General features: G+C 44.9%; 7 protein-coding genes and 2 long non-coding RNA genes across 15 annotated transcripts; 5 read left to right on the top strand and 4 right to left on the bottom strand.

Moving 5' to 3' along the window:
• Positions 1–8,209: 8,209 nt before the first annotated feature.
• CETP (cholesteryl ester transfer protein) lies at positions 8,210–24,668 on the top strand. Its single transcript, XM_083751470.1, has 16 exons — positions 8,210–8,453; positions 8,689–8,803; positions 11,413–11,547; positions 11,871–11,941; positions 12,209–12,296; positions 14,055–14,124; positions 14,866–14,926; positions 15,899–15,990; positions 17,792–17,971; positions 18,783–18,833; positions 18,999–19,169; positions 19,963–20,030; positions 20,551–20,593; positions 21,342–21,411; positions 22,813–22,898; positions 23,954–24,668. The coding sequence occupies exons 1-16, from the start codon at positions 8,330–8,332 to the stop codon at positions 24,026–24,028; spliced, it is 1,500 nt and encodes a 499-aa protein (XP_083607596.1). The 5' UTR covers positions 8,210–8,329; the 3' UTR covers positions 24,029–24,668.
• Positions 24,669–25,861: 1,193 nt separating this feature from the next.
• On the top strand, positions 25,862–79,287 carry NLRC5 (NLR family CARD domain containing 5). Of its 3 annotated transcripts, none has more exons than XM_083751393.1 (49): positions 25,862–26,038; positions 32,893–33,038; positions 34,683–34,992; positions 36,969–37,025; positions 38,042–38,119; positions 38,526–40,260; positions 40,975–41,058; positions 42,470–42,553; positions 42,655–42,738; positions 43,128–43,217; positions 45,525–45,575; positions 46,349–46,411; positions 47,002–47,085; positions 47,174–47,257; positions 48,668–48,757; positions 49,743–49,808; positions 50,140–50,211; positions 51,387–51,470; positions 51,778–51,861; positions 53,379–53,468; positions 54,048–54,095; positions 55,114–55,197; positions 56,345–56,428; positions 57,124–57,207; positions 58,276–58,365; positions 59,067–59,129; positions 59,431–59,514; positions 59,829–59,912; positions 60,870–60,959; positions 62,413–62,478; positions 64,136–64,219; positions 64,346–64,429; positions 65,623–65,709; positions 66,589–66,669; positions 66,960–67,043; positions 67,459–67,542; positions 68,585–68,668; positions 69,152–69,232; positions 70,865–70,948; positions 71,418–71,501; positions 71,906–71,989; positions 72,154–72,237; positions 72,850–72,933; positions 73,188–73,271; positions 73,793–73,879; positions 74,862–74,945; positions 76,123–76,206; positions 77,809–77,892; positions 78,444–79,287. In XM_083751393.1, the coding sequence occupies exons 2-49, from the start codon at positions 33,030–33,032 to the stop codon at positions 78,523–78,525; spliced, it is 5,670 nt and encodes a 1,889-aa protein (XP_083607519.1). In that variant the 5' UTR covers positions 25,862–26,038; positions 32,893–33,029; the 3' UTR covers positions 78,526–79,287. The 3 variants fall into 3 exon arrangements, with proteins under 3 accessions (XP_083607519.1, XP_083607520.1, XP_083607521.1); XM_083751394.1 differs by lacking the exon at positions 25,862–26,038 and adding an exon at positions 29,876–30,036; XM_083751395.1 differs by lacking the exon at positions 25,862–26,038 and adding an exon at positions 29,946–30,036 and having other exon boundaries at positions 34,683–35,577; positions 36,340–37,025.
• A 2,928-nt stretch (positions 79,288–82,215) lies between these two features.
• Positions 82,216–166,545, top strand: CPNE2 (copine 2). The gene is made up of 16 exons (XM_083751457.1): positions 82,216–82,798; positions 112,426–112,622; positions 129,200–129,379; positions 131,574–131,648; positions 138,676–138,747; positions 140,472–140,555; positions 143,281–143,370; positions 143,997–144,095; positions 148,320–148,406; positions 149,965–150,024; positions 153,116–153,249; positions 155,239–155,293; positions 161,351–161,402; positions 162,904–163,037; positions 164,728–164,964; positions 165,965–166,545. The coding sequence occupies exons 2-16, from the start codon at positions 112,455–112,457 to the stop codon at positions 166,070–166,072; spliced, it is 1,635 nt and encodes a 544-aa protein (XP_083607583.1). The 5' UTR covers positions 82,216–82,798; positions 112,426–112,454; the 3' UTR covers positions 166,073–166,545.
• Positions 110,907–118,476, bottom strand: LOC310850303. Its single transcript, XR_014567292.1, has 2 exons — positions 117,371–118,476; positions 110,907–111,981 (listed from the first exon to the last, which is right to left on the bottom strand). It is a non-coding gene; the product is annotated as an uncharacterized lncRNA (long non-coding RNA).
• On the bottom strand, positions 151,969–152,706 carry LOC310850306. Its single transcript, XR_014567295.1, has 2 exons — positions 152,556–152,706; positions 151,969–152,171 (listed from the first exon to the last, which is right to left on the bottom strand). It is a non-coding gene; the product is annotated as an uncharacterized lncRNA (long non-coding RNA).
• Positions 166,546–167,473: 928 nt separating the features above from the next.
• PSME3IP1 (proteasome activator subunit 3 interacting protein 1) lies at positions 167,474–178,273 on the bottom strand. Its single transcript, XM_083751560.1, has 7 exons — positions 178,145–178,273; positions 175,558–175,698; positions 172,806–172,904; positions 172,203–172,353; positions 170,218–170,349; positions 169,671–169,738; positions 167,474–168,278 (listed from the first exon to the last, which is right to left on the bottom strand). Exons 2-7 carry the CDS (start codon positions 175,685–175,687, stop codon positions 168,058–168,060), a joined length of 801 nt encoding a protein of 266 aa, XP_083607686.1. The 5' UTR covers positions 175,688–175,698; positions 178,145–178,273; the 3' UTR covers positions 167,474–168,057.
• Positions 178,274–178,369: 96 nt separating this feature from the next.
• On the top strand, positions 178,370–214,460 carry RSPRY1 (ring finger and SPRY domain containing 1). Of its 3 annotated transcripts, XM_083751455.1 has the most exons (18): positions 178,883–179,883; positions 180,788–180,895; positions 181,914–182,066; positions 183,352–183,429; positions 190,824–191,318; positions 195,385–195,437; positions 197,452–197,564; positions 198,622–198,748; positions 199,904–199,962; positions 201,192–201,258; positions 202,284–202,415; positions 204,442–204,557; positions 205,423–205,566; positions 206,617–206,728; positions 209,080–209,182; positions 210,366–210,518; positions 211,732–211,836; positions 212,961–214,460. In XM_083751455.1, exons 5-18 carry the CDS (start codon positions 190,972–190,974, stop codon positions 213,055–213,057), a joined length of 1,728 nt encoding a protein of 575 aa, XP_083607581.1. In that variant the 5' UTR covers positions 178,883–179,883; positions 180,788–180,895; positions 181,914–182,066; positions 183,352–183,429; positions 190,824–190,971; the 3' UTR covers positions 213,058–214,460. The 3 variants fall into 3 exon arrangements, with proteins under 3 accessions (XP_083607580.1, XP_083607579.1, XP_083607581.1); XM_083751454.1 differs by lacking the exons at positions 178,883–179,883; positions 180,788–180,895; positions 181,914–182,066 and adding an exon at positions 178,370–178,801; XM_083751453.1 differs by lacking the exons at positions 178,883–179,883; positions 180,788–180,895; positions 181,914–182,066; positions 183,352–183,429 and adding an exon at positions 178,370–178,801.
• A 3,837-nt stretch (positions 214,461–218,297) lies between these two features.
• On the top strand, positions 218,298–229,572 carry ARL2BP (ARF like GTPase 2 binding protein). Of its 3 annotated transcripts, none has more exons than XM_083751555.1 (7): positions 218,298–218,510; positions 219,409–219,581; positions 221,397–221,458; positions 222,827–222,933; positions 223,933–224,018; positions 225,495–225,591; positions 226,949–229,572. In XM_083751555.1, exons 2-7 carry the CDS (start codon positions 219,544–219,546, stop codon positions 227,045–227,047), a joined length of 489 nt encoding a protein of 162 aa, XP_083607681.1. In that variant the 5' UTR covers positions 218,298–218,510; positions 219,409–219,543; the 3' UTR covers positions 227,048–229,572. The 3 variants fall into 3 exon arrangements, with proteins under 3 accessions (XP_083607681.1, XP_083607682.1, XP_083607680.1); XM_083751556.1 differs by having other exon boundaries at positions 218,326–218,510; positions 219,435–219,581; XM_083751554.1 differs by having other exon boundaries at positions 218,338–218,510; positions 219,530–219,581.
• Positions 229,573–230,587: 1,015 nt separating this feature from the next.
• On the bottom strand, positions 230,588–247,903 carry PLLP (plasmolipin). Its single transcript, XM_083751553.1, has 4 exons — positions 247,554–247,903; positions 236,189–236,362; positions 233,203–233,325; positions 230,588–231,737 (listed from the first exon to the last, which is right to left on the bottom strand). The coding sequence occupies exons 1-4, from the start codon at positions 247,689–247,691 to the stop codon at positions 231,618–231,620; spliced, it is 555 nt and encodes a 184-aa protein (XP_083607679.1). The 5' UTR covers positions 247,692–247,903; the 3' UTR covers positions 230,588–231,617.
• Positions 247,904–250,756: the final 2,853 nt, after the last annotated feature.

The following is a 250,756-nucleotide window of genomic DNA, read 5'->3' as shown; positions in this document are numbered from 1 at the left end:
CACACACTAGCATTACTTTCTGGGCAGTGCTGCTGGCAAGGCTGTTGAGAACTGTGCTGCTAAGACGACAAAAGCTCCCGTCCTTCACTTGTAAGGATAGAGAAAACACCAGTCTCTGGGAAACAATTGAGGAAAAAAAGTGCATGTCATACAAACAAACAAACAAACAAACAAACCATCAATCAGTAGTGGCAAACTGCTGGAGATATTTTGTGGGATGCAGCCATGAAATTCGCTACTTGCCTTGGGAAGGTAGCAGATGCAGGCAAGTAGCTATGTGGCAAAATCTTCCACTGTTCCTCCTTTGCCCCCTCCCCAAGTTGGTACGGTCTGCAGCTGTAGGTGCATATGCAGCTGAAGGCCCCTGGAGGGTGGAATCTGCAGGGGGTGGGTTTTCAGCTGCTTTCTGGGCTGCTCACAGTAAACAGATGGTGACCCTTTGCAACAAAAGTGTTTTGCATCAAAATTGTGAAATAAGCATATACAAATAATTACAATGGAGCATTTCGTTTTCAAAACAGAGCCTGAGTCTGCAATTGAAGAAAACGCTAAATGAAAAGGCAGCTGCTGATTTTGGGGTGTCCTGAATTTTGTTGGTGTATTTCTTGTGGGAATTTTCTGCTCAGGTATAAATATAACTTGGCCAGCCTTGGCAACCCTAGCAGCTGGACTTGGTTGGTTGAGGTGATGCCATTTGCTCATTACCCTCCAGGTTGCAAGGAGCTTGGGCAGGGTAGCTGTGTCTGAGTCAAAAGCACAGGCATTTATTCTGAAGACTTCTCAAACTCGTGATTGACTAAACAAAAAAAATTCCTTCCAGTAGCACCTTAAAGACCAACTAAGTCAGTTCTTGGTATGAGCTTTCGTGTGCATGCACACTTCTTCAGATACCACTTCTTCGTGATTGACTGACCACAAGGTGGCAGATTGAGTAAAGACCTGAAAGCAGCCTTGCTGACCTGCTGCTCTCCTTGCCTTCAAGTAATTTAGGGTTGTGATAAGTTTCACCCTCATTTTACCTCCCCTTTTTGGGCAAGGTCTTTGAGCGGGTGCTCATGGCCAGATTCAGGCTCTTGGATAAAACTTGATTTCCTAGATCCCTTTCCATCTGGGTTTAGGCACTGAAACTGTCTTGGCTGCACTGTTATGATGAGCTCTGTTGGCAGAAAGAAAGTGGAAGCATGTCCTTATTAATTATTGATCTTTACTGCAGTTTCCAATACCATTGACAGTGCTCTTCTGCTGGAGTGGCTGTCCAAGTTGGGGGTGGGCGGCACAGCACTGCAGGGGGTTCCAGTCCTACTTGGATGATTGTTCTCAGGGGTGGGGATGGGTGTATTGCTCAGCCCTGTGAAGCCTGCAGTGTGCAGAGTTTAATCCCCCTCCCCCATGTTGTTCAACATCTACATGAAACTGCTGAGTGGGGTAATAATGAGCTTTAAGGGCAGGGCAGGGACTGGCACTTCCTAGGTCTCCCTGTCCCAATGCCAGAAATCTAATCACTGTACCATGCTTGGCCTTCCAGGGACCCAAAAAATGTGTGTAATGGTACCCTGCCCCCCAAAAAACCTATTTTAAAGTAAAGCCATGGGGAAATAAAATGTGAGCGGGAACACATAACAACTGAAAAGCCATGGTGTTGGTGGGAGCAAGCAGGTAGAGAAAGGGTTAAGTGCCCCCATGCATCCCCTGCTGCTGCTTCCGTCATTTATTTCTCTCCCCCAAACCAGTTTTCCTTTACATACTAAAAAGTCTTAAGAATAGAATATGTTAGCCCCTTGATCTTCCTGCTGCCAGCATCCTCTGTGAAGGAATTGGTTCCAGTGTTTGAAACTTACCTCCTTGTTGAGACCTCTCCAAACAGCCTTGCCAAGGGAGCTTTGTGGATGAAGGAAGTTTCCTTATGCAGCCTCAGACACTGGGCCACTTAACTCAGTATTGCCCAGGCTGACAGTGGCTCTCCAGGGTTTCAGGTGGGCTTCTTAGCCAGTCTTAGCAGGAGACACCAGGGCTTGAACTCAAGACCTCTGAATGCAAAGCTGGATACTCTACCAGTGAGCTGTGGTCCTACCCTGTGAGCAGTTAGGATATTACATAGTGTGGATAATAAGAGGGAATTATTCTCGTCCCAAGGCCCTCCACATGGAGCTGATTAGGGGACCTGGGCAAAAGTGTTGGCTCATAAGAAAATAGGGTAGTTCCTTTACTGGGGCCAACCAGAAAGTCTCCAAGCAGTGAGCACATTTTCGCGTTCTTCAGAGCTCTTCATCTGGTTGCACAACAGTGAACCTCCCTGGGAGGGCTTGACATGGGCATTTTGCAGGCTGCATTTACTTTCAGAAAAGGGTTCATGCATGGTGGTTGGGGTGGCTGAAAGGCAGATGGAGGCCACATGAAGAGAGAGGGCACTTTCCTTCTTCGGATAAAAGGACTTTATTTTATGTGCCATCCTTTGGGCTTGCTGGCATGGCTCTCCAAATCTTGGACAGATAAAAATGTGGCTTCCACATTCTGGGGGGAGAGTGGTGATCTCTTGCCTTCTTTATTCCCACTGAAGGGGACTTGCTTCTCTTGCTTCCAGCGGGCTGGCCTTCTGCACCCCCACTCAGGAGGCTTCTTCACTTCCTTTTAGGCCCAGTGGCTTCCTGCATCGCCACCCAAGGGTGCTTGCTTCCCTTGCTTCTATGAGCACTGGCCTTCTGGATCCCAGCCCAGGATGTGTAATTTCTTGCTACTACATTGATTACTAGAAGGACTAATAATGGAAACAATTTACTTTCCATAAAGATTTGATGAAAAGAGGTGAGGGGTGGTGGAAGGGCAGATGGACACCTCTTATACCACAATTGAAAAAGGTAAGAAGTCTATTTTCCTACTCCCAGGCACTCTGGTCTCCTGTACCACCTCTGCCATGGGTCTCTTCCCTTCCTTACATTCCCACCAGTCTTCTGGATCCCAGCCCAAGATGTTTCATTTCTTGCTGCTACTTTGATTTTGATTTTTCTTCTATGTAATAGAAAGTCTCTCTCTCTCTCTCTCTCTCTCTCTCTCTCTCTGTGTGTGTGTGTGTGTGTGTGAAGTCTACCTCACAGGATTGTGGGGAGCATAAAAGTGTGGGAAACAACACTCCACAAGCAAACTACCCTGAGCTCATGGTAGAAGGGTGAAGTCTAAATAGGAGTGAGAGGCAGAAATACCGTATTTTTTGCTCTATAAGACTCACTTTTTCCCTCCTAAAAAGTAAGGGGAAATGTGTGTGCGTCTTATGGAGCGAATGCAGGCTGCGCAGCTATCCCAGAAGCCAGAACAGCAAGAGGGATCACTGCTTTCACTGCGTAGCAATCCCTCTTGCTGTTCTGGCTTCTGAGATTCAGGGTAGTTGTATGGCATCGCTGGGCTCACTGAAGTAGGAACCCAAGGAAGCTGGCATTGGGATATGCTGTATAAAGTGATGCCATAATGAGGGTATGTACCTCAAATGCCTTCAACAGTGCAGTGGATTGTGTCATGCATGAGGAAGGCTTTCTCAGCACCCTTTGAGATGTGGTCGGGGATCCTGGCCTGCACCTTTTAGGGTCATTTGGTGTGGCAAAGTGTCTCAGGGCTGGCCCTGATTTGTGTGTTCCCTCTTGTACCACTGCAAAATACAATAGAGCTTATTCTGCAGTACCTGGAAATAAATAAAAAAATCTATCTCAGGAAACAGATGCTCAGCAACAATGACTTATTGGCCTAACTTCCAGTGATGTAGATTAATGGACAGGGAGAAGCTTTTATTGTCATTGAGGGGAACTGCATGGCTGGCCTTTGAGCAGAAAAACAAACCCAGGGATTGATAACTCCCAGTTGGGGACCTACAAGGAGGTCTGTGTGACCCGTGTCTAGTCATCCTGACATAGTGGAACAAGTTGTACCTGTTACAAAATACCAAAGGGCACAAGCCATCTAAAGTCAATACTCATTAACATTTGTCAGCATTCCCAGTATAAACATTCTTGCGAGGAGTTTTCTCTGAGATGATTCACCTTTGTATGGCATTTTCAATAATATAGGCACCTTTATCTAAACTTTCCTCTACTATATGTATTTTTTGAATGCATGTTTTGGTTATACAGCTGCATTGCAAAATTTGGAGAAAAGCAGATTCTGAATGATAGCTGTGCTTTGGTTTGTGTAAGGTTTTTTGGAAGTGCAAATTAGTGTGAACGTGCATCAGAAAGCAAACCAAAGCATCACCCTTATCCCTATATGAAATCCCATCGGTTTTGAAAGGAGATTTTGAAGCCAATGGGATATTTCCCCCTCTCCTAAGAATCATTGTTGCAGGGGCAGAGGCATAGTGGTCTGGGGTCACAGGGAGTTGAAAACCTGCAACTGTTTTTGCACCAGGGTCCTAGTGCCACCCAGTCAGCATGAAGACACTAAGATGCTTTCTTACCCTTAAAGCCAATCAAAGAGTCAGCCGCCGATGTTGGGCTCCTAGGGTCACTCTGGAGAAGATGTGTGGGGAAAACACGGAGGAGGATTTGCTCTATGCTCCAAAGCTAAACTTTTGGTAATGCTAGAAACACAAGAGGCTTTCATTTCAAGAGAACGGTGTGCAACAAGGAAAGCACAACTTAAGTCACTCTGAAAGGAAATATTGGCGCACTCCAGATCATTTACCCATGTATGTACACAGCAAAATAGTATGTGTTGCCTGAAAGGGAACACATGGGGAACTGCACTGATTGTTGCAATGCATCCCCAGTTATTAGTATGTTTAATTATAAGATCATACAGTAATATTAGTAGGTTTCATTAACTTAGAAGGGGGTGCGGTTGTGACGATCATGAAGGGACCTTGCACTTAAGAATTTGCCACTGTACTAATGCACACAGCTGCAGAAGGCAGGCTGAAGCATCTCCTTGTGGTCCTGATGAAAATCAGTCACCCTCCTGATGCACCTAGTATATTAATTTATATTTAAAAACCCGTGGTGTGGTTACTCACCCCACACAATTGTTGGGTAGCTTGTCGCCCACTGAAATCAGTGGACCACATTGGCTATGCGGGTGTACAATATGATAAATCTTACCCTCCAGCCCTTTCTTCTGTAACTATACATATACATAGTGTGTGTGTGTGTGTGTGTGTGTGTGTGTGTGTGTGAAATAAGTGTAACCCATAACATAATTTGCTGCATTGAATAAAATAAACTGCCCTGGGATTATAAGAACCATGTGTAAACTCTGTTCTTCAAACCTCCAAATTCAGTGAAAGATCAGGTCCCTACTTTAGTGATGTGAATGTCCGACAGTAACCCTTGAAAAGGGTATCTGAGGCCATTCACTCTTTCAACTCAGGATGTCTGCTTCCAGAAGCAGAACAAAAAGGATAATGCTGGAAAGCATTATTGCTATTTTTAAAGCTGCAAACTTTATAGCCAGTGGCTGGATTCCAGCTAAAGTTACTCAAGGTGAAGATACATCAATGGGAGAAGTCACTTGCTGGGACCATCTTACAACCATCTTCTACAGAACCTGTAGCAAAATCCTATGCATGTTTACTTAGAAGTCTATCATTACCAAAGAAATGAGCATAGGAAAACAGCCTTTGGCTTCTTCTATATGGTCTGTTTACTGAGCACTCATCCTGATTTCACTGCCCAAAGCTTATGTGGTGTTTAGATTAAACCTCCTCTTTATGGAGCATTCATTTAGATTTGTTTGCAAAGAGTTTGTCCAGCAATGAGTGCTCATCCCAAATTTATGCCAATTTGCATTGGGATGGGATTATGAGACTTCTGAGTAATCATTCACTCATTACACACTTTTTGGTGACGTTACTGTAACTTTTCTAACTGCAAAAAGTCAATATTGAGTCCGAGGTGCCTTTAGTTGTGTCTCTGATGGCTCATCCACACTTCCATTTGGTCCGTGTTTCATTGCCCTTGTCCCATGCTTTCTTGGCATAGGTCAGAGAGGTTTCTCTTCTGTCCTGTCGCTTTCCCCAGGCAAACTTACTCTTTACCGCTGAAACAGAATAAATGTCAGTCTGCAAAAACTCGATGGACTTTGTTCTGATTCAGCAGTAAATTTCAGGTTTCCCGAGGGGAAGCGACAGGGCAAATGAAAAAGCTAGAAAGCACAGAACAAGCAGAACACATGTGGATGAGCCCTAACTTTTCTTTGACTTGGACCCAAGGGTTAGCTTGTTAGCATGGATTAGTGCATCAGTCCCCAAACTCTGTCCCAGGAAAGACCTGCATATCTACAGTGAGATATCATTCAGTTAAATACAGTGGTACCTCGGGTTATGAACTTAATTCATTCCGGAGGTCCGTTCTTAACCCAAAACCGTTCTTAACATGAGGTATTCTTTCGCTAATGGGGTGTCCCGCTGCCACCGTGCGACTTCCGCTCGCATCCTGGGGCAAAGTTCGCAACCAGGAGCATCTACTTCCGGGTTAGCAGAGCTCGTAACCCAAAGCATTGGTAAGGAGGACTGTACGTAACCTGAGGTTTCACTGTACTGTACTTCAATTTAATTCAGATACTTTCAGGGCCAGGTTATATTACCATTTCAGTCCAGGCTCTGGGCATCTTTTCCTCCACCCTTTGCTAAGCCTGAGGGAGCCAGTTTCTCCAGTAAAAGGTTGCCAGGAGTCATTCACCTCTTTTGGCTCAGGATATCTTAGCAGAACACAGCAACAATTGGAGCTGGATCTGCATGGAGAGCTCGTACACCCTGGACTCCACGGACAATGGAAAGGCTTTGCAGGAAGATAGTGGCAGATTTATAAACACCAAGCAGGGACAATCTGAAACTCTCAGTCAATTTAGCAGTCAAGAAGCCATTGATGGCAGGAAGAGAGATAAGGCTATTCTTGTGCAGGCATTTTTCTGCTGGAACTGAAAATGCTTTTTTCAAATCATGTTGCTGAAATTCCTGGAAGTTCCCAATTGGATTTTTTCCAAGAAAAAAATGCTAGACAATCCACACGGTGTGTCATTTATTTAGTGTGCTGCTTTCCATCAGAAGTGACCCCAAAACAGTTTGCATACAACAATAAAACACCAACAAAATACATAAAATGCAATTAAAAATAGTAAGAAAACAATAACAATCTGTATAAGGGTGTAAAGAAGGGTGAAACTGAACTAGGGTTTGCCTCCAACACTTGAGAAACAGGTGAGCCTTCACCCTTTGAGGGAAGCCTGTTAGTATTATAAACATTAGTGTTGTAGTCAAGGGAATCCCACAACGGGGTGCTGCCACAGAGAAGGTCCTGTTCCACCAAAAAAGTGCAAGTAGATAAATAGGTACCACTCCGGCGGGAAGGTAAATGGCGTTTCTGTGCGCTGCTTTGGTTTTGGTGTTCAGCTGCAGCCACATGACCTGGGAAAACTGTCTGAGTGGGAAAGTCAATTCACCTGACGTTGAATTGGGATGTGAATTTTTGGAGAGCTGTGTTCATGATGAAAGCATAGTTGCAGCTCACGAAATATGATTGCTGGGTATCTGCTGATTTTGTCATTGTTTGTTATTTTGATTTATTTATTCTATACATTGAACTTTTGTGTATTTTACTTTTGTTTTAATATGTTGTCCATGACTTTGTGGGCCTTTGGACCAGAAAGCAGTAAATAAATAAACCATAGCATAACATGCACAAAGGGATGTTACATGAACCACAATTTAAGAAGGAAATTGACAACCTTTGTGCCTGTTTTAGGGGCTTCCCATTGAGAGATCTGGTTGGCCACTGAGAGAACAGAGTGTTTGGCTTCCCCAACATGATGCCCTCCAGATGTTTGGGACTATAACTCCCATCAGCAGCAGCAGCAGCAGCCAGCATGTTGGGCGGAGGGGAGTTGACATCCAAAACATCTGGAGCCTGCTGTAGAGACTTGGAGAAGATCCATATCGCGCCTTTTAAGTACAATACTTAAGTACAAAGAATCCTGGGAGCTGCAGTTCCCTCCTACAGAGCTATCATTCCTAGCACCCTTAACAAACTACCTTGCCAGGATTCTTTGGGGGAAGTCACATGCTCTCAGTGTGTGTTGGATGTGCACAGATTTTAGTTAATTCATATTCAGCTCCAGATGTCTCTGGACAGGCAAAGTCATGGTTCTGCAGGGGTTAAGTGGGCTGCAAGAACGCGAGGAAAACAAAGAGGCTGGTCTTAAGCAAGGAAGTGGGTCATGTCCTGCCTGAGGAGGAGTAGAGAGCCATGGGGAGTACAAGGGAGGCAGCTACCTTTCTGGTGGGGACAGTGGAAGGCGGTTGCTCCTGGGATTTGCAGCTCGAGGGCATTCTGCCTTTGGCAAGTATCAGAAAAGGATGGCAAGGATCCTGATTATGTTAGTGAGTCTGCTCAGCAGCTCATTGGCTTGCAGTGCTGAGCCATCATCTTACAGCGACGCGGGTGTTGTCTTCCGAATGACGAAGCCAGCTGTACTAGTGCGTAAGTCGTCACAGCTCTCTCACTCTCTCCCCGTGTGTGTTTATAATATCAGTTACCTTTGCTTTTGCTGTCCCCAATCTGGTGCCGTCCAGATGTTTTGACCGATGACTCTCACTGGCCCCAGCCATCTCTGGAGGCACTGTGTTGGCATGCTGGCGCTGAATTGTGGGGTGAATTCAGTTCTGCTGATAGCACCCTTGTCCCTCACAGCTGTGATCACATTCTCTCTTGGCAGTCAATGAGAAAACTGCTCATGTCATACAGACAGCCTTCCAGCATGCAGACTACCCAGACATCAAGGGGGAGAAGTCTGTCCGGTTTCTTGGGAAGATTGCCTTTGGATTGAAAAAGTAAGTGTGGCTCTACTTAAGCTCCCTTATTTATATCTCTCCCATCGCAAACCTGTTTAGCTCTGTTTTGCTGAGTTTCTCATTTTCCTAGTCTCAAGTTCAGTTCTCCACATAGCTGCATATGTATGCCATTAAACAAAAAAAGTCCTTATGATTATTTGTCAACATTTTAGTGTGATTCTCTTAAAACAAACATTTTATACACACTTTTGCCTAGCATATATATTTTACAAATATTTTTCCCAAATATAATTTATTTATAGAAATGATTTAAATAATAGAATCATAGAATTGTAGATTTGGAAGGGGCCCTGGGGTCATCTAGTCCAACCCCCTGCAATGCAGGGATCTCAACTAGATCATACAATACATACTATCCAGCCTCTGCTTAGAAACATCCAAGGAAGGAGCGTCTATCACCTCTCATCGGAGTCTGTTCCACTGTCAGACAGCTCTTACTGTCAAAAAGTTCTTCCTGGTGTTTAGTCAGTATCACTTTTCTTGCGACTTGAATCCATTGGTTTGTGTCCTGCCTTCCAGAACAGGAGAAAACAAGCTTGTTCCATCTTCCATGTGACAGCTCTTAAGATATTTGAAGATGGCTATCATATATCCTCTGAGTCTCCTCTTTCCCAGGCTAAACATGCCCAGCTCCCTCAACCATTCCTCATGAGGCTAAGTTTCCAGACCCATGATCATCTTGGACACCTCCTCTGCACATGTTCCAGCTTCTAATAACCTTCTTAAATTGTGGTGCCCAGACGTGGACGCAGTACTCCAGGTGTGGTGTGACCAAGACAGAATACCAGTATTTTGGGGGTGGGGACAGAGCTATTTATAACAATTACAGTGGTACCTCAGGTTAAGTACTTAATTCGTTCTGGAGGTCTGTTCTTAACCTGAAACTGTTCTTAACCTGGAGCACCACTTTAGCTAATGGGGCCTCCCGCTGCTGCTGTGCCGCCAGAGCACGATTTCTGTTTTCATCCCGAAGCAAAGTTCTTAACCCAAGGTAATATTTCTCGGTTAGTGGAGTCTGTAACCTGAAGCATATGTAACCTGAAGCGTATGTACCACTGCGAGGTACCACTGTATATCTAAAATAATACCATGAAACCATTTAAAATGTTAAAATCAGAAATCAGCCCTTATCCATTTTATCATGCACTTTTATATTAAAATGCATTTTTTGTATGTTATTTTCACTAACATGTGCTAATTGTGTGTGTTTGTGTTTGCATTTTTGTTCTCACTATTTGTTTGGAGAACTTATTGCAAAATTCGTAAAACTGCAAATTCTGAAGGATGGGTCTGGTTTTGGTTTGCATCTTGTTTCAGAAAGTGCACATTTGGTAGATTTGCCTTTAAATATGAACTAGGTCCAATTTCTTTGCCAGCCTTCACCTTGCCTTAAAATAGGGCTCTTAAAAAGTTGCTGCACCATATCCCAGGTCAGACTGTTTGCCAGATAACGGTGTTGTATATTCCAACTGGCAGAAGCCCTCCAGTTCCTCAAGCATCTGCTCCTCGGTGGTCTTCAGCTACTAGGTTTGAGCCCATGCTTTGGATCACAACAGCAGCAGCACCTCATAGAAATGGATAGTAAAAAAAGAGAAAGAAGTGGGTCCCCAATCTCCTTCATGCACAAATACCTGGTAGCATTTTACTAGCTGCTGAAGGATGGGAATTGCTGCAAGATGGGAAACTGTTCAGGTCTGCCTTTACAAATTGGCTTGCTATGATTTGGGAGGTAGCTTTAACAGAATGTTTAACACAGCATGGCATAATGGTAAGAGATCAAGCTACCACAAAACAAAACAAAATAACCTTTTGGTGCTACCTGGTTTTTGTTCATTTCCTATGCCAATAAATCTGCATTCCCAATTAAACCACCTGCAACACAACTACTCATATGGAGAGATTTTGTCTCTTTATTTTAGTACCGCATACTGAAAATATGTCTGTTATGTGGTTGAATGATGGTACTCCACATTTTGTTTGCCCTTAATATATATTTACTGAAATTCAATGCAACACATATGTTTTTTTTTAAAAAGGGAGAGAGAAAAGAAATGTGCAAGTGTGAGCTGGGTGCTTTGCTGGAAGAGAAGGTGTAATAGCTTCAGCCCCACCTATCCACATTTTTTCTTAATTGATTATTAATTTCTGGATTGAGCAGAGCAGCCTGTCCTGGAAGAGTGACATGGGGGGGGGGTGTATCTAGGGAAGAGGAAGCTCACCAAATGCAGGAGGCAAACACTTGGAGGAATGTGATACTCGGAAGCAGAAGCGCTTCTTTGCTAGCTGGGGCTGATGGGAGCTGCAGTCGAAAATATCTGGAAGCTCAGGGAAGGCTGGTGCCAAAGGCTATGATAAGATGTGCAGGACTTTAGACCATGACTGTGTCACTTCCATATATGATGTGTTGTGCGTGACCCACAGCTAAAGCTACCATGCAGGATTACACTAGCAATGGGAGGGCTTGGATGTGGTCAGTGAGTGCATCTGATCCCAAGGGGACCTGGGGGTGTCTATGTGCCTCTTCCAGCGAAAGAGCCCAGCCTGCTTCAATTGTACTAAGCCAGCCATTCTTTGCTTCCCTTTTGCAGCATCCATATTGGAGAACTGACGATAGAAAACACCACAGTTGACCTCAAGGAGGACGACGCCATCGACATCGGAATTCAGAATGTTTCTGCTTCCTTCCAAGGAACCCTCAGCTATGGCTACGTGGGTGGCTGGCTGTGAGTATTTCCAGAGAAGTCCGCACCTGCCAGTTTGGTCCTGTTGTGGGGGGAGGTGATAAAGGTGTGAAAATGGAAACATCAGCTTTGCATTTACCACACAGCCCCCGACTGCATCACATCTGAACAGCACAACATTGGCTGGCACAGAGCCTAATGTGTGCAGCAGTGCATGTGCTCTGTTCCAAAAATGCCATCCTTCCTGGTTAATTCTACCTGTGTTCCACATGTTCCCAAAATATCACACTGACATTCTGTCTGAGAGCACCTCTGCAACAGATGTTGTTGTTTGGTGATTATCATTGTTAAAAATATTGTCACAGGGTGAAGCTCATCCATTCTTTTGACTTCGAAATTGAGTCATCCATTGATCTGCAGATAAACGTTAAATTGTGTAAGTAGTTGCGGAATATCCTTGGCTATTGAGACTGGTTAGAACAAAGGCTTAATATATGCAAGAGGCAGCAGGTGGGTGTCTCCTTGAGATGAGATTCAGGGGGAGGGGTTAAGGAAAGCCAGTTTCTCCTGTGATGTGAAGTCTGGTTTATTATCTCTAGTTTATTATCCCCTTCCTGGAAAACTGGGGAAATCTATTGGAAGGGAGTACCCAACTGACTCCTGGTTCCTAATAACTTGAGGCATTTGCTTCTCTATTGGACAGTGTCGGATGACGGGCGTGTGATAGTGGACACCTCAGACTGTTACCTGACTTTCCACAAGCTGACCCTGCATCTACAAGGAGACAAAGAGTATGCTTCATTATTTGAAATCCACACCAGGTTTTAGTAGTGCCTGACTTTCACTTGAAAGACTCCCATATTCATCAGGCTAGAAACATAAGAAACTGTCTTATACTGAGCCAGAACATTGGCCCATCAAGCTCAGTGCTGTCCACATTGACCAGCAGCTCTTAAGGGTTTCAAGCAGAGTTCTCTCCCAGCCCTACCCTGGGGACTGAATCTGGGACCTTCTGGTGTGCTCTATCAGCAAGCTACAGTCTTACCTTGTGTAGTCTTATGTAGCTGCCACTATCAACCTCTCATTTTGCTGACCCATGAAATCAGAAGCCTAAAAGCCAAACTTCCCATAAGGTTAAACACATCATTGGTAGTAGTTTCAATTAATAACCTGTGCATAGGTGTGGGAATGTTGTGGACAGTAGGAGAGGACATATTGATTAAATATTATCCTTTCTCACTCACACTAGTGAGTCAGTAGCAGAGTACATTCCCCTGTATATTGCAGGAAGCTAGTTGGTGGATTCGTTTGAATCTCTTTACTTAAGCAATCCAGTCTGGCTTGTCCAGATTGGGTTTATTCCTGGTAAATCCCCTTTGTTCCACTTAAAAAGAATAAAGACACAACATTCTTTTCTTAAAAGTAATGATAAGAAGTTTACTTACATTCAGTTCACAGTAGGTTCCCTGAAGGTAGACTTTAACTTGAAGTTACAGAAGAGAGTTTGAGTTCATCTCATATGGGAATGAACCCATGCGCTGCTGGCTGAGAGCCAGCACAGAGCAAAAGAGCATCAGTATCAGAAGAGAGCAGCAAAAGAGGAAGGTGGCTGCGTGACTGGCCCTTTTACAGGGTCATGACCATCTACCTGGTCTCACGCGGGGGGGGGGGGATGCTCCAGACAGGTGTGACAGGAAGTCCTCCTGGCTGGAGTAACATCCCCCTGTGTGTCCACTCTGGGCAAACAGGAAATGTTGTATTTGACTGCTACAGTGATGCCACATCCCACAAGAAGGGCATTTTCTTCATGATCCTGTTGCATGGGAAGGGGAGGTTTCACACTTACAGGCTGGTCCTGACTGAAATTCTGCCTCAGAATTGAGGGTTCCACATTTGCTGCTTGAAAACAAAAACAGAGAGACATTCTAATTTTTTGTGTGTTTAGCAGTACCTCAAGTCTGGCCTTGAGCATCTTTTAAGATAAACCTTATTAAGAAGGACAGCCCAATACATTTTTCTGCCCAGAGCAAAGTACAAGATGGCATCCCCTCCCAATCCCACACCCAGAAGTCCACTAGACTGACAGCTGAATCTGACCTCAACACTACTGATGGGCCTGCATACACCACCACACCTGAGGCAGCAGGCTAGTTAAGTAGGGCAGGGCAGGTTGTGACCGATGGGCAGAGGAATGGTATGGCTTATGAGGAACAGTCAAGAGTCTGCCACCCCAGCCCCACAGCTTCTGTTATCTGAGGCAGGTGCCTCACTTTGCCTAATGATAGAGCAGGCAGTGCTCTGCAAGGCTTACTTGCTTGCCCTGACTTCCAATTTCCAGGGTGAATTAGACTTGGGAAGCTTTAAGATGAAAGGTGCTCTTGATAGTTAGCATTTTGATCATCTTTGCATTTGGATTTTATGTTTAGATTTTCTCTTTATGTTGTAGCTCACTTATAGCCCATTAGATAGTGTAGGACAAAAAAAATCCAAATCCAAATGTGTTGTAATAATGAACTTCTTGAGCTCACATCCAGTCTTTCTCCATGCAGCCCAGGATGGCTAAAACAGCTTTTTACAAACTTCATCTCGTTTACCTTGAAGCTCGTTCTCAAAAACCAGGTAAGAGACAAGGTAATTGACACAGGGCTGATGTCTGTTAAATGTCATGCATGCTGGGCAATTGATTAATCAGGCTGCACTTTGGCAAATGAAGATATGGAAAGACCTAATTTACATGATCTTAATGAAACAATCATTTATCTGGCTTTCCTTTTAAAAAGTGATTCAGGATTTAGCTTTCAAGTCCTTGGGAAACACGTCCTTGCTGTTTCCTTGCAGACTGCAACCTCTGCCTCAATCTCCTTTTAAACTAGGGACATATTTCCAGGTGATTTTCACAAAAATATGCATTTGCCCTAGCATTGCATTTTTTGTACACATTGATTGGAGAACTGCATTGCAAAGTCTTGAGAAGTGTGAATTTTGGAGGCTGTTTGTGTTTCATTTTGCATGTTGTTTTGGAAAGCGTGAATTCATAAATTTGTGTTTAGATGTGAACTGAATTTAATTCTTCCTCTGTCCCAACTCACACAATACTATTCAATGGTGCTGCTTCACACATCCATCTGTCAGTCATCTAGGAAACTGCCTTATACTGAGCTAAACCATCTAGTTTAGTATCTAGCTTAGTACTACTTACACTGACTGGCAGCAGCTCTCCAGGATTTCAGATAGGGGTCTCTCCCAGCCCTAGCAAGAGATGCCAGAGACTGTACCTGGGATCATCTGCTTGTTGCTCCAATAATGAGCTACAGCCTTTCCCCAGACATGTGTTTGAACATCTCTTTTCCTCTTTTACAGGTGTGTAAAGAAATTAACTATATTTCACAGCTACTGGCAGATTATGTGCATGAGACGTCAGGTAAATCTCCGACCACTTTTGTTGCTGTTCCATTTCTAAAAATTCTTATTAAAAGCTCTCACATGGTCTATATAATCTGCTGCTATAGTCTTCAGGGCTACACTTCAGTCCACACACTTTGCATCTGCACCCAACTGGATTTCAAATGTCCTTAGCTAGAAACTAGAAAAAAGTAAAGTAGCAGGGTTGGCTGGGACAGATCCTGCTGCCTGCCGAATCTCCCTGGAGTCCTAATTTTAAGGCCCACTGGCCATGTGAGGAATGGAGTATTATATTCTAAAAGACTTGTGGGAGTATCCTGCAGGGAATAAGATGCATTTGGGTCATGCTTTGCTTGAACACGAGGAAATGCCCTCACCAAAAACAACTCCATGGCTCCAAAACATGGCCAAAAACATGACATTTAGGTCAAAATGACCAGGGGATGGAGCAACTTCCCTAGGAAGGAATGTTGCAGCATTTGGGACTTTTTAATTTAGAGAAGAGGCAACATGATAGAAGTTTATGAAATTATGTATGACATGGGAAAAGTGGCTAGGGAAAAGTTTTTCTCCCTATCTCATAACACTGGAATTTGGGGGCATCAAATGAAGCTGATTCAGGACAGATAAAAGGAAGACTTCTTCATGCAGCTCAGCATAGTTAAACTGTGGTATTTGCTCCTTCAGGAGGCAGTGATGGCAACCAACCTGGATGACTTTAAAAGAGGATTAGACAAATTCATGGAGGAAGAGGCTATCAATGGCTACTAGTTAAGATGGCTGTGCTCTGCCTCCACAGCTTTCAAATTTCAGTTGCTGGAAACCACAGGAGGAGCGGAGAGCGCTCTTGTGCTTGGGATCTGCTTGCGGGTTTCCAACAGGCATTGGGTTGGCCACCGTAAGAACAGGACGTTGGACTAGAAGGGCCATGGCTCTAACTTAGTAGACTCCTCAACATATTCTAAAAGCTCACTCTTTAATTTTCTGGTAGCCAACTTCCTTAAAGATGGGGATATCGGAGTAGATATTTCTGTGACCGCATCTCCAGCAATCAAAGCAAATTACATAGAATCGCACCACAAGGTAAGACAATTCCCACAAAATAAACTTCCCTGTGTGAAGGAAAGGGCAATTGTTGATGACGCAAACCCTGCCTCTTTATAGTTGCTGCAGGTGAGAGCCAGGTCACCTCCACACAATGGCTTCCCTCAAGAACCCTGAGAACAGTAGTTAAGGGTGCTGAGAAGTGTAGTTCTGAGGGATAAAATGACAGTTCCCATAATTCTTGGGGAGGGGAGGGGAAAAGCCATGTGCTTTAAATGTAGAGTGTGAGTGTTGACTAGAGGTGTTCTTAGGCTTCCAGTTAAGGACAGATGCTGCTACTAATGGAACTTAACTGCTCATTTTAATATAAAACACAATTGAGGACTAAGATGAGCAGGGCCAGAGGTAAAAGTGGGTGGAGCAATGGACACCAGAGGTTTATACACCTCTCTGCCCTCATTGAGGCAAGCAAGAGGGAGGATTGCAGTGGAAAGGCAATCTTGATGAGGCAGAAGTCCTGGAGGAGAGCCAGTGAGGGTGTTGCTTAGCAGGCCCCCACCAGGCTAGAGAGAGAAGCCTAGAGGGCCACATTTGTCCTCTAGGACTGCGATTCCCACCTGTGGTCTAATATGCCTCTAGCCTTCTTCCCAGTCACAAAAATACAGGAGTTCCATGCAATTCCTGTGGAAGGTGGATGATTCCGTCCTATGATTCTGAACTCGTCATTCTCCCAGTGTCCACACAATGCCCCATTCAGCAGAAGTCTTGGTGTTTCTACCAACCAGGACTGGCCCACCCATGGGACCAGGTGAGGCAACTGTCTCGGGTGGCAGGGTCCATAGGGGCAGCAGATCCTGATCTGGATATTTCTTTCCTTCTTGTTCCTGGTGTTGATACTCAACTCAACTCACCCCTTCTTCCCTGGCCAGGGGGAGGACCATTTTGTGGTTTGCCTCAGGTGCCAAAATATATTGGGCTGGTCCTGTCACCAACCAATATGACGACAACAGCAAGGTTTCTTTAAAACAAACATACTTATTATGGCACAAGCTTTTCCGGACTATTGTCTGCTACTTCATCACTTGCATGAGGCATCATCCCTGGGGCCTCTAACTACATGGGATGTTAATGAGGTGATTAGCGATCATGCTATGTGATTTTTCTAAATTAAATACCAGGTGAAGAGGGAACAGTTGTTGCCAAGATTGCCCACAGGGTGTGAAGAAAGGGAGGGTTTGTACTTTGTGTATGCTTAATTTCAGTTTGCGCTCACTTCTGCTGTTTTTATATTTTGTTCTTGCATGGTATTGAAGTGTCTTGTTTAATTTTTTTTTTAATTTCCAAACACAAGCAAAAGTGTTGGATGCATTTTCCTACACAGAGATTGTCGGTCCCTCTAGACATTGAGGTGTTTATGTGTGACTCCCACATTTCAATAACCCTTTTGCACTTACAAATGTTTTTTGGGGGCATACCAATTCAGTGTCTGTCCCATCACTTTCTGCTGAAATCACAAAACATTTCGTACTGCAAATGTTGTGGGTTGTGTTGTGTGTGTCCCATTTTTGTTGCTCTGTAGCACTGGGGTCACCCCTCCAGATGTCAATGATGCTGTTACACTGGGGAAGTATCGCAGAAGACTGAATACAGCAAAATGAGGTGTGGCGGGTCCAGAATGAATCCACTGCAAATGCACTATTGTTGTGTCAGTGGAATGTTGCAGAGAAACTCCAGTCTGGAGGAGCCCTGCCTCTCTGCAAGAAGCAGCCCCCTATCCTCAGAGGTACACAAGGAACATCTGCAGTTTATAAAGCCCACTCACATTTTCTTCTCTTGAAAGGGCCTCGTCGTGTACCAGAACCATTCAGGCATCTTCCATGACTCTGCCTTCACACCGTCTCTGCTGACTGATTCCAAAATGGTCTATTTCTGGTTTTCAGACCAAGTCCTCAATTCTGTGGCCTTGGCAGCTTTTCTAGATAAGCGCCTGGAGTTAACACTCACAGGGGGAAAATTAAAGGTAATTTTTGCAGGTGGCCATTTGACTTGGCTTCACTTGTGGGGTTTGGATGGCAAGGCGTGGTCATCTGCTGCTAGCAAGAAGACCAGTTTCACCCAGTTGGTTGGGCCTGGGAGCTTCTTATAGGGGGGCAGTGGTTGGGATTCAGGGCGCAGCACCTCACCTCACCCACTCTGGCCTATCAGGGTCTCTCTTGCTAGTGTGGATGACCACCCTGTAGTTCCCCTCTTGGTCAGGTGGTGGTGCTTGGGGTTAGTTGCAGCCTCTAATCACCCAAGTTGCTGATTTAGTCCCTTTTGCCGGCTCAAATCAAGTGCTCAAAAGGGGCTCCCTTTTAAGGAGGGCAAAGGAAACAAACAAATGTTCATTCAACTCATTGCTTTTCCCATCCAACCTTCTATATATTCCACGTGTGTAAGACAACATACAATTTCTTCTTGCGCTTGGGACACATAAGCTGTGAATTTCCCTTTTTAGGGATGTGCATTGGATACATTCATTGTTTTTGTTATATGATGGAAGATTCACCTCTTCACTTGAGTTTTCCATATGCGTGTGTGTGTACACCCACCCAATTCGTGATTGCATATTGTTTTCACGGATTTTAATCTTGCTGTAACCTACCTTGGTGGTGGTGGTGATGATGATTCCATGCATAGAAGTAGAACTTAGTACATCAGAACTGCTGTGATTCCCACACTGCAGGGCTTGAACTAGATTGCCCTTTGCACCCTTCCCAACCCTACAGTTCTGTGATGCTAGGAAATACAAGTACATTTTACTTCTTCATCTTTTGCGTCTTTTTTTAAAGGAAATGTTTGAAAGTGAAGAGCTGAAAACTCAACAGGAGATTGTGCAAAAGGTAACTTTTGACCAAATCCCAACCTATCATTTGACGAGTAGGTAGCACATGGTATTGCCTGGATATTGCCTGAACTATTTTCAAGTCTGATTCTTCTTCTTCTTAAAATCAAGCTCTGTTGCTTGGCATCAGCAGCCACACTATGTCTGTCTTTATGCCCCCCAGATTTTTCGGGGTGCCTCCTACAACGACTCCCTGGCTAAAGTGTGGAGCCTTGAGCCTCCTCAGATTATCCTCCAGCCCGAAGGAACCATTGTGAAGTCATCTGTGGCTGTGGAACTCAGTGTTCCTCTGCAAGGCGAAGGTCCCCCCTCTGTAGCTTTGTATTTCGAAAAGGTAAGTGAATTTGCAGTTTGCATTTTGGAGACAGGAGCCAAAGGCCCACTGGTCACAAATCAGCCACCATTTGCAAGCGCATGTGATGTGGAACAAAGCAGGCATCATGGAACATAGGAAGCTGCCAGAGCCAAAGCCTTGGTCTATCCAGCTCAGTATTGTCCACACTGGTTAGCTGGGGCTCTTTGGGGTTTCTGGAAAAATCTCCTTCAGTCTTACTTGGAGGTGCTGTAAATTGAACCCGGGACTTTCTGGGTGCAAAGCAGATGCTCCTGCATGGAGCTATGGCCTTACAATTCTGTTAGGATGCAGGTGGGCTCAGAGAATCAGGAAGAGAGCACTGCTGGATCAGTCAGCTCAGGAGCTCTGCCATAAAGAGAACATCTCACCTGGGAGAGGGACAGTAGGAAAAGTGTCCCTGTGAATTCTCATTGATTTCTCAGCTGCTTTCAACTTTTATTACCCCAGCATGTAATTAAAAACCCTAAATTCTTCAATAAATCAGCTGTTGGATTGTCTGACGTGTTCTAACTTAATAGGTCAGTTTTTAAATATCTCCTGTAAATCTGTAATCATCCATTCATCAAGAGACGTGATTTATTTCCTGTCCCACACACAGTTCTTACTAATAAACATAAGAGCAGCTATTAATAAATTTACCATCATTTCTCTGTCTTCTTATAAATTTCTTTAATGTAACCAAAGTAACTAATAAAGTCGTGATTTATAATGCATTCTATGTTTCTTTAAATGCACTCACAAACCTTTCCGTTCTGCCTTTCCCTCCCTGCAGGAAGTCACCGTCACAGTCCAAGCTTCGTATATGCAAAAAAACCTATACCTGCATCACTCCGAGGCCATGTACGTATTGCGCTTCCATTGTGCAGAGAGAGGATGGGGGCTTGCTGGTGGTCACTGTTTTGAGGTGGGATTCAATCACATACTGGCAGCCTCAGGTGCCACAATTAAAGTTGGTTTTGGCACCCTCAAATGCAGACCTTTTGTGATGAGAGAAGTGCCAGGGACATGCCCTGAGAAGCCTGGAACAAGCATGCATAACCTCCTCACAAAAAAGAAAGCTGAATAAACAAGCCACCTGGAAGCATCTAAGGGAGATCCACACCATGCATTTAAAGTATACCCAATGCACATTTAAAACATGCGACGCCCCCCCCCCCCCAGTCCTGCGAACTGTGGTTTGTTAAGGGTACTGTGAACTGGGGGTCCAGGGCTACTGTAGTTCTCTGGATTCTTTGGGAAAGTCATGTGCTTTAAATAAATGGGTGTGGCTTTGCCACTAGAGTTCCTGGGTATGCAAAAAGGGCTGGGAAAGATGCCTGCTCACACTTGCTTACACACTTGGCTTCTTATTTCCCTACAGGATAGAGATCAAAAAGCTTAAACGTGCCGCAGATATAGCTGTGGTGAGTATCCAGCATTCATGCTTCTGTGCTTAAAGTGTTGAGCTGAAACTAATCTCCCCCCTCCCACAAAGCTAATTTTTGCTCCACCAATTTCCTGTCAAATATTCTCTGGATGTACCAGTGAATCTATCAACCAAAGATGTTGCAGTAGCATCAGTACTAAGATAAATACCAAAAGAGTATCCAACCTGGCAGGGTTGTTGTGAGAATTGCTGAAAGAATATATGGGAAGGGTTTTAGCATTTCAAAGCAACGCGCATGCCAAGTGTCACAATTCTTCTGCCTTCTGCTGCTGGGAAAACTGGACAGGGGTTCACACAAGATAAGCCCAGCTTGGCACCATAAAACAATCTTCTGCTTTAACAACCAAATTTGTCCAGGGACTGAAGCATTGGGAGATATTTGCATCCCCCACAGCACAAAGCCTTTTGCAGAAGCGCAAATCATATTTTGTTTCAGCTACTGTATTATATTTTGTTTGTATAATTAACAGAAAACTTCATTAAGGATATGCTTATACCTATATTTTAAAAAGCATAGGGTTGCACTGTCCACTATCTACAATCAATTGTTGGTCCGCCCTTCCCCAATCTGTACCCCAAATATTTTGGGGTACAGCTTCCATCAGCCCCAGGAAGCATGTTGTAAAATGCCACATATATCAATGGCAGGGGTAGAAATAATGAACTAGTAATAACAATAAGGACTTCTGCAATTAATGACTTTGCTTGCAACGTTTTAATTTCAGAATGATGAAACTCTAAAGCACATTTTGGAGAAAATCGTCTCAGTTGCTGGGATCCCAGAAGTGGTATCAAGTGAGTTGATTTTCTACGTGTCAGTGTAGCAGCTCTGAGTCCTGAGTGGCAGGAAAGCAAAACAAGTGTGTTGGTGAGGGAATTCACTTCAGTGGAACTTGGCTCAGAAATGACTTCCCAGGGCTCTTTAAAAAAAAACCCAAGTTGCAGGCCTTTGAGCCAACAACATACAGTCCCCCTGTTGCTCTGTTTCTGAGATCTCCTGCGTGAACACAGATGGCTTCTCCACACTTCCTCTTGTCTTGTTGCTTTCCCCTGGGGGAAACTGCTCTTTAGTGCTCAATCAAAGCAAATGGTAATTCGGGTTTTCTCCGGATGGATGTTTGCTCTGATTTAACACTAAAGAGCAGGTTTTCCCTGGGAAAGAGGGGCAGGCTCTTCTCATGGCCTATCTGGCGATGTCAGGGACTGAACCTAGAACCTTGTGCACACAAAGTATGTGCCCTTCCCCCAGTGGCAGACCTATATTTGTGGGTCCCTGAAGCTTGACCTCTTACCAGCAGTGAGGTCTAGGAAACTATTGTTCTCTTCTTCGGTAGGGTTGTTTACCACAACCTCTTCAACATCTGTGCTACTGACTCTCAAACTTTGGGATTGTTGAAATATATACAACAACAAAAATAATCCATTTGAGTCTTGTGACTCAAATGGTGTCTTCTAGACCCATTATACACACACACACACACACACACACACACACACACACACACACACATATATATATGGCAATGTGGTCTAAAATCACTTCTGGGGCCCCTCCAGGATTAGGGCCCCTGAAGATTAAGTTTACTTAGTTTCATAGTAGATCCCTGCCCCTGCCTTCCACTCAGTTATGACCCCGAAAACAGATGAAGCTTCCTTATACAGTGTCAGATCAACTGGCCCATCTAGCTCAGAACTGTCCGCAATGACTTGCTGCAGCTCTCCACGGTTTCAGGAACAGAGTCTTTCCCAGCCCTACCAGGAGATGCCAGGGATTGAACCTGGAGCCTTCTGCATGCCAAGCAGAGGCTCTACCTCTGAGCTACAGCCTTCCCCAAGAAGGACCCCGCTTCTGTAAAACTAAATGGTGGTGGTGGTGGTAATTCCATTTCTTACCCACCTTTCACCACGAGATCCTAGGGCAGCAATTTAAAAATACAATCTTAAAATTAATTTATTTTATAACAAATTACAATAAAAAGACAGGGTGGGACCTAAATTATACACATCTCAGTAGAGCATGACTTTTTGCCTCATTATGTTGCACAAGCTTCATGGGAGGCAGGTGCAATGTAATAAATGTTAGCATCAGTCCCAGAAAACTTTCCTGCCCCAAACAACCACCACTACTTACCCATTGCTGCAAACCACGGTTATTACTGTGACATCAGACAAATCTGGTTCAATTTGGTTTCACAGGATTTGAGAGGAACATAAGTTTCCTGTTGAGCAGCAAAGGACTCAACCATTTCGACATCATTGATCCTGAGATAGTAACCAAAAAGGCAAGTACAGTTTGATGTATTGGGGCTTATATATCACCCAGCACTATGTCAGTGACCAAACAGCAAAAATATTTTGTGCTTGGCCCTTCCATAGCAGTGGAAAATCCAGGGCATCCATAAAAGGGTTGATTTTATTTGGAAGACAGATTCCTGAGCCAATAGTACAGCGGGGTGCAAAAACAAGCACACTGCTGTACCAGATTCATAGTCGAAGTGTGTCAAAAGTGCCTTGGCTCAGTATACCTGAAGGAGCGTCTCCACCTCTATTGCCAGGGCCTTCTGGCGGTTCCCTCGCTGTGAGAAGTGGGGTTACAGGGAACCAGAAGGAGGGCCTTCTCAGTAGTGGCACCCGCATTGTGGAAAACCCTCCCATCAGATGTCAAGGAAATAAACAACTATCTGACTTTTAGAAGACATCTGAAGGCAGCCCTGTTTAGGGAAGTTTTTAATGTTTGATGTTTTCTTGTGTGTTTAATATTCTGTTGGGAGTCGCCCAGAGATGGGCGGGGTATAAATGATTTGTTGTTGTTGTTATGATATGTCCCAGGCTGCGTGTGTCAACTGTAGGCCCGGCCCTGGATGTTTTGCCATTAGAGGCACAACAAATATTGCTGCCCTGCCTTCTCCTCCTCCACTGCACACCCATTGCCATGTGCCCACCTGCCCCACACCCACTGTTATGTGCGCACATGCCGCCAGGCCCACAGCACCGGAAAGAGGAGGGGCTGATAAGCACAGCAAGTGATAAGCAACACACTCCTTGGAGACTGGATCTGCTGCCCCTCCCAGCCATCCAAAGCCTGCCCCCGAGACGGCTGCCTCACCTTGCCTCATGGGGTGGCCGGCCCTGGCCAACTGTAGTGCTTCTGCACTACACTGAGTTTGACACTTTTGCACTTTTGATGCCCAGAGCATTCCCTGCCCGAAAACTGGGCTGGATGTTTCTGTTGTTGCTCTATCAGTTGTTGTCCTGCCTGTAGGCAAAGGTGTGTCCTACTGCCCTGTACATTTTCCAGTTTGCCCACTTCATCCTGCACTTCCCCCCCCCCACCTAGGGACACTTAATTCTCCAGATGGACTTTGGCTTCCCACACCATTTGCTTGTAGAGTTTCTGAAGACTACTTTGTAGAAGGAAGAGGAGAAAGAAAAATAAAGGTGATCCAGGTGTATGAGCAATCTGGATGCCCAAGAGAGCTGGCGGCCCATTTACATCCATCTCCTTCCCTGCGATCCCAGATGGATTTCCTGCCAGGACTGAGGCGCTGTCTGCGAGTTTTCTCCTTGACTGTCTCCTGCAGGATAAACTCTCTTGGAAAAGCTCTGGGAATCCCTGGCTCTTAGTGTGACAAGAAGCTGAGTCTTCACAGCTGGAGCACAGTGCTTCAAAACAACATCCTCCCTACAGTGTTGAGCCCGTCTATATAGGATGTGTGATGGCTTTGATCAGCTTTCTCCAACCAGGACAACAGCTCCCACAGGGGGAACGCATGAGCCTGGCTTGCTGGCTTCCATTTTCATGACGCCCCCAAACCCCATTTGGGAGTCAGTTTATGTGCATTGCTTAACTGCCACAATGACAGCAAGCTTTAGGAAATGGCCTCAAGAATCTTCTCACTATGCAGCTGAGTGTCTTGCTCTCTCAGACCACTCTGGGTCAGAGAAAGGACACCTTTCCACCAAATTATGGAAATCTTTCTTTCTTTTTTCATTTGAATGTCATGTGCTTCTTTTGTTTCCTATAAATAAACCTGGTTTTCTGTTTTACCGCATTGCTGTGCCTGTTGTTGTCTAAACCTCCTTGTATACTTAAAACCCTCTGTAATCACTGGTACTGACTAGGGAAATTTAGGTACCTCCAAAGGCCTAAAGGGCTGTTAGAAAAGTCCTGATTTTCAGGGGGTTTGACTAGGTGAATTTTGGGTCCATTGCAACTCTACAGTTCTGCGATTCTATAAGGTTACCTGACTCGTCTTGGTGAGGGCAGGGTCAGCAGAGGGAATTACAGTTTTGGAGAGCTTTGGAGTTTTTTTTATGGGAACTGGTTGTAGATACAAGAGGAGAAAGCTAACTGCAAAAGCAAAACAAAAGCACCCCACTACCTTGTGTGGTTCTGACTTCCCCTACCAATATATCCTGCTCCAGAAAAGAAAGATCATCAGCTTTCCTTTTTCACATTTCTCCTCCACAAATAAAAAATACCTCAGTCCTTGGTCTTAAAAAGATCCTGCTCCAGGAAATACTTCTAGATCCCCCTACAATTTGAGAAACCCAAACTGTGTTATTTAATATGTTTCTAGATAGAAATTTACCGGTAAATATTCCTAGAGATCTAAGTCTTCACACTGTTGAGTCATTTCCTTCTGACTGTATGAGCAGGTGGAAGTTGCTTCAGAACATAAATATCGACCAGAGGTACCAAAAGATTTGGCAACGTCATCTTTTAGAGAAATCAACACAAATACTAAGGGGTAACCAGGGGGCAAAAGATAATGGAGCCATTCAAGAAAATATGGAAGGCGCTCATTGCTTACATAAGTATAAAGGATGATGTCTGCCTTCTGCCTCAATGTAACTCTTGATTATGGAACTTTAAAGTTATTTTCTGTATTCATCTACAAATATCAAAAAGAAAATTTGAAGCAGAAAGAAAGTGTTAAGATTATCAGTAAGTAGAGATACTGTCTTAAGCCTGTCATGTTAATACTCACCCTTTGCATGTTTCCTTTAACCTGTCTCTTCTTTTTTTTAAAAAAATTGTATATGCCCAACCTCAGGAAGGTGTGCTGATGCATGCCTGGATAAGCCTGCACTGATCCAGCTGGGCAAAGTTGGTGCGCATTGGCTGGGCTTGCCTTAAATCATTCAGAGATGCTGAGCTGCAGGCAGCCTGGTCTGCCTTACAAACACATGATTTCCTAGCAATGCCTTGCCTATTTATGGCTCGGCCTTTCAACAGTAGCCCCAGTCAAGTTTCACTTTCGGATTCAATGCTGCTCTTGCCGCCAGGCTGACATGCAGCTGGAGCTGGCCGCTTGGCAGCTGCGTTGCACTTGCCGCGCCGAGACATGGAGTAAACTAGGGAGAGAAAGTGGGTTGCTGGCCGCTCCGAAGGAGAATGACTGCCTTCCTACTGCCGAAGGTATGTAGGAGCCTCGGAGAGAGCGAAATAAGCGGACTGAGTTTCTGGTTTTTCCTGCAGTGGTGGGATTTCTCTGGCCACGAGATGGCGCTTTTGTCTGATTTCCACTCGCAGGGCTCCCTGGCGGCTTTGCCTTTTCTTCTGAGTGTATTGGAAAATGGCAAAGGAAAGGAGGCGCGCGGGCTCAAACCTGAAAAGCCCTGTCTGAGGAGTTTAATGCGAGAAATGCAGCGGTGCAAAGGCTACTTACTGGGAAGTCCTACCGACGCAAGAGGATTTTAATTTGTAGAAAGAGCAAAAGGTGGTTGCGTGCCTTGAAATCTTGAAACCTCTAATCCTAGATATGCAAGTCTTGTACTGAGGGAAACGTGCACGTGGTCTGCACACGCGATTGAAATCGCCTTTCCCAAACATCCAGGTGTTTCCAAGTATCCTGCTAGGGCTGATGGTGATGGAAGCACAGCTGTGCTGCCTGGGACTGAGGAGAACAGCGATGGGGTGGTCGGGAGCCATGGCGGGGGCGCACGAAGACCCCTTACTTTTTCTGCTGCCTGCAAGGTCTCTCGCTCTCCAGTCCTAGGGCCGCCCAAGAAGCAGGGAAGAGGAGCTTTTAGCCACTGTGTGTGCTCCAAAAGCTAAGAGCTGTTCGACAGTGGAACAGGCTCCCTCAGTAGACTTCCCTTCCTTGGAGGTTTTTAAGCAGAGGTTGGATGGCCATCTGCCATGGATACTTTAATGGAGATTCCTGCATTGCAGGGGGCTGGACTAGATGATTCTATTCAATGATAGGCTGTCATCCTCTACAGCGAGCTAGTTCTCTTTATTTTCTAGGTGAAGGGATTTTTCCCCTCTTGGTATGAACACTAGACAGGAAGTGATGACACCCACCACTGTCTGAGGTGACATAGTCTCCAAACAAAGGCAGACATCCTCAGTAAAACTGACGCCTCAGTGCCTTGGTTACTGCACCTGCTGCATCGCTCTCACAGGGACTCCCTGCTGTTATAGCACTTTGCACATGCCTTGGAATGTAACCATCAGAGTTCTCTGCTGTCCTTAATAATAGTAATCATCATCATCATCATCAATAATAATTTATTATTTATACCCCGCCCATCTGGCTGGGTTTCTCCAGACACTCTGGGCAACTCCCAACAGAATATTAAAAACACGATAAAACATCAAACATTAAAAACTTCCCTAAACAGAGCTGCCTTCACACGTATAATTATTTTCGGGGCAAGTCATAAGACTGTTTTAAAAATGCTGAAATCAGTGCTGGGCTTGCCCAACATCGTGATCTTGTAGGCAAACGGAGTGAAGTGTGTGTCCGAACTGGTTTAACCTGGAGAGGGAGGTGGCCCTCCAGACCTCTCTACCTGGTCTCAAGATTCTCACTAAGGTCACACCTGTCACATGCTCTTTGGTGCGCCCTCCTCCAATGCTTTCCTTTGGCTGGAATGTCTCCCAGAACTCTTCTGATGCCTCCAGCCTGCCTGGATGGAGGAGAGGAAGATATGGACATGGTGTGATGAGAAGGTGCATAGAAACCTTGGACTTCTCTGTGACTGGAATATAGTCTAGTGTACAAATGCAAGACACAGATTTCTTTACCAGTGATATGGTTGTCTCCCTGAAAGGTAGGAAACAAAGTCCAGTTATAGAGTCTAGCCTCCAAGATTGCTTTGTTTTGTATTTTTTGGGGGGGGGGCTGTTTGGGGGATTTCCAACCTTTCTGTATGGCTTTGAGGGTTAAGCTGAAAAGCAGCAAATGGATAAATAGAAATGTAATGCAACATAAAGAATCTGTTTGACTATTGAGTTAATAATTATCTTAAATAACATAAATAAATTTACCAATTGCAAAGGCCCTATGAATGCATAAGTATGAAAGTGACAGTTTTTGTTAATTAAGAGTTGAACTAAACTACCTGTCTCAGGAAGAGCCGGCTTTAGTATTTTATTATTCCATATTATCCCATATTGCGAGTATGGGATATTTCTTACTATACTATCAAAATGAGAGTAGCATGCATAGGAATGGGGATGGGTGAAATTCAATTCAGTTCACATTTAAAGGCGATCCCACCAAGTCCACACTTTCCAGAACAATACACAACTTGAAGCACAGCCACACTTTTAAAATGCATGTTCCGGGATGTGCATAGAAATGCAATATATGTTAAGGAAAATAAGATGCTGAATGCATTATATTACATTAGACAAAACTGCTTTGCAAAAATGTGTAAATTTAGCAAGCTTGCATGCAAAAACTTGTACATTAGAAGAAATTCACTGATGAGTTTTCACGAGGACTTTAAAAATAAATCAAAAACTGATATAGAAATGGGAAGAGCTGAATCCAAACTAACTAAACTAATGGGAAGGATCCGAAACCGGCGGGACCAGAAGTTTACCGAGGACTGGAGTAAATTTATGGATTATTTGAAAAGTATTTGCGATGACCAGACGACGTTTGTAGGTTTGCAAGAAGCTCTGTGAGGAATAATATTAGAAATATTGCAAAAATGAAGAAGGAGATGGGATATGTTAAAAACACAAAGGCAATATTAAGTTAGGAAATGCGTAAGAAGTGAATAAGACGGAGGATTATCAGAGGTGCTGATGGAAGTCCAATAAGAATGTATTTGTGATAAATTGTGTGGTATGTTTTATAATTTTGTATTTTAAAACCAATAAAAAAATATTTTTAAAAAATCAAAAACAGATATAGAAATGGGAAGAGCTGAATCCACTGGAAAAAATAGAAACGGAGAGAAACCAAAACTGACAGATAGGGCCATCCCTACATTTGAAATGTATAGAGTTTCAATACTGGAACATGCCCAGTTTCAAATTATGGGTTAACAGTGATAGGAAAACAGGAAGGAGAAAGGACATTTGCATTGTTTTCAGTCAGATGGGACTCAAGGTGACAGGAGCTGGTCTCTCCTTGAACATACTGAAGGGTATGTGTTTGTTTGTTTCATGAATGTTATACACCACTTTTTTGTTTAAAAAAATACCCTCAAGTTTATAAAAGCTGGAGCAATAAAACCAGGGAAAATTTACAACCCTACTCTAAAACATACAAACATTAAAAATGCTAAACTAGATTGAAATTACCTCAGCTTTCTAAGAATCTGAGCAGGCTTGTCTAAACAGGAACGTTTTTCGCAGGGGCCGAAAAGGGCACATGTTTGAATATTGTTCAGCAAAGAGATAAAATGGAGGGTGGAAGGATCAGTCTTGAACTGCAGTTGAAGAAGCTTCTGTGTTAGTCGATCAGTTGCAATAATCTGATCTTGCAAGATGTTTGTTTCCTTGATGGGGAACCGGACTCTCCTCCCCAGAGGAAGAGGGTTTGAATTGTAGCTGGATCTGCAACACAGGTGAACTTTTCAGCACATTTAAAGCTGAGGCCATTGCTCTGTGTTGTGGGATTTTAAGGCGAAATGATGCCCCTGGGCAAAGATGGTGGTGGCTTCAGGGGTTCCTGGGGCATCGCTGGCACTGACCCTTGCATTGCCTGCTCCTTTGTGAGCTCATTTTGCCCGACTGCTTCAGTCTCCCTGCAGTTTGTGGCAGTTGGTCTTTGCACAACTTTCTGTAATGAGATCGGATGTGGTGTTTATGTTCCTGTGTGGGGGAAGGAGTTAACACACTAAAAAAAAATTGCTCCCCTGGTTAGAAATTACCTAAAATTGCCAAGTTAGCTGTGGTGCAATGCAGCAGGACAAAGTTTTATTTAATCTCCCATCAGTTACCCATTTCAGTCCGATTAAGTTGCTAACTTTGTGCCGTAGAGTTTGGGGAATTCCGGGCACTTTTACTTTCACTTAGTGCCAGTCCCTTGGCACAGGCAGGCATGGGGAACATTTCATTGCCATGTTTCAGAAGCTTCAAACAGAAAAAGATGAAAGAGGCAAGAATCAGCTCTCCTTCTCTCGTTTCCTCTTGTTCCCGTGCTTTTGCTCTTTAATGTCTGCAGATTTCTGGTAGGTACCCAGTTCTTTGTTTCTTTGGCTGTCTTTGTTTAACAAGGTTTTATGTCCTACATGACAAAGCAGAAATCTTCCACTATACGTCTCAGCAGGAACCTGAGCGAAATTTTGCCAGTTGGACCTTTGTAGTACAGTGGTACCTCAGGTTACAGACGCTTCAGGTTACAGACGCTTCAGGTTACAGATTCCACTAACCCAGAAATAGTACTTCGGGTTAAGAACTTTGCTTAAGGATGAGAACAGAAATCGCTTGGCGGCAGTGCGGTGGCAGTGGGAGGCCCCATTAGCTAAAGTGGTACCTCGGGTTAAGAACAGTTTCAGGTTAAGAATGGACCTCCAGAACGAATTAAGTTCTTAACCCGAGGTACCACTGTAGTCTTTTGATCGCTTCCCTGCTCAACTGGTTTTACATAACTGCAGCACTGGCATGTTGCAGGATCTCAGCCAGCCACGTTTTCTTCTGGGATATTCCGTTCAACTGCCTCCCCCCACCCGTCCCCAGTTTTCTGCCTACCCAGCCACAAGAGACACTCAGTATTCTGTAGCCACTGATCATGCTCAGTCCTCATTGGGTCTAGATTCAGGTAGGTAGCCATGTTGGTCTCACGCAGTTGAAATATATATAAAAATATAAAAATAAAAAATTGTCCAGTATCACCTTAAAGACCAGCTAAGTTTGTTCTTGGTATAAGCTTTCATGTGCATGCACACTTCTTCAGATACCTTCAGTGTGCATGCACACAAAAGCTTATGCCAAGAACAAATTTAGTTGGTCTCTAAGGTGCTACTGGAATATATATATATATATATATATATATATATATATATATATATTCCCTCATTGGGTGTTTTGGGTGGGTCTCCCCTCTTTTAGGCTGTGTTTTTCTTGCCAAATATGTTTTAAAATGTTTATAATGCATGTTCAGCTACAACCACTATAACAGGGCGGTCCAACTTTTCATACTGAGTGGGCTGCAAGAGTACTTCAACGCAGAAGCCACATGCCACACACTGAATAAAATTCCCATATCACAAATTAAAGTGTTCTCTATATATTTAATATTATTTAAAAATTAATAAATTTAATTATTCAACAAATTTAATGCACAGATGAATGTGCTTTCGTTAACAACACATGATGCAAAAAATAATTGTTTAAGGGTTTATGATGTTTTTTTCTTGAATGCTGCTGAGGGCTGCCAAAAAAGACCTTATGGGCCACATATGGTCTGTGGGCTGCAGATTGCACCACCCTGAACTATAGCATTTACAGAGGTGAATGCATTATACATTAAACTAAATAATAGGTAATATCAGCGCTTTCCCCCCCTAAAAGAACTGTTTAGGGATACTCTCATTTTGACTCACGAATATCAAATTGGGAAAAATAAATACAGTAAATGGACAAAAGTACAAAGATTCACAAAATGTTTAGGGGTATGCATACCACTGTGTCCCCGGAGAAAAAAAGCGCTGGGTAGTATCCCCAAAACTTTGGAGTGGAGGGTGGCGACCAAGAGTAGTCCCAACAAGGCATGTGGATTTATGTTTTCATGCATTGTGTTGCACTTAGTGCACAACCAAAAAGATCCATTTTTAAATAGTTTGATCATAATCCCGCTTATCATCTCTTACTCAAATCCTATTGGTCGGTTTGCCCATACATGCAAATACTTTTTTTTATGGACTAAGGCATAGGTTTTTTATTATTATTATTATTGTTACCGTTCACATTAACATACCATACAGAAAAAGAAAATAAATTCCATCACCACCAAAGAAAAAAAGAGAATTAATACATCAACTAATAACTTTCAAAAGCAGGGACCCAGGTGGCGCTGTGGGTTAAACCACAGAGCCTAGGACCTGCCGATCAGAAGGTCGTGGTTCGAATCCCCGTGACGGGGTGAGCTCCAGTTACTCGGTCCCTGCTCCTGCCAACCTAGCAGTTCGAAAGCACGTCAAAGTGCAAGTAGATAAATAGGTACTGCTCTGGTGGGAAGGTGCTGCTCTGGTTCACCAGAAGTGGCTTAGTCATGGTGGCTGTACGTCGGCTCCCTCGGCCAATAAAGCGAGATGAGCGCTGCAACCCCAGAGTCGGCCACGACTGGACATAATGATCAGGGGTCCCTTTACCTTTTAATAACCTTCAAAACATAAAATACATAAAATAAAAGTGGTCTTTTTCTATGCGCCATACTTCCCATCTATTCCTTATTACAGACTGTATTAATTGTTTGCTGCCATTACATAATGAGTTTTGTTCAATTTCAATATCCCTTAATCCGTTCATTGGTTTTACCACATTTTAAACACTGCTACTGAAATTATTCGAACACTGCGTATGACCTTAAACTACTATTATTATTTTTCATGTATATTTTAAAAACTTCCCATTTTGAGATAAATACCTGTTTTGGTTTATTTTTTTTATCTTTTCTGACATGCTATCTAATTCCGTGTATTCAGCCATCTTTTGAATCCATTCTAATCTTGACGGGACTTTATCACTTTTCCAATTTGCTGCAATGAGAACTCTTGCTGCGACCGTCTCGTGTAAGAAGATCTCTTTAGCATTTTTAGGAATATCTGAGTCTGTGATTCCCAAAAGGAAAGCTTCCGGTTTCCTATTAAAATATATTTTAAACATTTCCCCCAATTCTATGTGTATATCCTCCACATTTGGGAGGACATGAAAGCAGATACTTTAACCAGCCAGTCATCTAATGTTGGCAATCAATTCCTACCCACCCCCTGTAATGAGCAATAGATATACAGGCTGCACCCAGTAAGTATCAAACCATCTCCCCCTTGTCTTTTGGAACTGACTCTCTTCCTTTTCATCCCCAGGAGGTTTCAGCTGGCAAAACATCTCTCTGCAAATGGTAAACATCACTCTCTGACACAGATAATATGAAGCCCACGATGTTACATTCCCCCTGAGCCCGGAATAAGCAGGACCACTCCGACAGAGTCGCTTTTGCAGAATGACGACGGTAGGAGGGGCCAGCTAAAAATTGGCCACTGTTTCTTTAATGCTAAAAGAACTAAGTCAACATGAGTCAGCGGCCTACAATGACTCATGCAACCTTTCACCAAATTGTACCTGTATACAATGGTACCTCGGGATGCGAACGGGATCTGTTCTGGAGCCCCGTCCGCATCCTGAACGCAACATAAGACGCGATGGCGCGTCTGTGTGTGCATGGGTCGCGTTTTGCCGCTCCCGCGCATGCGCGTGACGTCATTTTGAGCATCTGCGCATGCGCGAGCGGCGAAACCCAGATGTAACGCACTCCGTTACTTCCAGGTTGCCGCAGAGCGCAACTTGAACGCGCTCAACCCGAAGCGTATTTATCCCAAGGTATGACTGTATATAGAGTGGTCAATGTTAGTGTTTGGTATGGGTTGGTTGCATGGTAGAAAACTGGTTGCATTTGGTGTGTGTAAAAGCTGTCGGTCATGCTTGGAGAAGAAGACTTTTAAAGAATAAAAGCAGCAATACTCTGCAAGAATACTCTTTCTCAAAGACTTTTTTGTGCCAGCTAAGGTCTGAGGACTAGGCAAAGGAGTAAAAAGGAGGTCAGAACCTTTTCTTTTTCAAACACTGACAAGCTTGCTGCGATCTTCTTAGGGGTGGTAGTTAAGAGAATCACAGGGAATGGAAGAAGGTGTAAAAGGGGCCATAAGGGCATTTTTGAAATTCCCTTCATAGAACCGTAGAATTGTAGAGTTGGAAGGGGTTCTCAGGGGCCATCTAGCCCAACCCTCTGCAATGGAGGAATCACAGCTGAAGAATCCCTGACAGATGGCCACCCAATCTCTGCTTCAAAACCTCCAGTGAGGGAGAGTCCACCACCCTCTGAGGGAGTTCATTCCATGGCCAAACAGCTCTTACTGTCAGATCAGTTTTCTGATATACGTATTTGCATGAATTGTTAGCTGCCTTAGATGAGCATAAATCCAGTTATTTAATTACAGTTATTCAAACCTACATTCACAGTGTTAACAAGTGATATATTTCCACAAGAGGTTTTTTTTATATAAACTAGAGGTTCTTTCAATTTTATTTTTATTTTTTAAAGCAAACACTTTTGTTTATTGCCTTGGGGTGCATTTGAAGGAAGGGTGGGATTGACATTTATGGTGTTATGAGTTTGTGGGGGCCCTGATCCTCATAAATTTCTGGGTCTAATAAAAGTTAGAATTAATCAGTGCTTGGAGAGTTAAACTGAAAGTTAGACTTTAAATAGCTGGACTCAGCCTTCCCTCTCCAGCAAACCGTCTGACAGAGGAGCCATTAAAAGATTATTAAAAGATAATAAGGAATGGCTGAGTCACTGACCAAAAACAGAGAAAGGTACCTTCAGCAAGTCTAAAACTATATGCCCCAGCTTGCTCTCTGACATTCAGTGAGTGAACAGTCTGTGTACACTCAGACTAGTTGATCTGTGCAAATCAAGAAGTGGTTTTCACACAAATCTTTCACTCAACTCATTTCTGTGCAGAGATAGCTTGTGTTCAGTGTAATGTGTGAACGAGCCTTTCATTTTGGGCCTTAAAATCCTGGCAGGGCTTATGTACTAATATTTGCTTCAGCCATTTGCAACCTTTTCATCTTTCTTCTCTTTTCCTTCCAGCCTCCATTCTGGATGGACGATGCAGACGTCCGGAAGGCCATCAGGAATGCTTGGCCGCAGCTGGTGCACTTCCTCAGTAACCATCCAGAGTGGGTCCTGAGAAAAGCCAAGCAGCTTCTCCCAGGGGTGGCCTTGAATGAGATTGAGGGGACAGCCAGTTCCCATGAGAAGGTCTCACTGGTCCTGGACATGTTTCTGAAGGCTGCAGATGTTGATGCTCCCGTCTTCAAAGCCTTCGTACAGAGTGTCTGCATGGAATGCAACCTCCCCATGCATCTGGAAATAGTCTTCATGAGTGTGTCAGGAGAAGGTCAGAGGAGGGGTTGTGTCTCAGTGATGCTTTGTATTACAGAAAGCCCCGGGTTCAATTCCTGGTGGCCTCATGTGCCTTCAGGCCAAGCTTTTCAAGCTTTATCCCTGGGCATTAGACCCAACAAATCAGTCATTTTTTTTATCCCCACAAAAACAAATGAATGAAAAACTAATGAATTTTTGTTCAGAAACAATGTGTCTGAATTCCCATTCATTCATTTCTTTTCCATATGTTTTTAAAGCCAGTACACACACCCCACATGAGATGTGATGCAGGAGATGTGCAGAGTTTCTCCTCCCAGCTTTTAGTTTAAATTTAAAGCAGCTGAGAAGAAGTCTGGGCCAGTGGGGTAGTGGTCTGGGATCATGGAGGGTCAAATCCCCATTACTTTTTTTGCATCAAGGTTTATGTCTCCAGCTTCCTGTTGCCACCCAGTCAGTGTAGAAGGGGAGCTTTTTAGCCCCTGTATGCTGGAAAACAAAGCATTTAGGGACATGGAAGACACAAGGAGCTTCAGTTTCAAGTCACTGGGGTGCAAGTTCTGTTACATCCAATGCAAATCCATGGAAAACGCAGGTTACTGTATTTTTCGCTCCATAAGACTCACTTTTTTCTTCCTAAAAAGTATGGGAAATGTATGTGCATCTTATGGAGCGAATGCGTGGTCCCTGGAGCTGAATTGTCCAGGGGCAAAAAGCAGATCATGCTTTTTGTTGTTGTTGAAACAAAGCCAATTTGCCGATCGGGGAGAGAGATAAAGGAGGCTGCCTGGGAGAGGGGAGGTAAAGACAGCAAACTTGTAAAGGAAGACTAAAGCAATAAGGAGAGAAATTAGAAGAAAAGGAGGAGCAAAAAACTGCTCCAGCTACAGCTAAGGAAAAGACACTAAGGCAAACGAGGGAAGAGAGTGTTGAAAGGAAGCAGCTGATCGGTGGGATCGGGAGAGAGATAAAGGATACTAGTGGAGGCTGCCTGGGAAGGGGGAGGTAAAAGCCCATGGATCCTCAGGATTTTTACATTGGGTCACCCCAAATTCACCATCAGATCACATAGCATGTCCATGGCTACAGCCTGCACCAAAAAAAATCACGCATCCACTGTTTCCTGTGGCTGCAATGGTGCAAAAATGTGGTTACAAAGCACGGATCCACATGGATCCTCAGGATTTTTGCATTGGGTCAGCCCAAATTCACCATCAGATCACATGCCTGTGGCCACAGCATGAACCACAAAAATCATACATCCACTGTTTCATTCAGAATATTTTTTTTCTTGTTTTCCTCCTCTAAAAACTGGGTGCGTCTTATGGTCAGGTGCGTCTTATGGAGCGAAAAATACGATAAGTAAAACTGCCACAAGATATTGAAGCGCTCCAAATCATTGTCTCTGGGACCTGCACCAAAAATAGTAGATCTTGCTCAAGATGCTTTTCTCAGTTAAAAAAACCACAGGGTTCCCAGATCTTGAAAAGTACTACAGTAGTGAAAATGTCTTCTGGTTCATGCCCTACACTGAGCAGAGAGTTGGCTGGAAGACCTCCCATGTCCCTTCGATCAGCTCTCAAAATGCTTATACTTATATATATGCTGTTTTTAATTGCAGCTGAAAGAGAATTCATGCTGGTCATTGGGCTCATGGTAGAGTCCAGCTGTGCCAGACAAGGAATGACTACCCTTTATATAAGCAATCCATCATCAGGTGTTGGGCTGGTATGGTGACTCCAGTGGTGTCTGGTGCTCATTGGTGCTGGCAGGGCGGAAGGCATGGAGCCCAACCATAGGTGGCGTCAGAGCCAGTGATGGGCAGATAATTGGGCAGGACTGAGGTTGGTTGGGCAGTGTTTCCTTTGCCCTAATGGGCCAGCCTCTACATAAATCTGGTACTAATGCATACAGACACATGTGCACAAATATACAGAATGCATTTTGTTATGAAAGACTTCCTCTTGCGCTGATTTAAATTGATGATTCCAGGTCAAGGACGAGAGGATTTGAAAGGAGCTTCAGCCTGCTTCCCGTCGACATCAACAAGTAAGATTGCTCTTGGTGAAATGCAATTGGTGGTTTTAGCTAGGAGAGCTGTCTTGGGAAGGGCCCAAGTCAACCTTGGAGCAGAATGCTTTGACTCAATTTCCATTGAGGCTCCAGGCCCACTTCATTCCTCTGGCAGTGTTGGACTCCTGCTAAGGACTCTTTCGTTTTTGTGTTCCTTGAGAAAAGCAACTGTTCCTGGTCAAGAAACAACCACACAATGCACCCCAGTGTATTTTATTTTATTTTATTTATTTCATTGATGGAGTGGGGAACCCTCAACTGAGGGTTCCTCCCCTGCTACAGATTAGGGAATGAGACAGAAACAGTAATTAATTTGGGAAAACAGGGGCTGATCCAAGACTTTGAAACTCCCTTCCTAGAGAAGTTAGACTGGCTTCCCTTTGTGTCCTTCGGCCAGCAGGTAAAGACTTCCCTGTTCCAAAAGGCTTTTGGGAACTGACAGTTTTTAAGGAAAGGACTGGTGCTCTGATGTTTTTATTGTAATTATCCGTATTCTTAACAGATCTTTTGTGTGTGTGTTTAATTGCTTTTAAATTATTGTCTTTTCTATGTTTTTAGCTGTTTCTATTTTATCTGTAAGACACATTGAGTTATGGTCTACGAAAAATGCAGAATATAAATAAATTGTATGATTACTTAGTTACAAATCAATCTGGCTTCTAAGGCTGCATACACACCCTACCCCCAAGAATCCTGGGAACTATAGTTTATTTATAGCACTATAATTCCCAACACTCTTACAAAGTAGAGTTCCCAGGATTCTTTGTGGGAGGGTGTGTGTGCTTTAAATGTGTGCTGTGGATACATGTGCTGTCCCTTTGCACAATGATGATGTCAATGTGTTTTGCTAAAATTGTGATCGGGGGCATGAACCAGAGAGAAAGTCTCTTGCTGAAGCCCAGTTCCTACGAAAGGGAGCTGGTCTTGGGCCCCTGCCATCTCCAAAGAGGCGATGCTGCCGTAATGTCACTGTTGCCTTTGTTGCCTTACAGGACTTGAAAGACGCCGTCCATGGAGCAGCCCTGCCAGCAACAACAACAACGGCAAACAGTCCAAACAGCAGCGGCTAGGCAAGTTGTTATTTATCATCGTCATCATCATTATTTAATAAATTTATAAATCACTTTTTCTTGCTAGGGCAACCCAAATTGACTTACACAAAAACCCCAACCCCAACCAACCAACCCTCCACATACATACTTTAAAACAGGGGGTGGGGGACAGAAAGCATTGAGAAGTGTGCATTTTATGAAAGAAGTATGCACAAAATGTTTACTCTCAGGCAGAATGGGGTAGAACAGAACTCTGACAGCAAGGCTTAAACAAGATGGAATTGGCTGCTCAGCCCACCCTTAACTCTTTGTGGGTTTTGCTCTAATTCCCAACATTATTTGGCAGAAGCCATAGGAACAAAATTAGTTTTCATGCAGTGTGGATCTATATTTGCTCCTTTTCCCCTCCTCCATGTTTTATCAGATTCTGCTGAAAGATATCGACAGCTCATCACCACCTCGATGCTTCAGAGATACGGAATGAGCAGATCAGCAGAAGCAACTGAACCCAAAGCTCAGCCGTCGCCTTTCAGCCAAACCTTCGTCAACCTGGTGATTCGTCAGAGCAAAGGTGGTCGGATGAGGGAAAGGGGGGAGATAGCTCTGCATGATACAGAGGAGCACAGGAACACCACCCTGAGACTGTCTGAGCTTTTTGAAAGGGTCCACATGGGGACCACCAAGGTTGTCCTCCTTCTGGGAAAACCAGGGATGGGGAAGACAAGGCTCATGCACCAGATCTGCCAGCAGTGGGCAGAGGGAGGCCTCCCACAATTCCAACTGATATTCTTCTTTGAGTTCCGACAGCTGAACCTGATCAGCAGAAAACTTTCTCTCCAAGAACTTCTCTTCGACTTCTTCCTCAGGCCAGAAGATTGTCCTGATGCTGTGTTTGAACACATCCTAGAAGACGCCCAGCGCACGCTGGTTATATTTGATGGGCTGGACGAGTTTGTGGAGAACGTCCAGCTCCCAGGTCCTCACGCTATCTTTCCAGATCCTCTCAACCCTCTCTCCATATCAGACCTTTTTGCAAGTCTTTGCCTTGGGAAATTCTTGCCAGGCTCGACCGTGCTGGTCACGACCCGTCCAAAGATAGTCCCAGGTGCTTTATTGAAAACGGACACCCTCCTGGCAGAAATCTGGGGCTTTGACCGTGAAAAGGTGGAGGAATACGTTGGCTATTTTTTCCACCAGCATCCCCTCAAGGAGAAAGCCATCGCTCACCTGAAAAGCAATTGTAAACTCCTGAGCATGTGTTATATCCCCGCCTTGTGTAACATTGTCTGCATTTGCCTGGAGTATCTGCTCCTCCACGATGCAGGAAGAGTCCAGCTCCCTCAAACCATGACCCAGTTCTACATCAAGATGCTCCTCACCTTCATAGGAAAGGATGAGAAGCTAAGGGCTTTGAGCGAAGAAGTTGACTTGAGTCAACACAAAGCGACTGTTGCAGGCCTCTCTGAGTTGGCCTTCAAGGGCCTGGAAGGAAATAAGATGTTGTTTTATGCTGATGAGGTCCCAGAAGACGTGAAGGATTTTGCTTGCCTATATGGGCTCCTGGTGTCCTTTGAGGTAAAGACCAGCAATGGACACACACAGGCTGGCTACACTTTTGTCCACTTCAGCCTGCAAGAGTTCTTTGCGGCCCTCTTCCTGCTGACAAGCAAAGCAGTTGATGGCAACTTCCTGAAGCAGAACTTCTTCCTGAGGTCTAAGTGGATGATGAAGAGGGAAGCAAGGGTGCCCTTCACAGAGAACTGCCACGTCTTCCTGTCTGGCCTCTCGTCTCGCGGGTGCCAGAAGTTCCTCAGCTCTTTAGCCGGGCAGTGCGATGCCCAGGTCCAGGAACGTCAAACCATCATTGTGCAGATGCTGAAGAAACTGGGGGATGCTTCTCTCACAGGGCCTAGGATAGCAGAGCTGTGCCACTGTGTGCACGAGACACAAGACCAGGAACTGGCCCGGTATGTCGGGAAGCAGCTAAACTTCAGGTATCAGTTCAGAAACTTCCGGCTGATGCCGCTGGACATGGCTGCCCTGGCTTTTGTCATCAGCAGCAGCCACCCTCACTTGGTATGCCTGGAGTTTGTGGGATGCCCCATGGAAGTGGACTATCTGGATGTCTTTGGCAGCTGTGAAAATATAAAGAGCCTGAGGTAAGAAGCACAGGCCACCCTGACACGTCAGGCTCAAAAGAGGGTGAGGGATCAGAGCCCCTCCAAATATTGCTGGACGGCAGTTCCCAGCATCCCTGACCATCAGCCACGTTGGCTGGGGCTGTTGGGAGTTGAAGTCCAGCATCTGGAGGCCAACAGATTCTCCATCCTTGCACAGATGAATAGGTGCACACTAGTCCTCCTCCTTCTTCTTCTTCTTCTTCTTCTTCTTCACCTCACTTTTACTTTGTATACTGTCTTTCTCTATTACTATACACATGGTGGTTTACAGCCTGAAGAAACAAAATAGACAGCAAAGATGTCTTCCCCACCCACCAACACGAGCTCCCAGAGTGAGTTACGTTTTAACAGTGTAAAAACGCAATGCTAAAAATCAGTTAAAAACAATTTAATAGGACGAAGTGTTCTTGCACTCATGTCCTGCTAGAAGGTTTCCCATTGGTGCATCTGGTCAGCCACTGATTGAACAGGATGCTGGACAAGGTGAGCCATTGGGCTGATCCAACAGGCTCTTCTTACGTTCTTATGGATGCAACTCGTTAAGTCATTTGAAGCGAGTCATTAATATGGAGCAACCATGGGGAAAGATGCTAGCCGCCTGCTGCAAGAATCAGGTGCTGAGCTCCTTATCCAGCTAGGCTGGAAGGGAAGAGTGGTTGCTGTTTTACTAACCACAGTTGCTTTTATTCTTAGCTTTAGGAGCAGGAGATGTGGGAATGAGTTTGCCGCTGTCCTGTCCAAGACCCTGCCGAAGATCAAATGCCTGACAACTTTCCAGTAAGCATTGCCCCAATGTCACATGCCCTGTTTTGAATCTTTTAGTGCAGTTTTTAATTCAAACCATCTACATTTTGAGCAATGGCGTCTGCAATGTAGAAGTGAAACTTCAGTGGCCCTCCGTAAGCTTTAGATTGGCTCATCCAGCATGTGTTGTTTCAGCAACAGCCAGCTCTAGATTGAGCTTTATATAGGAGTGACAGCTTCCTTTCAGTTGCCAGCTCCGCCTTTGGTGGGAGGAGCCTCTCCATTTTAAAGAGCCCCAGCCTGCATAAGCCAGCATAGACTCTAAAAATGGTTGCTCCTCAAGGAACCTTCATATTAGCTAATTGTAAATGAGAGGGGGTGGCTATTTCTGATTTTTTCCTATGCTCCTTCCCCACAGAAGAGCTATTATTATTATTATTATCATTATCATTATCATTATCATTATCATTATCATTATCATTATCATCATTATTATTATTATTCCCCTCAGAGGAGCCCAGGGTAGTGAACTTGAAAATGTTTAAGCAGCACAATGAAAACAGCACTTTTTTCTTTAACTATTTAAAAAACCATATAAAAATATTTTGAACAGCCAGAGATGATGAAGTTTTCAGACTAGGACCTAGGAGACCTGGGTTCAAATCCCAGCTGAGCCATGAAGCTCACTGGATGACAGACGCCCATTTGTGAGGGAGATGGGGGGTGATATTGCCACCGACTGGGGGCTGCTCGCCCCCTTCCCCTCTATGGTAGGAAGAGAAGGAGACACTAGTCATTGAAACCACACTGTTGCCGCATTCCTGACTCCTCTGATTTGACATGACATGTTTAACATGGGGGGGAGGCTGCCACCTTCAAACAAATAAGGGGGGGAAGGTTCAGCCCCCAGGAGTTGGCATCCCTGCTACGTGACCTTGCAAGCCAGTAACAGGCTCTCAGCGGGACCTACCTCACAAAGTTGTTGTGGGGATTAAATGGAGGAGGGAGGGGAGAACCGTGTAGGCCACTTTAAGTTCCTTGGCTGGGGGGGGGGGAGGTGAAATACAAATGCAGTAAGTAAGTAAGTAAATAAATAAATTTAAATGGACTCATGTACCCTCACGGTTGTTAATTTCTTGGTTGCCACAGCCAATTCCTATCAGCCATCAAACAGGAATCTTTCTAAATTTCTCATGAAAGTCAAAGTGAGGGAGATTGATGCACCTCACTAGCGAGAGTTCTCCACAAATGGGGAACCACCACTGAAAAGGCCTTGTCATGGCTCAGTGCCAACTGGGCAGTACCTGGGTGGGACCACCAATGACAGGACCTCCCCTTCCAATAATGGGGCCTGAGGGGGTTGATACTGGGGGAGGCGCTCTGTTAGGTATCTCTCAAACTGTTTGTTGACATTACTATAGTGATGTCACATTTGGTTTTTCAGGTTAGCCGGTGGAAATATTTCAACCCCAGGACTTGAAGATCTGATGCGAGCTTTTCCAAACTGCCATCAGCTGGAAGACATAAAGTAATTTCACCTGTTTTGTCAAGAAGAAAGGTGGCCTGGTGGCCTGTTTTATTAATCAGATGAACATTTGGGAGGCATATTAACCAGTTGCTGCATTTTAGCTTGCAGGACAACAGACTGAAGAGGCAGGAAATGATCAAAACTACAGAAATATTTTCCACTGTGGATAAGCTCAAAAAGCTTGAGTAAGTATATAATTAAAAAAGGAAAGGGGAAAAATGATTCTAAAAAGGAAGTTTCAAGTAATAGTAATACTGATAACAGATTAGATCAACAGAATTAGAAAACAAGTAGACCTCATAAAATTACACGTCTGGCTGGGCATCCCAACCAGTACAGTGAAGACACCTGCCATATGTCAATAGGCAGGGAGTTCCAGAGCACAGGAGCTGCCAGTCTAAAAGACTGATGCTGTAAGAGGCTTAGTGGATGTGAAAAATCATCACACCCATTGCAGACCATCTGGGTTTTAATCTCTGTGGCGGGGATGGAGGGAGGGAGGAAGACCTGTATGCCTGCATAAAAGACCTTGCTGAGGCATAGCAACAACAACATTTTGTTTTCTCTCAAACAGCTTAAGCTACAACGAGCTTTCGGTCAGCACCGTCCTCGCTTTTTCCAGAGCTGCTGCCATTTGTCCAAATGTGACCAAGCTCCATATCAGGTACTGGCTGCCAAGCGCTACAGAAGAGATTTTTCTCATTTCCACCTTTTCAGTTGCTCCTTTTCACTTCTTCAACATTGAAGATAATCTGTTAATACTCTGCTGTAATCTGTAGAACCTATGGCTAAGAAGTGAATAATCTTGGCCCGTTTCAGTCTGGCTTCAGGCCCAGTTTTGACCCCCAAGAACCTTAGCTGACTTGGTTGATGGACTTTATTGGGAGAGAGAGAAGGGAGAGTGTGACCCTCCTATTTTCCCTTAGTCTCTCAGCAATTTTGGACACCACTGATTAGGGTATTCTCCTGGAGCAGTATAGTGGGTTGCGGGAAAGAGGAACATAGTGAAATGGTGATTCCATTCCTACCTAACACATGAACCAACTTGTAACTTCCAACTTGTAGCATTTTAAATGCTAACTGGTTTCCACCTCATGAAAGCATGGGGGGGGGCGTATAAGCCATCTATTACTTTCCATTTTTTCCTGCTCTCGCCTCCTTCCACATGCTGCCCAAAGCTGCTCCTCAGTAGGAGTGGTGGAAGACTGATTCAGTTTGCATTTCACAGAATCATAAAATCTTAAGAGTTGGAAGGGACCCCAAGGGTCATCTAGCAATGCAGGAATCTCTAAAGCATCCATGACAGATGGTCATCCAACCTCTGTTTAAAAAACTCCAAGGAAGGAGAGTACACCACTGCTGAACAGCTCTTACTGTCAAAGAGTTTTTTCCGAATGTTTAATCGGAATCTCCTTTCTTGCAACTTGGAGCTATTGGTTCTAGTTCTACCCTCCAGAGCAGGAGAAAACAAGCATGCTCCCTCCTCTATGTGACAGCCCTTCAGATATCTGAAGATGGCTATCGTATCTCCTCTCAGTCTCCTTTTTTTCAGGCTAAACATACCCAGCTCCTTCAAGCGCTCCTCATAAGGCAGCGGTTCTCAACCTGTGGTTCCCCAGATGTTGTTGGACTACAATTCCCATCACCCCTAGCTAGCAAGTCCAGAGCTCGGGGATGATGGGAGTTGTAGTCCAACAACATCTGGGGACACACTGGATCATCTTGGTTGCCCTCCTCTGCACATGTTCCAGCTTTCAACATCCTTCTTATATTGTAGTGCTCAGAATTGGACACAGTATTCCAAGTGTGGTCTGACTAGGCAGAATAGAATGGTGCTATTACTTCCCTTGATGTGGACACTATACTTCTGTTGATGCAGCCTAGAATAGCATTCTGTTTTGCACTTTTCAAAACATTATGAGGATTGAAACATAGCCATCCTTCAAAATTCACATTTCTCCAAATTTTCCAAAGCAGTTCTGCAGCCAACTAAATCTGTACAAAAATGTAGATGGCAAAATGTGCACAAAATGTATATATTACTGGAAAAAGTAGGGTTGTAAGAACTAATTTATATGGATTCTAAAGCAGATGGAAAATATTAGGGAAAATGTGCTTTGTAAAAATGGTCATATTAGGAGAAACTCCCACTAAAACACTGATGACTTTTCATGAGGTCTTTGCAGTCAGTTACAGCAATAAAAATGAGAAACGGTGAGGAACTGAAATTGACAGAATCACCCACTGCTACTCCTGAGAGTTAGAAGCTTCTCCAGAATGACAAGTGATTTGGCACAGGGGCTATATTTTCAGGGGATGGAGAGGGGGAGGGAGTTGATGAAAGCAAAGATTGCAGTCAGAACTTGCACAGTCCAGAGCTGTGTTCTATTGGGGAAGGATGCTGTAGGAGAGCTTGAGTCACTGGCAGAGAAACTGCACATTTTGGCATTGTGGTCAACCCAATATTAACTAGGGATGGAAGGATCTGTCCATTTCAGTTCTTCTGGCTTCTCATTTTTTCAGCTTTAAATTCAGCTCTCCACGTTTTGGAGCAGTTGGTTGTTTTTTTAAAGTCCTCATGAAAATTCATCAGCGTTTTATTGTGAAGTTACCTTAACAAGGACGTTTTCTTGTGCAGTCTTGACTAATGTGCACATTTTTGCAAGCTATTTCTCTTAATATATTGCTGTATGTTATTTTCAGTCATATTTTCCATTTTATTCACACTTTCCACTAACACATGCATTTTTGTGAACATTGTTTGGCCTCAGAACTGCATCACAAAATTCAGATAAGTGCAAATTTCGAACGATGGCTCAATTTTGGATTGCATATTTTTTTCCAGAAATTCTGAATTTGATAGTTTGGCTTTAAAATGATTTTCTCCTCCAACACTATAATAACGTTACTGCTTTCATCTATTTTATTTGAGAGAGTTTCAATTTTCCATTTATTCACTATTTGTTTACAGGAAGGATGTTTTGACAGTCTTCTTCACCGGGCAACCCAGTAAAAGTCAAAGGTGAGAGAAGTGGCTTTTCAGGTGTTCCCAGAACATTCTGAATCATGCAGTGGAATTGGTTTTAGGGAAAGTTTGACTGGGATGAACATTGCAAAGGCACAAATGAAGAGGAGACAAGAATTACTGTGTGGGTTGCTCTGGAGACTGGAACAAGGTCAGTGGCAGGAGTCTCAGAAGAAGGAAGAAGAGAAAGTACTGAAACCTGGGTGAAAGAAGTTGCAAACGACCCAGAAAGGTCCAAACGACATTAAATATGCCTTTGAATAAAGTTCTGGTTTTTCTGCAATGCAAATTGCATCACGGGGGGAGGGGGGCAACTAATGGGGATCAGAGCAGATGTGGGGCACAGGGAAACTGAAGAACATAAAAAGAGACATGCTTTGAATTTAAATCAGGCTTCCTCAACCTCGGCCCTCCAGATGTTCTGAGACTACAATTCCCATCATCCCTGACCACTGGTCTTGCTAGCTAGGGATCATGGAAGTTGTAGGCCAAAAAACATATTAAGGGCTGAGGTTGAGGAAGCCTGATTTAACCCTTCCTTCCTCTGCTGTGGTCCTCAGGAAAAATAGTTCCTCTGCAGATGGTATTTGCTTTGTGTTGGGGTTGGGGGGTGTGTGAGTAACCAATTGACACCACTGGTGGGGGGGTTTCCAGCAGTGCAGCTCACCTAATTCAAGTCCACCTTTTATCAATCACCACCATTGTTGTTTTGACATTCTGGTGCATGAAAGACCAGGAAAACAAATTTATAAATGTGTTCTCGATTTCAGGTTGAAAAAAGAGGGAATAAAAGAAGAGGAAGATGTGCCTAAGCCTAGTACTTTAATATTACGGTGAGTAAGTAAGTAAATAAATAAATTTAAGTTTATGAGGAGCAACTGATATACATTGCAAAATAGAAGAAGGGAGCCTGTGGCCCTCCAGATGTTGCTGAATTATTGTTATTGTTATTTATTAAATTTCTATATTGCCCTTCATCTGAAGATCACAGGGCAGTTTGCAATACGAAACACAACGATACATGACATAATAGCAAATGAAAACAACAACCCTCCACCCCAGTATAAAAAGCCATAGATTGCTTAATTAGCTAAAGACTTGGGAGATGAGGAATGTTTTTGTCTGGCTCCTACAGATATGTAATGAAGGGGCCTGGGGAGAGCGTTCCAATGATTGGGAAGCCACCACAGAAAAGGCTCATTTTCATGTTGCTGCCCTCTGGACCTCTCATGGAGGAGGCACACGAAGAAAGGCTTCAGATGATGACTGCAAGGTCTCATTCATTTCATATGGGGAAAAGTGGTCTTCAGGTGCAGTCCCTACAACTCCCATCAGCCAATGTGTCTTGGGAGTTCAGGAATGTCTGGAGGGCCAAAGGTACCCCATACCCATCTTAATGGATGTCTTATATCCATATATACAGATTGCAGGATTGCCAGTTCGATTCCCAGTGGGTACAGGAGTTGGCTGAGGTTCTCCAGAGGTGTTCCCACCTTTCCGAAATTGAGTAAGTTCCCTCTTCCTCCCAACTGCCTGCTAACTGAGTGAGACCTTTGGATCAACCATGTTATTAAACTGTGGAAAACAAATGTCAGTTTGTCAGGTAACCGACTCGGTGATGAAGGATGCAGGAAGCTGATGAAGATGGTGCCCAGAATGTGCATTTCTGGCCCTCTGAAGTAAGTGTTTCCTGAGAGTTTGCTTGCACCAGGTTGGGAAAGGCTGCCTTCGGCATACAAAGTGTGTGTCCTGTGAAAAATATTGAATGTAGCACACTGCCTTAAAGCAGGTCAGATTGTTTGCCACTAACCCTTCAAGTAGGCTGGGTCTATTGTGTCAGCTTGCACTAAGAATGCCATCTCTGTGTCCTTGGTGAGGGAAGTGACATGACTGGCCCATCGTCTGGTCTACCCCCTGGCACTCCCCCCCCCCCCCGAGAGAGAGAGGATTCCTCATATCTGATCAGAGAAGTGCTGGAGACGCAAAGAGGTGGAGGGAACGTTCTTTCATATGTGGTGGACTTGTAAAAGGGTGAAAGAGTATCGGGAAATGATCTATAATGAATTGAGAAAAATGTTTAAAATTACTTTCCCAAAAACCCCCAGAGTCCTTTCTGTTGGGGATAATTCAGACTGAAATTCCCAGGTGTCAAAAAAGGTTACTTATGCATGCTATTACTGTGGCCCATGTTTTGTTAGCCCAGAAATGGAAAACGAGTGAGGTCCCAACCAAAGAAGAATGGCAACATAAGTTGACAGAATGTGCGCAGCTTGCAGACTTAACATATAGAATAAGAGAACAAGAAGAACATGCGTTTAGAGAAGATTGGAAAATGTTTATTGAATATATGGGATATAATTGTGTACAGCTGAAAATTCTGGCAGCGTTAAGATAAATTCAACAGTGTCAATAGGTTTTGATGGATGCAATAATGGAATACTGAATGGTATAGTTTTTGTATAATATGCAGGGATTCATTATATGTAAAATGAACCATGGAAAGAGAGGAAGGGAAGTCCTTGGTATCTTAAGGATGTAAAAATGAGTATTTTCAATTGTAAAACAGAAAATTTAATAAAAATTATAAGAGAGAGAGAGAGAGGATTCCTTTGACAGTCCACTCAGTGCCTCCTCTGTCCCCTCCCAGCTTACTAGGCCCCTCCCTGGAATCCAATTCCTCCAGTTCCACATTCTTATCCCAATCCTGCTCCCCCTCTTACCAGCCCTGCTAAGATGTCTTCACAGGACTCATCACAACTGAGACCTTCTGCATTCAAAGCATGTGCTCTGCCTCTAAGCTATGGAGACTCCCTGGAGCAGATGAAGCTGCATTGTTTTGTCTTCCACTCCACTTGAGAGAAACTTTACAGGGTCACCAGCAGAGGTCCTTTAAAAAGGCAGCAGCAGCAGCAGCCCTGCTGCATGAAATTATTTTAAAGTAGAAATTCAAGAGATTTAATCTAAGAACATATAGCATATTCTACCTTTATGTTATTAAAACCTCCAGTAATGTGGTATTCATTGCTGCAGGACTTTCCTGAAGCTAATGTGTTTGGGTTTTTTTGGGGGGGTGGTTTTATTTCCTGCAGTTTAAACAACAACCAGCTGTCTCTGAGCAGCACCTTCTATCTCCTGGAGTCAATGAGTCTTTGTCCAAATATAGTGAAGCTTAACGCCAGGTAAGCATACATTCGATCAAGAAAAGGTGCTCATCTCTTACTGACAACACAATCTCTCTCCCTCTTCCCCGCACCAAGTCATTGTGATATTCCATGGCATGTAGAAGCAACTTTTAGGAGGCAAGGCGTAACAGCTCTCTTCATTTCTCTCTTTTCCACTACATGATATGTAAAATTCTGCCAGCCTGGGTCTGTCCATTTAAAGCTCAGGCCCACACACTGAATGTACTTTTGCCTGGAAGGAAAGTGCCTTTCTCCTTAAACAGATAGTTGCCTTTAACCTTGAATAAACCACTACACCACACTGGCTCTCCTACTGGCTAGTTGACTGCGGGGGTGGAGAGATCTTTAGGGAGATGGGGACTTACCTAACAGTCTCGACAAGACCAGGGATGCTTGGTTTACTTAAGGAGGTTGCAGTGCCTTTAATGAAGCCAAGAAAATACAGGGAATTGGGGGGGGGCAGAGTTTATGTTTGGTCCCTCGCCTTCCACCAACATCCACTGGCTATACCCTCTGCTCATTCTGAATGATCACGGGGTATTTCCACATGGTTGAAATTAGGGCTGTCATTCAGTTTAAAGCAATCCTGATTGATTTTATCCATTTTAGTTATTTGATATATTACAGTGCAGTCATTACCATGTCTCCTCAGAAGTAACTCCTATGGAATTTGGTGGGGTTAAACTTCCAGAAGAGTGATGTTAGGACTGCAACCTTATTTAATCCTAGAATCATATGTCACCATAAAAGCATGGGACTTGCCCACATTGAAGGGAACAGGGACAGCAGCAGGCATGATCCCAAACTATATTCCATGCAGACATCCCACCCCGATCCAAACTTTGCCCAGGGCTAGGAAAAGAAACAACAGCTCTGGTTTTACAGTCTTTTCAGCCTCCTGTTCAGCAAGCAGATTTTGGGTTTGTGGACAATTAAACCAGGTGTGGCATTATGGAAATCTCTCTCTCTCTCCTATCTTTAGTGTTCATCACCAAGCTGCAATCTTGACCCTTGTTGGCAAAGACATTGCTGGCGGTGCTCAGCCCAGGTACGTCATCATAAACCTTGCTTGTAGCTTTCTGGAGTGAGAAGGATCACAAGCCCAAGTTCAGGTAGTCCAGTAAGCCAAGCCAAGGCTTTGCACAGAGCAAAGCAGGAAAAGGTCTGGAGGAAGGGCAAAGCCTTATTGATCTCTTCTCTTGCTCGCTCATTTGCAATAAACCAAGGTTTGGCTTAGCCACACTTGCAAACTTGGTCAGTTGTGCATGTTCATATTGCTACTGCTAAACAGTTATGACCCATCCCAAACCTGTATATTTCCTTCCTTCCCCTTCCCTATCCCCCTTTAGTAATGCTTTCCCATATTGTCCTTACTGCAGGAGTTCCTCATTTAACACTGACCTATCAAGCACAGGTGGACATCTCTTGGCGGCAACAGCGAGGAAAATACGGTATGGTGACCTCAGTTACTTCTGCTTACAGTTTATTTCTTAGTCGTATAATGGCTCACTGCATGTTAACATGGTTGCAAGGCAGGCTCTGGGGGTCTTATATCAGGGACATTGGCAGAGGGATCCAGAAGCCTTTTTCCTCTGCCTCAGCATAGTAGCTTTTCCTGACTTCAGCACCACCACCACTGAGGATGGCCAGAAGGTGGTTTTGCAGTTCTCTGTTCAGTAGAGGCCAGGTGGTGCAAAGGGCCATGGTGGTTTTACCTGGCCTTATAAACTCTTGGCTGTGATCCAACTCCTTGGTCATTGAGGCACAGAACACCTGAGACTGCCCATTTCTGCCTGCTGGTCTGTCAGTAGAGATTGAGATCAGTTTATTTCTGGGTCCATGTCCATATTGCATGTGTTCACTCATAGGTCTGTTTCATTTCTGCATTAATGTACAATTTTTAAAAAATCAATATTAAAGTCCACATGTTTCTTTTCTTTATTCCTTTTATTTAAATAATTTCAGTGCCACTTTACCTCTCCAAATAATTGTTGTTTACAGCCTATCTTAATACATCAGAACATCTGTGGGATTCTGTCCCCAGGCCTAGAGCCAACTTTGAAAATTATTCAGCATTTAGTGTGAAATTCTCCCAATGGGGATATTTTTGTGTATGGTTTTGACTTATGCACACATTTTTCCAAGCAGTTTCTCTTAATATAATGCATTTTGTATGTTGCTTTTCACTAACTTATTTGCTTCTATGCACCCTTTCCTCCTAATACCTGCATTTTTGTAAACACTGGTTGGTTGGAGAGCTGCATTGCAAAATGTGGATAATTGTGAATTTGGAAAGAAGGCTGTGTTTTGGTCTTTGTAGAGATCTGGAAAGTGTAAATTCGATAGGTTTGGCTTTAAATGGAATCATTTTTCACCCACATCCCTAAGCAGGGCCAGTAGTTAAGGTGTGGTGGGAGCTGATCTCTAACAACCTGTGGAGGGAAACCAAGTTAGGCAGGGAATGTCCCCTGCCTTAAATCCCGGAGAGCAGCTGCTGGTCAGTGTCAACAATACTAAGCTGGAGGACCAAACACTCTGACTCTGAGTCTAGAGCAGCTTTCTGTGTCCCTGGTGAAAACACACCTGGTTTTAGAGCACCTGGAGAATGATTTGCCTTCTCTTGCAGCTTGACAGACAATAATTTTCAGGATGGAGATCTGAAGAACTTGTGCTTGGCCTTGAGGAGGTGCACTGGTGTAACTGAGTTAGAGTAAGTTCCTTTTTTATTTTCATACTTATGCCTAGCACTGAATAACCAGGCTTTGGTGAACATTGACATTCACACGCCAACACAAACAATTCCATGTAAATGTCATGAATGTCTGAAAAGGGTGTACAGGCACCCCTACTTTTTGGGTTCGTTGATGTTCCCCTTGCTGTGTATCATTCCGTCTTCCATGAGGAAGAATGGAAATGAAAATAAATTGTACTTAATAGAATTCATTCTGCCAGAAAAGCTATATGATAATGTATAAATACAAAGTGGAAAAGTAATTTTGCCTTCCTTTCAATTGTAGCTTGTCCAGTAATTCTCTGGGCGACGCAGGTGTCTTGAAGGTGGCTGAGCTCCTTCCTCATCTGAACGCATTACGTTCTTTAACGTAAGTGAAAGTCCAGGTTCTCTGTATTTAATTGACTGACAGGAGACAAATTGATGCAAGAGGAAAAGGGCCTTTTTGGTGGCTGCCCCCAAACTGTGGAACTCCTTGATCTGATTTATTAGATTCATATATTGCTTTATACTAAAAGAAGTCTGATATCAGTTTCCAATGTTTATAAGACAATAAAAATACTAAATAGTAACAACTTATTAAACAACACACAACTTCAGTACAATAACACTTGTAAAAGGACGTTCAGTCAAGTCTAGATTGAGTAGCTGTAACCATTCAATCAACGCTGCCCATATCTCTGGGATAATAAAGCCATTATTACCTGATGCTGAAATTATAGTCCAGCTGGTGCCAAGGGTGTATTCCTGGGGAGAGCGTCCCACAGATGGGGAGAGCTTTTGTGGAGGAGTCCTCAGGAAGCTCAGCTGGCCCTCATTCTTGCTATTTTTCAGCAGATGGTGAAGACTTTTAAAAAAGTCCTGGTAGGCTTTTGTTCTGAGTACATAATGTTACTGTCTCATTATTCTGTCTCATCTGCTGAGCCTGTCTGTTTTCTTTGACATTTTATATTTGATGGAGTGTATTATATTACTGTATTGTTACTGACATAATGGTTGGTGGAGGCAGTGTGTACCCATAGAATTCCCTGCACATAGAAATGAAGCATTTCAAGGGGAGAAGGCAAGGCTGTGAGCCTTCTCTCTGAACTGCTACTTTTCTCTCTGTGGGGTATAATTTATTTGGTATGGAGGACCTTTCAGGCATGTGCAACCCAAATGTCCAGGCTGAAGTGGGATAGCCCAAATTATTGCCACCTCAGTGAGAATCAGGACTCCAGGGGTACATGTAGGATTTTCATAAGGATGGCAATGGGAACTCTCCTACCATTGGGTGATATCCCAGGTTTGCCACACTCTGAATAGTTCTAGAGCACCGAGTACAATTAACTGGACATCACTTGTTGTGAATTGCAGGCATAGGGGGATTTTGATTGGGGTTGTAGCCGGGGCGAAGTTAGTTAGTTTCTTGCATTTATATCTCCCCTTTTTCTCCATGAAGCTCAAGGTGCCTTACATGTTGCATTTATACTCGCAACAGCCCTATTGGGGAAAGCAAGAGCTTATCAAATAAATCCCCACCTTTATCCAAGCTACAGCTTATGTAACAAAACCAACAGCACCCCGATTTAACATTCCCAAGAAAACGAGAAACCGTAGCTCATTTTGGAAATGCATCCCTTAGAACAACCTTTCTCAACCTTAATGGGTCCCCAGATGTTTTTGGACGACAACTCCCATCATCCCTGCCGGTCTTAATGGGAACATGCCACCACCGAGTGACTCTCCAGCCACTAACAGGAGTGCTGTTGTGGAGAACTCAGCTACCCTGGACCAGGGGCCTTGTAACTACATTTGGGGTCGCAGTACTACCAACCTCTGATCTGAGCACTTTCTATATAGCAGTTTTCTTCTGCTACAGACTTGGGTCTCCTTCATGCTTTCTAGGCTGGATCATAACAACATGTCTATGGACGGGGCCTTTCGCTTGGTGCAATGCTTCGTTGACTTGGAACATATGACGTCCATGGAGCTATGGTAGGTCCAGCAGCTGTTTCTCCTGCCAGAGCAGTCTGAAAAATAATAACATTCCTGCATTTGGTCACAGTTTTGCTCATTTGACCCTTCTTTCTTTTTTTTTAAAAAGAGTATTTTTATTAAATTTGTAGTAAAAAATACAAATGCAGATAAGCAGAACAAGCAAGAACCGTAAGCAAGAACAACCACAACAATTGTAGGACTACCCCTCCCCTCGGTACCTATTTTTCCTTCATATCTTCCCAACAGCTTATAAAATATCTCCAGTAACATTAAAACATTTATATATCATTTTAGGAAAAGGCACTATCGAATGTACCTAATTGTTGACTAAAATGAAAAATGACTATATCTGTGGTACAAAACAGTAAAACTGAATCCATCTTTAAAAAAGAAGACTACAATACAGGGGTTCCTAGGGAAATATTGTTTGCAAAGATATTGGGGGAAAAGTAACTTATTAAAAACAACAGCAACTGTATATCTAATTTACCAAGGTATTCTAACGCATGTAGTTAAAACAGATTCAATCAAATTCATGAATTCCACATTGATATTCTAATCTCTTTCTCATTACAGTTTGGGAAGCACCCAGAAAGTTCACTTAACATTTGGGGAAAGAATAAGGTAAAGGTATTTCCTGTTGGTATACTTTGGGGTGGAAGACCATTGACCAGTGTGGTGCCGCAGGATTCTGTCCACGGCCTAGCGCTGTTCATCATCTTTATAAATGACTTGGATGAAGGAAGGAATAGAGGGGCTGCTAATCACATTTGCAGGTGACACCAAACTGGGAAGGGTAGCTAAGACCATAGAAGATGGAATCAGGATTCAAGATGAGCTTAACAGATTGGAGAACTGGGGCAAAGCTAACAAAATGAATTTCAGTTGGGACAAATGAAAGGTTCTCCACTTAGGCAGGAATAATCAGGTATACAAATATAGGATTGGGGGGCACATGCCTTGGCAGCTATACATGTAAAAATGATCCAAGGGACTAAGCAGACTATGAACTTAATGTGAGTCAACAGTGTGACGTAGCAGCAAAAAAAGCTCATGATATTCTAGCCTGCATCAATGAAAACATAGTGTCCTGATCAAGGGAAGTGATAGTACTACTCTATTTTGCTTTGGCCAGACCCCACTTGGAGTCCTGCATTCAGTTCTGGGCACCACAATTTAAGAAGGATATTGACAAGCTGGAACATGGGCAGAGGAGGATGACCAAGATGATAAAGGGTCTAGAAACCAAGCCTTAGGCCTGGTGTGTAGCCTGGTGATATGGGAGCTATTTTTCAAATATCTAAAGGGCTGTCACATGGAAGATGGAGCAAGCTTGTTTTCTGCTCCCCCAGAGAGTAGGACCCCACCAAATGAATTCAAACTACAAGGAATGAGATTCCTAATCAACGTTAGGAAGAACTTTCTGCGGGTAGATGATATTCTACAAAAACCAGTGACTGAAAATGGAGCGATGGAGAAGAATGGAGGATTCATAATGCACTGGTTTTTCACTCCAGAAGAAAAAGACAAGGGTGCTGAGATTTCCAGTCTTCCCCAGGGTAGAAATCCAAATGAGGAGAACATTGGAATCATAATCCAAATGTCCCTTCAAGTTGACTAACTTGGTAGATTTTCTTTTCAGTCCCCAAATGCTCCGTGTGACTAGTGAGCATCAAAGGGAGCTGCTGGATTCGGTACCTAACTCAATCTATGACCGCTGCTTTTGGTAAGGTGCTTCTCTCTGTGTGTGTTTGTGTGTCTCTCTGTCTCTCTCCCTGGCCCTGTGTTAGGAGTAAAGCAGCAATGTAGTGTCTGCTTGATGGATTACTTCTATTGCATGCCATCTCTGAGAGGTGAGATACTCCAGGGGATCCGAGTGCTTATCCTGGCTTCTGTTTCCTTGGAATGAAGTATTTTTAGGATATAGGGCTTTATTCACATATATACACAACCTGAGCATTGGATGGAGGGGCTCAAGGGTGCAAATGAGCATCCTTGCAAGGCAGCAGATCAGATCCCCAGAGATCCCTTCTGCAGCAATCAGCATTTAGCCAGCTGCCTCCCCTTCTTCCTTCTCTATTGCAAAACTGTTAACATGGTGCACATTAGCAGTAAAGGTGCCACCTCCCCCAAGCTCTACTGGATATCTCATTTGGAAACACAGGGGGAGTCCCAGCTACAAGAAGACCATCTCATAACCACTGGTTCTCATTGGTTCCCACTGGACTACTTGCCAGGAACCTGACAAAGGAATAGTCAGCTAGCGGCCATAACAGGATCTCCCAAATGTTCTTTTATACTTTCAAAAATATTGATATTTGTGTTCTGCTTTTTTCAAGAACAAATGCTGAGCTCAAAGTGCCTCACAATAATCACAGTAGCATTTTAAAAACAACAATACAACACCGCAATTACTGTAATATCATTTAGATGCAGTAGCATTTAAATAAAGCAAACAAACAATATTCCTTTTCTTCCATTGTTGGAATCCTGCACAGACTTACAGAAAATACCTTTTTGTGTTTTTAACAAAAATAAAAAATGATGCTTGGACTTCAGAAGTTAGCCTGGATCTCAGTGAAAATGATATTGTTTCAGCATTTTTTTTAATTTTTACTTTATTATAAGTATTTTATATTGCTTCAACATTTTGTTACTACTACTAATAACAACAATAATTATTAATTTGTTTCAACATTCCCCCCCACAAAATATAATTACATTTTACTGATGTTATAGGTTCCTGAATAAAGGACATGCACAATCCCTCAGTTTAACTCATCTCTTTCTCCAATAGACCCATCAAATAGAACTAAAGCTCTGCTAAACTTTGATTTAAATATTCGAAGTGCTAATCAGGCTCTGTGTTTCAGTCTCAAGGAAAGTATGATGGACCTAAAGGATGTTGACCGATTGTTTAAACATCTAAGTACATGTTCTGGACTGACCAAGATCAAGTAAGTGATCAAGGTCAACTAAGCATTGTGTGAATGAACCAGTCTTATTCATTTAAAGCCTATAGACCTGCTCAGTTTATGTAGCCAGATTAATACAATAAGAACGCAAAACTAAATTCCTATTGGTATCCAGTGTTTTAATGCATAATCCTCCCATAATGCAATTTGGGAATAGGCTGCTCTTTGGTAGGAAAAAATAATGCAAGTGAATATAGAATGAGCCTGCCTAAGTCCTCAGATTTTCTAGAGAGGTCCTTCTTGCAGCTCTGTCAATTCTAAGGCTCATTTGGGAGGGACATGAGGCAGGGCCTTCACAAAGGCTGCACCCAAAGTTTTGAATTCCTTCCCTACACTTAGCCCCTTTTATGAAGCTATTGGGCATGGCTTTTCCCCATCATACTTGTTCATAGTAGACTTCCTTCTTCCAACAAGTTTGTAGAACATGTGGCGTAGTGGTTAGAGTGTTGGCATAGGACCTGGGAGACCAGGGCTCAAGTCTCTACTCAGCCAATGTAGCTGACTGAGTGACATTTGGTCAGTTGTAGTCTCTCAGCCTGGCTTACCTCACATGGTTGTTGTGAGGTCAAATGGAGAAGGGGAAAACCATGTACTCCACAATGCGTTATGCAAAGGAAAGGTGGATATAAATGTTTTGGTAATAATAATGTTTTGAATTTTCCACCCTGGCTGTGTAGCTTGTCTGGCAACTCGCTTAATGATCAAAGTGTTGAACGACTTCTGAAATTCCTGCCCTACTTCAACAGTGTGGAGCTCTTAAGGTGAGTCTGGGAGCCTCTGCTGGAGAACTGCTACCAGTCAGAGTGGACATTGTCGGGCTAGGTGGCCCAGCAGTCTCACTCAGCCCAAGGAAGCTTCACGTGCCAGATCCCCAGGGATGACCCAAATATGATTATTTCTGTTTCCCCCTCTCACAGTCCAAGGCTGCCAGAGGCAAATAAACCCACAAACATCTTTCCTATTCCCTGGCAATAAAAATAAAATCGGTAATAATAAAAATACATGAGAAGATTCACAATTCATTGCTCTTTCATGACACACAAATGCAGCTTGCTTCTGAGGAGGCCACTGCACTTTGTCAAATGATAGGGCCGGCCCTTCTATCTTTTAAGATGGTGGGTTAGGGGAAGGATGTTAGGTAAATATCATGAGGACCTGTGCCTTGGAATGAGGGGTGGGGGAGAATTGGGGCAATGAGAAACTGAGGGAAACTGAAGTTGACAGATTCACCCATCCCTACTTGGTTGGGACTGGTGGGAATTGTGGTCCAGTTGTAGTCCACTTGGAGGACACCACATTGGTCAAGATTGCCCAGGTTTGCTACATTATATTCTCAATACTGGGAAACACTTAAATATGGGCTGATTCACTCAAACCATTTTTACATGGAATTTTCCGTGGTCAACCCTAACATGTTGACCCCCTTTTTTGGTACACTGTCTCGTTCAGTGAGTGTTCAGTTCTTTGAGAGAGAATCACTGCAATTCAGCCAACATTTGAAAAAAGCTTCTTGAAGATGTTGAGATGCCACCTTGGTGTGTCTTCTTAACACACTCACAAAACACACCAAGAAGTAAATATGTTTTTAATTTGAATTTGGTATCATGCATGCTTTCAGAATTATAAGTCACTTTGAGACCTATTTGTAGTAAGTAATAAATAAATGTAACAAATAGTAATAGAAATAATGAATTACTGACCTTGCTGATTAACTGCCATATTTGCAATGGCTCCATATGCACAGTTGATCTATTGACAGTTGGGATCCACAGACTTATTTTCAACTCAGCATTTGGACATTTCTGCTTCTTCCCACCTCTCTCCTACAGCATCACAGAGAACAAGTTTTCATCACATTGTGTTTGCTTGCTGGCCAACTCAGTTAACCAGTGTAAGAGAATCTGCAGAGTGGAAGTCAGGTAAGAGGGTCAAGACTCCAGGAATATCAGGACATGGATAACTTCTGACCTCCTCTCCCCTTCCAACTTGATCCCCAAGAGTCAAAAGAACTCCTGCTGCAATTCTAGGTGAAGAAGCTCCATAATATTAATCCTTAGATCAGTGAAACCATCCATGGCTACCAGCCACAATGGCTATGTTCTGCCTCCAGTGTCGGCAGCATCCTGCCTCTGAATACTAGAGAGGAGAGCACTGCTGTCGTGCTCAGGTCCAGGCTTCCCATACACATCTCATTGGCCACTGTGAGAACAAGATGCTAAACTAGACAGGCCATTGGCCTCCTCCAGCAGGACTCTTCTTAAGTTATTATGTTCTTAATTCCATCCCTTTATTTCTACAGTTTTCTTTTTCATTGCACCCAACAGCTGCAGAAATTCAGTGGAGTTGACTAGAATACACAAAACGGCAGATGTTCTCCTGTGCTTTCTTTGGGATGGGCAATTGGATGTGCATCCTCCTTGTTTAGCACTCCCCCCCCCGAAAGTGAAGTGGGTGGAAATCAGAGATGGGGGAGGCAGGGATCTGGAATAACCTTAACTTTAATCCAATCAGCCTCAGCCACAATAGCCAGTCATCTGGGAGGATGTGGGTTGTAGTGCCATAGCGTCTGGTTGAAGGCTGCCTCAGGTCCTAGTCAAGGTATTTCCTTGTGTGTTTATAGATCAAGTGAAAATGCTTTTCTGCATTTTGTGAAAAGTAAAGAAAGCCAAGAAATATGCTGCAGGTATGTGCAAACCGATAATCCTTATTTCATGACAATTTTGCTTCTTTCAAACATGGTGGGTTTTCCCTCCTGGCCCTTTGGAAATCCTCTTGGATCGTTGGCTTTGAGCATGTTGTTCTCAGTCCACCTAAATAAATTTAGAAATGCTCATGCTCTTGAAGGATGGGATAAACTTCACCAGCCTTTATTGTTTTTCTTTTACATTTCCATCACATCTTTCATCATCATCATCATCATCATTATTATTATTAATTTTTAAAAGACTAACCTCTAACTTTCTTACTTGTCTGCCCTCTGACAGACTAACTGATTGTGGCATTGGCAAGTGCGAGATCATAGAGCTGTGCCCCATCTTTGAGAAGTGTGACCGTCTTGCAGAACTGGAGTAAGTGTCATCTCCATTGCGACTATGAATGCATCAACCACGATGAGCCAGGATCATGCCACACCTTTGCTGGAGGCTTTTGAACCAAGGTTGGGTGGCCATCTGTCAGGAATTCTTTAGCTGCGATTCCTGTATTGCAAGAGGTTGGACTAGTTAACCCTTGGGGTCCCTTCTAACGCTACAATTCAATGATTCTATTATTCGGGCATTGCTGGGACACTAACTTTGACTCACCGTAGAAATGTATAATGGACTGTTGTGGTGGCTTCTGTATACAAATCCAGGAGAGCTCTGTCTGCTTATTTCCTTTTCAGTCTTTCTGGAAACCATATTGGCAGTGAAGGACTAAGTTGCCTCTTAGAACATTTGCCCAGGACCCACATTCCCTGCCTGATGAAGTAAGTAAGTGGGTGCAAGAGGGATAGCTATGGGATTGGGGGTGGGAGGTGCCCTAAGCCCACTTCTGGCTCTTTAACTTGCACATACACAATAACAGCTACTGACATTCTCAAATCATCCCATAAAGTGCTTTCCATCATCTGGAACAAACTTTGAGCTGACAATAAATCTTGGGAAACACCTTCAAGAGAGAGCACAGTGCTTGGAAAGCTTTGCGCTTGTTTTCCATAGGTTTGTATCTCTAAGGAACATCCAGCCTGTGAGGTGAAGGGTTGCACTGTAACATGTAGTCGCCTCCGATGTTTCAGCCACACCCCAATTTTCTGGTATCCTATCCCCGGTGGAACATCATTCCAATGTTCAGGCTGTGAGTGCCGTTCCATATGCAGCCAAAATGGCTGTGCCATTTAGGGGGAGGTGTCTGCAGGCTTGAAGGAATAACAAGGTTCTCAGAAGCATATGAAATATTTAAGGGGGAGCCCTAATCCGAGGGAACCCCCAAAGCAACCTAAGGAGGAATCAGTGTGTTCAAGAGCCTGACTGTTCGCAAGGTGAAAATAAGCAGCGTTTGTGTGTCAGTGAGGAAGGGGGTCTAAGTATATTAAAGACCCTCCATCTTCCTGTCAAGATTGAGTACCTGAATGCCATTAGGTTAATGACTGGCACCCAGGAGTCACGGGGACCATTGCCTGATCAGGGGTTAGGGTGGTGGATATAATCCCAGAAAGGTTATGGAAAGACTGTTTACATTCTGCTACCTTGTCCCCCTTTCCTTCTGGTATCCCTCTTGATCTGCTTTACAATGGACAAAGCAGCTTTTGCCTTGGGTGGGAGGTCCAGGCTGTTGAGCAGGTATCTGACCAGTCTTAGGAATGGAATGGAAAAAACTGCACACACTGTTGTAGACCACACTGAAAAATAATCTGAAACATTTTCCTCTTCCCCCTTCTGCATAGAATCAACCACAACGGGGTCTCACAAGATGGCATTCTCCATCTCGCTCATGTCTTTGCCACGTGCCAAAATGTGGCTGAAGTTCACGTGAGGTATAATTGCTTGTAATTTCTCTTCCCCAAGCCCAACACATACAGCTTGTCCCTTGGAACTAAACTGGAGTTGGAGTGTGTGTGTGTGTGTGTGTGTGTGTGTGTGTGTAAATAATTTCTTATTTTTACCCCACCCATCTGGCTGGGTTTCCCCAGCCACTCTGGGCAGCTTCCAACAAAGATTAAAAATACATTAAAATGTCACACATTAAAAACTTCCCTGAACAGAGCTGCCTTCAGATGTCTTCTAAATGTCAGGTAGTTGTTTATCTCTTTGACATCTGATGGGAGGGCGTTCCACAGGGCGGGTGCCACTACCAAGAAGGCCCTCTGCCTGGTTCCCTGTAGCTTTGCTTCTCGCAGTGAGGGAACTGCCAGAAGGCCTTTGGCACTGGACCTCATATATATGGTTGGGGGATAACTTAATACGAAAGGGTTTTTAATGTGGATTCAGAAAGGGCTGAACTTTCAGATATGGAGGCAAAGTTTACAATTGCACCTAATGGGAGCATAGCAGAAAGCATAAAGAAATGGGTGGGAGATAGAGGAAGTGGCTTGATTGACTGCCGTGCATGTGTGGAATGAAGAGGGCTGGGCACTTTGAGGGCTGGGGCTCCCACCATAAGCTCCTCCCTTCAAAGGCCACATTCATACCATGCATTTAAAGCATTGTGATACCGCCTAAAGCAATCATGCCTCACCTCAAAGAATTAAGGGAAATGTAGTTTGTGAAGGGTGCTGGGATTTGCTAGGAGACCCCCATTCCCTTCACAGAGCTACAATTCCCAGTGTGGTTTAACGGCCAGTCCCTCTTCTCAGGGAACCCTGGGAATTGTAGTTCTGTGATGGGAATCTGGGGGCCTCCTGATAGCTCTCAGCACCCATAAGAGACTACAATTCCCAGAACTCTTTTGGGGGAAGAAGCCATGACTGTTTAAAGTGGTGCCATAGTGTTTTAAATGTATTGTGTGACTGTGGCCTCACACCTTTCTCTAATCAAAAGCAATGGGTAGGCTTCAAATGTGTTTTCTGATATGCAGTCTAAGGTACTATTTTATTCAGTCAGCTTTGCTATCGATAGTTGTCCCAGTGCACATTTATGTTGCAAATGCCTCTACTCTTCTGCATGAACATGGTTACAGTAAATAGTGTCAGAGATTAAAACATCCGTCATAAAAAACTTCCCTAAACAGGGCTGCCTTCAGATGTCTTCTAAACGTCAGATAGTTGTTTATTTCTTTGACATCTGATGGGAGGAAAGACTCAAGAAAGACTGGTGTGGAAAGCTACTCAGAGGTATTTCAGAAAGGGAAGTGTTGGAATAATAGAGAGGGGAGTAAGATTGTTTCAAAAGGATGTTGAAAAACAGAGAGTAAACACTGGTGGAACAACGTTTAAAGCTGCCTCCCACCTGTTTTTGTTTTTCTAAAAATGTGTGTCTTTCTCTTTGCAGTTTGTGCTCTGAGGCAACACTGCTGATCACCCTAGTGAGAGAAGATAAACCTCAAAAGATCCTGAGGTAATTATTTGAACATTATTCTACTCCCCTTGCGAAATGGAGCAGGACAGTCTTTACAGCAGGGGTGTGGAGAATCTTTTTCAGCCCAAAGTCTACATTCTATGGAGGGCTTTTCAGGGGCCACATGTCAGTGGCGGTCAGGGGCCAGAGGCATGACTGAACTGCTAGCCTGCAGTGAAAAGTAAGTTAATGAACTTCCGTAAGCCCAAAGCATCCATGGAAGAGGGAGCATGCTGCTTCTCTGCGTGGTTTGTTTGTTTTGCCTTCCTTCCTATCCTACCAATGAAGTTCTGCTTTGGTTGAGTAATTGACTGTATCCTTGCATCAGATGTGTTTCAACAACCCAGTCAATTCTGATGCAGACACACAGTGGAGGTTAACTCAGATGAGGTTGCCTGTTGCCACCCTCTGTGAGTTGCTTCTCTCAGCTTTCTGCCTTACTAGCAGCAGTCGTGCTCAGAAAAGAAACATGACTGACCGACAAACCAGCCAAAACAAGGGTGGGGGAGGCTTCTCTGAAGGCAGACCATGCTAACTCTTACACACATAATAACAGAGCATGAATCCAATTTTATTTTTATTTATAAATGCTGCCCTCACCTGTCAGGTGCACTGTGCTATGAAGTAAAGAATCTACCATAGAAGGGAAAGGGCTAGCTAATGCTAGATATAGAACCTGGAACTAAGGGTGGGAGGACCTGCCTATTTTGGTTCTCTCTGTTTCTCATTTTTCCAATCTTAAATTCAGTTCTTCAAATTTATGAAGCAATCTGCAAATTATTATTATTATTTTAAATCATGAAAATTCTTCAGCATTTATGGGCAATTTTTTCCTAATACAGAGGTACTTCAAGTTACAAACGCCTCAGGTTATAAACGCTTCAGGTTACAAACTCCGATAACCTGGAAGAGTTACCTTGAGTTGAGAACTTTGCCCCAGGATGAGAACGGAAATCGTGTGCTGGCGGCGCAGCAGCAGCAAGAGGCCCCATTAGTGAAAGCATGCCTCTAGTTAAGACAGTGGCGTAGCGTGGGTTGTCAGCACCCGGGGCAAGGCAAGTAATTTGCGCCCCCTAAACCGTGGATTTGCACCCCCTAACCCGTGGATTTGCGCCCCCTAACCCTAACCCCCAGATGTTGCGCCCGGTGCGGCCGGCCCCCCCTGCACCCCCCACGCTACGCCACTGAGTTAAGAACAGTTTCAGGTTAAGAATGGACCTCCGGAACGAATTAAGTTTCTTACTAGAGGTACCACTGCAATCACCTTTTTGTATGCAACTTCTCAAAGCAATTTCTCCCAATAAAGTTCATATCTGTATATTTCCACCAATATAGTCATTTTTATGCACCCCCATGCATTTTTGCAAACATTGTTTGATTGGAGAAGTACATAGCAAAATTAGGCCGAGTGCAAATTTTCAAACGTGGCAGGATCAATTTGCTTTTAACTGTGAATTGGATTTCTCCCCTTCCCATGCCTAGGACCTTCTGTACGCAAAGCAGATACTCTGTTAGTGAGCTTTGACCCTCCTTCCAAGTCATCTAGGGATCTCTGCAGAAACATTGTGTTTCTAAAGATGGACTGCCTTTAGAAATCACTGTAGTTCTTGACCTACCCCAAAGGAGCTCACTTGACTTGATTCCTCCTTTCTTCCAGCATGAAGCAGTGCTGTTTCCAAGCAAAACATCTGGCGGTGCTATCCTCTTCTCTGGGCAAGTGCCTTGCTCTGAGCAACTTCACGTGAGTTTTGCTACTTCTGTCATAAACACTAGTCCCATTCTGATTGACGTGAAACACTACTCTGGTTCCTTTAAGAACAGAGTAATAATAAGACACCCTCAAAGGATTTGCTCTCTTTGCTCTTAGGTCAGCTAATAATGGCATGATGCTCAGCAGTGCAGAAGATCTATTCAGAGCCTTAAGGAAATCGGAGGGCATGCTAAGAATAGGGTAAGCATTTCTCTTCTGTCATCCAGTTGAATTCAAGCTGTCAGAGATTCCACTCTGCTTCTATTCTTTTGCTTAGGGTGTATCTAACAGTTACATGGGGTGCACAGCCACTGCAGCCCTTGTAACCTCTTGAAAACATGTTCTAAGATGTTGTATTTGGAATTTCTGTTGCTCTTGCAAATGTGGGTCATAAAAATGTCCTGCTACATCCTATAATTCAGCAAACACAGGTTCCCCTCAGCAGATCAGCAGAACACAGTCTGTTCCTCTGCATGTATTCTTAAAAGAATTCCCATTCAGTGAGGTTTGCTCCCGTGCAACTGTAAGGACACCAGAAGAACCTGCTGGATCAGGCCAAGGGCCCATCTGGTCCAGCATCTTGTTCTCACAGTGACCAACCAGATGCCCATGGGAAGTCCATGAGGGGAAGCCTGAGCACAACAGCATTCTGCCCACCTGGTATTTAGAACCACTACTGCCTTTGGCAGGGAAGACGGAATGTAGCTGTAGTAATTGGTAGCCATTGATAGCTTTTTTCCTTCCATGGATTTCTCTAGTGCACTTTTAAAGCCACCAAGCTGGTGGGTGTTGCTGCATCTTGTGTTTGTCTGGGCAGTTGTCTTGGAGACCTAACTCAAATCTTAGCTGGGGGCCAAATTCCACATTATGGGTGGAGATGGGGGAAACAGGGTTGCTTTTGCCTTTCTCCACATCTATTGTCACATCTGAGACTAAACTTCCCAGTACTTGCCTGGGAATAAGAATGGTCAGGTCAATCTCTTTCCAGCCTTCAACGTTCACATTATTTTTGTATGAGTATTTCCCACAAAACACACACTTTTATATGCATTTTAACCTAATTATGCCATTATATATGCATTGTTGTACATTTTTTCGGGCCAAGAACTATATTGCAAAATTAAGAAAATGGAAGGAAAGCTGGTTTTGGTCCATTTATTAGTTTGGGTAGTGCAAACCTAGTTGGTTTTGCTTCTAAATGCATATAAAGCAAAACCCTCTGGCATCCCTGCTTGGGAATAAGCCCCACCAAACTCAGCAGGATTCACTTCCGAGTAAGTGTACATAGAACTTTGCACTGTATTTAAACAAAAAACAGGCAAACAAAACCAGGTGAGGGCTCACATGGGCCAATCTTCTAACAAAGCAACATATGTGTGTCCTTTGCATTGCAGCATCGAAGAGCCTTGGGTGAAAGATGAAAGCATCATTATCCTTCTGAAGTTGGCTGCAGAAGTCCAGGGAAACATCACAGCCATCACGTAATAAGTTCCTCTGTGTGCCTGCCTCCTTGAGTTGTTCTTTGAGGAATAAAATACATGGTTGGCAGAAAAAGATGGTGAACAAATCCTGTGAAAACCTTAAAGGGAGATAATTTTCTCCCTAAGAACATGTTTCTGTATTTCAACAGAGCTGGCCATGGATCTCAGAACAAAGTCTGGATCAGGGATGGGGAACATGTGGCTCCCCAGATCTGGCTGGACTCTTAACACCCAGCATCCCTGAGCACTGACCATGTTGACTGAGGCTGATGGGAGCTGTGGTCCAAAACAGGTTAGGCTGAGGTGGGAAACTTGTCGGCTGGGGCTGGCGAGAGTCCAACAACATCTGGAGGGTCCTCAGGCTCCCTGTTGCTAGGTGCAGCCACTGTGGCATATGCTCCTCTGTGGTTGTGGTTGTGCTGGCTGGGCTCTATAGTTCAAAACCTCTGGAGATGCCTGGCTGTACTATGGGAAATGAATCCAGATCAAAAGGCCACAAAGTGTGTTGAAAAGATCTCCCTGGAGAAGATGGAGCTGGGTCATACCTCTTGTCTTACCTCTGTCTTTGCCAGTGATTCCTGGATTGCAGGGGGTTGGACTAGATGGCCCTTGGAGCCCCTTCCAACTATACATTTCTATGATTCCTTGCATTCAAGCCCACACAATGCAAATATGTCAGAGGGAGGGGCAACGTATCCAACGTTGGAGGTGGGGTGAAGGGCCCCATTCCACTTTCTCCACACGTTTCCACTTTCTTCTGCCATACCCACAAGTAAAGCATGAATAGCACTTTGTTCTTCAGTTTCTGTTGGGCAGCCTCTACAAGGCAGGGCAAACTTGTTTCAGCTTTCCTGATTTTTTCCTTCCATTTTTGGCTAGGCTAAGGAGAGACCAGGCCCTCTTCGTAGTGGAACAGGAATTTCCTCGTCGGGAAGAGAAAGTGGAGTCCATGGTCAGCCGGTGAGGAAGTCATTGTTCTTTGGCTGGTGTGATGGTTGTCCATTGTACTATACCATGATCCCAGCGCTCATGACATAGTTAAACTTTCATTCATTCCAATGCACTAAAGTGGCCAAAGGACTACAAAGAAACCCTACACGAGGGTGGCGGTGGTGGAAATCAATTTTCAGCTTAATTTGAAAATCAGGGGTCCTCCCGGTTTCCACGCCCTTTGTCCATGAATAGGCAACTTCTGCTTAAGCTGCCCTTCTGTGTTCTCTTTGTGTGTTTTGTGTGTGTGAGGCCTGCAGGTTGCATCAGTGTGAACTGGAAGCCAAAGGAGTCTGCTTTCTACCCAAGCTCATTGAGAATTGTAGACAACTCTGGGCGTTAAAGTGAGTGTGTGGAGGGGAGGGGGTGTCTCTCCCACAGTGGGGTTTGTTTGCTTTTTGTTTTGATCACAGAGAGCTGCTTGCTGTGCTGCTGGCTGCAGCCAGACTTGAAATCACCAGACATTGGAAGTCTCCATGGGGTCTCTCTAGGGATGGGTGGCATGGGAGGGTGTGAGGCATTGCCTTGCCTTAGCACTTAACCCCTCACAGGAGAGCTTTAAAGGGGTGACGAAATGAGACCATTTTGATGTTGTATGGCTTCCCTTTATATGGCTTCCCACTTTAAAAATATTGTTCTACGTAGGCCCCCCAATGACACATGCCTTTATGTAACAAGACTGCCTTATTGATATATAGCTTTCTGCTTTCCCCAGCGACTACTTGTGAGTATATCACACCTGTCCTTTTGTCATTCCAGCTGGTCTCAGGTACAGTTCACTGATGCTGAAGCAGAAACCATCTCTGACACACTGCCACATTTTCCATCACTGAAGAAACTTGGGTAGGTGTGAATCGCTGTGTGCTCTGGATTGTGTATCTGTTGTGTGTCTCTGAGTAGCACCTTCCAGGATTTGAACCTCTCTAGCGTCACACGCATCCCCTCTTTATTGTGAAATGGTTTCATTTTCCACGCTGGGCTTCTTATACACAACTCTCTTCTGTGATCGAGAAACGCTTGAATACAGGTTTTTAGAGTTAAATACCAGTAGTGTAAATTTTTGCAAAGTCTCTCCAGCTTGGCAATTTAAAACGGGTGGAGTTCTGTATTACTATGACTTTAAAACTATCCTGTAGGCACTAAATAATATATGTAAACAGAAACCTATTTATGAAAAATGGTTCAGTGTCTCTAAGGGAGGGGAATGAAACAAGTCCAAAACAGTGGGTGTAATTTACTATGCACATGCTAACCTTTGCAGCATATCTTAAAATTTAGCAGATTTATCAGCACCCTCATCAAACTACGTTTCCCAATATTCTTTTGGTGAAGCCATGATAGTTAAACTGATATAAAACTGGTTTAATCCAGACTCAGAAAATGAATGAGTTTCTAATAGTATATAGGAGGGGGCTTGGAACTTATGACTCACAAGTGTGGGGGAGAGAAATCTGTTCAGTTTGTATTTTAATGTAAACCAGTCAAAATTGTACTTCTTGAACCATAATGTGAACCAAAACACAGCTCTCCAATTTGTGCAGGGGTTGCATTCCTCGCACCTGCACACGTCAACAGAGGTGTAAGCCCACCCTGCATAAGCCCACCCTGCCCCACCCCTGTTCTGCCCTCTTCCAGGTCCAAAACTATGCATTGGCAGCCACACGTCAGTTGGACGTGCGCAAAATGCTCACTGCCTGTACTCTGCATTAAGATTGAGCGTTTGTTTGTTTGTGCCATGGCCTCTTGACATTTTATAGCCATGTGGTGACATCTTACATTTATGTCTCATTTGCCACCCTGTGGTTGCAAATGACTGGGCCAGGTTACATTCAGTGGACAGAAAGCTGCTGACTACCCTAAACCTGCAATGGTTTTGAATTTCCAGGTTAACCTGTTGCAGTTTCCTTCCCCCCGGAATGGAGCACCTGGCTGAAGCATTGCATCAGTGCCACACGATCGAAGACATTGAGTAAGTTTGATATCCAGTATGTGAGTGACTGTGATGGGCATCTCTTTTTACCTCTAGGTAAAATAAATCACAGGCCTTCTGAACACCGTTTCTGGAAAGACGGTGGCAGAGGGGTCAACAAGCAGGCTAACACACCCACACCCATAAAATGAAGGTACAAAATCAGTTTTGATAACACCTGGGCAACCACGGAAATCTTACCCTGATACCAAAAAGATGGCAATGTCAGTGTCAGATGCATCTCCTTAAAGAGGCCAGGCCAAAGTCAGGACACCACCATAGAAAAGGCCTTCCCCTTGGTGCCTACATTAACCTGCCCCTGCTTCTAAAGGGGCTTGGAGAATGGCCTCTACAGAAGCCCTTGACCCACCGAAAGACTGGTATCTGGGCCCCAGGCTCTTATTGCATTACTTTGGGTTGCCAATTCCTCTCCCTCCTGCACAGTTAGCTGCTAACTGAATATGTAACTCTGCTCCTTTCTAGCTTTTCCAAAAGTGAACTTGGCATGGATATTGGTGCTCTGATGAACGCTCTGGAGGGAAAACTTCACCTGAAGAGCATAAAGTAAGTGGCCTTTCAGTTGGCCTTAGGTTAGGACTAGAAGTGATGTGTAATGTGATCCTGTATTCTCTGGGGATCTGGAGCTCTCCCCAGACCCAGCCTCCTTCAGCAGTTTTGCATAGCTGGAGTGGGGTCTTGAACTCTGGTTGAAGGATAGAGAGGGGCATGTGTAGAAAGTAGCCTGTTCTACCAAGGTAAAATGGCTTTGCCTACTTTTGCCTTTAGCTCAGCCCACCAGTTGCACATAGCTCTCAGAAGGCTGCCCAGGTGGGACTGTATCCTTCATTCTCTACTTCATTTGGGTATCCTACTTGCATATGAGTTACAGTGTGGCATAAAGCCACGTGGATAGATAAAAGTTTTTCTCCCTCTCTTATAAGACCTGGAACTCATGGACATCCAATGAAGCTGAATATTGGAAAAATCAGGCCAGATAAAAGGAAGTCCTTCTTCACACAGTAGAGAGTTAAATTACAGAACTCACTCCTACAGGATGGCCACCAACCTTGATGACTTTAAAAGAGGATTAGACAAATTCAGGGAGGAGAGGGCTGTCCATGGCTACTAACCATGATGGCTATACTCTGCCTGCATGGTTGGAGGCAGTAATGCTTCTGAAGATCAGTTGCTGGGAACCACGGGAAAGGAGAGTGCTCTCGTGCTCAAATCCTGCTTCCCGGTTTCCCAGAGGCACCTGTTCTGCCACTGTGGAATATGTGGGCCATTGGCCTGATCCAGCAGGCTCGTCTTATATTCTTAATGTTCATGGAGTAAAAGGTCCAGGCATAAACTGGAATAGAAGGCAAGTTCTGGACCTTGAACAAAGACCAGGGTGTAGATTCAGGACCACGGATAGTGGTCCAGCAGGTGAGGCAGAAAATCTCACAGTAGTGCTTTGGAGCAACTTTATAGCCTGGGCTGGGTAGTCAAGATGGAAGCTCTGCCCTCTGAGTGCTGCACCTGGCCAGTTAAAGAGCCAGTACTCCTTTTCTGCTGCCATTGGATTTTTCTTGGCATTGAGGATCCAAGGATCTAACTGACTGTAGCTACAAGAGCTGCTGCCAGAGGGCCCAGAAGCCACCATAGATGTGGGTCCTTGCAGGACCTGCTGCTCAGGATGCCTAGAGACTCTTGGGCTGGGGTTTTGTTTAGGAGTTAATATTGCAGTCAAGATTTAACTGTGGATGTGCTCGGTTTTTGCTGCTGTTGGTATTATGCTTTTGCATTTTTATTAGGCATTATGTGGAGGTTCTTTTATTGCATGCTTATTGAGATGTTTTCATTTCTTGTTTGTAACTTCTTGAGTTTTGTTAAGTTTTTGTAATTATGTAAGTTTTTTGAGCATGGTTTGAGTATGAAAAGGTGGCATACAAATAAATAATTTGCAGCATTTGTATCAACAGGGACTGGCCACAAAGGCTATGTTCCACCTCCACAGTCGGATGCATTATGCAATATCAGTTGCTGGGAACTTTAGGTGGGCAGAGTTCTATTGCTCTTCTGTCCTGCTTGTGGCCCTTGCAGAGGCCCCTGGCTGGCCACTGGGAGAACCAGATGCTGGACTAGACGGGCCATTGGGCTGATTCAGGGGGCTGTTCTAATGTTCTGACAATAATATTCTTATTTATCTCTTAGCCTTGGCTCTCTGAATCTCAGTGATGCAGATATCCTCAATCTGACCTCCAGACTCTCAGCAATGCCTCTCCTGAAAAGACTTATGTAAGTATGTCTATGGGTAGAGGTTTGATGCAACAACAAAAGATATTTATTTTGTTCAGACCTGCCAGTTTCAGTGGCTGGCAATATGCAAGAGAACTTTAATTTGCCCAGGCCAAGGAATCGGGTAGCGTCTTACCTGAAGTTGGAGCGAGTGCTGGGCCAGAATCCATCGTCCAATTTTTCAAAAGTTTTCTTCCCCTGTGAAATGGGCTTCTGTTTACCGGCCTCATTCTTAGGGTGCTTTAGAATTTATTTAGATTAAAAAATAATAATTTTGGAAGGCAAGGGGTTGGGCTAAGGAATGAACACAGAAGAAATTGATGTGGATAGGACATTGATGTGCACCCGTCCATTCCTGCTGTGAAGGCCACTGTTACCCAGCATAAAACAAGTGTTCTGAGAAGCTTTTGCCTTTTGGGACCATTCAGAATAATTGACTCATGTTTCATATTTTCTGACTGTTTTTCAGTTTGAATAAAAACCGTCTTGGTGGCGAGTCCTGTTCACACCTTGCACAAGTTTTGAAGCATGCCATTCACATGGAAAAGATTGAGTAAGTGCATGTTTTCCGCTCATGTCTGCCACTTTAACACATCCCCTTCCAATGTCCAGCTTCATTGTCAGAATTAATAATGAAAGGAGAACATGTCTTAATTAATTTTCTCTCTTTTTTCCAAAGCAGTGGGTGGCAGAGGGGCACTGGGATTACCTAGGCAGCTGCTAAGAGGCAAGGGGGGGTGGGGCACTGGAGGCGTAAGTAACCATTCGATGTCGAAAAGCAGGTATCGCTAGATCAAGTTACTCAATTTTATTGCACTAGTTAAACTAAATAGATTTAATTGGGTTTTGAAACAGTGAAATGTTCTCTGAAGCTCAACATACATGAGCCAGAACATAATGTCATGAACGCGGCGGATGTTTTCTTTAATCTTATGAGTTGTCGGGTTTCTTTCAAAGTTTGAGCCACAACAAGATTGATGATGCTGGCATAAAAGAAATCGCTATGGCCATTCCAGAAATGCAGAGCGTGAAGCAAATCGAGTGAGTTTCTTGTGTCTGTATCAACCCAGTGAGGGAATACAGATTGTAGTCTGGGCGGAGGAGGAATTCCTGGCCCTCTGCCCACCCCACCAAATCCAGCTATCACAGATTAGCTACAGTTCTGTGATATGAAGCGGCTTCCTCTCTTGTTGTTCCTCTTTCAGCCTGTCTAGCAACAGCATTGGCTCTGCCGGTGGACAGTGTTTCGTGGAGGCTCTGAAGCACAGCGAGAACCTGGAGGTGCTCAAGTAAGCTCAGACCTTCTCCTGGGGGGGGGGGTTCATCAATTCCCTTTCAAAATAACCAGGTTCCTCAGAAAAGCGTTTCCCCGGGCTGTTCATATGGGGGGCTGGCTGTTGAAGAATCCACGCCCACGCCCATGAATATTCTGTGAAATGGCACGTTCCTTTCTCCTATGAATGCAGCTGGTGCCAGCTCCAGGTTTGTGGGATGGATTTGGGCAAGGAGCCCTCAGTGGGCTCCCTCCTCCTCCTCCCACCCACCCCCAGCTCATGTGTCCTGTCTTCCTCTGGACCGGAGTGCCTGAACCCCAGCGATGGTGTGCAGAAGAGCTTGCAGGACCAGAAACTGCACTATCAAAATGTTTCCTCTGTCTGATAATCTGATAATCCGCAATTTGATAATGCTAATATTCTTTAATTGGACTTGGGTTTTTTTTAAAAAACCCATGTGCAACTGTTACTCATGCTACGTGGCTATTTTATAGTTCAGTTTCAGTTTTTCAACTTTTAATTTTAATATCATTGTTCATTGTTATCATTGTTCTCTCTGTTTCATATACATTATTCAATAAAAAAAATTTTTTTCTCAATAATGTTTCACATTGCACTTCCTTTCAGACTATCTGGGAACAATATTGGAAACAAGACGCTGGAAAAACTGGCTCCGGTTCTACCCAACTTGCACTGCCTGAAGGTCCTTCAGTAAGTATCCTGGTTCAGGATGGACAGATCGGTCCAATTTTCACCTGTGTCAGAGTTTGGGGAGTTTTTTCCTGCCTTCACTCATTTGGTCTGCTCCATCCAGGATGTTCTCCACACTCATCATTCAGCAAATGTACAACCTGTGAGCCTGTGTACACAAATAGTTGAGCTGTACAAATCAACATGTGTTCACCCTTTTTGCACAAACGGTAGGCAAGGGACCTCCCCACTTAACCATCCTCTTTTTTCCTCAGCCTGGCATCCTGTGGCTTTGACTCGGAGGGAGTGGTTTGTTTGGCCAAAGTCCTCTTCCATTGTCCACAAATAGAGGAGATCAGGTGAGTGCAGCTCGTAGGGAAGGAAATGAAAACAGGAAGGAGAAACCAGTAACACATGGGCTCTTGACATGGAATCATTGAACTATAGAATTGGAAGGGATTCCCAAGAATCGTCTAGTCCAACCCCCCTCCAATGCAGGACTCAGAGCTAAAGGATCCCTGACAGATGGCTGTCCAACATCTGTTTTAAAAACTTCCAACGATGGAGAGCCCACTACCTTCCAAGGGAGTCCATTCCACTGTCAAACAGCTCTTACCATCACAAAACATGTCCTAAATTTTGGTTGGGATCTCCTTCTTTGTCGTTTGAATCCATTGGTTCGGATCCTGCCCTCCAAAGCAGCAGAAAACAGGCTTGCTTTGTCTCCCATGTGACATGTTTTGGAAGTCATCTGCCAGGCAAAAAGCAATTGTGAATGTTATCCTCCAAGTATTATGTTCTTAAAACAAACAGCATGATTTTAAAATAAAAATAATAAAATAGTTCATTCTGATTACCTTTCCTGTTTTTTACCTTGCAGTTTGTCCGAAAACAGCATTGGGCACAAGGGTGCCATGGCACTCGCAGAACACCTGCCACAGCCCTCCTCACAACTCAGGAAGATTGAGTAGGTCCACACCTGTTGTTCATTTGGCTTAAATCTAACTAAATCATCTGCATCGTGTTTGTGTGTGTGTGTGTGTGTAAGCTTTTTGTACACTATAGTTTTGTGAGTCTTTGGCTGAAAAGCAACAGATAAATAAATAGCACCATAGTGAAGGAAGCTGACTTCATATCAGGTTAGGCCATTTATCCATCTAGCCGAGTAGTATATATTCTAAGAAGCCCCTCATCCAAGCCTTTTAATTGGAGATCCTGCCAGGGATTGAACCAGAGACCAGGGATTGAACCAGAGTGCCCCGTTTCCTATCCAGGTTTCAAATCCATCTTTAATATGTCCTGTTTTTTCTTTCTTTCTAAATCTTTATTGACTTTTGTTGCCGGGTATACAAAAAATAAAATATAAAAACCAATCAGAACACTCATACTCCACCAAGCCAAGTCAAAATGTAGACTGGGCGTCTCCCCACAAACTCTGGAATTACAACAAAAGGAAGAGAGTTGGACATCGTTTTAGAGACTCAAAATAAAAATTAGTAGCACTGTCAAAGTTTAATGTGCTGTTTTTGCCTCGGCGTTTATAGTTTTCAGGCCAGCAACCAACAATGCTTGGGGATCGTATCCAGGCGCATAGATTTCTGAGAGGCAGGTGGATCACAAAAGTTATGAGAGGGCACCATCAAAAGTACTTTTCAGTTTGACTCCCCTCAAATGTCTGGTCCCCCCCCCCCCCCGGTTAACTTTCGTGCTACAGCCAAACCTTGGTCCACCTGCGTTTGAAAGAAGCTGCCCTGTTTATGAATACAAAGTTGTGTTCAGTGTGAACTGAGGAGCAAGGCTAATCTGTTTTAAAATAATAAGGAAGGGTGGACCCTAAGAGAAGTTTCCCCCTCTCACAAATCTGCTCTTTTGAGCATTTCACCTGGGAAAGCCACAACTCTAAAATTAGTGTGGGAACTGGTTTCCATTTTGCAATGTGTTTTTTCTAGACTGAAGGTCTCCGGCCTCATCGACTGCACTTCTAAGAGTCTCGCCCTTGGTGTCAGCCAGTGCCCCCTTCTGGAAGAGATCATGTGAGTACTAGGGGCTGCTGCCCCTGTTTCCTCCACTTACAAGCCACACCTGCCCTCCAATCCCTTTGCCAGCCCTCTTTCCCCCACACCTGGCCAAGCCTTCCTCCCTTTGCACCTCACCCTGTTTGCCTATCCCCTCTCAGGTTGTCCCAAGCTCCTCTTCATCCCTTGCAGCTTGCCACAACCACCCCCTTTTTAAAAGAGGGGGGAGGTGCTTCAGATAATGGTTTTCTGAAGTGTCTCCCCCTTTGTTAAATCTCCCTGCAACCACATTAAAAAGATATTTAGCGTCTTCCCCCTCCCATCTCAGCCCACGTGGGCCATCTGCCACAGTGTCGTTATACTGGAATTGTTGTGCCCACCTATCTACAACCATGCAAACCGCAGTGTGACAACAGCCTTACCTTTTTTTTTTGTATATAGAAAGATAAACAGACTTGTGGCTATGGCTCGTGGCCCAGAGCTAATCTGCCCATTGCTGACATGGATGCTCCTTTCCATGTTCAGTAGCATCTAGATCAGGCGTGAAGAACCCCAGGCCATGCCTGAATTAAACCCAAACAGATCCACCTCCAGAGGACTTCATTCACTGCTTCTCTTTGTGCCCCCTAATTGCCTAATTGATATTCACCAGGAATATCACAAAGAAAACATTTGTTTGACACAGTCTTGCCAAAACAATAAGAGAATTTATTAAACAAACACGCTTGATTCAGCCCTTGTCTAGGGAAGAAAATATTCAACCAAATGATTAAAATTACATGTTTCAATTTAGAAATGCATCAGAAATTGATAGGAGGCACGGGCAGAGCAGTGGCTCATGCAGAGACAAACAGGCAGCTACCTATGTGGGTAGATTATTCTCCTATGCTTTGGGAGTGGTAGAATGATCTGGCCACACCCAATTCAGACACATGGCAGAATGACCCACTTCTAGCAGGAGCTGACTGAAAGAAGGCAAGATCAGAGCAGTGAATCATGCAGAGAAGCAGCAGGCAACTCTGTGATTTGGTGGACTCACAGAGAGCCGGTGTTTACTTTATTTCTCTTGCAGTATGCTCATGTGCTGCTGCAGCATCTTCTGTGTTCTTGATCTTCAGGTCCCCACTGACTCAAGCACCTATTGAATTCATTCCTAGGTAGGTTTTCAGCCATTAATCATTTCCCCCATCTTTAGCCTGTCCTGGAACAAACTTGGTGATGAAAGTGCTTTGGAACTGGCCAAGGTTCTCCCTCGGATGGCAAAGTTGAAAGTACTGGAGTGAGTACAAGGAAACATCAACCCAGAGTCCTTCACCAAAAACCAATTAGAGCCTAGCTGAGCTTTCTTTTTTTTTGGGGGGGGGGGATGTTGATAGTGGGATGAAAATTTAGGAGGGGAGATTTTCCCAGGGGGCAGGAAGAAAATATTGGGTGTGGCAGCAGTTTCCAGGAGAGCAGCAGTATTCTTTTTTCTTTCTTTTGAAAAGCTTTTCTTTAACTCAGTTGCTCTGCTCTTACCTGCCAGAGGCAGAACAGCACATTCAAGAAATCTTTTAGCATAGCAGTAAATAATCTCTGGAACTCCCTGCCCCTTGATAGTTCTTTGGATAGTTTTTGACATCTGCTGGAAATGTTTTTGTATGTGCAGGTCTATCCAGATGTGTTCTTTTATTATGTGCATTTGTTTTTAAAATTCGTGGATTTTATCTACATTTTTATGATCATTTTTATTGCCTGCCATTTGAAATACTTTTATTGCTTTTTATTTTTAAAAATTGAATATTTTCTGTAAACCACTCAGAGATTCTTTCAATTGACCAGTATATAAATATTGTTAAATAAGGAAATAAATGGTGCCCAATCCTCCACCACTTAGTGCCTAAGCACATTCCAGATACTTTGATACCTAAGGCACAACCTCCCACCCCCTAAAAAAAACTTGTCCTCTTCCCTGGCAGTAAAAATACAACAATAATAAATGAAACAACTCACACTTGGCTGCCTTTTCATGACACCCCAAATCTACTTCCTGGTGCAGCTGCCTCACTCCAACCTATGAGAGTGACCTGCTGTTTTCCTGGTAAACTAAGAATGAGCTTTATTAACCACCAACCCCCAAATTTGGGATCCTCTCCTTTCCAAACTGGTGTCAAAGTTTTGTACTCATTTTGTGCCATTTTGTACTGCAAACCCTCCATTTTGTAACCTTGAGTGATTGATACTTACAAATCTAACATGTTGGATTTTGGGGTAGTACCAGGGTTCATAGTTAACACTCAAAAATCCAACTTTGTCAGATTCATAAAGCTCTGAGAATGGGCACCTGGTTGACCTGAGTGCTGGACCAGATGGACCTTTGGCCTGATCCAGCTACAGGCCTCTTCCTATGGAGGAGGAGGAAAGAGAAAGAGCACCCTTTTGGTCCTGAAAGATGGGGATGCGCCTTGAGGTATATGCTTTGTATAGGACAATGGCTTGAATGTTTTTTCCAAGCCAATTGCTGGAGATGGAGAGAGTGAGCATGTGTGGGGTGGCACACCCACTTTGACCACGCCCACTTTGGTCTCGGCCATCCCAGGAATTGGCCAAGAGTAAGGATGGTGAACCTGTGGCACTCAGGATGTTGTTGGATTCCAGCTCCCACCATCCCTGACCACTGGGAATGCTGACAGAGTCTAACAATGTCTGGAGAGCCAAAGGTTCCCCATATCTGGCTAAAAAGGGATACAGGCATTGGGCCCAGAGGGGTTCCCCATCCCTGCCCTTAAGCGGCACTAAATAATTTCTGACTTTTTTGTTCTGTTCAGGAGAGGCAGCGATCAGTTTCGCATAATACTTAGCCTAGTTATATATTTGCTTTTCTTTGGCTTCTTTTAAACAGTCTGGACAACAACTACATCACTGCTTGTGGGGCCAGAAGGCTCACAAAGGCACTTGCACAGTGTCGAGGAATCCAGATAATACGGTGAGTCCTCTGTGAAAGTTACATCAGTTTCCTAACCACTAGGAGGTGTTGTGTTTATTTATAGTGAGCAAGACTAGTAGGCTCCCTGGATTAACTACTTAAAGCTCATAGTTGGACCTGGAGACCCACCTTTAGTCCAAACAGGATTATTACTAGTGCTAGTATTGTTTTGATTTATTATCCACCTTCACCCTAAGGTGTCAGGGCAGCTGACAATGATTTATCTCACTGGAAAGCTGCCGAAAATTGGAGAAGTGTCCAACTTTTTATTAAGTAACATTTTTATTTAACAGAATTTATCTACGTGTTAGGGAAAGACCTCTAAGCAGTTTACAACACTAAAATATTTGTTAAAAATAGAAATAAAAACAAACATTAAAAAACCAACTACATTAAAAAAAAAAAAGTGGAAATGCTAAAATTACATGTTAGTAGGGCAGCTTGCTGAAACAAAAAAGCTTTTATCAGGTCCAACAGCATTCCAGCAAAGGTGCCTTCCTCCTGTCAATGGGCAGGGAGTTCCATACTTTCTCTCTCTTTGTCTTTTCTAGTCTGTGGCACAATCAGATACCGAGCGATGTTGAACAAAAGCTGAGGAAGGAAGAGCCGCGGCTGCATTTTGCCTTCTTTTGATGAACCAACAGGAAGGGAATCTGGCTCCTGCCAGGCATGGTTTTGCTGCTGGCCAAGGAAAAGAAGGAAACTGAGCAGGATTCTGGGCTAGCACATAGGTACTGCAACTTCTAAAGAGAAACAGAAGCTGCATGATTATACTTCAACCTCGTGGCCAGAAATGAGCAGCTTCTGCTTCTTCTGCTTCTTTGGCAACCACTCGTAGCCGAGTAAAATTGTCTTCCATGAGCACGGTATTAACAGTGAGTCCGTAAGTGACTGTGGAGGCCAAGTCAGGATCCACACATCCTTCCACAGTGGGGACATAGGTTTCTGGGCGGGAGTTGGTCATGGTGAGGGTTTGCCAAATGTAAGCAACAGATTACAAAAGAGTAGAACTCTCACTTGGAGAACCAGGATCTTTGCCTTGGCCTTGGGAGCATCTTGCAAGAAATCCCAATGTTCATCTGTGGCAACGCTGAGTCTGGGCTATGCTTGTTTGGCAGTCTTCCATCAAGGTGAATATTGATTAAGAAAAACTGGATCCTGCAACATGTATTGTGGACTCTTGTTTGTTTTTGCCTTATTTATTTTACTGATTTTTATTTTGCTTGCATGGAAGAAAGCTGTGCGGGGGGGGGGGGGGCTGCACCTTCAACCAACCTTCTGACTTTGGAGACTTCGCCAGGATGAACCCAGTTTGATGACTGCTGTCACAAACAAAAGGAATAGAAACTTGCAGGGCATTTAAAAAATGAAAATAAAAACAGAGATCGCCAGGAAGCTGGATTCTGTACCTAGTATCACCTTTTACACTTTTCCTGCACGTGTGTAGAATTCCACACCTTAGTTTTCAGGACGAATAGGGAAGAAATTCAATTCTCTGCATTTTGCAATGCAGTTCTCCAGCCAAGCAAGTTGTACGGAAATGAATATGATTAGGGTAAAGTGTGCATAAAAATGCATATATCGGTGACAATGCATTTTTGCTTTGCAAAATTGTGTATATTAGGTAAAATTGTGTATGAACATGTATGCTAGGGAGAAGCTGTTGATGAATTTTCATGAAGACTTTTTTTAAAAAAATGCAAATGGCTTTAGAAATGTGGAAAACCAAATTTAATATTGGAAAACTGAGAGAAATCAGAATGGACAGATATGCCCATCCTTATTTTTCACATATCACAACCATGACCATTCATTACTGTGGCTCTTCAACTGCTTGGCTTGGATAAAGTAAAATCTCGGAATGGACACCTTCCTGTTTTAAAGATCTTGCAAGCGGGGTTGATGGTGAGCAGAAATCTACAGATTCCTTCAGTTTCTTGACTGATTGACTCGATATTCCCACTAGAGGGCACTGTGTCCTTATGGAAATACCAGAGTTTTTCCAGTTTAAAGGTAGGTGTGGTCTATAAAACCTCAGAACTTGATGCAGTCTCACTCAAAATCAGCGCTCATGCTGGTGTCACTTCTCAGGCAGTGGAGGTGGGAGGGCAGGTGGGGGCAACGATAAGGCAGCACTTCCTGTTTCGCCTCAAATGGCAAAACGGGACACACCGCTCCTGATTCCGGTGGGTTTTAGTTCATTTCCAGCCTATCAGGTTTTGTCTGTAGTGCCTTATCTGATGTGAGCCCACCCACAGCAGGTTACATAACTACACCTGAACCTCAGATGCTCTAAAACAGGGGGTGGCTAACCTGTGGCTCTCTAGATGTTGTTGGACTCCAACCCACCTGCCCCAGTGGTCAAGGATGGTGGCAGGAGCTGTGGTCCACCAGTGTCTGAAAAGCCACAGCTTTCCCACCCTGATCTAAAACCTTGGCATGCAAGTTTCCTATAGATGCAGCTTGAGACGTGTGAGAAAACCCTAAATTCCCAGCAATGCGATTGAATCCCTGTTGCAAAATGCCAACAGCCAATAGGTGTCAGATGTATCCTGTGCCTTCTTTCCTTTTCCCTTTCTACTGGCTACTGAGCTACAATTCTGTACCAGTTGCTATTCTTAGACTCCACTTTTGCCCTTTTCCTACACAAAAATCAAACACAGGCTGGATGCTTGGACATTGCCTACAGACAGGCAAAGAGCATTGTAGGTTCTGGCCTTTTAGCCTCTCTTTTGTTTCTGATTTGCTTAGGCAAATGCTGGAACTGAACTTTGCAATACAAAGAGTTGAAGCACTGTTAGAAGATGTGGCTATTTGAGGTAGACAGGCAGGCCCCAAGGACATGGCAGGTGGAAGTATCATCTCTCTCTCTCTTTGTTGAGCTGGGAAATTACATTACAAACGCTTGTTTGCATTTGTGGCTAGAATGGTGCTGCTTCTGTTCAAATGTTTCGTGCCAAAGAAAGTGGTAATCAGCACTAGAATTTTGTGCCACAATTCCCTGCAAGAATTTCCAGATAAGTCTATTGCTTTGAATAGCTTTGGTGGAAAGATAAAAGGAGGAAATGCATCACCCTCTGGAAAGTTTACAAAGAACTGAGCTAATGCATTTGCTGAACAAATACAGTCAAACCTTGGTTCTCAAACAGCTCCATTTTCGAAAGTTTTGGCTCCTGGATGCCAAAAACCTGGAAGTAAATTCTCTGGTTTTTGAACCGTTTTTCAGACCCTGAACGTCTGACGCTGCTTTGTGCTTGAGTGCAAGAAGCTCTTGTCTTGGTTGTTGAATGTTTTGGAAGTCAAACTGTCTTCCTGAACGGATTCTGTTTGACAACTGAGGTTTGGTGGTAGACATTTTTGGTGGGACTCGCTTGCTGCTGTTGTTTGCATCTATCTTGAGAGACAATGGAGTGTGCCTCAGGGTGGGGAGTGAAGTTAAACCGCTGCGTTAACAGCACTGAAGTGACCTCCCTGGGGCACAAGCCTGGGCAGTTTGCATGGAGGTCCACATGACCAGACCCCACTCTGGGACTCTACGATGTAGTCCAAAAGAAGGCAGAGCAATACGTTTGCCATCAGCTTGGCTACAGGAGTTGCCGGAAGCTGCCCTCCAACCGTGTTAGGGACTCCACTCTGGATTTGTGTAGCGTTTACTCCTTAGAATTTTCTTCTCCCAATGATATCCCGCAAGGCAGCAGAGTTTTCCTTCTCCTGTATAGGCTGCCTTCCCAGGCCGACAAGCCCCATCTGCCCCTCACTTCTCTCTACAGCATGTGCAGAAAAAGCCTTCTTGACCTTTGACCCCACTGTTGGTCTTGTCCACTGGAGCCTGTCTTCGCATGCAGGATAAGTCCCTAACTCACCAAGAGTTTGAGACCCTCATCTGGTTTAGCAGTTTCCTGGGATGAAGCCTGAAACTCAATGAATTGAACTGATCGAGTCTGAAACTCAACGAATCTTAAAGGGAGTCAGTGTGCTATTGTGGAAAAAGAACAGGACGAGGGAGAAACCAGGGAAAGAGGTCCTGAGGGCAAGAGCAACTCTCCCTGTGTTTCCCAGCTACTGGTATTTAGACGCATTCCTCGACAGCCCCCTCCTCCACGAATTTCTTTAACCCTCTAAGTTGGCGGCCATCGCCGCCTCCTGTGGGAGGGAGTTCCGCTGCTCAACTGCATAGTTAAGCAAAGCAGGGGCTTTGCGCCGGAGCTACGGGGCCTTCTGTACTCGGGGAAAGTCCACGTCTGTTGCGCCATCAGAGGAGACGTCCCGCTCCGCTAGGAGGGAAGCCTCCCCCTGCCGGACTTTCCTAAAGAGTCCCGTTCCAGTCGGGCTCCGGCTGGTGACTACGAGCTTTCCTTGCGCCGCCCCGAGGGGCTGCCTGCCTGGGGCCTTGATCGGCGCAGAAGGGGAGTATCCCGAGCGGCGGAGGGAGGCGGGACGGGCGGCACGAGATTCCGGAGATTTTGGCGCCTCCGCCCCCCGGGAGGGGCCGAGCTCCCGCCCGCCAGCCCGCCCCTTGCTCGCTTGCCCGCTTTCCGGGTGGGCGCCGTCGACGCCGCCGCCGCCGCCGCCTGGTGCACTCGGGGCTGACCGGAGCGCAGCGCCTGCACAGGGACGCGCCTCCACCTCCTACCGCTGTTGCTGCTCCCCGACGGCTCTTTCCCGAGGGCTCCTCCGCCCAGGCGAGACTGGGCGAGGCGGGAGCCCAGCTGGGAGGAGCCGCCGATTCCGCTGTTGCTGCTGGTGGTTGGCGCTCGGAGAAGACGACAGGCAGCGGGCGAGGGAGCGATCTGCCGGGCAGCGGCGCTGCTCTCCGCCGGGAGACTGCTGAAGCGCGCTCGGCTCCCTGCGCCGAGGCAAACGGCCGCTTGGGCTCGCCCTGCCCGCGGTGAGGAGCGCCCGAGCGGTGAGTACGAGGCAAGGGACGAGGGGTGCGTGTGGGACTGGGGACCCCCTCCCCGTGCCATTGCGCCGCGATCCCTTCCCAAGGCTTGGATTTTGCGCGCGCGCTCTATCTCCAGCTTGCAGGCTGCCTCTTTTTGCTTCTGGGAGTTCACTCGTGCCGCCGTACCAGACGCGAGTTTGCCACGGAACGGGCGCTTGTGGAGCCCCCTCCCCATTCCATATCTAGCTGACACACGTGTTCGGCGAACACAAGTTTGCCCCCACCTGTTGGTCTCGTGTTTCCAAGGCCAGTGTTTTAAAACGCAGCTTATTGGGTTCGTTTATTTTCTGAAGAACGGGTTGCGTGTGCGCCGAGACTCGAGAGCCGCCTGTTTTGGTTCGGGGTGAGCCTGCAATTCTGCATGCTTCTGCCTTGGGGGATGCTGATGAGAATGGCAGAAAAAGGGAGACAAACGTTGGAGACAACGAAGCAGAACCCTGGAGCGGAGACACGTTGGAGAGACAAGGAGGCAGGAATCCCATAAAGGGTATTTCTGTGTGAGTGCAGAGTGCCTTAGACACAGCCTGCCCACACATCGCTGGGCTCAGGGGGAATGGGCTTCCAGGTTAAAGAGAAGCAAGCAGACTGAAGAGCTGGCATCTGCCATTTTTAAAGTAGGATTTTGGGTGACCCCCCTCCCCTTCTCAAGCACACCTGGTTGGTGGGTTTATTTTTGCAGGGAAGGGGGGTGCTCTCTTGGCAGACTGTAGAAGGCTGTGGTGTCTTGGGGAAACGAAAGGCAGGATAAAAATGCAATAAATACTTCAAAGAAAAATATTTCAATAATTTGTATGCCACTTAATTACAGTACTAATTAATTACAGCAGTTAAAAACAGTCTTCTAAAAAGCAATTCAAAACTCCCAGAAGCAATTCTCTACTCTCAAACAGTTTCAGTGTCGCTGCCAGAATACAGGAGCACCCCGCAATGTCTTGGATGTGGGGACCACCAGCCCCTAGTATTTTCTTTCTTTCTAGGGTTGAAGCTCAGTCTAACCCAAGATTATGGCTTCAGGTGTTCTCATTCATTCAATTCAAAATCCTTTATTATGCATAGCACACCACACATTAACAAACAAACATCATATACAGACTGTATAAAATACGGGCTCAGCGAACACAATTTATCCCAGTCCTATTCTTAAATCGATGTACATAGATATTATAATACAACACAGCAACATCACCTACCATTAAAAACCACTAAGTCAGGCTTCAGGTGTTGTCACTGGACTCCCATCATCCCCAGGCTGGATGGCCTGTTGTTAGGGATGATGGGATTTGATTCCAACAGTGCATGGAAGACCACAGGTTTGCCCATTCCACTTTACGACCTGATGTTGTGGCACCCTGAAGCACCTGTGCACAGTTTGCTCGTTCACACCTGTTAACAGGTCTCCAACAGGGTGGAGAGGTGCAAAGCTTCAAATCAGTTTGCCCCCATCTAGTTTTCTCTGCATGTTTTCAACTACAGCTCCCATCAGTCCCTGTAGCCAGCAGCACCAGTGGTCAGGGATGATGGGAATTGTAGTCCAACGGCACCCAAAGGGCCGCAGGTTCCCCACCTCTGGCCTAACCCAAAAAGGTTGTTGGGCAACCCTAACATGCACTTTTCCTCCACTCCCCTAGGCCCTCTCACCACAAGAACAATGGCAGCTGGCCTGGGGCCCCTCTTCCATTGGGTTTTTATTGGTATGGTGTCCTGCCTATGGGATGTAGTCACCAGTGCCACTTGTGATTCCCCCTTAAAAAAAAAAAAAGATACCCGCCACACCTGTGCCAGCAGGTGGTTGTCAATACTTAGAACTATATCTGCTGTTACCCATTGCTCTTTGGTTTTGTAGTATTGGGAGTTTGAAAACTAACTTTAGAGAGACTTTGCATTGTGGGGTTAAAAAAATTATATAAAGTGGCTTACATAAGGCAAGATAGCTCTTTTAAATTAAGGAATATACAATTCAGTGTTCACTGCTTCATTGAGTAACTGCAGCCGAAATATAAATGGAAACTAGTGTGAAATCACACATTTCAACCTCCCAATGGCTGCAGTTGTTCCTTGCTTGTGTGGAACTGTTCTAATTCATCTCCTTGGAGCACTACTTCATCTTTTCCTTCACTGGAGGTTTATTATTGAAGGTTTATTATTATTATTATTATTATTATTATTATTATTATTCAATGGTACGATAGCAAATATAGCAACTCTGTACATCCTAAAATGTCCCACTCAGGGAGATTTGGACAGGTGTCTGGTGGACCACAGTGAGGGGACCCCTGTGTCCTGACCTGGCAAATCTCTTTTTGTAGGTTCTTATGAAGAGCGTATTATATTCCTTTAAAAAAGAGGAAAGATTGGGGTGGCAGGGGAGTGTAGAAACAGCATCCATCACAAAGAAACAAAAGCGGGGAGAGGAGGTCTACATGAGAGGAGAGGGGGGGAAATATCATAGTGTATAAAGATAAATGGTGTTCTGTTTTAATTAATTAGTTAACTGAATTATTAGGAAGAACTTTCTGGCAGTAAGAGCTGTTTGACAGTGGATGGAACAGACTCTCTCCAAAGGTGGTGGACTCTTCTCCATTGGAGGTTTTTCAACAGAGGTTGGGATGCCCCTCTGTCAGGGATGCTTTAGTTGTGATTCCTGCCTTGCAGGGAGTTGGGCTAGATAATGCTTAGGGACCTTTCCAAATGTACGTGGAATGTTTGTCCCACCCTAACTACTAAAGGAGCCCAGGGTGGCAAAAAGATGGAATTAAATATAAAATGAAAACAACTTGAAATATTTAAAGCAATGAAAAGAAATCTCAAACCATTGAGCACCCAAAAACACTTAAGAACAATCCCATATCCCCATTATCCTATGGCCATGCTGGCCTGGGCTGATGGGAGTTTTAGTCGCAAACACCCAGAGGGCACCAGACTTGGGAAGGCTGTTCTCAGCCAGTAATGTCCAATCTGTGTGCCTTGGAAGAGCTGCCCATGTGCTTTGGTACACTAGGTGAAACTCCAGTGAACTCCAAAGAGTTCATCCATAAATGAGGATCCCCACTGCATCTCTGCATGAGTCATTGCCCTGGTAGTTTTGCTGCATCTCGGAAGAGGTTTTTTTCTGTGTGTGTTGCTGCATGAACTCCTGCTTGGGGCTTGTCTCCTTTAAATGAAGAGGCCCAGCCAAATCAGCAGTCCCAACAGAAGCACAATAGCATGGGACTCCTCTGAGCATACAGAGCCGCCACATACCAAGGCAGTTCATTGCACTTGTCTGCACTGGTTTCAGAGTTTGAAGCCAGAGTGGTAGCCAGGGATTGAGCCTTCTGCCTGCAGAACAGATGCTCTACCACCTTCCCTGATGGCTTCTCAGAGGACCTGTGTCTTACACCTCTGGAAACATGAAGGTGAACCATAGCTATCAGAAGTTGGGGTGTGCTGTTGAGATGGAGCCGGGAGATGGAGGCCGGCTCTGTTTGTAGCAGGTTATGCCCTGGTACAACTCAGTGGCACTTGCGCTATCGAATCAGGGACTAAATGAGATCTTGTAACCCCATTAATCCATCCCGATTTTGCATTTGGTTCTGGAAAATTGCTGTAATTACTGTGTCCTACTTGTTTCACTCTCTCTCTCCTGCTATTGAATAGATGGTGACTCGCTCTCTGCAGCAGTTATCTGAACAATATATTGGCACTTGCCCAAGATAAGTGGCTGGATCTCTGAAAATGTAGCTGTATAGCGAAAGTTCATTGCTTACAGTTGAGCTGCCTGTTCCTTTTTCTTTTTCATGCCTCCATTCAATTCCGATTCCATCCTCCCTGTCACAATGCACTTGATCTCTACCAGCTTCTGTGGCTTGCAGTACCCAGTTCAGACATTACACTTACATAGATAAGGTTAAGGAAACCTTGGTTTGGCATGGTGTCTGGATGGGGAAACTGTGGTTACTGCCCTTATTTCATTTCAAGGGAACCCTGCAGCGGAGCACTGAGCAGCGCCATAAGACGAAAGATTACTCTAAAGCTGCAGGTCTGGAAGCTCAACCCATTGTTTGTGGTGTTAACCATGGTTAGCTCAAACTGTGGCTTGGGATAATGTTGACCTGATGTGGCATGGCTGATGTTCCTTGCACTCATACACTGTCAAAGGAAGGCGGGAAAGGGCTCAGAGGTCAGCTGATCCAAGCTCTGGTCTTGGGGCAAGGCAAAAAGGTCTAAGGGTTAGAGACCTTTGCCCATCCAGGCCTATTGTGAAATGAGAGCATGTCCACCAGTGAGATTTAAATACTTCACTCCATTAAGTGGGTAGTTCTTCTGACTGCTTGTGTCTTGAACTGGGTGTGTTCCCTTGGCCTCTGTTTCCTCTACCCTTGGAGGCAGGCTCAGGCAGAGAAGGGAGGCATCACTCAAGTCCACTCCCCCAGCCCAACACCAGGTTGGGCTCCAACTTGGTGGAAAGCTCTGTCACAAGAGACCAGGGCCCTGCAGGACTTGACATCTTTCCACAGGGCCTGCAAGACAGAGCTGTTCCACCAGGCCTTTGGTCAGGGCGCAGCCTGACTCCCTCCTTTGGCAATCTTTACAAAACTTTAGTTTATGGTTGCCATCAATTTTGATTTTAATTAATTTTTATAATGTTGTTATAATGTTGCACTGTTTTAGTGTTGTTAGCTGCCCTGAGCCCGGCTTCGGCTGGGGAGGGCGGGATATAAATAAAATTTATTATAATTATTATTATTATTAGAAAGTCCCAGGTTCAACCTCCACCAGCAGCATCTCCGGGTAGGGCTGGGAATGTCCCCTGCATGAAACCCTGGAGAGCCCCTCCCAGACAGTGCAGGCAGTTCTGAGATAGATGGACTCGTGGTCTGACTTGGTATAAGGCAGCTTCCCTTATCTTTCTTTGAAGGAAGAACAAAGGTGATCAATTGAGCCTTAGAGGTCATTTTAATGAACAAGCCTTGAACTCAGGAAGACAGCACTTGGAGCTTCTGAAAGGCCAGCTCTTTCTAACAGTTCTAGGTCAGAATGGCAGCTTCCAGCTTGAGCACTGGTGCTCAGGTGTGCTGAAGACAACGTTTCCAATTCATCGGACCTACAAGACTTTAAAGCACATCCAAATCTGCTTTCTGCATCCTTATTACAACGAGGTTATCCAAACTCTGTAATAACAACTGCCATTCAAAAAACACAATTAAGAGAGAGGTTGCTACCTTTCTGACATCTGGTTCACATGATAACACCAGATCTTCGTGTATTTATGCTTCCCTAGAATATAACCATATGACTTTTGAAATTGAGAAAATTATCAGACGTCATTGGCATATTCATAAGGACATCCCTGGGTGTGATAATACCCCTCTTTTTGCCAAATGACACACCAAGTCACTAAAAGATATATTGGTGCATACCGATTTAAAATCAACACCCAAACAACGTACGTTGTCTGGTCCTCCACATGGTTTCTTTAAATGTGGGCATTGTACCTCCTGCAAATATGCTCTGCAGGTAAAGGAGTTTAATAACAAAGAAGGTTTTAAGTTCGTTTTACAGGCATTTGCCACATGTGCTACTGCATGTGTAATTTACATGATTAGATGTCCTGTGGATTGTTGTATGCAGGTCATACTCTCATACCTATCAAAGTAAGAATATCGGAACACCGATCTAGGATCAGGAACAATGTAGATGCTCCTTTAGTACAACATTTTATTGAAGCATCTCATTCCAATGAGGACTTTACATTTTTTGTAATTTGGACGTATTCAGGTCCTGTAGAATGAGCTCAAAAAATCCTTATGCAGAAAGAAACTAGGTTTATTTTCTTCTTCAATTCCTTACATCCCTCAGGTGTGAATACTGAAATTGATTATAGTTGTTTTTTGTGAATTTGTACTAATGTTTACATGTAGAACACCTGAGCATGGACTAAGTTTGCTTCACCTCTGTGAGCCAAGTGGATTATTTTGAGTACTTAATTGTGCATCTGTGGATTGCTGTTAACTTTAGATCCAAAAATAGTTTACATTGATGTATGAGTTTGTATTAATGTTTATATGTATATCATCTGAACATGGATTAAGTTTGTTTTATTTTTGCTGTGATATATGGGTCACTTTAAGAAAGATATTCTGTATCTGTGGATTGCCAACACCTGTAACCCAATCAGTAGACTCTGTGAAAGGATTTTGTGGAACTGTAACAAACTTTCATGTGTATTGTTTGGACTTTATGAACAGACAGGTGGAATAGACACCATTACACGGATGGACCTTGTGCATGAACTGACTAGAGAATGATTTGATCCGCTGGGTCTTCTGCTTTGTTTGTTTGTTGAACTTTATGAGTTACTTCTGTTGAAATTTGATATCTAAGAACACAGCCAGTTATGTCTCGTGTGTTTATTGAGACGATGTTTGGGCAGATCTGACATTCTGTTGCTACCATGTTTTTGGGAGGCTATAAAAGTTGTTATATGCTCAAGATTCTCTTGGCCCCTGAAAGATCTGGTAGGGGTATGACAGGCTCCAAACCAACCCAGAACTACAGCTCGCTCCTCTGGAACTTCTGGGCTTCTGTGGTTGCATTAGGAATGCCTTCAGAACACAGTGCAAAAGGCCTTGGAGCAACTGGTAGTTCCCGGTTCCTCCACTGTGCTCTCTGTCTTTCGAGAATGAGTAAGCTCTCCACTTTTAAAAGCTGTTTTTGGCTGGTTGCCCTCAATTCTTGTGGGTGAGGTTGTTGTTGTTGTTGTCTTTTTACAGCAGTAAGCAGACTTCTTCCAAATGTCAGAAGTTGTCAGACTGCTTATCCTTCCAACCTGGCAGAAGCTTTTGAGGGCTGGTCAAAGAGGAGAGCCTCTCCCGCCTTCTGATCTTTTTAACTAGAGACCCCGAGGATTGACTCTGGGACCTTTGCATGCCAAGCAGGTGCCCTGCCACTGAACCTGAGATGTTTGCCAAGGCGCAAAAGACGAATCCTTCTTAAATGATGTCTGATAAAGGTTGCTAGAGCCTCTAAGGCTCAGACCATGAGACAGGTGAAATACAGCTTGGTGGGTCTGTCTGTGCTTGGTGGCTGAGGGGGTGGAGCTTGAGCTGGGGGCGGAGCTAATAGCAAAACCTCTCAAACTAAGCGGAACACAGCCTGCTGTGTGTAAACAAACAATCATTTCCCAGCAGGAAATAGTCTTCAGCTTATTTGGCAATAATGTGGGTCAGGAAGGCGTAACACCTTTCTAGCAAATGGATCTGTTGAACAGAGAGAAAGAACTCACCTCAGATCTGCATACCAACCTCTTATGCCCAAGTGCTGCAAGACACTCAGTTGGACAGAAGCTCTCTCTCCTGGGGACTGTCCGGGCTGGGCACATGTTTGCTGCCTTCTTTTTTTACTGGCAGGCTGTTAAACATGTCCCTGCAAGCAGAAATCTAGCAGGAAAGGCTTCTTCCATCACTGTGTGATGCCAGTAAGAAGCTTTGCTTGCACTCCCAGGGACATGCGTGGATGGTGTAGATTTGGCTGAGGCTCCTGGATGTGCCTGAGGTGTGTTGCCAGGCACCTAGGTAACTCTTAATCATTACAGGGGAGACCCATGTTGAAAACACAGGATGATTTCCCCTCCCCTTTCTTTGGCCGCCTCATGTGATGCAGCACTGCCCCCTCTCCTCAAGCCATAGGCTATGTTCTTAATGTTGGAATTGGATTTGTTTGTGAGCTGGATTGGATTTTGCACTCACGGCTGTAATTAAAAAGGTTGCCTGCTGCCACAGGAGAGCGAAGTGGGCGTGCTTGTGTATGTTTCATTCATTGATGCCCATTGAGTATTAGAGGATACACAAAGGTACAGCTGATTGCCACTGCCAAACGGTGTTGTGAGCTGCGTGAGAACAGCAGTGCCATGTTGGAGGGGGGTGTCTTTCAACACGGCCAATCATGTATCGCTAGTCAGACATAATGGGTTCTATTTCCATTCCTGGGGGGTCTTTTCAAGTAAGGATCAAAAGCGCCTTGCAGAAAAAAACATTGTTGGAGGGATAAAATGGCACCATAGAGATCTGGATGCCAATTCTGGGGAAGAGGATGGTGCATCGGATACTGCCTTCTGTGCTAGACCATTGATCGTCCAAGTCAGTATTGGCAGTGACTCTTCAGGGTCTCTGGCAGGAACCTCTCCCAACACTACCTGCCAGGAGCTTCCGCATGCAAGGCTGAGGCTCTGCCATTGAGCTACAGCCCTTCCTGTAGTTGATCCATTATTTAGGATTATCCCATTTTCTGGAAAGACAAGATGGCGCCTTCTCAGTTCCAGGCACAGAAGCCAACCAAGACTGGCAGCCGCATCTGACTCCAGCAAGGAGAGTGCTGGTGAGGGGACAGGCCCAGAGTGGTTTAACTGCCCATTCCTCTTCCAGGGAACATTGGGAATTGCAGCTGTGGGAGGGGAATAGGGGTCTCCTGACAACTCTCAGCGCCATTAACAAACTACATCTCTCAGAATTCTTTGGGGGAAAGTCTTTGATGGTTTCAAGTGGCATCGTGGTTCTTTAAATGTATGGTGTAAATGTGGCCTTGGATCATTTACTCTTTGTTTAGAGAACTTTGGTCTCTTTCATTCATTGAAAAGTGTAAGCAAACTGGAACTCATTTTCAGGGTGGCTGGTAGCATTAGCAGCTCTTTAGTAGTCATTTTAAAATGATTAAGGTTCAAGAATAATTTTTATCAGAGCAGATGAGCCATGCCAGGACACTTTTTTCCTGTCTCCCCCTCCCCCCCCTAATCTGAGCTGTTTGACAGGCCTGGCTGTGCATTTAAGCTCTGAGCAGGATTTATTTTAGTTGTATGTTAATATTTTAATACATTTTAAAATGCATTGGCATCTTTCTTGAGGTTCCAGAGATGGGAATAGCAATAAGTTTGATAAATTGTCATGCATCCTCTTCATTTTGCGGTCCACCCCATTGGCTCATAGCAGATAACACGTTTGCTGCAAAACTCCATATTGCCTTGCTTAAACCCAGCTTGCTTTTTCCATGGCCACCAAAAGTCAGTATGAATTGTGGTCAAAGTTTGCTTTGTTTCTGGAAGAACCCTGTCCTTGTTCTAGGCATGCTTTGGAATAAGCCGGCAGAGTCCTGACCGCACCACTTGACACTGGACTGCACCACCTCAGAATGCAGATGAGTGGGGGGGGGGGTCCACATTTTTAAAGCACTATCGGTGAACACCCCTCTGTGAATATCACCCCTGTGCCACAGGTCCAAAACAAAGACTTCCTTCCTAGTCTGCTAAAAAACAAACAAACCCTCCAAACTCCTTGCAAATAGAAAATAGTGCAACAAAGGTCTGGGATGGATCCCCCCCTCCTATTTTACTTTCAGGGAATCATGGCTGATTTTTTGTTTTGTTTTAAGCATCGGAGAACTGTATTTCCCAGTCTGCAGTGGTAACATTCATTCTGCTGCTGCAAGACTCTCCCATCTGACTCTCCTGCCTCAAAGCCTCGCATGGGCTGTCCCCATCATCTGCATGTTGCTTGTGACAGGACCCTCTTGTGCACTGGATCTCCAAAAGAATGGGGACTCTGGGATCGCACAGAGCCTGTATGTGTAGATTCCCCCTTTCACCTGTCTCACTGAATGCGAAGATCTCGGAGGTAGGGCTCATAGAGGCTGGGGGAGGTGGTTCTCTTGTCCTCTCCATGCACTGTATGTTCACAGGGAGTGGCCCAAGTAAACATCCTTCTAGAACTTGTGCTTCAATGAGTTTCCAGGTAATGCCCTCCTGTATCCCCTTGAGGCCCTGGTTTGAAGCACCAGTTACAATCATGACCAGAGCGGTCTCTTAATCTCCACTGTCATGAGCTGACATAACGATGGAGGCAATCTCTTAGACTTGCTGGGTCCAGGGTTTGTGTGTTGTGTGTGTTTGTGTTTGTGTGTGTGTTTGTGTATACACATACAATCTCTGTAATGCATACATCAATAAGAGACTGGAGCCTGCTCTGGCTGGTCAGTGTCCTTTCCCCACTTTCTCTGGTCCCATCTGCCACAAACTGCCTTGTGGACGGGAACATCGAAGGTTGACCCCTCTTCCAGGAGGTCTGGCTGCTTGATCTTCCTTTTTTCAGTGTGTAACTTTGGTATATCCATTGTATCTTATCAATGTTTGGGCATCAAGCCATCAAACAAGAAGCAGAATGACACAGGTAAAATATTTTTATTTATTTTTCATGTATTTGCACATATGAATAGTGTCACCATCTTTCCTCCAAGCAGCTTGTGCCAGCCTGGCCCCTCCCACTTCATTCTTTCCCCTCCCAACATCCCTGGGTGGTTGGTTAGGCTGAGACCAAAATCACCTAGTTAGCATCATGGCAGAGTATAAATTTGGAGCCAGGTCTCCCTGGCTCTCCTGCGGTGAGCTCTCCTAGCCCATTGGGGTGGGGAGCTGGTGTTCATCAAATGCTATTGGGTTCCCAACTCCCATCAGCCCCACAAGCATGGCCAGTGGACTCAGGGGTGATGGGAGTTGTAGTCCTCCAGCAACATGTGGAGGGCTAGAGGTCCCTTTCCCCTATGCAAGTCCTGACCCCAGTCCTGGCTCTATAGTAGACCTGGAGCTCTTTTGTCTTCAATGCTGGCTCCAGGGGATCTTTGGCAGGGTGCCCTCAAAGGATTCCTTCCACCGCCATTGGTGCCAGCTGTTGCTTGCTAGGCAGAGCCAGGGAAGAAGCAGACGGTGAGCCTGTCCCTCTTTCTTGACACTCCTGCTGCTGTTTTCCTGCTCTTCCCCTCTGGGCCAGAGGGAGCAGGTTGCAGTCTCGAAGGGGAGGAGGAGGAGAAGCTGGTCCAGGGGGCTTAGGTCAATGGGCCCGTCTGCTGGTGTGTGGGGCCATTGACAGATGCCTGAGCATGCCAGCCCTTGACACCAGCACTTTTCACCTTGACCAAACGAGCATCAAATTTACTCTGGGCATCTGCCCTATGGCAGCGCCTTGTTGCAGTTTTGTGAAGTGGGCTTCTTAAGGCCTTTGCTGGGTTCCCTCCTTGCTTTAGATTGAGGCTGTTCTTAATTAGCTTTACTCATTAGCTTTGTTTGGCTTGCTGCCTTGCATAATGGCAAGGTGGAAAGGAGGGGTCCAAGAAGCATCCCCGTAGAACGAGATTCCCGTCTGCGCTCCAATCACCTGTTGACGATGGGGTGAAAATCGAGGGAGATGCTTTTTTTAATGGATCCCTTTAAGAAACAACCCAAAGCTCTTCACTTTGGTCTGGCTTTCATGAGCTGGGCTCTCTTTTTCCTGTTCTCAGACCCTTTTGTACAGACCATGTGAAGCAAGCTTGGTTTCTGCTGGGGAGGACCTGAACCAGTGCCCTCCAATGACAAGATAGGAGAGGTTAGGAAGAACTTTCTGAGGCTAAGAGCTGTTCGTGGACTGGACTGCCTCGGAAGGTGGTGGAGTCTCCTTCATTTGAGGCTTTTAAGCAGGGGTTGCGTGGCCATCTGCCAGGGGTTCTCAAAAGCAGTGATAGCAAAGGCTCCATCTTCCAAGAACTAGGGAGCTTCCCAGGTATCTTTTGCTCAATAACTAAGTGTGACCCGTCAGCTCTTCACCACTTGACTGGTGGTTAGGTCATGGTCAACAACTGAGGCAGATGCTCCATGATTCTGATTCTGTGCCCTCTAGTAAAACTTGAAGAGGCACTTTCAGCTCTTCTCACCTGCAGCTTGATCAATGACCTCTGGAGGTTACCTGCAGCTGCCAGTGAGATCGGCAAGTGGCATTAATTGTGGGAATCAGAGGTGTGAGGTCCTTCCTATAGAGATCACAGTGTCCCACTGGGTTTCTCCATTCCACCAGTATTCCACTATGCTCCCTGTATCAATGCCATCCTCTTGAGACAAAGCACTCCAGTTTGCCATATTGTCTAGCATTGGTGTATAAACACTTGTACACCATCTCTCTCCAAGTGTCTTTGGCACTTGTGGCTTGACTTGTAGTGCTTTGGCCTCTCTCGATTGCTGTCCCATGCACCTGTAGCCAAAACGCCTAGTTCTCCTCCATCCCCATTTAATTTAACCATCTTCATTTATACCTGGGGGAGAGATTCATTCTGAACCTGATCCTCCTCAGCTCCTGATACTAAAGCAATCAGCCCTGCGTCCCTTCCTTCCTACCTCCCTTGCCTTGTGGAAATGTCCAGCCAGTTTGAATGCATGCTGTGATGTCATTGCAGCTCCTTTACTCCACATCACCGGTTGCCGTTTGGAATTGGGGGTGGGAAGCACAAACTTTTGACACAATGATGTTACGTCTCTGGGAGTAGGCGGCAACCCTTTGATCTTCATAAAAAACAACCAAGTGTCTTTTCAGCCTTTAAAGATCAAGAGATTTATTGTGGCATAACCTTTTCTGGGCTAGAGGCCACTTCCTCAGGCCCATGCCAGAACAAATCTACCGGGCTTTTTTGCCGCCACAAGACTGTGCTTGCTACCCCTCTATAAATAGTTACCACTCTGCATGTAGCATCTCATCTTTGCCTTAGCGAATCATCTCTGCCTGACCTTTGCTAAAGGAAGCATCTCTTTGGAGGCAAGTAAGTGTGCTCAATGCACCTCTCTCTGCTGAGAAGAGATTCACTTCTCTTAGATGAGCAAGTTCCTTATTCCCAACTGTGAATAAACTCTCCAGCACACAGATAGGAATTAGCAACAGGGCCGTCCACATGCGGCTGGCTTGTGTGAGCTGGCAGTGGAGCTAGGAAAACTCTTACTAGCTGTTGCTTCTCACTGCAGAAAGCACCCGTCTCCCTTGTGGTATATTAAATTGAGCGAGAGAATTTGCAAAAGTGCTTGTAAGCATGGCATGCGGGGGATGGGAAATGGTCAGAGGTTCTGGATGAGTTCAGACATAACAGGAAGCTGTCATTTCCTACAGGGTGTGCCTTAGGCTTATGTGTTTTATACCCTGGAAGGAGGTATAGATGGATACGTGCTTCATAACCTACATCTATGGCCGTTCCTCATGTGCCCCATCCAACGGAGGTATGGGTGGGTGGGTGGGTGGGTGGGTGGGTGTGATGTGAGAGTGAGGCCTTTTCAGTGGTAGCTCCTCATTTATCAAATTCTCTCTCCAGACCTCTTGAAATTAACACAAGAAGAGCCTGCTATATCAGGTCAGTGGCCCATCGAGTCCATTTCTCACAGGGGCCACCCAGATACTTCTGGGAAACCAGCAAGCAGGGTTTGTCCACAAGAGGACTCCCCTCTTGCGGCTTCCAGCAGCTATTAATCAGAAGCACTCCTGCCTCTGTCTAGTTAGTACAGTGGTACTTCGGGTTAAGTACTTAATTCGTTCTGGAGGTCCGTTCTTAACCTGAAACTGTTCTTAACCTGAAGCACCACTTTAGCTAATGGGGCCTGCTGCTGCTGCCACTGTGCCGCTGGAGCACGATTTTTGTTCTCATCCTGAAGCAAAGTTCTTAACCCGAGGTACTATTTCTGGGTTAGTGGAGTCTGTAACCTGAAGCGTATGTAACCCGAGATACCACTGTAGTCATTGACGGCCTTCTCCTCCGTGAATTTGTCTAATCCTGTTTTGAAGTTGTCTAGGTTGGTGGCCATCACTGCCTCCTTTGGGAGCAAGTGCCATAGTTTTATCTCTGCACTGTGTAGACTTTAATGGACCTAACTTAGCCATAATAAATTCATCAGGTCTACTCTGAGTAAAACATAGTTGAGAACACCCCCTCATTTTGTTGTCAGTGCCTTTTCTTGCACTCCTTGTTCAAGCTGGGTGAGCAGGACATGCTGTTCTAAAATATATTGTCAGATGAGTGTCTTAGTCTGATTTAAAGATAAAAAACCATGGGAAGGTAGGTGGGAGCCTTGAAGCTTTCACCAGCACCCAGTGAGCAGACCCACAGGTCACCTGGTTGCAGCCTCCCATACGATACTGAGATGCCCTGTAATTATAGCAATTGTTTCTAAATTTGGTTCTACACATATATGAATCAGCTTATGCAAATTTTATACAAATCTCTGTCCTCATTTGTCCTTTTTTATTTTGTGTGCATGTGGGTTTTTTTCTTTACGGCACTAAGATACAAACTTTGACAGAGGTTTGTATATTAACCCAGGCAGCTGAATATAGCACAGTCCCAACTGTGCGACAGTGCCCAAGGCATCTCTGATCAGAAGCACAATTTCTTTCCCAAAGGTGATGCTCTTACTGACTTCAAAGGGAAAGTACTCTCCTGTGCATCCATGTATTTAAGGTATTGTCTATCAAAGTTGGTGAGGCTATTGGTCACCTACGGCAGGGAAAACCCAATGTGGCTCTCCAGGGTCTCTCTATTTAGAGCTTGATGAATTTCAAATCCTCCTGGAAACTGTCCTGGAACTCTGACCATGCCTCTTGCTTGTATGGGTGGTGGATAAAGACGGGCATGTGTGTAGAGGTAAAAGGAACATTTGTTGCTCTGCCCATCTTTCCTTCTAGCCTAGCTCTGTCCCCTACTTGCCCATGGCCTTCTGAAAATTGCCCAGGTAGGAATGCAGCTCCTTAGGCTGGGGAAAGTTTGTTTCTGCTGACCTGCAGGAATCCTGCTTCCAAGCCCTTCTCCAGCTGCTTGAAGTGGTGCAGCCCAAGGAACGCTTTCCATTTGACCCTGCCGGTGGTCATGCGAACTGGCCCCAAGTGCACTACGGTTGCATCCCATGTTGGGGTTCTGTTCCAAGGGTTCTCCATCTACGTGGAAATTGTGTCTATCCAAACCAGTAGAACAGCCTCGCGGCTAGCAGGTAAGGGAGACAGAAAGAACTCTCCTGTACTCCCAGGACCCATATGCTGAGTGGGCCTCATTCCCCTACCCGCCCCCCCCCCCCACAAGCAAGGCAGGGAGCTTAAAATCTCGGCACTGAAAAACCTTAAAAAGATCTGGCACAAAGAGAGCTTTTAAGCTCTCTGTCTTTCTATGTTTAAATGGTGCATTTTCAACCGGCCGGCCTTCAACCACGTAAATTTGAGATCACACAGGCTAAATGAGCATAAGATGCGATTGTACTGTAGTTGCAGGTAAAACTCAGCACCCCCTCCCTGCATTGCTGATGGATCCAGCTGAGCACATGACTTCTGGATGCCCCCCCTCAAAAAAAAAAAACTGTCTTTAACCCTACGGTGTGTTATTAGTACAGTTGGAAACTCCATGTTGCCCGCCCGCAAGTGGTGATTATCTACTAGAGCTCTGCAACTCAGCATTTCCACTCAGTGAGACTCACTTTTCTTTTAATTGCACCTTTTGAATTGTTCTGCGAGTCTCCTTCCTCTTATCTTTCTGTCAGGCTCCTTAGCTTTGTGTTAGCCAGGCCTGGTGTCTCTTGCATTCCACCGATTCTCTTTCCGTTTTGTCGGCGTAAACTGACCAAAAGAATCCCCACGCTTGCAGACGCACGCAAGATCACGATGTGTTCCATCTTTAGCTTGCAGAAGTCTATTGAGATTGAAGGTGAGTACTTGAGCAGATTCTCTGCTCTGTCTCCAGATCTGCCCCCCCCCCCGCTAGCTCAGGCTTCTTTTTTTTTTTAAAAAAAAAATCCCACCTCATATCTTCCATCCAGAGGCAGATACCAAGGACTCAGTTCAAATCCCTGGTTAAGTCTACAGGTTTGTCTTTCTACAAAGCGGACACTGTGGAACTTTTTCTGTGAGTCCGCTGTGCAATTTGATGTTATTTTTTTGTTGGCGCATCTTTGTTTTTATCGCTGGTGATGATGGTGTGGAAAATGCTTGGTATTTAAGTTGCTTTTGAAAACTGCTTTGGAGAACTGTGCAACTTCCGTTTGAAACAGCATTGCTAAAGCCAGGGCTGTCTTAAGTATGTGCGGCACTGGGATGTAAAGATCCGCCTGGCCCCCCCCCCCAGGTTGCCCAGTCCCAGGCGTGCAGGAGGGCGGAGCCGGCCGGCCGGCCACCTCAGCGTCTCGCTGGCTTGGTCGCCCCCAAACTCAAGGCGCAGAGCCGTCCACAGCAGCAGAGGCCACTGTGGTGCTCCGACTGATGGGTGGGCTCTTCCCCGGACTCAACTCTTGGGGCCCAGACTCTTGGCCTGGTGCCCGTGGGAGCCCAACGCCTGGGTGTCCCGCACCCCTAGTGCCTATGGGTAAGACGGCCCTGGCTAAAGTCCTGCTTGATGTCATTGTACATGACAAATCTTTGCTGGAAGATACAGTGGTACCTTGGTTTGCAGCCGCTTTGAATTACAACCGTTTTGGATTACAACCACGTCAAACCCGGAAGTGTGTGTCCCTTTTTTTGGATTACAGCGGTACCTTGGGTTACATACGCTTCAGGTTACAGACTCCGCTAACCCAGAAATAGTACCTCGGGTTAAGAACTTTGCTTCAGGATGAAAACAGAAATCGTGCTCCGGCGGCACAGCAGCAGTAGGAGGCCCCATTAGCTAAAGTGGTGCTTCAGGTTAAGAACAGTCTCAGGTTAAGAACGGACCTCCGGAATGAATTAAGTACTTAACCCGAGGTACCACTGTACAACCCTTTTTTTCTTTATTACAACCCATTTTGGGGGCAGGCCCCATTGGCGAAAGCGTGTCTTGGGTTACAACCTGTTTTGGTTTACAACCGAACCTCTGGAACGGATTATGGTTGTAAACCAAGGTACCACTGTACTAGAGAATCCACTCTGGTCAGTGACCGACATCAATTCATTCTTGCTAGAGAATCTCCACTGGTAGGAACCTTAACCCCTCTCATGTATATGAAACTTCTTCTCATGGAGTCTAACCATTGGTTCCTCTAGAGTAGACCTTCCCTATCCAGGTGCCTCCAGATCTTTTAGACTGCAACTCCCATCATTTCAAGCAGGCAAAGCTGAGGCTGGTGGGAGTTTTGTAGCCAAAATATATGAAGGGTAGCAGGATGCTTTGCCACCTGACAACTTCAGTCCTTTTTGTCCCTCCAGGGTTCTGTACGTAGTTGTGCTGTAAACCTAGAGTGGGGAACATGCATCCATCTATGTGTTTTTGGACTACAACTCCCATCATCCCTGACCATTGGCCATACTCATTGAGGCTGATAAGAGCTGCAGTCCATGAGTAAGCCACCTTTGTGTTAGGATTGTAGGCCCTTAAAATTGGGACATGTTTGGTGTTGGCCCCCCACCTGGCAGGTGCTGCTGGGTAGGGGGAATATTGTTGGCCTGAACTATGGATGAGGGAGAAATTCAATTTAGTATCCATCCATTTAAAGATGAATTTAGCAAATGTGTGTTTTCCAAAACAATAAAGCCGGGGTTGTTTTGGAAAGCTATGTAAGCTGGGATAGCTCAGTCAGTAGCGTGTGAGACTCTTAATCTCAGAATCGTGGGTTTGAGCCCCACAATGGGTGAAAGATTCCTGCACTGCAGGGGTTAGGACTAAATGATCCTCGTACTCCCTTCCAACTCTATGGTTTTGTGATTCTGCTATTCTGTGGTAGAGTGCTTTTGTGTTTGAATCCTGCTTGCTGGTTTCCTACAATTCTATGAGGACACTGTCATCCTTTGCAATTTGTGCTTATCTAAATTTGCAATGCACTTCTACAACCCAAATGCATATGTTAGGGGAAAAGTGTACAGAAGAATTAATTTATTGGTGAAACTAACATTTTATTAGGAGAAACTACTTACAAAAATGTTTTCATTAGCCAACACGGCATACAAAAAAAATCAATAAAATACAGAAGACTTTTCATTTAAAAAATTTAATAGCGAATTGTTGTTACTGAATGTCAGCTTGGAAAAAGAAGAGTACCAAAATTGGCAAGGTCCTTACTTTTTACAATAATTTTTATTAATTTTCAATTACAATCCAATAATAGCCTCATTATAACAATACTAAATTATAATGCAATTGCTAATACCAATCATTCAAATACCGAATTTTATAATTTACGTGGCCACCCGCTTGCTTGATTTGATGGTTTTCTTTATTTCTGCATTCCAAAATCTTATTAATTTCAATTACATTCCGGTCAAAATAATAATCCCTTATACAACAACTGCAATATTAATAACTTCTATTTGTGTTGACACATTAAATGATTTATAGAACTACAAGTGAGGCACTCAGACTATATCCTTGTTCTTCCTGTGTGTGGCAGTTATTCTGTCTGTGGTGTTTCTTCCTGTCCTTGTAAAATGTTGTCTATCTTTTCCTGGTTGTTGCTGTTATCCGTCATGCCTTGGGTGGAGCTGATATCCCAGGCAAGGTCCATTCTTCCCTGATTCGACAAGTAACTCATAAGGAGGGATGGTAGTCCAGTAGGAGAGCAGGTGTTTGTATGCAGAAAGTCCCACTATAAATTGGCAGGATAGAAATGTGGTTCCTAAACTTTTTCACACCCCTGCCTTCTTAATTCCACAAACTCATCACCCTTCCACCCCACCCTATAAAAAACATTATTCACACTAGCGGTTTGCACCACCCACTAAGGAAGATAATGGCACAATAAAATTCAAAAGAAGCAAAAATTAATTTCACAATATTTATTCAAAATCCAATTAAAATTATTTCATTCAATCAGTCCAACAAAACTGATAAACCTGATCCAGTGATGCTAGTTTTTCAAAGTCTGCTAGTCATTTAGCAAGAACCTTAGATGCCATGTTCAGTAAATACACTTCACTGTTCAAGCAAATGCTTCATGCGATGTTTGGGCTTGAAGAAGTGATGCCAGGCTCCAAATTTCTGGCTTGAAGCCACTTAGCAGCAGTCTCAATGCACCACTTTCAGTGCCTCCCTTCCTCTTAGCACCCTCTAGGTCAGTGTTTCCCAACCGGTGTTCCGCGGCACACTAGTGTGCCGCGAGACGCTGCCTGGTGTGCCGTGGGAGGGAGGCGGGCGAGTCGGGCGGCGAGAGGCCGGGCGGCGGCGAGCACGCGCGGGGCGGCGAGCTCCCTCCCCCCCACATCCCATCGCCGCTCGCTTCGGCAGGCTGCCCCGTGCTCCGCGCTTGTGTCGGCTGCCCCGTGCTCCCCCCGAGAGCGCAAGGCTTGCGGGCGGCAGCTGGCAGCGCGGAGCACGGGGCGCCCTTCGGAGGACGCCCCGTGCTCCGCGCTTGTGTCAGCAAGCCTTGCGCACCGGGGGACCTCCCCCCGAGAGCGCAAGGCTTGCGGGCGGCAGCTGGCAGCGCGGAGCACGGGGCACCCTTCAGAGGACGCCCCGTGTTCCGCGCTGGTGTCGGCCAGCCTTGCGCACCCGGGGGATCTCCCCCCGGGAGCGCAAAGCTTGCGGGCGGCAGCTGGCAGCGCGGAGCACGGGGCGCCCTTCGGAGGACACCCCGTGCTCCGCGCTGGTGTTGGCCAGCCTTGCGCACCTGGGGGGCGCGTGGGGCGCCCTGAAACAGAGGGTTCCCCATGCTGCGGACTGTAGCCTGCCGCCCGACGCGCGGGGCGCCCTGAAGCAGAGCACCCCTCGCGCCAGGCAGACATGGGCCAGCCCCACAAGCTTGGGGGACAGCGGGGAGGCGCAGCACCGCCATCCCACTGTTCCCCGACCTGGTTTTTTTGGGGGGGGAAATAAAGGAAAAATACGGTACTTACTATTTCATAATAAAGTAATTATAAAATACTTTCTTTGTGTTTATTTGATGCCTATTAACGAGAGTTACTTTATATATAGTCAATATAGGCACAGAGTTAAATTTTTAAACATTTTCTAATGATGGTGTGCCTCGAGATTTTTTTCATGAAACAAGTGTGCCTTTGCCCAAAAAAGGTTGGGAAACACTGCTCTAGGTAATCCCCCCCCCGCCATGTGTGATACTGCCCCCTTTGGGAATGGCAGGAATAGATCAGCACATTGAGACTCTGGAGAACCTCTGCCAGGCAGTGTGTGGATCTGAGGTGTGAAACCTTAGGCCTGGGGGGCTATGTGTGGCTTTCCTGGCCTTTTCTATCCAGTCCTGAAGACCCACCCTGACCCACACCCCTTACCTTGCCTCCACCCAGCTCATGACCCTCTCGCCAACCCTGCTCTGTACCATCTTTGAAGGTTTTTATTGGCTGTATTGTGTCCTCAGACTCTGAACATGCTGTTATTTATTTGTTGCATTTACCATATATGCCACCTTTTTGTCCTCCAAGGAGACCAAGGTGACGTACATGGTTCCTCTGCTCTCTCATTTTATCCTCACAACAACCCTGTAAAATAGGTTAGGCTGAGAGACAGTGACTGGCCCAAGGTCACCCAATGAGCTTCATCCCTGCGTGGGGATTTGAACCCTGGCCTCTTCCAGGTCCTGGTTTGACAGACTAACCCCACTAGGATAGAGGGGTGTATGTGTGTTGAAATTAGCCTACTGTGCAAAGGTAAAATATTTATACTTTGCTCCCTGCGTTTTTGCTTCTGGCCCTTCCCATCTCTAGCATGTGGCCCCCAGAAACTTCCCAAGGGACAAATGTGGCCCACCTATTTCTGGTGAAGGCACTGCTGGGCTTGATGGAGAAGATGGTCTGACTTTGCACTTCCTGTTTTCCCTGCGTACATCCAGAGAGCTATTTTTAAGTGTGCCTGGAGGACTCGCAGGCACCCAGCAAGACTTCCACAGCTGGCCTTCATGTGAAGCGTCCCTGAATCAGTTGCTGCAGAGAATATACTCCAGATGGGGTTGGTCGCATTTCTCCATAGTACTCAAAAATAACACAAATGAAGTAAAAAAAAAATAGCAGCACTGGGCTGCCTGTGGAGGGGGCTGTTTTTGTTCCTTGTGCAAGATGGTCTCACGCTAGTATGGCCCAGGGAGGCTTATTATTATCATTATTATTTTCTTATATATATGTCACCCCTCTGACTGGGTTGCCCCAGCCAGTCTGGGCGGCTCCCAACAGAATATTAAAACCACAATAAAACATCAAACATTGAAAGCTGACCTCTCTTTCTCTCTTTGCCCCCCGTCCACAAACAACAGAGCCCAAACTGCTTTTGAAACCTCTTGGCTTGCCATGCCTGGCCCTGGAGAATGCTGCAAGGCTTAAAGCCTTAGTGGCCTTGTGCAACTCGGAGTTTGGCTCATTGTGCCTACAGAGAAAGGACATTAAATAAAGTAACACAATGAGCTCATCTTTCTCCCATCAGAGCAGCGGGGTGGTTGGGGCCATGTGCGTGACTCATGGCAAGGGGCAAACCAGCAAGCTGTAAGTCTGTCATTAAAACCAGGTGCGAGTTGGAGAACCCGTCAAGCTGTGAATGGGGAAAACACTCTGCCTTGTTGTTAAAAAAAGATGATGAAGGAGCAGCAGCGCAGAAGCTTCCTGTGGCTTGCTCCTGGAAATCTGGGTGCCCCTTGAGCACCCCTGAGCAAACCCAATGCAGATGGATGCAGGAGCGAGTATGGGTATTGGTGCAAAACCCACGGGTCTGGTGGGCACTGGAGACCTTGCTGAAATGTGCAGAATTCCAGTGGAAATGTAACAAGAATAGCATGGAACAGTGTAGATGAAGAAAGAGAAAGGGATCTAGGAATCTGCGTCCTGCATCCTGGAAAAAAATGACTTTGGGCCAGGCCAGTGGACATTCCGTTTCAGCCATATTTGGAACTGGCCTCCTAGCTTGGGAGCAATCAGTGTTATAGTTCAGGCTGCATTGCTAGTTTCCTGCACTAGTACTCATGGGGCTGTTGTGGAGTGACACATGCCTACCTTATCACCCTCCTGGTGTAAGGGTGAACTGCCTATGGATGTGCCTCCTCTGCAGCCAGTGTCTAAATGTCTGCAGCCTGTACTTGATCCCGCAGGTACAGGTTGAGCCATTCATTCATTTTATTTGTACGGCGCTTTTCCAGAAAAGAAATTGTGCTCCAAGCAGCTTAAAACAAAAGGAGTACGTTGCAAACGAAAGCAATTTCATAATAACACAGCAAAATAACATAGCAACAGTTTCACAAAAATAGCAGGACAATAACATAGTAACTGTTTCATAATAAGATTTGCAAATTAATAGCAAATCTAATAGTACACAAAAAAACAGATCTCAGTGCTGTAAATATAACAAGATTACATAAATAACATGCAGCATCCTCTAGCAAAAATAACAAGGGAACTTCACGGTTTGACCGTGGCCCTAGGAACACCCCTCCTATGATGTTGCTCACAGTCTCTTTCCTGCAGCAGCAGCTTCTTATAAGGCTTCCAAGAGCAAGGGGTGGGGTAGTGTTTCAGGTGTACATCTTGCAGGTCCAATGCCTGATGCAAGAGCATAGGGCCTGAAGTTTTATCCTAGCTTGTGTGCTCTGCTTGATTTTAAAATGCCAAGATGTCAGTATCTGTTTTTACAGAAACGCTCAGAATGTGCAGGTGTGCCAATGGCATTATTTAGCTGTGATTCCTGCACAGCAGCTGGGTGGGGTTCCTGCCAACTCTACAGTGCTATGATTCTAACTTAAACACTATTTTAAAGGCTTGTTGGTGCTGATCTTTAAAACCCTAAACTGCCTCGGTTCAGTATACCTGAAGGAGCGCCTCCACCCCCATCGTTCTGCCCGGATACTGAGGTCCAGTGCCAAGGGCCTTCTGGCGGTTCCCTCGCTGTGAGAAGCCAAGTTACAGGGAACCAGGCAGAGGGCCTTCTTGGTAGTGGCACCTGCCCTGTGAACGCCCTCCCACCAGATGTCAAAGAGAAAAACAACTACCAGACTTTTAGAAGACATCTGAAGGCAGCCCTGTTTAGGGATGCTTTTAATGTTTAATAGATTACTGTATTTTAATATTCTGTTGAAAGCTGCCCAGAGTGGCTGGGGAAACTCAGCCAGATGGGCAGGGTATAAATAATAAATTATTATTATTATTATTATTATTGTTTTCCCTCTGCCAGGCTTAGGCCATCTCAGCCAGCAGCAGCCCCAGTCCTGAGCGGAGTTTGGATCTGGCGTAACTTTACACAGGTTTAATTTACTTCAGCTTCTTTCTTCCCCAGTGGATGGGCCTTTGAACCTAACTTGCATTTTCTTCCCTCCTAGTCTATCCCTTCAGAGCTAAGGCCGGTGCCAACACAACCTTTGTGAATTTGGTTTTGGTGTGGGAAAATGATATAAATAGAACAAGCCTGCTTATTTTAAGGCTTTGGTTGCTTGAAAAGTGTATTTAAAAAAATAATAATGGTAGGTGGAAACACTTCATTCTAGTCTGGACTTATTCTCTCTCTCTTTTTTAAAGGTTTTTTAACAGGCCTGTAAAAACAGAGTTCTGAAGGTTTATCTAAATTGGAGGGAAGTGGATGATTAATAACCCTGAAGTCTATGACCTCAGGACTTTCCCCCTTCCTGTAGACTTCCCTATATAGCTAGTTTTTGTTTGCTCCAAGTCACACTCTTTACAAACCAAAACACCTTGCAGCATGGAAAAATGTGAGGCTGGACTCTAAGACTGCCTATGCCCTAGATCTTGAAGTGCATTCTCCACATGCACACCCCACTGATTCTGCATTATAACAATTCAAAACATGTATGCAGTGCAACAAATAAACATTAGTTAACCTGAAATAACCATAATGTCTGCTTATATACAGTGATACCTCAGGTTACAGACACTTCAGGTTACAGACTCCGCTAACCAGAAATCGTGCAGTGTCAGCGGGAGGCCCCATTAGCTAAAGTGGTATCTCAGGTTAAGTACAGTTTCAGGTTAAGAACAGACCTCCAGAACAAATTAAGTTCTTAACCTGAGGTACCAGTGTATACACCTTTAAAGCACATTTGAAGTACCGTCTTTCCCTCAAAGAATTATAGGAATAATAATAATAATAATAATAATAATAATAATAATGATGATGATTATTTATTATTTATACCCCGCCCATCTAGCTGGGTTTCCCCAGCCACTCTGGGCAGCTTCCAACCGAGTAGTAAAAACACAATACAGCATCAAACATTATAAACTTCCCTAAGCAGGGCTGCCTTCAGATGTCTTTTAAAAGTAAGTTTCCTATAGTTTACTCCTCACAGAGTTACAATTCACAGCAACCCTTCACAAACTACAGTGCCCAGAATTTTTGAGGGAAAGAATGTGCTTTAAAGGTATAGCATGTTCACAGCTTAAGGCTCAAGATATTAAGCCTTGGGTATTGGTATAATAGGGCCTGAGGCCTATGTTGTGATAGATTTCCATTTCCCTCCCTCCAACCTCTCCCTCTCTCCTCCTTGGGCACTCACATTTAGCCTAAGTGTTCTGCATAGCTCTGAGCCTCCTGGGTGGTTTCCTGCTTAATGCTTGTTTACTAGTATAGAAACCATAGCATCATTAAAATGATGTCCATTACTCTAACAGAGCTGTAGTTATACTAATGTGGAAACACCCAATTCATGCAAGCAGCTAAGACGAAGAATCAACCTACCAAAGCACAGGCATTAAAATAAAACATCCGCCATCAGAGCAATCCCACTAAAACATTAAAATATAAACACCCAAAGTTAAAATGGAATTGTAAACGTAACTGGAAACCGTCATGTAACAGGAAATATAAATACTTACAAATGTGAACCTTGGCACAGGTAACCCACAGGGATCTGGTTGGCCAGTGTGAGAACATGATGCTGAACCAGGTGGGCCATTGACCTGATCGGTCAGGCTCTTCTATTGTGACTGCTGTCTATACAGGGCCTTGTGAGCTGTGGCCCCAGAGTTGTGAAATTCGATTCCAGAGGACTAGCCCCATCACTTGTGGATTTTGAACAGGTCTTAAAGACCTACTTCTTTAACACTGCCTTTAGCAACTACAGTGGAACCTCATGTTACATACCGTCCTCCTTGCGAACGCTGTGAGTTACAAGCTCTGCTAACCTGGAAGTAGATGCCCCTTGTTGCAAACTTTGCCCTGGGATGTGAGTGGAAGTCGCGCGGTGGCAGCAGTGGGAGGCGCCATTAGCGAAAGCGTACCTCATGTTATGAGCGGTTTCAGGTTACAAATGGGCCTCCAGAACGGATTAAGTTCATAACTGGAGGTACCACTGTAATTGGAGAGTTGTAGAACTCCCCAGTTTCCAGATGGTTTTGTTTATTATAGGTGAGATTGGGGTTGTTCCTTTTGGATTTCTAGTAACATTTTACAATATAGTTTTGATATTTTTTGCAGTCTTTTAATTGCATTTTACTGTATGCTGTATATTTGGCTTAGGAAGGATATTTCTTGAAAAAGCTGTATGCACGATAATAAAATAATATCAAAGGATAATGCAGCACTGGGTGACTAGATAATGGTGTTTTTTAAATTAGTGTCATCGTCACCATTTAATTTCTAGTGTTTTATTATTTTTATATAATATGAATCGCTTCCTGTGAAACATCTCAAAGGAGTTTAACAAAAAAATATAAAACAATTTCAGATATTAAAAATCATATATAAAAACAATTATAACAATTTCAGATATAAAAACAATTTCAAATCCAATACAGATACAAGTGAGGATAAAAAAATCTCCCTTCAAAAGGTTTGTTGAAAAAGGAAGGTATTGAATAGGTGCTGAAAAGACAACAGAGATAGTACCTGTCTCATGTATATTAGTATTTATGTAGTCATTTTCAAAGTACTTAACACACATGATCTTAAACTACAGTCCTAAATACTTACTGAAGCATAAGCTCCACTCTGTGCAGTAAGACACACTTCAGAGCAAACATGCATATGATTGTGCTATTAATCTTTATGACAGTTCTGCAAGGCAGGATAGTATTAACTCCATGTTAAAGTTGGGAATAAAGATGACTGTTCTTAGACCTCCTGGAAAGGAATCTGTGGCTCGGGCAACATTTGGATGATAGATTTTCTCCTACTCCTTCTACTTTGCCCAAAACCCTTTTGAAATTGTGGTTCGGTTTCACGACGGGGATGAACATGAGGTATGGATGCTTTCCTACAAAAACGAAGTACAGTGCTACCTTGGGTTACAGACGCTTCAGGTTACAGACTCCGCTAACCCAGAAATAGTACCTCAGGTTAAGAACTTTGCTTCAGGATAAGAACAGAAATTGTGCTCTGGTGCCACAGCAGCAGTGGGAGGCCGCATTAGCTAAAGTGGTACCTCAGGTTAAGAACAGTTTCGGGTTAAGAATGGACCTCCAGAACGAATTAGGTTCTTAACCCGAGGTACCACTGTATGTCTTTTTTTTGTCTTTCAGAACTATTGTTTTTCTTAACACGCAGTTTCATTTCAGTGTAATTGACTACCCCTTAATCTATAACTAAGCCAACAAAGATGTTTTTTAACAGCCTGGCCCTTATTTAAACAACTACAATTACTGCCTGAGCATGACACACGAGGGGCTGCAAGATTTCTCCCGCCTGTCCTTCAGAGAAATTCAAAAGACTCTAGTTGTTTTTGCTGCAGCGAATGGAGTAACAAAGCTACCTGAAAAGTAATTTGCTCTAAAAGCCCCTGTTTTGCACTGGCTTCCAAAGCAGGGCATGTTAGCAAATGAATCACTATTTCCCCCTTCCCCAATAATAATAAAGAATATTTAGTGAAATGCTTGGGTTGGTTGGTGCAGCTGATTGTATTTGCAGCTGCAACTCAAACATAAAGTTTATTTGGGAGGGGGTACATGTTTGTGTGCAGCGAGAGTTTTCATCTGTGTACACGGACCTTGATGCATGTTCAGTAAAGTCAGGATGCATCTACCACCTGATACGTGCTTGTGCACACACACACTCTTAATTCCTAGTAGTAGTAGTAGTAGTAATAATAATAATAATAATAATAATAATAATAATAATAATATTTATACCCCACCCATCTGGCTAGGTTTTCTCAGCCACTCTGGGTGGCTTCCAACAAAATATTAAAAATACATTAAAACATCAGTCATTAAAAACTTTCCTAAACTTCAGATGTCTTCTAAAAGTCAGATGTTTATTTCCTTGACACCTGAAGGGAGGGTGTTCCACACACCCTCCCTTCAGGTGTCAAGGGGATTAAGAATTACACAACTTTTAGAAGACATCTGGAGGTAGCCCTGTATCTGGAGGTTTTTAATGCTTGATGTTTTTATTATGTTTTTAGATATGCTGTAAGCTGCCCAGAGTGGCTGGGGAAACCTAGCCAGATGGGCAGGGAATTATTATTATTATTATTATTTTATTTTCCCTCCCAACTTTTCACCTCAAAGTTTAAAATCAGGGCAAAATGGAGACTGCGGGAAATAGGGACTGCATAGGAATGTATGCATGTATATCTGAAGGAGCGTCTCTACCCCCATCGTTCTGCCCAAACATTGAGGTCCAGCTCCGAGGGTCTTCTGGTGGTTCCCTCACTGTGAGAAGCCAGGTTACAGGGAACCAGGCAGAGGGCCTTCTCGGTAGTGGCACCCGCCCTGTGGAATGCCCTCCCACCGGATGTCAAAGCGATAAACAACTACCTGACATTCAGAAGACATCTTAAGGCAGCCCTGTTCAGGGAAGTTTTTAATGTGTGACATTTTAGTGTATTTTTGGTCTCTATGGAAGCCGCCCATCATCATCATTATTATTATTATTATTATTATTATTATTATTATTAACACACCCTAATACCTGGTGCCCTCCAGATGTTTTGGACTACAGCTTCCATCTGCTCCAACCAGCATGGCTTTTGGGGGGAAAACCCCTTAGAGAGATTCTGTTTCTGTAGCTGGTGTCATTGATTCTCTCTGCATCTGCAAGCAACTTGGAGTAGAGGGGCCCCCTGAGCATGTGCAGAGCTCTTCCCAGCCAGCTGCTATGCCTCTGTATTCAGGAGCAGTGGCTGTAGAGCAAGCCGTCTTTCTGCAGATTGAGCCCTCCCTCCTAACCTGGCTGATGTTGTTCTGCCTCTCATACGGACATGGCTGGCCTGCCACCTTCTGCCCAGGACTTGAAACTGTCAAGAAGATGTGACATCTCTGTTGGCGGAGAAATTGAGATGCAGCTGAAAGGGCTTGGGGCCGGGGGAGCTTGGAGAGATGGCTGACCCTGAACAGGATGAAGAGCACAGCTGTCAGCAGCTGCCCACAGGAAGAGACAGCAGAGCCGTCATCCGTGGGCAGTCATGCCTTTTGTGAATTAAAAAAGAGGGGGCTGTGAATCAGGTTTTAATGCTCTCCCATAGGGAAGCAGATGCGGTCCACCGAACTGGGGGGAGGATGCTGAAGGTTTTGAGCTGGAGGGAGTGGCAGTTCCAAGGATGTTCACCTAGGTGGCCCTTGTTTCAGAGACGGAGATGTTGAAAGCAGCGTGCCACTTGGGGTTGGTCACTTGTCTGTCCAGATAGCTGCACAGCCAGGGCGGGAAAGTCTGTTCAGGGATTAGGAACCTTCTGGGCACAAGAAGGAGCCAAGGATGGGACATAACCTTTGTACAGCTGGCTGCATTGCAAAAGCCAATTGTATCTACACACATTTATCTCCACTGCATTATAGAATTGTATAGTTGGAAGGAACCCAAAGGGTCACGTAGCCTGGTGTGTGTGTGTGTGTGTGTGTGTGTGTGTGCTAGAGGCATTATCATAGTTCAGTGGCATGTTCCAGTTAGAACAAAGCACTCAAGGAAGGTGTGGAGCCAGTGATGGGGTGCCTTGGGGAAGGTTCTGAGAGCCGGATATAGATGCTTAGAGGGCCACATTTGTCCTCCTGTGTCATTGTGAGACTCACACCCATTGTTCTGGCCACTTTTGACTCTGGCAACAGCCACTGTTTCTCTCTCACCTCACCTGTCAGTGGCACGTGGCCCCTGGAAGACTCTGCTTCTGTCATATAGATTCCATCACGCAGACATTAAAATCTTAATAGAGCAAGCCAATAAAAATATTCAAAATAATAGAGAAGCAATAAGAGAAGCAGTGAAATAGGGAATTAAGAGCAATGTGTGAATTAAGAGCAATACGAAAAGCAGTGAAATAGCAGCAAAACGTATTAGCAATAAATAGCAACATCCAACTTGGCACCGTATCATTGTACTGAATGAAATAACTCATCACTAGATCAATGAACAGCAGTGAAATATACTTGCCAAGGGAAACCAATTTGGAACAAACCTGTCTTCAATGTTTGTTTGAAGAGGTTTATGGTCCTCATTTGGAATTGAGTTCCATCAATGTGCATCTTGACACATCACCTTATTTTGTTTTATATTTTATTATACTTTATGTTGAATTTCTGAAATTATAGAAAAAACAAAACTTCATTATCGTTCTCACAATGACCCAAATTGGGGACACAATGAAAATGCTAAGCATAATCAATATTACATCGAGCTTTCGGAGGAAAATAAAGCAAAGACCCAAAACTACACCTCTGTTAGTTTGATGGAAGAATAAAGTTGTAACAAGTTGCAGTCTTAACCATAAACACAACAAAGTTAAAACTAAAAGCAATGAGGAGGGCAGCTGAAACCGAGAAGAGGGAATCTGCAAGGGAGTGAGCACACAGGATTGATATGACATTTGAACTCAGAAGTTGGCTCACGTGTTTGGCCACTATGTTACATGGGTGGTCAAAGCATCAGCAAGGCTCCTCTCTCCTTGTAGCAAATGCCTTTTTATGGGGAATTTATGAGTTTCATCCCTCCTCTTGTACTAATAAACCTTTCTACCCTTGCAGATTGTCGGGAATTGTTGCTGCCTGAGCTGATGGCGTACACAACCAGCTCCAGCCCTTCCGTGCCAGTGGGGCCCCAGTACTGCGTTTGCAAAGTCGAACTGTCTGTGTGTGGCCAAAATCTTCTGGACAGAGATGTCACCTCTAAATCTGACCCCTTCTGTGTCTTATTTATGGAGGTCAATGGCAAGTGGACAGAGGTAAGGCCCAAAATGTTGCCCTGTGTCAGGAATGGCCATCCTCCATTGTCCAGTGGGTGCGAGTTACAAAATGGCTGCCACAGGAGCATGGCATAACACAAAATGGTGGTTGTGGCACAGTGGTATAATGGATTCTGTGTTGGAGAGGCTGAGACAGATGATCAGTTAACAAGAATTTTGTCATGGACTGGTTGGATGCAGAAGAGTGATGGGAGGCACCGGCTGTGGAACCTCCAAGGGAAAAAGGCTCAGAGCCAGGGGATTGGTGGTGGGACGACACCGAGTGGTTGGAGAGAGAAGAGGGAGCAGACTGGGAGGAGGTGGTGTCAGAAGCTGAGGAGGCAAGAGGGTTCAGTTAGCAGGAAGAGTCTGTGGCAGAGAGGTCCAGAATCAGCGGCAGAAAAGGAGGCTGGAGAGGAGAGGGGCCAAGAGGCAATGTGCTCCTGGCAATAATAACAATATTAAAGTTCATTTAGATAGAGAACCAGATTTGACACACATACAAGCATTTACAAACCTAATCCCGGGTAATACATTCAAAAGGGTGAGGGCTGGTCAGCTACAGGCATGCTTGGAGGATACGGATTCTCTATTTAAATAATAATAATAATAATTTAGGTTTTCACATAATACATCTTAGGAACACGATATATTACAATTCTTATTTTTCTGTGACTTCCCATATCACTCGATAATATGTTATATCGCCACTCTTCTGAACTGCTCATTTGTGAGGATGTGTATTCTCTCTATCCATCACAATCTGGCTTGAGGTCTGGGTACTGCTCTGAGGCTGCCTAGGATGCCCTGAAGGACACCCTTTGTTGGGGAAGACACAGAGGGAGTGCAGCACCGTTGAATCTCTCCACCATTCAAGCAGCGTTACGAGTTATAATCCAATATTTGTAAGCTGACCCATTGGCTTTTTTGTGTGATTCCCTCACCCTGGAAATAGTAGATTCTTGCAGTCCTGGGTGTGGTGGAAGGTGGTGGACTCTCCTTCATTGGAGGTTTTTAAGCAGAGGTTGGATGGCCAGGGATTCTCTAGTCGTGATTCCTGCATTGCAGGGGGTTGGTCTAGATGACTCTTTGGGTCCCTTCCAACTTCACAGTTCTATGATTCTATGAAAGTCTGTGAATCTGTGGCCCAGGAATCAGTTATTCTCTGGGCAGAAACCTCAATGGCCTCCTGCTTGCTTTGGTCATACATTTCTGTTATCTCCTCTTTGCAGACGCCTGTTTTGATTAAATCTGCTGGCAAATTGTTCCCTTTCATAGACTTCTTAAAATGTTGTTATAGCTTTATCAGGAAGTTCAAAGAGCAAGCAGTTAACCCAAGGAGCAACGGTCAGCAATCACTCTGCAGGGATTCATAGAATCATAGAATCATAGAATTGGAAGAGACCACAAGGGCCATCGAGTCCAACCCCCTGCCAAGCAGGAAACACCATCAGAGCACTCCTGACATATGGTTGTCAAGCCTCTGCTTAAAGACCTCCAAAGAAGGAGACTCCACCACACTCCTTGGCAGCAAATTCCACTGTCAAACAGCTCTTACTGTCAGGAAGTTCTTCCTAATGTTTAGGTGGAATCTTCTTTCTTGTAGTTTGGATCCATTGCTCCATGTCCGCTTCTCTGGAGCAGCAGAAAACAACCTTCTCCCTCCTCTATGTGACATCCTTTTAAATATTTGAACATGGCTATCATATCACCCCTTAACCTCCTCTTCTCCAGGCTAAACATGCCCAGCTCCCTTAGCCGTTCCTCATAAGGCATCATTTCCAGGCCTTTGACCATTTTGGTTGACTTCCTCTGGACACGTTCCAGTTTGTCAGTGTCCTTCTTGAACTGTGGTGCCCAGAACTGGACACAGTACTCCAGGTGAGGTCTGACCAGAGCAGAATACAGTGGCACTATTACTTCCCTTGATCTAGATGCTATACTCCTATTGATGCAGCCCAGAATTACATTGGCTTTTTTAGCTGCCGCGTCACACTGTTGGCTCATGTCAAGTTTGTGGTCAACCAAGACTCCTAGATCCTTTTCACATGTACTGCTCTCAAGTCAGGTGTCACCCATCTTGTATTTGTGCCTCTCATTTTTTTTGCCCAAGTGCAATACTTTACATTTCTCCCTGTTAAAATTCATCTTGTTTGTTTTGGCCCAGTTTTCTAATCTGTCAAGGTCATTTTGAAGTGTGATCCTGTCCTCTGGGGTGTTAGCCACCCCTCCCAGTTTGGTGTCATCTGCAAATTTGATCAGGATGCCCTTGAGTCCATCATCCAAGTCATTGATAAAGATGTTGAATAAGACCGGGCCCAAGACAGAACCCTGTGGCACCCCACTAGTCACTCTTCTCCAGGATGAAGAGGAACCATTGATGAGCACCCTTTGGGTTCGGTCAGTCAGCCAGTTACAAATCCACTGAGTGGTAGCATAGTCAAGACCGCATTTTACCAGCTTCTTTACAATAATATCATGGGGCACCTTGTCAAATGCCTTGCTGAAATCAAGGTAGGCTACATCCACTGCATTCCTTCATCTACCAGGCTTGTAATTCTGTCAAAAAACGAGATCAGGTTAGTCTGACATGACTTATTTTTCAGAAATCCATGCTGACTATTGGTGATCACAGCATTCGTTTCTAGGTGCTCACAGACTGTTTGCTTAATGATCTGCTCCAGAATCTTCCCTGGTATTGATGTCAGACTGACTGGGCGGTAATTATTTGGGTCCTCTCTTTTCCCCTTTTTGAAAATAGGGACAATATTTGCCCTCCTCCAGTCTGCCGGGGCTTCGCCTGTTCTCCAGGAATTCTCAAAGATGACTGCCAGTGGTTCTGAGATCACATCTGCCAGTTCTTTTAATACTCTTGGATGCAGTTCATCTGGCCCTGGAGACTTGAATACATCTAAACTAGCCAAGTATTCTTGTACTATCTCCTTAGTTATTCTGGGCTGTGTTTCCTCTGCTAAATCATTTGCTCCAAATTCTTCAGGTCGGGTATTGTTTTCTTTATCGGAGAAGACTGAGGCAAAGAAGGCATTGAGGAGTTCAGCCCTTTCTGTGTCCCCTGTTTGCATTTCACCGTCTTCTCCTCTGAGTGACCCACTGTTTCTTTGTTCTTCCTTTTGCTATGAACATACCCATAAAAGCCTTTTTTGTTGCTTTTAACCTCTCTAGCAAGCCTGAGTTCATTCTGTGCTTTAGCTTTTCTGACTTTGTGTCTACACGTGCTGGCTATTTGTTTGAATTCCTCTTTGGTGGTTTCCCCCCTTTTCCATTTTTTGTACACATCCCTTTTTAATCTTAACTCAGTTAAAAGTTCTTTAGATAGCCACCCTGGCTTCTTTGGGCACCTTCCATGTTTCCGTCTCATTGGTATTGCCTGAAGTTGTGCTTTTACTATCTCCCTCTTAACAAACTCCCAGCCACCATGAACTTCCTTTCCTTTTAGTATTACCGTCCATGGGATCTCACCCAGCACTTCCTAAGTTTTATGAAGTCGGCTTTCTTAAAGTCAAGGAATTGAGTACTAGTATGCTTGGCTGCTCCTTTCCGCTGTATAGTAAACTTCAGAAGAGCATGATCATTCACGCCTAATGATCCTTCCACTTCTACCCCACTAACCAGGTCATCAACATTGGTTAGGACCAGATCTAAAATGGCTGTTCCTCTTGTTGCTTCTCCCACTTTCTGGACAATGAAGCTGTCTGCAAGGCCAGTGAGGAATCTGTTTGACCTTATGCTCTTGGCTGAGTTTGACATCCAACAAATATCCGGGTAATTGAAGTCCCCCATTACTACTATCTCCCTTCATTTTGCATGTTTGGCCATCTGTTCCAGGAAGGCATCATCTATGTCCTCCATTTGGCTTGGGGATTTATAGTAAACTCCCACAATGAGGTCACTGTTATTCTTCTCTCCCTTAATTTTGACCCAAATGCTCTCACTTTGGCTTTGAGGTTCTAAATCTTGGATCTCTTCACAGGTATACACATCCCTGACATATAACGCCACTCCTCCTCCTTTCTTGTCTGGTCTGTTTCTCTGAAATAGATTGTATCCCTCCATTATTACATTCCAATCGTGGGACTTATCCCACCAGGTTTCAGTGATGCCTATTATGTCATATTTAGTTTGCTGTACCAAGAGCTCAAGCTCATCTTGTTTATTTCCCATGCTTTGCGCATTAGTGTACAGACATTGAAGTCCATTAATCATTCCCCCGTGTCTCTTATTTAAGGATTTTTTCCTCCCACCACTAGGTCTGTGTGCTGTTTGCTCCATTTGGTCTATGACATTCGGATGATGATGATGATGATGATGATGATGATCATCATCATCATCCTTGTTGTCTGTTCCGCTTACCGGCAGTAGATTGTCCGCCACCCTCTTCTTGACTTGTGCCAACTTCCCACAAGCTCCTCCAAAAGGAGGAGGCTGCGGACAGACTGGCCAACAAGCCTGCGCATGAACCCTGCTGCCTCCATCTCCATCCCTGGACAACCACTAGGTTCTAACCAGTGTCAGTCCTCCTCAGAGCAGACCCATGGGAAATAATCATATTTCTTGGATACAACCCATTAAGTCCAGAGTCTAAAACCACCCAACTGCCCCACTGTTAAGCAAGGTTTTCTATAGCAGTTGTTCACTCTCCAAACAGATACTACTGTTGGCTTTCTTTGACAAGAAAACCGCATGCTGTGAGAAATGGAGTACGGACACACACACACACACACACTGACTTAAAAGATGGTTTCTCTCTTCTGCGCTAATATATTCAGAGAGAAGACACATCGTACTGCCCAGCAGCTGGGATTTGCATGCTCTTGGGTTTATTTTGTGAATAACATTTTTTGCCCATAAGGAAGAATCAGCCCTGGTTTCTCAAAGCGGACAGCGTTGTTGCTTTGGATGATATGGGGGGAGGTGGAAGGGTAACAACTCTGTTGTGATGAGAGGCAGATGGACACAGGAAAACAGCTGTGTTGTAGAACTGCTCAAGGAAGGAATTGGAAGCATGTTTACACAGCTTTGTTTATATGGTCAGAAGCTGCCAGAAGGTTCTGCTCTTTCCCCTTGTAGTCTGCACTGGAGTCATTTACTCTGCAATCACTCCTTCTGCCAAAATGGTATCTGCCCTTTGGATGAAACAGTGTGGTAAGACAAAAGCAAATCCACTGAGATGTTCATGTGTATTCATTTACATGCATGCAAAACCAGATTGATCAACCCCTATGGAAGGGAACATAACTTATTTTGGCTGTGTACACATCATACATTTAAAGTACATGCCCCCCCCCCAAGAATAATGGGAACTGTAGTTTGCTAAGGGTGCTGGGAATTGTAGCTCTGTGAAAGGCTAAACTACAGTTCCCAGGATTTTATTTTGGTGTGGGTGGGTGGGTCGGGGAGGGGTGTTGTGTGCTTTGCATATATGGTGTTTTACGTAGCATGTTGAAGTGGTGAACTCTGAAGAATGGCAACTCTGCCGACCTAGTCTGAGCAAATTTTGAGAAGGCAAAAGGGGGAGATAGTGAATTTACCAAGAACCAGAAAATACAGCGCCTGTTTGGTGAAGGAGCAGATAGTACTGTAACTCGTTAACTGATGTTAGTTTGCTATGTTCATGCTTGATGCAACCAAGCGGATTGTCTGGAGTTGAAGGGGGAGCCAAATACAGTATATTTGTGGTTCCATGTTTATTTTCAGCTGCAGGGGACAGCTTGGTACAATTTCATGGTGAAGACTTTAGGTGCAGAAGGTTCCAGGTTCAGTCTGCAACATCTCCAGGTGGGCTGGAAAAAGACCCTGGAGAGCCATTCCTGCCAGTCACTGTAGACATACTGAGCTGGCTGGCGCAGTGATTTGACTTGGTATAAAGCAGCTTCCTATGTTGTTATGTTCTTCCAATGAACAGTATTGCGAGGCTCAGACTGCAGGGCAGGAAGGAAGGCAGATGGGAGTAAGAGAAGGGTTGGGGCAACTGATTTTGGCGCTAAGGAAACAGGGATGGCTAACCATGCTTAGTAACATAGGCAGTTTCAGGGCTGGGACTGACGGGAGTTGTAGTTCAAAACATCTGGAGGGGACCAGGCTGGTGAAGGTTGGTGTAATAGGAAGTTTGTTCCTGAATGAGAAAGATTCCCTTTCCTCCTTTTTGTATGATGAAGTGCCATTTTTCACTGTCCTGTTGCTCCGAGCTCCTTCTCTGTTCAGGGTTTTCATCAGAACTGAAGTGTGTGTGTTTCTTTCTCTCCCTCCCTCTCTCTCTGTAATGCCAACTTTTCAGATGTGTGGTTTTTATTTCGCCTGGGCTATTTTTGGACTGTTGCTTCAGAAAAACATGTGGTGAGGAATGTGAGAGAGAGGAGTCTTCAATGGGCAGTCTGTGAGACACACAGGCTGTTGCTTGCTGCTTCGATTCTGAAGGGAGGTCAGAGGATTGTCTGAGCTGGCAGCGGGTGTGGAAAAGTGGGGCATATTTTCAGCCTTCCCACCAGAACCTGGGCAGCCTCCAGAAAGATGTGAAACAAAGAACAGACACTGACCCCTCCTGAATGTAAAAGTCTCCAGTGGCAAAGGCTTGCTGGCACCAAGAAATCAAAATTGAGGCTGCATTTTTAAGTGTCGCTTGAAAAGTCCCCTTTCATCGGTCAGATAATAGTGGTTTGGGGGCAGATTCTGGCCCACTAGGGAACAAGAGGGAGGTAACAGCTTGCTGAGTGGGGACCCCCAAGGTTTCTGAAAGTACAAAAAACATCTCCCTGCTACAAAGCCCTCATAGGGATGACTGTGCTCGGTAGCAGTGGAAAGCTGGGCGTCAGCTGGAAAACAAAAATAGAAAACTGAGATGGGGTGTGGAATGGAGTTTCTGAGGTGCACTGAGCAGAAACACTTCTGTTAGGAGATGGGAATATATTGTAAAACTCTGTCGCAGGTCCCACTTGTTTGTGATCTGCAAGGAAAATATCACAACTTTTCACTCTCTCTCTTTTCCACATTCCTTTGCATGCCATACCATGGATGGTTCTATGAATCTATAGAAGGCAGTAAAAATGTTGTTAGGCAATAATTTCTTATTACTTATTTGCAGATGTATGTAAAGCAGCCTTTTATGGGGCAGGACACACAAATGTGTGTGGATAAAAATGAGTTGTGGGTTTGTTTGTTTTTTGCAGTTTGCTACCTTTTCTTTTTATATAATGAAACATCAAACATTAAAAACTCCCCTCAACAGGGCTGCCTTCAGATGTCTTCAAAAAGTCAGATAGTTGTTTATTTCCTTGACCTCTGATGGGAGGGCATTCTACAGGGCGGGTGCCACTACCAAGAAGGCCCTCTGCCTGGTTCCCTGTAACCTCACTTTTCACAGGGAGGGAATCGCCAGAAGGCCCTCGGCGCTGGACCTCAGTGTCTGGGCTGAACAATGTGGTTGGAGACACTCCTTCAGGTATAATGGGCTGAGGTCATTTAGGGCTTTAAAGGTCAGCACCAACACTTTGTATTGTGCTTGGAAATGTACTGAGAACCAATGTAGATCTTTCAGGACCAGTGTTATATGGTCTCAGCAGCCACTTCCATCCATGGTGGTCAGCCACCATTTTTATTTACTCAAGATGCATGGCCCTGAATATAACAAACATTGTTCCTTGACCTTCTTTGGAGCACTTTGTGACATATTTGGATCTGCAGTGCCAGCCTTTTTGTGGGTAATGACTAAAAGCTGGAACAAGAAGCAATTAACTCTGTAGCTATGCAAAGGATGTTCAATGAATTCCCTCTAGTTAATCAGTGTTGGTGTGTACAAATTAACTAGACAATTTTCAAAAGATCTGCTGAAATCTGCAGTTTCCCTTCAATCTCAGCCGGGCTGGAGGGCGGGGGAGTCCCATGGAAAATGAGCTCGGATCCTGGATTTGAATCAGATCGAAGCTAAGAAATCACATCTTAGATGGGTGAATCATTCCCAGCCATACAGTCAAATGGACTTATTTGTATAGCCTGCAGTTAAATGGGGTTAGTAGTACAGCTGCCCGTTGTGATTTAGCAGAAACGTAGGTATAAATGCAACTAAAATATAAAATAAATTTACAAATGAAACAAAAAATAAAGTGTGAAGCTGCAGCATACAGTGCCACAGTGAAACATATCATTCAGTGCAGAGAGAAACCACAATCTACAATCAATTCGGAGTTTCAAGGTTGTGCTATGTAATTACTACTAATACGTAGCTGATTATTTGATTGCCATCCTCCCAAAAGATCGTGTAGGAAGCTGTTTTGAGAAGATAATATTCCTTTTCTGCTCTCTCCCCCCCCTACACCCCCGACAGCTGGTCCACAGTAACTCGCTGTTCCATTTCCCTTCCAACCTCCCCTTGTATTTTTAGCAAAATTACCATATTGTTGATGTGCATTTCCAAACATTTCTTCCATTTTTAAAAATACATTTCAGCAGAGCTTCTTTCCCTTTTCCCCTCTCCCACCCCGCTCACCATTTTTGACTCTTCCCCAACACACACGTTGCGTACCTATTTCTAGCTTTCAAATGTTCACAAGTTTTGTTAATATCCTTTTCCTGTTTCACTCTGGTATCTATGCGCATTGGCAGGGTGGAATGGTGGTGTGCCTAAATGAAACACGAGGAGTGATGGCGGACAGTAATTTAGATACCTCTAAAAGGAGATTCAGAAAAAATTATGGTAAAGAAGTCTATCAATGGATACTGGTAATGATAGCCATATTATGAAGCTTAGGGTTGTGCAGGAGAGCGCCTACTCTGTGGCAGCCCCAGAATTGTGGAATCCCTTCACCTTCATGATACAGCTTTGCTGAAGTTGCACATTTTATGACCCTGGCCGTTTGAAACTTGTATGTTCATTTATTATTTTATTTATTACATTTGCATACCGCCCTCCATCCATAGATCTCAGGCCAGCTGACAACATAAAATTACAATATAAAAAAACGCAGAATACAGAATAAAAATAAGAACAAAAGCAAAGCCCTCCCAGTTGAGAGAGATTTTAGGAGTTACTGTGTTCTTGCGGTTGTACAGTGGTACCTCTGGTTACGTACTTAATTTGTTCCGAAGGTCCGTTCTTAACCTGAAACTGTTCTTAACCTGAAGCACCACTTTAGCTAATGGGGCCTCCTGCTGCCACCGCCACAAGATTTCTGTTCTTATCCTGAAGCAAAGTTCTTAACCCGAGGTACTATTTCTGGGTTAGCGGAGTCTGTAACCTGAAGTGTCTGTAACCTGAAGCGTATGTAACTTGAGGTACCACTGTAGTTTGCTTTGTAAAGTTTTTATTGTTGCATTTTAAATTGTTGTGACAATTTAACCCTGATGATGAAAGGCGAGGGAGGAGAGCAGCAACAACATAAAAAGCTTGCTGAATCAGACCAATGGCTCATTTGGCCTAGCACCTGTTCCCACAGTGGCCAACCAAATGCCCATTATGGGAAGCCGGCAAGCAGGATTCAAGTTTAAGAGCACCTCCCCGTCTGTGATTCCTAGCAGCTGGTATTCAGAGGCATACTGCCTCCAACCAGGGAGGTAGAACATAGCCATTGTGACTAGAAGTTGTGAATAGCCTTATCCTCCATGAAAAGGCGGGTAAAAAGTGGTAATTTTAATAATAAAAATTTTTATTTATACCCCACCCTCCCCAGCCAGAGCCGGGCTCAGGGCTGCTAACACCAGTAAAATTACAGTAAAAACATAATAGGGGGGGAAAACCAATTTAAAATACAGGTTAAAAAGAAATTTAAAATGCCGCCTCATTTTAAAAGTAGCTCATAGATCAAAACCATAAGGGGAGGGAAACATAAGGGTCCGACTGAGTCCAAACCAAAGGCCAGGCGGAACAGCTCTGTCTTGCAGGCCCTGTGGAAAGATGTCAAGTCCCGCTGGGCCCTAGTCTCTTGCGACAGAGCTTTCCACCAACTCGGGGCCAGTACTGAAAAGGCCCTGGGCCTAGTTGATAAATAAATAGAAGCATCCCCACTTGTGTGCGATCGACATGTGTGCGACCGTGTATATGTGCAGCGCCAGGAAATAAGTAAATCATTGAATTCATACCCAGAAATGGAGGGAGAATGGTGGAGAGTCCCTGTGGCTTGCAAGGAAACCCTCCCCGGAACCCAAAGAGGACTTCAGTGAGGGCAGAGAAGAGACTGGAGGTGCAGCGGGGCTTTGTTTAGGCTGCTCAGCCTCCCTGGCCAACAGCTGGTATGTGGGGTAGCACAGCCCATTTTTTTGCCCTTTTCTGCCCATTCTGCAGCCTTCTGTCAGCCCCAGAGCTTCAACACTAGTTGTGCATATTTTTGGTACAGTATTTTTGATTTTTGGAGAGGAATATTTTGAGAGAGTATGGTAGAGAGGGCATTTATGTGATTTTCACTTTTGCGGCGCCAGAACGTAACCCCCCCCCTCCACACACCTTAACTGGGAAGTCGCTTGCAGTCCAGAACAGGTTGGCAAATGCTGATATAAGCCCTGATCATCAGAGTTTATTGTGTGCGAACAAGTTAGTTTAATCTACAATTTTTTTTCATGTGGAAACAATTTTTTATTATTCTTATTAGTTGCTGTAGTTGCAGCAGCAGTGATTAATCACCTTTCTGCCCAACTAGTGATACAAAATATAAAATATATACAATATTAAAAACAACAATATGGATAAAAACAATGGTTGAAGCAGAACAAAGCTGTAACCGGGGGGAAGCGGAATAAAATTTAAAGCCCATCAAAAATCCGGCAGAGATTTTACTAATGGCATGCCAAAATGTTCCGCTGTGTTTTCATCGAACATTGCACATTGATTGATGAGAAAAGGAACTGCATCTGAGAACTTTCAAATAGGAGAGAAATGTTTACTGGAAAGAAAAATAGACATAAGAACATATGAAGAACCTTCTGGATTAGGCCAAAGGGGGCTCATCTAATCCAGCATTCATTCTCACAAGGGCCAAACAAATCCTCCAATGGGAAACCAGCAAGTAGGATTTGAGTGTGAGAGCAACTCTCCCCTCCTGTGGTTTCCAGCAACTGGTAATCAGAATCATTGCTGCCTCCAACTGCGGAGGCACAAAGCCCAGCCATCGTGGCTAGTAGCCATCGACAGCCCTCTCCTCCATGAATTGGTCTAATCCTCTTTTTAAGCCATCTGGGTTCGTGTTCCTCACTACCTCCTGTGAGAGTGAGTTTCATAGTAAAACCATGCACTGCGTCCTCTGCAACCTGACAGCAGTGGAGTTGGCTCAAAACCTCACACCCACCGAAACACTCAAGGAATTCTCAGGTGCCCTGACAAATAGACGAGGAAAATGGAAGACCCTTTTGTAGGGGAAGCAAACTTCCACGAAACCATACTGGTTTTCAGAGCCGTCTTTTCCATAGGGCTTAGTGGGGCATCGCACCAGGGCGCCGGCCTCTCAGGGGCATCCCAGCAAGTGGGGAGGCTGCGTGGCTTTCACGGTGGCCTCCCCTTTCCCTGCAGGCCCGCCAGCTGTGCCCCGCCAACTTTAAGGCTGGCGGGCATGCAGCTTCCTTCCCAAGCCTCGGGAGGAGAGCGATCCCCGCGGAGGCTTGGGAGGGAAGCTGCACGCCTGCCAGCCGTATGGTTGGCAGGGCACGGCTTCCATCCTTAGCCTCTGTGGGGATCGCTCTCCTCCCAAGAAGGCTTGGGAGGAGCGCAACTTCACTCCCAAGCCTCTGCGGGGATTGCTGCCTCACAGCGGCATGGGGAAGAGTTGCGCCCCCTCCCCATGGCTGGCAGTGTGCAGCTACGGCCACCCCAACACTATCTGTGGTAATTTGGGGGTAATTTGCACCCCGGCGCCACATCTGCTAAAAACGGCCCTGCTAGTTTTATTCCTTCTAAGGCTTGGTAAAGATAGGGCCAACTGACCTCCTTAGCAAGGAAGGCCCACAATTGAGACTCCTGTGAGGAGGTTTCTAGGTGAGGAAGGGCGCCTGAGGTGACTGTGGCGGTTTGGTGAAAGGGCAGCCTCCTTGCCCCAAACCCCTTTCCGCGTTTCTTTTCTGACAGTCCCAACATTGTTTGCCGCTGAAGGCAAACCGATAGGTACAGAAGGGAAATTGTAGAGGAGGGGAGTTCTTCTTCTGGGAGGCGAGGTATGCATTTAAGGGCTTGCACTTTCTCTCTCAGGAGTATAATTTTGCGGGAATGTGTTGCCAGGACAGCAGGCACCTCACGCCCGCCTGATTTCCATAATCCCTAACAGAAGCCCCTTTCAGAGTTAAGGAGGCATTAGCACATAAATGCTCCATTTGAGGTCAAGTGAGCCTCAGAAGTGTCAGCGTTTTCCAGGGCCTGTGGCCAAGAAAAGCGTGTCGGGGCTGGAGCCGGGCCCTGTGCACGTGCGGGCCCTGGGTTTCGGCACCAAAGGCAGCGCCTTTAATCTGAGAAACATTGCAGGACACGCTGTGCGCCACTTGGCAGTGAATTCTCCCAAGACAACTTGTCTCTCTTCAGGTGGCTTTTAACGCTTGATACAATCACTCCTGCAATTTTGAGTGATTTTAAAGAGCTTTATCTTGGGATAATTGGAGCTGTGTGGAAACAGGGCCTTTCTGCGTCATTTTTTCCCTCGGAGCTTTTTCTCTGTCTTTTCCCCTCCTACTTTTCCATGTAATTCAACAACAAGGCATGGAATCCAGGCTTAATTTGTAATTAGAAAGGCGGTGGGAAGGTGTGTTCCTCGTTGAGAGCTGTGCTCTTGGACCAAAAAGCACTGTGACTTAGGAGCAAAACCTCCCCCAGTGGTGGTATAGTGGTTAGAGTGTTAGACTTGGACCTGGGAGACCAGGGTTCAAATCCCCACTGGGTCATGGAGCTCCCAGGTGACCTTGAGCCATTCATTCACTCTCAGCCTAGCCTACCTCACAGAGTTGTTATGAGGATTAAATGGAGCAGAGGAGAACTATGTAGGCCACCTTGCACTCCCTGGGGGAAAGGTGAGGAATAAATAAATAAATGGGCTGATAATTTGGAGATTCTCATCATTTCCCCTATTTCCAATGTACAGATACTGAGTGTCATAGACATCCCCACCCAGGTACAAGAGGAAAGTATCAGCCAGCTTTGGGAAAACACCAAAGTTTGCAAAAGTAGAGGAATGTTCAGCAGTGGGGAGGGAGAGCTCAGCAACAGCCCCATGCTCAGTAGCCACTGAATTTGGACTTACTGTTGGGGATGGGCTGGGGAGGTGGGGACAGACCAAAAACCATAAGAAGAACATTAGAAGCTTCCTGATATTGGGTCATGCCATTGGGTCCATCTAGCTCAGTATTGGGGTCTCCCCCAGCCCTCCCTTGTGTCATGGCCCTGTCAAGCAAGGAAAGTCGAGAGTGAATAATCAACTCTTTATTGTCAAAAAGTACACTTACAAGTTAGGAAAAGGCATGCCCCTCAGTCCTGTGTTTCTCAGCTACTCCCAGGTGTGAACCCAATGAGGCAGTTGCCGCAACAGAGAGGCCCCGTCCCCTGCTTACGTATCTCCCCAACCTGAGCTGTGCGCAGGCAGGTGAAAACTACACCTCCGTGTAACCTGTTTCCTCCTCCCACTTCAGTCCTCCTGGTCCAGGGAGACAGTGGAGCAAGATAGGTGGGGACACGCGAAGGAGGTGTGGAAGCCCGTGACTCTACATCAGCCTGACCTGCCTCTCCCTCCTGCCTCACCTGTTCTTCACTCTCCAATCCTCAGCTTCTCTTGCCTCTCACTCTCATGTCCTGGTTGTCACAGGCTCCCCCAGTTCACTGATTGCTTCTTCCAAGTCAGTCTCCAATCCCACTTCTCCCCCCACCTAGTCCCTAACTCCTCAGTGTCCAGCCAGTTCTTGGCCCCTGGAGATGCTGAAGATTGAACCTGGGACCCCCCCTTTTGGCCCTAAAGCAGGTGTATTGCTTCCGAGCTGCCCATGTTGCTTATGGGAGTGAATATATCTTCGTACTACAGTCGTAGTTCAGGAGACTGTTTGGATTCTTTGTGAGATAAAGGGAGAATAGAAAGGGGAGGGGGAATTCGGTAAAGAGGCTCTTCTCTCGGGGTGTGGGCTACTGTTTTTTTTGTCAACTTTCTGCACCCACACCCACAGATGTGGTCTTTTTTGAGGGGGCATGGCCTGGGAGAGTTCTGGGGGCCAGATAGTGTGCCCTGCAGGGCCACATTCAGTCCTGTAGGCCTGGCATTCTACACCAATTTTGACTAGTGCTGTTGGTGGTCTGGAACAGGACCGGGAAGCGGCATGTGCCCTAGAGAGTGTCCTGAGGGCCACACAGAGAGCTCTGCAGGGCCATATTCAGCCTGCATGTCTGAGGCTCCCAACTCCCATTAAGGGTACCATTTTATGTGCACTTGCAGAGTCCTCTGATTATCTGCCCCAGGCTTCTTGCAGCTGTCCAAACTCAGGTTCTGATTTTCCCTTCCCTCCTTCCACATCGGCTCTGTCGTGCATTATGCCTTGAAGGCCTGCATTGGCACAGGAAGCACAGCCGAGAGAGCCAAAAACCTGCCATTCTCCTCACTTGGGCTTTTTCTAGGAATGCAGATTTCATTAAAGAGCACAGCCAATTATGTGAAAGTGAAAACTTCACTGCCGCTTCCTTCACCCCTCATAAGCCTTGCGAGTTTGAATGGGTGCCAGCGAGGCAGATGGAGTAAGTTACATTGGTACCAGTCCCTAGGAAGGAGGAAAAGAGGCCCTGCTATTGATCCCTGCAAAATATGTTGCCATTTCAACATGGCAAGATGTGGGAGGTGTGAGGGAGTCTTTGCTCCTTCTCTTGCATCAGTTCAATTTAAAAGTGAGCATGCAAAAAGAGAGAGAGAGAGAGAGAGAGAGAGAGAGAGAGAGAGAGAGAGAGAGGAAGAATTCAGTCTCTTTACTGAAGCAAAGAGAACTGTTGAAGCACGCATACATTGGCACCCAAAGCAGTGCTGGCACCCCCACCCCCAAAACTGGGGAGCCTTTTTCAGCTCGAGGGCCACGTTCTCCTCATGGGCAACTTTCTGGGGGCCACAGACCAGTGGAGGGTATGGCAGAAGTAGATGCGCGCTCACAATCTCAATTTCATCAAGGCAAGTGAGAGTTATTATCGTAGATCAAGGACACACCCAGCCGCGTAAAATCACCAGCAGGGGCCACAAAGCAAGGCCAGGGAAGGCTGTGGCTCAGGTGTGTGTGGCCTAAGCAGTCTCAAGAGCCTGAGATTCTTCCACTCCTGTAGTGGATTATCTTGATGAATTCTGAGCTGAATTTTGTAATTGTGGGCTCTTTACGCTGGCCCCAAAAACCTACAAAACTGCAGCACGATGCAGTGAAACAATAGGACCCCCCAAAACATGGAAGTGCACAGTAATCACTATTATTATATATTAAATTTTTATACCACCCTTTATTTGTAGATCTTAGGGCAGTTCACAACATAATGTTCGGGCTGCTGCATAAGCAGGTCAGCACTGCTGTGCTCTGAGTCTTACCTGTGATCGATGTTCTAGGTCAATAGGCCACAACGACTGAGTGGCCCCCGAATAAGGGGTCCCAGACTTCAGGCGGTGTTCTGCTGCCTACACTGGTGTAGATCCATGTAGTTCTTATTCACAGAAGTTGCTCCAGAACTGTATGGAGTGTACCTTTCATTTTTCCCATCGAGACTGGTTGATATTTTGTGGGTTGGTAGGGGGAGAGGTCTTCCCTGTGCAACATGAATTTATTCATGGAAATCCTCTGGATTTTGCATTTTAAATATCTGGCGCCTGCCTTTTTAAGTGAACTAATGTATTGCACACTTCCTGGTCTAATCAGAGAGCATAATAATATTTTGGATGTTTCAATTCTTTGAAGTTTATGATACAGAACATGGGCTTTAAAATGTACCATATGCATTAAAATACACATTTTCTGATTAAATATGTTTAGAGATGCATAAACATATTGAGTAAAATATGTACTAAATATTATAATGCATATTTTAATTGCAGAATGGGTTGAAAACAGAATGTAGCAGTATTATGGATAAACACATGTGAAATTGATATGGGATTGCATCTGTTAGTCATGTTATGCTAGTCATACCCAGAGAAATGGACCTATGTTGGTCATGGCCATTGATTTCAATTGGTCTCCTTGTGACTATGGCTAACATTGGATACAGCAGATTGGCTGCAAATAGATGGATACCACCATCAATATTATGACCTTTCTCAAACCATTTTTGGAATGATTTTCTTTTCTTTTCTTTTTTTAGTGCAAAACTGCCCTGGAGAGTAGAGGGTGGCAACATCTCAGGCTCTTGCCTGTCAGTGCTGTTCATAGGCTGCTTCTGCTGCAGCCTTGCAGAATTGCCTTTGTGTTCAGAACTCTACCATGGAGAGGAAAGATATATGTCTGGACTGAACATAGCAAAAGCACTTTCAGATTGCCCCCAACACCCTAAAAATGTTCCACCTGTCTTCACCGTTACTACTGTCTAAAAGTTGATCGGCTCGTTGATCTAAACTCGTTGATCAGCTCACTTGTTCAACCTAATTCTTTATTTGTAGATCGACAGGACAGAAACAGCTGTGAACAACCTCAACCCAGCCTTTTCCAAGAAGTTTGTCATAGATTATCGCTTTGAGGAGGTTCAGAAGCTGAAATTTGCCTTGTTTGACCAAGACAAGTCAAGCATGCAGCTGTACGAACATGACTTCTTGGGAGAATTTTCCTGCACCCTGGGAACAGTGAGTGTTACTACCTGCTTAGTGGAGTCCCTAAGTTTCTGCTTCCAAAGTATTGCTGGTCATTGGCAAATTGTTGCTAGTTCTTCAGGCAGTGAAAGAGATTAGAAGGCAGGACAGCGAACAGGAGCTTAAGCAGGACCCTCCTGAATTAGATCATAGCTCTGTTCCCTTTCCCCTTGATGGAAAGCCCGCATCAAGACATTAAAGGTAACAGCGCTCCACTGTTGCTTATTCCCATCTATTCTAGTTTACCACCATTGTATGTGAATGTTCTGTTTCACTATCAAGCCTATTCTCCATTTAATAGACCAATCATCTGTGCACTGATTTATCTAATGCTTTAAAAAAAAACTCACCTAAGCCGGTGACCATTAGAACATCTCGTTGCCTAAATTACGTGCTCTGTAGAGCAGTGCCAGTCTTTGTTTACTGTGTCAATATCTGAACCGCTAGGTGACCCCCCTCCCCAAAAAGCCTCTGTAGGCATCTTCCAAACAATTCCCCAAATAGTTATGAGGTTGCCTTTCAGATATAGGCAACTTCACAAAGCAATTTACACTTAACATTACAGCAAAACATCAGGGCAGCGTTGAAACTAGGTGGTTAGACAAAAGAACTGAGAATTAGGATGGTGGGGGGAAATCTGCTCCACAGAAAGTGTGACGAATTTGTCAGCCTTGCATAACCATGGGAAGAATTGCATTTCAGGAACAAATGTCCCAAGAACCATAGAGAAGCCATTTTGGTGTGATTGTGGTTTTTTGCTCGCAGTCATCTCTTGGATCCTCTTTCTTTTCTTCTTCTTCTTTCTCTCCTCTAGATGAAGATTCTTTCCACCACCTGCTCCAGTTAAAGCTAGTGATGCAAAGGGAGACCGGCACTCACAACAGGCCCCACTTTGAGTGCAGATCCCAGCTGGCTTTCTGTGAGCCCCACTCAGCCCCTCAGTACTTAGCAGGAAGCCTGCTGGAATGTCCTCAAAGTCTTCTCCTGAGCCCAACTTTTTATCCAAAGGCACGAGCAGCCCATGAATAGCCTTGGGAAGGAGCTGCCTGAATGGCGTCTGAGAATGCCATTCTCATTCTCTCTCTCTCTCTCTCTCTCTCTCTCTCTCTCTCTCTAATTTCACTTTTATGTCAGGCTTCTGCTAGCTTAGTTCGGCTAGACTGTTGCAATGCACCTGATGAACCCTGTGGTTAGATTGAATGGAAAGACTCCTTCTCTTTGTCACCCCCTAGCAACCTCGCTGGCCACGTAAACTTGAAAACCAAGGAGATAAATCCATTGGTTTTAGGCATGAGGTGCATGCATGCTGCGATCAGGAACACAAGTCAGGTCCGCCTGCTGAGCTGCTCTCTGCAAATGCCCTCTCCTGTTGTGCTTCCGTCTCTTTCTCTCCTCAGCAGTGCTGAGTGTTTTCCGCAGGTCCAAGGCAGGATGTGAGCAAATATGAAATGTCACCATTCAGCACGTTGTGCAAGTGCATGTTTGAACAGGGATCTTAACTCTGTCCAGTCTTGGGTTTTTTTGTTTTAGTTTGTTTTGGGGTGAATATTTTTTATTTCATTTCATAATGTGTATAAAATGGAGAGAACAGTTATAACAACAGATGGAAATTAAAATAGGAAAAACAAACTATAAAATAGGCACTTAGAATGAGTACAGTCACACATGAGTCCAAGTAGAGGATATTAGCATTATCTGATTATCAGCTATCATTCCAGATCTGTCCAGGCCTGTGACAAGGGTTGCCTTGAAAATGATGGTTCTGTTGTATATGTAAAAAGGAATGCCAAATCATATAAAAAGTATCTGGAGCTTCTGGTCCTTGTCAGAATCTCAAATTATGCATCATTTTCTCCATTTTGGCTAGATTCCAGAATGAGTGGTACCAAGCGCCCAGTGTAAGGTTTTGGGCTGTTTTCCAATGAGTTTGCAATTAATGTTCCAAATGCCAAGATAATAAATGAGGCCGATTCTTTTGGCAAGTTGGCATCATCAAAAACATTAATTTTGGGCAACAAACAATAGTTTCTTTAGTAATTTGTCAAAATTAGTATCTGTCAAAATTAAATCCCTCAAATCTTGCAACAACTTAGCATTGCCACCATAAATAATAATGACTACATCCCGGATTGTACTCCGTCGGATCATTGCTACAGGCCTCCTTTTGTTTTCTGTTCTTCTCCCTTAGATTGTCTCAAGCAAGAAGATGACAAGAGCACTCCTCCTGGGGAACGGGAAGCCAGCTGGAAAAGGAATGATAATGGTATGGGCCACATGAAAGCAGGGGTATAAAGAGGGCGGGGACTTGGATTCTGAACTTAAATCCCAGTTCTGCATTTGGGATATAGCTGGAATCCTTTTTAAGCCCTTGGTTTTTTTAATGACTGCTGTGGGAGCCACCCCAGCTGGTCACTTCACTCCCCAAGATCTACACACTCCCCCCCCCCCAAAAAAAGAAAAAACACACAAAGTCTACTTTTCTAAGGAACTGGAGTAAAAGGTTGCTCCAGTAGAATTGATCTGAGCCCTGAAAAGAACATAGAACTGAAAGAAGTGGGAAATGGAGCCACTCTTCCAGATTCCTTCTCCAGCTCTTTATACTTTTCAAGAGAGGAAAAAAGTTAACCACCCTCTCATTTAAAACAGATTTCTCTTCCATCTCTCTGTTTTGCCTTATTTTTTACTAGAAGAGCAAAAATAACAACCAAAAGGACCAGAGCAGCCAAACTTCCAAGTCCTGATTCATTCATTTCCATAGCAAAGCTTAAGCAGAAATTTCAGTGCGTGCTTAAACCTCTCACCCTGGAAACAAAGCTTGACTTGGACTGGGTGGCATCCAGGTTTTAAAAAATGTTCAGACTTATGTCCATATGAAACCATTTGCATAAAAATGCATATGCCATGCACTCCTTTATTTCTTCTGCAAATTTGTGCGCAATCTGCAAACCCATAAGCGGCATGCAAGATAAATCAGGATAAAAGGTTTGGTTTATGGGTAGTGTTAGTGGTAAGAGGAACAGGGCTTACTACTTAGCAACAGGTTTCTTAGCAACAGTTTTTCCTCTCTTGCACACTTGTGCACACAGAGCAATGCCTTTCCCATTGTAGACATGTCTGGCTAGTTTTGCAAATGAAAGGAAGTGATATTGGCTTGCATTAAAAGCGTGCGCACACCGCCCTCCAATCCTACTCATCTATAATTATCAATTGGGATGAACTGTTTGCTGCACCCTTGATGCCTATACATCATCATGATATATCAAATGCAACACGAGCCATGCTGTGCATATTAGCTCACTGGTCCTTACGTTGCAGCCTTGGGTTCACCGATGCTGCTTCCAGCTATGCTTTCAATGCCTTCAACCACTGTAAACCCACTACATATTGGGGTGTGTGTGTGTGTGTGTGTGTGTGTGGTTGCACCTGAAGCCAAAACTGAGTATAGTCAAAACCCATTTGGTTCAATGGGAAGTGGATTTGCCAAAGTCATTTTTCCTGGAACCATTTTTCCCTTTCCACCCACTTTTTGCCCCCTTTTAAATTTTTTTAAAAAAAATATTTTGCCACATGCGGAAAGTTGAATGTGCAGAAGTTAAATGTGCATAAGTTGTGGACTTATTATATGATTCCATATTGGAAACAGGAGAGAGAAATGGCAAAGAGTCAGAGGTGTTTTTGAAGGGTTTTTTCCAACTTACATTTTAAATGTAACCTGACAAGTGGCTTCCTCTACAATAGAAACCCACAAATTCTGTGCATGTTTCTTATCCCAGGAACCTTGTTCCTGCTGAGCAAAGTTGAATCTAAAGTGAACAATGGCGTTGCTTGAATTTCCTTCACTGCAGTAATCTTGGTGTATTGTCACCAGCTTGCTGAGATGTGTGGGCAGAGGAGGCTGGTCTATGATGTCAAATGGGGAATTGCCCTAAACAACCTCAGTCTGCCCACAGCCAGTCTCTGGATACCTGCCTTCTTCCTTACAACCAGTCCAAGCTGGAGCTAAACAAGAACAATCACACAAATTGCCCATGAATATATGGGAGAACATAAGAAGGTGCCTTCTACCAAATCAGACCATTGGTCCATCAGTACTGTTCACGGTGACTGGCACTGGTTCTCTGGGGTCGCAGACAGATGCTTCTCCTAACCTTACCTTGGAGATGCAAAGGGGTCAAAACTTGGGCCCTTCTGCATGCAAAACAGATGCTCTGTCACTGAGGATTCTCTAGCTGTGATTCCTGCATTGCAGGGGATCAGTCTAGATGGCCCTTGGAGTCCCTTCCAATTCCACAGTTCTATGATTTCATGCATGTTGACCAAGAAGGCACTCACCAGAGAATATTTTCATCTTGAAATGGAAACAGCAGGATGCTCAGTTGTTGTGTTTCCTGATGTATGCTTTGATGTATGCAATTGTGCATACATTTTTCTAGTGCAGGAGAGAAGGAAGAGCTTGGATAGGATTGGCCAAGCACACTTCGTTGCTTAAGGCAAAGGCCAAGATCACACACACAAACACATTCCACACACAAAAGCTAACTGGGCTAGCATTTGACTCTTATTTCAGCACTGGTGATGGGACAGCGTCCAAGTGAGGACAGCAGGTTAGTTCAAGAGGGTGCATACGGTCCACACAACCTCTGCCTTCCAAACCCTCACTGCCACTCAGGATGTGCCACCTGAGGCAGCTGTCGCACTCAGCCCAATGGTAAGGCTGGCCCTGAGTTTGGCTGCTGAATCCCTGCAAGGCAAAAATTGTGAGCAGCAATCCACATAATTAAGGCCCCATTAATATTGTCTGCCCAACAGAGATAGAAAAACAGACATCGTCCAGCTCCTTCAAATTAAAACAGCCAGATGGACCATCATTAAAATGGAGAAAAAAATAAAAATATCGCTACTTCCTGTGTTACAGGCTGCTTTAAGCATACTCATTGATGTGGGTGGTTCCTCCCCCCCCCCCACTCCACCATAGGAACAAATATATATATATTTACATAGCTTGGCAAAATAGTTATAGGAGGAGATGCTGGACTAAATGGGCCACTAGCCTGATCCAGCAGGCTCATCTTATGTTCTTAGGAGCATTTGGCCATGCAACTCCCACTGGTGTGGATGGGGTACATTGGATATCTGTACATAAAACTCAGAAATATCTAAAAGATGCCACACCAGCCCAGATTATGATTAAAGTGGAGTGAGAAGGAAAAGGTATTGGCAGCAGGCTTCTGTGTGGAGGCACCCTCCAGCCCAGCACCCTGGAGAGTGATCTCTAAGGACTTCCTAATTGTGAGACATTGACGCCCATTGATAAAATGTCTACCAGCTATCCTGGCCCATGAGTCAGGAGCCTGTGGCCCTGCAGATGTTGATGGACTGCAACTCCCTTCAGCCTCAGCCAGTGGTCAGCAATGGTAGGAGCTATAGTCCAACAATATCTGGAGGTCATCAAGTTGGAGAAGGCTGTTGTTCCTAGCACTCAAAACCGCTGTGGAGAAAGAGGTTGAGCTCAGGGCTTGCCTTTTCAGTTTGATGGGCTGGTGACAGCAGCTGCTTTATGATGCAAATTACAGTCTCCTCTGATTTGGCTGCACCATGGTGGGCTATCACCTCCCTCTGCTGATCAGGTGTGCTTGATTTTAATGCCATGGGATCTGCTGAAGGCATCTTCATCTGTGCTTGCCCTCCCCATGCACTCAGCCAGTCACCAATCAAGCAGGAAATCTATGCAAGGAAACTGACAGTGGATTTAGAGAGTGGAGCGGTGTAACTTGAACACTCCGTGTTCAAAACTGGCTGCTCGCAGGGCTGTTGTGAGGATAAAACAGGCAGGAAGAAAACTATGCAAACCATTTTGAGCTCCTTGGGGGGAAAGGTGGGATATAAATGCAATGAATGAATAAATAAAATTGTTGTAAATTGTGCTTTGCGAGGAATTAAAAGGACAGGCCTCCAAGGGGCATACTAACTAGACACAGACCAAATATCTGTACCAGGCAGACTAGATTTTACAGGAAATGTGAGGGGCTTTTTTTTTTTAAAAAAAGGAGGGAAACAGCTGAGACCTACACAGAAGGCAGGAGGATGCAGCTGGGTCCCATTGGGCTGGTGGTTTGGTGTTGCTGTGCCAGGAGAAAAGGTGGAGGGAGGGGAGGTTTAACCGTTCGAGGGCAGCAAAATGGCAAACTCCCTGGAGACGCTTCATGCTGGAACGAGGCAGTGGGGCTAACCGAATGCCAGCACATGTAGGTGGCTCGAGTTGTGCATGAAGCAAGCGTCGCCGAGGCCAGCCGGATGAGGCTGGCAAGGCAGCCCCCTCCTCCTCCAGTGCAGGATGCGCTTTCTGTGCTGGCAGCCGCTTGCCTCTGCTCAGAGGGAGCTGTCTTCCTCCCACAGAATGAGAAACGTAGTCTTTCTTTCTCTGTGCCGGGGGGAGAAGGGGAGCCTGAGGCCTGAATGTGGGCCCTCCTGGCCTTAAGGGAGGCTCTTCCTCAGGCACTGCCCCTTCTCCCCAGCCCTGCCCTGCCCTCTTCCTGAGTGCTTTTGCCCAGCTGGACTGTGTGCTTGATCTGGGGATGATGCTTCTTGCCTGCCTGGATGGAGAACGTCTGTGTGTTCACACAGAAACCTGTGAATTTTGTGTGTCCGGAACACAGAGCCGCAGCTATTGCTCTCCCCATTTTTGCCACTTCCATAAACCTGGAAGAGGAAAGTGACATTCTTTCCCCCTTTCCTCTCTTGACTCCATGTGCTTTTCCAAGGTGCTTTTCCTGCACTGCAGGAGATTGGACTCCATGTCCCTTGGGGTCCCTTCCAACTCTACAAGTCTTCTATTATCTCACATTTTTTCACTTTGCGGTTGCACCTGTGTTCCCAGAATTCTGTGCTCTAGCCTAGGCTAAATCTACTGAATTCCTGGACCAGAAATGCCAGTGATGGAAGCTATAATCCAGAACATGTGGAGGGCACCTGGTTTGATGAAATCCATGTTGCTGGGCCCTCAGCCCTTATTCAGCTGAAAATAAGGCTCCTGTGTGGAAAAATTAAAATGCTGGACTCAACCTCTGTTCTGGCTGCAAGCACTGACATCCAGCCATTGTGCTCAGGAGGAGAGAGAGAGAGAAAGAGTATGAAGAACATTTGCAAAAAAGAAAAAGCAGCCTTGGCATCTTCTTCTCTTCCACCCACAGTGCCTGGAACCGCCTCTCACTCCTATGTTCCTTTCAGCACCTGTTCATGCAAAATAAACCCCAAAGCAGAGCAGCCACAGGGAGGCCAGTGACAGACGTCTCTCAGCACCAGGCTCTGAGACAGGGATCCCCACTCGTTGCACATGGGCACCCTATTGCTCAGATTAGCAGAGCTGCTGGCTGGAGGATGGAACTGCAGGCAGTTCAAACCAGGATGCTCAACACTAGATCACGGTCCCAGGAATCTGGTGACTCTGGAAAGCCAGTCCCATGCCATCGACAGCAAGGCAGTTGGGCAACCTTGTTGCTCAACTTCAAAGCAACGTACATTTGGATTTTTGAGCAAGTGCTGTGGTCATTTCTCTGCTGGCTCTCCTGAATCAGCCTGCCAAAGATGCAGAAAGCACACACACACACTGCGCTTTCCCAAGAGATAGGGGTAAAAGCTGGACTGCATAGAATCATAGAATTGAAACTATAGAATCCTTGACAGATGGCCATCCAATCCCCATTTAAAAACCTCCAATGAAGGAGAGTCCTCCACCTTCTGAGGGAGTCTTTTCCATTGCCAAACAGCTCTTACTGATGGAAGGACGTTCCTAATGTTTAATCGGAATCCCCTTTCTTGCCATTTGAATCCATTTGTTGGGGTCCTACCCTTTTGAGCAGCAGAAAACAAGCTTGCTCCATCTTCCATGGGACAGCTCTTTAGATATTTGAAGTTGACCATCACATCACTGATCAGTCTTCTCTTCTCCAGGCTTAACATCCCCATCTCCCTCAGCCGTTCCTCAAAGGGAACCTTGAGGTCCTTGATCATCTTGGTCACCTGCTCTGCATGCATCCATAGAAGACCAAGTTAAGATTCAAGGAGTCTGTAGACTTAGTCCTATCATATACTCCGGCCCCGTGCAGCTTTTGCTTTTTCACTTCGGGGCCTGCATCCGCATGACACTAATGAGGAAAGAAGAGGCGCAATTAACCAACTCGTCTTGTGCTCTCTCCACCAACAAAGGCTCTTTCTGACTCACTGCTTTTTATTCAGATCGTGCTGGAGAGTAAACAGCAGCCCAAAGGGTAGAGCTATTTCCAGTTGTGGTCAATGTCATTTCCCCCCCTAAGCAAGATCTGAGTGGGGGGACCAGAGAAGAGACACCCCCACTGACGTGAGCAGCTGCAAGGGGGGAGCAGTTGCCCCTCCTTGGATAATCACCAGGTCCCCAGTTTTCTTTCTTTCTTTTTTAAAAGTGCATTTCTAACATTTGTAGACCCTAAAATGTGCAAGCGCTATTTTCTTTCTTTCTTTTTTCAGAATCTACCCTCCAGATGTTTTGGACAATAGTTGGCATCAGCCTTTGCCAGCATGGCCAATGGTTAGGGCTGATGGGAATTCTAATCCAAAGTGTCTGCAGCGCACCAGTTTGTTCTGTTCCATTTCTCCTGCCATCCAGTTTTCCAGGGTTTTCCTGCAGCAGTTTGCCAGCATTCTGTGGACACTGAGCAAACTCACTCCGCCTTAGACTGTTTTTGGATTCCCAACGCCCCAAAAGTGTCCCCCCCCCCTTTCAAATAAAAGAGGTTTTAGCTTTGGTTCCCTCAATCCTGTCAGAAACCTCTCTGCTCTGTATGGCTGCTGTTGTTTTGGTTACATAGGCAGCAACAGCACTCACACCTGAACATTGGGAGTAGATGGAATGATTATTTAATTAAAGCATTCCCACACTGCTCTTCAGCCAGAAAAAAACACTCTCAGAGCAGCTTGCAAATTCCAGTGATAAGACAGTCCTTATCCTCAGATTTAGAACCTAAAACATATGACACAAAAAGAAAAGGGATTGGGAGGGAGGAGGAAAGAAAAAAAACTCAGGCATGATTTATTGGTTACAAAAATCCTCTGATGAGCAGCTGGAATGGGGGAAAATATAAGGAACAGAAGAGCCAAAGTGTGCTGGTGTTTCAGCAGAGCAAATGAAATTCTGCCATCCCATCCCTCTCCCTTCCCTGTAGCTGTGTTTTTCCACAAGCTATGTTTTTCTTCATCTTTGGGGGCTCAAACATATAATGTGTGAAGAATGACTGGAATTTCCTCTTGTCTTCCAGATAGCAGCTCAAGAGCTGTCGGACAACCGTGTGATCACTCTTAGCATGGCAGGCAGGAAGCTGGATAAAAAGGTGCGTGTCTGGGGTCCTGCTTCTCCCCCCCCCCCCAAAAAAAAATAATTCATATGGATGCAACATGTAGCCAGTTAGGTGATGCTACAAATGCTTGTTTTGACATTGCACTGCACAGTGTTGAATGCAAGGCAGGAGCCCGGTCCTCCAGTGTTGTGTAGCAGAGACAACGCACAGACACAAAATGGCTTTTCAGCCAATGCTGAACAGTTGGCAACTGTGCTTGGGATGCAGTAGAGGTAGAGGAAAGGAGTGTAGGAGCCAGCAATTTTAATAAGGCACACAAATTCTCTCCTTTCCCAGACCTGTTCATTTACCTTCTAACTGTCTACCCTGCCTGCATACCATGAGGTCTAGAAACTTGCCAAAGGAAATGGAAGCAAAGAGTCTGAAATAGCCTTTTCCTTTCTCTTGGAGGGCACAAATCCTCCTTTAGTTGATTAGCCTCTAGTTCCTACCCAGTACTCCTTTTAGTTGCCAGAAATAACCTTTTATTTTCCTGAGCTTTACTGATGCAACTTTAATCCTGCTGACTGTTTTATGTTGCCGGTATGATTTCATAGCTTTTATTTTACATTTAAAAAAAGATATTTCCTTTTTAGGGTTTTATTTTTGTAATCCTCCCTCAGATTGTGAGTGAAGGATGATATAAAAAAGACTTTGAATTAATGCATAAACCAAATAATCGGTCCCTGTACCAACAGAGATTCACACCCTGCATGGACTTCTGAGAAACCCCTGTGCATCTATAAATAAAGTATGTAAACGGACTGAAAACAAGCAACCCTTGAAGAGGCAAAGCTCTGAAAGGCCTGTTGAAAGAGAGAGAGAGCCCTAGAACTCTGAGGAGAGACAGTTTGTTTTCAGGGTGGTGCAAGTCAAGGTCGATGGCTCCTTCCATAAGCGTACTGCCTGGTGCTTTTTTTGATCTGCATTGCATATTTTTTCCCTCTGAGATGCCTCTGCTCTTCATGTATTCCCCCACCCTCTAGTTCCCTAGGATTTATCTTGTGAATGCTCATCAGTTCAAGAACACATCTCCAACTGAAGGCTGCCTGGGATGGCATTGCAGACAATAGTAGCAAAGGAAAAGGGTTTAATAGAGACCCTCTTGCCTGCTGCTCTTCTGTTCCTGACTGCAGCCTCCATTGCTGCTTTTCAGCAGCTTAAACTCTAAGAGATTAGTCACGTTCTCTCTAGTATCATTTAGTTTGGGCCATGGCTGTTGGGGAGCCCTTTAAATACAGGACTGGTTCCAAGAGTTGGCCTGGTTGGGCATCTGCTGGGGTGTGTCCACACCCCAGTTGGGGAGCCCACTGACAAAACCCACTACAGTGAGGAGGTAGAGAGTGCAAGTCCAACCACTACAGTCCCTGGCAACCCTGCCAAAGTTGTTGAGGATTTGCATTCCGGTGTGAGCACCAAGAGACCGTTTTGAGCCAATAATATTTGTTGCTTTGGGGAATTCAGACCATCTGTGGATGCTACTGTTTACCCTGTGCTTAGATGTTTTAAGATTTACAGGCCTTCATTTCTTATTCATTCAAACTGTAGCACTGGGAGGGCCCTGCAAGACACATTGCGTGCCTGTGATTTATAGCCTAAGGGGAAAGACTTCCTCTCTCCTCCTAATGCTACGTTACCTGGTGCTGATTTGAGGCAGCTGAGCTGGGGTAATTGTATAACTGCTGTCATTATTTTTTCCTCTTTCATCCCCCTTGCAGGACTTGTTTGGAAAATCAGACCCATTTTTAGAGTTTTATAAACCAGGAGATGATGGGAAATGGATGCTAGTCCATAGGACAGAGGTAAGCAGGATCATCTGTTAGCATCAATGAACTCCCCCTTTGAGAGATGCAAATATCAGTGTTTTGCAGCAAGATCACACTCTGTCCGTGTCCCATGCTGCCAAGGACCAGATATTTTGGGTGATGTTTTTGAATAAAGTGAAGTTGAGGTGTCCCCCAAACACCTCAAAAACCTTGAGTTGGGTGTGTCTGTGTTGCAAGGGATTACAACTGGCTTTTGTGAGTTTTAAAAGCAGTTTCAAGGCAGACCTGGGGAACCATTATCAACCAGAGGCCCACATTCTCTTCTGGGCAACATTCTGAGGGCCATGTGCCAGAGGTGGGTGGGTGGGGTTAGGGTTAGGGGAACATTGAATGTAAATGTTGTACTGTAGCCTAGTTTCTGCACACAAACACACTTCAGCCCTTGATAATGGACTAGCATCCAGTTCAAGGGCACCTTCCAGCCGAGCAAAATGTGGGGTACAGAGCAGGGCTGGTGGGGGATGTGGCTGGGGTGACTTCTGAGGGCCAGATAGGGAGGTTTGGATTGCTGCATTTGGCCCCTAGCTTGAGGTTCCCGTCTCCAATGCAGAATGAGTTGCATTGCAAAGGCAAAAAAGCAATATGGCCCAAGAAGAATTATGCAGCACTCTTCATACTGCAACAATTACATCTAAATGAATAATGTAGAAACCCATGTTCCAAATCCTTCTAAGGGGACATGGGGGAATCCAGCCATCCTCCTCCAGAGAATGGGGACTCTTTGCACCGGCTTTTGGTAACTGTGTCCAGGTAGTTATCCTGGCTGTTTAAGAAAACACACCACACCACACCACTAAAACAACAGCAATCAGTTCTGGGGGTGCCCCTTCAGTTTTGGGAACTGCTGGAAAAGGCATAAATCATAAATGTTTTTGGAGTTTTTTGGTGAGAACTGGAGGTCTTTGTCCCCCCATGGCCTAGCAGGACAGACTCCATGGGCTTCAGACCTTACAGCTGAACTGCTATTGTCATTAGTATTAACATTCCTGGCTGAATCCCTCCAGAGACTTTCTAAGACACATCTTGCTTTCAAGTGCCTTTGGGAGCAATGAAAAGAACCTCTGTCCTCAAGTTTCAAAGTACTGTAAATGTATTGGGTGCACATTGACAGGCCCATTCAGATATTAGTTTTTGAATGCAGCAAAAGCCTGGTTTGTCCACCCCTAAGCAAATTTTTCTCCCTCCAAGATCTCAGTGATGTCGGTAGTGACAAAAAGAAAAAGACCCAAAGCAGACACAGTTCCTGTGTTGGACAGAGCAGGCAGAAAGCATTTTCTTAAAAAATATAGCTCGGTTGGTAAACATTGAGACTCTTAATCTCAGGGACATGGGTTTGAGTCCCACATTGGGCAAAAGATTCCTGCCTTGTAAGGGGTTGGACTGGATGATCCTCGGGTCCCTTCCAACTTTACAGTTCTTTGATTCTACCCAAGCCTGAGCTTTTACAAACCACTGTGCCTTCCTCTTTTGCAGGCCAGAAAAGAGACAGGCACTCTCCAAGGAGACAATTATCAATACATTTGTTTTCTTCTTCTGTGCCAATCCTAAATACATTACGCAGAAACCAGTGTCATTGATTTATGAGTTCCTTAATGCTGATTTCCCTTCTTATATGATCCTTGAAATATTAAAGAGCTCTTGGCATGAAGGCAGAAAATGGCTCATTTTGGATATAATGCACCATTTAGCATTACATAAGTGACCATAAACTAGCCTTGGGCTCACATATTCCCTGCTCCCCCTCCCCTTCTCTGGAGGGTCCACAAGGAAGAGATGGGAAGCTTTCACTTTCTGCAGGTTTTTGCTACATTTGAAATAGGGGTGGAGGAGGGAGGGAATCAGGTCGCCTTAAAGCACAGTTTCTTGACACAAGCCAGGACCACCATTAGAAGTGTTGCATGGTGTGGGGTTCAGAAGTCCACTTTGCACCAGTGGTGGTGCAGGGAGGGACAGTGTTGTGTGGGAGAGCCCTATCCTTCCCAGTTGATTTATGTTATTGCTGACTGACATACTGTGTGATTTTCTCCCGTGTTGGGTTGTAAGTGTGCATCCTTTGAGGCTCCCACACAGTGCTCCAGTGTCTGACAGTTCTGCACAGGGAAGTCTCAGTTTTACATTGCAGTTTCTCTTTGATCCTTTCCACTCCTTTCCAGGGAAGCGTTTACAGTCATTTTAACATTAACACTTAATCCATGCTCTAACTGGCAATGCCTTGCTCTTGACAAGAGGCCAATCCTGCCTCACTCTTCAACACAAAGCCGATCCTCTCTTACAGATGTGAATTCAGAGACAAGGCTACCTTTTTTACATCAAAAAAGCAATTATATTTGTAAATCATTTAGGCTTTGCAGGTTGAATGGGGAGCACATTGCAGTCATTGCAGGGGTAGAAACAGGGGAAGGTAGAATAAATGTATTTGTAAGCGAACCAATTTCTGGTACACATTTTGAATAACCCATGCTGGTGGGGTGGTAGTCTTCTCCACCTGATGAGAGGCCATAGGACAAAGCGAGGGTCCCAGGACTTGGGAGGAATGCCCAGGAACTCCTGCTGCTTCCCACTGGTGTCTGCCACCTCGAGGCAGTTGCCTTGCTCTGCCCAATAGTAGGGCCGGCCCTGGTGTCTAGCTTGGCCCTTGGTGTGTTGGCCTTGATTGTGAAATGATCTCCCCCTGTGCTTCTCCCGTCTCTCCAAATTGCAGGTGATTAAATACACGCTGGATCCTGTGTGGAAGCCGTTCACTGTGCCTTTAATATCTCTGTGTGACGGAGACGTCGAAAGGCAGATAAAGGTACCAAGGGCCCAAGTCTCCCTCTGTTTCAGTGGTTGCCAACAGTTTGGGGTGCAGGAGGGCATTTTGGAATTTTGAGATAGTGCCGAAGGTACCAGTCATAGAATGGCTGCTTCCAGGCTTGTAAACTAGCAGAAAATGTTAGGTCTTTTTGTTTGAAAACCTTCCTTTGTTTCCAGACATTGTGAAGTTGGGTATGCACAGCTTGTTCTGGTGATTATGAAATCATGGACTCCACTCCTCCACAGAGTAATTTACAACATTTTAAAAATCGTTTTCTTTTTCTTTTAAGGTCTTCAAATGGGAATTTCTTGGAAGTTTCTGGAAATAGCAATATTTGTTACCATAAGCTTCATCTTTATCCATTAATTGGATCTGTTCCTCTGTAATTACTATTTCTAGACAGCATCTCATTATTTCTGACACCTAGTTCTAATTCTTGGGAAAAAATAAACGATCCCATTTCTGAGAAAGATGAGTTTCTTTGTCTCAAAAAATGTGCAGCTCAATTTCAGGCTTCTTTAATGGGCAGCCCAGCAATAGGCAACATGAGGACACCTGTTTGCTTCTTTAAAGAAAACAAAAAACCCCACTCACTGCTCTGCTTCTCCCTTTTCTCCCACCAGATCATATGTCATGATTACGACAACGACGGAGGCCACGATTTCATCGGGGAGTTCCAGACTTCCGTTGCCAAGATGTGCGAAGCCCAAGATGCCTTTTCGGTAAGCTCTAGAGAACCACTTTGGATGTGAAGAATAGGAAAATGTTCTGGCCTGAAGGCATTGTAGCTGCAGGTATGGCTGGGAGAGATTCCCTGCCTGAAACCTTGCAGAACTGCTGCCACAGTGTAGACAAGACTGAGATAGACAGACATTACAAGGCAGATTCCTAAATTCACCTTGCTAAGCAGATTTGGATGGACGCGGGTGGCGCTGTGGGTAAAAGCCTCAGCGCCTAGGGCTTGCCGATCGAAAGGTCGGCGGTTCGAATCCCCGCAGCGGGGTGCGCTCCCGTTGCTGCCAACCTAGCAGTTCGAAAGCACCCTCGGGTGCAAGTAGATAAATAGGGACCGCTTTCCAGCGGGAAGGTAAACGGCGTTTCCGTGTGCAGCTCTGGCTCGCCAGAGCAGCGATGTCACGCTGGCCACGTGACCCGGAAGTGTCTTTGGACAGCGCTGGCCCCTGGCCTCTTGAGTGAGATGGGCGCACAACCCCAGAGTCTGGCAAGACTGGCCCGTACGGGCAGGGGTACCTTTACCTTTTTAAGCAGATTTGGGGCTTGTCAGTCCCTGCTTGGGAGACCATCTGAGAATTACATGTTGGGTTCTGTGATGTAAGAAACATGGTGGGATACATGTGCTGTAATAGTAGTAGTAATAATAAGAAGGACAATAGAAGAAGTCTCTTTATGCTGAGCCATTGGTCCACCTAGCACAGTAATGGCTTGTCTGGTAGTGGTTTTCTGATGTGTCAGCAGAGAGTCCTCTCCTAGAAGGACCGCCTCTCCCCATATAAACCAACCTGGACACTGCCTTCATCATCCAAGGCCTTCCTTTGTGTGCCTCCTCCCAGCCAGGCTGATGGAGGTGACCTTGCTCTCTCCCTGCTCAGAGGCAGGGTGGTGGTTGTGCAGGCCTGCAGCAAGGTTTCGGGAAGGGCCATAGCGCAGCGATGGAGCATACATGCGCACACAATTTACTTGTATGGCACTTTTCCATGGTTCAAACCATGCACAATGCGGTTTACAGCATGAACAAATGTACACCATTACAAATGGAACAGAAGTAGCGCCATAAACAGTAAGTAAAACACATCAAAAAGTACACAACCAAATAGCCAAAAATATCACTAACAGCACCCCCCCCCTCCAACAACAACACCCCCGTGCGGGAGTCTGTTCAGCATCTTCAGCTTTTGCAGCTGGAGTCAATCACAGCCTTCCCCTCCTAGGCCAGGTGGATAAAGGCCTGCAAGGCAAGAAGCAGGTCTTCCAGGATTCACAGCCTTCACATGCAAAAGACTCCATCTCCAGGCAGGTGCCTGAAACTCTGGAGAGCCACTGCTGCCTGTCACATGTAGCCGGTACTGAGCTAGATGCAATGGTTTGACCCAGTATAAGGCCACTCCCCTCTTTTTTTTGTTTTGTACTGCTATCTGTGTGGATGCATAGCAAAAATCCAACTGGATCATTGGAAAACAAAATAAAACCTGTTGCTGCCTCCATAACTCACGTTCCCCTACTCTGCTGCATTGCCAGGGGGGTTGGACTAGACGACCCTTCGGGTCCCTTCTGGTTCTATGATTCCATGTCTAGATCGATGTGCCATCTTCGTTCCTTTACTTGCATTCTCTTGGTTTGTTATTTTCAGTTCTCTCCAACCTCTCGCTCATTAGCAAGCGTTTACGTTGACAGTCAAAGAAAGTACTTTTTTTCCACACAGTCATTTGACTAATGGAATTTGCTTCCATGTGAAGGTAGTGTTGGGCACCCATGTGGATAGTTTTAAAAGAGGATTAATGAAGGAGCAGGCTATCAATGGCTATGCCAGTATGCACCTGAATAGTAGTCGCTAGGAATCACATGTGGGGTGCCCAGGGCCTGCTCGGGGGCTCCCCATCAGGCCATCTGGTTGGCCACTGTGAGAACAGGATGCTGGGCTCTACTATTATAATTTCTCCTACCTATGGCACACCCAGTTATATAAGGGAATGGATGGATGTTAAACTAAGAACAGTTTTTTTTCCTAAGGCCCAAATATTTTACCCTTTGCAGAATGGGAGAGCCAGATTAAAGGGTATCCCTAGAAGTCAAGCTGGATTTTGTAATTCTCAGACCCTTGAAGGTCTTACTCACTTGATACGTGAATGTGAAGTGCATGCAGATTTCATTTTTTAAAAAACCTACCCATTGCTACTTTTGAAGACGGATTTTCCGAGATAAGTTGCTCTTCCTGTCAGAGACACTGATAAATATGCTACATTTAGAACAGCAAAAATTCTCACTCAGGCATCGCATGATCGATGGAAATTCTGCTGATTATCATAGGGATGGCAGCTTTCTTCTGCATCAGATTGTGATATTTTAAAAGGTGTTTTTTTTAAAAAAAATTGTATCAGTCTCTGAAATGTTATTAAATACGTAAGGTTTGCTTAGTTGATACCTGGCCAAATGTTTGTAATGGCAAGTAATTATATTACAGTTTTTTAAAAAAACACCTCATCTGACCTGTTTATCAACCTTGTGGGATTTATTCAAATGTTTGTGAACATTCTCATAGCTCAGAGCACGTTTTGCATGGGAAAAGTGCCTTGTTCAATCGCTGGCAGGTTCAGGCAGGGTCTGAGAAAGCCCTTAAGCCCTGGAGAGCTGCTGCCAGACAGTGTAGACAGTACTGAGTTAGATGGACCAATTGTCTGTCCTGGCATAAAGCAACTTTTCAGATCTCAGAGGAAGTCCATAAAAGGCCAATAAAGTGCCAGTTTTTCCCTATTATGTTCAGAGACCTTTTATATTGAAGGATGATAGAGAATTCTCTTCCGTTTCAGGTAGATCAGACTACCGTATTTTTCGCTCTATGAGGCGCACCGGACCATAAGACGCACCTAGTTTTAGAGGGGAAGAACAAGAAAAAAAAATATTCTCTCTCTCTCTGCGCAGCACCCCTTCAGTGAAGTGGCAGGAGAAACGGAGCCCCTTCCATTTCTCCTCCCACTTTGCTGAAGGGGCGCTGCGTAGAGAGGGAAAGCTGTGCAGCGCCTCTCCAGCGAAGCCAGGAGAACAAGAGGGATTGGTGCGCACCGACCCCTCTTGCTCTCCTGGCTCCAGCGAAAGCAACACGAAGCCTCCAGAGTGCAGCGGGAACACTCCCGCTGTGCTCCGCAGGCTTCGCGTTGCTTTCGCTGAAGCCATGGAGCCTGCATTCGCTCCAAAAGACGCACACACATTTCCCCTTACTTTTTAGGAGGGGAAAAGTGTGTCTTATAGAGCGAAAAATACGGTATCTAGTGGTCTAAAGGTTATGTCATTGGTGTTACCCAGAGCAAAGTGAGCAGTAGAGGTTGATCTGTGAATTGATAAAGTCCCAGTAGGTCAGGTTCACAATTGTTCACAATCGTTACATATTGACTTCAGACCTTCCTTTTTGCCTCCTACGAATGTGTGCATTTTTATCGACATGCTCCAGGTGGAAAAAAAAGGTTCTTTCAGAGAGACAGCTGGGGTGCTTCTACATAAAAGCTTAAAAATAAAATGGGAACACGCGTTTGTTTACTTAATGAGTAATCAACATCCTTCACCCCCAAAAAACACACACACACATAAAAAAAGGACTTGGAATACTGCTGTGTTCATCTGCCATTTCCGCTTTTGTTTCTGTCAAGTGCTGAGTGCTTCTAAATGGAATTACCTGCTGTCAGTAACCCAGGCAGCTCTTTCATTCAAAACACCAGGCTCTAAAGACCAGAAGGGAATGGCTTTCTCAGCTCCATCGTCTAGGTGCATCCATAGCTAACGATGGTTAAGAAATTTGATTAAGGGAGCATTTTAATGCAGAACCTACTAGGAGAGACTTCCTTGCCCTAAATCCTGGAGAGCTGCTGCCATTCAAGGTAGACAATGCTGAACTAGGTGGATCAGTGGTCGGTCTCGGGCAGCGTCCCGTGTTCCGATGTAGTTTGCAGTTTCCAAACTGGCAAGCAGACCCAGATGCAGCTAACCTTCCAAAGGTGCACTTTTCTGTGTTGAGTGATGCAGTTCCCCAACCTAACAAATCGTGGCTCATTGTGGCATTTTGCTGGCATTGAGAGAATGAGAACCGGCTGTGTGCAGGATTTCTGCATGGCAGGGACCCTTGTGGTTCCTTCCAACTCTACAGTTCTATAATTCTATGATTCAGGATCTCTTGTGTTTATTGTGACCTGTCTTCCTTCCGTTTCATTTTTAAATAGGTAGAATTTGAATGCATTAACCCCAAAAAACAGAAGAAGAAAAGGAGCTACAAGAACTCAGGAATCATCATTGTGAAATCCTGCAAAGTGAGTACTTCACACAAAGCATCTGGCACCAACCATGGTGCCCTCCAGATGTTTTGGACTACAGCTCCCATTGCCCCCTACTGAGACTGGAGGGAGAGGTATCCCATGGGCACCCCCAGACTTTTGTGGGGGTAGGATTCTATCACATACCAGCAAATCCGGGTCTTGCAGTTGTAACAGACTGGGAGGTCATGTGCAACAAACCCACTTTCTCAAGTTTTCCCCCAATAAGGCATGTGACCGGGAGGGATGGGAAAAATATTGGAAAACATTGGACAGCGCTTTGATACAGCGTTGTCCAGCCTCCCTCAAACAAATCAGGGAAAGGCTCATTAAACAGGTAATCTGGAAGCGATTCCAAACATCTGGAGGGCACTGGGTAGGGTGAGGCTGTTGCGAAACGTGTTGCTGCTCAAAAAACATGTATGAAAATTCTTGCAGCTGCTTCTTGGAAGGAAAAGCCGGTGGCATTATTTTCTTCAGAGGCGGTGAATTGGAATGGTGGTGGTTCTTTTCTCCCACAGATTTGTAAGCAAGGCAGGGGGGAGATTAGGCTCTCCTCCGCCCCTGGTGCTTTTCCCTAGAAGAAATGTATTATTGTATAATCTTTAAAGTTGCAGTTATGGTTAGTTCATCCTAACTTTAAAAACAACCGTTACTGGATTTGCATAATGTTGTGACCTCAGGAAAGGGAAGCTATCAACGCTGAGCTTGAAGGGGAGTAGAAGGGATGAGAGAGGACGGGGAGGAGGGAAGACAATGAGATTCCTGTGAGGTTCTGGAGATGCTACAAAAAAGGGAACCAGGCAGTTGGTGCTTCGAGTTCAGCATTGTCCACACTGACTGCCAACAGCTCTCCAGGGTTTCAGGAAGTAGGACATTCTTAGCCCGGCTTAGAGACTGCACCTGTGACCTTCTGTATGCAAAGCAGATGCTCTAATATGACCCCCTCCCCTTGCATCCGGCAGGAATAGCCAACATGGTGCCCTCTAGGCATTGTAGGACTACAACTCTCTTTGTCCTTAACTATTTGCCATGTTCGCTGGGGCTGATGGGAGTTGTAGTTTTACAGCAACAAGTGGACATCCCCTTAGCACCCTCTGCTGTAGGTTGCTATTGGCCGTGGCTTCTGGTGGATGCATCTTTGCTTCACACTGCGTGCTGCTTCAGGTATTCTATGCAAATGTTATCATAGAAGCAGCAAACATTCTTGCCAGGACGGTCCTGATGCAGGAGGTGTGGTGTATGTATGCATACATGCTCAGTATTCTTGATGACTGCAGTGTTCAGCAATCCTTTGCACTTCTAATTGGACTCGCCAAAGATAGAACTTTGAATGCAATGGACCTAGTTTTTGCAGTGCACACATGGGCAGTTTCTCTTTGATATTGCTTCTGAAATTTTGATGGTCAACAGGACCTTAGTTCCATAGAGACAAACGGTCAAAAGTGCCTTATAATAAGTTTTTCTGCTTACAAATGTTTAGGGATTTCTGAAAATGCACTTATATTGCCTCCCTTCCTCCCCTCCTTCCTAACCATTTGAATTCCCTTTTCAGATCACCAGAGATTACACCTTCCTGGACTATATCCTTGGAGGCTGCCAGCTAATGTTTACGGTAAGGATCTTTGCCTCTTTGTGCACAAAGCGCTATAATAAGCATGAGGTGAAGTGAATTCGTTTGGGAACCTGCCATTCTGCATCCTCTTCTCACTTGGACTTAATCAAATGACAGGCCTAAAAAGATCCCGGGAGATCAAGGTAGCCTTGAGGAGTCTCCGACTCCAATGTAATCGCTGTGGATCTGAGAGCAAGCTGCCTGTATCAGCCCCTGGCTGCGATCGCAAACGAGGCATGAGGTACAGCAGAACGAATGACATCAATCCAGCTCAACGGGGCAGAAGGAAAGCAACATTGCAAAGCAATGAACACATTTCATTTGGCCAAAAAACCCCAATGCTGGGTGAATTTTGCAGCACACGTCATCAGTTTTTGCCTCAGTTAGAATCTGTATTGGATCTGAAGTTGTTACTGCTGATTCTTTTTTTTTAAAAAAATGGTTGATCGCTTCAAGATGTCTTCATGGGAAGAAATTCAAAAATTTAATTTAATTAATCATCAATTTCCCTATGAATCCAATTTCATTTAGGGCCACTTTCTGCCTGGGCTCATTTTGCAGGCTTGCTTACTAACCTCATTTCTTAATCAAATGAAGACTGATGCCTCAGTCAGACAGGTCTGACCCAAGACATATTGCCTCCATAGGCAGGCTATCTGAAATCTCAGTTTAAATACATGCATCTGCACACAGATATTCATTAATGTTGGCCACAATCTGCCAGGAAGGTCATCAAAATGTCTAGGAGCTGCCTTTCAATGTGGATCACACAGAGCGATCTACTGGTCAAGCCCATAGCCAGAAAGCTTCTGGTAATTGGGCCAAAACTAGGGCTGAGCCAAATTCACCACCCGTATTCACAGATTATTATTATTATTTTGCTGGAGGAGGGGGATTTGGGAGTTGAAATTACTCAAATGGATTGGGGGCGTATTGTGCTACTGGTCTCTTCCTCTCTTTTTCTTATAAACTGTTTATAAATCTTTCTAAAAGAAATGATTAAAAATAAACAACTTACACATAACTCTCTAAGCAGTGTACACTCTAAAATTGTCAATAAAGCACAGCTAAGATCAACCAAAAAATCCCACAACCATAATGTAGTCATAGATAAAAACACAGCTAAAACCAGTAAAACCTTTAGAGCAAGCCTAGAAAGCTGAATCATATGTTTGCTGGAATAAAAATATGTTTCTAGCAGACCCAGAAAAAAATGAAGTGAGGGTCCCTGCCCATTTGTGAGTTGGATTTTTTAAAAACTCATGCTCTGCTGGCAGTGGCTGTAGAACAGCTCCATCTCTTCCGCCCAGGATGCCCCTGGGGTATTGTACCAATTAGCATCTGGGCTCAGTTCCAAGTGTTGGTTTTGTTCTATAAAACCTTATGCTGCTCAAGACCACCCCAGTACCTCAAAGGCCACCTCATCCTACATTAGCCTGTTAGCAAAATGCATGTATAAGCTGCAAATTTGTGCAAATGTCTCTATTGGCACACTTGAAGATTTGGCAGATGTAGCTTTGGGCATGCCAAATGACAGAATCAGAGAATTGTAGAGTTGGAAGGGACCCAGGGGGTAATCTAGTCCAACCCCTCCACTGCAGGAATATCAACTAGATCAAATGGCCACCCAACCTCTGCAAGGAAAGGAGAGTCCACCCCCTCCCAAGGGAGTCCATTCCACTGTTGAACAGCTCTTACTCTCAGAAAGTCCTTCCTGATGTTTCGTTGGCATCTCCTTTCTTGTAACTTGAATTGCTGCTCGCTTTAATCCAAGAAGGAGATCCTAGCTTTGGTTTATTATCTAGCAGAATTTCCAATGCTTTCCCCCTGTTCTGACCTGTATCAACGTTCTTGAGACCTCTGGGTTAAATGTTCTGTGTTTCTTCACCTTAGACATTTGCTGGTGTATATGCAATGAGAGATTTTTCATTCATTCTACGCAGGTGCGTTTGTGGAATCTTTACTTCAGGAAGAGTGCAGGGCCTTTAAATTCCACTGTTGTTTCATCCAATGTATTGAACACGTATCCCCGCCCCCTGCTGCTTCAAACTTATTTTTTCGAGTACAGTGTCCAAGAATGTTGTGTCTATGCACACAAACACACAAATGCAGGCTATATTCTTTCCCCCCGTATTTGTTGTTTTGGTCTAAAGAGACATAAAGAGGAAGGGAGGAGGCGTTGCCATAGGAACGGGAATGAGTACAAGCATGTTACGCACACAGCTGAACTATTGCATAAAGGTTTGCTGGCACAAAGGAGGAAATGGTTCATTTGGAAGCCAAATAAACCATCACAGAGGGCTGGAATCATCTGTTCAGAACTTGACTAGCTGGACGGACTTCTGGATTTCTCCTGATGCTCGTCTAGCAGGTCTTGAGTTGTGGAATGGTACCGTCAGGATCCACTGAGTAACTGATTGCCTTCCATTGGATGCCATGGCCAGCAATTGGTTGTTATTCAGATAGTGCCACCAATGCACACAGTGTTTTGCAAAGTAGTAGCAGAGAGGTCTGTGCCCCAATGATCTTACAATTTAAAATGCAGCACAGTGGAGGCAGAGGAAGCTGAGGGAGGCAGAGGAGAGGATGGATGGGGAGAATGTGGCCTTGTTCAGATGTAACGTTAAATCATGAGGATCTTGGGGTCTCGGAAGGTTCATATCATGAGAGGCATTCCAGAAGGTATTGGGGGACCTGTGCGATGAAGAACCAATACTAAGAAATAGTCCACTTTTTGCCTTGACCAGTTAGTTGTGGATGGACCCAAAAGCCCTTTGAGGAAGAGATGGCCACTCTGTTGAAGTGGAGCTAAGCCACAACTTAGGCTTTCCAGTGGCCCTCCAGATGTTGTTGGATTCCAACTCCCATCAGCCCCAGTCAGCGTGGACAGTGGTCAGGGATTCTGGGGGTTGGAGTCCAGAAACATTGGGAAAGCCCCAGTTTCCCTGTTGTAGAAAAGGGGGGGTAAATAACTCTTGCCCCCAGGGAAACCACTTTCCTGGTCTGTTTTTTGGAACCCATGGAGAAGAGCAGCCTTGTCCAGCCCCTGTGGCATTGCTATAGTAAAGGTGGTGCTGATCTTTCCTTGCAGGTTGGGATTGATTTCACAGCCTCCAACGGGAATCCTCGGGACCCCACGTCTTTGCACTACATCAACCCCATGGGAACAAATGAATACCTCTCAGCTATTTGGGCAGTGGGGCAGATAATACAAGATTATGACACGTAAGTGCCGCTTCCCTCATGAGGCTCTGTCTGGAAGGGATGATCTAAATATTGCTTCAGATGTTTTATGTATTTTAAAACAAAATTCATGGAGAATCAATCAATCAATCAATCAATCAATCAATCAATCGAGAGCTGTTAGCCATAACAGCTAGGTGGAACCTCCAGCTACAGAAGCAGTACACCTGGGAAACGCAACCATATGGGTGGGGTATAAATAATAAATTATTATTATTATTATTATTAGCCAAAAGATGCACACAGAGGGAAAACAGCAGAGGTCTATCAACACAAGGGCTACTAGTCAGTGGTAGAGCAAGGGGTCCCTGGTTCAAATTCCAATGGCAGATAAAAGACTTTTTAAGTATGCAATAATGTCAGCGAGAATGCTACTAGCCCAGAGATGGAAGGAAGGAGAAATACCAACAAAAGAAGAATGGCAGATGAAACTGATAGAATATGCGGAAATGGCGGAACTGATTGGAAAGATCCAAAACCAGGAAGATCAAGTATTTTCTAAAGACTGGAATAAATTCATAATTTACTTAAAAGACCACTGTAAACAGTTAAAATCTTTGGCAGGGATGTAAAGACACTTGTAATGTGGAATTGATTTAATGATAATTATGGTTATATAATAGCTAGATAAGGGTAAAAGATGCAGTAAATTTAATCTTAAAGATGGAAGGAGGTCCAAGAGTTTGAAAGAACTCTGTATTTTAATGTTTGAAATTGCTATGTTTTATATGTATATTTTTTTGGGGGGGAAACTAAGCGCGCACGCGCACACACACACACACACACACACACACACGAATACCAATAGCAACTCCACATAGGGCTATGCAAGACTCTGCCTGAAACCCCAAAGAGCCACTGGCAGTAAGTGCAGACATTAGTGAGCTAGACAAACCAATATAACTAACTCGACAAAAGGCAGCTTTTTACAGCCCTATCTTACTGTGCCACCTTCATGCCTTGCTTGTGATCTTCCAGATCCCCCTGGCTGGCCATTCGGGAAATGGGATGTTGGATTAAATCAACCTCGCCCCACCTTGAGGCGTTCCAGATGTTTTAGATTATGGCTCTCAGCAGCCCAAAGCATCTGGATGGTGACAGGATACGGAAGACAGGACGGGGAGCTTGCTTTGAATCATCCTGGCTCTTCTTAAATTCCCCCTGGAATTCTGCAGATTGTCTCAAGTCAGGGACAGATTGCCAGTGTGGGGCAAAGTGCCCTTTCCAAAACAATGTGTTTCTTGGCTTATGTATTTATATTCCACTTATTAGGCATGTTTGGCTCCCAAAGGAGCTAACAATTTAAAATTGTTTAAAAGGGAAGAGGATTAACGCCTGCATGTGTCCCTTCCATGTGGTTTGTGCAATTCTCTAAAGTTTGTAGTCCTCATGATGGTAGAGAAACACATTGATCTGGCAGTGAAGTTGACCACACGCGTCTTGCAAAGCTGGTTGTGAGGCCTTGCAAACACATCACCTTCTGGAACTCTTTGCATAGGGCTTTTCAGGCTGATCAGCAGTGCCTGCAACCTCCCCCTTTGACTGAGCCAGGTTTTTACCTGCCCTACACCTGGGCAGGTGTGTGTGGCTTGGCCAAATGGGGTGGCCTGGTAGGCCTAATTTGGCCCATAAGCAGGAGGTTCCCCTCCACTCCTGATTAATGGAAAGGCATATAACCACTGCAGAAAGGATGGGTGCTCCTTGTTGTATAACCTCCCAGCAAACAAATCGGAAGGAATGCTCAATAAAAGACTGAATATAGTCTCACCTCTGCATAAACTTTGTGTGAATAAATCAGGGTGAGTACTCAGGGAGCAGGAATCTCTCCTAAGCAGTTTTCTGCATATCTTGTTGAACCAATATCATTTATATGGGTTACAGAAATGTGCTGGAGATCTGCAGCCTTGCCTAAGTCCATACTTACTTTCTCCCTTGCTTCCCCCTTCCCCCCTTCTTCTGATTATTTTGCAGAGATAAAATGTTTCCTGCTTTGGGATTTGGTGCCCAGCTCCCCCCAGACTGGAAGGTAAACCTGCTCCTGTTGTTGTAGACGTTTCCATGCTTACAGTGTGTGTATATATCATTAGGTGGAACAAAGCTTTCAGGGTTTCCTTCTTGATTCAAACAGTGCAGTTCTATATTTAGAAGTACATCCCATTGAGTTCAGTGGGGCAGACTCCTACATAAGCGTGGGAATGGAGCCTCAGTCAAACAGGTGGCCCCGTGGCAAGCATTCAGAGCACCCTGGGGAACAGAGTCTGAAATGGGGATTCTAAGGCAGGAGTGAAAAGAGTGAAAAGATAAGGAGAGAGGAAGGTGTGTCTCCTTGTTCAGAGGTTTAGGCTAGGCTAGAGAATCCATCCGTTGCGTGTCGAGACTCCGCAACCACCCCCTCGTTGGGAAATAAGTCAGACCAGGACACAGATATTAGGTTTATGTTATTGGGCAAATTTTGGCCACAACTTTATTGAATTACAGAATGTGAGCAGTATTGGCTTAGGCACTGATTGGACCTGACTGTATCTGACTCCTGCCCGCTATGCAGGAAGTCCAGAAAGGGTAAGCCCCCGGTAGGGGGAGCCCTGCCGATGCGAACCAACTCAAGCTCCCCCTGGTGTTCCCGTTGGGGTCATGTCAAGGCCCTAGTCCCCAGCCGGGCTTCGGACAAAATCAACACCCCCGGATTCCTTTAATGGAATACCCTTAAGAATGGAGGGGCAGGTGATGGCCAAACCTCCCCTCCTCCCCACAAGCTCAAACAATGCCTAACCGCAACCCTAACAAAGTTGTGACAATTGCTACGAGGTAGGTGAAAACCAAGTGGCCAGTGCCAATTTGCCAAATGGAAAAATTCCTACCAGGCCCCTTGGACAACGAAGGTGACCAACCACAGTCCATAGCAAGGCCAGTGCCTAACCTGCAAATAGGGACGGAGGGCGGGTGATTGAGGAAGCGAGCCAAAGAGGAAGTCCTCTGGATCGCTCCTCGGTTTAAACTGCCCCGGCCCCGCCCCCCGCCCCGCCAGCAGATTGGCTGGCCGGGTTCTGACATGGCCGGGATCCCCCAGGCAACAGGGGACAATGTGGGGAGTGGGTGGCCATTCAGTCCTGGTGGGGAGTGGGTGGCCATGCAGTCCACCGCAACTCCTCCCCACTGGGAAGTGGAGCAGATCTAAAACTACAATTCTGCCTCAGCCCTCCAAGCTTGGATGGCTGATATCCAGAGTTTCTGCAAGATTTCCCTCTTTCTCATCTCTCCCCTGGAGCTCCTGACACCTTCCCCACTTGCACCTGATGGACCCCCCAACCTTTTGAAACATATTTGAGGGTGTTCCCAGGGGGTGGGGAAGAAGAATCCCATTACATGAATGAAATACCATTCTGCTAGCAGATGGCACAACTGGGTGTCACTCATGTGGTTGGGAATGACTGCAATGGCTGTCAAACATTAGGAGTCACTGCCAACCCTAATAAGAAGGGCATGAGTGTCCCGGTTGTCCACACAACAACTCCAAAGACAGAGAATGTAATCCAAGACCAGCCAAAAATGAAACCTGTGCCATAAAATGTGGGTTAGGAACCAAAAATTTTTCTCTGAAAGCCAGACTACAAAATGTTAAAGACTGTAAGAGCAGCAATAGCGTGCTTTGCTTTATAAGATGCTTTGAGGGCATGTTATTGCTGGAAAGTAAAAATAGATTAATGAAATAAATACATGGTTAATAAATGTTATGACAGTGCTATTAGAGGTTTGTGTATATGGATATTTGTTGTGTGGAATCTAATATATTTACCCGCAATATTGATAAACGGGAATCTGCCCTGCCCATAGAGGCATCTATGCTGCACCTCCACAGTTTGTGTGAATCCTGCATGCCCTGTTGGTGCCTAGGCATGGTTGCTGACTCTTGGAGCCTATTCACTTGGTCTCAAGTGCTACCTTAATGATTAAATACTCCAGTAACTCTCCCACTGTGCACATTATTCTTGCTATTAATACAGTGGTGCACACTCTGTATCAAGGTGCCAGTGACATTAAGTGCAGGATCAGGCACTCAATGTGCTGCTTGAGAGTGAGTCATCCCCCTTTTTCACTATTAAACATTACATTTGTCTGTCATTTCCCCCATTACAATGAATGCAGTAAACATCTTTCGGTTCTGAAGGTGACCAATTTGTTGTTCCTGAGAGCAGGAGGAGGAATCAAATGCTGACATTTTAATGGGAGGAATTAGGATGGGTGACATGCAACTTTGCTTCTGTGATGAATTTTTTTTAGATGAAGTAAGTTAAAATGGCAGTCCAAAGGTTTGCATTTTGGGGTGGTTGTTTTTTCACCCCTGAGCAGTGTTGTGTGAGTCTCTACTTTCTAGGACTGCAAGCTTCAGTATTATGTCTGAATAATCACTGAAAGCTTTAATAAACATTTGCCAGCCATTTAACTGGAGAGACTGAAAATAAAAACGCCAGGTCTCTGAACACTCAAAAGGTCCACCGCTGTGATGAATACATGAGGGGGCAGCTTCCTTTGTCTTGCACCACATCACATGTGGGATCTGTTGTCTAATGATTTAGAAAAATGGAAAGTGATCTGTTGGAACCCAATTAATGAAGTAAAATAAGAACTAAACAGTCTAGCAGACATAAATTTCTTTCAGTACAAAAAACTCCATCCTTAAATTCATAGTAGCATATAACTAGACTATGTCTTTGGTAAAAGCCAAAACACCTTTGCAGACACTTGCTTTGGTTTTTGCATTACAGTGGTACCTCAGGTTAAATACTTAATTCATTCTGGAGGTCCGTTCTTAACCTGAAACTGTTCTTAACCTGAAGCACCACTTTAGCTAATGGGGCCTCCTGTTGCTGCCGTGCCGCCGGAGCCCAATTTCTGTTCTTATCCTGAAGCAAAGTTCTTAACCTGAAGGACTATTTCTGGGTTAGCAGAGTGTGTAACCTGAAGCGTATGTAACCTGAAGTATCACTGTATTCAGTGTTCTAAGGACTGACTAAATGTAACAACAACAAAAACAATATGTCACCCATTGAGTGGGTTGCCCCAGCCACTCTGTGCAGCTTACAGCAAAATATAAGCACCCCAGGCTGCGGGGTCCCAGATCTGTGCTCTGTGATGTGGCCTGAATGGAACCACTGGAAACATTAATTGACAGGCCCAATTGTCATCTATTTGGATATTGCAGTTAAAACTCCCAACCCTGCATATTAGATCTGGCAAGCGCAGTAGCTCTGTGAAACTAGGCCTAAAATTTATGCTCAGAACCTGTCAATAGGACACATAACTTCCATTTGTTCCTCGTGTTTCAGGTCAGTCCAGTGATTGATACACTTTTCTAGGTTTTTCCCACCCACCAAACAAAAAACAACACCTGTTTGCTTTTCAGAGAGGCAGGTCTATTTTATCTAAATAGCCTATAAGCCTGATTTAGTTTCCAGCCAAAGAACAGGATGACTCAATACCTTTTCCATGCAGGAAACCGGACCACCATTCAGGAGGTTTAGGTTTATTTTAGCTTCGGAAATCTCTCACATATAACAACGCTTGTGACTTTGTGGGGGATCTGGCCAGGGATGGGAGAGAAGTGTGTAAACCTACCTCACAATACACAAAGTGAAACACAGCTATATTGCAGAGTTCACATTTCTCAAAATTTTGCATTGCAGTTCCCTTAGCTAAGTAACGTGTGCAGAAATACATAGGCTGAGGTGAAGTGTGCATAGAAACACATGTATTAGTGAAAAGAACATACCAAAAAAATAGATACATGTTGGCTGCTTTTGAGAATGCCTGCTCTTAATTTCCACCATATCTATAACCTCGTGGATGGCTATCTGCATTTTCCATGGACTGCAGATAACAAATTACAAACATGGCTATTGTTACAGTGAGGACCAGAGCAGGAAGCAGAGATGACTATTAAAGATAAGAGACATAGAAATCATGCTTTGTTCTCCCGATGCTCTTGTTGCCATGGTGCCTCAGGATGCTTTCACAGGACTGATATGAATAAGATATTCAACACATAAAAAAAAAACATGTTGGAAATGTCAGAGAACATCTTGAAATGCAAAGGCCTTTGCGAAGGGGACCTCAAGAAGTCGTCTCTGTAGGGGCTGTGAGAGGGAACGAATTCAAATTCCAAAGCACTCGGGGGGGGGGGGGCACCCAGGAGGCTGTGGCTGCAGCCATCTGTCAAAGTCCCTCCCATGTGCAAACTTTTGGTGGTGGTGGGAAGACTCTGTCAAATTATTGTTTGCTCCTGGGGAGAAAGGGTCCTGAGCCTGCAAGTCTGGGAAAAGAAAGTGTCGTCTATGGAAATCATGAGGCTTTGTATTGTGTCACCTGAGGACCTATCTCCAGCCCTCTTGCTAGTCTGAAACGGGATCTCTATGCTGTTGACTGGGACTTGCAAGGTGAGGGGGAAGGAAAAAGAACACTTTTTGGGTTGTTGTTTACACATTCCTGAAGCTTTTTCCTACTATGCTTTATGGCAAAAAAAAGGGCTCATTCCCCCTGAGACCTTTTTTTTGCTATATGTAGGGGGGCGGTTCTAGAGAGTGGGGAAGGGGGTGATTCCCCCTCCCCTGAAAAAAAAACCCCTCTGTACATTGTTGGAATGGGTGTTTTTAACTTAATGGGTCATATCTCCTTGACCCCAATGCCCACTCTTAGGATACAGCTTTAATAAATGCTCAAAGACAGACATTAAAACTTCAATACTGTTTGTTTGTTTGTTTGTTTGAGAGTTACCGATATCTCTCTCTTCCCCAAAATTGGGAGCCAAGCACAGTGCGTGGTGTACTTAAAAAAGTAATCACAAAGTAACCTTCACAGCATAATTTCCATTGTCGGAGACAGTGATGCTTCTGAATGCCAGTCGCTGGGCATCTCAAGTGGGGAGAGTTGCTACTGTTTCTCTTACACTGTGAGAACAGGATGCCTGGCTGGATGGGCCCCCTTGGGCCTGATGCAGCAGGGCTTTTCTTGCGTCCTTACAACCAAAGAATGAAAAGACACACGCCCTGCAATTGCCTTCTCTTTTCTCTTCCTTTCTTTGGCACTGACCCACTCAGTGCTCAACTGCCCTCCACATTCCATAGATGCCACAAAGGGACAAATTTGTGCCTATTTGGTTTGTTTGCTCATTCATTCATTCATTCATTCATTCATTCATTTCCTTCTCATTCATAAACTAGTCTTCTGGATACCTGAGAAACCCCCTGAGTATGCAGGAACCAGACCTTGCTTTGGGGTGGCCCATTTTACTTCCAAACAGAGAGGCACAGGACCATGCAAGTTTGGCATGGGAGGGAACAGCAATGATGGTTACGGGCCGAAATGTAATGCAGTGCAATGTGATGAGAGCTGCCTTTGGGGGACAGTGCAGGGGTAATTGCGTGGCGGCTTTTGCCACCTTCAGTCTGACACTAAAGTTTAGTCCCATGAAAAAGAAAGGTGATGCATTTATTTGGAGCAATTGTGCCTTCCTGCTCTTCAACCAGAAAGGTTCCCAGAGCAGTTTGTGTGCAGACAGTTGAACCAGGCATTCCCTGCCCTGCAGGCTCACAATCGAAAAGACATGATGGTGACACCAAGGGGACAGGGAGGGTAAAGTGGGAAACAAAGGCCAGGTGCTTGTGCTTAAAGTTTTTGGTCCTTTCAGTGACTCGCTGGAATGGAAGCTGCTCAAGGGCTGGAGGTCCAGCCTGATGGAGCTGGTCTTCCGTCAGGGCTGATGGAAGGAGCTCCTCTTCTCACCTCTCCCACTGAAGCGAAAGAAGAGGCTTGGTGGAGCTAGCCCTGGGTTACATGAATTGCTTGCTAGCTCCATCATTACATACATTCAGTGGACAAGCAGATGTGCAAAAATGGGTGTGGTGCCCTTGTGCCACAAGGCAGTCTTTGGGGAAGGGTGGAGAGAATGGGCTCTCTAGTTTTAATGGTCAGGTGAATCTTGGAGGAAACACATCCTGAAACTTGGGTATCAGCCACATTTTGCAATATGTTTGGGTGGAAAGAGGAGTAAAATTAACCCCCTTCTTCTTTTTCAACCTTTGTCTTCCAGGTTTCGCACGAATTTGCCATTAACTTCAATCCTACAAACCCTTTTTGCCTAGGTAAGTGCACAGTTCATTTTATTTCTGCTGTGTTTAATTCATTGGCTTTTAAATTTTAATGCTGTTTTAAAATCTGTACTATGTTTAATATTTTATTTCTCTACATTGCTGAGGCATTTTCTGCATGTAGAGCAATATATACATTTTGTCTTAAATGCGGGGGGTGCAAAGCGGAGAGGGTTTTTTGGGGGGGGGACACGCCTTTTGAAAAGACACGAAAACTTCCTCTAAGTAGCTTCCACCACAGAAGTATCCAGACTAAAATAGCTCTATAAGGGTGTACAAAATGCTTAGAGAAGAACCCCAGTTTAAATCTTTTAATGATATAAGGCCCTGGCTGGCTGGGGCTGATGGGAGTTGTAGTCCAACAACTTCTGGAGGACACCAGGGAAAGCTGCCTTAGGTGTTCCAACTAGGGATGAGGAAGAGATTTGATTCTGTTTGCATTTCCCTAAGAAGCTACCCAATTCACACTTTCCGAAACAATATGCATATCCAAACATACCTATCCTTCAGAATCAAAATGCACTCTCCTCAGAATTCTGTGAGGCCATTGACCAACCAAATAATGTGTACCAAAATGCATATATTAGTGAAAATTGCATACAGAATGCATTATGGTAGGGAAGGTTGCTTGCAAAATGTGTGTATATTAGTAAAAAAAATGTATATATTAGGAGAAATCCTTGTTAGATATTGACACATTTTCACTGGGAATAAATCACTGCAGACTAGAAAAATGAGAAAGGGAAATCGACAGATTCCTTCCTCTCTAGTTCCAATTGCCTTTTTGGATTAGTGTGAAGCCTCCTGCTTCCAATACCAACTAGCCAGATGCCTCTTGGCAGATGTTGCCTCTGAGCTTATCCGCCTCTGAGCATAGAGGTTTTGTTCTAGTTAGCAGCACTTGTTGGGAGTCTTCTGTGAATCCTCTGGGAAATGCAACCAAAGCAGCCTCCACCTCTCACAGAGACATGAAGCAGCCTGGGAGCATTAGTAGGTGTTTGTACACGTTGCTTGAGTGATAGGTTAAAGGGTCACCGGAGTTAACGGGGCGAGGAATAAATAGCTGGGATGCAGGGACAGAAAACCCCACACACTTCCAGATGGAGCCGAGCAGGAGGCCCCCTGCAAACAGCTTGACAAGAAGCTTGAAAAGGTTGCTTCTTTTATAAGATTATTTCCCACCGCCACCCAACAATGAGGATGAGACTGTCTCAAGTCATTAATTAATTACCAATATTTAGAGCTACCCCCCAATTAGAGAAGTCTTCATCATTTGGGTGAGTTTTAGGCCAGGATCCTCTATGCACTTACCTGGAGATGAGTCCCAACTGGACTTTCTTCTGAGTAGACTTATGCATTATGGGATTGTGCTGCAAGGCTATTTCAGGAACACAAAGGTTGCTAAATCAAAACTTTGGGACAGGAGTTGGGGCTCACACCTGGATTTGTGTGCATTTGGGGGCCTGACCACCCGTTCTCTTACTTTGCTCTAAAGGTGTAGAAGGCATCGTCCAAGCCTACTCCACCTGCCTGCCTCACATACGCTTCTATGGACCAACTAACTTCTCCCCCATCATCAACCACGTGGCTCGGTTTGCAGCCCAGGCCACCCAGCAACAGTCTGCGACTGTGAGTTCAGGCACCTTTGCCATTTGTCTTTGGATAAAGTGTGTTTGGTGGGGGCACTGCTGGATCTGCACGAGGGCAGAGGCTGCAAGGAGGAGAACTATTAGATCAGTGGTTCCCAAACTTTTCAGGCCACCACATTCTTGGTTCCATTAACCCGTCCCCAGTGCCTCCTACCCTATAGAAAGCATTTAGCGGTTTGCAGGACCCACTACGGAAGAAAATAACACAATAAAACTTAAAACAGTAACAATCAATTGCACCTTTATTTAAAATCCAGTTAAAACTATTTCAGTTAATTAACTGATGAACTTGATTGATACCAGCTTTTTGAAGGCTGAGTCATTTATACCTCTAGTGCCCCTTGCCACCCCCACTGTCTCCTAGCACCCCCTTAGGTAATCCCACTGCCCCCAGGGGGGTCATAGAGCATACCTTTACCTTTTTACCCTGGATCATAGAATTGGAAGGGACCAGGAGAATCATCTAGTCCAATCCCCTGCAATGCAGGAATCTTTTGCCCAACATGGGGCTTGAACCCACAACCCTGAGATTAAGTGTCTCATGCTCTACCGACTGGTACTGCCCACTTTGGGAACCACTGCATTAGATCCTGCAAGTACATGATAATGCTACTGCAGAATTGAGCCCCTGGATGACGTCCAATGCACTGCTAGCTCACTCTGCTCTGAAAGCTCATGGATGGGATCACCCGCCATTAAAGGCTTGCAGAAATAAATGTGTGCTTCGGAGAGAATGTTTGTGTTGCTATTTTGGTTCCACAGTTTGAGCTGCAGAACAGGAGAAGGATTAATTTTATAACTCCAGTGTGTTGGTTGGAAATTCACGGGAAGAGATGTACCCCAACTGCCCTCATATACCAGGAACATTTGGTAGGGGTAGCCAATCTGGTGCTACTCTCTGGATGGTGTTGGATTTTAACCCCCATCATCCCCAGCCAGTGTGGACAATGGTCAGGATAATGGAAATTGTAGTCCAGTAACCTCAAACGCCTACCCCTTCCATCCCCTGCTGTGGTCCTGATGAAAATCGCCCTGCAAACCCTCACACCCCAGAAAAAGTTTCCATTGATATTATTTCTTAATGTAGATAGGCCCTCTTTTAGGAAAATGTTGAGAACTCCAATGGGGGCTTAGCACAATCTTCTCCTTCTCCTGCGCTATTCGGTTGAGACGCCCTCCTGTATTAAAATATTTCCTAAGGCAATGTTGTCCTGCACCTTGTCTGAGGACAAGGGACCATCCTGCAGGTTTCACCAAGGACCAAGGAGTGCTAATCAGGTGTCAGTTGTGTCTGTCCTTTGGCACTAATCATCAGAAAATTTTAATAGATAACATGCTAGAAGAGAATAGATATTCTATGAGGAAGCCTAAACTAGAGCCAGTCACATTCCCCAATCTAGTTTCTCCTGGTTTGGGGAGGGAGCAGGGTGCCCTTTGGATGTGAGCCATCTCCATCTTCCCCCGCCAACCCACTGAATCACCACAACACACATTTTTTTTGGCCTTACTGACACCAATGTTTCAGTGTCAGGCCAGGTGCCCCTCCCTCCTTGCAGCTGAGCAGGACTGTCCCATCCCCTGGCTCATCATCTCAAACTGCCCACACTCTACCCATGTCCCCATACCCTGGAACTTATCTGACTTTTAGATTTTTCGCCCTGCTTCTTCAGCAATACTTCATCCTCTTGATCATCACCGACGGCGTCATCAGTGACATGGACGAGACGCGGCATGCCGTTGTGCAAGCCTCCAAGCTGCCCATGTCCATCATCATCGTGGGAGTGGGGAACGCGGACTTCGCAGCCATGGAGTTCCTGGATGGAGACAGCCGCGTGGTCCGGTCTTACACGGGAGAGGAGGCTGTGCGTGACATCGTCCAGTTTGTGCCCTTCCGGGAATTCCGTAGTGTGAGTGTGAAAGGCTTTGCCAGCCCTAAGTGCTATTATTTTTATTTATTTGTTACCCGCCCTTCACCATAAGCTGTGGACTTTTTGGGATGCTGGCTTAGGTTAACGTTTGTTTCAGTCCAGAAAAGCTTGTCTTCTGTTCTTGAATCACCACTGAGACATAATGCCTGTCTTAGGGTCACTAAACGGATATATGAAGCTGCTTTCTGCTCAGTCAGACCGATGTTTTGGACTGCAACTCCCATATCGGCCAGGGTTGATGGGAATTGTGGTCCAAAACATCTGGAAGGCTGGCCTAACCCTACCAACTCCACTGACCACGACTCCGTGGTGGATGCCTTCAGGATACAGAAGACAGGCATAGTTATACGTTGCTTTGATATCGCGGCAGCGGCTGAATGTGTGAAGTGGCTTCAGTGAAAAGCCTGAAACTATCTACTTACCGTATTTTTCGCTCTATAGGACGCACTTTTTCCCCTCCAAAAAATTAAGGGGAAATGTGTGTGCGTCCTATGGAGCGAATGCAGGCTTCTTGGCTTCAGCGATAGAACACGAAGCCTCCAAAGTGCAGAGGGAGCAAGACTCTCCTGGCTTCAGGCGGCTATCCCTGAAGCCTTTGGAGCACAGCGGGAACTTGCGCTGCGCTCCAAAGGCTTCACAACCTTGCCGCCGCTCCCAGACCTGTTCTGGGGGCTGGAGAAGCTCGGGCTTCCCCCGCCCCAGTCCCGCGGCTAAATATGAAGCCGCGCACAGCCTCTCCTGGCTGGAGAGGTTGCGCGCGGCTAAAGAGGAAGCCAAGACAGCGAGCGGGATGGATCCTGCTCGCTGTCTTGGCTTCTTTGCTCTTGGGGGGGGGAATAAGATTTTTTTTCTTGATTCCCCCCCACCCCCAAAAAGCTTGGGTGCCTTATGGTCCGGTGTGCCTTGTGGAGCGAAAAATACAGTATTTATTTTATTTCATGGTGGAGAAACTTGAACTGCACTGGCTTTCTTCTTTCAGGCACCGAAGGAAACCCTGGCCAAAGCTGTCCTGGCGGAGCTGCCGCAACAAGTGGTACAGTATTTCAAGCACCAGAACTTGCCGCCCATCAACTCAGAACCTGCCTAAGGCCCAGCCTACAAACTGTTCTTTGCCTGCATGTGCCCCAAACGTGTCGATGGCAGACGGTTGCATGTCTTTTGTGGTTTCAAACAATTTGTACTTTTTGATTTAAGATGATTTAATTTAAGAGACGCAACAAAGAGCCCTGACCACCCCAAAAGTGCAACATGGGAAGCCACCAGGCCTGAGATTCCTGGGCCAAGGAAACTGTTGTCAATGCAGGACATTTTCCCTTCCCAGCCCTGAGAATCAACTTTTAAGTATTTGAATGTACTTTGTATGATTTTATTTTTTTGTGGAATGAGAGGAAAATTTTTACGCCCAGAACTTTCCAAGCCGTGAAGTTCTTGATATCCCATTGCCCAAAGAAATGTGGACAGTTCATGGATGTGTCATACTTCTCATGCTCAATGTTCATTTTTATACTGTGTACATGTTATATTTGTTATACTCAGGTTAATAAACAACCATGGACTCTTTGCAGCTTCATGAAACCCTGGTGTGGTCGGTTTGGAGCTCTGCAACTCAGGTTTGACAGGTGAGACAGCAATAGGAACCTGTAGCCAGTGGCCTAGAACAGGGATGGCAAACTCGAGGACCATAACCTCTTGGCCAGTCCTTGTGTGTGTATGCTAGTGGCAAGTGTGGCCAGTATGTGCATAGCACACACAGGCATATACATACACACACTTAATTTTTTCAAACCTGTCTCCCAAACCTCCCTGCTTCCTGGAAGCAACTTCTGCTTCATCCCACACCATTCCTGGGCTTTGCTGCTTGCTTCCTCCTCCACTTTCTCTCTGGCTCTACACCATTCTGCTCTCTGTCATTTTAAGTGGTGTATAACAAAAATACACAATATCCAAATCTCAAATTTGCCACAGCACAAGCTTCCCATATTATATAATCCTGTGTTTAGGAAGAATCTTCACTTTCTTAACTGCTCATAGCAACAGTGAGGAAAAAGTACTGGGGAAAATAAAGTGTGATGGAGTCAGGCTTCTAAGCCCAAGCACACAGCATTGGCAGGTAGCAGCTTTTAATTCTATTCTCCCATCATTTCCTTGAATGATGGCTTAGGTTCAAGTTGCTGACACCCTGCAGTATCCCATAAAATACATGCAATTTGCAGAAGATTAAGTACAGTCAAGCTTCCAAGTTTGCTCAAGTGCTTTTGCCAACCTGATGTCCTGGCTTACAACTCCCATCAGCCCAAGCCAACACTGATGTGAGCTGTGGTTGAAAAGCATATGGAGGGCACTAGGTTGACAAACGCTGACCTGAAGAGATGCCCACACACATACTGCCTGACAAGGAATTTGGTCAGGAGCCTCCATTGAAGAGAAAACAGCTAAGTAAGGCATAAGAAGTGAATAGAGATGGCAAGCTCCAAGGTAAAAATAATAATGCATTGAGGAGTTCTTTAATCAGATGCAACACTAAAACGTCGTTACAGTGTCATGACAATCCACATTACCATCTGCTCGATTTTGCACTCTCCCCACAACAAAACCAATACTTAAAAAGTAAAGAGCAAGAGCCAGCCAACCCCATATGTCAGCACCTGCCAGACAGCTACACCCTAAAAACACTTCTTTGTAAAACCAACTTGGAACACCCCCAGCAAACAATCTATTCATTCATGGAATCTTTTTAAAAATACAAGGAATTTCCTGTCCTCATCTGTAAACCTCAGAAGCCTCAAGTCTTTTGTTGCTGTCGGTACAGTGGATGCTTTTCTGGATATTGAAGATGTGTGTCTCCCCCAATCTGTACTCCCTCCCAAACTGAACACAAGTCTTAGAGCAGAGAGGAGGACAGGGGATATGAAGAGAGACACACACAAAGACTGATTCAGTACATTATTTTGGTATTCTCTGGAAAATAAAGGAGACAGGAGAACAGAAGTTGCGAGTCTAGGGGATGGTTGAGATGGAAACAGAGAAATGACGAGCATCCCTACCCATGCTTCTAAGGGGCTGGGGAGACGCCTACAGCGGAGCATCAAAGAAGTTGCTTCCCCGAAACACGGAGGAGACGATCTTCCCGGTGGAGTTGATGGTTCCTTCGCTGTCCGAGCTGGACTCTGAGTCGCTGCTCCCAGAGTAGGCCCCGAGGCCCGGCAGGATCCCAATGCAGACGGCAGCCGAGGGACAGTGGAGGGCAGAGCCGCTCACGGAGCCGCTGCTCAGAGGAACACAGGGCGGCTTTTCTGGAAGAGAGCCGTGGAGGGGGGTTGGGAGAGGAAGATTGGAAAATAAAGCTGCCAATACAAATCCATGGAGTGACCACATTTGGAATACTGTGTATGGTTCTGGTCGCCTCACCTCAAAAGGTTCAGAAAAGGGCAACCAAAACGACCACAGGGATGTAGAGATTCCACTATGGGGAAAGGCTTTTGGAACTTCTTAGTTTAGAAGAAAGGTAAGAGGTGGCATGATAGAAGTTTATAAAGTTATGCATGGCATGGAAAGTGTGGCCAGAGGAAAGGTTTTCAGGAGAGATTTTAAAAAGCACTTATTCACAGTGTATAGTTAAATTATGGCACTCACTTTCACAATGAAACTAACAGGGAAGCAGAATAAACCGCCATGTGAATACAGCCTCGGTGAGCAAAGCTGATGCTGCTGGCCTTTCAGCTACAGATCTGTTTCATTACTTTCATTTGGTTACCTTCAAACATTACAGACCAAGGACCCCCATCAGAACAGAAGAGCCCTGCTGGTCAGACCAAAGTCCCTGTTAATCCAACATCCTGTTCCCATAGCTACTACCCAGCTGCGGATGGGAAGCCAGCAAGCGGGACAGTGGTGCAGTTTCATTACCCTGCTTGTATTCCCCCACAACTGGGGTTCAGAGGAAGTGAGTGTCCCAGATAGTGGAGATGATTCCCAGCCATCATGACCAGCAGCCACTGAGAGCCTTATCCTCCATGAATTTGTCATAGCCCCATGAAGATATATGCCCTTTAACCCAAGCCCTCACAACATGGGGCTGAGCTTTCATATATCTCCCACCGAACCCTTTCTTCAACAGATCTTTGCTTTTCTCCTCCTTGAAGGAATCCAGAAGCCTTTTTTGGTGGGGAGGGGATTGGTGCTACATCTGCTACCCATGAGGTGTCCAGACACAATCCACTTGCAAGCCTGAAACTGTCAGGCTAAGACCATTGCTCTAGGACAGAGGTCACTGAATTATCAGCTCATGACACCACCATTGTTTTGAGAATACAAATGATATGTACTCCACAGTCAGAGGCGGCAATGCTTCTCAATACCAGCTACAAGGAATTTATGCAGGGGACAGGGCTCTTGTGCCCGTCCTGCTTGCGGGTTTCCAACAAGCATCTGGTTGGCCACTGTGAGAATGGGATGCTGAACAGGATGGGCCACTGGCCTGATCCAGCAGGCTCGTCAGGTTCACTGCAAAATCGCTTTTCCCCAGGAAAGCCGCCTCATGGGTTTTGCCCAATATTCTGCAACAGGATGCACCCCTCCTTCACTCCCCCCCCCCATCGACTGATCAGCTGTTCATGAAGGCAACATGACCAATGCACAGCAGGCGATACGAGGCCTAGCGTAACCCACCATGCAAACACACCTACCTGGAGTCTTGTCATGGTCAGGATCCGGATCGAGTTTCAGTCTTTTCACGCTGTTGGCACCTTCTGAACTGAAAGGAAACAATGCAAAGTCAAAAAAGAGGACTGGAACCACGGGGGGGGGGGGGGCACTGCAAGTTGTTCTGTAGGTCACTGAGTTGCCATGGCAAAAAAGCACTAATATCATATTTACTCGAATCTAATGCGCCATTGAATCTAAAGCACACCACAATTTTCAAAACCCTGCAACCATTTGCTGGCAAATGTAAATGTGCCATAGAATCTTATGCACACCTTTATTTTCGCAATGTAAATTGGCCAAAAAAGGTGAGCATTAGATTCGAGTAAATACAGTAAATTTAAAAAATAACAATGGGCTTTACATCTCCTATTCAGATGGGAAAGCCTGGTATATTTCTGCCTGGGAGATTTTAAACTCCAGAATCTACCCCACTTCACACCCCACATTGTGATGGTCAATTTTAAGCCTCAAAGGTTTAGCTTGTTTACTTTCCATCCACAAGGGCCCTTCATTCATCTGGGAACTTACCTCCGATGTTTCACAGCTCCAGCCAACAGCTTTGCCTGTGAGAACTTGCTTTTGTTTTCTGCTGATTTCGCCGACAGTTTCTTGTCTGCTTCCTTCTTCAGGTCAGCACTGACCCCCACCTTTGACAAAGTGCTGTGGACTCAAAGGTTAAGGATCAAGTGGAATCTGAGGACTGATGGGTGTGCAGGAAATCCAGAGCAGCCAAACTCGCCCTTACATTGGCGCCTGTAGTCCCAGTCCTGCCAGGCTGCAGGGGTACCAGTAACCCCAATACCATAGAAGAGGCAGTGTGTGTACACTTATTAAAACCTGCACAGGAGGAGAAGGAAACTAATCTTTGTGGATTTGTTTTCCATCAGGACTCTAAGCCTTTCCATCAGGAACACCAGTGAATCAATCATTTGAATTATTTGAGTAATTATTTACTCAAATAAAATCAGTTATCAAATAAATTAAGCACCAGTGGATTTTATAGTAATTGGCATCATTCAGCTGCCCAGATAAAAATCTAACTACATTCCTGAAGCACCTTCCCCGCATTTACATAGGGCCACGCTAGATGTGACATCCAATGCATCCAATCCGAGTCCTACTCAGAGTAGACCCACTGAAGTTAATGGACTTTAAGAACTTGCACTTCCCAGTTTCAATGTTTACTCACAGCAGAACTTTGTTGGATACAACTTTCCATTTAAAATGCATGCTTTTTTAAAGTGCAGATAATAATCTCCCTCCAAACAAGCTAATGCTATCTATATTTTTAAAAATATGTATATTACTGGCTTTGTTGTTTTTTTGAGATGCTCAACAGTACTGCTGAAGGAAGCTCTCTGGCACCATCTGGTGGAGAGCCTCAAATACCAAACATGCCTCTTGAAATATTAGGTGGGTGGGTGGGTGAGCGTTAACACTCACACAAACCCCACCCTATTCCAACAGGGCTTGGGGTGAATTTCACACCATTCAAGCACAGAATGAGTCACTCTGACCAACCTTACCCATTAAAGAACTCAGTAAAAGTTACAAACTGGTAGTTCATGCTTAGCAGCACACAATATGAAAGGTTCAATTTCCAGCATCTCCAGGTGGGGCTGGGGAAGGACCTGCAGCTGAGGCCTTGGAAAGCCCCTGCCTGCCAGTGTGGGGAATACTGAGCTAGGTGGGTCACTGGCTTCACTCCGCATAAGGTAGTGCAGTCAACATTTGAGTTTCTGAGATGGTTCCCAGGTCAAGACCAGAGAAGCTCAGTGAAGAAACTGATGGGTTCAAATGTGGAGGGGAGTGCTGGGAAAGATATGGAAGAAAGGGGTGGTGTGAGGGAAGGCTCTGGAGCAGAGCCTAGGAAAAGTACTATGGACAGGGCAACACACAGATCAGCAAGGCCTAGAGCCTCCCAGGCTATCAGCCCAAGCCAGCACAGCCAGTGGCAAGGGATGATGGGAGTTGTAGTCCCTAGCACCTGGCTGCCCACCCCTGGTATCCACACTTAGAAGAATCGGCCCAGCTACCAGAGCCGCAAGAGCTTCAAGCCCAGATGAAAAATTCTGTTCCAAAAGTCTACAAATCTGGTCACCAGCAATGCTTACCCATTCCCTGTATGCCAAGCACAAAAAGATTCCTTTCTGATCTGTGAATAAACTCACAAAAGGGATGTGGAGGGGTCAGGTGACCCCAAATAATGGCAGGCCACCAAAACAAATGTTGTGGGGGCCCTGGTGCTAGTCACCAACCTGTTGCCACATCTCTAAGAGTCCTCTTGTTTTCATTCACAGCCAGATCAAATTATTGAAGTTTAACACATCCTGAATAACAAACCCACAAGCTCTGTTCTCAAATTCATCCATAGCAAAGCGAGAATACTGCTCTAGTAAAAAAAATGAAATGGGCTGTGGAAATTAAGCTCCAGCTCTTCAGATTGCCACGACACTCCAAACCCCACTGGAGTGCTAAACAAGCCACCTGCCCCTTCTTACTTCCAACTTTACAATAGGAAGTGCTTCAATGCAAAGGATATTCTGTACTCATTCAGCTCTTTGAGATCCTCTTCTCGCCGCTGCTTCTCTATTAGCGCTTGCTGCCGAGAAACCTCATCGAGGAACTTGGTCTCCTCTTCGTCTAGGCCTCTGACCATGTTTTCTGAAAGAGGAGGCGACAGGAGAACAAACTTGAATAAGCCATTTAGCTGCAAAGCCAGCACCATCTTGCCCTTCCTCTGCAGCATGTTCCTATTCTGATCCACGTGACAATGCAGTGCTTTAACAGGAGGTCTTTCTGCCCCAAACTCTGGAGCTGGGAACACATGGTCTCTTCTAGCCTCTAGAGACAAGTGCAGAGATAGGCAGCCATGCTAGCAATGGCTCAGCTATGTTACGGGAACCAGGACATCCCCTCTTCTGCCAGTACTTTGGCAGACAGGCTCCTGTTCCTTCTCCTTGTCCCCAGAAATTGTCATGTTCTCAGAATTCTTCAAGGAGCTCAGAGATATAGGGCCCTGCTTTTCTCAGGACAGGATTTTCACAAAAAGTACTGAAGCCGTTCAGTGCGGCTCCCCTGTATCAGGATTCACAAAGATGCTTACTGGAACTTACTGAACTTGAACTGCTCCTCAAACTCCTGCTGCTTCTTGTCCTTCTGCTCCTGGAGCCTTTCGTAGAGCGAGCGGGGGTCGTACACCTCCTCGGGGCATTCTGGGAGATGGAGAAGAAAAGTTGTACAGGTGGCCACTTTGAAAGGTACGTGAGATAAAACTTGCTCCCAGTACAGTCTCTGGCAGCCTTGCCAATAATCTCAGAGACATTCCAGGTCTACTAGCCTTGATGCTACCCGCTAACCGTTTTTGGACCAAAAGGAAATGAGAAGCAACTTCTGTGAAGATCCATTTGTTTGTCACCTGAAAGGGATTCTGACTATACGCAATAGGCAAGTGGCTCTTTACAAGCCAGGTTTATCAGACTTTGCTGATAGTTTCATCAACAGTTTGTTTGACTCTCATGGTAAGCCATGCTCAAGGTGGCTCCAACTTCAGAAAACTTTATACAATAAAATACAGCAAAGTAACTCACAAACAATTACAAGACATAACAAAATTTCTGTAATCATACACATAAGGGTAAGGAAAACATCGTATAAATATGCATGCAGATTAAACAACTCATTCATAGCAAGGCCAACAATATAAATGCAAAAGCTTAACCCAAATGGGAGTAACAATAATGTATCTTCTCCAAATCAAAATGTTGCCCCAAGAACAAACACTCAACAAGAACTTGCCCTGATGAACTTTTCCTGAATCACAGGGGGAGCAAAATGCAGCCACTTCTCCATCCCTTATGCTCTGCTGTTTTCAAGAGATTGCTTTGTGCAAGGCTGCCCCCTCAGCATATCCAACTGATTTTGCCTCCTTATTAGCACAGAAGCCTAGGAAGCTATCAGACCATTGGCCCATCAGCTCAGTATTGTCAACACTGACTGGCTGTTGCTCTCCAGGATTTCAAGAAGGGGCTGTTGTGAGTCCTATGTGGAAATGCCTCTAGAAGTTGAACCAGGGACCTTCTGCTTGTGAAATAGATGCTCTAACCACAGAACCTCCAAAACATTGCTCCCTAATACCCCAGCAAGCTGCTGCAGTAACGTGACTGTGAAGCTGAACAGCAGAGCAAGAACCCTGGATTCAAATCTCACATCTGCTATGAACTCGCTTAGTGGCTTTAGGCTATGGAAGCTTAAACAAAAAGCAGCCAGGAAGGGGCATATACTGGAGGTGGGACCCACCACCACCTAAACCCACCACCACCTAACACCACTCCCCCTTCCTTCCCTGCAATCTCAGTGAAGGTCCGCCTCATATTGCTACAACACTTTCCCTCAAATTAAATCGCAGTGTCCAAGATTGCCATTGGAATGAGGGAGTGGGAAAGTAAACCCAACCACCCCTCCCTGATACTACCCATCTGATTGGTGGAGAAGAGAGGGCAGCCGTGCTACTTCCACCACTCCCCATTGCTCTGATGCTTCTGCCAATCAGGAATGCAACAGATCTCTTCATCCAAAGGAGGAGGGGAGGAACTTGGAGAAGGGGTCAGGCTAGATGGAAAGGCAACCTATGGCTCCCTATCCCTGCTTCAGGCAAATGGCTCTTAGCAGTTTCAATGTCCCATTCCACCACCCCCGCTGCATTAATAAAATAGTGCTGACCTGCTTCACAGAGCTGTTCCTTTAATATTTACATAACAAGATATTAAATGCTTCAAAAATTGCAACACATTCCTCATCATTACTGTGCTAAAAAGTAACAACTGAGTGTTTGAATCCTGCCTAAACAGTCTTTAGTCTCCGTTTGATCCTACTCTGTCCCACTAAGTCCTTAGAAGCTCTTGCAATTTGTTTTTGTACAAGCTTCAGGTGACAGACTCCACTAACCCAGAAATAGAACATTGTGTTAAGAATTTTGCTTCAGGATGAGAACAGAAAAGTGTGGTGGCAGCGCAGCAGGCCCCATTAGCTAAAATTGTACCTCAGGTTAAGAACAGTTTCAGGTTAAGAATGAACCTCCAGAATGAATTAAGTTCTTAACCCAAGGTACCCCTGTACAGCGGTACCTTGCTTCTCAAACTTAATCCGTTCCAGAAGTCCATTCAAAAACTAAGGCACACTTTCCCATAGAAAGTAATGCAAAATGGATTAATCTATTCCAGACTTTTAAAAACAACCCCTAAAACAGCAATTTAACATGAATTTTACTATCTAACAAGACCATTGATCCATATAATGAAAGCAATAAACAATGTACTACAGTCACACAATCAATCAATTAGTAGTTGAACTGGGTTTCACACAGTCCCAAAAACAAAACAAAAAAGTCCCAAAAACAAAAACGCAAAATATCAAAAACAGGCAGACCTCAGCGTAACACTCAAAGCGGAAGTGTGGCACTCAAATCAGAAGTGTAACACTCAAAACAGAGCACGTTTGGCTTCCGAAAAAGGTTTGCAAACCAGAATGCTTACTTCCAGGTTTGCAGTGTTTGGGTTCCAAGTTGTTTGAGTACCAAGGTGTTTGAGAACCAAGGTACCACTGTACTACGGACTGTTGAAAAAGGTTTGTCTCCCAGAACCCTAGGATGTTCTGGCCCCATTTCACTAGAGGTAAAATATCCTACGACAACAGATAAGCTACCTGTGGCTAGATAGGAAAAGGTGAAGATGGATAACTTCCAACAATCTCTCATGTGGAGGAGTTTCAGGTAGAGCAGGCTTTGAGGGATTGATCGGTATTGTAACGGTAGTCTGAGCTCTCCTACTACCTCTCTATTCAGCAATTCCCCAATCAACAGTCAAATACCTTCAGGGTCTTCGGGTTTCCGAACCTTCTCCCATTCTTCTTGCCTTCGCTTGCGCCGCTCTTCTATCTCCGCTTCAGACACAAACCTTTTGTTAATCACGAGGTCGGCACTACCTTCTCCTCCATCCATTGTGGAGCAGCCTGTGCAGAGAAGAGAGTTAGGAGCAGGACAATTTCTATTCCCTACATATAGAGACACACTGAACTCTCTGGCATAGAACTGGCCATGCAGTGCACTGCCATGCAAATAATCCTTAACCCAATCCACGCATATAGGAAACCAGTTTTCAGGTAGAAGGCTAGGCTAGATTTCCTTGACACACAGTTTTCTAGAGGGAGGTACATTTCACACAGAAGTATTCAGTAAGGTAAATTCCCACCCTGCAATGGCACAGTCCAAATACACTGTCTGTAGACCATCTCAGTGAGAAATAAATTAGAGTCAGAAGCATGCCTACAATATTTCTGCCTACATCTACTATGCTGCACCACTACTATTTCCCACTACCGCAGAAGACCAGAGGCAAAGCCCAATGAATTACGGGAAGGCAGGAAGGAGGCAGCTTATGCCCTATAGCAAGCACTAAAGTGGTACTGTCTCCTACTTGGACTTGACATGTCGAGCATTTGCCACAAACGGATTGTGGAAGAAGTGACCCCACAGTGCTGCTAACTTTCCAGACATCTGCTGCCTTTAATAGATATGGAAAAGAGAATGTGTCCTGGGGGAAGTTTTGTAGAGGACCTGATACATTCCCTCTCTGTTCTATGGACTGAAATGTTAAATTCAGTCTCCCACTTTCCCCATTAATCAGAAACAGGAGTTCCTTCTTAACAGAAAAGTCAGGGCTATCACCTGTAAAATTCCACCATTTGCTGTACACAGCAACAAAACAGGACATGTTTGTCAAAAACAGATATCATTTAGTCTCTTACAGGGTCTGCATAGTAGCCATCTCCATGCCATGTTTTTTTATGCATATTATATGAATTGCATTAAAAAGCCTTGCAATATAAGACTAAAGTCATATCTAGTCCAGCATCCCATCGTCCACAATGGCCAACACGATGATGCCTCTGGAAAGTCAATAAGCAGGATATTGGAACAAATGCTATCTCCTGCTGTTGCTCCCCAGTAACCGTTGAGAGACACACCCATCACAAATCTTGGCAGCAGTATATAGTCATGACTTGTCGTTCTTGACAAACCTCATGTTTTCTACTGAATTGTCTAATCCCCCTTTTAAAAAAGTGGCCTTCACCTCTCACTTCCATGAGTAGCAATAGAATTTTATTCTCCATTATGCGAAAATGGAAGCTGAGCTAAATTACACATATATTGAACAAAACAGCACTGCTTACATCATTTATTTTTCAGTGCAGAATTTATTTTATCTTACATAGACCTTGGAGTTTCAGCAATGGATCTGCAGGTGTTGCACACAGGATAAAACAGCTTTGTAATGAAAGGAAGAAGCTGAGCCAGCATGCAGTTTTTAATGTCAGGATGCAGCTGCTCTGAGCAAGCAGGTGACTCCAATCATGAATTAAGTCAACCAGTGCTTGCACCTGAGAAAAGGCTGGCCTACTGGCGCCTTACAGATCCCTTAGCTAGAATACCTCTCATCAATCTGAATTATTTCACTCAAATTCCTTCACACTTAAAAAGGTTCCTCCAGTTAGAAAAAAAAGACTGCAATGAGTGCAATTACTTGCCCCCTTACTGTTCACAACCTGAGGAAGGTACAGGTGTCACAACCGTTCCCTCTTAAACAAACAAGGTGCCTTACATATGTAACACTCCTTGCTTGCAAGCTTTAAAAACCTTTTTATATCAATCTGCTTTTAACTGAAATTAGAAGCTGGATTTTAAACTACTCCCCATCTGAAATAGTAATATGACTTTTTACAGTTACAGATAGGTAGCCGTGTTGGTCTGCCATAGTCAAAACAAAAAATTTTTTCCTTCCAGTAGCACCTTAAAGACCAACTAAGTTAGTTCTTGATATGAGCTTTCGTGTGCATGCACACTTCTTCAGATACACAGATTTTACAGGAGTGCAAAAGGCTTTAAAGTTAAATCCTGTTTTTAAGTTGAAAATAGCTGCAGATGTTGCTTCTTAAATGTATATCCCATTAACTAGAGGCCACCTTGAGAAAACTTATTTTTAAAGAAATTTTATATATTGCTTTAAATAATTTTTTTAAGTACAGTCGTAGCTTTAATAAACAATGGCATTGCTATCAACAGCGTTTCATCGGTATTATATCAATAATATTAATCCTCATTGTGTGGGTCCAGACATTAGATTTTAAGAAAACTGTAAGGACGAGGGTCCATCCATAAGTTGCTTTTAAATTGTGTTTTAACGCTGTAACCCGCCTTGTGGCCTAAGGGTGAGTGGCGGGCAATAAATAAATAACAGCACTACTACTATTACTACTACTAGGATAGAATATCTTGTTAATAACTTATTTTAATTATCATTCATTATTAATAAATAATTTCGCTATTCCAGTTACCATCCCCGCTCTCCCCCCAGTCTCAACGGCCTCTTAGAGCCGGAAGGCGGCCCGCGACACCCACCTCTCCGCCATGGACCCCTCCAGCGGGGCCTTCCTTCCTCTTCCTCCCGAGCCCACCTTTGTGGACGGAATCCCGGCCGTACCAATGACAGCCCCGCCCCCTTTACCCCCGCCTCTTCCGCCTCCGAATCACCCAATCGGACGCCGCGTTCCTTTTCCTCACCCATCGATCCAGCCAACCGAGGCTTCCGTCGCAAACAAACCAGCGAGTCCTGAAAACGGCGTCTGCGACTGGGTTGGTTAAAAAAATAATAGGGGTGGGAAGGGACAGGCGGGCGCTTAGGATTGGCCAGCCTCCCTTCCGAGCGGCGTGGGCGGAGCTTCGCTTCTAGCAATTTGAGAATGGGCCGCGTGAGTGGAAAGCGACGAAGAGGAGGGGGCGTGGCTAGTTGCCTTGGGGATACGGAGCGAGGAGCGGCGGCGGCCTGGCGGGGAGGTGGGCGGAGCCGCGGCGCGCTCGCTCTCGGAACAGGGAGGGTCCGCGGAGGCCTCTTGCTCCGCCGCCGCCGCCGCCTTTCCTTCCCGCCGCTGGCTGAGGAGAAATAGGCGCGCGGTGGCACAAAGAGGCCGCCCCGCCACTGCCCGCCGCCAGCACGGCGCTTCTTCTCTGGCCTTGACGGGCTGAATGGAAGGCGGCAGCCAGCGTGGAGCGGCTGAGGTGAGTTGAGAGGAGGGGCGCCTGGCGGGGAAGGAGAGGGAGGGGAGAGGGCCGGGGGAGGAAGTGGAGGGGCGGGGGGAGGGCAGGGCCTGATCCTGATCTTGAAGTAGGAGCGAAGAAAGGGCCCTGCGGGTGGATGGGCGAGTGGGGAGAAGCCCAGCGCACAGGGGGATGATAATTTCTCTTAAATTTTTTTTTAATAGTGTCTTAACGCTGTAACCCGCCCCAAGCTTTAATTCATTAATTGTGACAATGATGAAAGTCCTGGCAGTGAGGCTGAGGGTGGGAAGGAGCCTGCATGTGTACAATGCCTTTGTGCGTGTGTGATCTATTTAATCTCTCTCTCTCTCTCTCTGATAACAGATGTGCATAACTGATCCACACATATGTACGTATGCATATACATATATACACAGGTGATAGTGGCACAAGTGTGTGTATACATATCATACATATGCATGGTCTTACATCATTTTAGTATCTAATACATGGCTTGCATTATGGGTGGCTAGCCCTCAGATTGGGGGCCTGATCTGCTCTCCCCACCACCACCACACTCAGCAGTTTTTTCTCTCCCTTCCCACAAGATTTTGCTAATTTGGGTGGTGGCAGCAAAAAGAAAACTGGAACTAAAGTAGATGCAGCACTAAAGTGGGTTGAGCCTGGTGTGCCTGCAAATCCTCAGAGTTTTCCTCAGATGTCAGATTGATGGGTGTAGAAATGGACATTTGTTTGGTATGGATTACCTGAGAAGGGGTGGCTGTATATGTGAGGGTGCACACACAAGAGTGTGGGGTGGCCACACCCACCACTGCCATGCAGCCCTCAGAGGGTTGGCCGAGGGTGAATGTGGTCCTCAGGCCAAGAAAGTTGAGCCACATCTGACTTCCATGATAACCCACATGCATGCAATTAATACACAGTATTGTTGTTATTGCTTACATTAGGATAACAGCTTTCTGAAGGGTAGTGGTGTTGGACCGTTGCAGAAAGAAAAGAGCCTTGTGGTACCTTTAAAGACTAACAAATAGTGCTGCTGCAGCACAATGCTACCCTCTAAGGTGTCGTTTGCGATGATAACGGTAATCATAATTATGTCATTAATAACAGTGACGAAAGCTACTGTTTTAAGTGCAGCTCTTCAGGGCACTTTGCATGCATTTCTCTCAGTAGGCAGGTAGCATTTGACAGCTCAGAGTCCTCCAGGATAGCAGCCCAGAAGGTTAGAAATGCTGGCATTGACACAGCTGTTATCTAACAGCACCCAGATAAATGTTTTGTGGGAGGGCGAGTCCTCTTTCAAAGAATGCATTGAAATTTGGTCTTTGGGGGGCAGGGTATAACACACAGGGTAAAATATCTCTTCTTACCAATAGACTCCCTTCTGTTAAATATGGCTTTTTAGTGCATACACATTCATACTCTTTATCCTAGCACATTTACCTGGGTTCTGCTTCATAGTAGCAGTGTTAATACTAGCATTTCTTGCCTCTGGGTTGCTGTGGTATAGGATTGTGAGCTGCCCAGTTTCCCCCTTGTGAAGGACTGCCTACTTTGCTTTGCTAAGAAAAAATTATGTGAAGTGGTTTGAATGCTCTAAAGCATTAAAGTAGCAGCAGTTATCATTTGCAATCATGTAGCTATGGACATTGGTGCTGCTTATTTAGGCAATGATAATGGTCTTTGTCCTTTTTGTGCCTGAGGTTTAAGAAACCAGAATCTTTGAATGTGTGGTATCTGCCATGGGAGGGTATGAAGCAATGTCTTCCAGCACGATGTAGCTGTGGCTTACCCTTTGCTAGTTCAGCACACCTGCTTACTTCTCCTTTCATGCACGTGGAAGAAGCAAACCACGAACCCAGGCTGCATGGTTTGTTTCACTCACAGCAAATCGCCATCTGTAGCCAAGGTTTGTTCTTGGCTTGCTTGGTATGTTTTGTTGGAGCAAAGTAAATCACAGTGATAACTGTTTTTTTATGTAACCAGAGATCATGGTATAGTTCCTCTGCATGCTGGTAGGAAGAAGATAAACAACATTCCACATGGACCTGCTCTTTATTATGGTCGGTGAGCTGGGCCAAGCTTAAATCTGTGGTGATTACAATTTTCTTCTCAGTTTCTTCCTCCAGTATGAAACAATACTAAGCTCACTTTCACCACTCCTCTGTCCTTGTGATAGGTGCAGCTAAATGAGTGAGGCTGATTGTTGATCCTCAAGGAATAACTACTCCGGCCACTTTTCTGTTGCCAAACATAATAGTGTGTTGAGTACGGAGGGGGAAATAGCTTGACTTTTACTAGCCCTTAACCCTCTTTGCTAATATTGATTGTTTGTTTGTTCACTTGCTGAGCTGTATTTTTAAAGTTTTAATTATGGTTTTAAATTTGTTGCATTCTTTTGGAAGTGCTTTAAAATAGAGGGTTTTGTTTGTAATCATGTTGAATGGTGACTTTAAATTTGAATGAATGAATACATGGATTGATAACATAGTGAGTAACAAGGATGGATGTGGTCCTCCAACCATTTGCCTTGCTGGCTAGAGCTGATGGGTGTTGGCAGCCACCATAATCTGGAGGGCCACAGGTTCCCTATCCCTGCTATATAATCTTGAATACGTCTTGTCTAGAAAATGAGATTTCCTTAGAGTTTAAAATAGTAGGTTGGAGACCTGGGGATGTACTGGCGATGAGTAAGAAATTCCTGGGGACTAGGGCAAACTTGAAATGAAATGAGGAATGGCATATGAGAAAGCCTGAGGACAATAATCTTCCTGTGGAGATAAGATGGTACTGGTAAGCTATGTGGAGGTTGTCTGCTAAAATAGGGATGAGGGAGGACGACAGGCACTTCAGGTTGGAGTGAGTGTTCTGCTGTGTGATGAGCCAGGCAGTTTCTAGGGGAGACTAGCAGCTGATTTCCTCTTGCTTTTAAGATTAGTAATTCCCAAATTGTATGTGTTCTTTCATAATTATAGAAACCTTTTTGAGAGCCCAGAGTGCCCGCCCACAGAAGGCAGTCTGCATGATCCATTGAAGGGAGGCCTCTGGCTTTCTTTTTTCCACCTTCTATGGAGGTGGGTAATTCTGCCTTGTCTTTGTTTGGATCATTCAGCCATTTCTGACGCTACAGAATTATCTACCTCCAAGGATTGCAGGAAGAGGTTGCCTGTTGCATCCCTCCACCAGTCAGTGCCCTGGGTTTTCTGCCTGACAAAAAGCAAGCCCAGAGGCACAATTCTTGCAGGAATATGCTGGGCTACAGATAGTGTAATTCTTACTCTTGCGCACTCTAAACCTTTTGAAGTTTGACGAAGTGTGTTTCTTCATTTTAAACTCAGTAAAAAAATGTACTTCTATCATCAAGAGTTTAGAAATTCATACTTTAGATGAGCAAGGCTATTTCTGAGGGAGATTAGTGGCTGGCTGCCTAGATGGTAGGGGCAGAACTGTGTTCTGCTCCCACATTTTATGAGATGGAAGACATGCCGCTCAGAGTTTTGAATGGTGCCTCACTCTGCGCATTATGCTAAGCTTCATGCTAAACCATGGCTTCACATCAATGCATGGGTTCCCAGGTTGCACTGCCTCTAGTGCTACTATGAGCTAAGCCATGTTTTGGCTTGGCAAGTCATCTGAACTGGGATGGTGGTTTGTCTTATTCCAAACAAAATAGTTGAGTGAGATTTGTTCTTAGTTTGTCTGGAGCCTGCCTTCTGCCCCTCACGTTGGGTGTCCTGTTCCTTGTAGGCAGGAACCCCCTCATTCAAGTGTGATGTGTGAACAGAGTATGCAGAGAGACACTGCATCCTTCCTCGTGGATTCTTCAACTATTCACATCCTTGCTCCAAACACACTTTTCACCTATAGTGATATATCATGGGAAAACATCATCTTTTTTAATTAGTCTGAGGGATGCTCTCTGCTGATGGTTATGAATAAAGTGGGGTGGGGTTGGTAGTACAGCGGGGAGAGTCCAGGATATAGGCCCAAAGGAGCAATATTTGTATAAATAAGGTTTCCGGTCTGTATGCTCTTGAGTCACAGGAACAACTTTTTAGTCATGCCTGCTAGTTTGTGTGACTAAATCCAACACACAGTTTGGTTTGGTTATTTGACCAAGAATTTTTGTACAGTACTGTGGGGCAGAAGCGTTAGGGCTTCCCCTGCCATTACTTGAATAAATAAGAACTTAACAATTGCTCAGACAGAAGCATTTTTGCCATAGGGACGGGGTGGTCCATTGGCGTGGGCACAATTGATCAGTTCAGTATGCAAATAGATTCATAACCCATGACGCTCACACTGTGTAGTTGGTTTTGTAGCCTGTGGAGCTACTACACCTTAAATGACTAGGGGGAAGGGTAGGAAATCCATCTTCCTGCCCCAACTAGGATTAGCATTGAACAAAGCTGTAGTGGTGAAGCTTGGCCTCCTTGGCTGCTGCTTGTACCTCGTGAGTCTAGCCTTTGCCCAAGTGAGTCAGTCACTTGGCTAGAACCTCTCCCTTACATTGAGGAGGCTATCACCTGACCTTTCCTGGTCTGTTTCAGCTCCTAGCTGTTGGTGCAGTGCAGGAGATTGTGTGCTCTACCCCTTTGTATCAGCTGCCGACATTGAGGATAAGTGAGGTAACTTATTTTTCACCAATGCATCGCTTCTTTCTAGTCAACTTTCCAGCACCATTCAGATACATAGAAGTGTGTGATGACCCATAACAAACCAGTGCTTGGAGGCTAGATGTGGACCAGTGAATTGAAGGTGAATCCTGAGATGACAAAGATGTTGTGTGTTCTGAATTGCTGAGTCTAGGAGGTTGGAGATTACCTGTTCTGGATGCGGCTGCACTCCCCTGGAAGTAGCCGGTTCATAGCTTGGCGGTGCTCCTAGATCCACTACTGCCCCTGGAGGTTTAGGTAGCCTTGGTGACCTGAAGTGCCTTTTTTCCAGCTATGGCCCCTTTTGGAGAGAGACGACCAGTGTACTCTACACCCTGATACTGTTCAGACTGGACTATTGCATTGTGCTCTGTGCGTGGAATCCCTTGAAGACTATTTGAATACTTCCACTGGTCAGAAATGCAGGCCCAGAAGAGGGCTCTCTCTGTGGCAGGCCCTAAATTATGGAGTTTCCTCCCTGCAGAAATGTGTCTGGAATATTTATTGTACAGGTGAAGATTCACCTCTTAAACCAAAGTTTTAATTCTGCTTTGTGGGACCCACCTCTTTTGTTGAATTTATATCATTCTGCCCTGTTTTTAAAAAAATGGTTTTACTAGTTTTATAATTATAGCAATTTTATCCATTTTTATAATTGTATATTACCAGTATATTGTTTTAACTCTCCCTGAGACCTTATGGTGAAGACTAGGTAAGAAATTAAATCAATCAATTAATTAATTTCCCCACCTTTCCTTAAAAGTATGTCATATGATTGTGACCCAAACTTGAGAATTGGCTTCCATAGGAGATTTAATGAAATTATAATCTTCTAAACCTTTTAGCTCAGTTTCATGTTAATGTGTGCCTGGTAATGTGGAATGATTTGCATAAGGAAATTTTCTAATGCCCTAGACTAGAGATTGTAATTCTCTTGCTTATTTGACTTCATTTAGAAAACAAAGTTGAAGAAATAGCCAAGCTTTCTTTGCATTTTGTTTGTTGTACTTGTACTTCCCACTTCCAAGCCAAGCACTGCAGAAATATTTCTCCGTTTAAGAAACACCTCTGCAGTTATGACCTACACATCAGCAAACCCTAAGTTTGGATTGTGGATAAAACTGATGTCAATCATACATGAAAAATGATTTGCAATGTTTGCTTACCATATGTGCCCCATTTCTAGGAAGTAGGATTTGAAGAGAGTAACCCCAAATATAATCTAAGATTTAGACTGCACCATTCTTGGTCATAAAGCAAATGAATAGTTGGTGTTTTGTTAGTAGGGCTATTTTTTGTTTTAAATGGAGGGTCTGGGGAAGCTTGTACATGGGGACCATTGAGTCTCCAAAACAGAAACTTCTCAGGTGCCAATTGCAAATTTACACTTAGAAAACCAAAAATAAGGTTCTTATAATTGCATATTACTGTTTGGTTTTTAAACAGTAATTTTTACACTTCAGAAAATTGCCAAGCTCTTTCTGATTCAGGCAAGTTTAATAACAGAATGCGAAGAAATTTCTGGCATAGTATGATAGGGAAGTTTAACCAGACCCAAAATCCAGTTTGCACATGGGCATTCTTGTTTTCTTTGCAGAAAGAGTCAAGCCACATTTTCTCTCTCTTTGAAATGCAAACAGTATCTCTGTGTTAACTTTTTGTGAGTTGATTCTCTTAGAGCTATGGGTTTTATGTATTTACGATGGGTGAGGGAAAAATCCAGCTATTACTGAGTTAAGATTGGAAACTGAAAGGTTGAAGTCATCCCTGTATTCAACTTTGGCTTCTTGGCAAGAATTCAGAGTGGGCAGGGTTTTTCCACAATGAGGTGATTATGGTTGAGTGTAAGGAAACACTTGAGGCTGTGAATCATTGATTCCTTCCCTCCTTACTCTAGAGGCGCCTGCGCTCAAAACCATTTCCAGCCAAGTTCTTAGCTGACCACTTCTGCTGAGTTGTTTGGACCATGAAAATTTGGTGGGATGATCATATAGATGTCGTACGTTACATTGGATAACATGTTAAAATTACGAGTGTGGATGTCTTTTTATTGGAGACCTTCCCATAAAAATAGTGCCTGTGGAGCAAGCCTGTTCAGCTTTTTGTTTCAGGCAGTGCACAAGGGGAAATGTGCATTCTACAGTTAGAATTGTTCAGTAAATTAAGGAACCAAATTTGCATGCTTCATATTCTGTTGCAAGTGGTATACCCCTGTGTTTGCAGAAGCTAGATTTATGCACTTTTTAATATTACGAATTGGAATATAGGGGGAGGAGACCAGCTTTTTTCACAAAGGGTGGCAGTTCATTCCTAGAGTTTCTAAGAAATTAAGTATTGCGTAGAAAAATCAAGTGTTCTTTTAAGTCTTTATTTTGTTACGCCGGCTCATAGTAGGCACTCTCTTTGTGTGTGTGTTGTGTGTACGTGCTAAGAAAAGGAGAGTATCAGGTGTCAAAAGGTATTTATTTCTAGTGTTGTGCCTGGAGCCCACAAAAATAGAACTCTTGCTGGAAGAATTTGTGTCTGATGCAATCAGTTGGCAAACATGTTGCTAAAAATACATGTACTGTAGTAGTTAACAGAGAGCAGCTGAAAGAGGCTGGTATTTGGGAGTCCTCGTGCTGCTTCCTTGATTCACAGAACTAGCAGTAGCCAAGTCTAGTTTTCATCAGTACTGTATTAGCACTTCCCAATGTGTGTGTTCCTCTGATAAGCAGAGGTGACCAAAAGCATGCTGGCTATTTGAAGGGAGTTCTTGAACTGTCTGACAGGCAGACCACGCAAGGCCTGTTGATAGTAGGGCCAAAAACCCTTGCTTGGAAATTGTTGTTTTTCTAAGTTGTACTGTGCAATGCTTTCCAGACCTGTGAATGATACCCTTAGTTCCCAATGCATTTCTTGGCCACTAACACACTGGTTTGTGCATACAGCAAGTTACTGCAACTTTGTAGGGCTGTGAATTTTATTGGATGATGGTTTGGAAATTATTTGTTTGAGCAAAATTAAGGCTGCTATATTTCAAAATTTCATAAATATATAGAACAGCACAATTTTATGTGGTAAGTTATACATCATGGGTTGTATCCATCATAGCGCTACATGAACAAAATGCATTGGATGGACGGTGTTTAACTACCTTGTCTCATCAGTGCAAGGATTTCTGCTTGCGCAACAGAACATTATGCCCCCCTTCTTCCACTATGTGTCACCTAAGTCTGTTCTAGGGTTTCCCCTAACACTCCTGAGCAGATTTGGCAAAGGCACAGAGCACACAAGGTCCTTGTGGTGATCAGACCAGGTAGTTGAACTTCACTCTATGCATTTTGTTCTCTTACAGAGGTAAAGTAAGTTGAGAGCTGATAAGGAAAGGTGTCGCATACACTTCAGTTTCTCCCCCTGCTCCCCATGTCTTTTCACAAGGGACTGACTCATTGCTTCCACATTGCCAGAAATGTTCTGTCTGTGTTAGGGGTCGAGGGGTATGTGGCATATGTGAGACAAAGCTTAAATAAACGAGAAGCTAGAAATTGGCTGGCAGTGTTTTTTATAGGTTGATGTACTTAAGTGAAAAATATAGGAAAAATACAGACTTCAATCAAATTAGCTGTTATACCTGTATATATCTAAAGTGCATTAAGGTGGGGTGGCAGCTGAGGGTTACATAGCCTGTTTACTGTGAGCTGTAAGATGGCTGGTGCACAGATAATTTGTTTATGTATTGAGTGCCCAACAGAGTAGTTTTGCTTTCTGTAAGGGCTACTTAACTTCGCATTTGCAGCTTATCTTTGTCTTTGCAGCATGTGTAGAACTTCTTTTTCAGGAAACTGGCAAACTGAGGAGAGTAATAAGCTCCCCCTTGTTAGTTGAGAGTCTCCATCCCAAGTACTGTGCTAATTCACTGGTTTTACACCATGGGTTGGCTCCTCATGATTTTAAGAGAAACTTGGACATTGTGCTTTGAAACCAAATTATGCGTGCTGTTATATAGCCTGTATCAGTTTAGGAAAAAATAAGGCAGAGGAACAACTTAAATAGGTTTGCATCAGTGTACCTTAATCCTAGGTGCACAGTCATTTCATGGGTTGTTGTAAGTTATGATGTTTCAAGATGATTGACTTGATGCTTCAGCCTCTAGGAATCTGTGAAACTGAGTTCCTCCCCTTCTTCTGCCTTACACACTGATGTGCTGGATGATCTAAATATACTGACTTTCAGGCTGTGTGATTATATATATATCAGTCATACACGAGAATGGTATATCTCATGTATGATGGATCAATATGACTAATAACGACGAATAACATCACTTACTTTCTATATTTAATCAGTAGAGCACTTATTTTCTCCCAATAGAGAGTGGTAGAAATTCTAACTGTAATCAACAAGTGAAAAATTAGTTCTCATTCTCGTTTAGAAACAAGTTATTCTAAGAGTCTTAGATTTTATTTGCCAGGTCCAAATCACTCACAGTAATTCCTTAATAATTTGATATTAGAATAGCTTTACAGGTGGACAAAACAACAAGACAGGTGTTGAACCTGCTGTCACATGTGTGTATTGTCAACAGGGCTGTGGCATGCAAAAGATCTCAGGTTCACTTCCCAGCATCTCCAGGTATCGGTGGGCAAGATCTTATCAGAAATTGTGAAGAGCTGCTGCCAGTTAATGTAAGCAATACTGAGCTATATGGACCAATGGTCTGACTTGGAATAAGACAGTTTCCTGTGGAAAGCTTGGGTTTTAGTCATCACTGGGCTAAATGTGAGTTTTCACATAGATTAGTACTTCCTACACCTTACTCGGGCTGGTTCAGGTAGGATTTTGGGTTGATAATCATCCAGGTAAATTGTACCTTGTTCCATTAAATTGTAGTTTTCATATTATGACTAAGCTTTTATAAGTGGTGGTTTCACAAAAGCAGGTTATTTTGATAGTTACAGCTATGCCACTCTCAATATAGTGGTGTGAATTGGTCTAAAGGAAGGAAGGACCAACCTATATGGAAAGTTCAGCTCTCAGTATCACTCTTCCCTGTTGTTATTTTTTTAAAGATTTACAAGCATCTTGCATTTTTTAAAATTAAGTCTGTTGATGCATTCCAGTCATTCACTGTGGAGGGCCATGTGTCATGAAGTCATGAAGTTACAGTGGTGCCTCGCAAGACGAAATTAATTCGTTCCGCAAGTCTTTTCGTCTTGCGAGTTTTTCGTCTTGCGAAGCACGGTTTCCCATAGGAATGCATTAAAAATCAATTAATGCGTTCCTATGGAAACCGCCTTCAGACCAGGTCCGGGGACAGTCTGTCCCCCGACCTCTTCCGAAGGCCGGCGGGCGGCAAAAGTCTTTGCTCCCCCCTGCCTGCCTTCCCAGGAGAGCGGAGAAACGCAGCGCGTTTCTCCGCTGTCCCGGAGGGCTTTTGAAGGCAGGCGGGGGGAGCAAAGACTTCAAAAGCCCTCCGGGACAGCGGAGAAACGCGCTGTGTTTCTCCGCTCTCCCGGGAAGGCAGGCAGGGGGGAGCAAAGACTTTTGCCCCCTGCCGGCCTTCAGAAGAGGTCCAGGACCTCTTCTGAAGGCGGGCGGGGGGCAAAAGTCTTTGCTCCCCCCCCCCCCGCCTGCCTTCAAAAGCCATCTGGGATAGCGGGAAGCGCTTCCCTGCTATCCCGGACTGCTTTTAAAATGCTGGCGGTGGGGAGCAAAGCCTTTCGGCCCCCGCCGGCCTTCCTGGACCTCTTCTGAAGGCCAGAGGGGGGAAAAGGCTTTGCTCCCCACCGCTAGCATTTAAAAGAGGTCCCCGGAGATTTCCCTATGGGCTTTCTTCTTGCGAAGCAAGCCCATAGGGAAATTCGTTTTGCGAAGCGCCTCCAAAACGGAAAACCCTTTCGTCTAGCGGGTTTTTCATCTTGCGAGGCGTTTGTCTTGCGGGGCACCACTGTACATCTCTTCCTCATTTCTCCTTTTGCCACCCCGTGCTCAGAAGAGCTTTATGGTTATCCAAATATGGCAGCCAACTTAGTGCCAGTGCCAGCATCTGGCTTGCTTTTGGGAGGCAAGTTCTGAGCCCTCCACCATCCCCATCACTCTCCTCCCTCCACTGGCCTGGTCTTATTTAAGGTATTTCTATGCTGGTTTTCAGACAGACATCTCAAAGCAGTTTATATAAACATTATTACAATAATAAGAACTGATTTTTTAAAAACAACAACAACAACCAATGCAAAAGGCAACTGTTTGTTTAGAAGAAGCTGTGATGGTAACTTCTTTTCTGCTCTGCTGCAGAGTGGGTGGTTCTGCAAAGATTTCCTGGGTGACAGTTAGAGGAGGGAGGGGCCACCACTGGCAGCTGGACCTGGGCAGCTTACTAGGCTGTGGGTTTCGTTTCCACTCTCTTCAGAGCAAGATAATTCTTCATAGACCTTTATGTGCCATTTCCTCCATCAGTTGACAAGTTGCCATTTGTTTTGGGGCATAATGCTAATGGAAACTGACTGGGCAACTTGAATTGTGTGGGGTTCTTTACCCTGCTTTTTGATAGTTAGATAACATTTTTATTCTTGGTAAGCTGGCTGGAATATCAGAATACACTTCTTTTCAAATAAAGCATAGTAGAAGAGGCAACATGGTATATGGAGGGCTAGGCTGAAATCCATAGGTGTCTGGCTCCTTGATTTTTATTTTTAGTTTAGTTTACCATTTATTAAACTGATCTTTTTTTTCAACTGGAGGCTGGCTCCTGGAGAAACAGAAATATTTTTCAAGCTCTATACTGGCTGCACACTCTACCTGCATTTCCCAGTGACCCAACTCCCTTGCAGCTGGCTTTGGACTCACACAAAGGAGTGGGAAGGACTTTACTACTGGCTGCCTCAAGAAACCTCACATTGATCATTTGTTTTCGGATGGCGGGGATCTGGATGCAGTTTGAGCCTCCCCCAGGAACTGTGTATACGTGCATTTCCCTCTCCCGCTTCGGTTTACTTTGAGAACAGCATGTTAGAATGCTTCAGGGTGGGGATAAATTGGAGGGAATTGTGGTTGATTAGCATTTTTATAGCCCTGGGTATCTGAACGGGACAGAATTGCAGTACTGGGCGCCTTAGCAGATTTGAGGATAAGAAGCAAGTTTTCCCTCTTTGTAGCATCAGCTGTTGGGTTTAAGGCAGGGTTGGGGAACTGGGCTGGGACTGATGGGAGTTGGGAGTCCACCAGCATCTGGAGGGTACAGGTTCCCTTTCTGGTGCAGGGCACAAAGGTATGCCAAAGGGGAAATTAGGATTGTTTGCCTGCTTGCAAAGGAACTTGTTTGCTAGTCACATTATTTTACAATTTCAATCCAAGTTGATGGGCTTGTGTTTTTTCTTACCCTCCAGGCCGCCTTTTGGATGACCAATGTGTATCTTCAGTGATGATGTCAGACACTTACCCAGCCATTCCCTGCCCATTCCAGTTGTTACAGACTCATATGATGCAAAAGCTGCAATTCAGGATCCCAAAAACATTGCTTTTAAAACTGTCTAGATGATTGTCGTTGCTTTGGTTGTGTTCTATGCGAGCAGGAGCCTTCTCCAAGGTTTACGGCTGACCCTTGAACAGCACATTCCCTGTTTGCTGCAAACCTTGGGGGCTAGCAGCATGGGCAACTCCTGTGTTTGTCGGGAAGACAGTGGGGTAGAAGACAATGCAGAATCCAGAAGTCGCCAGACAGAGAACAGCAGAGTGCCTGTATCGGACTCCAGGAGCCACCCGAGGGACCCAGTGAGGCCCCCCCGGCGGGGACGGGGGCCACATGAACCAAGAAGGAAAAAACATAACGTGGATGGATTAGTACTTGACACGCTAGCAGTAATTCGGACGTTGGTAGACAAGTAAGTACTTCCTGAAGAGAAATATTGCCATGGATGTACCTTCCTTCTCTTGTAAATTGCTGTGCTGCAATCTGTGGAGACTGCTCTAATGTCCCTCTCCAGTGGCATAAAAGTAGACAACTTTATGTTGGAATTGGAAATGTCTACAGATGTTTCAGGAACAATCCATGAATAAGATAGTAGATTCGTCTTGGCTTCTCCTCGCAACACTTGCGCTTTTTGAATACCCCTCCAGCAGTTCATTTTGACGTCCAAAGTTTGTTTCAGTGAAATCCTACTCGGCCCTGTAACCTTACACTGCCTGATTCCGTTGAGTGGCAGCCACTGCAATACCTACACCAGTCGTGGGAGGAGAGCCAAATGGCAAACTGTCTTTGTGTCATGTTGAGACTTCTACAGTTTCAACAGACACAAAAGCAATATACAAGATGCTGCCTAAGGTCTTTGGAGGCCAGAGGTAGTTCTGCCACCTTTGATGGCAGAAGAAAGGTTTCCTTTGGGACAGAAGGGGACACTCTGATAGTGCTAGTAAGTGCTGTTGGGATTTGTTAGTCAGTTTGACTTTCTTCAACCAAATTCCCTTTGTGTGTTTGCAGTGCATTGTAAGATTGGGCAGCGCATGATAAGGAGGCAGTTATTTAGGGAAGCTTTCCTCTGACCCCTTTCCTAACTCAGCAGTTGAAGATGTCTTCGTGGATAGGTGGGGGGCAGTGCTTGTCCCCTGTCTTTGAGTTGACTTGCTTCTGCAGAAGCATGTATTGGAGTGGTCTGTTGGTCTGCCCCTTCTAAAACTCCAGATTGAAAGGAGTTAAAGGAGGAATAGACATGAAGAGCAGTATAGAAATTTAATTATTGTTAATAATAATATTAATAATAGATAATAAGGCTCCCAGGGGCTACCAGTCATGATGATACTTTCAGAATCAAATAAAGCCCATTGCTTGGATAATAGCCAGAAATGACTGATTCCCTTATCCTGCTTGTGGACTTTCCATAAGCATCTGGCTGAGCACTTTGGGAAACAGGAATCTGGGCTTGGTCTGGTCCAGCAGGGCTGCTCCGGTGATATATGTGTTGTGCCAATTCTTACAAATGTTTACATAATGGTTAATGATAAGTGGAAAGATTCTGAGTAGGGTAAAGCAATAAAGCCACTTTCAAAGAAGTGATGCCTGGGTGCGTTCTCTGGTGGCACAGCTTGTGATGTTTGAATTGGATCTGAATAACCCTGTTGAACCATGAGCACATTGGGAGTGGTTGGGGACAGGGGGCTACAGACAGGCAAAGGAAGGAATATCCCAGGCAAGCAAAGTTTATGTGAGGAGGGAGAGAGACGTGATCTCACCCTTCCAATGGCAGAGGAGCTACTGCTACATATAGCAACAGCACCAACAAAATTGTCCTTAATGCTTCCTTTCCTGATTAAAATTGTCATTATTCGTTGTCAGTTTGAGTTATCTTTGTAGTATCTTAAACATCAGCAAGGGTGTTGACAGTTTCCTTCCTGCTTTATTATCTGAGCTGCTGTCAAAAATGCTCTTTCATAACTCCTTAAATAATCACTTCATTCTTTGCTACCTGCCAGCTCCAAGCGTCTGAGGCTCTTTCTGGCACAGACTGGAGCTTCTGTTTGTCCTAGGCCACAGTCTGAAGGCGCGTGATGCCCCCACCTTGTTGAAGCAAAGAGGGTCTGGGTCTGATTAGGGTTTGACTTCAAGACTGCCTGGGAATCCTTTGTGAACAGCCTTGCGTTTTGTGGTGGAGGGAAAGACTGGGTATAAATGTAATAAACAGAAGCTTCTGGGCACAATGGAATGCATTTCCACCTCTCTTCTCAAGCATTATAGTTTACTTGGATTGAACCTCAGCAGTACAATGCTTCTCCTATGCCGCTTCTTTCAAGTTAATGACCTCTGTTTTCACCAGCCTTGTGCTGAGAACAAAATGAATGACTCTCCCACTTGCACAGAATACAACAGTGTGGGGCAGTGGGATGGGTTCAGTTGCTTTCAGGACTATCTTGTTCAAGCATTATTGGCTATAAACATTGTATTGCTTTAACTTGGGGGGGTGCTGCTGACCTGAATAAACTAACAGACAGTTTTCTACAAAAAGAGTAGGCTGTTTTGGGGGATTTTCTAGCAATAGTAAAAATTCATCCTGCTTGGATCCTATTTTTCCTTTAAGGGGCTCAAAGTAGCATCCAGGGGTTATCAACTGGCCCAAGGCTACCCCGTGTGCTCGATGGCTGGACAGGGTTTTGAACCCAGGTCTCTCTAGGCTAAGTCCCAAACTCTGTTTCTACTCCCTCACCTGGGCACTGGAAGGGGCATGTCTACTAACAAGTTACTAGGGAAAGCACTCTGTAGAATTCTTAGCCAGTGGGCATTCAGTTCTGTGATAGAACATATTGCCAAGCACAAATGGTCACATTATAAGTGGAAAATAGTTTTGTGATTCTCCTCCCCAGCCCAACCCCCCAAGATTGGATCGCAAGCGTTCTGTTGCTTCCTTCCATGCCCTCTGTCATTCAGCACTCCACAACTTCCATTCCCTTTCATGTTGTGTTCCGTTAACACTTGGTGTGTAGCAGCTGGCCTTGAGCCAGAGGTGCTCTGTCTTCTGTTCTGAATGGAGGACTCTGCCCCTCTTCCCTCTTGTACCCTTAATGGTCTTGCCTTTTATATTTTAGACCTTGGGTGTGGACCTCTGTGTTTTTATACTTTCATAAAAGCACTTGGTATACTTTTAGGAACTGTGGCAATAATGAAAAGATTCTACATTAATGTATTGACACTGTCTCATTATCCTAAGAATTTGGATTATTTCAGTATCCTCTGAGGCAGTGAGAGTGTGAGTGGATGCTCATCAGATTTTCACAACAACTGATTGCACTGGTTGCCAGTTTATTTCCAGGCAGAAATCAGTGTGCTGATGATTACCTTTAAATCCCTAAATGGTTTGGGCTCAGTCACTTTCCTTACCAACCTGCCTGCTCCATTAGATTTGCTGGGGAGGTTGTTTTTCTTCTTCCAAGGGTGGCTGAGATGCAGCTGGCTGGGATGTGGCTTTTTCTATGGATAACGGAATTCCCCATCTTGGGAGGTCCATTTGGCCTCTATATTTTCCACCACATGACCAAGAATGTTGTTCGTTCCAGTAGATGTTTGGCCTGCCAGGTTCTAGTTTTAATGGCAAACCTCCATATCAGCTTTCTTGTTTCTTCTAATAGGCAAAGGAGTGCCTTTTGCTGGAAGGCTTCCAACAGTCTCTTAAATGAATGATACAAATGAAGGTTTCTGGCCATTGAATCCTGGGGTATGGTGCTGATTATGGCAGTTGTCTAGAGAAGCCCTGTTGCGTGCAATAAGAGTTTTTGTATGCCAAGTCAGGGTCTTTGTTTTCACGTTCACTCTAGATGACTGCACCACCACAAAGCCATTGTGTTCCCCACATTGGATAAAGTTCTTCTTCCAGTTTGTTGTAGGGCTGATAAATATCCTTCAGGCACTTCTGTACATGTAGATCCCTGGATTTGATTCCCATGGTTCTGTACTTGATGATGTGACTGTGGCCTAGGAAACATTTCTGCTACACCAGTATGGGGAAGTAGTGAAGAGAGAAGGTTCAAAGTCCTTATCAGCCACGGTTTGGCTCAGGGTTACCATGACAATCACTGGCTCTCAGCCTAACCTGCCTCACAAGGTTGTTAAGAAGATAAACAGGTGGCCATGTATGCCACTCTGAGTTCCTTAGAGGAAGGGTGGCATAAAAACCTATTCAGTAAACAAATATGATAGTTATTCTTCTTCATTATAGATATGAGACTATATCCAACCAGATTCTACTCAGAATAGACTTATTGAATTTCATGGACCTGTTAGTCATGTCCAGGCATTCCATTGGTTCTACTCTGAATAAAATTAACATTGGATAGGAACCATGGAACTTAGCTGGCTGTTAAACAGTCATGGATCTTCTGCATTGCTCTTCATTGTTAGCTGGTATGAGTGTGCCAACTTTGATAATGATTAACGTAACCTTTTTGTCTTGTGTTTTCTTCCAGTGATCAGGAACCTCCTTATTCAATGATGACTTTGCATGAAATGGCTGAAACAGGTACCTCCCTGCTCTAGTGTGGCACTCCAGTTGCAATCTACTAAGAAACCGTTTAGCTCTGTAAAGAAGCTTAAGAGTCGCACTGCATGTTTATTTCCAAGGGTTGAGGCAATTTTACAGTGATTACCTAAATAATACTGCTACTTGACAATGAGCTTGGTAAATTTCTAATTAGCTTAATATGTGTACCTGTCTAATCTGGCTAAATTTATGAGGTATGCTGTTGCGAAATCAGCCTGCCAGCTGCCACGAGGCTCAAGCTAACAGGCTTATTTTGGTTTTACATTGAGCTAGTAAACAGGCCTTGGAATAACTAGGGGAATAGTTTGCTTCCAAATTAAAAGGAAAACGTTAATTAAATACTGAGGAACCTTGCAGGACATGGGAAGAATGTCCCCAAATGTGTGTTGATATCTCTAGACCAGTCTTCACCAATCTAGTGCCCTCCAGATATTTTGGGCTAAAGTTCCTGTCATCCCCTTTCAGGATACCAGGTGGGCGAAGTTGGCTCCGGACCACTATACCTTTTAAGCATTTTTGCCTGGAGCAACTGTAGATGTCTGAATTCCTCGGTTCTGGAGCTGCTTAAAATACCACACCTGCTTATGCAGCTGTGGTTTTAAGGAGCACAATTCCTAAAGATGTAACTGAAGACTTGACAGTAGCTCTTTGGAACAGCTAGAGGCAGATCAATTTCATGTCTGATGCAGTGGATTTCCATGACACAAACAGTTTATCATCCTTTATTTCCTCATAAAAAAATTATACCCCTTTATCTCTAAAAAGGACTCGAGATGCATTTCCCCTCCTTTAAATTCAGTGTCCAAAGTCCTTTGGACTTTATTACATGTAATTCTTCTAAATTGGTGCTGTACTTAACATGTGGAAAACGAAAAAAGCATCTAGACAGTAATGTCAATTGTGGCTCTGACAATGCCTTGCTCTGCAACGCAGGCTTTAGGCCTCAGTCAATTTGACTTTCCCCTTCTTCCTTGGTGAGGTACTTGAAGAAAATGAGCCAGGGTAAGACAGTGTCACTAACTGATCAATTAAAATGTTCTTCAAGAACAGAAACGTGAGAGTTCATATTTTCCTGCCTGTTTCATTAGCAAGTTATAGATTATCTTCTTTATACATAAATGATAGGAAATATAACAGCCTATTCACAAATTCCTCTCTGTGTCCTGCTGTTGGAGAAGGAGACTGCTGGGAACCGGTTTGGGAAAGGCAGTGTGTTACCTTTGTTGCACTCTCTCTCCTGTGTGCCTTTCTTAAACTTAAACCATAGTTTGAGAAGGAAGGGTGGTGTGTTTCTGATCTTTTGCCTCTTATAAAATAACTCTGGAGCTGGCTTTCCAAGAGATAATGCATTAGACCTCGTAGTATTCAGGGAATCCTTCCAAATTCACTAATCATTACCTATAGAAGCCAGTTCCTACATTCTCTTACAAATCACTGTTCATACCAAGGGATGGAGGTTATGCAGAGATGGATCTGGTTCAGTCATTAGTGGCTCCCATTAACTTAGTGGGACATAGTAAAGGAACTTCAGAGAGGGAGCAAAATCTCACCTTATTTCTATGCTGTAGAAACTCATGGCAATGATTGTGCATAAGCATCATGTTACAAAATGCAGCTGAATTTGTGACTTGCCTTCACTGAGAAGTGTTAATGCTCAGTGTTGGTGGTGGTATTATTATTATTAATATTACTACTACTATTACTATTTATTGTACTTATGAGTCATCACTAGGTATTGCAGTTGAGTAAGAAATATGCATGTGTGAACTTGTCCTAACATTAATCACTGGAGCTATGAATATTTGCCCTATCTCCAGGAGCTGAGTTTGTCCTGCTATTGCAGTCTAGATTAGCAGCTGCTTGTTAACTGTGATGTGTTGTTCAGATGAATTGTTAAAATGCTATTGAAATCATACTTGTGATTCGTGTATGATTATTGTCTCCATCTATTGTTACCAGTCTAAGGCAGTTGCCTCTGTTTTGTGATTGACAGATGAAGGCTGGCTGGAAGTTGTCCAATCCTTAATTAGAGTTATTCCATTAGAAGATCCCTTGGGACCAGCTGTTATAACTTTGCTTTTGGATGAGTGTCCATTGCCAACGAAAGTAAGTAAAATAAATGCATGCAGACTTGGTAACCTTATTACAACAGCATGTAGCATCCCCTACTGTCGAACTGATTCTGACCAAACTTTTTAACAATGCACATCTTAAGAAACAATATTACAATGTGTCATTTTCACATCAGCAATTTCCTGAACAAAAGTTTCAAAACACAACTGAAAGTCATTGGAGGGAAAGCTTGTCCTGGTGAGCACACACAGAGACACATGCATAGAGTTGTATAAACTCTCTGTTATCTGAATCTGCTAATTACTTGTCCAAACTGAGAATTAGGCTGTTGATGCCTTCAGAATTCATGTATGCTCCACCATTTTGTAAAGAAACTGAATATATAGACTTCGTGCCCATAAATCTTTCTGTATGAACTATGAAATGCATTAGGATATCTATCACATGACTAGAGAAGTCAGTAAGAATTCTCCCCCCCCCCCCAGTGCGCATTGCTTAGTCAACTTTGTATAAGTGTACCACGAGACCAAAAACACTGCAAAACCCAGGCACTTTTAAGATTTCTCTTGTGCCCTCTCTCCTTCCAAAAATATGATTCATTGAGTCTCCTCTCATCATGTGACTAAAGAAAGAGTTGAAGGGAAACAACACTTTGCAGAATGGCTGGTGTGCTTTGCTTTGGCCAAGGTTCTTAAATAGCTTATGCTGGATTTATCCCACAGGCTTCAGTGGCACAACTCCAGAGTGAGAGATTTTAGGATTGCAGCTATATATTGTTTTACAGTGAATTACTTTTTAAGAAGGAAGAAGTATTTCCTAACTTCTTAAAAACCTGTGACTACTAATTTAGTGTCTTGATAGTCCTTGCAGTTTTGTGGATGTGAGTTGCTGTTTTTCTAACAGAAGCTGTTAAACAAAGAGGTTTTGCACATGCAAAAATAGGGAGTGTATGTTTTGTTCCCCAGTGGTTACAAAGTACCGTGGAGATAATTGGAGTATCTTCTGGTTCTGTCTGGAGCTGATATAAAGAGAAGGGACTGTGTCTCTCAGTGTTCTACTATTCAGTAGCATTTTAACTTGTCTTGTTTAGGATGCATTGCAGAAGTTAACGGAAATATTAAGTTTAAGTGGAGCTGTTGCTTGCCAGGATGCCTGTCATCCTGCCAAACACCGGAACACAACAGCAGTACTAGGCTGTTTGGCAGAAAAACTTGCAGGTAAGAAGGATTTTTAATGTTTTTATGTAACTGTGGGGGTTATTAACAGGCACCCTGCTTTGTTTTGCTCTAGATTCTCCCCTCCAGTCTCTCTGCTCAGGCCACAGGTGATCTGGTGTAAATACGTTGCATGTAACTCCCATCATTATCAAGAGTACGCCCTCAATATCCTGGGGCAGTGCTTAGAACATTAACTCCCTAATTGAAGAATCTGAAGAAGTGTGCATGCACACGAAAGCTCATACCAAGAACTAACTTAGTTGGTCTTTAAGGTGCTACTGGAAGGAATTTTTTTTGTTTTCCCTAATTGAAATCAACGAGTCTTTAAAATGTTTTGTTCAGCTGCACCCAGGCACCCACAGCTGTGGTCTCCAGATCATCAATGATGCCCAGCAGGGTGTCTCCAGTGTATTCCTCTACAGTAGGCAACATATTTTTTAAAAAATAATACTGGCAACACCAGAAAGCAAAGAGTTCCTTTTTGAAAGTAGTGTCAGGCTGTGCTGTTTTGCTAGAATGCACACTTACTGTTATCGGTTACAGTGGGAGGGAGGTTGCAATAACTAGGGGCAGTAAATACAAGAGCGGTGTACATACTTTGTGTAGCTGGGTCTGGGAAGTGTCCAGTAGGAACAATACTTGGCTGTCACACCTAGCAAAAATTTGTGGGCTCCTGCCTGCATCCAATATACAGCTGACTGCTGGAGGTTAATACTAAAAACAAGGGGATGGATATTACCTTCATGCCATCTTGTGAACTTATCTGTGGAATCTAGCTTTCTGAGATCCTTTTAAGCACAGTATGATTGTATGCTTACCCAAACCCTTGGAACTGTCCCTGTACAATCATCCCTTGCCTTCTGGAGTCAGCACACTGAGTAGGCTTTGCCACCTTTGGTTGAAATTGCACAAGTTACATGTGCTTAAGATGCAATATTACTGTATTTAAAAAACATTGGCTTTTCCTGCTTAATTTTTTTTTAAAAGCTAAACTAAATATACTTGATTTCTTTCTTTCTTGCACAATGCCTTATGCATATAGAGCACAAGATATCAGGGAGGGCAGAGTTGTACAATAAGCTCTTTGGAATTGAGTTTTAAAAAACGTAATGCAGCAGCTTCGATGCACGTGTTTCATTTTTAGTGTTCTTGCAGGCCCTGCAAGTGTAGGTTTACTCAGCCAAGGGATCTTGGAATACTTGCTGCAGAGCTTGGTGAGTATCACAATTTAATCTTCCTCTAATGTTGTTCCTCTTTAAATGCTATGTCTCGTGTGTGTGAACATCAGAGGGATCAGGGCCTTGCATTTCATCCTGTTAAGTTTTGGGAGGAAACAGCTCCCAACATGGGGTCAAGCCTTCATCATTGCTGCTGCTGCTGCCGCCACCATCCTCCTTTTTCAGTAGTGAGTGTGTGTTGAGGGGATGCATAGAAATGGGGAGGGGGCATTGCTGAGAGGTAGAGCACATGCCATGAATGCAGAAGCCCCCCATATCAGAAGGCACAAGTCAGCTTCAGAAGTTGTTCATGTGGCGAAGAGTCATGTGCTCACCTGCACATTTTTTCCTCTGGGCAAGCAGTGAAGAGTAATGTTCCCATCCCACCATCTGTAGGTGATGGTGTGGATTTGCCCCTTTAGGAGCATTTATAAACTTACAGGCAACTTACTTCTGTTTTTCAAGGAAAAAAGCAATGTATAAAAGGTCTTAAATTAAAACCAACGTTGTACAATCATTACATTGTTCTTTAGTACAATGGAAATTAATGAAAGAATAGAATTTAGAGGCCTCATATTTGTCTGGAAAGCTTTGAAAGGTTAAAAGAAAGCTTTTTATAATGTGTTGACAGAAATGATAGGAGGTAGAACACGGCCTCCCCTGCCAGACTTAATAGGTGAGAAGAAATTGCTTAGAAATTTCATCCCCTCTGTGGCCCGGGTTCAGATGCCACAGTCCTCCAAGCCATGGTTTGGAAGATCAGCAATACATCAGCATCAGCTCCACTCTCCTCAAGTCTCTCACACTCATTTCTTGCTGTGCTTTGGCCTCTAGTTATAGTTTGTTCAGATTCCTGAATCAAGCAGTCCATGATCAGCAGTAGCCTCCAAGCCACAGTTGCCAGATTTGAACATTACAGCAAACTACAGTTAGAGGAAGCCTGAAATTGAAGGAGGCGGTTTGTGGGAGTCAGTGGCTTGTTTTCCGATCCTCTGAGCTGAGCAATGGATATTTCCGTAATCCAGAACAGCTTCCTTCTTCCTTCTGCGTAGGACTTTGTCTTGGTGCTTGGGTCTCTAAAAAAAGCCCTGTATGACAAGACATGAATGCTTTTGTCTTGAAAGTGCAATGTTTTTCCCTGTATTTGACAAATTGGCTAAAGTTTGTTGTTTTTGGAGGTCAGTTTAAGGGAATACTGTATCCTTTAATTCTCTTGTTTATCTTAGGAGTTCCAGTCCCACCCAACCGTAATGCTTTTTGCACTAATAGCCCTGGAAAAGTTTGCACAAACAAGTAAGTGAGTTAGCTCAAAATCTATGGGGAAAACACAAGATGGTTCCTAGTAGTCTGTGTGTTGGACTCCCCCCCCCCCCATACACACACTTTGTTCATAAGCATGCATGTGGCACTGACGAGATGGCTTAGGCTTGCTCCAAGTGCTATGGAGTTCTTTATTGTGAACCTTCAGAGCCTGACAACTGCTCTTCCTCCTCTGCTCTCAGGCCCCACCTGAGATTTGGAGGGTATTCTTAGTTGCCTGGAAGCAGCTGAGCAGCATGTCTGCTGTTGCAGCTTCCTCTAAAGAGAACACCAAATGACTGTGTGGTGTGGCAGGACTGTTTAGTTGTGCCTGTGGTTTTGCATATCTGTGCATGGTGCTGCCTACAGTCCCAATATCCTGACAAGAGTTGCCTTGTTTTTAATGGATGAACAGGCCCAAGTGATGCCCAACCGAAGGGCAGAGGGAGATCAAAACATGTTTAGCCTTCAAACAGAGCCCTTTAGCGCTATAAAGTAGGGGTGGGGAACCTCAGGCCTGGTGGCCAAATACAGTTCTCCAAGCCTCTCTATGTAGCCCTCGGGCCCCTCGCCAGACCACACCCCTTTTCTCCAGCCCTGCTTTCCACCCTCCTTGAGTGCTTTTGCTTGACTGGGATGCATCTTTGAATTCTGATAAAGCCTGGGTGGGGAATGGAGAGGGGTGTGAGTGTGTGTAGGATGTTGCCTACTTGGGCTGAAAAAGTTACCCACCCCTGCCAGATAGTAAGGGTGTGGTGTCAGGAGGGCAGGGAAGAAGAAATGGTGTCTGCAAAGGCCCTCTTGGATGCTTGGAAAGGTGCTTTGCTTAGCTAATCATCACATGGCCAGTGACGTAAGTTCCACTGACTGCTTAAATGTTGCCTGGTTCCTCTTTGAGAAAGAGAGAAGAGAAACTAATACTGCTTTTGGATACTTAGAAAATGATATGTTTAAGCATGAACAAGCTTTGTTTCCGGTGAAGGTTTTTTGACAATCATCACTTTGTGTTACCATTTTAGGTGAAAATAAAATGACAGTTTCTGAAACGTGCATCAGTGACCAGCTAGTCTTGTTAGAGAAATGGACAGATAATCCAGACTACTTAAAACGCCAAGTCGGATTCTGTGCGCAGTGGAGTTTAGACAATCTATGTAAGTAAGAATTTATCTGTGAGATGGGGGTGTTGCTGGTGACATGCTCTGCATTCAAAAATGCAATGTTTTATTTGGTATTTAAGCAAACTTTTACTGCTACGGTGTAACGTAGTTTTCAGTATCTGAAAGTGAAAACTTCCTTGATAAAACCAGCAGTGTTATGTGCATGTACTGCTACTGAATTCGGGTCACTTAACCCAGAGGCAGGATAACTCAAAGGTGGAGAAAATTTGGGAAATGTCTTGGGATAGTTGCCTAACCCTTTAGGGGACCTTTGAACACTCAGAGAACTGATTCTTCCTGCACTTCACAGTGTAGCAGTTTTGTACATTTTAGCCTTGAGGTCAGACAAGTCTGTCAGAGCAATTTTCACAAAGGGAGCTAAGTGAGGTGTACAATTATTATGGGTGTAACTTGTCGTGACTTGCTGTGGAGAGTTTATGGCCCCAAGCAAACATCTGCCTTGCATTGTCCTCCTTCCAGCAGGAAGTGCACTGGTGAAAACTTTGTTGCCCAGACATTTTTTTAATCAGTTTAATTTAGCCATCCCTATAGAAAAGTAGTGGGAGACTGTGGCCCACTTCACAAGTTGACCTGAATGTGCTGTTATGCAACTCACCTTAAGCTCGTGGGTGGAAGTTGCACAGGCCACCGGGAGTGATATGGAAGCATCCACAAGACAGCAGTAACCACATTGCTGTGGGTAATATATGAAGGAAATCCATGGTGATTATAGGCTTCTGCTTCTGCCACCATTGTGTTCTCTTTGGGTTGCAACTTCCCTTGAATTTAGAATCTAGTCTCTGGCAAAAGCTTGGTTGCTGTTCAAAGTCTAAAAATAGGAATGCCTTTAAGGGGGGAAAGTCCTTAAAATTTGGGCTCATTTGGCTTTGATGCAGCAGCCCACTTGTTAGTGGGAGTAAGTCACACTTGAATAAGTGTGTAAGTCACATTTGAGTAAGTCACATTTGAATACTTATGCTCATGAAAGAGCTACACTGACTTTCAGTAAGTTCCTGCGTTCAATCTAAAGGCCTGGTTATAACCTTTTAAAGGTCTAAATCAGGGGTGAGAAATAATTTTTGACTCCATAGGCCAGACCCTAATCAGGATCTGACTTGCAGGCCAAATTTGACAGGTGGGCAGGGCCTTTTACAAGTCTCTTTCTCTAAGCCCCCAATTGCAGGGGCTTAAAAGGGGAATAGGAAGAGGCTTGGAAAATGCAGGAGCTGTTTCAGAGCCTTTGCAAAAAGGCTCTTTGAAGTAGTGTGTAAGCAGGGCTTGCTATAAGTGTTGAGCAGCTCACTGGTGTTTGCAGCAAGCTCCAGTTTGGGCAGGGATTGGCTACAGTACAGTGTTCCCAATGTGGAATTTCACCAGCGCTTGCTGTCACCATTGATCAGCACAGATAGCAAAGCTCGCTTGTCAGGGAACATTCAGGAGCACCCTTTGAGGCCCCCAATTGTTCATTTGCAGCTGCATATCGACCTGCTCCCCAGCTGACATCATAAGCAACATCAGATCTGAAAAGGGTGGGCATGGTTCAAGGAAAACTGCCTTTCAGGCCAAATTGGATCCAGCCTAATTTGGACCTTGCACCCAAACTTTCATATGCCTGTACTAGTGGGTGGTCTGTCGGATAGTCCCTTTAATGAAGAAGAGGTACATAATCTTCCACAGTTCCCAGTTCCTGCCCATCACCCCTCCTCAGTGTTCTGAGAATTTCAATATCCCATCTTTGACAAGTGTAGCAAAAATTCCATTTAATGAATGAAATACAGTGACAATTTAATTTATTATTTGTATAAATTTAACTTTATTCTAACTAGTAACGTATCTAATGTGTTCCCTGATTGGGGGCTTCCTTCTCGGTCAAATTCCAGACCATTTGATCAAATTGCTTAACTAACGCTCTGCAGTAAGAGTCGCATCAGGTGAGCAGATACATTTGATTGCCAGATCCATGTTTTGCAGTATTGGGACGTCTACTACAGTTATAACTTCTAAATATGTATTTTTGCAGTTTTGAAAGAAGGCAGGCAGTTTACATACGAGAAAGTTGATTTGACCAACATAAATGCCATGCTGAATAGTAACGATGTCAGTGAATACCTTAAGATTTCACCACGTGGGTTGGAGGTAAGTTTTGGTGCTTAATTCCATCATATTTTTATGTCTTCTAAACTTCCCCAAACAGTAAGAAGTTTCAGAATTTGGGTTTCATTTCCTTTTGGAAAAGAGCACACTAGAGGCTTCACTCTCTTTGAGATAATATAGGCAGTAAGTCAAACCAAGCCATTTTTATATGTGTTGTTTTTTTTAAATAAACCCAGCTGAAATAGCAGAAAGAGAGGAAGTTTAGCAAGAGGTTTTAATCAATGATTAATAAGGTTGTGAGATCAAAGGGGATACAGTAAGACTTACAAATCCTGTTTCAGAATGTAGCTGTTGGTGATCCTGGTGAACTTATTAAAATGGACTACAAAGCCTGCATTCAGGATCTGGAATATACATATCACAACCCTGTATCACTTGCTATCAATTTGAGAAATAATTACTAGTTTGCATTATTTGCAAATATGCAAACAAAGCATAAGGGAGGGCAAGCAGGAGCCCCTCCTGCAAGGCAGCATTGGATTCCCAGAGAGTCATGTGCATAGCACACTCAAGGCTCCACCTGACTTTGTAGCAGACTCCAGACATAAATTTTCAGCTGTCTGTGTTTGCAGAACGAAACAACAAAACAAAAGCAAGGCTTTTTCAGACCACACCTGCAGGGCACTTAGTCTCACATCTTCACCCCTGCAGGTGAGTTACCTATTCAGTATTAAATGTAGAATCGGTTTCTTCTGAAATATGAGCCTGCTGCCTCAAAATGGAGCTGAGAACTTACAAGGATTTAAATTCCTCCTGCTAGGGCCAGGTAGCTGTTGTCTTTTGGAAGGCAAGCATTTATTTATTTTTGGAAGGCAAGCATTTATTTTTCTTTTGGTTTCTTCATTAGGCCCGATGTGATGCATCGTCTTTTGAAAGCGTCCGATGTACTTTCTGTGTGGATTCTGGAGTTTGGTACTATGAAGTCACAGCTATTACTTCTGGGGTGATGCAGATAGGATGGGCTACCAAAGACAGCAAATTCCTCAATCATGTAAGTGCCACTTTCTGCCATAGGCATAGGAACCTACTCATTAAGTTAGATCAGCCTTGGAGTCTCTTTTCTGGGTCCTTTTCACCTTTGGAAGAGAGGTAGATGGGAGCCAGATAGAAGGCCTTCACTGGGGCATTAAACTTGTGGAACCAACCTGCTTGGAGGTTTTAACCTCATTCCAACACTGACATCTTTGCAGAAGCCATGTGAAGATTCTGATTTTTCTTGCAACTTTTGGTTTAAATGGGCCCTCCAGATGTTTTGGGCTGCAGCTCCCATCAGCCCCAATCAGCACAGGTTGGCAAAAGTTGCAATATACAATTACAGGGAAGGTGTTTCACTGAAGTAAAAATGTTGTATAGGGTTAGGTCAAATACCTTGATATGGTGGGGAGAGTTGGCATTGCTGGAGAAGAAGGTAGATGAGAGCCTTTCTTCACCTTCCCCAGCAGCACAACTGTACATTTAACTGTATTTTAGTTATCAGTTATTGCACAGCACTTTGATGCCAAAATGTGCACTGGTGTTTGGTGCAATGACTGGTGTGGATGGGATTTTCTTAATCTTAAGCAAGAGAGCCAGAATATCCCACCTGTTTGCATGCTCCCTCCTCTTCTCTCCTGCACAAATCCAGCATAAATTCAGTTGTAGCATTGCATTTGCACCAAATTTAGCTTTTGACTAGGTTTTAAAGGTGATTTTGCAATTTCAGAAAGTGTCAGAGAGCTATACACAACAAGGAAGCCATAGCCTATGGATCTTTCCCCTTTTGGAATTCACCCAGTGTATGATCACACAGCAGGAAGCAACTCTGGGTGAGAGAGGCCCTGAGTCTGTACTTGCAAGAGGGCATAAATGTGCCCAGTGTAGTCCAACAGTGGACCACATATTCTAACCTGCATTCAGATCTCACCCTTGTTAAGAAAAAACATATTGATACCCCCATGTGCCCATAGCTATGCAAAATGGTTGAGAAGCTTTAAAAACAAGATTCCCACAAGTATTGTCATGTCTCAAGAAAAATAAATGCTGTATTTTATCTTCCCTGAAGGAAGGTTACGGTATCGGGGACGATGAGTACTCCTGTGCATACGATGGCTGCCGGCAGCTGATCTGGTATAATGCCAGAAGTAAACCACATTCCCACCCGTGCTGGAAGGAAGGTACTCCACCCACCTTGTTGCAGTTGTTGCTGTTGTCGTCTTCATTTGCGGGGAAATTGTTCTAGCACTCCCCAGAGGGGAGCAAATCTGCCAATTTAGTAGCCTAGAATCCCTTCTACTTTGTCTCCTACCATTGTAGGTCACTGTAAGCGAAGAGCCATTTTCATCCCTTCGCAGCAGCCTTCTGAGGGCCACATGCCACTGGTGGGTGGGACCAGAAGCAAAAGTGGACAGAGCCTACCTTTGTGCAGTAGGCTAGCTTCTGCACACACACTTCTCTCTGTCGTCCATCCGGGCAGGCCAGAGTCCAAGGTTCATCAGAGTTCAAGGACACATTCCAGCTAGGCAGAAACACTAGGAGAGCGTGGAACAAAGCCAGTGAGGCCCATGGCCTAGGGAAAAGAAGGTATGGCTGGCACATGTGTGTGGCCTGCAAAGAGTCCCAAGTGTCATGGAAGAGGGTCACATTTGGGCCTCCCAGGCATGAGGTCTCCTGTCAGATTGGTAAAGCTAGGCTGCGCACTTTTTTCAGTCCTCACTACATGCAGGAATGGTTTTGTATGGGGGGAGCATTCAACTGTCCAGTTCTCCACCTATAACCTGAAGTGGTGCAATCTAGGAAAAGGCTTTTATTGTTGGACTCCGCTGAACTAGATCCAAGTTGGGATCCTTCCAGGCCACTGAAGGAGAAACAAGTGTAGCCAGGAAAGGATCTTGACTGAAATTGAATTTTTGGACAATGGAACAGATGGCCCAGGGATCCAAGGGGTCTCTTTCCCAGATGATTCTTTTGGGACATGTCCGTACATCAGCTTCCTGTGCTTTTAGCTCAGTGCTTTAGCAGTAAACTAGAAGCACAGGAAGCCTTTCCTAGAAAAACCAAATGTCCCCTCTTCCTTCAAATGTCCCCACAGACCCCACACAGACATTCTTATTGCTGCTCTCACTGCCAGTCATGCAAATTGCACATCCAGTATTGAGATCAACATGCTATCTGCGGTGAAGACTGCAGAGGAGCAGCATGATATGTACATGTTGGTGCCTGCACTGCAAACTCAAGGCACAACTGCATTTTTCAGAGCATATTTACAACATGTTTACTTTTGTTTCTGATGTGCATCCAGTCCCTGCGGTCAATGTTTTAATGTGCTTCTGTTCATCTTGATCTTCTCTGCATTATGTGGAATCTATGTAGCATCAATTCATCCTGCATTTGGGGAAAAAGGAGCACAAAGTTTCCTTCCTCCTTCCAGTTACAAACTCTTACCTAGCTTCCTAATTACTTAAATTTAAGAAAATGCTGGAGATGACTGAGCAGGCGTAACACTGGCTCCCTGCAAAATGTATTTCATTTGTAAATCAGGAGTCAGCCTCCAGAACATATTTATTTTTTATTTCATAAAATGTTTACAAAACAAAAACTCAAAGTAGTTTACAAAAAGATTTTTTTAAAACCCAGTAACAATTTGCAACAATAGTTTAAAACTTACAAAAAGTTCAAATACTAATGTCTGCTTCTTTTTCCCTCTTGTGTGAATTCTCCCCTCTACAGTTAAATCATAGTTTAGAGCAGGGGTCATAAAACTTTTTCAGTCCACTGTCCCTCAGACCTTGTCGGGGGCCGGATTATATTTTGGAGAAAAAATGAACCAAGTCTTATGCCCCACAAATAAAACCCAGAGATGCATTTTAAATAAAAGCACACATACTACTCACATAAAAACACGCTGATTCCCAGACCGTCCACAGGCCGGATTTAGAAGGCAGCTGGCCAGATCTGGCCCCTGGGCCTTAGTTTGCCTACCCATGGTTTAGAGTTACAGGTGTTATAACCCTACTTGGTGCTAACCAGAGTTCTCTTCTTAACCATGGTTTGAAGACAATTTACCAGCCCTGGTTAAGATTGAGCCTGGTTTTTTTAACCATTGTTATTGTACACTGTAAACCATAGTTAAAGCTGTTGAGGGAAGCGACATACGATTCATGTCAGGGAGAAGCCTCCATTCCCAAAGTTGGTTTTCAGTTTGCAAACCACAGTGTGCAGAAATCAGTGCTATATCCTCATCAGGCCTTTCAATACTTGCTGCAAGGTTTCAGGATTAAAGACAACATAAAGGAAGAGAGGAGGCATTTAAACAGATGTTGGATGGCCCTCTGTCAGGGATTCTTTAGCTGTGATTCTTGCATTGCTGGCAGTTGTACTAGATGACCCTTGGTGTATCTTCTAACTCTACAATTATATGAAAAGGGACTGGTATATATACCCACTGCATATACCAAGTCACTATTGTCGGGTGGGTTGTTAAACAGATCTCCAACAACCCTGTGTTTTTTCTTATATATGACTTCAGGTGATACAATAGGATTTTTGCTGGACCTACAAGACAAGAAAATGATCTTTTATTTAAATGGGAACCAGCTTCCTGCTGAGAAGCAAGTCTTTTCTTCTGCTGTGTAAGTATGTAGCCCTTGTGAAAGCAGTGAAAAATTAATAGCAAGCTTTTAAGACCCAGATAACAATAAAATTAAGTCTAAAAGGCCAGGGGAACATAAAACCACACTTGCCAGATGCCATAAGAACAACAGAATAGGGTTCCAGATGGACCTCTTTGTAGAGAGCATTCCATAAGTGAGGTGCCACCATTGAGAAGACTCTCTCCGGGAGGCACCTGCCTCACCTAAGATATGGGGTACCTGGGTAAGGCCCTCAATAGAACATATAGGTTAGATACAGAGACAGGTGGCTCTTCATATACCCTGGTATTAAGCCATAAACAGCTTTAAAGGTCAAAGCCAACATGCTGACTCGACGACTGGATGCCAGTTCAACTGGTGCAACACCTGTATAATAGCTGTCACTACAACTTAGCATTTATGTATTGCATTTATATCCCACCTTTCCTCTAAGGAGCTTGTAGTGGATTACACACGCCTCCCACTCTCCATTTTATCATCACAACAACTCTGAGGTAGGTTAGGCTGAGACAGAGTGGCTGACTCAAGGTCGCCCAGTGGGCTTCATGGCTGAGTAGAATATGAAAACTGGTCAATCACATCCTAGTCTAGTACTCTAACCACTACACTACTCTGGTTCCAGCATTGTTTCCAAAAAGTCTTCAAAGGTAGTGCTACAAGGAATGGGTTACAGTAGTCTTAAATTGTAGATTGCCAGAGCATGGATCATAGATGCTTTGCTGTCTCTGTCCAGGAAATCTGAGTGAGCAAAGAGTGGAATTCAGGCTGGGTATTGGAGGCAGGCAGGGAATAGATATGCAAGGGGCCTGTTTGAAATGGCATGTTAAGGATCCAAGCATACCTGGGAAGGGGGGCGTTCTTTAGTCTGCAACCCATCTACTTGGGATAGCCAGACCTTCCTATCCCTAACTAGAAAACAAGACATGACTTGTAGTAAAGACAGCATGGTGTAGTGGTTAGTGTGTTGCACTAGGACCTTGGAGACAAGGCTTCAAATCCCCACTTGGCCATGAAGCTCACTGGGTGACCTTGGACCAATCCGTTCTGCACACCTGGATGATTCTACAAGTCATGGGTATTTCTCAGTCTAATAGAAAGTGGCACTGTGTGTCGGATGCTTTGCATGGTGGTGCTCTAATATTAGTGTCCCTTGACTTTGCAGGTCTGGCTTCTTCCCTGCAGCTAGTTTCATGTCTTATCAACAGTGTGAGTTCAACTTTGGAGCAAAACCTTTCAAATATCCACCATCAGCTAAATTTAGTACCTTTAATGACTATGCCTTCTTGACAGCAGAAGAGAAAATCATTTTACCAAGGTAATATTTTCTACTTGTCAGTGCATGGAACTGAAAGCCGAGATTACAGTCTTGTTCTTTGTAGGTTTTGACCCATTTGGATATGATAAATAAAGGGTATCCTGTGAAGTTTTTACACATGTGAAGTTTCATCAAAAGCCTGTAGTTTCACACACTGCAGCCTTACACAATGGAAGAACCACTTAACCTCGGAACTGTTTTGTGTGTCGATTGTAGAAAATGCAGGTTGAAAATGTAATGTGGGAAATGCTGGATACCTGTCATTCTGAGAGTTGTATCTAGGGCAAACTTAAGGTAAAGGTACGCCTGCCCGTACGGGCCAGTCGTGTCCGACTCTAGGGTTGTGCGCTCATCTCACTTAAGAGGCCGGGGGCCAGCGCTGTCCGAAGACACTTCCGGGTCACGTGGCCAGCGTGACGAAGCTGCTCTGGTGAGCCAGCACCAGCGCAGCACACGGAAACGCCGTTTACCTTTCCGCTATAAAGCGGTACCTATTTATCTACTTGCACTTAGGTGTGCTTTCGAACTGCTAGGTGGGCAGGAGCTGGGACTGAAAGACGGGAGCTCACCCTGCCGTGGGGATTCAAACCGCCGACCATGCGATCAGCAAGCCCTAGGCACTGAGGTTTTACCCACAGCGCCACCCGCGTCCCAAACTTAGGTGCAGATTATTCCATGAGAATGAGTCATGTAAACAAAAGCCAACTTTCATAGATTAGATTAGTTCTGTGCTATTTATCCAGTTTCTGTGATTCAGGTTTTTGACTAACATCTGAAGTTTTGTTGATTGGTTTATTAGGGGAACGAGAGAAAGGCTAGTTGGGAGGGGGAGCTTTCCATATTCTGCCTAGACCCTCCCCAACTATAAGGGGTAACAACTTCTTCCAGTGGTGGTAGCTTTAAACGAGAAGTTTAGATCTTCCAGATTCCCGATTTCATGCTTTGTATCAAATCTGTGTACTTGTTTGATAAACTAGTGGATATGCAGAGCATTAATTCTGCAGTGGCCTTAGTTAACAGAATTGAATAAATTGTTAATTGAATTTGTTTTTGTTGTTTTTGTTTCCATTGCTGTGCATACTAATTCACAGATTTTAAACTGAGATTCATTGTCGTGTAAGGTGACCATGTCCATAGTCAAATACATTTGATATGAGCAGGATCCCTTGAAACTGTTTCTTTGAACTGAATCCTGCTGATTTTTCCTCTTCAGACATAGACGACTGGCCTTGCTAAAACAAGTGAGCATTCGAGAGAATTGCTGCACTCTTTGCTGCGATGAAATAGCAGACACAGAACTCAGGCCATGTGGTCACAGGTATGGTGGATAATTATTCCTTTTATTTATCATGGTTTTGTAGCTTCCCCTGTCTTACATGCCCTAGTATGATAAGCTGTAATTGGTCTTGGAGGGATTATTTATTTATTAAATTTGTATACTGCCCTTCATCCAAGGTATACAGGGTGGTTCACAACATAAAAATTTAAAAATTTAAAATGAGAAAATCTACAATAAAACAAAAACCAATAAATGCCCCCCCTCACAAACACATTTAAAAGACTATACAGGATATATATTCTAAAAGGTGGATTAAAAATACTATTATTAATTATTCATAACATCATCATCATCATTATTATTATTATTATTATTATTGATTTTCTATTTTGTAAAGCTTTGCAATCCAGGTTAGACCTGGTCTGCATATGTAGTAGGATGAGGTGGTAGAAGGGATTCTGCCAGTTCAGGCTGCAGGTGAGGAATGTCACTTTTGTTTTTTCTTCATCATCAAGAGGGGAAGCCTGCAAAGAACAACAAGCACAGCAAGGAGGAGATGTTCCAGATCAGCCTGTTTCCTGCTGTACTAGGTTTCTACTAGCAGGGATTTTGTTGTTGCTGCTGCTGCTGCTATACCTGCAGTATGACGTGGTACTGTCCACGCTTCTCCCTTAAGATTCTACTACCCACCTTATTCCCCCACTGCTTCATGTGTACATAAACCCTATAAGTCTTGAGGCAACAAAGAAGATGGATTTTACTGCTTAGAATATGTGCATTGTCTCTGTACTATTAACTGTCCACAACAAAGTTAGCATTGACAAATCATGTGAGTTGTGACACACCCACCTGCCCATTCGGTGTTCCCATGGAGAATTACATGACATAAGTTGCATCCATGCTCAGAGTAGTCCCATGAAATAAATAGGCACAACTAGCTTTGGTCCATTATTTTCAGTTGGTCTACCTGGATTAAAAGCTATTTGGATACAGCTCCATTCCCACAACAAAAATGAATTTGTTTGTTTGTTTGTTTTTTAAAAAGAGCAAAGACATTTCTGTTGTTCCTGATGAAGAGTTCTGTGTAACTTAAATGTTTGCATACTATTGCCTGGACAGAAGTTGCCCTAGTAACCCATCTTATATCATTGTTCTTCTTTTAGTGACTTGTGCATGGAGTGTGCCTTGCAACTAGAGACCTGCCCTTTGTGTCGACAAGAAATACAGACTCGGGTCCGACAGATCGCTCACATTTCATGACACGTGGGGAACTGTATCTCGTGAACTTCCCTCTGATCCATTCCATTCAGCGCTAGAAGGGAGAAAGGCAGCTCTGACCGAGCCACACACAAGCTGAGAGCCCCAACTGTGGCCCACTTTCACGCTGAACAGTAGACGGAAACCTGTTAAGTCGCCCTGCTGCCTCAGAGCTGTGGAATGTTCTTTTAGCAGAAATGAAAGTTGGCGGTGAGACTTGAGCTACCTGTTGGTTTGTCTCCGACCAAGGTGGCTGGAGAGTCTGCCTCTTAAGTTTGCCCCCTGTCCACTCTTCCCATTTCCTTTCTTCCACTGCTCCTTCCACTTGCCCATCACATGTCAACAGTTTTGCACTGGAAACATAAGGCTCATAATCTCCTCTAATGGGGGCATATCTGTCTTCTAAAGCCTTTATTTCAGCAGCCGTCACACATTTAAAAACAACACCAATATTTCTTGGTCAATGTAGCTTCCTGCTGGTCAGAGACCCTCTGTATTTTGGACTGTTGACCTGAAAATGTTCAGACTTGAATTCTACATGAAGAAACTGATTTGTAAAGGAGGCGTTGAGATTCTAGAAGAATCCAATTTTTTTTTGATAACTCTGATTCCAAAGAACATTGATTCTTCCACTACCACCGCCTTTTTTTAAAACTCCAGAAAACTGCATTTTCATTCATAGTGTTTCTAGTTCCTTCAATTTCAGTACCTACATTGTTGTCAAAAAAGAAATGATTTTTCAGGAGGGATTCTTATAACTACAGTGCCAGACTGGAGATAGCTTGTTATTCTGGGTATTTTAAAAGGTACCATTGATTTCTCTCTCTCTCTCTCTTTAAATTCAGTATTTGTTCTTGAAAGTTCTGTACGTTTTGAAAGTATTGAGCTATAGAACTCAAGATCTGGAAAGAAAATGTGGAGAAACTCTGTTAATATTGTTTTGAAAGAAATACATGTTGTTTGAATAGCAAGTCAGCCTAGGTTGACTAAACTACCATTTCATTTACATAGGCTCTAACAAACTTAGTCTGCCAAGCTCATGCCTATCCACTTGGCAAAACATGTGGGAAGGAGGGACACACAGTGCAACTTCTAGGGTTGCACAAACCAATATCAAAAAGCTCATGGGGCAATGTGCATATTGTGCCTCTGTGCAAGTGCAGAAAAATCACTGAAATCAGCTGTGTGAGAATCTCAGCCTTAAAAGAAAGTAAGTTTCTAGTTATGGTTGCAAGGTACCTTTGGAAGGATATGTGAATAATGTCTGTTGAATTCTTAAGATGTTTAGACATTGTTGAATCACATTTCCAGTGGTTCAGGATGGGGCTTCAGTTTCCCGTCTTAATTTATAGAGTGCTGAATCCAGCTTTTCTTGATTCATTAAAAACAAAAAGCAATTGCAACAATTATTTATTTTATTAAAATTTCCTACCCGCTTTTCTTTATAAAGGAGTTCCAAAGCTGGGTACAATACCAATGAATAAAACCATAAACTGGGATAGCTCAGTTGGTCAAGCTTGAGACTCTTCTCAGGGCTGTGGGTTCGAGCCCCACGTTGAGCAAAAGATTCCTGCATTGCAGGGGGTCGGACTAGATGACCCTCATGGTCCCTTCTAGCTCAACAGTTCTTTGCTCAAACAAACAATAAAACAGTAACTTCAGCTTGAGAGCACATAGACAGTTTAATAATACCTGTTTACAAAGTGTAGCAACACAGATACCCCAAAACCTGGGTGAACAGTACATCTTCAGTAGTCACTGAAAGCTGACAACTCAGTGCCGGGCAAGTCCACATAGTCTTATCCATGGCCCTGCCCAGTTTTCAATTAGTAATTTGTATCACTAAATACGTTTCTTTAGAAAGGAACCTTCAGTTGAACTTTCAGCTAATAGACTGGGGTCCTTGCAAGTGGTTTTGTCTTCTCAGATGGGTTTTGGTCTTTCACCTTCCTGAACTGAAACCCTTCTCATTAGGTATCAAAATACTATTGAACCTGCAAGGAGTTTTAAAAGCTATGACAGGAAATGCCAAGTTCTGATCTGCATTTTCCTGATGGATCATGAGGTGAGGAAGCGTAATTTCCTGAGCCCTGTGGAAGATTGAGTTCACCTTAGGCAAGAAGTCAGGGTTGGGTCATAGGACCATATTGCCCAGGTGGCAGATAGAGAGTTCCTTCCAGACCAAGAGGACCCTGAGTTTCCCCACTTTTGTTGCTGAGCTCCCGGCAGTAGATCGAGTGCAGTGGTTTGAAGGGTGAGGCCACAACAGCCTTGAAAACGAGGATAAGTTCAGCTCTGGAACCCAGGCAAAAGATGAGCAGAGCCTCTTGGAGGAAACATGCAACCTTTGAGCCTGCAAGGAGCCTCCATGTGCTGCAATAACACTACCCAGAATGGTGCCTGCTGCTTGAGTGTGTTGGGGGCCAGGCCCTGGTCTAGCCCGTAGGAATTCAAGAACACTGGGTGCACATGCATCAGCAGAGTGGACTTGCTTTTGCATCAACTTGTTGAAGACTTTCTATGGCATCTTGTAAATTTGATTGGTGGAGACCCTTTGAGAGGCAAGGATAGTCTGTTTCACCCAGGGAAGAGCCACGCTTAGCAATTCAGCATCTGCTTTGCATTTAGAGGGTTCCAGGCTCAATCCCTGGCATAACAAGGTACAGCTGGAAGAGACACCTGCCTGAAACCTGGAGAGCCGCCACCACTCAGTGTAGACAATACTGAGTTAGAGTGACCAATGGTTTGGCTTGGTGTAAGGCAGCTTCTTATGTACCTTACCCAAGTACCCCCCATGTCTTGGCATGTGCCACTTGGCATCCAGATCCAGCATTTTCATCTCCATATTAATCCTGGAAAGTACCTCCAGGTGTATTGGGGGGGGGGCTGTTGCCTATGATAACCCTTCATTGGGCTACCGGCCTGACAGGCTTTGCTTGGACTGATGTCCCTGATTCAAGGCCACTCTCCTTAACCCCTGCCCAAGCCCTCTGTTCTCCCTCTTCCCACATTCCTAGCAGCATGCAAAATGGTGCCCTTTCAGAATCACTGCCTCCAACATGGTTCCTGCAGAGATACCCTCATAGTCATCCTTGGAAGAGGAGATAAGATGGTTGTACAAAGTTCAGGGCTTTAGAATCTGGTCTCACCTGAAAGGGCGAGGAAGGTGTATGAATCTTCTAGTGGCCTCTTTCACCAACACCGTGGGGATTCATTCACCACATCTTATGGCTGTGCATCTTCTGGCTTACTGGGGCTTGGGACCATAAGCCTGCAAAGTATTCTACTGCTTTGTGTTTGAGGATGTGTTGCTGCCTTTCGCTCTTCTTGCCAAGCAAAGATGCTGAGTTATGTATAGGCAGTTCCTTAGGTGGGTGACAATTCCCTTCTGTACCAGACAAGCTGTACCTCCCACCCAGGGGTTTATTAGGTTGGCTGCAGTCAAAGGTGGCAGGCGGGGGGAGGGTGTTATGCACAAAAATCAGAGGTCTCCACTCTACCTAAGAGCTTGTCTGCTCCCTGGGCTGCTCCTCCACTCCCCTGGGCAGCCAGGCAAGGTGCAGAGGCTCCTCTGGGTGCCTTGGTGGAGTAATTCAGTTGCTGGTGTGGGACATCACGGCAGCCCTGTGGAACCCTCTTCCCAGTCACCCTGTGACATTTTTAGACAAAAAGCAAAATTTGAGTTTCTTGTCCATTGTCTCGCTGGCTTCAGAGGCACTGATACAGCCCCTTGCCAAGGACACAAAGGACAGGGGGCACCGATACAGCTCCTTGCCACTTGCCCTGGCTATGGTCTTGGTGCCTAAACAGCCCCCCATTCCAAGAAGAGTAGAGTTGGGCAGTGCCCCTTGAACAATGGGTGTGTAGGGGGCTGCTGGGCTGAGGGTGGGTCAGAAAATCTTCCTTTTGTGTGATCTTAAATAAACTTGTTAATTCATTTTGAGATATTTCCACCTGTTCTTAAGGATACCTTTTCACGGGGGAATGGAGGGGAGTGGCAAAGTTTTATCTTGCAATTCAAGTAAGCACTAAAGTCAGGATGCTGTCATATTAGCAAATCAACCAGAGATCAACAGCAATCTAATGGTTAAGTTTTCAAAGCAAGCCTTCCTCGCTGACCCTACCATAAAAATCACATGATTTTGTGTTATGTTTGTGTAACAAGCACATTATTGTGGGTCCTCAGTCTGTAACTACTAAGTCAACAATGTCAGCTGACATGTTTATTATGCTTCTGTCCTAGCTTGGCATGTGGCTCCTGACAGATGGGTGGGTGGGTGTGAATGTTTTGCAAACAGGCAGGAAAGCCCTTCAATGTAAGAGACGTGTGTCATCCCATTTCACTGGAGAGCATGAAAGCAAACAAGAATCTAGTCAGGATGACCCTCTCCCAACAGATTACAATCTCAAGCAAGATAAATAGTATACACATACACCCACAATGTGAAAACTGCTTTCCGGAGGGATTCGTCACTATACAACACCATTGCCCATGTTTGGTCAACCACTAAGCTCACTGGGTGGCAACTGCCTCTCAGTCTAACCTACCGCACAGGGTTGTTGGGAATTAAATGTCATGGGATAAAAAGGTGGAATGTAATTGCAATAAACAAAGGAAGAACCCACTGGTTTGGCCACTGACAGCAGGATGCTGGGCAAGCGGAGTCCTTAGCCTGCTCCGGCAGACAGGCCCGCCTATGTGAAGACACACTTCAGATACAGGCACCGAGCTCGGCGACTTTTAAACTCGACGCGTAGTTACCGTAAACACTGAAACTTTCGTAGGAGGCAAGATGGCCACCAACTTTAATACCTTTAAAATAAGATTGAATAAATTAACGGAGGAGGGGGCTACTATGCACAATGGCTATGGCATGCTCTGCCTCCACTGTCAGAGGCAGCAATGCCTTCTGAATACCAGCTGCAGGAAACCACAAGAGGGTGAGAGGGTTAATATGCTCAAATCCTGCTTGGAGACGCCGCAGGCGTGGGTCGGCCACTGCAAAAATGATGCTGGACTAGGTGGGTCGCCTTTAGCAAGTTCCAGGAAGGATCTTAGTTGTTGTTGCTGCCGCCGCCCACTTTGCTCGGCTCAGCCAAACTGGGCACCGCCACGTGGTCGGTGAGGTTGGAAGGGAGAGAACCGTCCCCCCCGCGCGCTTCCTCTGATTGGTTCTCTCCTTTTACGTTTCTTATTGGTCGGGAGAGAAGTCCCGCCTAGCCTCCTGTGATTGGCTCAGTTCGTTCAGCCTCACAATGATTGGTCGGGTAGGTGTGCGTTACCGGAAGAGGCCGTTTCCTAGGCAGCAGGAGGAGGAGGAGGAGGAGGAGGAGGAATAAGAAGAAAGAAAGAAGCGACGGCGGCGTTTGCAACGAACTCTATGGGGGAGGCCGAGGCCTTCGTCCTGCTCGTCGGTCTGCGGAGTGACGAGCTGGCGCTGCCTGCAGGAGGACAGGTAGGAGCCAAGGCGGAAGGGGGTGGCTTTGACTAGGATTCCTGGGTCCCCTGTGGCCCTGAGAGGAGCCCTGCTAGGTAGGCCGGGAGTCCTGGCTCGCTCCTGGCCTTCAGAGGTAGACTGAGTCAGTATGTGGAGGCTCTATCTGTTGGCTAGGGACTTGGAACTGCTCTGCCAGGTCAGGCCAACCTTGGTCCAGTAGGGCCCCTGCCCTCCCCGCCCCACACAATGGCAAACCAGAACTCCAGAAGCAGGTTATTTGATTGATTGTATTTATATCCGACTTTTTTCTCCAGTAAGCTCAATATGTCATGTATGTAGTTCTCTTTTATGCTCCACAACAACCTTGTGAAGTAGTTTGGGCAGAAGTGAGAGAGTGGCCTCCAAGGTCACAGTGAACCCGGATTTGTCACGATTTGAACCCGACTCTCTCCCAGGTGCTGGTGCTTACAGCAACTACTTCTGGAGGATTACATTTTTTAAAATAATTCTCATCAACAAAAACTCCCTGCAACAGGAAAGCTAGTACAGTAGAGAGTGGATCTAGAACTTTCCCCCCTCACAGCCAGGAGAACCCAAAAGCTCCTGGACTGTATAACAGAGGCCCTTGATAATTGCAAACATGCAAGACTTCTTGTACGTCTGGCAAACCCTAGTTGTGATAAGTGGCACCCACAATGTATTTGTGAGTCTATAAATTCTGTGCATTTCTGCTGCCCGTTTCCAAATCCAAAGTCTTGGGATTCCATACCTTCAGATCCACCAATTCCAGTGCAATGGGATAAGTTGCTTTTGTTTCAGGCAAACCTATTCTGCTGCTTACTTGTATGTATAGTTCATTTGTTGCCCACTGTTTTCCAGGAAATAAAAACAAGTCATAATCAATGGTTATTTCTAGATGTGGAGGTGGTGTAATATTTTCAGATAGGCTTGAGACCTGACATTGAAGACAGGATGACTGACAGCCAAGTATTACACCCTGAGGATTAAAGTATTTAAAGGTTTACATTATAACACAGGTGACAAAGCCACGATGGAAACTTTAGAAGAAGAAAACTTTGGTGTGTCCATGTAAGTATATTTCTGTTTCTGCACTTTGAAATGTTAAAGCCAATAGGAAGTTTTAACAGTTAGGAAAAGATGGGGTTTTTTTATGGCATGTGCTTCTGTGGACTTGAGCCTAGATGATAGAATAGGCTCTCTAGTCCACAAAAGCTTATGATGCAATATTTCTGGTACTTTTTAAGGTGGGAACATTGCTTGGTGATATGTTATTTTCTAACTTTATTAATAGTTGGTTTCAGTGTTAATTTTTAAACTACAATCAAGACTGACTCATAAAGATTTTTCTTTCTCATGGATATAGATCAGTAATGGATCAATGATAGATCAATGCCTTCCAAATATTGTTACACTATAGCTTCCATCATTCCTGGCCAAATCTGTAGGGCCATAGGTTGCTCACCCCAGAAATTGATTTCCATCCTCCTGTTTAAAAGCCATCTAAGCTAGTGGCCATCATCACATCTTGAGGTGCTAAATCCCACAAGTTAATGAAGCATTGTGTGATGATTTAGTTAAGTGCTGTATATAGAAGTACTTTATTTGTCTGTTACAAATTTCCTGTCAGTTAAGTTCAGTGGATAACCCCAGCTCTTTTATGGACCCTGACTTTTAATATAATGCCTGAATCAAGCCAAAGCGATTCTGCCTTTGAATTGCAAAAACAACTATATTCTGATCTGGAGGGATTGCTGTTATCCCTTCTGTATGTGGCTAGATGGCAGCAAGTAGCAACAGTGTCTCCTCCACCAGGCTTGGGTTAGGAACAGCCTCTTCCTTGCTTCCATTAGGACAGGGATGTCCAAAAGGTTGACTGCGATCTACTGGTAGATCCCCAGGAGGTTTTGGTAGATCGCGGTCGATCGCTGTGTCCCTTTGCTTAGCGTTGGTAAAATAGAATCCAGCCCCGCCCTCCATTGTTACACGATCTGCAGAATGAAAGACGGAGTTTACTCAGTGAGGTTGTTTGTCTCCCCAGCGATCTATTGGTGAGTGGCTGTTTCCCTTTCTCCCTAAAAATGGCCAACAGCTTAGCTTTGAACTCCCCCAAAACAGGGCTTTCCTCCTCCATAAAAAAGTTCAACAATTGACATCACTGCCATTTTTTAATTCCGTGAGTAGATCACAGTCTCTTGGGAGTTGGCCACCCCTGCAGTAGAACATCAGCTGTTAGGCACATCACTCTTATTCCTACTCAGTGATGAGGGAGAAGAAACTGAAGGATGATGCCTTATCTAAAACCTTGCCTAGTTTCTTCATGGATAAAGTACAGGTTGAACCCAGTCCAAGTCTGAGATCAGACTTGACTGAGGCAAGGCAAGGAACTGCTTCTCATCAGGGTGACTGTCCTTGGTTAAATCTTGTCTGCAATGCAGAAGAACGTCACCATAAAGTAATTCTTTGAGTAACTTGTGTTTGAATAAACAACAGCTTCTCTCTGAATGTAGCGGAATCTGGGGAGGAGGACTCAGTTCAGGTAGAACAAAGCATTACTGCAGTGCCTTAAGAGACTTAAAGCTGTAAGCCAGGAAGTCTCTGGTATGAAATCTCACTTTGACCGCAAATGCACTTAAGATAGCCATAGGCAAATGGTTCTTTCTCTTAGTTTGAAGTTATTCTCTGTAACAGGGGGGTGATAGTGTACCTCCACTTTACAGGACTGATGAAAACATTACTGAGTAATATATGTGCTGGAAGTATTTTGTATGCTCATGTGTGCCATAAAGGCAGTAAGCATTATTCTGTGTGCCCTGGATTGTTATGTTTATGTGTATTTCACCTTCCATAGTAACCTGAATCCAACTTGGCTGTCTCTCATTTTAGCTCTTCACCATCGGATGCTGAGTTCGATGCTGTTGTTGGCTATTTAGAAGATATAATAATGGGTATGTTTTTCTTAAGGTAGCACTGCTCAAAAGGGACTGCCAAGGTGCATCTCTTCTTATTGTTATTTGTGAACACACTGGGATATTTTAGAGGAATTGTTTTGATCTTATCTTCAGTTCTGATTCTAGGGTGGATTTTGTCAGCACTGGTTTTTATACAAATACATCATAGTCTAGACCAGACCTTCCCCAACCTGAGATATGAACTATCTAAAAAGCACTACAGTGGTACCTCGGGTTACATACGCTTCAGGTTACATATGCTTCAGGTTACGGACTCCACTAACCCAGAAATAGTGCTTCAGGTTAAGAACTTTGCTTCAGGATGAGAACAGAAATTGTTCTCCAGTGGTGCGGCAGCAGCAGGAGGCCCCATTAGCTAAAGTGGTGCTTCAGGTTAAGAACAGTTTCAGGTTAAGTATGGACCTCCAGAACGAATTAAGTACTTAACCCGAGGTACCACTGTAGGTTGAGGGGAAGTCAGTCTAGATGATATTATTGTTTATGTATTTTGCAAGTCGCTTTGAGGGCTCTTGAGGTGCCAAAAGAAGAGATAGCGAACTAATAAATAAAATAGATACCCACCACTCTCTTCTTTGTGCAGTATCGGCACGTGGGAAATTGTTCAGTGGTTGGCATTTGTGCCTGGCTGAAGGTGGAACTTGTATTCTTTTCCTTGGACATGGAAGCAGAGTTCTCATGTAAATTTTCTTATTCTGCCTGCTTTTCCTTTCTTGCCTCCACCTACTGCATCAAGTTCTGAACAAGGTTCCTGCTCCTAAACAGCTGGACCCCATGATGAGAGCTCCTGTTGAGGGCTGGGGATGCACCACAATGTTTTATTGTGGGTCCACACTTGTTGATAGACACTTGCCTTTCAATGAAACATTCGATAAATCGGTGGTGCCTGAGGTACTGCCCAGTAGGTGGCTTGAAACAACCAGTCAATCCCTTTCATGGAGAAGTGCTTGACAGCCGTGTTGCAATTACAGTGGCAATATTTATGCCTGATTAATTGATTCTGGATGAAGGATTGGAACTGTGTGTATGCTGACTTCTCCAGGGAACTGATGTTGCCTCATATGTTCATTATCCAGCTCTGTTCCCTGGGTGAAACTTGCCAAAAGTCTTTTAATCAGGCTCTGCCTTGTTTGTGTCAGTGAGAGAAACTAAACTCTTCATCCTGCCAGAGGCTTAGCGAGCTAGCAAGATAGAGAAGCTACTGCATGGATTGGGCCTCCGTCAGCTGCAGCTGTGCTGTCGTTGCAGCTATGAGGGTCACCATGTACTGGATCCTAAGCTGAGGACAGCACACCAATGAATGTAGTCACTGTCTTTCGACTGAATGCAACTGTGTTGTGATTTCAGATGATGACTTCCAGCGTATACAAAGGAACTTCATGGACAAATACTACCAAGAGTTTGATGATACGGAGGAAAATAAGCTCATCTACACTCCTATTTTTAATGAATATGTGAGTGCATATGTCCTATTTTGATCGTTATCACTTGCATATGATGGTGGGCTTTGTCTTTTGAACATTTGCCACCCTGTGAAAGAAATTGGATTCTGTGTGTTTCAGCAGCAAGTGTGACCTGTGAACCATAAGAGAGAGAGCAGCCCTGCTTCAGGATGTTGAGGCTCCTCTCACACCCTCAGAGGGACCTGAGACCTCAGTGCAGGTGCTGAAGGCCAGCCTTCATCAACCTGGTGCCCCCTCACTGTTTGTTTGTTTTAAACTATAACTCCCATAAGCCCCGGCCAGCATGGATGTGAGCTGTAGTCCAAAACATCTGGAGGGCACTAAGTTGGTGCTGCTGACTATCCAGTGTGCTTCTCTGGGCCGTACCATCACTTTGTTCACTGTGCCAGGAAGGTTTTCCTGCTACAAAGTTTGCTCAGTGACTAGAGGGGAGGGGCCCAGGCTGGTTGCTGTCCCAACATGGCATCTTTTGTAACAGCTTAGCTTCTTGTGAAAGTTTTCATAATTGTTGCAGATTAAAGGGTTGTTAAGGGCACAGCTGCAAGAGCTGGTTTAAACGCTGGCAACGCTGATTGCTGCTGAGGCACATGTGGTTTCTGAAAGATCCTTATGGTAGCTTGCAAGTCTCTAGTTGGGTTCTGAAATTTGGGGGTTATATCCAGTGATGGTCAGGGTACTCCCATCATTAGTCGTGCTCATTGATTTCAGACATATAGTAATTTTGGTGGGTCTACCCAGAGTAAGGACCCATAGTGTTCTTATAACTTAAGGGTAATAAACAGAACAAATTACTTCCTCAAGGCAGAGACTCAGCTCTACATATTTTAACAGGTTGTATCCTGTTGTTACCTGTAACATCTCTCATATTTGGATAGTAAGCTGCACCTGATCTGTCTAGATCAAAACACCTCTTTGTGAGATGGTAAGCTACAATATTTGCTCCCTGTCATCCTCAGCTGGAAAATAATAATACAGTGCTTCTCACTTCAGATATGCTTAGTTGAAAAATACATTGAAGAAAAGCTCTTGGACAGGATTCCTGGTTTCAGCATGTCTGCCTTCACCTTGTCATTACAGTAAGTTGGATTCTTTGCTTTCCATTTCTTTTTCATCTTCATTGCATTAACTTGTTCTTAAGGCTCCTTATTGAGTAGGGTTGGGCTTTGAATTTTGGGAGCATCTTCTCTCAGATGTGAATCCACCTATTTTAAGCTCTGCTGCAGACTCCTTGCCCCAGGGTCTGCCCTTCTCTGAAATGCAGTCATGTGGTCCTCTGAGCAGGGAGCTCTCTATAATGTCAGTACATCTGTGAAATAGCATCCCCTAAGAGAATGGCGCTGTGGGTTAAACCACAGAGCCTAGGACTTGCTGATTGGAAGGTCGGTGGTTCGAATCCCTGCGACGGGGTGGGCTCCTGTTGCTCGGTCCCAGCTCCTGCCAACCTAGTAGTTCAAAAGCACCTCAAAGTGCAAGTAGATAGATAGGGACCGCTCTCGGGCGGGAAGGTAAACACCGTTCCTGTGTGCTGCACTGGTTCGCCAGAAGCGGCTTAGTCATGCTGGCCACATAACAAGCTGTCTGCAGACAAGCGCCGGCTCCCGGCCTCTTGAGCGAGATGAGCGCGCAACCCAGAGTCGGTCACGACTGGACCTGATGGTCAGGGGTCCCTTTACGTTTACCTTTAAGAGTGTCCAACAGACCTTACCCCCTTTTTCCCATTTAGATATAATGTAAAACAGGAAGAAGACCTGTTTTACATTATATCTAATGTAATGTCATGCTCTGAGGCCCAAATGTTCATGATATGCACACATGTAAACAATGGGCTATTAAGTCACTTCCACGAAAAGAGAAGACTGTTCTATGCTTAGCCAGTGGTGCCCATCCCAGCCTCCTTTGCAGATCAAGGCCCATGCAATCCCATGCCATTTATAGAAACCTCCTTGAAGATTTCATATTGTTGATCATTCCTGCGGGCTGCATAATGAAAACTGATGTTGAATGGATATTCTGCTCCTTAGCGAGCAGATCCATCCCTTTGTTTAGTAACAGCTTAGAGCCTGTTTGCCCAGTATTCCCTCCATCACCACCCTTGGGCAGCTGAGGAAAAGCTGTAAATCAGACATCCATGAATGCAGTTGGCAGAAGTGGCTGTGACTGCAGCAACAGCATTCCCACTCCCCTTCAGATTCTGAAGCTCCAGAAATTTCTGTGGGCTGCTATCTGTGCATTTTCAAGGGGGGGGGGGAGACGATGACGGAAGCACCCCTGATGCAAGACAGAATAATGATTAAGCTTAAAATCTAAGATGTGTACAACTTTGAACTACATTTTCTTTGGATAATTACTTGGTGACAGTGTGTGAAGCACCCCTTAGTCCCATTATTTTCAGTACAAATTACTCTGTGCAAGTGGCTAATTTAAAGAGAAAATGCAACTTTTTTTGATAGGCATTTTCCTCTTTAGCTTTTGTAATGCATCTTTTCTCAATGCCTTTTAAAATCTAGAATGTCTTGCTGTTTTAATGATTAATATAAATCCTTCAATTACAGGCAGCACAAGGATGAAATTGCAGGGGATATTTTTGACATGCTTCTCACATTTACTGACTTCCTCGCATTTAAAGAAATGTTCCTGGATTACAGAGCTGTAAGTACTTCAAAGCTCAGAAAGCGCACACTGAATGGCCAGGCAAGTTGGTTTAATTGGGAGTGACTCTTGGGCATATTGAGCAGAGAGAGATCACTTTCCCAGTTCTGATTCCTAAGAGCCTTTTAAGTGAGGAAACAAAAAACTGATTTTGGGGCTTTCTGCATGCAAAGTAATTGGGGCTCCTTCCCAGCTTCTGCGTTCTGAGAGTGAGAAAGAGGACCTCAGTTCAGGAAGAGAGGGTTGGCCCTGGTTTTCGGTTTGGCCAAACTATAGCACTCTGGATGGGGCGGAATGGGGTGGTGGTTCTTTTTTTATCAATGGGGAAACTGAGACTAAAAGTATTATGACCAAAAAGTTGCTCATTGACAGTTTGATAAGACACCATTTTTGTTAATTTGCATAGCTATCAAGATTCATGTCTTAAGTTGGTATAGGAGTTTTGGGGGTTGGGGGGGTCTCAAAATACTTTTAGTGAACCTCAGTGGTGAAATGTGTGTCCACTGCACAAGTTTTGCTCCAGATTTTTTTTTGGGGGGAAATACTGGAAACCTGTGGTCCAAAACAAGTCAGTTTGAAGTAATGCATGTGAAACCCCAAAACCAGTTGCATTTAACAATTCAGAACTGTTGTTATTGTGAAATCTTAAACACTGATCTTTTAATATTTAGTCTTGATAAGGAGGGTTTGAAATAGCAAAGGGGCCAGTTTCAAAAGGTTGGTTAAGGCAGAAATTGTAAGGGAAAGAAAAATAATTCTTACTTCAATGCAGATGCACAGAATCTGAAACTCAACAAGGTTGAAACTCAACATTGTGTATATTGCTCTAAGAAAAATGTGTGCATATACACATAATGTGTGTATGTTTGTATGTATGGAGATGGTGTGTAAATTTTTATATATGGCTATCTGTGCCCCTGGTTGTCATGAGGGTTTGCAAAGGCCAGAGCGGCAGAGGGCAAGATGGCAAGGGGAGGGCATGGATTACTAAGGTTACTTGGCATGGCAATAGAGGCTAGGTAGCATGAAGTAATAGTCAAAGGAGGTCTGGCAGCTGTACCAAGGATCAGAACTTGCCCTGGTCAGTAGAAACCCTGCCCAGTCTCCTCTGGCTTCACCCATGGATACTGTCAGCAACCAAAAAGCTCTTGGGGGGGGAATCATTGCTTATTGATGATGAAAGTTACGATTCTCAGTTTCCACAGCAGGTGCCAGATTCCATGTGGAATTTCTTGCCCACAGCCTTGCAGAAAATAAAAGCCCTGTGTTTCATTACAAACATGCTTCCTTTTCTGGCCGAAAGCCTGCCATTTAGAAATGCCACCAAACTGAAGTATTTTTGGCATTTCCATTCTAGGAAAAAGAAGGCCGAGGCCTGGACTTAAGCAGCGGATTCGTGGTGACACCCTTGAGCAAGTCCTCCATGTCGCCTTCTGCAAACAGTCTACGACACTAGCTCTTGCCTCCAAAAGAGAGCTGTCTCCACCTGGGGTGCCCTGAATGCAAAACCAGCAGAAGAGATTAGTGTGATGCCGAGGCGTGCAACCCTTTTTCCCTCTTGGCAGGCCAATTTTTCGTCTTAGCTGCTCGTTTGAATTGGGCATTTCCACATGATCAGTGACTCCAGCCCTGTCTTAGCACTTGGATTTGTTGCTGTGCCAGCCAAAGGGGACTTTATGCCATGGAGGTCAGTTAGTGCCATGGTCTGTTTGAGGGCTGCTGATTTCTTGGAAGGAAAACAAGCACTTCTTCATTGGACAGCAGTGATGGAAAATGAGTGTCAAACGTGGGATGGTTCTAACTGCACAACCTTTTTTGAAGTTCACAACCACAACAAATCGGGGAAAACATGTTTAGCGTAGTTCTGAATGCCACATTTTTTACTTTTGACAGTAGTACGTGTGTGTTTGATGTGAATATATATATTTAGCATGAAACTGTTATATGTCAGTTCTCTAGTAATTGTGAATTTGTATCCTTTCCCATTCAGCAGGCTTAGTGGTGTTGCTCTTGTAAGGCCCCCACTTCAGCTGCAGAAGGAACCAGAAAACTTGGGATTTCCAAAGTAACCTCTCTTCTAAGAAAAATCACACTCTGTTTCATTACTACTAGCAGTATGTGCTCTAGCACAGACAAAGCTTTCTGCAATGTCTTCATGGGGGATGGGGACTGTAAACCCAAATCCAAACTTGTATGGCTTTCAAGGAACTTTGGGAATTACAGTTCTGTGAGGTGCTGCAGTTCTTTAAAAACAAAAACAAAGAGCTAAAGTTCCCCAGGTTCTGCAATATTAGTTAAGCTGGTTTTAACTATAATGACCTCCCTCACAGCGAAGCTCAGGAAATGGTCTGAGAAGTCTAGGACTGACTCTACCAGGTGTTTTTTTTTTTTATCACAGCCCCCCATCCCCAAAATAAAATTACCAAGCTTCTTTCAGGAAAGCAATGACAGTTAAACTCTCTTTTAAAGTGGAGTGAATGTGTCCCAAGTGGCTTGATTATACCTGCAAGCTTTGGGATTTCATCAGTGTTGTGTTTTACCAAGGTTAAAAAAAGAAAACAGCATGGATAACATTGCCTGTGCCATTATCGGTCTGCATCTTTGCTAGACACCTGGGAAGCTTCATGTGTGGTTCATGCTGATGGCTTCCTCCCTCCATCCTGGCTTAGTGACATCAGCTAGTAATATGTGCCAGTAGTGTTGGATCCACTCTGCTTGCCCCAGCCACATCTCTGTTTCTGGCTTACCTCCACATGGATATGTGGAGCTGAGAAAAATGTAGCTTCTGTTGCCATCTTCACTTGTGGAGGACCAGGCAACAGGAGCAGGGAATTCAAAACCCAAAAATTCCAGTTGTTCCCACTTTCCATACGTTGCCCGCCTTTGCTCTTGGTTGGTAATTGAGTGCTCAAAGACTCGACATGTACCTTCCATGTGCTGCTGTCACTCTGAGGCTTCTTCCAAAGTCACATATGGAAGAAAGGCCAGAATGACTGGCTGAGCCCTGGAAATTTACTATTGGAGCCTTTCAGGCTTCAAATCCTTTTTGTCCAAGCAGGGGTAAGTGATTCTTGCAATGAGGCTGATCACAAACATCTTACATGTTTCAGCTTTGGGTGACATATGGTACAGCACAGTACTTGCTTAGCTAAATCTTGGGAGATTGAGAAGGGGGTAACGTGGTATCTTTACATCAGCAAACTTTTGCTTTCACAGTGTTTTCTTTTACATACGTTTCCCTTTCAGGGTTGTGTTCTGTAATGTGTTTAGGCTGTACACTGATCTGAAACTTGATTGGCAAGAGCCAGAAGCAAAATCTGCATTGTAAAGGATGTTTTTTGTAACTTGTTTTGGTAAGGTCCCATGTGTGTAAACAAGGAATAATCATATCCCCATACTTTGAAGGTAATGCTCTGTTGGTATTTGAAATGTGCAAGAAGTGCATTTTCAAACAGTCACGGCAAGGCATATTGACAATATTAATGACAGTATTTATCTTGGTGCAGTTTGCTTTTAAAAATCCAGTCTTGGTCAGCAAATGGGTAACACGGACTGGCATGCAGGATCAGATTCAAAGTTGGAAGTTTCTTGTTTCTCTCTTGCCATTTAAAAGACATTGTCTTTCAGTGCCCAATTTGTCAGAACTATGAGGAGAGACAAAAGTAAATGAATTTTCATTTTCTAATCTCACCCAAAACCGCTGAGGGATTGATTTTTTTGGTAAGGCTGAATGGAATTTTAGAAGATGTCATTACAGTATTGGATAGTCTAAGAAATCCTTGGAGGAGGACTCTGAAGGAAATGTGTGCAATCGCTGGAGGAACACCTTCCATCAAGAGCTTCTCTTGGCATTTTTCAATGGTGTGTTAACAGTTTGCCTGCCTCCTGTTGAAGTTCACTTCATACCAAGAATCAATTTGTGTGCTGTTGGCAAGCTAAGACTATTTTGTTTTGTGTTTGATTAAACAACCAAGTAAATGATTATTCTCTCTGGGTATGTAAATCTGGGACACTGGGAGAAGCAAGTATGCGATACTATTTACTGGAGCAGAAATAAGGCCAATAATGTAACATTTAATTACCCTTAGCAAAATTGCAAACCTGATTTTGTGTGTGTGTGTGTTTGTATTGTTTAGATTCCAAAGTAACTGCACCTTTTGACTGTTCCCCTGGTCACTTTTCAGATAACTGCTCAGTCTTGTCTGTATGCTGTTGCTTCTGGGTGGAAGGGAGGACAGAGATTTAAGTAGCAGCTACTCCCATTTTTTAAATAAAACCTTCTATCTACCCAACCATAAAAACAAAGGCAGAAGGAATGGTGGTAGGTGTAGCTGCAGGGGAGAGCAAAGCTGTCCATGGTGAAATGCCCCTTTCTCTGCAGCTATCAAAGGTGCAGTCATCCTGTCCCTTGTTTGCTTCCAGTAGACATTGGAAATGGCTCTTGTCATTGTCTTAAAGGGTAAGGTAGAGGGAGGAGAAGCAAGAGGGCATGATCATAACTCCAAACTCATGGAACAGTTAGGGTGATGCCCTGGTGCCTATTGCAGAGCATTGAGAGCTTGCTGTGGAAGTTAAGGAAGCCCAGGCCTAGTTTTCTGGATGGGAGATTGCCTGGAAAATCCATCAAGGAAGAAAGAGAGAGTGTCTCTAATAGAAGGTGAAAAGCTAGCTGGACCTGGTGTGCTTGGAACTCTTGGTCACAAAGTCGAACTCTGCCTTTTGGAATTTCTTCTGGCCCCCACTTCGTAAGGACTGGAAACTTTTTTGCTTTTTGCTCAGCCATACAATGAAAGAGTTTATCAGGCTGCTGTGCTTGCATAATGCAGTCCAACACAGGACACCCACATGCCTTCCTGAATTGTCTAGACTATATCTGGCAACTAAATAAATGTTTAACAAGTAAAGACAGGCAGAGCCATTCCCCGTGGACTTGTAGTACTGAAGGAAACGAATTAGGTGCCTCTCCAAGCAAGTTCGGTGCTGGAAAGCCCTCATCTGACAAGGGTGAAAGATTTATTTACTTTATTTAAAACAAAACCTTTTTTTAGAAATAAAATACCTGTGGTCTTGTACCAGAAGCATCCTTGCTACTATGGAACACACTGGGTTAATAATTATACATTATTTACATAATGGCTGAAAGTGGCTAGCATAAAGGGAGGCTGCTGGGTTTGCTTTTTTAGTGGGTTTAGTTTTTTGTGAGACGTGCTGGCTTGGCCGTCCCTGGAGATGGGCATCCTCTGGGCTGCTTCGCAGGAGCGTGTCCATCCCTTGATGACAGTGTGGCTCAGTGGACCATCTTCCCACTTCAGAGCACTTTGATATCCCTTTGAACCTGATGCATGCTCAGTGTAGTCAGTTGACACATTCAGCTGCCGGTCATCAAGTGACGGAAAATACCTGTGTGCACCAGGCTTGTGGAGTGTCAAATCGCCGGCACAAATCTGACCCTGCAACGTTGAATGGTCACCACATGCAGTGGCCTTCAGCAATCAGATTACATGCAGCCAAGGCACAGAAAGGCAGGTTCCCCCTTAATTTCAACCACTTGATTTCTGTTTGTACAGGGCAGTCCCTGCAGAAGCATTGGGTCAAAAGTGGCATGAGGTGCTGAGATTACTAAATGGGGTGTTACCTGTGCTGACTCACTGCAAGCCACGAGTCGTCTGTGTGTGTGTGTGTGTGTGTGTGTGTGTGAGAGAGAGAGAGAGAGAGAGAGAGAGAACGAACCAGCCCTTGGGTTGTCTCTTGCTGGCTTTGCTCCATTGATTCAGCTGGCCCTTGACCAGTCTGAGGATACTAATTAGTGCAAAGTATGGGGTGGGATGCTTTAACCAGCTATAGATGGCGTTAAAAACACATACAGCGTACTTGGCAAAGGCCATGCTAAAGCTGGGACTGGGAATAGCATTCAGAGTACTAGGTCTGGAAGGGAAAAGGGCAGAGGGAAGACATCAAACACCCAAAGGCCCCAGTAGCCACTGTCACCCAGTCAAGTTGTGTTGATTAAAAATGGCCCACAGTTTTCAGGCGTGATTAGAAATGGTTGCTTGGCTGGTTGCTGCATTACTCCCATATCCCCTCCAGGCTCGAATGCTGAGGCAGGCACTGACCCCGTAGCCAATCATCACCAGGCAAGCAAAAAACTGCAAAAGACAGGAGATGGGGGCATTAATGTCCCAGGAGCTTAGGTGAGTAAGCTGTAGGTCCATCCTGGGTCCCAAGTCATCGTATGATGATTAGATTGTGAATGTGCAGGCAAAGATTGCAGTGGGATCTACTGATCTACTGAGTTTATTGTAAGCCTCTGGGAGCCTTTTTGGCTGAAGAGGAATAAAAGAGCTTCAGTAGGAAAATGCTGATGAACCCAACATTTTCTGTGAAGATCTCCACTGCCTGCAGTAGAGACAATCCACTTTTCTGCTTAAAATCTCAATTAAAAGTAGCTTGCCTCTTCTGGCAGCTAGAATAGTAGTTTTAAAGGGGGAGATGGGAACTGGTCTTGTGCACAAATCTGCTGGGCATTTATCGGATCGTATGGACAGAGGCCAAATGCAGAAGCTGAGTTTCAGCACTGAAGCCTTTCAAAACAGCCACTCTGGTGGCTGTTAATAACATAAGAAAAGTAGCTTCCAGCCAAGGCGTAAGACTATGTCAATACTCAGCACAACATTCAAGAACCCCACGGCCTTGAGTTCTTAAAATAGGGAGTAAGTGAGATGCAAAGAAGGATCTCCCTCTGAACTGTTAAAACTTCAGTCCTAAATGGATTTAACATAAAATATGTCAATTTCAGCCTGCAGTGGATTTCAGTAAAAGCACAGTACAAAATGATAACCTGGAAATTGAGGGTGGTGTGCCAGCGTGCCCTTGCCTAGCCGAAACTGGTTAACACAGCATTACACATCACCCGTCATGCTGGTGGCTGGCACTGGACTAAGGAGCTGAGTTACTCCAGGGAGGAGGACAGAACACATAATGTAGCTTCAGCTGGATTCCCAGTTACTGAACGTTACCTCATTGCTGGCACTGCAAGCTCTGGATGAGTACACAAAATGATGTACTAGCAAGCTAGCACCACATATTTACAGAAGGCATTGCAGGGGGTGGGGGGCTGAGTACTGTGGGGGCAATCAGGGTCATATAACTGTAGGTATGGTAAAAGGAAAGGGGGGGCCTCAGAGTCATCTGGAGGCTCCCTTCATATTCTGATGGGCAGGGATAGGTGAAGCTCTCAGTTTTGGGTTATCTCAGATTCTCACTTTCCCCCTCATTCAGTTCTCCACATTTTCACACCATTGTGTTCTCTTAAACAAAAAGTCCTCATGAAAACTCAACATTTAAGTGCAAATTTTCTGTAAGTTACACATTTTTCTATGCAATTCCATCTTTGTGGCAAAGCAGTTTCCCCTAAATAATTTTTGTATGTTGTTTTCACCAATGTGTGTACTCTTAGGCACCCTTTACCTTAGCATATGCATTTCTGTGCACTCAACTTCGCTGGATTGCGAAATTCAGCAAACCGCATATTTCAGATGACGGCGTTTCTTCCCCTCCCCGCCCCCCCGGCAACAAGTGCAACGGGGATGCAAGTGCAAAGGGTTAACTCACCGACGCAGAGGCTCTTCTGTTGTAGTCTGGTGAGTGCGGCCAGGAGTACGGCTCAACAGAAGCCGCGCTTGTGATGAAAGCTGTTGCATACAAGACGGACGCAGCAACATTGAATACCACTAGCTGGAAGAAAAAGAAGATGGTCTTGGAGGACATTCCATGAGGTCTAAAGGTGAAGACCTACAGAACATTGGGGAAGGGCTGCAACTCAAAGAAAAGCATCTCCCTATGTTCCTAACATTCTTGACAATTCTCACATCACAGCAGATTGTTCAACTGCAGGTGACCTAGATGCCATGACCTGCCTTATGCATACGAGCTGAATCTTGCTCTTGCCTCTAGCCCTCATGCTTCAGGTGGGGACTGACTGCATCTTTATAATGTGTGCTTTTTCCTTTTTTCTTACAAAAAGAAACTCCGCACGAACATTTTAAATAAGTTGCAAAGCTGCTACAGGAACTAAAGCCTGTATGATCTCACAGGTGTTAGCCAATAAGATGCCCATTTTCTCCCCCGCACGAGGTTGTTCCAGGAGATGAAAATGGGCATGTGTTTCCAATCGCCTCTCCCACACCCAGTCTTCCTCCTAAGCAGCCAGGTGCATGAGTTTGCTGCCATGGCACTGCCCTCAGCGTTCCTCCAGGAATGAAGAGATTTTACTTGTAGCATCCTGCGCTCAAGGAGAATGCAAACAAACTAGCACACTGGTGAAAATTCTAGGGTACAAATCCACAGAGATTGGATAAAATAGTTTTGCTTATCCTAGTAAAAAGGATTCTGAGGATTGTTCTGATTCAGATATATAATACTAGGAAAATAATAGTGTTTATTAGGTGAAGAAGGCAGATGTAACATTTATTGGGTAAAGACAGATGTAATAATTTTAGTTATGGGTTGAAAGCAGCTTTACTGTGTTTGGTTACAAACCTGAGCTAGACCATTGGTCCATCTTGACCAGGCACCCCCAAACTCAGCCCTCCAGCTCTTTTGGGACTACAACTCCCATCATCCCTAGCTAACAAGACCAGTGGTCAGGGATGATGGGAATTGTAGTCCCAAACAGCTGGAGGGCCAAGTTTGGGGATGCCTGATCTAGACCATTCATCTTTACTCTGAATGGCAGCAGCTTTCCTCAGGATCAGGTAAAGACTTTTCTCCATCACCTGCTACTTGATTCTTTTATGTGAAAATGGAAATTTAGCCTGGGTCTCCTGCATGCAATGTTTGTGTTTCACCAATGAGCTATAGCCTCTCCCCTGTACAGCAATCATACATTTTTTTTCAAGCTCTAGAAAAAAAATCCTCTGATTATGCAACTTTGCAGCACAAGTCAAATGTCATCAGTACTGAATGGCTAGCGCCTGCGACCTCACGAATGCACATTCCCCTGAACAGTTCTGTATTTTTTTTAAAAGCAAGCAAACCAACTTTCTTTTTTTAAAAAACAAGGTGAATAATGGTCCTTTAACCACGGTAATTAAAATTAATTTTAGAAAAGACAAAGCAGTCCTCTTGAAGCACTGGCAGACAAGCAAGAGTAGCCTCCAATTTGGTGGTATGTGCTGTTCAAACTGTGAAGCTAGAAGCAGTCAACATGTTGCACCAGCCTTAATATTTATGTCTGGCTTCATCGTAGATGAAAAAAGCACATGCAATTCTCTGTAAGTGAGCTGTGTGGAGGGGACCCTTTCGTGGATCTGTTCCTGATTGATAAAGGTCACTTAGACTAGGATGTTCTGTGGCCAAAACAAGTGCGCACTTCGCTGATTTGCACAGGACCAACTGCAAGAGTCGCCCATTCAGTTTTGGAATTTTGGCAACAGTTTCTGCTTAGATGGCTGTAGGAATTCTAGTCATACTGGTTATGAAAGTGTAACAATGAGAGCACTGTTCCTTTCCTGTCTCTGCCTTCTGGACTGGCAGAATGGGGAGGTGGCACTTTGCTGTTCCACAGAAGAGAAGGGACTTGCTGAATTGCTGCAGAAATGGAGACTTAACTGTTTCCTGCAGGACTCATCTAAGCTGATGTCCCTGGTGCCAGGGGCAATCTTCACCTGCTGCTGTTAGAAAGCTGCAAATTCTGCATCACCTCCCTAAGGCCCATTTTGCATTTTTTTTAAAAAAACAACAACAACCAACAATACTTACATTTGAACACAGGGCGAAATAAACCTATCATTTAATTCTACTAGATCAGCTGGTCCTGTTAACATCAGAACCTATCCTGAGCAAAAAAGGTTTATATGCCTTACAAATGCCTTTTCTCTTTCCTGCGATAGCTGCACAAATTGCAATCAGGCATTAACAGCAGAAGAGAGGCACAAAGGCTGCTCTCTAAAGTATGTGCTCCCTAAAGTTCATATGTTGGTAACCCTGAGGCTGGTTTACTGTGATGCACTCTATGGGGGGCTGCCCTGGGCCTCGCCCGAAAGCTCCAACTGGGGCAGCATGTGGCAGCCAGACTGCTGATGGGCGCACATAGCTGCCAACATGTGACACCCTGGTTAAGACAGTTGCACTGTCTACTACTGAGCCAGGTTTTAAGCTGAGTTCACCCGCTGGAGGCAAGTAGCTTTTGTGTCAATTTACAAAGCCATTTTTGCCCTTTACACGGCTTTCTGCCATTTTGATCGATTGATTTCCTGGGGCCTCGTGTACACACGCTTGCCCACGAGCCAAATTGCATAAACGGAGAGTCACCTATATACTGTTGCAAACTGCTTTGATTTTTTTAATGATGTAGCAGTGCATACATTAAAAATAAATAAACTGATAAATAGGGAGGCAGCTAGGCTTCCAGAACTTAACAGGAAAAGCCAGACTTCCTGCCACCCCCACTGCCCTCCTAGTGGTTTGATCTACAGTTCCCATCAGCCCTCAGACAGGCACAGCTGAAAGCTGTAGCCCAAACCATCTGGAGGACAGTGGGGGGGGGGAGGGCTTGGGGTGAAGGGCCCCAGGCTGAAGAAGGGTATTGGGTACTCACCACAATAGGCCAAGGAATCATGTAGAGCTTCGCCTGAAGTTGGAAGAGGTACATCCCAAAAAGGATGACCGTTACCAGCCAGAAGAAGATAGCGACAAACATCACCCACCCGTAGGAAGGGTACGGTTGGTAATATGTGTCTGCAATGAGTGCCCACACCAGGCATCCCAGCACCTGCACAACAGAAAAAAGGACAGTGACAACTTTTGATAGTGAATGATATTTTGCAGAATTGGAGTTTGAAGGAACCCCAAGGGTCATCTAGTCCAACCCCCTGAAATGCAGGAATCAAAGCTAAAACTTCCATGACAGATGACCATCCAAGCTCTGCTGAAAAACCTCCCGTGAAAGCCCACCAGCTGCCGGACATCTTTTCCCGTCAGAAAGTGCCTCCTGATCTTTAGTCAGAATCTCCTTTCTTGTCATTTGAATTCCTCAGTTCAGGTCCTACCTTCAGGAGCAGCATTAAACAAACTTGCTCCATCTTCCATGTGATAGCCTTTTAGATACAGTGGTATCTCGGTTTACAGATGCTTCAGGTTACAGACACTTCAGGTTACAGACTGCTAACCCAGAAATAGTACCTCGGGTTAAGAACTTTGCTTCAGGATGAGAACAGAAATTGTGCAGCATTGGCAGCGGAAGCCCCATTAGCTAAAGTGGTACCTCAGGTTAAGAACAGTTTCAGGTTAAGAACAGACCTCCGGAACGAATTAAGTTCTTAACCAGAGGTACCACTGTATTTGCAGGGAGCTATCATTTCACCTCTCCATCTCCTCCAGGCCCAACTCCCTCAACCATTCCTCATAAATAAGGCTTAGTTTCCAGACTCTTGCTCATCCTAGTCATCGTCCTCTGCCCACCTTTCAGCTTGTCAATACCCTTCTTAAACTGTGGTGCATGTCGTCTGAAAGAGGCGGTAGGTAAGCTCCAACCCCACCACACTACTGTACTTCACTCCCAGGGCAAACAGGCATTGCTGCAATATGGTACATTTCACTGTGGCACACAGTTCCACTGAATTTATTCCTAGTGACACAGATGTGCAGAATAAAGGCACCTGGCAACTTTGGTGCAAGCTCTTCATTCTCTCTCAAGTGCCAATGCAATGTACTTCAGGCGCCTGCAAACCGCCTCATGGTGTCTGTGTCCATGGTTACATAGGCACACTCTTGGCTTCTGCTCAGTCACTGGAAGCAATGTTCTACCTCCCTAGGGGCTTGTTGCCCATTGTCTCTTTCCTGGCTCTGGGGCCTAGTGGGGCACAGCTCCTGTCTGCTCCTGCTGCCGCCTTGGCTAAGTCATCCAGCCCCTTGGCTGCTAGAGAGTAAACAAGCAAGCAATTTTCTGCCCACAACGCACATGCAACCATAGAAAAAATTAAAAAACAAGAAGCAAAGATGCACATTGAAAACGTTGTCATAAATAAGATTAACAATAGGAAATGACTGTGCAGACTCCCAGCTTGCAGGGACTGGTTGGTTTCTGCACCCCCAAAGAGAACATCAAGTTCACTGGCTGGAGGCAAGTAGCTTAGAAAGTGGAGGCATCAGGTTAAGGAAGAGGACACCTCACATCATCTCCAAAGTATTACTATCCCTCTGACAGGGAGGAGGTAGAGGAGGAGAATGAGGCAGTTAAAGCAGCTGGCCAGGGGCTTGATTTACCGCCGGTGACTCCACAAAAGTCTTTCATTGCTGGTGGCCATGAAAGAGGTGCTATGTGGCCAAAGAGACATTGTCTCCGGCATAAACACTCTGGCTCTCTCCTGTTGCTTCGGTCTGGACAATGCCTTCTCTTTCAGGCTTCTCCTTCCCTGCCTCCACAATAGCTATTAAGAAAAGAAATATATTGATGATGATGTTGCGGTTGGTACAGGAGGCCGAACGCAGTTGAAATTCTGCTCTGGGCTTGACTAGAGGTGGCCAGCCACAAATTTGGCATGTAATTGATGGCAAGTGAGGGGAAGGGGGTTCTGCTTTCAAGGAGGGAGGAGAAAGGAGATATTCCCATGGCAGCCAATTGCCCGCAGCAGCCTGGCTGCCGCTGACTTCCGTCGTTAGTCCTGCTATATTAACTTTAGCAAAAAGATAAAGCTGTTTTCAATCCAGCTTGATAGTTATCAGATTGCCCATTCCTTGGGGCATCAAGCACAGCCATGCACGATCCAGCACAAAAGGCTATTGAAAGGCTGGCACTGGCAAGGCACTCTGTAGGACCCACATCAGACTGACTGCAAACCGAAGTGTGGAAGAGAGGACGACAGGGGTGGGCCAATAAATCAACTTTGGTTTCTCTCAGCTTCTCTCTTCTTTTTATCTGAAGTTTAGTTCTCCGAATGTCCATATCAGTTTGTAAAAAAAAAAAAAAAAAAGACAGGATGAAAGTCTGCATGAAAATTCATCAACAGCTTAGTGCAAATTTATCCTAATATATTTGCAAAGCAATTTCCCATAATAAAATGTGGTTTTTATAATATTGTTATCAATACATGCACATTAAATGGCTGGAGAAATTACACTTCAAAATTCAGAGAAGTGTACATTTCAAAGGATGACTACTTTAGTTCACACTCTGTTTTGAAAAGTTAAAAGTAGGTAAGTCTGCCTTTAAAGAACAACACAATCAACTTCTCCCCCACCCCATCTCTGGCTGGACGAAGCCCTGTTCAGCCCTGCAGGTTTGCAAACAAGTAGGAAAGTAATTGGTCTCTCACAGCCTTGCAGGCGGGGCGGTTATCAGAGGCAGTGGCAGCTGGGCTTTGAGACCCCTCAGGCATCCTCCTCTGTTGTGTGCATCATATCTACAAGCATGGTGCAGCAGCAGTAAAGGATAATGCAATTATAACCTGCATCAACAGAAGTCTAGTGTCCAGATCAAGGGAAGTATGTAATAGTACCACTCTATTCTGCCTTATGGGACACAGGTGGCGCTGTGGGTTAAAGCCTCAGCGCCTAGGACTTGCCGATCGAAAGGTCGGCGGTTCGAATCCCTGCGGCGGGGTGCGCTCCCGCTGCTCGGTCCCAGCGCCTGCCAACCTAGCAGTTCGAAAGCACCTCCGGGTGCAAGTAGATAAATAGGGACCGCTTACCAGCGGGAAGGTAAACGGCGTTTCCGTGTGCGGCTCTGGCTCGCCAGAGCAGCAATGTCACGCTGGCCACGTGACCCGGAAGTGTCTCCGGACAGCGCTGGCCCCTGGCCTCTTAAGTGAGATAGGCGCACAACCCCAGAGTCTGTCAAGACTGGCCCGTACGGGCAGGGGTACCTTTACCTTTACCTTATTCTGCCTTACTCAGACCCTTGGTCAGTCCTGTGTCCATTTGTGGACTCCATGGTTTAAGAAGACTATTGACAAGCTGCAGTGTGCGCAGAGGAGGGTGACCAAGATGATACAGGTTCTGGAAATCAAGTCTTATGAGGATCAGTTTAAGGACTTGGGGATGTTCAGCCTGGAGAAGAGGAGACTGAGAGGAGAAATGATAGCCATCTTCAAATATCTGAAGGGCTGTCCCTGGGTAGATGGTGCAAGCTTGTTTTCCACTCCTCCTGAGGGGAGGACCTGAACTGATGGATTCGTGTAACAAGAAAGAAGATTCTAACTAAACATTAGGAAGAACCTTCTGACAATAAAAGCCATTTGACAGTGGAACAGACTCCTTTGGAAGGTGGTGGACTCTCCCTTCCCTGGAGGTTTTTAAACAGAAGTTGGATGGCCATTTGTCAGGAATTCTTGAGCAGTGATTCCTGCATCTCAGGGGGTTGGGCTAGATTACCCAAGGGGTCTCTCACAACTCTGATTCTATGAAGATTCATACCCATAATACTATCAGGGTGGTCATAGGCTTTCAGTAGTTTTTACATATGGAAAAGTTTGGGGGCAGATGTACTGCATGTCCAGTTAGTGCATGCCCCTGAAACTATATATGTTCTGGTTTGCCTGTTTTTTGTCTCACTTTCATTGCCCTCTAGTCCAGACGGCAATAATGCAATGACATTGAGGAAGTGTCACAGAACATTTCCATTCACTGCCTCCTTCCCCACCCCCACCCCCATCCCACCCCTCCTCTCTACCTACTGATCCAGCTCCCTTTGTTTCTTTCATGGATACATTCCAAAGAAGCAAAAAACAAAACAAAAAGCAAACAAATTGTGGGCACGGCAGCTAATACCAGCCGTTTTCATTGTGCAGAGGAGAGGAGGATAGCTTGGGTGCCTGGTCAGTTGGGGAGGGCTTTGGGATATGAATATTTTTACAACTGTCACTTTGGGCAGAGATGGGTGAATCCCAGCTGTTTTCTCCCACCTTTGCCATGTCACTGTTTGCTGTTCTGTGCCATGCAGAGTTGGTCCTATCATTGAGCAGAGTGAGGCAACTGTTTCAGGCGTTTGGTTTGGTGCCACATAAAAAGGCACCCTTATTAACTATAAAAAAAGAACTATTAAAGCGCCCAGAAACTGCTCAGGAGGAGGGAAAATGAGAGCGACTTAGCAATGAAATATAGCATGATAGAACTGGGGTGATGGCATGGATGTCATGTTTGGATTCCACCCCCAAACATAGAAGGAACGAGTCAGACCAGTCTGTTAAGTGGCCCTAGCCAAGTCCATTAAGCATCTTTTTACATGACTAAAGAGTTGGCCCAGGACAGGTGTGTTGTCATAGAAATTACTGGCTAGTGATGCTTCCAGAAGAAGGGGCCAGACTTTCCTCCCTCACCTGATTGGAGGCAATGTCATTCTGGGGGTAGGAGAAGAGTAGGCCAGTCTTTTCTAGTCTTGTCTGAAGCTGGGAAGACACAGGTGTGCACTAGCACCTCTGAAGTCTCCCATTACTTGGGGAGTGGGGTGCATGTAACAATACGAATTAAGGACAGGGCAGGATAATGGAGCCTGCCTCTGCGGTGTGCAACCACAGCAAACCTAAGCTGAAAGACATGTTCTTAACCCCCTGGAGTTGTGTTTTTACCATACACATTCCACGCACATGCTTAAAACAAGACAATGTGATATTGTGGAATATGATCAGAGAAATCTGAGAGAACACTCAACTATGAAGGCTCACCTTCTTGAGATAGTTTGTCAGTCTTTGGTTTCTCTCTCTCTTCTTAACCCCACAGAATTATTGTGAAAATAACATGGGGATGAGAGAAACAGCCACATGCGCTCTCCTGAGTTCCTTGGAGGAAGAGGCAGCGGCAAAGGTAAACATGAAAGAACAACAGCTGAAACTCCCACTAGGAGATAATGAAAGGGGCATCTGAAGGGGCACAAACTTACCCCAGAGCCCCACTCCTCCCCCCACATGCCTCTAAGGGCCAACCTGGGTGGTATTTTTTTGAGGAAGCATGAAGTCAGAAGAAGTATCCTCCTCAATAGGTGCGGGCTGACCTTCACCTTGCCAGATCTACCTTATTCTTCACTAGGACCCTGAGGCCCAACAGCTGGGACCAGATGCAAAATCGTTGGGCTGCCGGCTGGGGTGTGGCAGCTGGGTGCTTATTTGGAGTATTGAAGAGAAGATTGCAGACCAGTGCAAAAATACAGGCTAAGCTTCCTTTCCAAGCCACTGCTTCACCTGGGATAGAGGCTTTAACATGACAACAGGTGTTGACACCCCATCAAAGAGGAATTTTGGGTCTAGGCAGCATTAGTACCAACTCCCTGGAACCCTGGGTTCCCGAGCACCCACCAAATTCTCCTGGGTGCCAGGCACTCAAATTTTGGCTACAGGGCCATGCACACTGCATGGCACCCACGGCCCCGGACATCCATGGTCACAGGGCCAAGTTGGCACTCCTGCTGGGCAGACAGAAGGTTGCCAGGGTCACTGGGTGGAAAGTGACAGGAAAAGAGTGTCTTAAGCAAGGTGTGCTAGGAAAAAGAAGGGAGAGGCTGGCTGAAGGCTGGTTGGGAGATGCCCAGGTTTGACTCCAGGGTTGCACTGCTGTGAGGAACAAGCGCATCTTGAAATGACCATGCTTTAAGTTCTGGATTCTTTCCATGTAAGCTGAAGATGTAAATAAACTATATTTCTTAAAGCTATCACAGTCTCTGCTGCATCATTTGTACTAATCCTGGGTGAATGCCTGGAACCCTGGGAAACTTGCTATTGCTCAGCAGAGAGTGGGGGTGGCACCCAACTTTTGTAACAATAGCTTTATTCACTCTTTTTAATATGTAAAGCCAAAAGCAGATGCTTTTGGTTCACACCTGATGTAACTTGTATTTTTTTCACATAAAAAGTTCAGTAAAATAATGGGAGGGGGAATGGAACAGGCAGAAGATCCTTAACGAGCTACTCATGGAGCCTTATGAAACCCACAGTTTCAGCTCTTGTTAGAAACTGTTCTTCTCTGTCTGCTCAAACTCCTCGTTAGCCCAGCCTGTGCTGCTTTCTGCAGAGCACTGACCTCAGACTCTGCTGCTGCTGCTGCTGCAGGTGGGTTGCCAAGTCAGAAAATCATCCACAAAAGTTCTTTTGTCCGTCCCCAAGCTTCTGTGGTGGTGCCACCAGGGCAGGACTTGGGGGCAGAGGTCTGGGGCCCAAGTCAGCAGATCAAGCTGGGGGCAGGGGGGCAAAATGCAGAAGGGCAGATGCTCCACTTATTTCAAGAATGTGGCACAACACACATCACCATCTAAAATACCTCCCACCCCAGTAGGATCAGGAAGTCTAGAGCATGGAATTACATAACTGTACAAATATTGCACATTTCCAGTGACTGAACTAGGGAAAGTCCAGAGGCCCAGTTTGCAAATAATATGAAGCTAAACAATGACTTTTTGAATTATGGTGCTGGAGGAGACTCTTGAGAGTCCCATGGACTGCAAGAAGATCAAACCTATCCATTCTTCAGGAAATCAGCCCTGAGTGCTCACTGGAAGGACAGATCCTGAAGCTGAGGCTCCAATACTTTGGCCACCTCATGAGAAGAGAAGACTCCCTTGGAAAAGACCCTGATGTTGGGAAAGATGGAGGGCACAAGGAGAAGGGGACGACAGAGGACAAGATGGCTGGACAGTGTTCTCGAAGCTACAAACATGAATCTGACCAAACTGCGGGAGGCAGTGGAAGACAGGAGTGCCTGGTGTGCTCTGGTCCATGGGGTCATGAAGAGTCGGACATGACTAAACGACTAAACAACAATAACAAATGATGACTAAGTGTGAAGACACAGGAGTGTGGGGACTTAGCAAAAATAATGCTGCTTCATTACCCCCACTCCACCCCTGCTGTTGTACCATGGTTTAGCGTTACATCCCAACCCTGGTTCATGGTTCATCTCCCCCAGCCAAACCACAAGCAACACGCCAAGAAGAAAACTTCCCCACAGATCATGGCTTGCATGCAGAGAGACACCAAAGCACCAGCCTGGGTTTGGACACAATGCTAAGCCAAACCATGGCTCAGATCTAGTTAGCGCAGGAGGAGGAGGAAGAGCAAGGTGGATTACGAACAGCCCAGCAGGTGGTACAGGGCGTCAGCTTCCTCCTCCTCTGACTCAGTGCTGCCATTAACAAATTCAACAGGGAGGAGGCAGAGACCAAACCAGAATTAGTTGGCACCACCACTTACTAGCTCTGGCGCCACCTACTGTTGTCCTCCCACCCTTCGCCTCAGCTTAGCTGCCACTGGGTTTGGCTTGGCGTTATTTCTGTAGGCTTTGATAATTACAAGAAAGGAGATTCTGAATCAACATTAGGAAGACCTTTCTGACTGTAAGAGCCATTTGACAAGGAAATTGACTCCCTCAGAAGGGGGCAGATACTCCTTCATTGGAGGTTTTTAAGCAGAGGTTGGGTGGCCATTGGTCAGGGATTATTGCGCTGTGATTCCTGCACTGCAGGGCATAGGATTCGGTGACCCGTGGGGTCCCTTCCAATACTACAATTCTACAATTTCATGATTTCTCTCTGCTTCTGGAGAGACCTTTACACCAGGCAACTGCCCTTTTCCACTCAAGAGGTAGATGCCGCTATGCTGAAATCAAGTGAACCTTAGGTGCACAGATATAATCACACTTTTTAGCAGCCTGGAAGAAATGAACACACTCCTATTCTGTAGTCAAATTCATAGAATTGTAGAGTTGGAAGGGAGCCAACCTGCAATCCAACCCCCTGCAATCCAACTCAACAGGCATGTTTTACAACTCTCCAACCCAGCTGTGGACAATAGTTAATTTACTGAGGGGAAAGGAAAGAACAACCCCTTTATCCCCCTGACGTTTGCTATGACTGTGTGGCTAAACTGTGAAAAGAGCCCATTAAGGCTGAATCTCTCTACATCCACCTTTGCCTACCTGTGCTCTCCATCCCTTTGGGGCCACAGGCCCCATCAGCCCCGGTCAGGAGAGTTGGGCTCCAAAACATCTGGATGGGTGCCAGACTGGCAAAGACTGATCTACACACACACACACACACACACACACACACACACCAGAACTAATTTGTGAATCTCCTCTTGCAAATTTCAAGGCAATTTAAAATAATGCAAGGAAAACAACTAAAATAGGTTTTAAAGGAACACAACAACCCCCCAACCATTAAAGGTAGGTTTAAAAACAGTACAAAGACTGACATCACACACACTGCAGCTGGGACAAAAATGTCTCCAATTGTTCCCAGAGAGCACAAATAGCAGGAACTTCTTGTATCTTAGCCAGCAGCCATGCTGTTCCTCAAAAGAGAATGAGGCTAGGGGGTCCAGAGGTGGTACAGGACCACCTTAACCACAGGAGGCAGAAGAAACAATTCTTCAAGGCTTCCCTTTTGCAAAAACAAACCACACCAAAACATCCTATCCAAGTCCTTTGTTCTCAGGCCATTTTGGAGGGTGATGAATAGAGGCTTTGCCCCACCCCCATCACCTTCCAAGACATGGATGGATAGATTGTCTGTAGAAAACCCTACATGATCTGCACTGGAGGTGTGTTGTGCTGTGTGGGTGGGTGATGATTTTATTATTTATACCCCGTCCATCTGGCTGGGTTTCCTGCCTGCCTACCTGCCCCCACCACCCCAATGAACCCCTCCTTTTCTGACACATATCTATGCCCTGTGAAGCTGGGGAAAGGGAGACAAATTCTACCCAGAAGCCTTCCCCAACCTGGTGCCCTCCAGATGCTTAGGATGGCAATTCTGACATTCTATTCATTTAGGAAATTTCTTAAATTGCTTCATACTAAAAAAAACCCCACCCTCAAAGGAATATACAAACAAAAGTTATATGCAATACATTCCTAACATGGGTGTAGCCAAAAGGAGGCAGGGAGGGGGAGCAGCCCTCCCTAAATCAATAAAAATAGCATAGCTAACTAAGGTTCTGCCCACCCCCCACAAAAATCCTGGCTACACCCATGAATCCTAATCAGACACACTCTCATTGTGCTGTCCCCAGAAAAATGGTGGCCAGGATTTGGTTATTCTTCTGAGAAGACAGTTTGCAATTAAAATATGTCTTCCAAAGTGTCGTTGCCTGTTGAATATCCACCAGAAAGGAGTTCCATAACAGGGAAAAGGTGTTTCTTAGAAACACTTCTCGCTTTACACGTCTGCTATGGCTGCAAATATTGGTCTAAAACATCAGGACAACACCAGTTAGAAAAACCTACTGTGCACTTTTAGAGTGTGGGGTGGGTTGCCTCTTATGACACAAGTTTGGGGAAAAGTTTGTCCCTCTTCTGGAGTCATTCCCAGCCAGCCAGCCACAAACTTGGAGGGGAATTGAATAAACCCTCAGTCACCTTCTATCAGAACGAGAAGTCTCCTGAAAATGTGTAGAAGTTGCCTCTCCTGCCCCGCCTCCCCCAAACCCAGCTCTGGTATTCCAAAGCAGTGTTTGACCCACCCACAGCCCCCCAAACAATAGAGTCTGTGCTAGTTTTAATAAATCTTCTGTGTGTGGTTTTAGGAGAGGCTGGAGATGGTTTATTAGTGTGTGCACACACAGAGTGCCAAGGTGCATAGCACTTTACAAAGAAGGAGAGACCCTGTTCCAAGGGGCTTACAGTAAATAGTTAGAAAACAGAAGCAATGGAATCATAGAACTGCAGAGTTAGAAGGGACCGCAAGCGTCATCTAGTCCAACCCCCTGCAATGCAGGAATGACGGGTGTCCTACTCTGTTCCTCTGTAAAGGTAAGAGCTGGCTTAGAGCCACAATCTGGAAATGTTTGCACACAAACAAGAGACCTGCGTGCACAACAGCTCTGAGCGCAGGTGTCTGCAAAGTCCCTTGTGAAATCAATGGCTATTATTGGAAGAAGGGAGCCCAGAAAATGAAATCATTTGGAAAGCCAACTTCCCTAGAATTCAAAAAAGTCTGAGATGACGTTAGTATATGCGGAGCGGAAAGCTCTCCTCCATCTCTTGGCTGGGAACTTGGCAGGGATGTTATTGTTACACAGGAGATAATTCCAGAATTCAGTTCTCCCACCTGTAGCCCAAAATTACGCAGGCGAAAAAGTATGCTGTACATACTTAGGAGCACTCTTTGCTTTCCTTTTTACCCAAAGTATTTTCACAGCAAGCGCCAAGACATTGATGTGGAAGCCCGTTACCCCTACGCAGCCTCCAATTTTTCGCAGGTAAAATTAATCTGCATTGGAGCAAGAACCAGTCCTACCTCCCTGGGGCACCCTGCACAGCCACTTCAAGGTGCTAGTCCCCGTTTTCAAGCCCTTTGCTGCTTGGTGCAAAGCAGAAGAGGGCAAAGCAAAGCAGCAAGCAGGTGCAAGTGACGCTGCTCTGCCCGACTTCATTCTACATCTCGCTATCATCCCTCCACGCTGCCCACGATTCTTCTGCCCTGGGGTCAACCCACAAACCCCCAGCCTGGAGAGAGGGCTTCATCCGGGAGTCTTTTCCAGCCCTCCTTGGAATCACAGAATCATAGGACATGGAAGGGACACCCCCCCCCCAAGAGTCATTAGTCCAACCAGCAGCAATGCATCACAGCCAAGGAATCCAACCTCTGCTTAAAAACCACCTGCTGAAGACCTTCTGCATGTCAAGCAGCTGCTCTGCCGCTGAGATAGTGCGGTTGGGCAGCTCAACTGGACTTCTGGAAGCCCTCTTTCGACGGTAAGGGTTGTTATCAGATGACTTCCCTCCTTTCAGAAGTGGGGAGCCAGTTCTGCCGGATTTGGACCCCCCTCCATGTTCCGACGCCCCTCCCCGCGCTCAAGCCAACGAGCGAGGGAAAGAGATCCTAGCCTGACGCGCCTGGCCGCTACGGAGTCACTAGGCTAGGACGGCACTCTGCGCGCGCTCAGAGACACCATCTTCTCGGAAGACGCCTCTCTCGGCCGCAGGACCCGGGAGGAGGGATGGGAAAAGGAAAGAGCTTGGGGCGGGGGTCGACTCACGATTTCCACGATCATCAGGACCCCGAAGAGGGAGCGGAGGAATTCGAGGTCCACCGAGGAGGAGCGCAGCAGCCCGCCGCCCTGAGCCCCGGCGGGGGTGCTGGTCCGGGTGCTGACTTTGGCCGGGAACTCGGGCATCCTGAGGCTGCGGTCGGAGCCCCCCGGAGGGGGATCGGGCCACGAGAGGGGCCGGCGGAGCGGGGAGCCGGGCTGCTGCTGCTGGGGCTGCCTCGGAACGCTGGTCCCGGTGCCTCGAAGGCGCGTCCGCCGAGCACAAGCAGCAGGAGGAGGAGGCAGGCAAGGCAGGGCAGGGCAGGGCCGCCGCCGCCGCCGAGAGCCCAAGCCCCCGGAGGGCGAGCCCAGCCGCCGCCAGGCAGCCGGCTTAACCCTTTCCCGCCCTCGGGTTGCCACCTTCCTGGAACAAGCCCTGCGCCGCAGCTTTGGAGACCGCAGCTTTCTCAGCAGGGGATTCTTTCCTTGGCATCAGGACGTCGGTCTTATCATAGACTCGTAGAATCATTTAATTGCATAGTTGGAAGGGACCCCCAAAGGTCATCCAGTCCAACCCCCTGCAGCGCAGGGAGCACAGCTAAAGAATCCCAGGCAGACAGGAGTGCCAACTTGGTCCCTCGACCGTGGGTGCCCGGGGCCATGGGTCCCATACAGTGTGCATGGCCCTGGCACCAAAATTTGTGGGTGCCCGGCCCCTTCATGCGGAATTTTGTGAGCCCCAAGGAGTTGGCTCCCATGCTGGCAGATGGCCTTCCGACCTCGGTTTAAAAATTTCCAGTGAATCGCAGAATCATTGTCTAATTGTAGAGTTGGAAGGCCCAACTCAACACAGGAGTCGCCTTTTCTTTCTCTGCCAAGGACCTTTACTTTGTGCCACTCCTCAAAAGCCTCCCTTCTCCTCCTGACATAGCAAAATGGGGGGGGGGCAGGGAGGAAGCTGAGTCCCCAGAGATCCTTACTCAGGAGGAAACGCCTTTAACCACATGGGCCTTACTCCTGGATGGCAAATTATGTTAATTATTGACATAGGAAGCTGCACTGTAATGGATCCAACTGATGGTCCATCTAGGTTAGTATTGTCAACACTGACTGGCAGCAGCTGTCCAGGGTTTCAGGCAAGAGACATTCCCAGCCTTACCTGGAGATGTTGCCCAGGATCAAACCTGAGACCTTCTACATGCAAGGCAGATGTTCTAGCCACTGAGCTACCCAGCCTCCCAAGGATGCCTGCTCCTTCATTCTTTTTGATAATGACATTCACCTTAGTAGAATATTCATGTATTTGTGTTGGTTGTCAATCCAGCCCTCTCTACCTGCAGAAAGGGCATGAAAGGAGCATAGAAATGCCCCTGCCTCACCTTTGACCTTTTCCCTGCTTCTGAAGAACCACCTGCCACATGAGCAAGAAAGGATGGAATCCTAAGCACACTTTCTGCAGAGCACGTCCTGCTGAACTCAGTGAGATTTACTGAGGAAACATCTAGAGTCAGGTGTAGCTAAACTTTTCCAGCCTGGGGGCTGCATCCCACTGCTCAATCCCCCCAGTCAAGTTTCTTTGTAAGGCAATGATCTTAGCTGACCACTTCAGTGTCCTCATCAACATCCCAAAAGAATAAGCCAGGCTGCAAGAGCTACAACCAAGTACTGGTGCTTTCTAGGCTAATGTATGGGCCTTCCCACCCCCACCCCACCCCCACCCCTAGCTGTTGGGTAAGAGAACAATAGCCAGAGGTTGTGTGTGAGCTGAGCTGGAAGCAGGCTGGCAGCTGGAGACAGAGACATGCTTGCTCTGTGCTGCATCCAAAGATGAGACTAATGGAGATGCAAGATCTGATGGGGCGTTCATGCTGGGAGCCCCACTATCTTGCGCTCAGGTTGTGTATATGTGTAAAGAAAACCATATATCCTAAAGCAAGGGTCAGCAAACTTTTTCAGCAGGGGGCTGGTCCACTATCCCTCAGACCTTGGGGGGGGAACTATTTTTTTTGGGGGGGGGGGAATGAATGGATTCCTATGCCCCACAAATAACCCAGAGATGTATTTTTAAATAAAAGGACACATTAATCTAAAAAAAACCAAAAAATGATTTGGACTCCTTGGCAGGTTTTGAATAAACATCCACAAATTTATTAGTAGAATATATGACAGATAAGGCAATGATATGTACAATTTTACAATATGCAGAGAATAATATATGCAAGCAAATCAGGGAGGGGAGCTGAGGGGAGCTGGTGGAAGAGAGAGGGATGGGGGGAATAAAAAAGGGGGGGAATGTAATTGGTTATATTGATTGATAATTTGTTCTGTTAAAATTGTTTAATAAAAATATACTTTAAAAAACAAACAAAAGGGACACATTCTACTCATGTAAAAACACGCTGATTCCTGGACCGTCTGCGGGCCGGATTTACAAGGCGATTGGGCCGGATCCAGCCCCCGGGCCTTTGTTTGCCTACCCATGTCCTAAAGATACCATAGCCTCTACCAACCTTTATTCTAAAGAGACCAAACTCTGGTCAAGCAGTGGAACCTCTGGATTTTCTCAGCACTTGGAGATTGGGGTGGTGAGTGTCCTAGTCTCATTCCTGAGCAACAACATGCAGAGCTCAGTGGAGTGGAAGACCAGCCAACCAGAAGAGTCTCTGAGGTGTACTTACCTGGAGGCAGAGTCAGCATCCAAAGTCAGAGTCAGGCAAACAGCAATCCATGTGGTCAGATAGTTCAGGGGTCAGGGAATCCAATGATCAAGGCTCATGAGGATCAGGAAGTAGCACAGCAGAGCCAAGAACTACAAGCTTGGCTTCCCACATCTGACTACTGCTGGAAGCTCTGCTTAAGAAGCCGGAAGCCAGCTGATTCTCATCAGACCTTCTCCATGTCCTTGAAGGCTGATCAGCGGCAGGTGGAGTCATTCCACTGTCTCCCCCTTCAGGCTGCTATTCAGCTGGTGAAGCTGACTCCTGGCCCATGGCAGCAAGTAACAATATCTGCCGGAGGGGAGCCACAGGGATTATTTTATTCCATCATGTGAGCTGCTGTGCTTTTTGTGGTTGGACAAGGAAAATTATGTGACCTTACGTGTTTCTGTATTTGCATTGGCTGCCCAGGAAATTAAGAGCCAAAGTTGTGGGTGTCTTTTTTTCATTGTTATGGCTTACAAATAAAATTGTTACTACTTCTACTTTGAGACA

This window comes from Podarcis gaigeae (genome assembly GCF_964106915.1).
Source record: "Podarcis gaigeae genome assembly, chromosome: 8".
Lineage (NCBI taxonomy): Eukaryota > Metazoa > Chordata > Lepidosauria > Squamata > Lacertidae > Podarcis > Podarcis gaigeae.
Note: the sequence above shows the minus strand (reverse complement) of the source record. Positions and strands in the feature narration are given on the sequence as shown.

Coding starts and splice junctions, on each gene's coding strand:
- CETP (XM_083751470.1), top strand. CDS start 8,330: ATGGCAAGGATCCTGATTATGTTAGTGAGTCTGCTCAGCAGCTCATTG. Junction 8,804..11,412: donor ATTGCCTTTGGATTGAAAAA/GTAAGTGTGGCT, acceptor TCCCTTTTGCAG/CATCCATATTGGAGAACTGA. Junction 20,031..20,550: donor CTGCATCACTCCGAGGCCAT/GTACGTATTGCG, acceptor ATTTCCCTACAG/GATAGAGATCAAAAAGCTTA.
- NLRC5 (XM_083751393.1), top strand. Junction 37,026..38,041: donor CTTCCCGTCGACATCAACAA/GTAAGATTGCTC, acceptor GTTGCCTTACAG/GACTTGAAAGACGCCGTCCA. Junction 57,208..58,275: donor AACAGTGTGGAGCTCTTAAG/GTGAGTCTGGGA, acceptor TCTCTCCTACAG/CATCACAGAGAACAAGTTTT.
- CPNE2 (XM_083751457.1), top strand. CDS start 112,455: ATGGCGTACACAACCAGCTCCAGCCCTTCCGTGCCAGTGGGGCCCCAG. Junction 129,380..131,573: donor TTTCCTGCACCCTGGGAACA/GTGAGTGTTACT, acceptor CTTCTCCCTTAG/ATTGTCTCAAGCAAGAAGAT. Junction 148,407..149,964: donor TCATTGTGAAATCCTGCAAA/GTGAGTACTTCA, acceptor TTCCCTTTTCAG/ATCACCAGAGATTACACCTT.
- PSME3IP1 (XM_083751560.1), bottom strand. CDS start 175,687: ATGGATGGAGGAGAAGGTAGTGCCGACCTCGTGATTAACAAAAGGTTT. Junction 172,905..175,557: donor GAAACCCGAAGACCCTGAAG/GTATTTGACTGT, acceptor TCCATCTCCCAG/AATGCCCCGAGGAGGTGTAC. Junction 172,354..172,805: donor TGAGGAGCAGTTCAAGTTCA/GTAAGTTCCAGT, acceptor CTCCTCTTTCAG/AAAACATGGTCAGAGGCCTA.
- RSPRY1 (XM_083751453.1), top strand. CDS start 190,972: ATGATTGTCGTTGCTTTGGTTGTGTTCTATGCGAGCAGGAGCCTTCTC. Junction 202,416..204,441: donor GTGGAGTTTAGACAATCTAT/GTAAGTAAGAAT, acceptor GTATTTTTGCAG/TTTTGAAAGAAGGCAGGCAG. Junction 204,558..205,422: donor TTTCACCACGTGGGTTGGAG/GTAAGTTTTGGT, acceptor TTTCTTCATTAG/GCCCGATGTGATGCATCGTC.
- ARL2BP (XM_083751555.1), top strand. CDS start 219,544: ATGGAAACTTTAGAAGAAGAAAACTTTGGTGTGTCCAT. Junction 219,582..221,396: donor GAAAACTTTGGTGTGTCCAT/GTAAGTATATTT, acceptor CTCTCATTTTAG/CTCTTCACCATCGGATGCTG. Junction 222,934..223,932: donor CTCCTATTTTTAATGAATAT/GTGAGTGCATAT, acceptor TTCTCACTTCAG/ATATGCTTAGTTGAAAAATA.
- PLLP (XM_083751553.1), bottom strand. CDS start 247,691: ATGCCCGAGTTCCCGGCCAAAGTCAGCACCCGGACCAGCACCCCCGCC. Junction 233,326..236,188: donor TGATTCCTTGGCCTATTGTG/GTGAGTACCCAA, acceptor TTTTTCTTCCAG/CTAGTGGTATTCAATGTTGC. Junction 231,738..233,202: donor ACAGAAGAGCCTCTGCGTCG/GTGAGTTAACCC, acceptor TGTCTTTTGCAG/TTTTTTGCTTGCCTGGTGAT.